The sequence below is a fragment of the Falco rusticolus genome, chromosome 10, assembly GCF_015220075.1.
Source record: "Falco rusticolus isolate bFalRus1 chromosome 10, bFalRus1.pri, whole genome shotgun sequence".
In the NCBI taxonomy this organism is placed as follows: Eukaryota; Metazoa; Chordata; class Aves; order Falconiformes; family Falconidae; genus Falco; species Falco rusticolus.
The window spans coordinates 29,309,543-29,597,900 of NC_051196.1; the positions used below are offsets into that span (position 1 = coordinate 29,309,543).

Genomic DNA, 288,358 nt, shown 5'->3' on the forward strand with positions numbered 1-288,358 from the left:
TGGATCAATTTGGAAACTTGGTTCCAGTGTCTCGTGTCTTTAACCTGCAATTCGGATGAAGTCTGTGATCTTAAGAATAGGAAGTACTTAGTCTAAATCTAGCTACTAATAACTTGACTTTCTTTTCTTTTAAGGGAGTCCACAAGACGTCCCAGGTGACGGAGATGGTGAAATGAGTTCCAAAAGGTGCCGCACGGAGGAAACGAAAATATGTGAGAAATGCTGTGCAGAATTCTTTGATCTCTCTGAATTCCTTGAGCATAAGAAAAATTGCACTAAAAATCCACCTGTTCTAATCATGAATGACAGTGAGGGAACAGTACCCCCTGAAAGCTTCTCTGAAGCTTCTCTAGGGAGCTTTCCGAGTGAGCGAATGGATAGCAGGACACGCAAGGACATTCAGGCAAAGGGCTGCGCTGGCTCTATGGAAAAGAGAGAAGGAAAAATGGATGCTGAACCGGTAGGAGGAATGTACCTTAAAATAGAACCCCCTGTCACACCTGCGGCTCCTGGGCTAAGCTATCTACCAAAATCCAAAGTACCAAACACTAACGTGACTTTGCAGACGATACGTGGCACTAAAGTGGCTGTGAACCAGCGGACCTCTGATGCCATCTCTTCTTCAGCGGCCAGTTTTAATGCTATCCCCATGATCCTGGAGCAGCTCGTGTGTTTGCAGCAGCAGCAACTCCAGCAAATTCAGTTGACGGAGCAAATTCGCATTCAGATTGCCATGATGGCTCCTCATGCCCTGCATCCTTCTATAGCAGCTGCTGCTGATCCATTAAAAGCTCTGGGCGCTCACATGTCTCAGCAGCTGTCGGCTGCTGTTGCTTTAATCGGACAAAAAGCTGGAAGCCAGAGCCTATCACTGGAATCCTTGAAGCAAGGAAAACTACCTCATTCTAACACTGGCATTGCGGCCGCCAGCTCACTGGCTGCTGGGCTTTCCTCCTCCTTCCCTCTGAAGCCGGAGGCAAGCAGAAGCCTCCCCGGCTCCATTTCTCAGTTCCCAAATCCTTTGCTACCTCAGTCCTCCAACTCCGTCATCTTCCAAAATCCACTTTCGGCTGTTTCGTCTGTAATAGATTCCTCCAAGAAGGGGAAGGGAAAACCTCCCAACATCAGCGTGTCTGAAAGCAAACCAAACGTGGAAGAGCCGTTCTTCAAACACAAGTGTAAGTTCTGCGGCAAGGTCTTTGGCAATGACAGTGCCCTGCAGATTCACCTCCGTTCCCACACCGGTGAAAGACCCTACAAATGTAACATTTGCGGTAACCGCTTTACAACCAAAGGAAACCTTAAAGTGCATTTTCAGCGTCACAAAGACAAATACCCCCACATCAAGATGAATCCTTACCCAGTTCCTGAGCACCTGGACAATGTTCCCACTAGCACTGGAATCCCGTATGGGATGTCTGTGCCACTGGATGAGTCTAACCTAATTGCGGATAGCAAACCTGTCCTACCAACTCTGCCTACCTCTGCGGCCACCGGCGCACCTCAGGCAGTCTCCAGCCTGGCAGGCGTTAAGGAGGCTCTGCCTGGTACGTTCCCAAGCGACCTGCAGTCACGGCCTTCTCCAGAAAGCGAGGGTGGCTCTTCCTCGTCGGGAGCGGTTGGTCACGAATCGGGAGCGGAGCAGAGCCTGAGCTCGCCGCAAGCTGCCTGCAGCGTGAGCATCTTCCATGCAAGTGGGCCAAACGAGCAAGGCTCAGAAACATCAAAGCTTCAGCAACTGGTTGAAAATATCGACAAATCCACTGCTGACCCCAACGAGTGCCTGATCTGTCACAGAGTGCTGAGCTGCCAGAGTTCGCTCAAAATGCATTATCGTACTCACACCGGAGAGAGGCCATTCAAGTGTAAAATCTGTGGCCGTGCCTTCTCCACTAAAGGGAACCTTAAAACTCATTATGGTGTCCACCGGGCCAATACTCCTTTGAAGATGCAACATTCGTGTCCTATTTGCCAGAAGAAGTTTACAAATGCGGTTGTGTTGCAGCAGCACATCCGCATGCATATGGGGGGACAAATACCCAATACACCAATGCCAGAAAACACCTGCGACAATACTGACGTGGATCCCACTGCGGCTGAGAAGAACGGAGACATCAGCCGCCCAGATGAGACCATGGAAAGCATAGAGATGGAAGAGGAGCTGGATGCTCAGGATGGCCCTAGGAGTTCTTCAAAACCTCCTACTCCATATGATGCACAATCAGAATCGCCAGCCACAGCAGCCACCTTTTCTGGGATTGCAGCGCTGGAGAATCAAATGAAGATCGTCAACTCCGCTTTGAACTTGCAGCGGCAAAGCAGCTTGAAGTCTAGTGACAACGGCTCAGCAGAAAGCGATGGTATGACTAATGATTCTTCTTCCGTGGCAGGAGATCCAGATTATCAGAATGGCAGGAGTCCTGCTGCCTCCGAGTCTGCATCGCTCCAGGCTCTGTCCCCAGCCAACAGCCAAGCTGAAAGCGTAAGGTCAAAGTCACCTAGCTTCAACAATCAAGAAGATACAGGTGCGGGAAATAAGTCAGAGGGTCCTGAGAACGCTTCTGCAGAAATGGAAGGGGTTGTCGGTGCTTTGGATTTAACTTACGGCAATATTGGTCGAAAGGTCATTAAAGAAGAACCTGGGTTACACTTTGCAAACGGAGAATATGGTGAGTAATATGAAATGCTGGTAATAACTGGGGGTGGGGTGGTAGGACTGGAGGAAATCCATCTCTGAAAGAACTCCCAGGAGCCAAAATCTCCTCAGCTTACCCCTCTTCTTTCTCCTCTGTTTGCATAGGGGTGTATGCCCTGTAAATTTTTCCTGACTCAAGATTCAACATAATTTGAAGACTTAAGTGCTGTTGTCTCCTGCAAGGGGTGGCATAGAGGTCGTTAAAAAAATAGGGGTTGTGCACTTAGTATCTTCCGTGGGCTCACCTGATAACCTCCCTATAGCTCTCTAAAGATACACCTTTGTGTTTCATGGAAAACTGCTTAACCCAAGAATGTGACATTAAAACTCTAGACTCTTTTGTAGGGGTTTTGAGGTCTTTAGCGTTGAGGCTAATGATGATCTGAATTTGACCTGAAAGTGAGGCTTTCAAACTCCTAAGCTCATCAACAAAAATAAGATTGAACGGATTTCTTTCAGAGCATCCTAGCAAGTGTAGAGGCAGCCCTGCCGTGTGTCTTCAGAGGGCTTTGCAGGCAGGCTCCTCAGGCACGTGCAGCTCCTCTGGTGTCGTAGCCAAACTTAAGCTTGGAAGCAGGAAGAGGTTAGGATAAACGTCTATCTTTGCTTTCTTTCCAGGTCGAAGTAGTATTCCAGCTGCTTTTGTTAGAGCCCCACCAGCCCTCATCAAAATGGAGATGCCTGGCGAGCGTCCCATTAGCACTAGCCATTTCATTGGCCCACCAGCTCTCTCCCCTGGTGTTGCCCCTCTCCTCGTGCCACGACCAAAATTCTGCCGTCCCGCCAAACAGCACATCTGCACTACGTGTGGGAAGAACTTCTCCTCTGCCAGTGCCCTTCAGATTCACGAACGGACCCATACTGGTGAAAAGCCATTTGCCTGCACCATCTGTGGGAGAGCCTTTACAACAAAAGGAAACCTGAAGGTAAGTTGTCTCTTATGTTGTGATCCCCTTTGTTGGGGAAAGTCATACCAGAGAGAGTAAAACTATTGCTAATACTTGTCCTGCTGTTGAGGATGACGTTGGTTTTCATTTAGTTCCTCAAATGGTTATCTTTGACTCTTGTCTCTCCTTCCTGCGATTCTCCACACAACTTGCTAAGCACTCTACTAAAGACCACCCACAGAAATCCTTGCTACTGTCCTTGGCTTTCCTTTTTGGATGGGAGGGAAGGCTTAGCCTTTACTAAGCAGATTGCTTTGTTTTCGTTTGGATTTGGATGTGTCAAGACGTAAACATTTCATGGACTCGGTGCTACAAAATGATGCCTACAGAATACATGCATTACACTGGCCTGCTCGAAGCACCATGCAGGACAAAGAGGGCTAAAACTGAGAGCATAATCCTGAGATGGCACAAAGTACTTGGGGACCGTGTCTGAGCACTTGCTGCAGAAGTGCTGCAAGTCTCTCCTCACTGTCACATTAATCTATTTGCCCTGGAAGGGACTGGCAGCTCCCTCACACAGAGGCTTCTCACTTGCCATGTGAACCTCTTCAGGCTCTTCAGTCCTCTTGCGTAAATGCTGGTGGGTAGGGAAAACACTGCAGTTTGTGAGCAGTCGCTGGCTGGAAGCACTAGCAGTATGTTTGTGGAGTGGAAGATTTTAGGTTAGGTGTAGCCTCTCTTCCAATTCCCTGGTGTGGTTTTTTTTTTTTATTTTTTGCATCAGCTACTATTTTCTTTCAATGTAGCCTGTTCATAGCAAATAACGTGGCTTTAATTTTTTTGTTGGGAGAGGAGAATTTTTGGCAACACCACTTACAAGAAGTGTGAAAACACAGTCCTACAAGCACTTGGGCAGTAAACTTCAGAGAGCCATGGTGGTGTCAGGCAGTAGAATCTCTCTTACACGTGCCAGGAAGAGAAAAAAGACAAGAACTAGCCAGCTTAAGTACTTAAAATGGAGCATGCGTGACTGAGCAGCTTGGCTGTAAGCGAAGCAGAACTTGGGTATACCGTAAAAGAACTGCGGTATTAATGATTGTCTTTACTTTTTCCCCTCTGCAAGGTCCATGTAGGAACTCACATGTGGAATAACTCTGCCAGACGGGGAAGAAGGCTTTCTATTGATAACCCCATGGCTCTGCTGGGGAATGATCCCAAGAAGGTATCTGAAATGTTTCCAAAGGATATAATGCCTCCTTCAGTGAGCATTGACCCCACAGTATGGAATCAGTACGCAGCGGTACTCAGCAATGGCATAGCAATGAAGACTAACGAGATCTCGGTGATCCAGAGCGGTGGCTTATCTAGCCTTCCAGTCACCATTGGGGGTGGTTCGGCAATAAATACTGCTACGGTCTCCAAAATAGATGGGACCCAGTCTGGGACTGGTTCTGATGTGGAGAAGGCCAGTGGTGCTGCTGCAGACAATGTGCCAAAACACCAGTTCCCTCACTTCATGGAGGAGAACAAAATTGCTGTTAGTTAAAAACTCTAGTGATGTTGACGTACAGAAAGAACAAATATATATATACACAAACATATATTTTTAAGAGATTCCACTTCAGCCTCCTATTTTCCTATTGACGTGCAAATGATTTTATGGTTGTCTTTGTAAGAGTTGCCCAGAGTACAATCATGATATTGCTTTGCAAATAGTAAATAATAAAGAATAGGATTTCCTTCTATTTGGAAAGATGCGGGTCTTGCAAAGTAGTTCTTACGTGTGACTTTAAAGTGTACAGCCTTACAGAAGTTTCTACAACTTGAAATTCCAAAGTTTAGTTACCTCTTTGTTTAGAGTGAAATACTTGGGGGTTTTGAATAGAGTGGAAACAACCTACTGTTGACAGAAAAGCTTCTATTTACTGATGAGAAATGAAAACTATTAATGCGGGTAAATATCCTAGAATGTCTGCCACCCTCTTAGAAATAGTTTTTCTGTTTGGATTTTTGGCTCTGTTGGTTTCTGAATGTACTTTTTACTATAATGGCTATGAAAACTACAAAAAAATTTTTTTTTTTAAATTCCTTTTTTGCCTCAGAAGTTCTATGAAGAGAAAGTTGCTGTTTTTCTTTAATCACTGCTCCTAAGGAATTAATCCTCTGTATTGTTGACTGCTGCTTATTTAATACTACTACTAGGACAGTCCTTCAGTTAATAGTGCCAAAACTCCTACTTCCAAAGATGTGCAGTTTTTCCTAGATGTTTTATTTCAATACCGAGAGCCCTAAACAAGCATGGGTGGGTATGTATATACTTTTTTTTTTTTCCTCTCTTGAAAGGGAAGACTTGCCTTGGGAAGTCAGGTCTAAAAGCTCTGCAAGGAATCTCAGGTGACTGTTGCAATTAGGCATGGGAACTGGTTTCCTTAGCAAGAGACTTTTTTATGTTTATTTTTTTCGTTTGGGTAATTTAGAAGATCAGTCTGTGTAAACCTGTATTTAAATATGAAGTATTCATGCTTAGGTTAAATGTTTCGTGGGTTTTTTGGATGGCATTCCTACTCTGGTCATTAAGTTTCTTGGTGGTCTGTGAACTTACATTCTACCAAAATGGTAATTAATGATCCATGTGTATTGTATGAAGGTTGCTGGGATAGTCATCTGGATTCTAAGTTATCTACCTCATTTTTTCCTTTTGTAGCTGTAGTGTCTATTTTTCTATTAATGACCACTGTAATGAACTGAGATTCAAGCAGATGCTTCCATGCACTATCTGAAACCAAAACCTGATGTATTAGTGGAAGCACCTGAAGACTTACTGGACTGACCTTTCACTAGTCCTCTAATGTCTGCTGGAACTGTATGTGTAATGGGATCTAAACCAGACTGGAAAGTGAGCATTTGGTATGGAAGGACTGAACGATGGAAAGAAGTCTAGTTGTTGACTGCAGGAAATCTTCAAGTCCAGTCTCTGTTGTGGAAGGCCCCAAAAATGCAGATTACCAAAAGTTTGTGTAATGTTGTTGCACCTGATTCTTGCTTATGATCTCTGTATGCCGAGTTGTGCCTTTCCTGCTGGACTTGTAAGAACATACCAGTACCTGTTTACACTGTAAAATGGATATTGTTACATAGACCATGCAAAAGGCATCCCAATTGTCAAGTTTCTGCATTGTGAATGTATGATTATTAAGAACTCTGTAGTTTTGAGTATCTACTGATGCGTTTTTGTTGACGTTTTGAGAATAAATTTTGGGATGGCTTTTTCACACTTAGTGCTTAAATTTTTCTGGTAAAGCATTTGTCTCCCGAAGAGCAAGTTCAATAGGCAGCATGCTGTCTCACTCCAGTGACTTTTAAAATCCATGATCTAGGGTTATGCTTTAGGTCGTTACTTCAAACAACAGAAACTAGGTAGCAGTGGAGGAATCTAGATCACTTCCTTGAGAACAGCTGGGGTTTGATATAGGGATTGGTACTTGCCAGGGATGTTGATTCCCATGCTAAAATAGAATGACAGTAATATGTGCAGTAATTCCTGTACTATGATCACCCTAGAAAGGGAAATGAATACTAAGTTATCAAATTGCCAGTGCCTGAAGGTGCTGGGTGCATAGAAAAATGATAACTTCCCCTAAAAAGCAAAGGACAATGGCTCTGAAAACAGCCCTGATATGGGAAATACGGTAATGGAAAAGTGTTGACGCTCTAATGCTCATAACTGAAAGTAGCAAATGGATTTTGTACGTAGGAGCTAACAGTGGAGGAAAATAGTGCAGAACTGGTGTAGCCATAAGGTGCAACACTTCCACCATCAGTGGGTGCTGCCTGATCATGGTGGCCCTTGCACAAGGCTCATACTTGGGAGTGGAGGGGAAAAAAAGCCGAAAGGAAACACTTGCTCTCTTGGCTCTACCACCAGGCTCTGGAAGAATGAAAAAAGAAGGTGGGGGGAGGGCAGGATCCAGGTGTGAGGTGGTCTGGGAAGGTGGGTAAAATAAACATAGGAGCAGGAGGGAAGGTAACACGTGGTAGATGTGCAGGAAGGTAGAAAGCATGCAACACTTGGATAGTCTACACAGAGCATGCAGTTGTTTAAAAGCAGCACTGTAGTTCCAGGATGCAAAATATTTAATGCAAGAGAAGCCACAACCCTTCTCTGCTCAGGGAAACCAAGGGATTCTGATCTGAACCACAGTGGATGAAAAGTACAGCAAGAGGCGTCTCAGTGGCGATGAGTGAAAATAAACTGTATGCTTATGGTAGCAGTGTGGATACTGTTCTCCACCACAGAGCTTATAACCTGCTTGGAGAGCAGTGTGGTGCTGGGTGCCTGGGCTGCTGCCAGAGCTGCTGCGCAGTCCCTTCATCTTTGGGCTGGGTTTCGGGCTGGCTGCTTACACTGCTGGTCCCCACACAGGACGTGCTGCCTGTGCAGGACTAACTGCAGCAGCACTTGGAGCAATGTGGTATGCAAGAGGTGTTTGATTGACGGGAGAAGTGGATCACATCTAAAAACCTGCCCTAACTGGGAAATCTGCTCTCCAGCATGGGCCAGCTGTGGGAACTGTGAAACTGGTCTGGCTTCAACAGGACTTCTGATAACAAGCCTGCTCTCCACTGATCGCTTGGTACCAAGTGGTACCGTGATGATGCCATGAAAATATGTCAGCAGCAGGAGGAAACAAGCAGTTTTGCTAGCAGAAAACCAATAAAACCTGCTGTCTTGGGCCTTTGCAACCTGGTAGTATCTGTTTGATGTCTCCTCATCCAAACAGCTCCTGAAGTTTGGGGTCACTCTTAAATGTAGATGCTGAGCCTGTCCTACAGGGGCTGAGCTCACATGGCAGCTTAACCTCACAAGGTGCCAAGCTGTGGGGCTCTGACTGCCTTTTCATGACCATCTGTAAGAATGCAATTATGTATTTAGATCTCTGCCTTCTTGAACTGTATCGGTCAACAGGTTGGAAGTTAAGGGGATACGAGGAGGAAGAAGGAGGTTATTCAAGCATGAACTGTGGTCTAGAAATGTCAGGAAACCACTGGGAAACCAGGACAACAAGAGGTTTTGGCAAATAGTTGTATGATATCCTGCAGCATAGGGTTGCTGGGGGGAATCAGGTGGATTCAGTTAGGGTCTGCCTTGGCCAGGTGGACAGCAGTGACGATGAAATGATGTGGCTTGGCACTGCAGGCGCTGCAAGGCTTTACTCTCCAGGCCACGGTGTCAAAGCACTGGCGGTGCCCAAAGCTGTATCTCACCGCTCAGTGGCAAGGCAGCCCCAGGCTGGAGCGGAGCAGGATCCCCAGCTAAGCCACTGTGGGCGAGTCTTGGGTCTTATCACAAAACCTGAGGAACGGGTAAGACCTATCCAACCACTGTCCCCACAGCAGGAAGCGGGCTGTGCCACAGGGATATTTCTGCTGGAGGTAGCTGGGGGGCAGACTGTGTTTCCAAAGCAAGCAGGACTAGGAATTACCTGCTCTCCTGTGTGCACGAGCTGAACCAACACCTTCTGAAACTCAGTGTGGTGGAACTCACCGCACCGGCGTGTGCAGTTTACAGTAACATTGCATCTTAACAATTACAAAAGACAGCTGATTCTCTTCTGCCCTGTGCTGATAAAGATTAGGAACAGGTTTACCAGAGCTAATGTAGCTACATTGGTGTGAGAGCAGGAGTGAGCACGGTATGTGCGCTGTCTCTGCTCATTAGCCTCTCTTCTTGCCTAAAGGACTCTCCTGTTAGTTGTTACTGCTTACTTTGCTCATCGCAAATGCCCAGGCTGTTGCTTTTGTGTAAGTAGCGTACCTACTTGCATGAGCTAAGGTAAAGGCTGGCTTACTTAAAATGTTAAGTTTGAACTTAAAAGTTGCTTTAAAAAAGAAAAAATCCATTAGGTTTACCTTACTGTATTAGCTCTGTTCCTCTACAGAAACATTTCTCTTGACCTACACTTTCTATTCAAGACTTGTGAGTTTGTCTGAAGATGCTGTAGGTAATCTAGCTCTCTGGTAATTAAGCTCTCTGGGCTGAGCTCAGTGAGGCTGATTGCCTTTCCAACAGCTGGCAGCGAGGAGGTGGGAGCCTTCCCAGGGCTACTGATAAATACAGCACGGAGCAAAGTGTAAATTGCTATCGAGGTTGAATCCACAGAGCGAAAAGGACCTACCTGGCTGAGGCGTTTGAGCCAATGGAATGACAGAGAGGCTGAAACAAAGGAAAAGGGATGAGTATTGCATTAATTTTTTGTTTTTCCTTTTGAAAGCCGTGGTGCTTGCTGCAGGGTTTGCAGTACCTTTGAAATCAGGAGAGATGATGCCTTCTATTTGCAAAATAACAGTTTCAGCAGAAAGCCTTTTTAGTGTCTGTGGTCCCATGAAGTTACTGCTACGCTGCTGAGGCTTTCAGGGTCTCTTTCTGTGTTGTGTGCTCAGATGAGAGGGCTCTTCCCTGCGTGCACCTCCCACAGCCTCCCTGCTCGTGCTCACCGGTGAGCGCTCTGCGATACTGGTGTGTAAGTGAGCTGGTGAACTGGACTCCCATGTGTTTGACTTCAGCTCACGTTCATCACTGACCTAGAAAAGCGTCTGTCGTTGCACAGCCACAGCTGGACAGGAAACCTAACTCCAAAGCAGAGAAAAGAGCCGGCAGTCAGACGCTCCTGCCTATTATCGTATTATCTATTTCAATATCGTATCTTCTATTTTCTGCATTTTGAGTTAATTGCTTATAAAGGGCAGTGGGTTTTTTACAACATTTTGATTGCTGTTAATACCACTGATACTCAAAGCTATCTTTGATTTATTGGAAAGCATGCTTTTTAATGCCTACTGTCTTCGATTTATTGGAAAGTGTGCTTGTTAATGCCTATTGTAACTGAATTGTGTGCTGGACATCCCAGCCCATGTAAGCAGCGTCTCTCTCCTTTCAAACTTATTAGCTTCTTTGGTTTCATATCTTGCAGTCCAAAGATTAACTTCTCTGACTTAATTACTTCATGAACAAAATGTCTCAATTAGAATTAGAACAGGTGGATCTCATTGTGTGCCTTATTTTCCAGTGCTTGGTTTAGGCAAAACCCAGACATCACTAAAGATTTGTGTAAAAGTGTTTCTCTAAAGAAAACTAAAAAAAAACCAAATCAAGTAAAACCCACAAATTAAATATTTTTTTAGTCAAACATAGAATCTAAATATATAGAGAAGAGCAAAGGTGCTGTCCTTAATATCAACACAATAGCTAGAATGACAAGGGCAAAAGGGAAGAACAGGGTGAAATAAAAAGACCACAACCTCGAGCAGCAGTGAGCATCCGTGTAGGGTAAGGGATATAAATCCACTCTTGCTGTGTTTGTGTCTTTTTTAACAGTGGAGTTCGGACACAGCTTCTGTAGGCTTGGAAGCATGAAAACTACCTCTGCTGGAAATGTGCTGTCACCCTCCCGGTCACTAAGGAATTGCTGGAGCAGGAGGGAAAGCGGAGAAGCTGAAACCTCTCTTCCCTAGCTCCTCTCTGATGCCAGAGGCTGGCTTTGGTGGGCAGATACCACGTCTGAGTTTTCATGGTGGGTCAGGATGTCTCTGTGTTCCTTCTTAATCTGGCTAAGCAGAACACATTGAACAGCACGACAAAGCCTTTCTAAAACCAGCTTGGTAATTGTTGTGTAGAGATGTTCCTATGCTTCTGCTTATGTAGGTTTAGGGACAGATATGATTCAAAGCATAAATAAGATACCATTTTTACTAATAATGATCTTCATTAATCTTCAAACAGCTCATTTAGGCCTTAAAAAAAAATCCAAATGAAAAACCCCAAAACAGACTGTGAGCAAACCAAAAGTCAAAGCACCCAGTTCATGAAAACATGAGAATGCGAGGGCTGGTGCACAAAACGTGGTGTGTTGTGAACAGAAGGGTGATGCAGGGGGAACATATGGGGTAAATAACTGATTGACAAATAATGTGTGTTCTTAGAGCCGTAATATAGAATGTCCTGAAACCTTTCATGCCTATTATCCTCCTAGATACTCAATGGCTTTGCAGTCCTATGTATGTGATGACAGAGGATGCTTTTAAATCAAGTTAACTGAATTGGCTTAACAGCCCTTTACAGTACTGTAGATCCACTTTGTAAAGTTTGTTTTAGAAAAATTTGTCTCCATGCAGTCTAGATGTTCAGAACACCAAACTTGTTTTTTTTTCCTTTTCTAACACACCAGTTTGATTACTTATGTCCTTAAAGTTCAGCACACATTCAGGTGATTCGCTGCTTTGGGGTACCTAAATCTCTGTATGTATTGAAAGTACTCCACCCCTCTCAACTCATAATGTCCAGGTTTGGAAAAAGTCAGATTTCCTTATTACTTATTCTTCTGGTCCCCCATCAATTCTTTCATTCTTAACTGACAAAATAACCACTTCATGTAGGTGGTTGTTTTGGTTTTATAAAATTTGCAAATACAAAATGTGTAACAAATACCAATTTATTCTCAGTTTATAGCTTTGCATTTTTTGTCACAGCCACAGGATGTGTAACACAAATAAAACCAGTATGGTGAGAATTCCCAAAACAGCTACAGCTAATAACAAAATCATTTCAAGAGCTAGCAAAATAAAAACATGAGTTTATTTGTCAAGAAATCTGCACCTTTTCCTTTCTTCGTTTCTTATATTTGGCAGCTGCCCTAGGTGAATGACAGTTTGACTATCATTTTATTGAAAATTGGGTACTGAAGGTTTGTTTTCTTCTTGATCCACAACATATAACTGCAAGAAAGAAAAAGATCCTGTACAAATACTGCACTTCCTCAGATCAGCATGAGAAGTATCGGCTCTGAAACTTCATTATGAGAATACCAAATGTTCTCTCTATAACAGAGCCTATGGCAGTATGAGCTTTATTGTTGTTTCCCTTAGCAAGTGTTGATGGATTTATGGAGGGCTTCATTAAATATAGGCTTAAAGGATATCCGCTATCGCCCACTTGTCAAAAGAAAAAATAATATCAAAGCCATCCGCGCAGATCAGAGATGCAGGTGTTAACAGTGCATTATAATCTGGTAGTGTTTAACTTGCCAATTAATTGCAGTAGTCTTGTCTGAGTTCAGATGTTTAAAAGATAAATTTAAAAGATGAATGTATCTTGTGTAGGCTTAGGGCAGACGTACCATGATTCCATATTGCTAATGATTCTTGCTTCGGCATCCCAGTTCATGTTTGCATTCCTCTTACTGAAATGCTCCTTCCTAGCAATGACTCCGTGTGCAAGTGGCCACCAAGCCCCAGGAACAGGCAGTTTTTGCACATTTGCTCCTATTTTGAGAGACTGAATGTCGTAGTCTGAGCCTGTTTCAGTGCTGCTGTGAGAAAAAGTGATGTTCCACCGCACCAAACCTGCCTCTTTCCTTGTCATTTGTGAGAGTGAGCCAGTAGCATGGGGACATAATGTGGCGTACCAGGCTGCCTGCTGCACAGTTACTGCATGACTGCAAGTTTGCAAGCCCTTAGCAACCAAATCCCTACTCCTGCCTGATGTCTTCCTTACAAACGGTGCAGCTGCAAACAGCTCTGAAACAAAGCTCAAAATACCATGTGCAAAGGAGTTGCACCTTGGTGTTTGTAAAATGTGCACTTGTGAAATCAGATAATAACAGGTACAAAGAATAATGTCACAACTCAAATTGTCAGAGTTATAAACATTTTGTGCAACCAGTTACACACCTATAGCCTGAGATATCTCCTTAGATGTCAGAATTATCTATAATTTGATACTCATCTTTGGGGGGGTGGTTTAAATAAATAAGGTGAGGTAAAACAAATGTAGTTTCAAAATTGAATTAATCTTCCAGCATATAAAAAGTCAAACAGAATATTATTCTGACCTTCTGCAGCATTCATGAGGCAAAACCACTGGCGTCCTATGCATAAAACCCTCATTTATTTAGTAGCACAACTGAAAGAAACTGAAGAAAATTTATAGCGTATTGTGCTAAAAAGGTAATGAGTACAATTTGCAAGTGCATTGTCAAAACCACCATCTATTGTTTGAGTGGGAAACTGGCACTAGGACTGGCTCCTTGGGGGAATATCGGCACACCCCCAAAACAGAGTTTATTTACATGTTCTTTAATCAGTGGAGCTTAGAGACCTGGATGCGGTTGAGGATCAGTGAAAGCATTGGAAGGCATCACCTGTGGGTCAGAAGCTGGTGTCACAGGCAGGGAGGAGGCGGTGCTCCACCGCAGAGGCGTGATGGATGGAGAAATGGGGGGAGAAAGACAAAAAAGGGCAGGAAGGCCGTCTTCCAGACCGCTGGGCACCACTGTGGCAAAGGCTCATGGACACAGAAATTTCTGGCTTGATGGAGGCACACCCCACCAGCCAGTTGCATCCATAGGCTGTGCTTTGCCACGCTGAACTTTCACTTGCCTTTGCAAACATGAATGGCAGACCGTAAGGCTCATGACTGTTCAGTGCATAAAACGTAATCCTGCTTGCAAAGCAAGTGTGCTTGTGCTGGGAAAAAATATTAAATCATTCCAATCAGCAACATGGTAGTTTTGTACAACATTTCACATTAAAAATGGGGGCTCAACCTTGGACTTGCCAATAAACAATTTCTGGTTTTGAAATGGGATCTATAACATGCAGTGATGAAAACACTGACAGGATGCGATAAACTTGCCCTACAGGGCAGCCTCAGGGGTGGCCAAGTGGTCCGGCATCGGTTCTAGGACAAATCATTTGGGGGGGGAGCGGGCAGGGGAATAAAACTCTGCATGCTCTGGTGATAATTTAACCACCAGTCCTGGGCCCTGGGAGAAAAAAACATAGATAATGATTTATAATTATGAAAAATAAATCAGTTCCTTTTAATTAGCTGTTGTGCAGTATGCATTCTGCAGCTTGCAGGGTTCCTTTGTGAGCCTCAGGTTCTGTGCTTGCAAAAATGGAGCATAACAGGAAAAAGTCCGTGGCATCAGAAAAAACAAATTAGGTTTTATTTCACTTGATTTAACAAACTTCTCAGTCTGAGGCTGGAGGTTTTCCTTTGGGCATTCCTTCTCAACACGCAAATGAAAATCAAAGGCTTGGAAATCAGGAGAGCATGTACCTGCTGTGAATGGGGAGATCCCATGTAAAATCTTTACAGCAAAGCTAATGCTATGGAAGAAATATGTCAGGGAGGGGGTTTAGCCCACTGGGCTACAGCCTAGTCTGGATCTTTCCCAGTGATTTTCTAACTGAAAATCAAAAACGTTACAATGCAAGGCAAAAAATTAGAGTGCCCTTAAGGGAGGCTTTGGACGTTTGAATCCTCAAATGCTGCAGGAGTAAGCCTGCAGGCTGCAGCCTCACTGTTGCTTGATTTCTGTCACCCTTTGCCAAATTTATTATCCCTGATTATGCAGATACATGTAAACCTGGCTGTGCATTGCTTTGCTCCTCTTTTAGGACTACTGGATTGAGAGTCCCCATACAACAGTCAGTTGTTTCTCCTCCCATGGTGTTGGATGGTGGAGCTGGGCAATGTGCAGAAATGATACGAAGGAAGTTCAGCTGCTCCATGTAAGGGGGGATGTCGTTCGTTTCTGTCTAAAACACAAAGATATCAAGGGCCAAAATGTAGTGCTTGAAAGAATGTTGGCTGTTTTAGAATCCAGTGCCACTTATACCTCAGAGCAAACAGTGATATTTGATAAGTTTTATTTTAATTACAGATTGAGGCTCAAGGCTGGAGGTTAGGATTGTCATTTCAGCCAAGTTATAGCACTAGGCCAGTTGTTTTGTAGCAATGGTGTTATCACTTGCAACGGTTTTGGTCAAGTACAACATCCTGTTTAGGTTCTACAGTAGCTCCTTTTAGTAAATTATCATTTGAAGTTATCTTTCTCTCATTTAAAAAAATACTTCTGCAGTTGAATACGAGAAAAAATGGAGCAAATATGTTTCATAAGCTGAAATGTTTGTGGGAGGAGAAGAGATTTCTATTTCTACTTCAATTGTCCCTATGAGTGGGTAAGAACAGTAGATTAAGCCATAAGAAATTAGAACATGGTATTACTAAATTGAAATACAGTCTAAAGGTCAGTTCTACAAACAGTTTTTGTAATAACACTGCTCTATTTAGAATGGCATTGAAAATATCTGCTTAAACATTCTGGGTACTGGTGCCTGAAACTGGTGTAACTATTAATTACGTTGCTGAAATGTCCTCGTTACAAAATGTCAGGATGACTCTACTTCAACTGCAAAGCAAAAAAATTGAATGACAGTTGCAGTTCCTGTGCTGGTGTAATCCATGGTGTAACCTGAGCTAGAACGCAGCGAGGGCAGGAGAGGAGTGCTACCCGGGGACTCACTCTTCGTTGCTCTTCTTCTGTTACATATATTCTTTGCTCTTCTTTTTTTAATAGCCTTTATTTTTCACTGGGAAAGTACTGTTATTTAAGATTACCTTGAGCTCATTTTAAGATATACTCAAACGTCCCTCATCTTGAAAAAAAAACCAGTCAGTTTGGTATATGTTACTTTTTAGTATGTTAAAGCAAATGCTGATTTGAACTTACAGCGGGGCTTACCCACCCATTCTCTGCTCTTGGTCATTGTGACTGTGGTATTTTAGTTCTGCAGAACCGCGAGCAGTTTAGATGGGCTGTGCAGGCAGATGAGACCTGGCATCCTGGGACTGCAGGCAGCTGTAGGGAATAGCTACAACAATTAAATGAGACACCCATTGTAAGTGGCCTAAATATGGCTGTGTGTGTAAGTAGGCACAGCGAGTCTGGGTTTGGTGAACATTGCCAAGCAGGGTATCTGCTAAATGAAGGGGTTTGCAGACTGTCTGCAAGGGGGTGAGAAATAAACTGGCCGTGCGCAAGAACGGCATTCAGATTTTCTGGTGACCGGGGCTGCAGTGTTAGGCGCTGAGGTGGATGTGTAGATCTGACTGTGATCTTTATCTGCACTGGGCATTTCCCCCATCTGTGTTAGGTGCACCCTGTAAACCTCGGTTTCAAACAGGAAGAAGTTACGCTGGCACGAATGGCAGCCCGCAGCAGGTCTGCTGCCCTCGGCGGGGTGGCGATGCAGGTGGTGGGCGCAAACTGAGAAGGATGGGCAATGCCCACGGCAGCTAGAGCATCCTTACCAAAACAGTAACCTTGTCAGCACGCACGGGCACCTGCCGGCAACAGGCACAGCTACTGCTTGGTGCAGGCAAGGCTTCAGTTGCAGAAAATGTCTAACCCCCATGTTATGATTCCCCTTGGACCAAATCCAGCTGGAGAAGGTCCCAGTCCAAGCCCGTGCCCCCCTGAGGCTGCGGCACTCTCACTGGTGCTGCTTGGCTGTTTGCAGGCTGCGCTAGGCATCCAGTTTCTAATGGGATGTGATTGAAATAAATAAAAGAACGCTGCCAGACAGATGGTTTTTTTCCTTTTGCAGAGCTGCTTTAGAGCACAGCCCCACAGAGAGGAAAGCGTTAGAGGGGAACAGTGAAGCGGGAGGAAGCGATTTGCAAGGGGCTGGGCTGGATCCCCATCGCCCAGCTGTGACACGGGGCAATCCCTAACTATTTACACAGTCTGAAGCAATTTTTTCTTTGTTACTGTTACTGACATTTTTTCAATCACTTGGTGGTTTTCTCCACGGACTTTAACCAAGATCTCACCCGGCTACCAGCACAGTTTCTGTTGACTGACCAGATACCACTAACCCTATTAGACTTCCCTATTTGTGTTTTTCTAGATGTAATTTAACCTTCCACATTTTAAGAAGGATGTGTTATATGAATTTTTGTCTTTACCATTTTTTTTCATGATAGTATTGTCAGGAAAGTGTACTTCATTTGAATAGAACCATTGCAGTACCAGTTTCTAACCCTCCTTATGAAATACATCTTTGCCACAGGGAATTTTGTTTTTCAGGTTTGGATGAAGAATAAGGTCAACAGCATGAAAGGTGCACGAGTGAGTGGTGAGCAGAGTGGAGGTTCTTTAAAGAATTTTTGCTTTTTCCTTTGCTTTCTTGTTCGTGGCAAGGAAGAACATAAGCATATGAAGATGGCAGGAGGAAAATGCCGTGGAGGTAGAAGAGCTGGAGTGGAGCAAGATGAGCGGATGGAGAAGACAGCAGGTGTCAAAGTCACGTTGGGCAGAGTTTAGCTGGGACAGGAACACGAAGGTGGGAAAGGCTGTGGTGGCACCCAGGAACCCTCTCTGATAAAAGTTCTATCAGGTCACACACGTATTTCAGCTTCTGTAGCCCAGTGCTTTTTTTGAATCTGATCTGCATGCTTCGTTTTGATGAAGATTTCATCACCGTGATTGTAAAGCAAAGCTTGAAGTCATAAGAACAGAAGCGCCGAAGCGATTTGCGCCTGCCTTTGCGGAGGACATGTGCATGCGGGACCCGAGGCGCGCACCGCGGGGTGGGTGCAGGTCACGGCGCGGGCAGGGTGCGGGCAGCAGCCCCGCGCGGGGCGGGATGCTGCGGGAGGGCAGCTGTGACTCGCGGAGGGGCGCGGACCCCCCGGCGGGGAAGCCCCGGGGGCGGCGATGCGGGCACGGGGCCCCGGGAGCGGCGCGGGTGGGGAGCGGGGCCGGGAGCGCGGCGAAGGCAGCGGGCGCGGGCGGGCCAGGTGCGGGCCGAGCCGAGCAGGTGCGGGCAGGCGGAGCGGAGCGGAGGGGCGCGCACCGGGCCGGCAAGCGAGGAGCGGACCGGGCCGGGAGGGCGGAGCGCACCGGGGCGGGCGGAGCGGGCGCGGCACCTGCGTGCTGGGAGCCCGGCGGCGCCGAGCCCGGCCCCCTCGGCGGCGCCGCCAGACGGCGGCGGGCCGGGCCGAGGCGCTGCTGGGAAGCGCATCCCGCCCCGCTCCGCCCCGGCAGCTGCGGCCATGACCGACAACATCCCGCTGCAGCCGGTCCGGCAGAAGAAGCGGATGGACAGCAAGCACCGCAGCGGGTGAGCCGCTCGGCGGGGCGGCAGCGCCCGCGGCCCCGGGGCCTCGCTCCTCGCCTGTACCGCGGGGGGCGGGCGGCGCGACCCCCGGCCTCGGGGCGGCGGGGGCTCTGCGGGATGCGCGGGGCGGGCGGGGCGCGGAGCCGCGGCGGAGGCAGGCGGGGGCCGCGGCGCCCTGCGCTGCGCGGCCGCGGTCCGAGCCCGAGGGGGGAGGGGGAGGAGGAGGAGGAGGAGGAGGAGGAGGGGGAGGCAGGCGGGGAGGCAGGCAGGCAGGCGCTGACAGGTTGTTCCTGACGCCATTGCCGTGGCGCGCCCGGGCGGAGGGCAGGATCCTGGCGGGCGGTGCTGCGCTGCGGCCGGGGGCGTGGGGCGAGCGGGGCCAGCCACCGGCCGGCGACGGTAGCCCTTCGGCTGGGCGGGGGACGTGCCCGGCCGGCCCTTGTCCTCACCTCCCTCTCCCCGCGCAGACAAAGCGGAGCCCGGCAGCGGCGAGCGCGGCCGCAGCGCATCCCCGCAGCGGGGGGCGGTGTGCGAGCGGCCCCCGCCCCGCCCGGCCCGGCCGCCATCCCCGCCGCCCCGATCCGATCCGGTCCGCTCCGCGGCCGCTCGCCCCGCGCCGGGGAGCAGGCCGGGAACGGTGTCGGTGGGGCTGTGACAAAGGTCTGTGCTCTGCTCAGCTGCAGCCCTGCCAGCAATACAGCATCCCGGGGGCGCGAGTTTGCAATCTCCCCGGTGTGGGATGTGGCCCTTAAGGAAATGTCCGTATATATTTATACTGGTATCCCCATGCGGGAAGTTCAATATGAAAATCGACCCTTTAACGCTGTTTCGTTAGGAAATTGCACCACTGTCCAGACGCGCTGGTGTGTACGGAGTGTGCAGGTTACCCGGCTGTCAGTTGTGGTGCTTCATCTGTCTCTGGATAATTTGTTCTTTAGATGTGGTGAGTGATATTAGCAAAATAAACCAAAACATCAAAGGAAATCCTGACTGTTAGAACAAGAAGAAATGGATACTTTTCCCTTGGTTTGTTATGGTTTTGGTTGATAGCTTTGATTCAGATCCCTCTGACTGAAATTGTTCTTCACAGTACATTCATTATTGGAATTATCCCTTACTATCACTGCTGTTTCTAATAATTGATGTAGCAATATCTGTGCTAGTTGATGCGACCGGGGAGGTGTGTGTGATGCAGCAAGTAATTCTCCAGCGCCTGTGTCACATGCATCACTGGGCAACTTCCACAAGGTGCAGCCACCGTGGCGTTAAACTTGGTGATGTGATTGAAAGGGATCAGGGAGGAGGTGGAAGCCTCAGAAATTTCTCAGAGCTTCTTGAATGATTTCCTGAAGTTCTCTAATCTCCACCAAGACCCTCTTGGGTATTACGGTGTGGTTAGTAGTGTCTAACAGAAATTGCCCTTGTCTAACCTAAGCTGTGGTTCGTTGCTTGTCAACTACCTGATGAGCAGTTGCGGGGACAATGTTTCCAGTTTTAGCAAGAAATTCTGGCACCGTGAAGTTGTGAAGGAAGGTTGCTTAGGATTTCTCTCAATAGCAGTCTGAATAACTTGGATTTGGCGTTTCCATTTGGTGTGGTAACGCTGTTTGGGGATGGAACTTATTGTATATTGGGAACTCTTGTTTTACTGAGAAGTAACCTGTGATATGTTAGTGTTTTGATTCAATGACGATGTGGAGAGCAAAGCATTGAAGTAGAGCAAATCCAAACCAGTATTATAAACCAAAGAAGAAATCAGCCCGCAAGTCAGGGAGGGTCCCTGGTGTCACATCCAGGATGGAGTCCTGGCAATCCTAAGCCGTAATCAAGACCACCTTTCTTCTGTTCCCTCTGAGAGAAACCCAGACAGCTAGCTGCCTTCCAGGTTATGTTCCCTGATACATATGAAAACCCAGGGATAAGAAAGTCTTGAAGGACTTTACCTTAGACTAGTCCTAACCGTAGTTTCTGCTGTGGGGTTTTACCCCCACCAGTGGGGACAAGTTCTCAGCCAGACATTTTTCTGTGTGTTTTTTTTCAGTTTCTTCTGGAGTGGGGAACTGGTTTCTGTTCAGGTACTTCATAGAAACCTTCATGTGTGTTAACAAAAAGTAAGAGAAGCCTAATTCTCATGTAGGGCAGGTGTCATTCAAGCAGGGCTTTCATTACAGCCTCAGCCTTTAGCATACTTTGAAGAGATGCCAGGGAGGAACTGACACAGTGGCTTTGCAGAAATGAATGATGGCACAGACAGCTGAGATCTGTGTCGAAGAGAAACCATGTGCTTAATAAACCAGTGGGTGAAGTGATTGTTTCTGAGCATAACCTTAATGTGGCTCTTCCTTGCTGCAATCAAAGGCTAAGCTCTAAATTCTGCAGCTGTATGCCTTGAATTCAGCCATGTTCTTCCAAATGCTTTGCAGCGCTGAAACCACGATGAGATCTGCCGGTGGGGAGGGAAGGATCGCATTAGCTGCAGCGGGACTGTTGGCGGCACGGCCAGCGAGTGCCAGCTTCCCAGGAGCTGAGCTCTGCCAGAAGGGAGCTGCCAGCTCCTGAAGCACCTCAGGTGCTCTGTTCAGGCCATGACACAAGTTTTTCCCGAAATAGCTTATGGTCTTAGTCCACAGTCCTGCAAGGCATTTTTCAAAACCGGCAGACTGCTGTGCTCATGCTGCCTCTGAATGTAAAAAGGCCTCGATCCAGAAATGTGGCGGGGAGAATGGAGAATGAGACGGCGGAGCTTTACAGCAACACTTCACGTGGCCATTCCATTCTACGTGCGTGTGTACTCTGGCTCTATTTAAAATGGCAAATTCCATTTCAGAGTCAACAGAGAGAGCCGGGAGCTCCTGCCCTCCATCTGCCTGCGTGTGGGTGTGCCGCGGAGCTGGGCTGTGTTCCCACCCTTGAGCTGTTCTGCACCACGGCGCTTGCTGGGTGGGGAGGGGTGGGCTCGGGACCCCTTCCTGACCCCTTCCTGAGCCCCCGTCTGTCCTGTTGCACCCTCAGAGACAGGGGGACTGAGTCATGTGAAGGTGTATGGAAAGGCTAGGTAGTTGTGCATGGCTTTGCCTTTTTTTTTAGCAATGGAAAATTCTTTATATGCTTTTAAAATAATGAAATGTGAAAGGTTATTTGTATATTAAAGGTGCCAAGGACTGAACAGCACAGCCTGTGAGAAACATAGAATTATCATCGGAGAAATGTGCTTGTTGCAGAAGTAATTAAATATGTTGAAGAACTTCAGCACCGTTTTGACAAATACTACCCCAGTATTAGAAAAATGTGACACTTTTTTTTCCTATTAGGTTTGTTTTACATGAAAAATGCTTATGAAAAGCATTTTTCATTTGTTCTCTCAAATACTTCTCCATAAAAAACACGCTGCGTTTATAAATAAAACCTGCTTCATGGTAATAGCTGTTAATCTGGCGTCTGGTGGTCAATCTGTCCTATTACTGCTTCTTACATCATCACTAAGAATGTGTCTTTGTAAACAAATAACATCCTAAATGAAGTACACAGCAGACCTGTTCTTCAACACCTCCCATTCATTTAGATCCCTGGGCAGATTAAAGGCCAGGTCACTTCCAGGACTCAAAGTTTCGGATACAGTTCACATTGAAAGAGATGCTTTTGAGTGGTTGTGACATTATTTGGGGATTTGTGAGTTGTTTGTTGTTCTTTTTGCCAAGTTATGGTTTAAAATGTGACTAACAACACTGCATAAAGTTTCCCCATATAAGCTGTCTTCATATATTTTTTTCCCGTTCTTTCTGTAAGATAATAGTTTTGAAAAGTTCATGGTGTACAGTGACCTGCTAGTTTACTGTACCTCAGGGGCTATTGCAATACCGTTCCTCAGTGCTTCAGTTGCAGAACAGAAGAAGAAGAAATGTTTAGGAATGTATATTTCTAAACTTTTACAGAAGAATGCTCACATTTCTGTAACTTTGTGATTCCCATTCCTGGAAAGTACTTGCTAATTTTATCAGGATCTCTAAGCAGCAATGTAAACTTTCAGTTGTTTATTTTTAGACAATCTTTCTTTCCCTTTCAAGGACATGATGTTCTGATTTCCTGATGGAAAGTATTTTATTATTCCTAATAATGCCAATAGTTCTGCCAGAAATGGTCACCTTCTTCCAGTGACATTGACCTTGCCCCGAGCAGAAAACTTTGTAGTAGTGTCACAGCCTGAGCAGCCCCTTCACTTAGCATCCTGTGCTCGATAAGCTTGATACCCAAAACGAGGGATGGTATCCAAAGAAACAGGAGATCACAGAACAGTGCAATGCCTGTAAAATTATTTCAGGGAGGAACAAGTGGGCCAACTGGAAAAAGCTGATAGCCCCACTCAAAAGGACTTTTTATTTAATGAGCACCAGGCTAATCTGAAACATGTTTGTGTACTTGTCTGTATGTGCTCAGAGTATTTTGTTTCTGACAAATCCATTCAGTTGGGTACCAGAATTTTTTTTCCCCCAAGGTGAAGACTATTCAGTTTCCAGAGGAGACAAGGAAAAGGCGCCTGGCTGAAATGTTCCTGGTTAGATTCACCACCCATCCTTCTGCCTCTGCTTTCCACTTTGCTCGCAGTATGAATTGTGTGGTGGCATCCCAGCATGTGAGCATCCCAAGTCAGATATTTAGCGGCACGGCTCAGGACTTTGCACCCTGAGCGTGACCATCTCTCCCTCCAGGACAAATCCTTGGTAGCTTCAGAGGCTTTTGCTTTGGCTCCGGTGAGCGTGCAGCAACCGTGTGGTGCCGGCGAGCACTGGGCTGTCACCAGTGTCGTGCCGTGTGTTGTGCCAACGCAACCTGGGGCGGTAATAAAAGCGGCTGTGGAGACCGGTGTTTGCTGGCGTTGCAACGCTGGCACATGTAAGGCAGAGAGGGTTCAGGTAGTGAAACCGTCCTGTCTGCCTGTGACCCTGGGTGGGTTAGTGAAACCTGCCATTCCTCTAGTAAAGCACGATCTGCCATTGCAGCTACTCCTGTTTGTGTAAAGCACTTTGTAAGGATCATGGATGTCATATAAGGATTTTAAAGCAGAACTAATGAGCTTAGTAATGTTTTCTTCCTTAATGAAGTGTAAGACATCATTGAAAAATTAAAAAAACCCACAAAACTACGGCAGTTGAGTATCTTGGGGAGAGGGTGATCAATATCTGCCTGTAAGAATGAGCACGTGGTTCTGTGCTTGAGAAATGCCTGCGTTTTTACCAGACGCTCTTTTTTGAACTTATTTCAACAACCCATGAGCTGGCACTTGTGTAGTCAGTGTGCAGAGGTAACAGTCCCGCTAGCCCAGGGTTGGGGCTGGGGGCTGCTGCTCTGCCCTCACCCAGCAAAGCCCAGGCAGCATAGTGGGTGGCTTGTGGTGCGAGAGGAAAAACCAAGGTCACGCAAGAGGGAAGATTTAAATGCCAGCGCTGGGGTTGACTAGGTGCCTTCATAACCAAAACTCTTTGGGGAGCTTTGAATGGATATGGGATAAAAATCAGCATTTGCTGATGTTCAGGCTTTTCAGGTACGGGTGTGTGTTCCTCGCTGAGCACTACGAGCGCTGGAGGAGGCAGTGAGGCAATGACGTGATGGGATTCCTGAGCGCTGATGAACCTCGCTGGTTAGTGTTGCAACGTGCGACTGTTATTGCTGGTTGTAGTATTCTGTTCGTTGGTTGGACTTTTTTTTTTTTTTTTTAAATTCCTTTATGTTGCGTAGAAACCTCACGCTAAAAGGCTATGTGGGAGGCTTCTTAGTAGAAATGCTGGATAATCTTTACTTGAGCATCGATACTGCTGGTGCTCACCTTCAAAAACTTGCTAGGCAGGAAGTTTTTCTTTTGTTTGTCTAATTAGGTTTTCAGTTTGCTTTCCCTGTGATTCAGGAGGTTGTGAAAACGGTGGCTCTAGCTAGGCAGGAGTTTCAAAAACCTGTTATTTTTACACAGCAGATTCTCCCATGCCCTTTCTTGCTTATACTTGGAACTGCGTTATTTTTAGATTGATTCTCAAACCTTATAGTAACACAGCATTTGTAAAGTGAAATTCTTACAGCAACAAGTGTCTTTGTGGTGAGAATGCTACGAGGGGTCATGGCTTTGGTTGCAGAACGTCTGCTAAATTTTGGGTAATTTCACTTTTGTGCAATTGCCTTCTACTTTGCTGCCTTTGTAGGTGCTGTCGGTATGAGGGGCTGCTGGCTCATTTAGAACCACGCAAGTGTAAGCAATTCTGCAGCGCTAGCTGTTAGCATTCACAGGCTAGTGAATTCATAGCAATTTGGAAAAGGAAAGACTAAAAGCAATATAATTAGATGTAAACCATTGGGCAGAGCACACTGTTCTTAAGGTAAAATGTTCCGGTTAGTTTGTGGCATTCATTTGCCATTTTCTGATATATTCATGAAGGAAAAAATGCTGGTAAGTCATTGAACTTATTAAAATATCTGGAAGTCTGCTTTGGAGATTTAGGTATCGGTTTGAAGATCTGCCCAGATATTTGGAAAGTTCTTTGGAGCATATCAGTGAATTTCACTTTGTAAAAAAAAAATTCCCAGCAAAAATAAAAACCCTATTAAATTATAGTAGTACCCTCTTTAAGCAATGTCCTATTGTAAATATTATGATACAGGTGTGTAGCTGTTTTTGCTGTTGACTACAATCCCTAGAAGAGGCCCAACCTAAAAAATAAACAAAGGTAACTGGTTTCAGATGTCTGATTACAAGGACCAACTGACCCTCTGTAACTGGGAAGCACGCTGGGATGAAATGGGGGGTGTGCACGCCAGGTTTTCTCCCTTGGGCACAGCCTTTTATTTGGAGCCTTATCAAAGAGGCCATTCTGAATTCGCAGTCATTAAAACATGGAATCAAGGCTAATCTTGTGTGGTTTTCTCCATCATGAAAGAAGGAAAACCACTTCTTTTTCCTTCCCCCCACCCCCAGAACATAGCTGTTTTCTGTTGTGAGCCAAACACTACCATTTGCACTATTTCCCATTAAAATATATTTGGGATACAAGTGATTATTTGTCTTGGGTCTTCATCTGCAAACACAAAAGAAAACTGCAATTAAAAGGTATCAAGCTAATAAAATATACTTCTGAAGTAGCATTTAGGAATTTGAGTGTTTAACACCAACTTTGCTGCTTATCTCATGTTAGTGACTGCCTTTTAGATGTGTTATACACAACTGTGAGGGGGAGGAAGATCTACTAGTTAGTTTTTCTTAAGAAAAAACGAAGTGTGTCGATTTGACAAAAATTCGTAGTTTCAGGGGCAAGTGTAACTTTTTGAAGTGGGTTACATTTAGGGTACTTTAATTATACTTTAACTATACAATTTACTGCCTAGGGACCAGTCAAAGATGGAAGTCCTTTGCCTTGGAAATGTTACAAAAGCAGAAGAACAGGCAATGTCCCTGTGTGACGATGAGCAGAGATGGTGGTAGCGCTGCTGCAAGGCTGTAGGAAGTCAGATGCCTCTTGTAGATACTTGAACAGTAAGGCCTCTCCAATTATTTTATTCCAGTAATTTGACTGAGGCGTTCATTGCTATCAGGTTTTTAAACTGTTCCTGTTACCCACAGTGTTTATTTCTGTCAGATTTTCTCGCAGTCTCCTAATTTTCTCCTCTTCAGCAAATGAACAGTGTACAAGTCAGAGCTGACAACTTGCAGAGGCTTTGATGAAGCTGCCCCCTACGCAGTCAGGGGTAACTGTGTGTAGGTGAAAGCAGTAGGACAGCTATCGGAACCGGGGGACCTTGCAAGGACTCTGCTTTTGCAATGGAGGGTTTGATACCTGGAGCTGATAAGAGACTATCTGGCACCAGACAAAACTTGTGGTTTCATGTTCCTTCGGTACCGACGTGTGGGTGCTGTGTAGTGCTCTGCTGGCTTGTCAGTATTTCTGTCTCAGAGCTGCTTTGGGTGAGAAAATCTTCTCTCCTGTTTTCGAGTAGCATCTGTACACTTACGGCTTAGGGTGTTTTTGAGTGCAGGCTGGAGAAAATCCACCTTTTCAGGCTCGTCTGTCACTCTTCATGAAATATAGTAACGTCAGAGTAATTTGATTATGCAAAAATCCTTTTATCTAGTTTTAAGAGCCTGTGAGAAATTATCTTGCAAGTCAGCCTTGTGAAGTTAATGCCTACATCTGCTTGTGGAGCACTGAATCACATGGCAACACCTTTTCTATACTTCTGGAAGCAAAGTTGATTTTTATTCCTGTTCTGTACCAAAGAAACTGACATAACTGATAACGCTGCTTTCTGTTCACTTGCACCCAGCAGGGCACAGAACATAAAAATGGTATCTTTGTAGGAAACCACCTCCCGTGTGGTGAGTTGTAAATCCCGTTTGTCGTGATGCGTGTGTCTTCGGGCAAGACTGCGAATTCAGGAGCTTTGTGTGCTTCCTTAAACAGCTCTTTCCATCGGTTAGGTGTGTATTTAACTGAACTTTTGTGGGAGAATGCCGTGATTCAAGAACAGATCTTCGCAGCAGTTGCTGGAAAGATGTTTGTAAGGGCTCCAAGGCTGTTGGTTATCAATCCGGCTGACGCTGGCTTTCCCGAATGTCAGTGACATTCAGTAGGTCTGTTTGTAAGGGAACGAGGGGGACTGGCTTTCAGTAAGAAGCAGTGACAACAGAAAAATAACCCTTCTGGGGCTTGGGAGGGGACAGCACCGCAGTTCTGAGCAGAGGGGCTTTTCCAAGGACAGGAGGGACTGCTGATAAGTCCTTGCATCTCCCACGAAGTAACCAACCCTCGGATTCATCGCCTCAAGTGAGGACTCGTTGCACCGACCAGTGCCCAGTTTTTATTTGCTAAAATTTGTGTGAGCGCAGCGGATTTGGTGGCCGCAGCAGCAGGCTGGTGGCCCTGTGAGGCGCCTCAAGCTGGGGTCCCCTGGCCGAACCGTTGCTGAACGCGCTGCACCTTCATCCTCCGTGTTTTTCCAGAGAATAAACATTCCCTGTCACCTCCCTCCACCGTCTTCTGGTTGAGCAAAGCACCGTCTACCCTGAAGTTTGTAGGCCACATGGTGGTTTCCAAAACAGGGCATACCGTTTGGTGATGTGTGACACCCAGCTGTGTGCTGGGGGAGGTTTTGCCTTGGGTAATTTCAAATATGGGCACCGCGTTGCTGTGGCTGGGATTTATTATTGACTGTGGTGAGTCCTGAGGTCCCCGACAGCAGTGGGGAGAGGTGGGGGCCCTATGGTGCGAGAGAGGTGACACACGCTGGGGGCTGGAGGGGCTAGCTCAGCAGCTTCAGCATCAGCATCACCTGTGCCCTCCCGGGGAGAAGAGGGACCGCTTTGGTAACCCTGTCAGTTCGAGTGAATGTGGTGTGGTTTTCCTGAATTCCCATGTAACTTCTAGCAGAGGCCAGGAGTGATGTTAAATAAATGGATTTAATGTAAGCCCAAGTTGAAAAAGTAAAAAAACCAGCATACCAATGCACTCATATTTTATTTATTTATGAACAGTTTTTGGAAAACTGGCATTACAAGGTGTCCAGCTCAGCAATTACTTCTTATAATGGAATCGTGACAATATTTAATAGAGTAACAACAGAGATGCTGCTGACAAAGTAGACAAAAATGCAGGGAAAAAAAGTTAGAGGGAAGTTACATCGGACTAGTCTAAAACCAGGATGAGCTTGAATTCCTGCAGCGGTTTCGCTGGCAGCCTGGGTTTGTGGCACCGAGTCCGGGCACTGGCCGGCACGCATGGCCCCACGGCAGGACTCCCACCTTGGGAGCTGAAAATATGAATTACTACAGCTGAATTAATTGAGACAAGGTAGCTGGATCTGCGGTGCGTGCCCTCAGTCAATGAGAATGTGTGTTATTCATTAGTGGATAACATACAATTTGCCATTATCATAAACAGAGCTAATGACTGTAATGCTGTGTAAAAGTAAAATCAGTAATCACTTAGTATCTATTTTCAGATTTCTCTTATGGTTTCGTTTTTAGAGGATTATAGATTATTATTCCTTGGTAAGACCCTTTTGAAGTGAAAAAAATTCAAATATGCAAATAGTGAACCCTTCTGTTAGAAGGGTATGCATTTCTATGAAGTAGGGGTTGCAGGGAAGAAGGAGAGAATCTCTGTCTCCATCTCTTTCCTTTAGGACATAGGAGATCACTCTATGTATATGCCTTCCTGGTTTAAGTTCAGTTTGTAAATGGGAAAGCCTGGAGTTCCATACACCAGCAAGGAAACAAGAACCCGTAGAAAGCACCTGTTACTACTTTTTTCTTGGGAGCTTTCTGGCATAAAACCTGCAACCCAGGCTGGGTGCGAAGGGTCCTTTGCACTGCTACCCCACGCCTCCTTGCTTCCCAAAGCCCTTCTGTTGGCAGGAGGCAGAAGTTCTCCCAGCAGCTGGCACTGACTCGGTGCAGTGATGGGCTTGGTCTGTGCTTCTCTACGCATCAGCTCCTTGAAATCCAAAGGAGGTGCCACCCCAGCCTGTGTTGCTGCAGGCACGTTTCTGGCGTCGCCGCAGTCCTGCCCAGCTCTGAACGTGTGCTTGTCCAATGTTTTACCAACAGCTCCGACACCGTAGGAGAGTTTTGCTCGCTGTAGCAGGCGGGGTGTCTGTGTTGGAAGGGCAGGCTCTGGGTGTTAATGTGCTGGTAGTACAGTGGGTAAGGGCCAGGTGAGAGGTGATGAGTGACAGGTGAAGAAGTGATGCTCAGCTCTTCTGCCTGGCAGGTGGAGAAGGTTTGGGGTACACGTGTGCGAGTCAGAGAAATGTGATTAAAAATTAACTCAATTAATTAATGTTCCTACTATAGGTGTTGTGAGTGCTTAAGATGCTGTGGGAGGAGAGACCCGAGGCCTCGTACGGTTTGGCTTGGCCATCCAGAGAAGAGAGACCAGAGATACCCTCGCAATGTGATCAACAACCAGAAATACAACTTCTTTACATTTCTCCCTGGGGTAAGTGTGAAGAAAGTTGTTTTTCATCACCCCGCCCCAACGCTTTCCCCAATTTCAGTGGGTGCAGAAGCTGGAGGAAGTAGTTAATGTTTGGGTTGTGTTTGGTGCGCCTCTGCCTTAGGGCAGCTGCAAACAGGCACGGGTCTGTCCTGAGTGCCCAGGACTACTTTAAGACTGACCTAAGTTGGCATCTAAACACTAGAGGAGCATGCAAAAATGTTTCTGGTGCTTAGGTCAATATGCATAACTTATGAATTCTGCTAATCTCCTCCCTCTGGTTTTTTTTCTCTATTTTTTTTTTAGGTGTTGTTTAACCAGTTCAAATACTTCTTCAACCTTTATTTCTTGCTTTTGGCCTGCTCTCAATTTGTCGTTGAAATGAGGCTTGGAGCACTTTACACATACTGGGTTCCTCTGGTAGGTCATTTAAGGTTTATTTATTCAAGAAAGTCTCAGTGTTTGACAAAATTTCTTGTGCTGCCTTTTCTGTAGGGTATAGGTTTGCACCTTAAATAATTCCGTTAGCTTCCTTCAGGCCCGCGCTGTACATGGTGCAGCGTAGATGTGTCTGTTCTGGCCTCAAGCTTTATTTTGTAGAGGTTTGACAGGGATGTGAGAGGACTCTGCCCCCAACTTGTTCATCTGCGGGATGCTAACAGGCGCAGAGCTCTTGCTGCTGGCCACAGGGGCTGCGAGGGCAGCAGGGCTCCGTGAATAACAGCAGAAAACAAATGGAGGCTGGTGCAAATATATTTCCCTGGCAATGTGTGTGTGGTTCACAGCTGCCTCTGAACCTAGGCTGTGCTCGTGGAGGGTCTGTGTGGGGCACTGCGCCCTCCCGCCGTGATCCGTGCTCGAGGGAGCCTGGACCAGCCTGGCATCTGCAGCAGAGGACCGAAGGGCACCTTTCAAAAGTGACCTTAATGAGCAGCCATATGCACAATGACAGCAAATTATGCTCCCCTGCCAAACAGTTTGACCTGTGGCCTTGGGATAGGTCAGCGGGCTGCTTCATACTCTTAACTACATTGTAAAAAACCAAAACCAAAACAAACAACCAAAAAAAACCCCTGAGGACCCCCCCTCCACAAACTTCCTACGCAAAAATATATATATAGAGACATATTCACATTCGCCCAAGGTGCGGGCACTCCTTCCTTCTTGTAAGCTATTTGCCTTTTTTTTTTGATAGCTGTGTGTTTCACCTGAGACCAAAGGAAATCGATAATAATCAGTTTTGCAGCAGGAACTCCAGTGCTGTCAAAGGACAGAAAGGGGAATAGTTGCATAGAATGGGCTTCTAAAATCTGTAAAATGCACTGCATGAGCCAGTTACAACTGCTTAAATGCTTAAATGTAGGTACCTATATATTTTTTCTTTTGTGCAAGTAAAACTCTTTATTTCTCTTTCTGTGTGAATAACTTCTCTGCTGCACTTCAGCTCATAGAATTGTAGAATAATTTTGGTTCAGAGGGACGTCTGGTCCAACTGTCTGCTTAAAGCAGGGCTGTCTTTAAACTTAGGTTGGTTTTACTCATCTACATGAGTTTTAAAAATCTCCCAAGGATAGACATCCTTTTTACTCCAAAGAAATGATGGAAACCCAGCTGAAAATTGATTTTAAACGCACAGGGCTCTTTCTAAGACTCTACTTGTGCACTGATTTGAGAAATGGTGGTGGTAAAAATGCGTGGCTCTATTGAGGGAGCTGAAGAGGGGCAAAGGACATTTTTCTTGCCTTTTAGCCTTTCAGTACAGTGAAATCCCTGGTAAAAGCCAGAAAGAAGTGAAGGGGGCAGCTGTGGGACATTGCTGCTAAAATTCTGTTTGTATTAAAGCCTGGACCGCACTGAATTCTCTCTCGAGTGCGTGTTGCATTGCGTGTGCTGTATGAATCTAATGCTGGTTTCATAAGGTCCTGTCCTATAGAAAAAGCACCCAGAGGATATCTCTCTCTGCATTTTGTATAGGCAGTTGTGACTTGTCTGTGCCGGGTGAGCAATTAGAATTTGGCATATGAGCTGCCAGAAAGCAGGATAAGAAAGGTCTTTGTTCATTACTGGCTGCTAATACGAGTGTTGGGGATGGAATGACATGTGAGATGACACAGTGAGTCGGCACATGTGGGAATATTTTGGGGTGATTATCTGAAGACTCTTCAAACAGCTGAAACATAAGTTGAAAATAACTGATGCTTTTTTATTTTGTTTTGGAAAGGGGACAGGAATTTCTAGCTAAACGCACAAATGCCACTTGTAAATAGAAGAGGAACGTTCATTCTTTTCTTGATTTGTTGGTTATGGGAAAGAGGTCATCCACAGTGGTGCAAAACAGATGGTTGTGGTCCTGAACGCTGTGGGATGAAATGCTTCTCTGAAAATTTTGTATTAATGGCTTTTTACTTTCAATGGTAGTAAGTACAGGATTGCATACAGGCAGGTTTTAAAAAAAGTAATTGCCCGTCCTTGGGTCTCTTCATGTGTCTGCATGTTTAAATACTGCAGAAACATACTAAATAGCATTTCAAGACTGATACTAATTAATCCAGATCATACATTTAGACGCATATGTATGTACTAGAATTAGGGACTGTTCAGTTTTATTATAGGATTGTGAGAGTTGGCAGATGAAGTGTACCTCAGCATTTAATAATTAAAGAACCTGCTGTCCTTCAGTCTTAGTAGCTCTTAGTTCAATCTTCATCATTTTTCTTTGTTTTTAAAAAATGGGGGGATGTGAATTGTTATTGTGGTATGTATATGTGGTGTTGGGTAGTGTTAGCAATGCTCCAGAGCAAGGCTTTCCTGAGGTGGTTGTGGAGTTCAGGTTCCCAAGTTCTTTGTGCCCAGCTTAACGACTCATGCACACAATTTTTGGAGGTGTGTGCATAGCTGTTCTTTCTAAAGATGAAGCTACTTAAAGTTGGAACTTGCAAACCACTGGCAAAATCTCCTGTTTGGGCATTTACAGGTATTTTAATGTGCTTTTCATGTAACCCGGTATTTTAATGTGCTTTTCATGTAACCCTTAGTTTCTAACATCACCCTGCCCCCTTTCTAAAATAAAAAAAAATTCTTATTGACAGAGATGAATCAGTACATGCTTGAAATTTTCAAGAATGCAGGGTTTAAAAAGTTCTTTTTTCTTCTGTAATGGATGAGGAGTGTTTTAACTGTTCAGTGAGTCTGAGCTGAATAGTGCCTAGTAAAAAAAATTGACTTAGTGATACTAGCCCTGTAAAGAATTGTTTTGCAATTATATTTTTTTGTATAGTGAAGAATATGATATAGGCATTTTCCTCATGACAGGAGGAAGTTAAATGAGTGCTCATACCCACGGAAAAGCAGGACTGAAACCCTAATTAGACAAATGTGTAATACTATGAGTAGTTCACATTAAATATATTTAGAATGCTCATTTGTGTAGGCTGAGTGTGTGTATAAGTGCACATCAGTACACACATATTATATATCTATATATTTAAAAAAGGATTATGTAAATTTATATATAGATTTCTATATGAAGAAATCTCACAGATTAGGTGAGCTGACTTTTATAGCTCAGTGGTGGAGGGAATACTGAGATTTGAGGGGTCCTGTCTTACACTGGACTTTGAGTAACCCCTCTCCGTCTTGGTTACTCACCTGTGAAGTGAGGTGAAATAAGTTGTTTACACTCTGTGGATAAACTGCAAAGATTTGCTTGGGGAGGTACTGGCAGAGCATCACATTAGAGCTGAGGAACAACCATATTTTTGTAAGCAACAAGTCTGTGGCCGATTTGCTGTTGGGCGTTGTGCACAGCAGTGACTACCATCACCCTAATGATTTAGCGAGAGAAGACAGAGTAAGGAAATGCAGACTGTTGGCGTTGGTACTGATAAATATTGTTCTTATTAGAGGCAGATGTGATTTTTTCCTGACCTTTTCATCCATTCTGTTCCCCGCCTTTCCATGCCCCTTTTTAGGGATTTGTGCTTGCCGTTACCGTCATCCGAGAGGCCGCGGAGGAGATCAGATGTTACATGCGCGACAAGGAAGTGAACTCGCAGATCTACAGCAAGCTCACAGCGAGAGGTCGGCGCGGCGGCTCCAGCGCGCCTGCTGCATCCTGGCGCGGCCGCCGCAGCACCGGGGGTTGCAACTCAATCAAATGCTGCTGACAGTCAGAGAAGCAGAGTTCAAGGAATGGGGAGGGGGTTATGGGCTCGCAGGCACGTGGCTTCGTGGCCACGCTGCTGCTCCTGCCACTGCAGAGGCCTCGGGGGTCGGGGTGGCTTCTCATGGATGGCTCCTCGCTGGGCTTTGCTGAGGGTTTGCTAGGGAGATGCGTAGCTAATGCAAGGGGTGTGCGTTTGAATTGCTTCAGATAACCTCAGAGCATCATCTTGGTGGCTGGAAGCATGGAAAGCAGGCGGCTGGGGCATTTACACGCACAGGAGCCTGCGTCGTGGGTTGGGAATTGCTGCAGCCAGCACCAGGCAGGGGTGAACTGCCAAGCAGCTGATGTGATGCTTCTAAACCCTGTTTGCTCTCAGCTCTGGGGTAGACCAGAACTTCTTTCCCAATTATCCTTTCTTGGTGCATTGGAGTCGCCAAAGAAAAACTGGATCTGAATTTCCCTAGGTTGTGGATATTTCCAGAAGGGAAATGTGTTTTCCTTCCTGCAGAGCTGTGACGTGGGAGAAGCGCTCCGTAATGTTGCATAGGTGCAGGAAGGGAGAGGCAAATACAGCAAACAGCATAGTAAGAAGAAAACAAGAATGGAGCTATAGTAGATGTGATATGTTGTTCAGGGTTTTTTTCGTTTATTTTTCTTCCAGTTTTGGTAATAGTGCATGTCTTCTCCTTGCACGCGTTTTTTGCTTGTTCACCCTGTCTGTAAGAGAGACAGATGTAAGAAGGATTCCTATAAGCTACCAATTCATATTCTTTAATGGAAATAACAAATGTGTGCTTAAAGGGAGGAGGATCCACATAGGCAGGTAATTTGCAAAAGGACTTTATTAGAAGAATTAAATCTAGGTCTGTGACATTGTCAGAAGGTGGTTATGCAGAGGGAGATTCAGCTAATGAGGGTGAAGGTGGGCTGTGTTCTGGTGCCTGGGACTGGGGACCCGGTCAGCACAGGTACCACGAGTCATAGGTAAGCACAAGTACTCTGTACCGAAGGAGCTTGTGAGTGCATGTGTTAAATTTAAGGGGACTTGCTTGACATACTGACATGTTCCATCACTTACTGAATATGCAGTACCCGTTGAGTTTCATAGTTTTTTCTGGGTTGTACCAGGCAGGGAGCCTACATCATACAAATCCTTTGCTAAAAGAGACTGTGATACGTTTTCACATCCTGTGTTTGTTTCTGTTAGCAGTGACTGCTGGAGTTCCTCAATAGTGCTAATATCTTCTCTTGTATTTTTTTGTATACATCATCTTTACCCCCTCTCTCCAACTGCTGAGGAGTTTGGAGACCTCGTTTGTAAGCGAGCCCAGGCTGCAGCTCAGCTGTGCCTGATCCCTGGCTCTGGCCATTGTTTACAGCTGTGCCCTACCTAACAAAGACATTTAAATTCTCATTTGAAAAATGGAATGCTGCCTCACTATGGAGTTACTCCTAATACCATGACAATGATGGTGAGGCCAGGCTTTTGTTTTTAAAAAGGGACTGAACTGAATTTACGCAAGTTCTTTTTTTTTTAAATTTCCAGTTTCTTTGCTATAAAAGTTTATACCTCTGCATTAAGGTGCAGCAAACTAGGTGTAGTAAAAATATGCTGCTTTCAACACTTGCACTTTTGAGAATAAGGCTGCTTTATAAATGTAATTGCTTAAGGCTGTATATATTTCTCATGCTGGGAATTATGAGGGAACTCCAAACTAGGGAGTTTTGAGTTTCTGAATATTAAATCCCCTTTTAATAACGTGTTCTTACTACAACACTTAAAATGCTTGGCAACCAACAAAAGCCCCATCCAAGAGGGGTGTACTACATCTATTTAAAGATATAAAAGAGTTGCCTTCTGGATTCTATTCAATGATCTATAAGGGGCCTGACCTCTCCTTTAGTTCTTTTCATATTGCTATTATGTTTCCCATGAATGATTTCCCTTCCCCCCGTCCTTTAACTTTTCTAATTTTGTGAAAGAAACCAAGGAGGATTGGCAGCTGGGCACTAGCTGAAAATCTTAAGCCACTTTATTTAACACAAATTTGGGGCGGAAACAGAAATGAGACTCTCTAGCAGAATAGTTTAGAGTAGGGAAACCACACAAAATTATTTATGCTTGTCTCTTGGTTTGGGAAGAAAAGTAATTTTCTCTGTCTCACTGAATCTCGGTACTCATGCTTTTCAGGAGAACATCTACTTTTCCACCAATTAAAACCTTAGCACCTCTGAGAGTCACCTAGGAGCAGGGAGGTACCTTGGGAGGCCACCATGGCTGGGGGATGGACGAGTGTTGGGTTTATGTTATTGTGTCTGTTAGTACAGTTAAATAAAAGTAGGCAAGCTTTCATCAGGTCAGAAGCAGCAAATACCAAAATAAGCTGATCTTAACTATTAATTTTCAGTGTAGCTGACAAAACTCCAGGTAGGGCTTGCATTGGATTGTTTATGTGCTGTTCTGGAGGTTTTTTGTTTGTTGAATAGTGTGGTTCGTGCTCCAGGATATTGGCAGAGCCCTGTACCGAAACGGGGCAGTGCAGGAGGGTGCTGATGCACAAAAGCCACCTGAAATGTTGCTATATAATTCTTTTAAAACTTCACAACAGTTGCCCCTCTAAAGCCAGTGTTTTGGGGGAGGGGGGGTTAGGTGAGGCTTGACACTGAGCACTGCTGTCTTGAAGATTGGATATGATGGATCTAATGGAGCACTTTCTCCAAACTGTTTTTATTTCTTCAGAGCATTTGCGCTAAGCTGCAGTTAAGGTGGCTGGAGAACGGTTTTCCCCACCTCCAACGCCGGCCTCCCAGCACAACCCCACAGATGTAAAAACATCCTTAAGTCTGAATGAAGTCAGGGAGACTTAAGCACATGCCTGTGTGCAGTTTTGAATAGGGATAGAAGTAAGCCCAGACTTCAGTGCTTTCCCGAATCGGGACCTTCTTGTCCCCTTTGTGTGCGGCTCCTGGCGCCCTGTGCGGACATGGCTCTGCCGGCCAGGAGCTCTCCAGCTCCATCCATCCAGCTCCATACACCTGGCAGCCTGGCCCCCACCCCGGCTGGGGGGATGGATTTGCACCTTGGCTCCTGTACATGAAACTTTTTTCATGGACTCTTCCTTGTTAAGCTTTTTAAGATTCACTAAGCTGCTTGCTTTGTGGGGAAAAAGGAAGAATCCTCTTTGGATCACACTGTATTTTGAATATAGTTGCTGAATTCCAAGGACTAATCGTTTTGAAGGGCAGCATGAGGCAGCGTAGACAGCAGTGTATTTTCTGTGTTCCTTTATTTTACGTAACACCCCCCCCCCCCCCTTAAACCTCATTTCTCTTTCTACTGATACAATCCGTCTGTGCTCTAAAATGATGAAATGAGCAAACTTCTGGAAAGCATTTTTTTTTTTTTTTTTTTAATAGAAAGCTCTCCATTTAAAGGACAGTTGTTTGGATTGTAATAAAAATAATCAAATTTCAATCCCCTATTCATAACCCTACAAGCCTCCTTGTGTTCAGAAGTCTGTGTGCTGACTTTTTGCTTGATAGAAAGCTAGAACTGTGCTTGCAAATTCTTGGTTTGTTTTTTTTCTCGCACAGCCCCCCTCCCTGGGTAACACTGCATAATAGAGGGAAACTCCACAGAAAGAAATGGGAAGAGACCTCCTACTGAGGGGTGCTACTTAAGATACAGATCATTGGCATTTACCAGCCATATAAAAACAATATTTTCCCAAACCCTCTGAGTCCTGCTCCACAGTTTATATAGCATAAGGCTGCAAAAGCCAAAAGTTTGGTGCAGCACATCCAAATGACCCCCCCCTTTTTTTTTCCCCAGATGCATTTAACTTGTTTTAATAAACCTCTGGCTTCATCTTTAATTCCAAATGAAGTGTTTTGATCTATACTTTAGTGAAGCTCTGCAGATCTATTGTGAAATCTTGACTTAAATGCTCACATGGTAGAAAAAAGGCATCTCTTCTGGCTAATATACTTAATGCTAGAAATACTTTGCTTTACGGGGCATCCATCACACTGCAGATTTGGTGATAATTTCAAAGACCAGAGCTTAAGTTGGAACAAACTGTCTGCATTTTAGTATGTTTACCTTTTTGTCTTTAAAAAATAAATCGGGATGCAGCAAAGAACGAAACAAATACCAATCAAATTTTAAGAACAGATTTTTTCTTTTAATGAGATATCAAGACTAGTCACTTTTTAAAACTGTGTTAATTACTAACTTGTGTTCTGATTAACTTCATAAAATATAAAGTGGAATCATTGTAAATGCTAAGGAAACGTGTATTTAGAGGAAGCACTTCTAGATGCATTTGTAAAAGCAGTACTTTATTTTTACAAAAATGGTTTAATAGCAGAGCAATACTGGGAAATGGAGCAGTTGCGTTATTAGCTAGTTTCTTAATCATGCATGAGAAAGCATCTAATGTTTAGGAGGTAGTTTCCCCACAGAAAGAAAAAGGAATTACAGAATTCCCTAGATCAAAATAAAACTAATTCAAGTAAGTTGCTTTATGGGAGTCCAGAGTCAAAGGAAACATCTGGTCCCGCGCCTTCTTAGCAGGACATGTGGTACATACTGCAGAGATGTCATCCGTGAGAGGCCAGGAGTATGGCTGGAAAAGCAGAATTAGCTTTGCTACCTATAAAGGGCATCTCATTTATATGGGAGTTATAAAAATGTGTATTGGTTAGAAAAGTCCTCGCTTTCTTTTACCTTAAAACAGCTGAGGTTGGGAGGTTTATTGAACAAGACAAATCTGCTCCAGCTGCTTTGATTTTTCTCAGATTGGAAAAATTTTAAAGCAGATGATGCTGTTTTCAGAATAATGATTTACAAAGCCTTTTATGTGCACAATGATAGGAAATCATCACGTTGTAGCTTTGCCCAGGTGCTAATTTTTCTTTTCCAGCCTGAATTTACATTGTTAAGAAAAGCACTACAAAAATAAGTTTCCATTCCTGAACCCTGTGTGGGTAGTGCTTCCAACCCTGACAGTCACCAAATAAATCCTTGTGATCTTTAAGAGAAATACATGAAATACGGTTAAACAAATCCACCTCTCCTTGCAAGAGCTTTTTTGCACAGTGGTTTAGGAATTGCTGTGCTGTGTGGGGAGAGCACACAGGGGTTTTTTCACCCCCCCCCTCCTTTGCACAGGAGCATATTCAAAAGCACTTTTTGTTGTTTTGTGAATAACCGTATTAAAAGGGGAGGAAGAGATGTTATCTGTCAGACCCTTTTAGTGTCATAGTACCTAACTTTGTATAGCCCATACAGAAGACTGCCAGGGATGCTTTTTTGGATCCTCTTGGAGTGCGGCTTTTCTTTTCAAGCCTCCGCGTAATGGACTCTTAATCCCCGGTATGCTTCCTGCCCTGGTAGAGATGTCTTTAGCCCAACATTCATTTTGTTTACCTTTTTTTTTTTAAAAAAAAAACTAAAACTCTTACAAGGCAAACCCCAGAATCTGCGAAAGACCTATAAGATATTTGTGAAATGGGCCATGACTGCTTATAATTTGTAGGAATAATTACAGCATGTAAGGAAGTCTGCATTTATTAGCAGCAGTGATGAAGCATGTTGTTAAGCACACAGTGTGTCACCAAAGCAGCAGGCTGCCGGGAGCCCAGAATGGCTTTCATTGTTAATTTGGAGCAGAAACAGTGAAGCATATCCTGAGAAGGATGCTAATGAAGGGACTGCCAGTAGTAAAATCCTAGTGACCTTTGTGCTTTGTGCTAATTTCTATTCCCCCTCCCTTCCCCCTTCTGCTTTCCCCCTGAGCTGCTATCTGGCCAGTTAGCCTGTGAATTTCAAGGTACAGTAGGGGTGTTGTCCGTGCCGGGGTGAGCTCCACGTGCCTCCCCCACTTCCACTCAAATCACAGCAGATTAAAGAGGCTTTTGTTGAAATATAACAGACAGACACACAGAGGCAGGGTTCAAATTAACTGATTATAAATCACTAGTTCACCTGAGAAGCCAAATCTAGAGCTGGCTAATGATTTGAAATTACTAGTCAATTGTTAAATTAATCCCCTGTTTTAAAGCAACTGGGAAATGTTTGACAGCTGCAAAGAAATAAATATTTATGCGTTTTCTGTAGAACCCGTGCTCTGCAGGGCTTGGTCGGGCTGTGTCCATGGAGAGGCAAAGGAGAGGTGGTAGAGCTGAGCTGTGGCATGGAAAGAGCCTGGTTTTTAAGATGGGCCCATTGTACTTGTGGCTTCCAGGTCTTGGCTTGAGAGTTGAGCTTTAAATTTGCAGCCACCTAAGGAAAAGGAGTCGAGAGTTGATGGTTCCCTGTTGTAACTCTCCTCTTCTTGCTCTGTTGTCTGCCTGGTGCTGGAAGTATTTTTGAATTGCTGGGTTAAGCAGTACAGGAAGGAGTTTACAGGCTTGTTCGGGAGTCGTCAGTAGAGTGAGCAGGGGGTCACGCAGCCAGGGCTGAGGTCTGGAGCTCTCAGACAAGAGGCTTTCAGCCGTTTTCACAGATTGAGCCCTACTGCTGTACCCAGTGAGAGCAGTGGGCTTGGTAAGTCTTTACAGGGCAGCGCTGCCCAATCCTTCTGGTAGAAACGTTACCCGTTTTCTGCGGAATAGTGAAGTGGGAGGGAGGGAGGTAAGGAGCATCACGGAGCACCCACGAGGCCTGCCCTGCTGTTGCTCTAATGCACTGATATCTTTCCTTTGCAGGGACTGTGAAGGTGAAGAGCTCTAATATACAAGTAGGCGACCTCATCATTGTTGAAAAGGTTAGCCTTTATGTGCACCTTTTCTGTGTAAAGTACTTTTTTTGCAAGACCATAGAAAATGAGATATTCTGAAGTCGTATTTGTTTTGCGATAGGCTTAGAATGTCAAGTGTTGAACACTAGTTACAAAGTTTAATCATTTTGCAGGGTTCCCCCTCCCCTGCCACCACCCCACCAAAATACCATCATTATCTTTACAAATGAGAGCAAATCTGTAGATACGCACCTATAACCTGATTTTTTCACTTACTTACACTACAGCAAGATAAAAAGTCTCCCTGGTCCTGTCTCTGACTGTTGGACACAGGTTAAATACCTGATACAAATGCAACATCCAGATGTTGCTTTGGGTGTAAACACCACAAGTACTGGGAGACACAGCGATCCATTTGTAGACACTGGTATGTACAGGTATATTTCCCCCTTTATGCAAGTTTATGTGTGGTGGGTTTATCTGCTGATTTTTTTTTTTTACCCACACACTCTCTGTGCAAGCAGCTATGACCTCTAAAACCATTAGTATGAAATTATTCAATAAAAAATAAAAAAAAGAGAAGAATGGTAGCTGTAGATTCCAGATACGTGCTTTCTTGTAGCATGGGACTTCTTGAAAGGAAATCAGCATTGGTTTAAAATTTCTTCATACTTCTAGAATTACTCAGTAGCCCTTTTATAAACCCGGCCGTTGGTGGGTCTGGGTAGTGGGAGCTGGCACTGATTATTATTCTGCACTTGGAATTCTACAGGGAAGTGAGTTCAGGATTCAAAGCAAAATGAATACTGAGCTTCAGTTTGACAAAGAAATCCTCTTTCTCCTCCGTATCCCCTTTGCTTGTCACGGTGGGGCGGTGGAAGGCGGCTGCACACGCGTGCAGGGGTGTGCGCACAATAATGGCCTTTCTTCTCCTAACAGAACCAGCGAGTCCCCGCTGACATGATCTTCCTGAGGACGTCGGAGAAGAATGGTAAACATCTGGAACCAATTGTCCAGAGAGCCATTAACCTTTCACTGGTTGTTTAGAGAAAATTATCTTTTGGAAATGTGCAAGAAATAGATAATAGTAAAATTTCAGTGAGACAGAGAATTCAGATGCTTTTATGGGCCGCCACTTCTCAGGACGTTACGCTCTGGTTTTGTTTGCTAATCAAAGAACGTAGGTGGTTCAGTCCAGGGTAAATGTATTTGGTTGCATAACAGTTTGCATTTTAGATGCCATTCAGGTTGGTTTTGTTAAGTGTGGGATAACGAAATGTTTGTTCAGAAGGATTGTAAAACATAACTAATGAGAACACTTCAGATATGTTAAAGGTACAGTGCAGAGTCGCGCTGTGTTCTGGACTAGTGGGAGGAAATGAATGTGTGGTGCAAGAATATCATTCTTACATTATTAATACATGTTACTTGAAATGGGATCCTGTTTCCAAAGAAAGAAGGGTGTCCTAGATGTGAGGCCATTTCATGAGTTATAGATGTACCTAGGACAGATCTGGGAAGAGCACTGACTGGTGATGAACATCCGCAGGGTCCTGCTTCCTTCGCACTGACCAGCTGGATGGTGAGACAGACTGGAAGTTGCGGCTGCCTGTTACCTGCACTCAGAGGCTGCCAACTGCTTCTGTAAGCTGCCTTCGTACAAAACACTGTGCTTGGTAAACACGCGTCTCTGCTTCTCCCCAAAAATGGTCAGGTGCTTCAGTTAATGGCCTGTTCTGAGAAACAGGTTAGTGCGGCACTGTGCTGCACAGGGCTTGGTGCATGCTACAGATTGGCTTTGGCAAGAAAGAACTTAAGGGTAAACCAGCTCTTCCCAGCTCCAGGCAAGGTTTCAGGCTGGTGAAGCTGGGTGTCTGTGTGCCACATGGCTGTCACTGCAACGCTGTGCAGGTGGGCACCGGGCTTGGCAGCTAGGGAGTGAGCTTGCAGCAGGAGGTGCCTAATGGTAGGATGCTCCTATTTTCTTGTTCCTCTCCAGAGACCATTGCAGGGTACCAAAGGTGGTGGTACTTCTCAAATGCTTCCCTTTGTTCCTTGCAGTGCAGTATGCTCAGAGGCACAGCTCATACATTTTCATGAAATGGCTTCAGAAGCCGTGAAGTTTTCATCGCTCGCCTTTATGAAAGGAGGAGTGTCACCATGGAAGCTCTGCTGTGTGATCTGAAATAAGCATATAACCTCCATCAAACATGCTGTTCCCAAAATCTCTAGCTAAAGTAGTTTGTGTATTGTTTTGTTGTTTGGTTGGTTTTTTTATTATTTTAAAGAAAACAAGAAAAAGAAGGGGAAGTCGGAGTACCTACTTTATTCATGTTCTATCTGTAAAAAGTGCAAGAAGTTTATTTTATACAAAGGCTTTGAAGCAGTTCTCTATGGAGTGAATAGTTCATGCATGTGTAGGAATCAGCAGTGAAAACACTGTGTAGAATTGGTGTATCTTCTTGCCACCACAGAGCTGTTCTAGTGACACTGGCATACTGTACCAAATATTGAGTGATGGGGTGTTCCTTGATTGGCTTGGAAGACTAGTCCTCCAAACATCGCTGTGAAGTAATAAGTGCCTTAGGCTGTCTTGATTATTGAGGCTGAAATTTTTTTTATGGGGCACCGACATCTAAATAACTCCCAGAAGTCCCTCAGGTATCAGTTCAAGAAATGCTCTTCAAGACGCTGGTACACCAGTTTTTGTCTTAGACAGTTGGGCTCCAGTAAGTAACACGATTCAGTAATTAACTTGTTAAGTAACTCTTGCTCAGAGTATTTTGGTAGAAACATTTGCACATTATTAACATGTGGTTGTCTAACTGTCTGCTAAACCACGACTTTTATAGGACCTACTGCAAATCCGATCCTATGTGTATGCAGAAGAGCCCAATATTGATATACATAACTTCGTGGGGACCTTCACAAGGGTGAGTCTTGCTGACATGCTGGAAATCGTGTGTGTAGTGTTTGCTGTGCAAATCTGCTGAATGCTACCGGGATGCCAAGTCTTAATTCTGAGTCAGCTGAGTTTTTGCCTTCAACTGCATGCAGCTATGTGAACTTGGTTATATCTGCACCCTGTTTCAGGGGGCAGTAGTTCAGAGCTTCTGTGAAATATCACCCTTAAAAATACATATATCTTTTGACTTGCTAGGAAGATGCATGGCCTTCCTGGGGGAAAAGGTTGGTTTTTTCCTCTCTGGGATTATGAAAATTTTGAGAGCTTCATCTAATACCCTTGGGGAGCTTTCAGAAGACAGATGGTTTTGTAACAAGTAGGAGACAGTCAGAGCTCTTTAGAAGTTGTTTGCTGGTATTTGAGTTCAAAATTCTAGGGTTTGCCCTTCTATGTTTAATCTGGTTTAATAGTGCTGGCATGAAAGAGGAGTTTAAGCAGCTTGGGGAGGCAGTTCTTGTCTAAAACCTGCACAGACGTTCATTAACTTTCTCATGTGAAGGTACAATTACATAGAATTAATCTTTTGGTGCCTAAGAAGAATCGTGCTCTCTTGTTCTCCGGTGCGTACTGGGCAACTTTCCAGGCATCACTGAGCAGTCCAAACGGGTTCTCACTGACATCTTACAGTAGCAGGAGAAATGCTATTTATCCACACGAGCCAAGTGAGGGAACGTTTTTCTGCAGTCCCTGGAGAGCTCCTGACAAAACCCTTTTGCATTTCTGATTCCCAGGGCCCTTCGACAGGCAGAGGTATCTTTAATAGATTTCTCCCCCATCCTCACCCCCCGACAGCTTTATTTCTATTCCACTGAAACGAGGCAGTCATGTTTTTAACCTAACCACAGATTTACCAGGGTGTATGAAATCCCCCAGCCTGTCCGCAGTCCTCCACAGCTCTGCCAGCATCCGTCTCGCAACACCGCTGTGTGGCTCTTGTCATCCACCGGTCTTCTGTATTACTGACAAATTTATTTATTTTTCTTTTTATTCCGTTGTAGGAGGACAGCGACCCTCCAGTAAATGAAAGTTTAAGCATAGAAAACACCCTATGGGCCAGCACGGTGATTGCGTCAGGTAAGATGGAGGCATGTGTAAATTTTTTTTGAAAAGGGAATATGTTAACAATTTTTAAAGGTCTTTTTGTAATGGAATAATAATCTCTGTCAGTTGGAGAAATTAGCAGTTGGAATGAGGTTTCCCACTTGTCCTAACACCTCTGGGGAGCTAAGCTGACATCTAATTGCCTGTTGGACATTCCTAGATGAGAAAGAATTGGAGTGGCCTTTGGGCACTTCTTTAGCATCTAGGACCAGAATAGCACTTAATTGCTCTCCACATTGACATCCTAATCTGTAACAGAAATGGTGTCAAATAGATTCTGGTAACAGAAGCTAAGATGAAAGATTTCCAGGTAAGTGCTCCCATTGAGTTTGCCTTATATACTTTTAAAGAGGAAAAAAAAAAAAATTCTTTGACCGATTTTGGCTTATACATATGATAAGCTCCCAAGGCCTGAGATTAATCAATGCCCTCTTGTAGAGGCTTGTCAAAGTAAAAGCCTTGTTCCTCCCCTGCCCAGCGTGCTTGCAAAGTTTGCAGGGTGGTGGCTGGAGGAGCGTGAAATTCTGTAGAACAGTTCTGGAAGAAACGTCAGATGGAGAAACTTGACGTTGTGGTACCAAGGAGTACATGGAATTAATAATAATAGGGAGGAACATGGAGGGGCTTTCCTGCCTCTTGTATGGAAGCTTTAATTTGTACCAGCTCTCCAGCCATTGCAGATCTCACCCTGCCGTGGCTGAGCCTAGCACGGGGGTCGTTACAGTGGAGTCCTGCTGAAGTCAAAAGTGAACGGTTTTTTTTCCCCAAAGGAGGGCACAGTGCACACTTTGCTCCGCCTGGTCACTACTTCAGTGCTGTCTGGAAGTCCTGGATGGTCTTGGTGTCTGTATCGGGGCATGCAGTGACCTCCTCTCTACCCAAGCGACCTTATTGTTTGAATCCATCCTCCCTTCTGAATACAAACAAAGTTACTTGCAGATAGACACCTTTGAGTGCGGTTAATGGGAAGAACGCTTGCAAATATTTTCATTATTTCAAATGGTTTGTGCAGTTGAGCCTGTTTTGAATGGCCGTAAAACAAAACACTCTTTTTATACATAGCAGTGTGCCTTCAAGCTTCCAGTCCTGGCAGGTTTTTCCTCTCATTTTCACTGACTTGATCAATATAATACTCAGTTTTGTTTCTCCTATGGTAATAATAAATAGCATGTTGTAGGTTATTTCTGTTAGGGAAGTGGATATTGTTTTGCTTCTTCCGTAAGTCAAAGCTGTCAGGTTGTGGTGGTGCCATCTCACTGGGGCAGCCTTTGCTTGTAAGAGAAAGCAGAGCAATGTGACTTTCTCCATCTGCTGTAGTAGGCATGGGTCTGACTGACTATTTGTGGTTGATTTGGAGTAGCTGGGCCATCTGCTGATTTGAATTGTGATGATCTTACCACCACCTGCCATCTGGCTTCAGTGATTTGTTGTTGTTTTTTTGGGTTTTTTTAAAGGAATGTTTCCCAGCATAATTTTAGAAACCACCTCTTTTGAATCAGTCTTAGTTAAAAATAATTCACTTGCAGCTTGTTAAAACTCTGATCATTAATGGGAGCAGGGGAATAGCAGAGTATAAAATAGCAATGTATTTGCAGTAGTGCTTTTTTTGGTGTTTTCTTACAGGCTCCTAAAACTTTCTAGTAAAAAAATCAGACTTTGGCAACAGCAGCTTTTAAACTCTTGACGGTAGATAACTTTCTTTATGGCTTTTTGTAAAGTCTTTAAGAGAAAGTTGTAGAAAACCAGTAATTTATGGTGCTAAACTGTATTATGTTTCTGCAAGAAGAAAAAGGAGAACTTTGCTCTCAGCTCTTTAGCAAGTGTGGGACATAGCATTAAAATACACTGATAAGTCTCCCAGCAGCTCCATCTGTTACAGTGAGGTAGGAGTTGGTACGATTTGCCTTTCGGTAGGAACAGCAATTAGACACATACTTAAAGTAAATTGTAGATTTTAAAATAAGGTAATTCTGTCTTTGAAAGCTGTTGAAGTTCCTTGGTTTTACTCTGATTGTGGCAACCTTCACCAATAAAGAACCGTAGCCCAGAGCACGGATTTAGTTTTGACAAAAATGAAGGACCACTATCTGGTGTAAGGCAAACTTCACCCACTCCTAAGTGGGATTCAGAGTGGTGGTAGAAAAACCAAGAAACTCTCTGTCCTTAGCAACTTTTGCTTGTCTCTCCCCCCTATAAATAAAAGGGGGTCAGGGAAAGTCAAGAGAGCAAGGCAGCTGACTTCTCTTCCCGTGCACAGTAGCTGATGTGATGCTGCATCAAGTCCCAGCTGCACAGGCAGTGTGGTCAAAGACTACTGACTTTTTGTAGAATGTCTTCTGTTCAAAGTCTGTGTTTTCATGAGTTTTATGTTTCAGCTACTGGCTTCTTTAGTTTCTGGTTGCTATTGCTTTTGAAATTACCCTGCTAAAAATCCTTCCAACTGTCAAGTCTTTGGATCCAACAAGTGCTTTTATAGAGGAAACAAATGGAGGTTGTTTTTCTTTAGCTGATGGCGTTCTGTTTTGTTTAGGTACTGTTGTGGGAGTTGTCCTCTACACAGGAAGGGAACTGCGCAGTGTGATGAATACTTCAAACCCAAGAAGTAAGGTATGGTAAGGAAACAGTCTTACGATAAAAAGAGCAGAAATGCATCATTTTCCAATACTTCCAAATGCTATGTGTACATACTATAGGGACAACCTCATAGGAATAATGATTCATATCTTCCAGCCTATGATTTAAGATTTCTTGTAGCAGAATCTGTTTATCCTTATTTTTTGATCCTATTATACACGTGTCTTCTCACTTGAAGAATGGTAAAACCACTGGGTTTTATATGGCTGTTATGAAATAGTCCCAGTTAGAATAGGAAAGCTAATTTTCTGCATTCTTCTATTACAGCAAAGCTAAGACAAGGTGTGGGGATGTTTCTGTAGTCTGCAGCTTTTGGTAGCATAAATCCTCTCACACCTCTTCATGCATTGCTTAGCTTCCAAAGGATGGAAGTCTTACTTAATAAGCTGGCAACAGTATTGCTTATACATTTAAATATGTTTGTAGTGTTTTAAAAGAGAAGTTGTCGACTAGTGGGGAATGGCTCTTTGGGTATGGCAGTTCATTCCCTTTGTGAATATTGCATTGAGTTAACTCGTGTCTCTCTTAATTCTTTAGATTGGTCTTTTTGATTTGGAAGTGAACTGTCTTACCAAGATCCTGTTTGGGGCTCTTGTGGTGGTCTCGCTTGTCATGGTGGCCCTTCAGCACTTTGCTGGCCGTTGGTATCTCCAGATCATAAGATTTCTCCTTCTGTTCTCAAACATCATTCCCATTAGGTAAAGTGGTTGCTAATTCTTCCCCGCAAAATACTGCTTGCTTTGTGTCCTCCTCCATGCTTCTGGTAGGAACAAGCACGTAAGCTCTTATCTGTTCCTCACTTGACAACTAAGCAAATCTAGAAACAGAAACCAAATTACTGTTCAAACAGAAGAATTGCTTTGTTCTTTCTGCTGAATTTGTTCAACATCCTCACCCATTCATTGACTCTAACTCAGGCTGTGGATTAGTCATTTAAAGCCCCTTCTCTCAGTGTTTGGGCTACTTGGTTCCTTTGATAAGAGCAGAGCAAAAAAATGGAAAAGGAGGGTTATTTATACAGCATGGAGTGTAATAGGACCCAACTGCCTTTTAGAGGGGACTGAAACTTTCTAATATTAAATTGCACTATCTTCATAAGTAGATTGTTACTTTTGGTGTAGGTCTGGGATTCATTTCACTTCCATTTTTAACTTGCTGTCTGCATATCAATCACTCTGTCCTTACTTGTCTGTCTGTGTCTATTTTCCCCTTAAATTATATCTGTTGTTCTCAGCACAGTTTTATCATCTGTCTCTGAATTACGGCACCACTGCAGTGCAGTGCACAGCCCTCCCCATTTGCCACCCGACCACCCACTTTGAGTATACTTCTTCTGAAACACCCTCTTTGGCAGCTCAAATTCAGCATGGAAGATGTGTCCTCTCATTGCAGCATGGCAGTTCACAATGATTTTCTTCCAAAATTTGACTAGTGATACATTTTCTTTTTCCCCTTCCTCCTGCATAGTTTGCGGGTGAATCTGGACATGGGAAAAATTGTCTACAGCTGGGTGATCCGCAGAGATTCCAAAATCCCTGGGACTGTGGTTCGGTCCAGCACTATTCCTGAGCAGCTGGGGAGGATATCGTATTTGCTTACAGACAAAACAGGTATCTATGTGGAAGATACAGTTTTGAGTCGTGGTATCTTGTTGTTTCGATTTTGTTACATTTTTGGGCAGCCAGAGAGTATAATTTAAGATTTCTTTGGGCTAGAAGAAATAGGCATTTTCTGTCACTTCAACAATATGATATAATCAGGTTTTAAAGAAAAACTTTTTTTGTTGTTGTTTGTTTGTTCTGAATTCACTATCAGTAAGGTAGAACAGGAATATTAGGCTGTTTGAAAGAAGTCTTAAAATGTGCTATTAAACCAAAAGCTGAGGGTAAAAATCAAGGCAGCTTTCAGGGTTAGTTTTCAAAGCCGGGTGAAGATAGCTCACATGCAAGCAGAAGCTTACTCTGCTGCTGTCCTTATACTTTTAAAGTTGAGCTTGAATTCAGAAGACCAAAGCTGTAATGAGAAGCTTGGTCTGACATAAAATCCTGGTCCCATTCAAGTTGTTTCCAGTTTTCTTTGGTTCCAACAGAACCAGAATTACACTTGCAGCTCTTGCTGGCATTGCCTTTGGGGTGAATCTCATTCTTATTTACTGGCATGGTGGTGTGCACCACTACTTCCCAGGAGAATCAGCCTCAGGTTTGTTAACATTGTCTTTTTTGCTGGCCTCAGCCTTTGCTGGGAGCCTGGTGCAGTGACTGATTCAGCCTCTGGCCGTTTGTCTTGACCTGGGGGTACAGCAAGGGTGAGAACGTGTGCTGGGGGATAGGCGTGTTGGTTCCTGCTCCATGCCTGGTGCTGCTTCTGTTACAGGAACTCTTACACAGAACGAGATGGTCTTCAAGCGACTTCACCTTGGAACGGTAGCTTATGGCCTGGACTCCATGGATGAAGTGCAGAGCCACATATTCAGTATATACACACAGGTAAAATAAAATTGCATCACGTAACTCTTCGTTCACAAAACAGTTTTCCCGGTCACCGGTCTAACGGTGAATTGATATGGCAGGGATCTGCTTATTCATTATGACTTTTTAGAAAAGCCTGAAGGTCATCGGATGCTTAATACATAAATATTGTTATGATTGCTTATTACATTCGTAGATTGTTTCACATCCACCGGTCTTTACCTGCCATAGCACATGTGCGCATCTGCAAGTGTGAGTGTATGTGCCTGTGTCTTGTTACTCAGGTCTGACTGTAAAATAGCATATATCACTTGGAGTGACCACGGCATCTGCTTTGGTACAAACTTGACGCTGGGTAATGGTTAGTGGGTTAAGTTGCTGTTGGAAATGCGGGGTGCTGGGGCAATAATGAAGGAAGAGACACCGTCAGTACTTGGTAAGCAGGGATAGAGAGCAGTGTGCCAGTATTGCTGCTTTAGGCCTGATGGTTAAAAAAGAAAATGGTAAAAGCGGGATACTTTCACTAATGCACCCACGATCTTATGTGGTGCATAACTGACATCTGCTTTGAGAACTATCTACACCTAAAGGCGGCAGCAAAGTCGACATTTAAGTATAGAACAGGAAAATCCTGTCTGGGGAAGTCTCTCCCTTGCATTCCTCTTCTCAGTATCATGGGATGCGTCAGCATCTAAAAAGCCTTCATCTCTGTTCTTAAGACTTATATTTCAGCTTTGTATGATAACCAGGTAATGCTGTGTGCCTTGTCTGGGTCAACAAACTGTTTAGCGTGTTACCGAGGGCAAGATGCTTATACATTGAAACCTTGTATAGATACGTGCACTTCCTTTGTAGAACAAGGGATGAGGTTTTACTTAGTAACATTACTACCTTTAGGGAAAAAAAAAAGTCAGCTGTCTGTGGCTGATATTCCAGCCACCCCTCTAAATGATACTTACAAAAGATTTAGGAATCATCGCTAATTATGTAGTCAGGGGAGCATTATTTTTCATTTTCTGTTAATAACCATTCTCTCAACTGCAGCTAGAAATAATTTCTTTGTGACCTACTGACAATTTTTTTTCTTTTGTAATATGTGATTCTGGAGATGCAGTCTGCAGGCATTAGTGATGGGTTACTACTCCTGTGTCATGTGTCAAGCGTTTTCCTTTCTCCATAGTTGTGGAATTGCTTCATTCCTACGGAAAACACAGAAGTACTTTGCAAAGTGCCCGTGCTTTTCCTTGAGCCTGCACACCCCATGCAGGAACTGGGGTTTTCATGTCACATTGTCTTTGCTTTGCTCTAGAGATTTTAGACTGAAGTACGCTTTCTATACCCCCATGAACTGAAAGTGAAGCCAGCATTCTGGCCTGGGAAAAGGCACCATCTACTGTCAATGGGATCTTTATTTTTGGATTTTGTTCGTGGTGGTCTGAAGATGCACAGCAGGTTTTCTTGGCCTCAGTGATCCATTTGGTGGTGTAGCTCTTCCCTGCATAGACTGTCGGGCTGCAATGTGCTTTTAACTAAGCATATGGTAGTTGATAAATACCTGGTATTTTGAGTAATTATCTTTTTCACTGGCATCTGTCTCAGGTAACTTGTCAGTCCTTTGGCCACCTCTCTCTTTTTCTCTCCTCTGCTTTCACAGCCTTCTTGGCATCTGGTTCTTCTCTTGGAGTTGAGACCCTTAAATGACTGAACTGTACTTGAAAAACAGACTTCAGATCCATTTTCCCTCATTTTGTACTCAAATCTCCAGAAAAAACCTGACTGTTGGTTAATTATTTGCCAAGGTATTCAATATTTGTCAAGAATGTTTGGGTGACCACCTGGTCCAGTTTGTGGCTGGTACGTCACATCAGTCTGCACCTCTGCCAAGGGTCTGTGCTGGTTGATTTGGTTAAAACCCGTTGCAACGGTGCTGATGAACAGCAATATTAAATTTGAAGATCTTACGCATCCTAACCACAGTGTGTGGAAAAAAGCATGTGGAATTACACTGGTAAAGGTTATGTCTCATAAAACATGTATAATTACCAAGTAAGGTTCCTTATAATGAGAAGCATTTGCTGGCAATGATTCATTTTGAACTGTAGTTCTTATTCTTTGCTCTTATTTTTACCATGTTGTGGCCTTTGACCTGGAAGCGAAACTTTTGTCCTCTTGACACTAAAGGTTAACAGAGCAGGAAACTGGATCACTGTGTGTCCCTTCTTCAACCAGGATAATTTAGTAATTGTGCAATTATCCCAAGACTCCCATTCTGATACTAAAAATAGTATTAAAAATTAAATGAATGTCATTAAGGTTTTTGAGGTCCATGCGAGTCATCTGTTTTCTGGTTTCAGCAATTATATTCCGTTGCACATGAAACTAATTGACTTTCAATTTTCAAAGCCACTGGTCTTTTGTGGAGCAAAAAGTGGTTTCACTGAGTCTTCTGACTTTGGTCTTTCACAAATCAGTGTTCGGTGGATCTGCGGCAAAGGGTCCTGTTCCAACAGCTTAGGTAAATGTTTTGGCACTTCACCAGTAAGAATAATAAAGAAGATGAATTATGCTGGGGTGTGTTCCCTGTGATGGTCTGAGTTAAGGTGTAGGAAGAGTGCATCTCACTCCTGGGGGCGTAAGAGGCTGCACAGCTGCTGTATGTATGGTCTTCACTGAAGTGAAAACTTGATTTAAAACTCCCTCTTCTGCAGTAAGATTTAATTTGGCTTTCCTTTTTTCTAAGCAATCTCAGGACCCGCCTGCCGTGAAGGGCCTTACCTTGGCCACCAAGGTGCGTAAAACCATGAGCAGCCGAGTGCACGAGGCGGTGAAGGCAATCGCGCTGTGCCACAACGTGACGCCGGTCTACGAGTCCAACGGGGTGACGGACCAGGCTGAAGCCGAGAGACACTATGAGGACTCCTGCAGAGTCTACCAGGCCTCCAGTCCTGATGAGGTCGGTATCTGTTTGGGTGTATAACAATATAAATACGACCTTGCTTGTGACTGAAAACAAAATCAAATCATTATTTGGTGAAAGTACTCCAGTCTAGTGAAGGGGATAATATTTTAATGCATTTATTGCACCGATAACCCATCAACAGAGTGTAAGTGCCCTCTCAGCTGATAGGCTTCAGCCAAATCTGCCTGAAGCTACAGAGCCACATGGTGGCTGAGATCTGGCTGTTTTATCAGCCCCTGCATCGCAGGGTTTTGCTTGTGTTTCTGCACCTTTTGTCCAAGGTATATTTTGCACTTCAGTGCCCTGAGTCCCTTTGACCACACTGGTCAGTCGTAGGCAATCTGGTCTTGTTTGGTGTGGGGGGGGTGAATTGTGGGTGGGGGTTAGAGCACCCCCGTAAGTCAGCTTGTCCCTGATCTGCAAGGTGTTTGAACTTCCAGACCAAGTGAAAAGTTGTAAATCACACTGGGTAGTACTGCTAACCCTGGGCATGTCCCCTCCATGCAGGACAGACCCAGAGCCCCGATTAGTTCTGCCGAGGGAGCAAATTGCACAAGAGTTTGGCTGGGAGCAAAGCTGCGCCCTGCCGGTCCTCTGGCAGCACCCAGCCCGCCAGGGCTACGCGGGGTGGTGAACTAGAGAGAAACTTTATGGCTCCCTGGAGACCTGCTCGAGACTTTTCCTGAACACTTGAGAGAGCAGGTTTAAAACAGGACTTATGATTAAAGTGCTCTTTGCCACCCTCTGCAAAATTTGTAAAATCTAGTTGCGGTGTTGGTTCCTTCTGTGAGAAAGACGGGAGGAATAAAATATGGTTTTGTGTATTGGTTACACTTCTTGGATACACCTTTTTTGGTGCAACCAAGGTAAAACAATTTGTTTTCTATTGATTTGTACAATTATACTTGCTCGGTGCCATTGAAAGAGTCTGGAGTTTGAAACTTCCCATAAGAATCCTGTTAACAGTATGAGATCATATCGCCCATTTGACTACATTTGAAGGGTTCTTTCATTTATTGCCCCAAATAAAACAGATTTGCCTCTCATAATAACCTTTTCACCTTTGACATCAGAAGAGAAGCTGGCTTTCCTCATTGTTAGAGGTGAGAAGTTGTTTGCATAGAAATCAATTTATTCGTTAGAAGCCCAGCTGTGTGAGGATTTGGAGGTTGTTGCATCTCTTACTGAACGACTGGCACACAGAATGAGTTTCCATATTTAATGTACATTCAAAATATTCCCTATAGTGCTTTTCTTCCAAAGTTAGGCAATTCATTCACTTCATGTAATGTGGTCTTGTCTGTACTATACAAAAGCTGCATCTCTGCTCCCCTCTGCCCCTCCCCCCCCCCCCCCCAGCACTGATGTGCCTACAGTGACAACAAGCACTTACACTGGTGAGCAGTGTGCTGTGTCCTCTCCCACCACATCATCTAGGTCACTGCTTTCCTTACCTGCTTTTCTCCTCTAATGTGTTGCTCTCCCCTGTAAAGACAGCTTACAGAAAGCAACTGCCTTTGAATTGAAATGAGTTCTGAATGATTTCCAGATGGTTACTTTTGTGATCTGTGTTTAAGTTGGGGTTTGGTTCATGTTGGTTTTTTTTTTTTTCTTCCTAAAGCATTTAATGGCTATTTTTGCACAGATCCTCTGTGAATTTACATATATACTGTTGGTATATAGTGAAATCAGTGAGTTTTCTTTTCCTTTTTCACTTTATACTGTTCTGTCTTTAAAATATTTATGCAGCAATTTGCCTCAAATACCCAAGGGATTATTGTTTGTTTCGCTGTAGCACGATAACTAATCCTTCCAAGATTATTGTTTAAATTCTTTTTTCCTTTCTTGTCGTGTCTTAAGTAGAGAATTACAGCGGGTTCAGAAATCAGATATGCTTTGCTGCATGGAGGAAATCTTGTCTGTAGGTCTTAGATATACAAATATTGTTTAGACGTGCTCTGTGTATGTCATACTAGATGGTACAAAATGCACGATCAGCACAAGTCGAGTCCTTGAGAGGAGCGATGCTGTTAAATAACATTCCCTGTAGGGGAATGGCTTTGGACTCCTGTTAAAGCCAGCCTTTGAAATTCTATATCAATAAAATATTGCCATGGCAGGGAAGGTCAGTTTATGAAATGAGTACAAAAACTTGTATTCTCTTTACTTTAACAGCAAGGGTAATTTCTACCAGTTGGCATAGGATTCATTTCCTGTAACAGAAAGCAGGATTTCCTAAATTTGTTTCCTGTGCGCACTGCCATTTAGAAGTCTTGAAGTATCTTTATTCAGATATCGGTTACAGCCTTGGGGCTCTGCAAGCCAGTTGTCAGTTGTAGCCTTACAGTAACTAACAGGGGAAATGAAATAGATATAATCTGATCAGAGATAAGAGTGCCTGGGATTCCTGGGCAAACAGTCTTTAACCCCGACAACCCGCTGCAGCTGCCAGGACATGAAAGGGTGCACCGATCAATTGGTTTCTGCCTGTTGTCTGTCTGCCTAGGCAACCCTAAATGGGACGTTTGTAGAGCAACTCATGGCACAGAAGGATCAATTTGTCTCTTTAGAATGAAATTTATTAGTCGATATAAACTTCAGTGGCGGCTTGGGTAATTTAATTGTCGGAAAGAGCAAAGTTTGGGGGATGGCGTGCTGAGCTGCTGTGGCTGCCGTGCTCGCGAACGCGCAGATGTGTATCTGACTTGGCCTGCACGGAGCGGCAAAATCCTGGAGTGCGCTCAGGGGCTTTATTGATTTCCCCCTCATCAGTGAGCATGGGCTCCCTTGAAGGTGTTTGAGGGATTTCAAGCCTGCTTTTAAATCTCCTCAGTTTAAGCTGCAAACATATTTTTGCACCTCTAACGTTTCTGACTGAGAGCACCTCTGGTTATCTGTTTGCACAGTCAGAGTAAACCTCTTCCATCTCGCACCAGGCTGGGAAGGTACTCCCCATCCCGGGGTGCCCAGACCCGCCACAAGAGCTAGGGGTTTTTCTTTTGTTACCCTTCCCCTTCCATTGGCAAACCTTTTTGTGGTCTGTTTCGGCTGGCGTTGCGTTAGCTTGCAGCGTGTCACGTGCGTGATGCAGCACCTCCGACGTGCTGCTCATCCAGCTGTTCCTCTGCGCAAGGCTCTTCTGTCAGGAGGTTTAAATGCTTCCTGACATAGGCTTTGAGTGAGACGCTGGCAGGGAAGGAGGGAGGAGGTGTCTGTGAAAGAAAATAGCAAAGGATATGCCATAACGGGCTGAGATGGGAGCAGGGAGCTGTATCTCCAGGCGTTTGCAGCTCTCCAACATGGGCGAATCAACAGCCAGTGCTGTGCACGCTGGATGTCACATAACATCATGCTGTGAAATATTATTGATAATTATTTTTTAACCAAACTATTAGAAACCCAAGCTCCATCTCTGCTCGAGGAGGTTGTTAGGAGGATTATCTGACTGCACACTTTAATGCGCCAAGGGTGGCTTGAAGGAACTTTTTCAAAAGATAAGCTTGAAAGAACCTTTGATTTGTTGTAATCTTTGTGAATAAGCTTGCAAAAACTTGCTAATATTAAACCAAATATTGATTCAAATTGATTTAAAGGTCTTTCAAGGCAAAGCCAATTCAACTAATTTTTTTTTTCTTATCTGGTGATTCAAGTCTACTTTATGGAAGGAAAAGTTTATTTTATGTTGTCTTTTAAGCCTAATTGTGGATGAAAGGAAGCTGAGTTCACAAAAGATTCTCCAATTAGACCCTATTGTATCAGTTAATCTAGTAAAATCTTGACTCAGTGCAAGTATTTATAGGTTCCGTTTTTATTTGTATCTCATATATGTGATTTCCCCAAATAAATTCCATTTTCTTTTCTAAGGTATTTGCGGTCATTCAAGGCAGTAAAGGCAGAACCTGAAAGGCACAAGGGATAATTAACCTTGAAGTCAGCAGCAACCATGTGCCCAGCACTCTCATGCTTTTGAAAATGTCACTGTAAAATACTTACAGTATTTCATGTCTGTTTTGAGAAAATATCCCTTGATCCTTTCTGGAGGCCAGTGATACATGGGCTCATGTCAGCTGCTGCTCCCATCCGTTACTGCTGAGACAGCTTCTGGAGTTAAAGCCCTGGATCTCAGCAGGCTCGGTCTTAGATGGATGTGTCAGCTGAGGTGGGGATTCTGGGGGGACTGTCAGGGAGGCAGACTAAAGGTTTTGGTCTTCTGTCATGACTCTGGTTGTAATCTAGTGAAAGCTTGTAAAGAATTAGGTGTTGCAGGTCCTTAAATACTGGAAACTGCCATCAAAATGATACCCACAGAAGTTCAATTAAAGGAGTTCCGGTGTGTGCCTGGAAAAATCTGGGGTTTGTTTTAGGTTTTTTGTTTGTTGTTTGGGTTTTTTTAATGTTTGGGGAAAAGGGGTTCTCTGCTAAAAAGTATCTGAGCCAGCCTTCATCTGTCTTGCTGCTGAGTACAGAGGTTGGAAGTTGTCGATGCACTGTTACTACCGAAGAGATAAGAGTAGAACACAGCTCATTTTGTTTGCTTGCTTTTTTAATATGAATTTTTAATGTGCCCTGCATTAGTGTTTTTGGCTTTGATATTGTAAGCTCAGGGTGAATGCATCGTTTTGAATTCTTGATGTCATAAACAGCAAGCTGGGAAATAGCACATCCAAAAAGTAAGCGTTTGTGAAGAAATTTACGTGGTGTAGAGGTTAGGGCACCCCAGCCTGGACAGAGGGTACCAGTGCCTGCCCTTGCTGAGGGCATCCCTTCAGGATGCGGCAGACGAAGGCAGGGAGCTGAGCACCTCCTGCTGAGAGTCTGGGACAGCCTGGCAGCTGAATCGGACAGGAGCTGGGCTGCCCAAACCCCAAAAATAAGGTTAGTAAGCTTCTAACTTGAGGAAAAGCTGGCTTGGAAGAGCCCTATTAGGAGCACCAGCATTATGAACAGATCCATACTATAGCACCAGGAATGCCTAAGGAACTTCTTCGCAGCCCCCACCTGCTATCCTTCCCCCTCCCCCGGTGCTTCTCGGGGTGGTGTGGCATGGGCTGGCTGCCCTCACCGTGGCCTTCTCCTGGCAGGTGGCCCTGGTGCAGTGGACCGAGAGCGTGGGCTTGACGCTGGTGGGCAGGGACCAGTCCTCCGTGCAGCTGAGGACACCGGGTGGCCACATCCTGAACTTCACCATCCTCCAGATCTTCCCCTTCACTTACGAGAGCAAGCGCATGGGGATCATCGTGCGGGTAAGTGGCTTCGGGTCAGCCCTCGTGGCTTTGTGAATCTCCTGCTAATGCAGCGTGGAACACATCCACCACCGGCTCTCAGCTGTGCTGTGCGCCCTGCCTGAGATGTGCCGCTTCTTCTGCCTCAGGCGGGAAGCTGGTGCTCTGGTTTGAGCTAATAGCATCTCCTTGCTGGGTTTGGGTAGCGATACATCCTTTTCCTTGGCCGTGTTGGACGGTAAGTGCTGTAGCGCCCTGGGACATCTTCAGTTTATTAATCTTGGGTCCCTTGCTCAAAATAATGAAGGAGCCCAGGCTTCGGGCACTGGGGCGTGTGTCTGTGTCTGTCCCCTGCAGCTCTAGCTTCTTCCAGCTGCTCCTTCCTGCTCACAGTTATAATTTGCGATGTACTCGGGGGTGGGTTTCTGCTGTACAGCTGCCTGCGTAGTTTTGTGCCTGCATCGTCAGGGACAGTGGCAGGTTGGGGACAGGTGTCCAGCCAGCACTGCCACCAGCCGTGGAAGTGGCTCCTTGCCACCAGTGCAGCAGGGCCTCCGGGGTGGTGCTGGGAAAGAAGAGGGAGCTGGAGCCTTTCCCTCCGACTGTGAAGCCAAGGGCCCCGGGGATGCAGCGGGATGTTGGGAGAGGATTTTTGCTGCAAGTGTGCAAGGTAGAAGGAGCTGTAGGAGGCACTGGTGGGGTGTAAGAGCAGTAAAATCTGAGTGTTTTGTCTGTGTGCACTGAACGAAGGCTCAGCAGCTTTGATAATCAGCACAGGTGCCATGTTACCTCTCAGGTAAGGCTGTTTTTTTCAGGAAATCTTGAAGGCAGCATTGACAGCAAAAGAAATAGTCACGGTTACCCTGTCCCATAGGACCCGAATTCTGTGTCCCTTCCCCCAGTGGCTGACACAGCGAGGAGGAAGAGGAGCTCGGAAGGGGCAGGACTGCTTTCTCCAGGGGAGCAGGCACAGCAGCGTCTCAGGGAATCTTGAGCTGACTTTGAAACCTTGCTCTGTGTCCCTGCGGTTTTCTTTTTGTCTGTCCAAAAGCTCCTGCCCTTCCCGTCATGCCCATGCTGTGGGGGGCTATACAACGCGCTGAGGCTGTGAGTCAACCCGGGTCACAAGTGCTTTCCCCACCTCGGGGTCAGCCAGGAGCAGGAATCCGAGCAGGTTCACGGGTCCAGCTTACACTGCATCACCAACGCAAATGTGGTGGAACAACAGGGGGTGACGGAGGTGGCAGCAAGTGGGAAGGACAGAGGGGATCCCCACAACAAATAACTGGGATATTGTTAGTGGTTTTGTGAAAGAGCTCCCAGATCTCTCCCAGGCATTGAAAGTCCTCTCAGACCCTGTAGAAGTACAGCACTACAGGGGAAACGCTTGTAGCTGCAGGGAACTGTGGAGATTTTTTTAAAAAATCTATTTAACAGAGCCTGCAGCTGTGCTGAGAACATGGTTTTGTGAGCAGGGTTTGGAAATAGCTGAGTTAAGGTAAAAGGGTGCATTTGTGCAAGTACCTTTATCATCATCAGCAGGCACTGTGCACGTTAAATACATGCCCAGCTGAAATTGCATGTGTAACTTTGTGTTTTTATATACAAATAGAGTATAAGGTTGGAGTCTTAGAAAAAAAAATCACATTAAAAAGAAGAAAGTGTGGGTGCTAAAACAGTTGAGATCAGCTGCCACCATTATCATCATTAGTTTTCGAGATAGTGCTAGACAATCAACCTTAGTAAGGTAAACAAACGTAGACATGGTGAGGCACTTCCATTTCCCTGCGAAGCAAACAAGGTGAAGCAGTCTGAATACTTCTTTTGGAGATAATTAAAACATCCTTGCTATGTTTTTTTTTTTTTAATGAGAGTACAGACAGATAATTGGTACCAGGAATCTAAAACATGAGTATGAAACCTATAATCCAGGGCAAAATACAATTTGTTGTATCATGTCGTGGGATCTGCAGCTTTGTTATTTAGGGTGGGGAGAACAAGTATGATAGGTGGGTTTTTTTCTTTTTTTTTCTTCTTTCTTCTTTTTTTTTTTTCTTCCCCTTCTATTCCCCCATTTACTTTGTGGTACTGGGTTGCTGCATGTTTGGTTTGGGTTCTCTGGAAATAGGGTGTAAAAATGCTTTCTGCGTCGTGTATTTTAAGTTAGGACAGCAGGAGGAATAGCCTTTGGTTTGAGTTAGAAGCAGTTGGGGTCAGTACTACACACGTGCGCCTGCTTCATCGGTAGCAGATTAATTTGGTCTGCTTTGTTGGCTGATGTTTGGTATCTTCACAAGTCTCAGCTTCTCTGGACCCCTGGAAGAGCACAGTCCCTGTCAGAAACAGCGCCGTGAGGGGATGATGTGAAATGGAGCAATGCAGGGTTGCGTTCATCAACAACCAATATTATGGAGAGCTTCAATATTCCTGTTACCAAGACATTTGGTGATAAAAATGGAACTGTGATACGTACATATCATTGCTTTCACAAACCCATGAAGGACAAGCTGTGTTTAATGCAGATTGAAAATCATTAAACCTCATGCAGATGGCTGTATTTGTGTTACCCTACCTGAGTATTTTGGACCTGGATCTCCTGTTGCTCAAGAAACTGCTTTTAAGTTCTGGATCACACACCACTGTACTGTGCAGGGGGGGCAAATTTGTATTTCAAGTTGTTCCAGGGTTTGGAATATTAAAACATGCCCAAGGGCAGGAATGTTAGTTGAAGTGGGCTGATAGGCTGAGCATGTACAAAGTAATCGGTGTGTTCAATCTGCAAATCTAGAGATCCAACCGAATGCCACTGAACGTCAAAACAGTCATCAGTCTTCCCACGAGCAAACATCTCGTGCCATGGGGGATAGCTGCAACACGTATAGTGCATGTCCATTTAAATACAGCAAGTGTAAATACTTCAGGTTAATTATTTTTGTAGTGAAAATGATGTGGAGACTTCAGGCAACCTTTTCAAGACCTAGAATAAAAATATTAGCAATAAGAGGGAGGGATACACAACCTCCCTCCCCACTGCGTACTGTAAGTGCAACTTCTGATGAGATGCTGTGTTATCAAAGGTGTAAGAAGTGGGCTAAGCATTGAAGCCAGGGTATGCTTCATTACATTGTGTTTATACACTCCACAGAGAAGTGGATGCCCTGAAGTTTTCTCGTGTAAGTGGAAAAGATTCCTCTTTTTGTTTTCCTCTTTGGTTTAAAGCCTATTCCTTTTAAATTACCTGTTATCTACATTCTGCACCATTAGGAAGAAAACGGTTTCTATTTTGCATTTCTGTATTTAAGAGTATTACTGCTGCCAAACCAGCAAAACTCCCACTTGTGGTCAGTGAGAGCACCATCAAGCCCAGAGCCTGACTGTCAATACTGTTGATAGAAGCACTGGCCCCTCTCTGCTGTGCTTGTTAATTGTCTGTCTTTTATTTTGCAACCACTGAGCTGCTGCTAAGGCACTGAGATCAGCTCCCGATTTATGTACCTGTGCAGAAGTAAGGTTTGAGGAGCAGATGCTGGCTGCCCGGGTGTTACTTTGCCACATTCCTGTATACTCCAAAACAATAACTTCAAGCAGGGTTTTCATTTTCATCTTAAAAAAGAAGAGTTTATAAATAGGTAATTGTCAAATACAATTTTCTTTTATTACACATACATGTATGCGTGTGTAGGCACTCCATCTGGTTTTGATCCACAACTTGCAAGGTGTTTACCTCTTCAGTCAACCTTCTAAAACTGTGCTGCTTGTTTAGAAAAGCAGAAATAAGGGGAGGGAAAGTCGTGTGAAGTATCCAGAAGGCAACAGGCACAGTGAGCAGCTGGGGAGGGGAGGGAAACGGCAGAATGAAGCTGCACTCAGGACTGAGCGAGCAGAATTCAAATGGTTTTCTGCTCATCTGTACAGGGACTGCCCATTCTTATAAACTGCAATTTTTTTTGGCTAGTGGGAGCCATTGCAATTGCCTCGCCAGGCTTGCTGTACGATCTGGGTGTAGCGTTCCAGCAAGCGATGCCTGCATCCAGCCCAGTAACGCTGTTATGAAGCCCTTGCTGGCAGAGACGCCTGCCTCCCCTGCTGATCTTGTCTGCTCTGGCTTCTATAGAAAGATCTTCAACACATAACTTTAGTAAATAAGTAGTAGTCAATGCTGAAAACAAGTAGCAGATGTTGCTGTGTTTGGGATATTTTTGCAATATGTGCTTGTTTACTTGTGATCAACTGTCGTTTCTGTAGCTGATTACTTCAATTCTAAGAAGTCTTGTTCTACCAAAGCAGCCACTCTTCACCGTACTGTTTACTGACTTCTCTTCTTAAAAGGAGGCCTCCTTGTTTGACCACAATATTTTCCATTTTCTTTTTCTTCGCATTTTTTTTTTCCCCTTACCCGTGTGGAATGGTCTTTGTTGTAAAGCAAAGATAGCGCTATTGTCATATCTGGAATTGAAAGAAGTCTTTGAACTGTGGCCAGAGTCAGACCACGGTGGAAAAAGATGCCTCTCCAAAACAATGTAAATCTGCACAGAGATTTGCCAGTTATAGTGTGATCTTACCATAATATGAGAACGCACTAACCTCCTATTGAACTTGGTGAGAGGAAATGACTAATGCAAGGAGATAGCTGATACAGTATTTATATTGGACAAAAAATCTAAACTATCTTAAGCCAATTCTGCAGCACGGGAAGTGGAGTCTTTATTCAGTTTCCTACAGAGATGTTGTTAGACACTTTTTAATCAAATAATTTAATAGATAAACCTTTACCTTTGGCGGCTGCCAAAAGCATTGTCTTTTATTTAAGCAGATTCCAGTTGTTTTGGTAGTGACAAGCGTTTTGCTTTGGGGATGTGGGATGTGTGGGTATCTGGTATCCGTAAATGACGGCTGGATGTTTCGGGACATGAAAAACCATGCTTAAGCTTAATTATAAGAATATTCCTTGCAAATATCATTATGAGCTTGGCAACAATGTTCAGTAAAGGAGCTTTGTTATCTTTCACTACTTCTTAATTTCCCTAGCAAAGACGCTTACTTCTCTTCTCTACGTTTACCTGCAGCAGGTCCTGCTTGCCTTTTTTTTTGCTGTGGATGTAAACTCTGGTTTGCCAGTGCCACAGGACGTTAGGTTTTTACCTACCGACTCGAGCTCTTCTTGTGTGAGAACCTTGGCCACTACTTTCTGTAACAGTGGAACAGACTGATACATATATAAAATAGTGTGAGAATGAAAAAGCATCCGCTGTGCTTTTCTTTAATTTCTTTTTTTCCTAAAGTGCTTTCCCCCCTTCATTCACAGCTGTCTATTTCCAGTCTTTTCTGGGCTTTTTGTTTTCGCATGTTAAGTTTATTTTCTTCCTATCCCTGGTGGCTATCTTGGTTTACAGAGCAGTTTGTTCCTTACTCATTGTTTTGTCTCCTTTGAGGAAATTGCCAGGGTTTCCATTAGCTTGTAGTACTAATAACTGTGACCTCGTTAAGTATCTGCCTGGTTAGAAGGGATTTTTTAATTTGTGGTAATGTAAATATGCTTTGCTTGCAGCCTACAAATTATTTGTATCAGACAAGGCAGGCAGCAATCTAACCTTTCTGTGGCAAGCATAAACTTTAATTATGCTTAATGCCATACAATGCAACAGAGGGGGTAAATTAGAGTGATTTTTTTTTTTTTACTGTGTTAAGTTTTCTGCATCTGTGTGATTGTTTCAGGTAAATATGAAATAAATTTTCAAGGTGAGGGCTAGCAGTTATTCCAAAGTTGCACAGTCAGGATTGAGGCTTGTCTGCATGGAGATGCCCTGTTGCTGATTAAAAAGCTGAACGTCCTTTTCTAAAGCATTAATTCTTACTGCGAGTAGTTGCGATTGAATCGGCACCTCCTTTTGGCCCCGAGACAAGATCCTGCGCCAGATGGACCCTCAGCCTGAGCCGGTGCAGACCCCTTTGTGACTGTTGTGCAGAAAGCTCAGCGCTGCGCTTGCTGAGGCCACTCCAGATACAGTAATAGTGGCCCAGCTTACACTCTTCTGTTTCTTACCTGCAGGATGAATCAACGGGAGAGATCACCTTCTACATGAAGGGGGCTGATGTGGTGATGGCTGGGATCGTGCAGTACAACGACTGGCTGGAAGAGGAGGTACGGGGCTGTCTCTCCTGCGTGCGGAGGGTTTCTTACGCGACTGCTTTTCTCCTTCCAGGGGAACGCGTGACAAAGCTTGTCAGTGTGGCAGAGTGGCCATAACTGCTAGACCATGGGCGAGCCAGAAGGTTACTGATCTTGGCAATTCATCATCCAAGTACATGCACAGTAACAAGGAAGTTCAGGTGCAAGTTCAACATACTTAGCGCAGAATAAATCCTGTAAAATAAATGGATTTTGCTCAAAACTGATTGCCACTCAAGGTGACCGAACTTCTCCAGAGTTTGGTCCTGTGTTTGGATTTAAGACTAAAAGGTCTAATTTCAAAACTACATTTGGCAGCTTTGTACTGGGATATGTGTGTTAGGTTAGTAGTAACCTTGACACAGAGTTCATAGGGTAGCTTTGGTTACTGATTTTCCCCACCCCCAAACCCTGGTGTTAAATGGAATAGTACTCCCTTGGTCTTATTTTAAAGAGTCGATGGCCAAAGATGTGAAGTCTACAAATCAAAGGCTTGTCTCCTTGGAGACAGAGAAAATGAAATCAGTGGGCTTGCTTTTGCCACACTGGTATAGCACAGAGGGCATTTCTGATCACTGGGATAGATTACAAACCGTTGCAGATCTTTTTTTTCCTCTCGGGTTTATCATGCACTTTATCAGATGTCATATACTCACTGGGGCTGCTCAAATGGGACGGTTATTTTCTTAACCTGCTATCTTATATTGCCATCTCTGCAACGCTGTGCATAAATCGTCTTAACTTGAGATTGAGTTTATGGTTTACAATGTGATGCTTCTTTCAAGTGTGGTAACATGGCTCGGGAAGGCCTGAGGGTTCTCGTCGTAGCCAAGAAGTCTCTGACGGAAGAGCAGTATCAAGACTTTGAAGTAAGTTTTTATTTGTTTTTTAGTTTGTTTTTAAACAGACCATCACTGAAGCCATTCTCACAGACCTCTTATTGATAATGCTGCCTCTCATCTCCCTGCTCCTTCTGCTAGAATTGCCATTCTTCAATGTCTTGTCTGTTCTTTTAATCAGAGTTGCTTTTTAAGTGATATGTATGAAACTGGATCCCAGCCAGGACCCTCCAAAACAGTTCCTGAATCCTGCCTTCTTATAATCTTTCATGGTTATAAATTCTGCAAATGTTCATCATTTGTTAGACAAGTTGTTTGTGTGTGGAAACGTGTTGGCTTTTCATTTTCATTGCTGCATTCCATCATCCAGGGAAACTACAAACAACCAGGATATAACCCGGCTGGGCTTCATGGAAACACAGGCTTCATGAGTGCGGTTTGTGAGATAGGTCTCTACTCACAGCACTGATTTGCTTACCCCAGGCAGACAAAATGTGAGGAACTGTTTAGTTAGATGCAGAGATGAGAGTAGAAACGGTTAGGATTCTCTATTGCTGTCATTTGTAGATGGTTTCGTTGCAGAAACCGTGGCTACCTGTGGTGCGAGGGATTCGCTTCCAGGCTTTCTGCAGGTGTCACTTTGGCAGCTGCCGTGCATTTGTGTGCACGGGGACGTGCTGTGCGTCGCCCTGCCCAGCTGGAACAGGACAGGGACAGAACAACAGCTTGAGAAATGTCCACCTTATTCTGTAACACACACGTTCTGTTCGCCAGCCATTACAGGTGGCATCCCCGAATAAAATAAGTAAAATTATCTTGCCAGAGGTATACTCGGTATTTTTAAGCTTAACACCCATCAGTAGAAATAAACCTGACCAGTTTCTCTGTAACCCTTTTGATGTCATACACTGACCTTTTGGTGTCTCCATTAAGAGTAGCTGTTGTGGTTTTCTAGCAGTGTCTGCCATTAACAGGGGCAGGTTGGCTGGTTACCCCTCGTGCTGGTCAACACTGTGTTCCATAAAAATGCAGGCTGCTGTGTGAGTCAGCGCGGCTGTGTCTGCTCTGCCCTCTGCTCTGCCCTCAGGCACGCTATGTCCAGGCCAAGCTGAGCGTGCACGACCGCTCCCTGAAGGTGGCCACGGTCATCGAGAGCCTGGAGATGGAGATGGAGCTGCTGTGTCTCACCGGCGTGGAGGATCAGCTGCAGACGGATGTCAGACCCACTCTGGAGACGCTGAGAAATGCTGGTATCAAGGTCTGCCTAACCTGATGTTATCCTTAGCAGGAGCACTTGCACCCTCTGGAGTATGTGGTGTATGGTCCTACAGCTGGTAAATTAAGATACGGCGGGGCTGGCTGAGGCATTTTAGATGTCGCTTCAGGAACAGAACACGCTGGAAGTGGTATATGCTAACAAAACACATGGAAGCGTGTCACCTTTTGTGCCTTTCTTCCCCTAACATGCTCTGGCTCCTGCAGAGAAGCAGCAGGATGGCTACAGGAGACTTGGGCGCAATTGTTTGTTTTGGATACTTGTGTGAAACAAGACCACTTTGGATGTGCCTCATGCAGGAACGCCTGTGCTGGGGTTGAAGCTGTGGATATTTATGTTTTCGGTAGCCACTAGAGGGGGGCTGAGCCAAGGGAATCGAGGCTGGACTGGTTTGGTTGGGTTTTTTTCCCCCTCTCCAGCTTGCTGGGCTCCCGCATCCAAGATTCGGACACCTCTTTGCTAAGCACAGAGGCTGTAGGAACCGGTGGGATGCGCGCTTAGTCTGTCTCTCTGAAAACTTGTCAGTCAGATCCTGGAATTGCAAAAGGAAAAAAATAATGGACTAACCATTCGGTTTTGGGCAAGAAAAGTAGGTAAAAGATTCTGGTTGTGGTGTTTCTGCTTTAAGTAGCAAAAGGAGCAAAATCCTTTAGCCATGCTGTGAATCCAAAGCAGGGCTGTGTGTTTGGGATTTAGGTGGGAAGTGGAATTCAAGGCTTGGGACAAGCTTCTGAAAGTGTTTTTCTGTTAGGAAACAGCAGGGACTTGGGCAGAGAAGCAAGACGAGCGGAATCAGAGCGAGCTCTTAGCAGCGTTGTGGCTTTCTCCCTTTGCAGCATAGTCCTGGCCACTTACTGCAAAGCGCTTTCATGTTTTCTCTTCACCTTGGCTGGAGTCGGTGTCGGGGTGTGGAGCACGTCGTGGCACAGCGAGTGTGGCACTGCTGAGCCCTCCTTGCAATGCTACAGTCGTTAGGGTATTGCATGCAAGGAGTAAATCACGAGTGAAGGCAGCCTTGTAATTCATTACAGGGACCATCTTGTTAAGATCAAATCTCTTTCCAGCCTCAGATTATTAAACAAATAAGTGAGTCTTTGTGTGTTTTTTTGGTTGTTTTCTTTTTTTAAAAAAAGTTTCATTAAATATTCTTGGGCGGTGTCTTGAAAGAATAAAAACACCAGTGGAAAAAACAAAACTCTGATATATTTACACTGTTGAGGGAATTCCCTGCCAGATTATAACAGGGTATTGCTGCTGACACTGCTTTCTAATGCCCCCCCTCACCAGCACGAAATAAAAGGAGCAGTGTATATTTAAAAAAAAAAAATAAAAAAAATAAAAACCCAACACAAAACAACACAAAAAAAAACCCAAAAAACCAACCCCGACCAACTTAGCCTGTTCCAGACGCACACATCAGCAGTGAGCTAACCCCAGTTGCATCATCCACATTTCAGGCAGGGCCATGAGGGATCTCTGTGGCAGGGCCTGCTGCTTTCAGCGTACAAGAAATGGCTGGGGTGGGACACATGAGCACACGCACACGCATTCTTTAGCTTGCATTTTGTGGGTTTATCGGCAGAATCTTGATATACTGCAGGTGGGGGAAAAAAAAAAGTTATACGTAGTTTGTAACTTCTTTGCATTTAAGCCTCTTTAAAAGCTTTGCTTGCTTTCAGGGTGAGAATTTTCTTGTATGTTTTAAAATAGGGCTTTTTTAGAAGAATATTAGGGTATGTATTCTAACAGTCCTTTTATATGCCTGAACTGGCAGGTGGCACTTCTAGATGTGCTGCAGATGTGCTTGTTAAGTTTTGTATTTAATACATTCAATATTTGGATTTTAGGTGTGGATGCTGACAGGGGATAAATTAGAGACAGCCACGTGTACGGCCAAGAATGCACATTTGGTGACACGGACACAGGACATCCATATATTCAGACTAGTGAGTAACACCCACATACCCCTCTCTCTAGACTTGCTCAGGACCCCAAACTCTGGGACAGGAGTGGTGCTGAGATCACAGCTGTTTTTTCCAGCAGTAGACCCAAAATATTTTTATTCTTTTGACCCACCTTTCTGTCCCCTGAGGTTTTGTTTATCTGCATGCCCTGAAAAGCTCAGTGTGCTGCCCTCTCTGTATTACTTTTGCTCCCTCTGAGACTTGTTTATTTGGTTTTTCATCCCAGCGGAGCAAACCCTTCCTCAGTTGCCATCTTTTCCCGCAGGTGACTAACCGGGGAGAAGCCCACCTGGAGCTGAACGCCTTCCGTCGGAAACACGACTGTGCTCTGGTCATTTCTGGGGACTCGCTGGAGGTAGGCTCTGGGCAAAACGCGGCGGCCGAATTCTGTTGGGTTTTTGGTTTTTTGGGGGTTTTTTTGTTTTGTTTTTTGGTTTTTTTTTTTAAAGAAACTTTCAGAGCACGAACATAGGTGATGTTTCTGATCTCTGTAAATCAGGTGTGTCTGAAGTACTACGAGTATGAGTTCATGGAGCTGGCTTGCCAGTGCCCTGCCGTCGTGTGCTGCCGATGCGCTCCAACGCAGAAGGCGCAGATCGTGCGGTTGCTGCAGGAACGGACTGGCAGGCTCACCTGCGCCGTTGGTAAGGGGCTACCCAGGGAGGAGGGACCATCTAGGATGGTGCCTTGACTGTTTCTTCTTTTCAAACTTGAACACAAAGTTTCTGACTGTTTCGAACATCCCCTGTCATCTCATAACACCTGGAAATGCTGAGGTAGGGGAACAGTGGATTTGTGGGATGATCGAGAAAATGAGATTTTGCATATGGGAACTTCGATGGCAAACTGCTCAGAAATATTTGGGGTGGTATCTTTGCAAAACTTGGTCAGGTGAAGTGCCGTTGTTAAGGTATGGACTTTGTTTCAGCGTTGTAGGTATAATGGTACACATACAAGTCAGATAAAGCAATCCGTGGCCGGGGGGTGTCTATTAGAAACAGAACAAAACTTCTCAGGAATTTAATTCCACGATTTCTAATCAAAATCCCGCTTTTGTTGATAGGTTTCTTTTAATATTAGCCTGGTGCAGATGCCTTTGGTGGGGTTGCAAGTCGCCCCCTTTGCTTAACTACCCGTGTCTTTTGTCTGTGCTCTGACCTGCAGGTGATGGAGGGAATGATGTGAGCATGATTCAGGAGGCTGACTGCGGCGTTGGAGTCGAAGGGAAGGTGAGATTACCTCATGTTTAATAACAATTCCTATGGCAATTCAGAAGCTAGTGCACAAGTAACGCTTAAATGAATCCTCAGAAATTTGTGTGGAAAAGTGAGAAGCTTCCACAAGAATAATCATCAGAGCAATAGCCCCTTACCATGAAAAATAATGTGGCTGTAATGGATTCTACTGTTTAATAGAGTTCTTTATTTGGTTCTTGGCAGATTCCTGGAATCTGGATCGTTGTGGTTCATTTGGTTTTTTTTTTTAATCACACGTAGATGCTCCAAATGCTGGAGTTATAATTAGTCTGATAGCATATACCCTACATGTAAAATTAAAACCTGTTTATATTTGTTTAGAAAGCAAACTCTGGGTTAGAGCTCTGGTTCCTGCACGTGGAGCTGCTTGGAGCGGCAAGGCTGGATTTGGCGGCAGTGGAAAGACTGCTTGCAGTGAGCCAAAACACTAAAACGAGTGAACTTTTGAGACTGAAAATTTGTGTTCAAAACTGACTTGATATGAGTGTCCACGTTAACATGCATGTTGTGAATCATAATCCAGAGGGTTGCTTAGACTTGGAGGCCAGGGTTCAAATGGGAATTCTCCTCATATTTTTGCTCTTTGCTTAAAAGCCACAGTGGAAGGGGAAAGTGCCGAAGTAATAATCTCCCCCACCTAATATATTGTAAATTTTCTGGAAATTCTGTCAGTGATAACTAAATAATAATACAATATTATTTAGTTTCCAATCATGAAATGATCTCATTATGCTTTTACTTGCTGTTGCACACAGGAAGGAAAACAGGCATCGCTTGCAGCTGATTTCTCTATCACTCAGTTCAAACATCTGGGTCGTTTACTAATGGTGCATGGAAGAAACAGTTACAAGCGGTCTGCGGCGCTCAGTCAGTTTGTAATCCACAGGAGCCTGTGCATCAGTACCATGCAGGTAGGTGGGCTGGCCTGAGGCTTTTTCCCACGGCCAGGTGAAAAAGCTGAATCAAAAAGTATAGGTTCAATATTTCATTTTTGGATGCAACTGTTTCTTCTGATAAAAATGTTGGTAGGTTGGAACATGAGGTTGTTACTCTGATAGGAAAACACATAAGAAAGTTGCTGGTATAGAACAAACATGAGCGACTTCTCCAAAACTGGACAAACAATGTTCTACCTTGGAAAACACTGCTCTCACGCGGCACGCCGTCGCTGCTGTTTGGTAATGGTAGGAAATACTGAAAATCTGAAGCAGGGCAGTACTCTCACGGCCACTGCTGAGTAAGTGCACTTATTTTCAGGTGTGTTTTAACTTTGGCCTCACTATTTGAAGGCCTTGCTTAAGCAGCTGAGGAGGACCTGGCTGACTCCCTGATGAGGTTACCGAAAGCTGGGTCTGGCACGTTGCAGAGTGTTCGCAGGAGCTGTGCCACGAAGGCTGCTGGAGCACATACGAACCTTCCCAAGCACTCAGCAGCTCGCTGCAGCAACGTGGACGCCGTCTGTTCCTCTCCATTGCAAAAGGAACCTTAGAAACAGCTTTGGTATTCACAAAACTTACATCGCTCCTGTGTGCGGAGCCTCAGCGTAACAAAAATGCAATTGCCAGTTGGCAAGGAGAGTTGAAAAAGATTTTGAGAGTTCATGAGCCAAATTCTGTTCTTAGCTGTGGTGACTTGAGTGAAAGTTACAGTTAAGGACAGAGTTTACTTTCTGGGAGTTGTGTTTCCATGCCACAGTGTACCGATACATTCGTTAAAAACACAAAGTATTTTTTGGGTAAAATATTTTTGAGAAGGCTGGTTCTGCCCTCTGCCCTTGTTTAGAATAATAGCACCAGAGACAAAAGGTTCAGACTCAAGGGACAGTCTAGCTTACTCTGCAGCTAAAAACAAGAACAGAAAACAAACCTGTAACTTCTGACAAAAAAAAATAATTAATCTTGAACTCTTTGGAGTTTGTGTTAGTGAGTGTTCCCTCTTTTTACATTGCAAAAGCATCATCCAGGCTTTTACATCCAGGAAGTACACACCTGACCTTCTCAACATCTGGATAGCTTTGATCAAACCAGTGGGCTTTGGAGGAAACTCTTTATGTTCTTTTCTGTGGAATTACGTTACAAAGAATTTTCCAAGCCCAGCTTTCCATTTTTGCTGTTAAACATAGCTTTTATCTAAGGTTTGTATAGGAATAAAAAGGGTTGATACTACATTCTTCTGTTTTCATTTGAGGAATTTGGAGAACCCACTGCCAGTGTGCTTCAGTTTGAACAGAGTATGTTTTTAAGATGTTACTTTTACTGCAGTATCTTAATGCCTGAAAAGCTTATTTCTTTTCTTTTCTAGGCTGTTTTCTCATCAGTATTTTACTTTGCTTCAGTTCCTCTCTACCAAGGCTTTCTCATCATTGGGTAAGAGCTCTTTTTAGTGATAGTGTTGAAAACCTGTGCATAATGAATAGTCTTGGGCTAATTAACATGCAAGGCATGCACATCTCCACTCCGCGTGTTTCACAACACTGCTTCAGAAGATGGATGTGATCCTTGTCCCCTTTCTGCTCCTCTGCACTGAACAAAGCCACCGAGGCAATGCAAACGCTTACAGAAACCTTTCCAAAAGGACAGTTGGTTGCAGTCAGAACATGAGATGCCAGCCATCCTCCAGGGACTGTTCCTTCAATCCCAGTAAAAAGCAGAGGGATGGTACTTACGCTGTGGTGCTTGTGCAGCAGAGAAAGCCAGTGCCCAGCTCCTGACAGTGTCAGAAAGGGAGCACAGCCCAACCGCTTCAACAGGGGGAATCGGTTCCTGTCTTAAATCCCATGGCTTTATAGGCTTTCGACTACGTAATTAAAAACCCAAACAGTAAATTCATCTCCATTGCCTTCTGACGCAAACAGCATCAAGCCTGAACTGTAGAGCAAACTTCGGGCTGGGGACAGGTTTGTCCTTGGCTCCGCTAATAACCCCATAACACCAGTTGCAATACTTGAACCAGTCACCTGTGTATGAGTGTTTGCAATCAAAAGCCATTCAAAAAGCAAGTTCTGCAGGTTTTTCCTATATGCAAAGCTCTGGTGGGTTCCACTTGCAAGTTGTTATTACATGTATGTCACTTGGCACTCCAAGGATACTCTTTATTTCCTTCCTGAAGACTAGCATTTCTGTTTCTACACTTTTAGATAATTTACTGGTCTTCTACCTTCTTCTCAGGTACTCCACAATTTACACAATGTTTCCAGTGTTCTCTCTGGTCCTGGACAAAGATGTGAAATCTGAAGTTGCAATGTTGTACCCAGAGCTCTACAAAGATCTTCTTAAGGTGTGGGAAACTTTTGTCTGTTTCAGTTTAAGGCAAGATCCTCATCCTGACTGGAAACTTTCTAAATGTGTAAAGTCAAATATATTATCAGTAGATACAGAACTTTTATCATGCGTTTTCAGGCAAAATTGTTTTAAAGGCAAATTTGAATTAACAGATACAACCAGATTTCCTGGCAGTTTGTTATTGAATGCTACATGAAATACAATTTATTAAAAATGGCTGGGGAAATAGAAGTTCCATTCTGTGGGAAATTCTAAGGATTTAATGTTACCAGTTTGTTCCAAAATAAAGGGGAAAGAGAAATCGTCGGGGATTTGGCACTCTTCTGAAGCCAGAAGAGGGGATGGGGGAAAGGGATGTGCTCATTTGGTGGAGAGTGAGTGATCGCATAATTTCTTGAGTAGAAATTTGCCTTGAGGGTGATTTAAAAAAAGACCTAAAGGTTTGGCTACTGTACCACTTCTGTGGCTTTAGCGTGAAAGTTGGGTCCTTCTCCTTAGACAGAGACAATTTCTGATGTTTGCCATAGAAATATCAGGAAGGTAAATGTTGTCCTAGGTTCCTTTTTTTTTCCCTTGGAAAATTTTTTGAATAACTGGGGTATGCAGACTGGGAACATCTTTCTTAATTGAAGGAAAGGGTGGACTGAGTCTTCAACAGATCCTTTCCCTCAAGGATTTCTGTTAAACAGATACTCTTAGAAGCAAAGCCTGTTGTTCCAACAGCCTGAATAAGTCTCCATCTGGTTTCACTTGTATGTTGTCTCTTATGTCATAAACCACTAATTCTCCAGCTATCCTTAGGCCTGGTCTAAACATAGAGGGGGTTTGTACTGGTATAGCTTTATTGGCTAGAGGTGCTTTGTTGGTGGTTGTTTTTTTTTTTAAACCTCTCTGCCTTCAATATGATGGTGATTTGTGTGTGTGTCTAGAAATATAATATTAATATATTCGTATGTATGTGTATACACACATGTTATATTTCACAGTACAGTGACTAAACTCATGAGACATCTTTTTGCATTGAATTAATCATGTGTGCAGTAAGGATGAGGTTGTACTGTACTGTGCGAGCACTGAGCTTCCGCAGTCCCAGGCCTCCTCCAGGCACCATGATATACGAGAATAAAGAGACACTGCCTCAGGGTTGGTTGATTTGTTTTGTTTTCCTTCCAAATCACCTTCAAATTCTCTTTTATTAATTGCCGAGTTGATCTCTAAGTGAACATTCATAGAAGAAAACCCCAATGGTCTGGTTTTTTTCTTTCCCCCTTAGGGACGACCGTTATCATACAAAACATTTTTAATATGGGTCTTAATAAGCATCTATCAAGGTAAGAAATCAGCTTCTGCTTGTGCCTTTAGATGTTATAATGAATACAGAATATCCAATTTTTTGTATTGCAGAAGGTTAAGTAAGGCATGAAGTGAATGTAGCAATTCATCCGTGGGATAATGAATGAATATGTGAGGGTGGTGAGACCCTGGCACAGGCTGCCCAGAGCAGCTGTGGCTGCCCCATCCCTGGAAGTGCTCAAGGCCAGGCTGGATGGGGCTGGGAGCAACTGGTCTAGTGGAAGGTGTCCCTGCCCATGGCTGGGGGTTGGAACCCGGTGATCTCTAGGGTCCCTTCCAACCCAAACCATTCTGTGTTTCTATTCGGTACTTTTCTTTTTTTTTTCTGTCATGGAAAATGTTGGTAGCCTTATGAAAGGAAGAAATCATCTAAAATGAAATATTGGTAACAACTGGTCAAACCTGTCGTAGGCAGTGATGTAGAAGTTCAAAGCATCATACCTTTTCCCATTGGGACCATCCTTTGTAATTATGTGCCGGTTCCTTTCAGTGCTTTAACTCCATCTGCAAAGTAGAGCTTGTGACTTTTTTCCCTTCTTTTGAAAATGGTTTTCAAACCTGTAGGTTATACAGGTTATATTAAGCCAGGATGCAAAATACAGAATCTGTAGCTTTGTGTATTTTATCTAAACAGTGTCCAAGAGAAGTGGCAATAGTTCTGGTTACTTCGTAGCCATCTATAATGAAGGACTAGAGTAGAGCTCACGTTCTTGATCATATTTTGTACACTGTAATTAGGCTACCAAAACAGTTAAGCAAATGCCTTAATTACAAAAGTGGATGTAGTGATTGGGGTATATGTCTAAGAAGGTATTTTCTTTCATTTTGTCTTTTTTTATCAAGTAACCTCAGACTCAAATACTTTCTAGAAGTGTTTATCAGGGAGTCGTGGAAAACATGTATGTATATGAAGCTATAAAGCTCAAATGGCAATATGATTCTGTGACAAAAATTCTTGTTTTCCAAAGCCCTTTTATTAGTAAAAGTCAGAATAAATGTGCCCAAAAAAGCAGACAATTCTTACTGATTTAATTGATACTATCATCCTCAGCAGAGAGCGAATCCAAGAATGTAACAGCTCAGTTAGCATTATCTTCTGAAATCTAATACAGTAGAAGCCTACAACAGGGATAACGGTCTTCTGATGCTGTATAAATATGATGCCAAAGCCAAGGCATTTATGAAAAAACTCACAAGGGGTGGAAAGCTAAAGCCAGAAGGGTGATGCATCGAGGGAAAGATTTCTTGAGCTAAGACCGCTATCTGGTTACAATATTTGGTTAAAGTGACTTCACTTCTGATGTGCTAAATAACTAGAAAACAGCAGGCCAAACAATTGGGCTCGTTGCTAGCAGAGATGAGCCTGACCGAAAACTTGAGCAGTCCTAAATTTTGGAAGGTTCACAGCTGGATTTGAACTTTGTGGCTCAAGCTATAGTCACTTGCAGGTTTTCCTTTCTGAAACTAGCCTTGCGTGATGGATGTTGGTGCAGATTACTCATGCTGCTAACATGAGTTATTTGTGCAGGTGGCTGTGTGGGACATTGTGAGCATTCCCTGGCTAGCCAGAATGGGAGCACAAAACAATGCATCATTAACAGCTCTTTAATGTGTACTCCTTTCAGGGGGAATTGTAAAGGGGAAGAGATTTTGGCTGAAGTAGTACAAAGAGAGGCTAACTTGTAGCCACTGAGGTCTTCAACACCTTGCTGCTATCTGGGCACTAAGGCAATGCAGTAGGTTTTGCAAATATTTGATCTTTTAGCTTCTAAGTAATGACTAGCTGCTTTTCTGGGAGGATAGAGTTTTGTGATGTTAGAAATCTCCGGTTGCCAAAATAGCATGTATTAGTTTCCTATATCCATGTGTCTACGAATATGATAGATTGTTATAAAAGTCTGGGCATCTCTGCTGTAACTTTTCCCTGTCTTCTCATCAGTTCTCCTAAATAGTAACTGATTTATTGTCATTGCATTCATCGGGTTTCATGAAAAACAGTCTCAAGACATAACAATGTTTCAGCCTTTCCAAGACCTAACAGTGGGTTTTAGAGCTTAGACTGGTGTTCGAATAAAATACCCTAATGTTCCGTTCCCTTGCAGGTAGCATCATCATGTACGGAGCACTCCTCCTCTTTGAATCCGAATTTGTCCACATTGTTGCCATTTCCTTCACGTCCTTGATCCTCACAGAGTTACTGATGGTGGCATTGACGATCCAGACGTGGCACTGGCTCATGATAGTGGCTGAGCTGCTTAGTCTCTCCTGCTACATAGCTTCTCTGGTCTTCTTACATGAGTTTATTGGTAAGGTTAAATGCCTTTTCTCCAATCAGTTAGTTTATGACCCGAATAGTAACAGGAGCTGAATTGAGGTCAAAGGCTGTTGGTGAAGCCAACGATGATTACAATGACAGTAGTTCCAACTAAAATAAGCTCTGTTTGATTTGGAGACACTTGAAAGGTATTTTATGGTTCCTTCTCATAGCAAAGTGCTAGAAGAGGTAAAGGTGGTCAGTAGCCTCCGGGCTGCCCAGTGAATCCCGTCCACACTGTCAGACTTCACCATGCTACCATACGTAGCAGGGCTTTTTATTTCCATATGGGAATTGAACTTGAGACTACAGATTGAAGCCTCTGTTGGTTTGAAAGATTTCATCTTTTAACTGGGTGAAGGAGCTGCCTCCTAAAACTTGTCTGCTTCGCTGGGGCCCTTCTCTTCTGGGTTTGGGTGTTGGATCTTTTTTTTTTTAGTTGCCTGAAACAGAGCTAATCCTTTTCCCTGGCTAAAGGAAAAAGGGGTGAGGAATTCCAGATTCCCCCAGTAGCTGTCTAGTTGCAAATACCAGGTCCGTAGGGTTTGTTCCAGTGTTTGCTCAGGAACCACAAGATGTCACTACTTCTTCCGTAAAGCTCTTTGCTGACTCTGAAGTCGATGAGGATAACTTCCCAGTGGGCTAGCTCTGATCTCTTGCACTTGGGTATACCAGCTCCATTTTGAACGATGCCTCAACTATGTTTTGCAAAGATTCTGAGGTATTATAACAGTTGAGAGATGCATTTGCCGGGCTACCAGCAAAGTAGCAGAAGGTAGCCCCTGGAGTCAGAGGACAAGTAGTCCCTTTAAAGAAGCTCAGTATGGCCAGGAGATGGATAGCCCTGTTTCGGATGGGGTATGTGTGGGCACTTGCCTGTGGGGAGCTGCATGTCTTGCTGCAATGTGCTGTGCAGAAAGCTGTACCTTTTGTGGAAGAGAAGGGCAGAAGAGTTTGGGGAGCCAGGTGTACCGTATGAGCTTTGAACTTGAGTATGGAGAAGATGAGGGTACTTTAAGAAGCGTTGGTAGATGGAATTGCTTTTCTGTACCTCTTCCCAGAACGTGTTTCCCATCTTTGTTGAATTTGTGCTTTTCTCTTTGTGCAGATGTTTATTTCATTGCAACTTTGTCGTTCTTGTGGAAAGTCACTGTCATCACTCTGGTGAGCTGCCTTCCCCTCTACGTCCTGAAGTACCTGAGACGAAGGTTTTCTCCCCCAAGCTATTCAAAGCTTACGTCCTAGGGCTGCTCTCATTGCACCCAGAGACAGATACTGCACATGGCTGAGAGACAAAAATCATGTAGTTGTTACTATAATGAATACGTCCGATACTTACATAAGGATCATGTGGTAATCTCTATTACATGCTGCTTTATTGAAAAAGACTTCACAGCTGCCATGAACAGAAACCTAAGGATAAAAGGGAGTTTTCTGAGGGTAGAAGCACTTGTTAGTTCATTCAACTCTTGTCACTTTTGTTCAAATTAACTGGGGTCTAATGCGTGTAAGCGTGATGATGGTGGGTTTCTCACGCATGGTTAAAAGTATCTGAAAGCTGCTAACTGACCTTGGAATTTACAGTTGGCAAATTTAAGTTGCTTTTTTAAGTAACTGTGCTGTTCCTTGGATCGTGTTATGTTGTTTTATATTATTTATCTTTGATATTTATATTTATCTATCATTCTTCTTACATCTTGGAAATCCCTTAATGTAGGTGATGCACTACACTGCTGTCAGCTGATTTCTGGTTTATGGCATGCTGTTTCCATAATGGGCCTCCAGCGTGTCAGGTCTACACACACTTGAGAATCTGAGCGTGCTTGAGATTCGGTCACCCTAGTGATTTTGGAGGTGTCCAGTCATTGATAAATACAGAGAAATGGTAGTAAAAAATGAAGAAATTCATTTTTGTTTAGCTTTTGTGCTTCCTGTTAAAAGGGGCTGGTGACAAACTGTATTTATTTGTATAGGAGAAAAATATCCAAACTAAAGCAAATCCTCTTTGGAAAAGAAGTTTGCAGTTGATCAGACTTGAAATGTGTCGACAACGTGAGAAGAGACTCGTACTGTTCTGCAGACAATGTGGCAGACGTGTCTTGAATCCTTGGAGACTGAGAGGGGAGGTCACGGAGCTGCTGCTCCTCACAGCTACACGAAATCTGGTTCCTGTTAGGATGAAGCTGCGAAGATGAGCTGCGAAGAAGCCGAGGCACTCCGAGGTGGATGTTGTTCATGACATGCTCCCTGCAGAGGCAGTTTTTCAGAACCTTGCACTGGCTTTGCTCTAAAACCTAAACTTGAATCGCAGGAGTGGGGTTTGTATGAAGGCATTAGGCTCACGTGCAGAGCAAATTTATGTATTTATTTTTAGTTTTCAAAGATTAAACTCAACGAGTTCTGGCTTTGTAATAAGCATTGGCCCATGTTACAACACGGTGAGGAGAGCAGCACATACTTGGCTGCTCAGGATAAGGTCAGAGAGTTGCAGGAATCTTTTACGGTTGGGTCCGTGCATCAAACATGGATGAGCTTCTAGTGGCAGCTGTCCTCATCTAATGGCTGTTTAGTCTGTGCTAAATTAGCTGCTTGCTGTCTCATTCCCACATCATAATAACCACTGTCGGAGCTGGCATTGCTTGGCGCCGTTGTTGCTTGGCTGCGCAGAGGGACCAGGAACGTCAGAGCCCCGAGCCTGGGCTCCCTTCTCCTCTCCCAAGGCAGCCCTTCCAACTTGGGGTGACCAGCAGAAGGTCCCTGGTCGTCTCTGTGCCATGCTGAACCTCTTTAATGGACTGCCAGCTTCTGTTGCCATTGCTACAGGCATTCCGCTGTCGCAAGCAGCACAATGCTGCGCTGGAAGGTCTGATGTGAAAATCAGTGGAAAATGGGAGTGTTGTTTTAAAAGAGCTGGAGTCTGTGTTGACCCATGGTGGTACGTCTTGAATTTTCAGGTCTCAGATAGCCGTGGCTTGCGTGGTTGATGTGTGGTCATTGCTCCAGGGAATGTTTTGCACAACCTGACCTGCCTTCCTTGCTCTCAGAACCTGTGAGTAAATATTAAAGAGCAGAGGATGCAAGTTCCAGAAGATACAGGGGAAAATTGGATGCGCTTCATAATGCGTGTGGCTCGGGGCGAGAGGAAGGTGCAAGTCTGTACGACCTTGGAGTTAATTCATGTGGGGAAAACCCTCTTAAATGAGAAAAGTGTGTTAAAATCCTTCGGGAATAAGATCAGCAAATGCTCTTTTAATCTAACCAGTTTTTCTTTTGTGCCAGCCTTCTGACTGGGCTCATCTGCAGTCCCAATACATAGCAGCCACCTTCAGAAACAGCCGTCGGGCTAAGGAAAACTAATTCTTATATTCACCTTTTCATAATACTTTGAAAATTTCCCTTTTTCCTTCCCATCTGATTTATTCTTAGGGGAAAAATAAATACAGATTTTTACTTACGTGGCATGCCCCGTTCATGATGGGAGAAGCCCTCGTAGCTCAGCATTCTCAGTGATGTGTGTCGCAGAGGCAAAGCAGTGCCTGAACGGCCCGTGGGGTGCTAGTGGGGCTACCAGCCTTTTGTGAATTATGCCACTTTGCCAAAAAGATACTTAATGTTGTCCTCATCGTGACTTGCTACAGCTCCTGGATAGCGTCAGCCGTGCAGGTGTTCTGGAGTCCCCGGTCAGCATTTGATTTAAGTACCTTTAAATATAAAAATCGAGACTTTCTTTTGGCCAGTTCTTGTGACTGAGAAGTCGAGTCCCTCTTGTCCATTGGCAAACCCATCGCAGTACACAGCTTTGTAAAGCCCTGTCCCTCTCTAGTGTGTATTAGTAGTTAAATGTCCTGCAAGAATAACAGTGCCATGCTACTGTATGTAAATATTTGAGACGTATATATGGTAGAATTCACTGTTTCCTGAAGTCAATACAGTTTACACTGAGTGGACCATATTTGCAAAATATTAGCTTCCACCAAGAAAGGGTGTGAATTGTGATTTAATTTATATTTATTGAATCATAACTTTAATAAGGAACACATATTTAATGGGATTGATAGTAATCTGTAGCTGTGTTTTGGGGTGCAAATTATGTTCCTTTGCAGCTAATTTCTTTGCACAAGGTTGTAAATCCAGGAAGTAATTTCTGTCTGGGTAGACACTGCATTTCTTCAAAGCGATCAGAAAATTAAAACTGCCATTTAACAAACAGCAGGAAGGTGGAATGATTGTTGTATTTTTCAAGTTTAGCACTTTATGTCTGCAATCTATTTCTCTTAAATTATTTTAAAAAATTTCTAAAAGCAAAGTTTAATACATATGTTCATATTTATTGTACATTTGAATAAATGGGTTCTCTGCTGGAAATTTTATTTAATCCCTTTCCTCTAGTATGCTGATAATTTGTGCTTATTGGAAGTGAAGCGTTGCTTTCTTCTATGTAGTATCTTGTTTGTAGCCTTACTTAGTGTTCTTCCTATTCCTGTTTTTTAGTTCTGGTTTATGTACTGTAGCAGTTCATACAAGTTGTGTGCTTTGGGACCATGCCCCGAGCGATGCTGTAGGGTAGCAGTGTCCATCTCCTGGTGTGCTCTTGCTTCCCAGGGCTGCTTTTGGGGAAGCCAACGCTCCGCGCTGTGCCGCTGCAGTGCTTAGTTAATGTGGAGGAGGTTTTGGGACAGGCACTGCTCTCTTCTCGCAACTCTGCAGTAATTACAGGTGTGTCGCAATCCTCCTCATTATTTTTTTTTTTTCCTTTTTATTCATTTCCTCCCTAGAGCTTGTCCTGTTTATCATTGCAAACGTTGGTGTTGCTCGACTCATAGTGCAGTTGAAACACAGCATTCAGCAGCAGCAGCAGCTTAAATCTGTGCAGGGTCTTATCACAACTGGGCTGAGGAGTGATGAATGACATCATCCTTGCCTTGAGAGCTATGTGCTGAAAGCTGCAGCTGTGGCTGGACCAAACTGAGCAGCACCTGAGGTGTTGTTTTTCTGTCATCTACTGAACTCTCACAATTAAACGCCATGACAACCTCTCTCGCCCCGTGCAGCTGCTGAGGAGAGCTTTGCTATAGTTGAGCTGAGTTTGCCAGGGAGCCCCACAGTTAATGTGTGAATCCCTAAAGCTTGTCGTGTGGCTTTATCTTCGGAAGAAAGCTGCTGCACCATCTGATGCATCGTAAATCCTTGCTTTGTACAAGCAGTGCTCCGAGCCAGGTACGTGAGCTACTGTTGCACGCAGCTCACCGTCACAGGCTCCCTGTGCACAAGTGTTTGGATGGGTTTTGACTCGTCTCCGCAGTTGCTGGGGATAGTCCAGTGCCCACTAAAATCTTCAGCATGAGCTGGATGGGCTCTTTTTGTTTGTTTGTTTGTTTATTCTTAGTTATTTCCTAATTACTAGTGTCTTTCGCATGAAATCCTGGGTTCTACAGCTTTGCCGATATGGTCCATTACTACTGCCTACTACAACTTGTGTACTTATATGCCTTTCAGAACATTTTTAATTGTTAAAATTGTTTAAAAAAATATGTTAAGTTAATTTAATTTTTAATCGGGGAAATGAATTCTGGTGTCAAAATGATATTTACTGTGATGCCAATGTTTTGTACCTGTCGTCTAGTTAAACAGTGTGTAAATACTCTTGATTCAAGAGAAATATGAATGCCAATTATTTATTGTTCTGTGGAGTTATATGTTGCAGATGTGTAAGAACTTAAAAGGGAATGTTGTAAAACAAGGTGGAAAAATAAATTTTATGCAACTTCTTTACTTCATCTATGTACACAGTGTATGATGCACCTGGGTTGGTCCTGGTGTGATCAGTCCAAGATGTGTTTGGACAGAATTGTAAGTATATAGGTCGAGTGACATTGTGGCCCTTTAACTTGTCTATGTGGGAAATGAATATCCACGGAATGATCAGTACTTTCTGCTGATGAGTGTAGACCTACTTCATTAAATTCTTTTCTATGAACAGTTTGCTAACTGTCTTAACAGGAAGGGGTTTGGGGTTTTTTTGGAGGGGAGGGGAATGTTGATTATTGGCTTTTTTTGTTTTGGTGGTTTGGGTTTTTTAAGTATTGGTGTAAGCTTTTGCTGCCCTTTATTAGTGCCTTCTTGCAAGACTGCTTTCTGCAAGTTGTCATTGCAATTTCACAGTGTGGAGCAGCTCGGTGTGGAGCACAGAAGCTGCTGCGGGTGTCCGGCTGCTGCGGCTCGACCCGGCTGTGCCGACTGCCAGGCAGAGCTCCAGCCCCAGGCTGCCGCGTTGCTGCTGCGTTTCCTGCAACCAGTTACTCCCAGAGCACCCAGCTGTCCCAAGGGTCTGAAACAAGCCCTGTTAATTTGTAAATTCAGTGTCAAGAGACTCAGCTCGTTCAGGAAGATTCTGATCAAATCGTCCTGTGATTTTTGGTGCAGCCCCAACTGGGGAGAAGAAGGTTGCTCCTGCTGGTATCCACTGCTGTGAATTAGGAGAAAGTCTTTCGTTTGAAACATATATGCTGCTTTTGGAAAAGTAATGATGCAATAGCATTAGGAACAGCTATTTTGGGAATGTTCTCATTGCTTGAACATTTGAAGCAACTGGCTCAGCACAACAGCAGTCCCATAGCTCGGGCTGGCTGCCCCACTGCTGGGTCAGGAATGGGGGGGAGAGGTAGTTTAATGCTGAATATTCTCCATGGGGGAAACTTCAGTAGCATTGATTAAGAACACAGTATGACAGTTTTCTACCAAAAATGTAATAGAGCCATAAACGCTCCAAAAGAAAACAAAAAACCCCCCACCCTTCCCCCCAAAAATAAATTGGATAAAGTAAATTTATAACTTGAGAGACTTTAACTGAGGCAGTGATAAACTATTCCTCAGATCGTTAAACGTATATTAAAGTTTTTCTTTTAGATTCTATAGGATGCAGATGCCAGCATCTTAACCTTTTTTGTGATTAACTTTTTTGTGTAAAATAGTTAATGCAAATATTAAAGAAACAATTTTTGTGATGTTTGCACACATCAAATGAGCGGTATAGACTCCAGGAATTACAGTAACAGACTCCACTCCCAAGTGTTACCAATTTCCCACTCTAAATGGGTTACATAAGCCCTAGTTAGTGGTTCTTTTAATTTATGGACGGTTTCTTTTTAATGGTGAAATGTGTAATTAAAAAAAGCTAGAAATAGTTTTTCTAAACTCACTCTGGAAAGGGAAGGAGAATTTCTGCAATTTTTTTTTTTCACCCAAACATTGCGTAATAGTAGAAATGTCAAAGATTTCCATGGGATTTAATTTCATTCTTCATGTGGCTGTGGTCATACAAGAAGTTTGAACACTGCAGGGGTTGGCAGATTTTTGGAAGATCACGCATCCTGGGATAAGTTTTCAGCCTAGGCTTTACCAAAGAATGCCAGTGGCCTTATTTTTCAAATTGTGGTTGTGTTACACACTAGTATGTCGTCTTTTTTTTTTTTTTTCTTCTAACAAAAAGAATAAAAGAATAGGTGCTGGCTGGTAACTGGGTATCTTACTATGGCCCTGAGCCTTACACGCTGTATGAAGATGTACAGAAGTTTGTCTTTACCTTAAACCATTTGGAGAGAAGAAAACCTTGTTGAGATGTCCTCTGTCTTTGCCTTCTGATGGCTCAGGTCATGGCAGCTGTGCACCTACTCTGCCTCTTCTCTGATGCATTCCCATGGCATGGAATACCGGTGTCATGATGAATCTTCCCTAGAGGAAGGTAACTGCTCCTGTTCCCGTTTCATAGGTAGGAGATGGGGGCAGAGGGAGCCTGTGGTCTCCAGGCTGTACCCGAAGTCCATGGCAGAGCGTGGAATGCAGAACAACATTCCTCTGTTGATTATTGGACTTTTCCCCCACCTTAAACAGCAGAATCAATCCCCTAGGAAGGTTGTTCCACAGAGTATTCAAATGTCTGGTTTTATATTGGAAGTGTGATTGGGATTTATCAATACCTGGAGTACTGATAAACCCCAATCCAAAAATTTTGCTGAGTTCTCACACCTTAAAGCCAGAACTGCAGATCCAAATTACACCTGTGATAAATGTTTTGCAACCGCCTATGGAAGCTGTGAGTTTCAGAGAGCGTGAGCAGCGGCTGGCTGCAGAAATAGCATCCCTGCAGCGACAAAAAGGTAATGCAAGGAAAAACTTTGCTTAGTGCAACAGCAGTTACTAGCAGCACGAAGTCCTGGTCGGTATCAGAACTGATGCTATGGTGTCTTTGGGCCACGAGCTAGCATTTCATGGCCTTAAAACTCTGAGTGCTGTGGGGCTCTCTAGGTTACATGGTGAATCTCTTGAATTTTTGCTGCTTGTAGTTAAAGTTATAGATGATCAGCATCTTGCAGAATCTGGCCTTCAGAAGAATATCCTTCCCTCCGCTGCTCTTCCTCCCTTTGTGGCCTAGGACCTAACTGTTGTGGGGTGAGTGGGTTACAAAAAAGGGTTTTAAAATCATTGCATTCCCACTTTAAAGCCTCCCTCTCTTGGCTTGCTGTAATTGTGCACGTAAGGAGGAATATTGTGTGCTGTTCAGATTCTCTCACAGAAAGAAGTAGTAACAAGAACAATCTGTGCAAAAGAATTTAGCGCATTAAAGATGGGGGTAATAGTCATTCTCATTTGTCCTTTTATGTGAAACAGATTTTACTTTAAATGTACACTCTGAGTAGCTTAACCATATCCAGAAACTTGTTTACCAGGGTAAAAGTAGAATTACCCATAATATAAATTAAGAGCATGGGTAGAGGTGAGTTGATTGTACTGGGCGCTTCTGCTTGGGCAGCTCGGAGCGCTCCTGGAGCACACCTTGGTGGGCATGTGGGGAGCGGGTATCTCCTGTGCTCCAGATCTCCTCAGGCAGCATATTTGCTCATGTGTTTCACATCTGCTCTGAAAAAGCTGTGTTGTAGCTCTGCTGTAGGCGGTATATTTCTGTGCCATTAGACACAGATCTGTCCTGTGCTGGCTCTTCTGTTTTTAAGACGTGTCCCTTCACATTCAGTTTGGCCAGTGGCACATTTCACCAACGTGTGACTTGTCAAAGTGATACAAATTGCTATTGATCAGGATTCCTATTTAAAATGAGAACAAAACCATTTGTCAGCAGTACCATTATATAAAAAGCCACGTAATGGTCTTGATGAAGTATGTTACCTGCTCCAGCAGCAATGGTGTAACTGCCGCGGAAAGCAACACCGCACGGTGCTGAGCCTATGGGAAGGGCGAGGGATGATTCCCACAGAGGCAGAATTCCTCTGTACCCTTTGTAACTTTGAGGTTAAGGTTTTGAATAAAAGGCACGTTTATAAGGATTGGCATTCCCTCTGTCAGACAGCGTCTCTGCTCCGACGCAGAGGTTTGCAGTGAGCCGCTGCATCCTGCATCTGCTGGTGCTGTGACTGCCCTCCTGGAGCAGCACAGGCAGAGCCATCCTGGCGCTCTGGATGGGAGGGTCCCGCACGTGAATTGGCTTTCCCAGGTGCGGGTTTGGGACTGGGAGCTCAAATGGGTCACACTTACCGTGTTCCTATTACCTGTGGCTTTGATCTTGTTCCAGAAGTTAAAGGCTAGGACCTTGGAGGAGAGACCTTTAGACTGCAGCAGACGGTGACGCAGCTTGTCGCCTCGCGGCGAGGGCAGCAGCGCTGCCAGCAGTCCCCTCGGCCCCGGCGAAGTAGGATCTGTGCCCCGGCGATGTTGCTGGAAATGTTTATTGCTCTCCACCTGCACCTCTGTTAGCCTCGTCTTGTTCCCCTGATGTGTGACAACCAGCGCACCAGGAGCTGTAACATTTCAGAGCCGTGGTGAAGAGCAGCCAGCATTTTAACCGCTCTCTCGCCAAGGCGTGCTGGGCGCAGGGCAGCCGGGTGAGCGGGCAGACCTCTTGCCGTCGGAGCTGCCCGGGGACCCCCAGCCCCACCAAGGCTGCCCACCCCAGCGCCCCCAGGCAGCACCGTGGGTGCCAGCCCTTGCAGTCCTCATGCCCGATTGCCGTGCGTGTGTGTACGTGTTGCCCATGCCTGCAGATGTAGTTACAAATTGCGTGGTTTGCATGTAAGATCCTTTTCTGAATTTAATTTTTAAAAGTAGCTGGAGCAGTTACAACCTGCTGTTTATTAAGTAGCTTTAATTATGGAGCATGCCATCTTGGCTACTTTCTAGCCTTGGAAGTTTACTTCAAGCCTGATGACAAACAGAAAAGTGATTTTAACATTGAAGATGAATAAAATTAAATAAGAGCAATGATTTTTTTTTTGCCCAAAGTGTGAGCTGGAAACTAACACTGGTTCTTCTCTTTACCTCTATTTGTCCGTGTCCAAGGTAAGTAAAATCCCTGCAGAAGTGGAAGACCGGTTTTAAATGGGATCTACCCCATCACTGCCTGCTGTGAGCTACTCCAAAGAAGCATTTATCAATTATTGTTCACAGTGTAGCATAGGGACTTGGACCTTCACCCTGACAGCTGGGCTGTAAAATTAAAAAGAAATTTCTAAAACACCAAGGGTAGATGTTACCAGTCCTTCACCTATCCTGCTTTCTCCAGGTATGCCCCTTCCCAGTCTTTGGTATCCATTTATTTATTTGTAAAGATGCATTGCTGCCTTTTAGCTGGATCCAGATAAACGAACCAAAGTGGCAGTTTACATTATAGGCTGAAACTAGTGCCAGAATTTCGCAGGCAGCTGTCTATAAACTGAAGTTTGATTCAAAGCTGCCCAGTTTTGCTTCTAGAAAAGGTTTCAAGTCTCCTGCTGATCAGATTTTGATATCCAATCTTTCCTATATACAAGGAGAAACAAGCCAGAAAACAAACTTTCTATACAGAATTGCTGTTTTCAACACTAACCCATAAGGAAAAATCTTTCCAAAATCAGATGGAAAAAGGTGCTTGGGGTCGGTGTCTGGGTGGAAGACCCACGGCTGGTGTAAACGAGGTGGTCGTCCGCGCCCTGACAATCCTCAGGTTTTGTTCAAGTCCCGGGTGAATTCTTGCACGTCCTGGTTACTGAAGTGTGGAACTGATTTTTACAGGTGCAGCATTCACCATAAGTAGCCGTCAGCAGAAACATCTTGTATTTCACACGTGAACGACAGCTATTTCCTCCAACAGCCTCGCTGTCTCTTGTGATCTTTCACCGTCAGGACACTGCGCGGGGCGGTGATTTACACCCATTCCCACTCTTCTTTCTTTCGGCTCCTGTTGCCGTTCCAGCGCCCGAAGGACTTAATGCCACGAAGCCTTCAGTAAAACCAGAGCCTGGAGGAAATATCAGGTGTTAACATCCCATAAAAAGCTAACACGCTTGAATGAGCTGGGATGGCGAGGTACCCCTGGTACGGCCCGAGCAAGGACTGACCTAATGCAGAGGTTTTATGGTGGTGGCAGGTAAGGACTAATTACAGACCCTGGACTGCATCATCAACTGACTTGTCAAGTTAACTTACTCACTGAAGTACCTGCAATTACATTGTGGGGGCTTTCTGCTCCTCGCCATAACTGAATGCAGTTGCTCCTGAAGAAACGTAACGAGTAAATCTGAGGTGCTGAAAGAAATACGGCACTAGAAATTACACTGTAGGGAGCATTTTATATGCTTTGGGGTGAATTAATGACCGGGTATGGGTTTTTAAGGAAAAAAAAAAACACAACAAACTTTGTGCACAAATACATACTTTAAAATATATTTTCTTTCAAACACCAACTATTTTAACAACAGTGTAAATCAGATTTTACAGACCACATATTTCAAGTGTGAAGTTCATTAAACGTGTGAAATTCTAGATTAGCTGCTGGGTGTGGCCAGAGCCCCAGTAATGAATTGTAAATTGTGTTCAGGATATAATATCAGATTCCCTTGGCCTGGCGGTGATATTAAAGGAATAAAACCACCTTTTCAAAACAGCTATAACCTTTCTTTAATTATCTTTATTTAGTTTTGCCATCACATGGTATAGCAGATGACCGCATCGGCGTTTCCATTCTGAACCTGATGTACAAGTGTCCAACTGGATTAGTTTGTGGTTTTATTATTAATAAACCATCTTATGTCCTAACATAACTGAAACTAACGCTATCTATTTATACACGTATTTTTGCCAGCACCCTGATAGTGGGTGGCAGTCTGTCTTTTTAGGTACAAGAATATCACTCTAAACCGCAGTTCACTCTGAACCTGTGTGAGAAAATCACTCGGCTGTGCTCTCCGGCTGAGGCAGGAGGCAGTAAGTGTGGGCGCTTGAGTCCAGGGACGCTGTGAGCACGGTGGGTTTCATAGTCTTGGTCTAGGTTCACCACGTCCTTCCTGGACTAGCTTTCAACATGAATGCTTTCCCTTTCCAAACAGCCCCCCAGCCCCCCTGGAGATGTGCTGGCTGCTGCATGGGACCTGGAGGAAGGTCTGTGCTGAGAACTGTGAAGCCACTGACGCGTGGACATGTACCTAGGGGATGTGGAACCCACCGCGGGGGAAAAATGCTCCTAGCCACCTGCAAGTCCAAAGGATCTTCTCAAATTCATACCTTGGTTCTCTACAGTATCTCCTTAGAAGGGGAAGGTGAGTTGGATAGCTGGGAGTAAGGATTAATTAATGATGCTATTCTCCACAAATTATTCTGTGAGCTGGGAACAATGCGCAGAAGCAACCAGCTAGTTCTTTGTACTGTTGTAACAAGTGTAATTCAGGGGACAAGATCTCTGTTGTGACCAGCTTCGCTGACCAGAGCAGGCAGGGAAGGATTCCCGGCTCTCCCGTGCCCTGGGGAAGAGCTCCAGGGCTGCTGCGGGCTGAGCTGGCAGGCGCCCACGAGCCCCCGCTGCCCACTCTCGGCCTCTGCCACGGGAAGGATGTTCACAGGCCAGTTCTAATTCTGACATGACCAATAATGGGGTTTATCCCAGGCAGAAGCTTTCGATGGGGCTAAAAGTCCAGGGTTGAGAAGCAGAAGAACTGGCCTGTCCCCTGCAGGGCTATTGGTTGGAGACCTTGTCCCCAGGCGTGACTTGGTGACTGCAGCTGCCGTGACCCAGGCTCTGCAAGAAACAGGTAAGTGGTAGCATGTGCCTTACTGGCCTTGCCCACATGGAGAAGCACCTCTCCAGCTCCCAACGTGACTAATGTTCTTCCGAAGTATTCCAGCAAGTAATTGCTCTGTTTGGCTGTCTCTTTTTCTGAACCTTAGCTTAAAATCTTGGAAAATGAAACAAAAAAACCCCAACAAACAAACAACAGAAACAACCAACCACCTATGGTTTTATAATCTTAAAGAGCTAATATCTTTTGCAAGAAACTAACATCTTTACAGCCTCATCCAAAGTCCTTATTTGTTCGATTAGTCTTGCTTTTAAAAGAAGGTTATAGTTCAATTTTATCCTACGCGCTCATTTGCAAAACGCCTCTTTATTGCTCACATCAGTGGAAGTATTTTGTAAGGTAGTGCCAATCTGAAGGGCTTAAGTGTCCCCTGAAAACGATGTTTGATGTTTGGGTAACAGCATAGGTCAGCTCGGGGTGCTGTGGGACCCTGGGGGTGCTGTGGGACCCTGGGTGCTGTGGGACTCTGGGTGCTGTGGGTCTGGGCAGCCTCTGGGCAGCTCTCCCAGCTGCAGGCTCAGCCGTTTGGCTTCTCCCTGGGTAAAAAACCAGTAAAAAATCCAGGCTCTTGAGGAGGCTGAAGCTCCAAACAGGTTTTCCTACAGCTGCAGGTGCAATCTGGTAACGCTTTCACGTGTAACCCGACGTGAGGGTGTCAGACATTTCCATATACAAGCGGCTATGAACGTGTGCGACTGCTTTGCAAATGGGCTTTGCTGTCTGCAATCCTGCAGGTCTCTGGGAGGCAGACACAGCAATAGGTAGAACGGGAAATTGCAGCCTAGGATGGTATTGTATCAGGCCAGCCGGATTAACTACATCCTCCTGGTCCCATAAGGGGACTCTAATTCAAGAGCTGCCTGACTGAAGACAGTGAGAGTGGGGCCCTATTGTTCTATGAATGAGTTGAAAGACATTTATTTTTTCCTTTACAGGAAATTTTCGAGGGGAGAGGGAAGAGAAAGAGTGCTCTCTACACTTTCTTCACTACCTTTTTTTATTTGTGGGGTTTTTTTCTGAGGTTGCCTTTGTTGAAGAAAAAGTAAAATAAAGAAAAAAATCACTCTTCACTTTTAAAAATTATTTTTTAATATTAACAAACAGCATCCATTTACCAAAAGCCAGTTCTTTGGGGAAAAAAACCACCCAACACAACAAAACCCCCAAAGCCAAGCAAAAATACTTTAACTCAAAAAATAGCCTTTCAGTTTATTGAGTTTTGTTGAAAAAACAGAAAATTTCAACCAATTTTCATTGTAGATGAAAAGCTATTTCTCATTTGGAAAAAATGTTTTGATGGGAAAAATTCAAGCAGTTCTAGTTCCAATCTCGGAGAGCTGTATGTGGGTGGATTCCCCGGGCCACGTGGAGCTCATTACGAGATCAGACACTCCATTTGCAACTTAATGAAGTGAGTGAACATGTTATTTAGACAAGTGCATTGTCAGGAATAAGCCTGAGTTGGTAACATGCAGTCCTGATGCTCTAGAGCTGTTATGGAAACAGAGGGGGGGTGCTGGTCTGCATCACCTCAGCGCGTTGGACTGGAGACGCGGGACAGTGTGGTCCTGGCTGGGGCTCAGGACCCCTGGATAGGTGTGGGGAGGGCACGGGCAGGGTGCACCGCTGGTGCCTGGGCACTGCTCTGCTGAATGTCTTGGACATGGCGAGTTTGTGCCGGGGAGCGCATTGTGTGCGATGGCAGATTTGAGGAGAACAGTATTTACTTTGGAAGAGTGAGGAGCTTTTGTCAAAAGTACTTATTGTCGCTGTGAGCCCGAAATACCTTTTGCAAGTGGAAAACAGAGATGTCTCCGTGAAGTCTATGATGATAAACTCCGGGCAGCTGCCCCAATGGCCTGAGAGCACATCCTCAGGAAGCCTTGATGCCTTATCTCCTGGAGAGCATGTGAAATTTGAAATAATAATAATAGTAGTAAAATCACTTTTATTGCCAATTAACAGCATGGAGCCATTGGGGAGCACTCATTCTCCAGCGGGAGCTGCAGTTGCCCTGCCCAGTGGTGGGGCGATGGTGCAGGCAGCTGCCAGGGGTCCCCCCCCGACGCCAGCCCCCCCCACCCCGAGAATCCAGCTGCCCGGAGCCCCCGGGCCAGCTGCCGGTGCTCCCCAGCCATATGTAGCTGAGCACTGCCTGCTCGACCTCCTGGGCTGGGAGCCCAGCACTGGGGCTGCACTGGGCTGCTCACAGCGACAAGGTCGGTTTCCAAGCCCACTGCCTGAGCCAGGGGGTTGGGGGGTGGTGGAGGGGGTGGGGGGGCAGCACCAAGGCTGGGACATGTGCCCCCTCCCCTGTCCCCAAACCCTGGGCATCCTTTTGGCAAATCCCACAGGGTGCCATGGGTACAGTGGAAAAGGTGGATCTGTTTTGGGGGGTAGGGATGTGGTCCAGAATGTGCCCCGGAAAGGAAGAGGAAGTATTCTCCTAAAGAGGGAATAAATAGCTAAAAATATTAGTTATTAATAGCTCCTTACCTCCAAAAATAAAATCCCTTAGTGATACCAAAATAAGAAAGCAAAGGAAAGTCGGAGGTATTTGGCCTTCCTTTGAAAAAGGAAGCTAAAAATAACTATATATATATAAAAATCTCTCGTTTCTAGGGAAAGTCTCTGCCCCCGCATCCAGCTTGCACAGTTATATAAGACTTGAACTACATCCCCCTGCTCCTCCGCGGCCGCTCACAACGCGCTGGGAGCCGGAGCCAGATGGAGAAAGGTTCCATCAGGAAAGTTTAACTCAGCGGGGAAGCTGCAGCCAGTGGAGGACACGATTCTCTCGCTGAACTCTCCAAAAGCCTTGGAAATCTTACAGTTGTGTCATATGCTGGTTTGGGGAATGCTAGCAGTCCGGAGGCAGCCGCCAGCCCTCTTTCACTTCTTTCTTTATTTTTTTTTTTTTTTCGCTCTGCACTGAGTTTAATTTGGGTAGCAGGATTCAGCATTTTTAAGTTGGAAAAAACTTGGTGGAAGAAGATATTTTAGGAAAACCCTGTCATGTGAACTAGCGGGAGCCGATCAAACTGAGCTATTAAAAGAAAGACATTGTATTTTTAAACGGTCCAGACTAGGGAAGCCAACCTGTGTGCCATAACCGCTGAGCTGGGACTGCTCCCCCGATTATAGCTCAGCGTGGGAGGAGGCGAAGCTTTCCGTCAGGGTCGCCCATTCTCCGCTCGCTCTGGGATACCCTTTGGCAGGGCCCGGTGCCCTGGGCCCCCCCAGGTTGTGTGTGTGTGTCCCCCACCCGGCTGCTCCTCTTGCTCGCCCCCTCTCATCTCTGCTTCAGTGCTCCCTGTCTAGAGCCCCTTCCCCAGTTCCTATTCTCTGCATTTCCCAGTGCAATACAACGGGTGATGCTGGGTGACCGGTCAGTGCCACAGCGGGGAGTTGGGCGGTGGAAACCGGGCCAAATCACTGATTTCTCCCGGGTAATAATTAATTAGCAGTTGCTTCGCTCTGAAGCAGAGCAGCGACCTCCCTTTCCCTTTAACGGTTCGAACTGGCGATCAGGCGGGTCCGACATCGCCCCACCTGATGCCGGCAGCGGCTGCGACCGCGCAGCCCAGCCCAGGCGCGACACCGCCGCCGTGGGGCCGGGGCGGCCGCGGGGGCGAGCGTCGGGGCTTCGGCGGGACCCCGAGGGGGGGCGGCCGCCGGGGGGCTGCGGAGGCCGCGCAGGGGGCGAGCCCAAGCGCCGGGCGCGGCTCCGCGGTGCCCGCAGCCGTGTGCGGCCGGGAGGACCGCGGGGGTCCCGGCGGCGGCTGCTCCGGGGGGAGCTGCGGGGTCGCGGGCCGGCGCTGCCCCGGGGGTCGGTGGCAGCTGGTTGCATAACGAGCCGGCGGAGCCGGGGAAGGTATTTCCGCCTCGGCGCGTCCAACAATGACAAAGGCTAGGAAAGTGAGGTGCGCTGAGTTTCCCTGGCCGGCCCGCAGTTGCTAGCCTGCGGGACAACAAACCGGAGCAGCAGAAAGTGTGATTGCGATGCCTCCTCCGAGCCGGTGCCGGGGCTCGGGGAGCGAGGGATGGAAAGGCGGCGCGGTGCCAGGTCCCGCCGCGGTGACTCACCGCGCTGCTGCCCCGCGCTCCGGCTGACCCCGCACCCGGGGCTGTGCACCAACACCGGGGGCTGCCACGGCCCCCGGAGCAGCCTTTACACACGTGCACCCACTGCCCCCCCCCCCCAACCTATATAAATCCACTTGCGTGGACGCACCGAGCCCAGCACTGTACCAAGCGCCAGATGCTCATTAACACACTAGTGAAAACTATACGTTGTAATGCAGCTCACAGTTCATGACATCTTGGACTTTATTTTCCTGTTTTCTTTTGCTTTATTTTCCTGTTTATACATAGTACGTGTAAACACACACGGGTTGTCTTGGTTTCGAGGCTTCCTTGGCTATTTCATTCTTGCTAAGCTCCACGTGTATCAATGGAAATCCATGGGGTTGCTCCTCTCTTCTAAATGGATCCAAAAATAGAAACAGAGAGAGGTCTGTGAAATGCCACTAAACAAATTAACCGGTTTTTTTCTTTTTCTTTTCGTCTTCTGTATGAAGAATTTACCCAGTGGTAATTAGAAGCCAAAACCTGTGCCAGTAACAAGATGGGTATTAATAGGGTGCTGGCGAGTTTAAAAGACATAAATATAAGCTGGGGGCTTCGGTTTTCTGAAGATTTATTCAAAGGTAAAAGCAGCACCAGTCCGAGCTTGTCTCTGCTGGGAAGAAGGAAAAATTTTGCACAGAAGCCCCGTTGCTTTGAAAGGCTTTGCAGTTCCTGCAAGTTTTGTTTAAAAAGCACACACTGGGATTTTTAACATCATCCATATTTCTTTCTTTCTCGCTCTCTAACTTTCTGCTCAACAATTAGGCGCTTGTGCTGCAGACTGAGAAAGCCGCAGAGCTGCCTTGGCCGGGAGCTGGGAGACGTCATGGATTCCTAAGTGAGAAGTTTGCAGGAAAGCCCTCAGTTTGGGAGATGGAGTCGATCCAGTGGTTTCCATGGCACTGGGATAAACAGGAGGAAACAGTGAGGGAATCCCGTTATTTTATAGCATTCAAAGACTATAAACACTCGGAGCAGGGAAGGAAGTGGCCTTTCCCTCTCTAGTAACCCTCATCTCAGAGCAGAGAACTGACTTCACTTCAGGAACAAGCTCAGCCCAGTTCGGATCCCTCTTTGCACCTCCAAACACTTACGGAGGAGGCGAGCAAGAGGGGTTCCCTCTGTCTGGGCGGCACTGGTCGAACATGGTTTAAAGAAGACTTTTTTCTTCTTTTTTTTTTTCTTTCCCATTTTTTCTGCTATTGATTTTTTTTTTTTAAATTCCTGATGCAGCGAGAAACTGCCTGCAGGCTGGTACATTACCACATCATGAGGTCTATGGATCAAGGTAGGGTCGTATTCCCGCGCTGTGTGTGTGTGTGTGTGTGTGTGTGCGCCCCCCGCCCCCGGGGGTCCCCGCAGGTCCCTCCTCGGGCCAGGTGGTCTACCCCGCCGGGCCAGCTCGCTCGCAGGGGGTTGGGCAGGCGGGAAGGGTTTCGTGGCGAGAAGGTGCCTCGGGGAAGGGACTGGACTGGCTTTAGGTTTGGTTTGAAGCGCTCCGCGATGGCGATACAACTCTGTCTGCAGAAACCTCCTTTCAACTTCAGCCAGGGGGACTCTCCTCTTCCAAGCGCTCACCCCGGGAGCCCGGCTGACTAACCTCCCGGCCGCTTAACCCTTCCCCGCCTGCCCGGCGCGGGGGCCGGGGGCGTCGCAGGCGGTTTCCCCGGGCGCGGCGGAGTCCGCGGCAGCGCTGGGCTGGGGACGGCGGCCCCGCGGCCCTCGGGGATGCCTGGGACTCCCGTCGGGGTCGGCACCCCCGCGGGGCGGGCGGGGGTCAGCCGTGCCGGGGGGCTTGGGGCGGCCGCCGTGCACCCTCCCCCCCCCCCGCTCCCCGGTGCCGGTGGAGGCAGAGTTAAGCGCGGCGAGAGGCGGAGTCTGCCCCGCCGTCAGTGCTCGGTGCGCGGCCGCTCCGCGCCGCCCGCGGGGCCGCTCCCACTCCCACCCCCGCTGTCATCCCCTCCGTAGCGGGGGTCTCCCCGCCGCGGCCCCCCGAGCAGGGGGCAGCCGTCCCGGAGGGGCAGCGGCATCCTGCGTCCTGCCCCGCCGCGGCGAGCGAGGCGGTGGGCTCCGGCGGAGGGCGCGGCGCCGGGAGCGGCCCTGCATGGGGAGGGGGCTGCGGGCACGGCAGTGGCCGTGCGGTGCCGGCACGGAGCCAGGGGAAGTGGCCCCTCGCCGGGCGATGTTAGCGGGCAGGGAGGGGGGCTCCGGGCGCAGCCGTGCCTGCAGCTCCCGGCGGCGGCGGAGCCAGGCGGAGGATGCTCCGCGCCGGGAACCCCCTCGCCGCCCGCCGCCCGGCTCTTGTAAAGCACCCGCGGACCAGCGCGCCCGGCTGCCCCGCCGGGCCCCACAGCCCCCTGCCCGGGCGGCCTGCCCGCTCCCCCGGGGTGCTCGGCGCTGCACCCCGCAGGCGGGGCGGGAAGCGCAGGTGAGTTGCAATTTTCACAGGGCTACTGGGCCGGGGAGCAGCGTGGACAAAGGCGCAGGAGGTGCAGATGGGAAGCGCTTCTCCATCCACTCGCTCCATGTTAGATTCCCCCCGCCCCGCCCTGGGAGCCGCCGCCGAGCCTGCCCGCCCGCTCCCCGCCCCGCCGGCGCTGGCACCGCCGCTCGCCGCTGAGTCAGAGCCGCCCCGGGCGCTCCCGGGGCCGGCCGAGGGGGTGCGGGGGGATGCGGCCAGCAGCGCAGGGCTTCGTGTGAAGGGCCCTCAGTAGCCGCTGTTTGTTTTCTCCTGCCGCAGCGAGCTCCCCAGGCACCTGCCAAAACACACTCATTAGCACGTACACCCAAAGGGGATCAGCCGAGAGCTCCCATCCTCGGGCAGGCCAATGGGACGGCTCTGTACCGCCTCAGGATCAGGCCATTGCCCTGCCTCGTGTGGCCTCGGTTCCTCCAGACAAAACTCCCTCTCTCCTGAGCGCTTCAGCTGCTCTTAGTCACTCTCTCAACATCCCGGAGAAGTTACGTGGCTGCAGAGCGAGCAGAAGGAAGGACAGGAGGCTTCTTGCTCTTAGGGCTGCCGAGGTCCCGCTCTCACCTGCTGCAGGATTGCAGCGGATCAAAGCACAAGGCAGCACTCCAGTGGCAGCTGCCACAACTCCATCCACAACTGCGCAGCTCTGCTTTCCCCAGAGTAGATGTTCCCCAGAGCCCTGCAGTCACAGACCAAAATGAAAGGCACTGATCACTTCCCCGCCCCCCCCCCCCCGATAAAATAATTGATTCCACAGCAGCCAGATGAGCGGTGCAGTCAGTTGCATGACAGAGCCCAGAGATGGTATGGTTCAGGAAGAATATGCCCCTGGGCCTCTGCATGCGTTTTTGCCTTATGCAAAATGCTCGCTCCTGTTGGTGGCACAAGGGGTGATGAGAGCAGACCTGGCACTCACTCGCCTTTGTGTCACAAGTCTGCTCCCAGCCTTTCTACAAAGAGCGAGCTGCATGAAGCTGCTAGGGTTTAATAGCACATGGCACTTTCGAGATCAGTCTCTGGCTTTGGGAGGATTTCTGCACCCACAACAAAATGCAAGAGTCTCATTAATATAGGGTGTGTAAACGATGATGTGTTAATAATTTTAGGACCTAGCCCCCTTTTATGATTAGAGCAGGCTCGGAATGGGGAACGAAGACTTTGCATAGCCTAACACCCTGCTAGCAAAAAGATGCTTTGGCAGCTTTGCTCCTGAGCTGTGCTTCTGCAAGTGTCAGGAAGACACCAGCCACAGCAGGGATTTTCATCAGGTGACCGTATGTCCCTGTGTCATCATGTTATTCCACATCTGGTAATGCTTTGCCACTCGAGGTAGCCCCTTTCTATCTGTAAGCCTGCCCCGTGGGACACAGTTATACCAGCTAACAGTCAGCAGATGATTTCAGAGTCTTTCGTACAGGGGAGGAATCGCATTCACAGATGGGACACTGACATAATTGGAGCACTCTTTTATAACATTCCAATAGATATTCTAACTGAAATGTTTCATCATTCATTTTTTTTAAATAGCCAAGGATAATAATATCCTAGAGCTTCTTTTCCACTACTGGCTTAATCTATTTTTTAGAACTATGATATGTGCATTCCTTTGGTTTGCACTGCAGACTTCAGAACTTAATGGGAACACGGAGATAGGAGCAATTTTTCCATTGTCCTTTCTTGCCAAACCACTTTAAGCCTGAAATTGGGGGGTAATATCTCTGACTCAACCTGACCCCAAAATTGAATAGCAGCGTGTGTGCCTGTGTGCCTCTCAAAGGATGTACCAGAATATTTCTCCCCTCTCTCCTTTTTTTCTCTAACAGCACTCCCCACACTCCAGACCAAGCAACTAGTCACTCTCAGTCTGAGCTCATTTTAAAGAGCTTGGATTAAGTCCATGTGCAAGTTTTAGTTGCCTGTTAAATTTCTAATGCCTGCCACATACACCATTAGAACACTTAGATTTTTAAGACAGCATTGACTCATACTTTCTTTGGGTTTTAGCTGCTAAATAGATGTGCAGCATTTTTAATCCACTTTTCTCTACCTCTTCTTCTTTTAAAAAGTTTAATATGAGGGTATTACAGTATTACAGAACCACCATATTTCTGAGAAGATCGTCTAAAACTTTCTTCAGCTCAGAGCATCATCTGATCACTTGCATTAGTGAAGTTATTGGCACAGGGAATGCAATGGGAACTGTGTAAGTAGAAAGTGAAACCAGTAAATGATAAATTATATTTGCAGTAAATTTAAACACTGAGAAATGTGTTAAATACTTTTTAGATCATAGTTTGTATTACACTAGAAACTACTCTTTCTTAGCTTTGTTTTTGGATGCGTTGTCCCCTAGTACCTAGGTAGTCCAGCACTCACATACTTTTAAAGTTTATTAAAGCAAAGCCCTGCCAAAGGCAAGCACTGATCCAACTATGTGGAAAAGGACTCCTTCCATTCTCCAGTTCCCTGAAATGGCAGCACAGTGTATTTCCAGTTCTGCTCTGTGTAGAGCCTGCTGCAAGTAGACGTGGCTGCAATTTTTGTTAGTGCTGCCAAGGACAGGCTTTGCTTAAGTTCTTGAAACACCTTTTTGGCTCATGAAAACAGCTTTACAGAAAAAAAGATAGGAGCTAATGCTGCCTCCCAGATCTCTAATGTGAGTGCTGTGAGCCGGAGTGGTGACCAGTGGCTGGGGGTTGTGGGCATGTCAGCCTTCTGATAGTGGTAATAGGAGAAACAAATGGAGGATTCTTGTAGAAAGGAAGTGTTTCTGATATGAAAAAGATTGAGATTTAGGGAAACTAGTATTTCCAGTCTTTGGACACTGTATTCCAGCCTTTTGCTCCAGCCCTACTGGAAAACAAGCATTGGGAAGTGTTTGTCACATTGTTTGGGTTTTTCCTTTCATTTGGAGTGGCTGGATGCTTTTTCTGAGTGTGTGTATTGAGCTGAAGAGTCCACAATCTATTTCAGTCTAGTAGTTGCCCTGCCTTTTCTTCATTGTTAATTATTAATGACAGACTGTGGGCAGTATTTGTCAGTTGTGTAGTTATAACATCTAAAACTTAAACCATTTGTAATCTTTTATTCTCATTGTTGGCTCGAGAGCATGTTTTGGGTCGAAGCTGAACTATGCTCAGCCCTTGGAGGGCTCCAAAAACTACATCTGTCACTTGAGCTGAATTCTGCAGCTGCTTGCACCCAGTAATAGTTTCATGCATCTCTACTATTTAGGCCAGATCTGTATTTTGTGGATTTGCCCCAGTTCAGCTTGAAATAACACACCAGTAGGTTGCAACACAGCTCGCAGCATATAGTATTGTAACTCACACCCCTGTGCACTCAAAGCGTGTGGAAACAGTTACTCCTGTACAATGTGCCGTAGTGGTCATATGGGACCAATGTCCTCATGTGCCCTGTGAGCTGCGGAAGGGAGCAGGGGGAATCCAGTCGATTGCATGCCCGGTGGCTATTGCTCCTTGATGTCTGTCAAGCTGTCTGCTGGGCAAAAGAGCTGAAGCCTATAAGCTGAGCTAATTCCTATGTTTCTCTAACACTTTTCTCATTGCTGTCTTGTCACCCTAATTCCTTGCCAGTGTCAGGATTTATGATTGCATGTGTTAGCAGTGAAACTCTTTCAGATGACATGGTCATCTTGGAAAGCAAAAGGTACATTTTCCATTTGAGGAGTATTACTAATTCTAGGAGTAGCTGAGGATAAGTTTGAAACTTCACATGCTTAATGGATTGCAGGCGAGCTAGGAAATAAAGGATAAAGGGTCGGATAAAGATTTAGCAGAAGTTGGGGTCGTTTCCCCACGCTCTCCTGCCAATCACCCATATCTTACTTTAAAAGGCCAATGTTATTGTTCATGTCTTTTCTTTCTGTGGCTAATACAAATGATACTATCCAATCGTGCTCCATGTGGTGTTAGCTGCAAGGATGACAGTTCTCTTTAGTGCTATGCCAAGATCAGCAAGTATATTTGGTTTTTCTAATGAATTTTAAATAGAAGGGCCAATGATAAAAGCTAGCGCTCCAGCAAACGGTAAGCATAATTTTAGAACAGATCTATAAATAGGCTTATTTAGTGTATGTTTTCTTCACGTTTAAACAATTCAGAGCAAATCAAGCCCTCAGACAGAGCAGCGTGTGTTCCCCAAGGGGCCAGCAGCCTCTGTTGCCCACTCGCGTTCCTGAGGGTAAGAGCTCAACCCCATCTGCAGCTTTCGGGGGTGGCCTCATTTCTGAGTGCTGGTAGCCAAGACCACTAATCACCGGCTGCTCTGGCTCCCCAGTCCGTGCCCGGTGGCAGCAGGGCCCTGTTTCTGGCTGAACCAGACACTACAAAACTACAGAGAGCAAGAGCCTTGTGTAGTATTAAGAACCGCTGCAGCAGATGAGGTAGGCTTGAACTGTGGTCTCCAGCTCAACCACAGAGCGAGCACGGGATCCTTTCCAAAATAGGCTTCAGCAGTCCCTGCCCCGAGCAAGGAGCCACGCTGGGTCAGGGAGCAGCACCGTGCTGCACGAGAGGAGACGGTCACAGCCTCTGACCTTTTCACGCCGCTCACACGCGTGTGTGCACGTGCACACAGGGCTGTGTGCTGACCACGTGGAAACCCAGCACAGTGCCATTCCTGGTTGTTTTGGCAGCATGTGCAGGAGAAAGTTCAAATCGTTTGGTCCAAGGAAGCTATTGCGTTACTATGTATATTTTGCATCAGTGAGAAAAAATAGTCCTTTTAGTCTCTGCTGAGTTAAAGTATGGCATTGATTGCAGTGAAATCACTCATTAATCTAGCGGCTCTGAATACGGAATGATGGGTTTTCCCCTCTCCATTTAAACTGCATTTCAATGGGAAACTTATAGAGTGAATAGACCAGTAGGATTCCCAGTATTTCCAGCTCACCCTCTCCTTCTGTAAATACCTCAGTAAAAACCCTGGCACATGCCGCCTGCGGGGTCACCCGCCCTTTCTGGAAGTCAGGTTTCCCTGTCCCTTGGCACTTTTCAGTAACAAATTCAATGTTATAACGACCTAATTCCAGCCTGATTGTTCCCCACCTGCCTTGCCGCAACTGCACCAGTGGCGTGTGCTATTCCCCGTGCTCCCCTTCCACACCCAAACACGCTGCGTGGTTTTTTTGCCCCAGAGCTGCTGCGGGATGCCCGGCCAGCACAGGGCTCGCTGCCAGGAGCCACTTCAGCAGCTCAGCATAGAAACTGATTTCAAAGCATAGGAAAAGTCCAGGCTCTTGCACTCTGGGACTGGCAAAGGATAGAGCAAAAGGGTGTGATGAGAGGGTGATTTGTCACTGCTTGGCCGCATGAATGATAAAGGTGATGGGGTGTAAGCATGAACGCAGAGGTTCTGGTTATATGTGCTATGGAACAGACTTTCTGTGGCCTCAGGCAAGTAACTTAGGGTCAGAGCTGTAATGTAGTTAATGCTGTCGTGCTAACAGGCTTAGCAAATAAAAACAAGTTGAAGTAAACACCAAAATATTTTTTTAATGATCTTGGTCCCTCTGCCCTTTGCCTCCCTTCCCTGTCTGCAGACTAAGAGCATTTTTCAAACTTAGACCTGGTGACAGCCATCTGTACACTAATAAAAGGGACCACACAAACAGGTAAGCAAGGGAACAGAGTCTTCTGACCACAGGTGCTCTAAACACACAAATTTAGGACCTCCAGCTACCCATGAGTGAAGTCATTGCTGGTTGCAGCTGCTGTCGGGGGCGGGGAGGCAGAAGGCTGTCAGGAGGCAGTGACCAGCACCCTGTGAAGGGCCTGGGGAAGATGCTGATGAATAGAGCCAATGTGGTGAGGGCGGTTCAGGTACTGGGGAAGCTGGCAGCACCGGCAGTGTGGTCAGCAGGGAAGGCGGCAAGGGCCCCTTCTGTGAAACGCTGTTTGTGAGCAAAGCAGGAGGAGAAGAGAGGCCTTGTGCATCATGGCCTTTATGTTTCTCAAGGTGCTCCAGTTAGGAGAGATTAGCCTGTGATTGCTGAACGAGATGCACCCAGAAACTTGCCTGTGATGGGAGGCAGGAGCAGGTGGTGTGGGACGTGTGAAGCCTGGAGGAGGCAATGGCAACACCTGGGCTGCCTGGAGGTGCTGGAGACCCTGGAAACCTCACCAGAAAGGGGCCTGACAGCTGGGGAGGAGGTGGCTGCGTGCAAGCCCGCCAGCTGTGCTCAGTCTGGGGTAACAGGGCAGAGGCAGCACACCGAAGGGGGGCTGAACGGGGCTGCCGCAGGCTCCCACCCCTGTGCAAGCCCACTACCCGGCTTGCCCACCTCCCAGACCCTCCGCTCCGCTGTCCCGGCCCGCCCCGGACGGCCTCCCCGGGGCCCCCCCCTCCCGCGGGGCCGCGGTCCCGCCGCGGGGCCGGTGCGGTGCGGCCGGGCCGGGCTCCTCCCCGCGGGGGCGGCCCCGGCGGCAGGTGGCTGCTCGGCAGCAGGAAGCCGCCACCGTCGGTTGCGCCAACCCCCCGCCTGTGCCGCCGCCGGGGCTCCCCGCCGCACCCGCCGTCGGGGGAGCTGCGCCCGCCCCAGCGACCCCCGCACCAGCCTCTGGCTTGTTTCCCCCCTTCTCCCCTCTTTTTTTTTTTTTCCCCCTTCCTTCTCCCCTCTAACTCCTCTCCACTTGCATTCGGAAGGATCCCGACGGGTTTCGCGGCGGCAGGCGCACTCCGTCTCCTCTCGGCGGCCGGCGAGCCCCCCGCGCCCCCCTGCCCTCGCCGCCCGCCCCGCCGCTGCCGCGATGAGCGCCGCCGCCCCGGCTCCGGAGCCCGACCCGCAGGAGGGGGGCCCCGGCCCCGGCCCGGCCCGGGAGGGCAGCCCGCAGGAGGAGTTTGACTTCTCCATCCTCTTCGACTACGACTACCTGAAGCCGATTGAAGGTTGGTGAGGAGCCGCCGCAGGAGCCGCTGCCGCGCCCCGACGGGGCGGAGGGGCCGCCTCTGCCGGAGCGAGCGGTTGCGGGGGTCGGGCCGAGCGCTGCCCGCACCCTCCGGCAGCCCCTGGCAGGGCAGGGGGGAGCCGGGGTGCCGCCGGACCCCTGCCCCCCGCCTCCCCTTCCCCGCCGCCAGCCCCGCGGGGGGCCCGCTCCGGCCGCCCGACGCCGGTGCGGCGATGGGAGCCGGGCTCGGCGGGGCCGCCCTGGCCAGCGGCCGGTGTCACTGCAGCGAGTGGCTCGGTCCCGTCTGGTGGTGGCGTGTCAGACAGCGGCCGTGGGACCTTCCCGTTAACGGCAGGGCTGCGCACCCTGGTGCGGGAGCGCGGCCGTGAGCGGCGGAGCTCGGCTGGCGGCGTCGGGGCGGCACGGGCACGGTGGAGCCGGTTCTGGGGGCTCCCCCAGGCACCCTGGGCACCGCGCCGGGAGCCCCGAGGGCATCCTGCCATGAGTCTCACCATCCTGCTTGGATGGTGAGGAGCTGGGGAGATCCAGTTTCCAGTCTGGGTCCAAACGCCATAAGCTTAAGTTAAAAGAAAAACAGGAAAGGTTTGCAGACCTTTCTCCTGCTGGTCAGAGTTCATGCAAGCCTGTGATGCTACAAACACTGTGACAAGTGTTCCCGGACTTTCGAAATGATATTTCTGTTGATGGCACTAAAAAGCAGTACTTCCTATCCCATAAAATACAGATTTGTGTAAACCAGGTAAAGCCAAGAGAGGACTCAGTGGGAAGGATTGCTGGGGCATTGTTTCTGAGATACATTTGTTTTGGTTCTGCGGGCTGAGAGGTGGCATTTCTTTAGGGTGTCTGATGAAAGAGGCACTGTGGTCCTAGGGGATGGTGCAGGAGACCACCCGCTGGGCATGAATTGTGGTATCATTAGTGATATGGAGAGTTACTGAGATTTATTCTTTGTGTACTTTTTTGAACATACAGATGGGCACCAGCGTCAAAGCTGAGTGAGGATGGTTCATGTCATCAAATGTACAAAGCTGAGTTTTCTTTCAAGGTTTAAGATAGATCAAACTGTGCTAAAATAAGTCCACGATGCGGAGAGGTCAGTGATTTTAATGAAAATACATTAAATCTCCGTGAAAGCTTCAGATGCTCAGTTTTTTCACATCTTTATAGTAGAGAGTACTGCTGTGAAGCCTGAGGTGGGAAGTTCCACAGAATATAATAGTAGGTAGGTGGGGGGTAGAAAGTTTAATCTTCAAACCACATAAATGCAGAGCAGTGTATGCTTGCAGTAGAAATAACTTCCTTCTTGAGCCTGCTTTCTCCACATTTGAATGACTGGAAACCATAATTAGTAGTAATTTTGTTTGTTCCAAAGATGGAAATCATTAGCATAAAAAAAAATCACAACCATATATACTAGCATTGTAATCTGGAGAACATTCTCCCTCGCTTTGAAAAGGCACCAGTTAGAGTCTGTAAGCAATCCGGTATACATCCGTGACCTTTAATGTACAAAAGATTAAAGCATGTTTACACAAGAACAGAAAATGTTCAAATTTCGAGCAAGAGCTTTATCCACATGCCGGTGGTAAATGATGCTCGTTGTTCGTGTGCGATTCTGGCCTTGTCTGAACCGCAGTTGGGAAAACAAGTCCTTATCGGTGGAGGATTCGAAATGGAACCAAAACCATAGGGGTGTCTGTGGATCCCAGCACTTCAGCCTGGTTCCTACATTCAAAGCCCATTTGAAAGAGGCTCTGGTGTCTTCAGAGTCTGGCCTGCTCCACCCACCACTGACGACATCCTATAATAACAAATCTCTGTAAACATGGTGTAAGGGATTTTTTAAAAAATATTTATTTAAATATTTATTTAAATATTTATAATATTAAAAAAAATATTATTTTAGGGAAAAAAACGCAATTTTGGGGCTCTAGGACTGGATTGGGATGAAAGTTTATTTCTGAGAAACAGTTTTATACAAGGTTGGGATTTGATGGTATCCACCTAAGCTTGTGTTTTAGAAGTAGGATCTATATCACAACTTGTTGCCATGGAAATGCCAGAAATATCCTTACTGAAAGCAGCTAGCATCCAGTAGTGCTTGTGTGTGTGCCTGTCACAACAGGAACATGAGCTGCTATAAAAGCAAAGGGGAAAAAAGGGTAAATAAAAATCCTGTGGTCAATATTGTAATATTAGATATTCCTCTCTAAGCCAACCATTTTCAAAAGCAAGAGTGCTGTATTACCATGTATCTTTTACCCCTACTAGTCAGAGTTCATTTAGCTATCTTCTCAGCATTTACAAACCAGAAACACCTGCCTTCTGCAGACTGAACTCAGAGGTGTGCCCAGGTGAACAGGCTTGAGGAAGTTTGGGCAAAGCAGGTGTCCTGGCTGGTAGGTTGAAATTTTCATTTCACTCGGGCATTGAAGATGTTTTCTGTCTCCTTTTTTTAAAAAAAAGTGTTAGGTGCATTCCCTCGGAGATACATGTGGAGGTATTGCTAGTGGTATCCCAAGTTTTAGTTTATTTTGAACTTGACAGTGCTGAATATCCTTGTCTCTCAGGGGAGAAGACTGACAGAAAGTTAATGAGCGTTTGAGCTAGCTCCTACAAATAGGTCTCCCAGATGAGTAAGTTCTGGTAACTGCTTTGTGTATTATTTCATCATACCTCTCGTTGGCCACTATGACAGGCAAAATACTGAAAAACCAGACAACTGCTCTGCTTCAGCAGCTCACTTCATGTATTTTTGTTCTGTGTTCAGTGGGTGATGATCTGCTGATGGGTAAGGCTGCCGTGTAAGTTTGGATATTTGAGGTGAACCCTTGCCCTCCAAGGGATGTTTTGAAACTTAAAATCCAGACAAAACCCATCTTTAAGTAAGATTCAAGGCAAAATCTTGCCCTAAGATAGTAGGTGAGAATGCAAATGGGAAGGAGTATTTTCTCATAGACTCAAGCCTTTGCTGCACCTCAGCAAGTTCTTGCGTTGCATCTGGTGATACAAATCTACACGGTCTGTGTATGTGTAATACAGTGAGAGGAAGCAGGGAGCATCCATAAATATTAATATTCCTCTGAATGCTTGCTTGTGTGTAGAAAGGCTCCCAGGGACATTGCCACGTCTTGTAGGTGTCAAGCCCTGTATAATTTGCCTTGTTCCTTTTTTTTTCTCCCCAGTGCAAAGCTATTAACAGGCCAAAAAAAAAAAAAAAAGATGCTTGCAGTTCAGTCCTGGTGAGTGGCTCAGTGACACAGGAGGCAGTGTTCAGCAGCAGCCCTGCAGTAGAGAAACAACCATGCACATGTCACAGAGAATGCCTGATTACACTCAGGAAACGAGCTTTCACTTTGAGCTTCCAAGCAGCCAGTGTAAATAACAGGCGACTTGGCTCTTGAAAAATGCAAAAAAACTCGGGACTGGTCCCTTCAAATGACAATAAGCAAATGAATTAAATTTTTTTTGACTGATGCAAATAAGGAACTCTTTAAATCCCAGGAGCTGTGTTGCAGCAAACGGATGTGAGGTCAAAACGAAACTTCTCCCCCTGCCCTCCCTCGTCCCACATGCAGCTATCTTTAGCTTTCCCTAGATGATGGTTTTTATAAACCCATCGCGGAATGCCGTTGCTGGGGTGATTTGTTATTCCCTAATTTCATGCTAATTGGCAAGGTCACATTTGGCTGACTGCATGGCTTTGAAGTTACTGCCTTGTTGAAAAAACAGCGGAGGGTGGGCCCGTGCAAAGCCCTGTGTGCGCACACTGGCGTGCGTCCCGTCCGGCTTGGGAACGCTCTGGAGCCCAGCAGGACCTGGTGTGGGTTTTCCTTTCTGCTGTTCAGAGGTGTGTGAAAAGGAGTTTTTTTAATTCAAGGGTGAAGTCCTTTGAAACTTAAATCCCTTGATCTTTTTCACCTGTGTTTTCACTCTCCTGGCTCCTCGGTATGAAGGGCAGTCCTGGGGGCACCCGCCCGGGGAGGCTGGCCAGCACCAGATGGCTACTGGGGCCACCTGCAGCCCCCTCAGCCTGGCAGCAGGGCTGCTTTGCTGGCTGCAGGACGGTGGCTTGCAGAGCCCTGCTGTCACATTCCCTGTGGTGGGAGGAGAGGAGATGTTCTTGTGAACTAGTGACTGGGTAAAGGCGATGGGGGAAAGGGGGGAATAAGAGCTGGCAGCTTGGGGGAGGGTGTCCTAGGGGGCTCAAGGGTAGGAGTCCCTACTCGGGGGACTTGGGTGATGCAGGGGAATAGGCTGTTTGCCAACGGTAAAGCTGATGAAGAATGTGAGAAGGTGCTAGTGTTGTCTGGGGGTGAAGCTCGCTTTCTTTTAACCCCTTGTCAAACGAGAAGGGTCTTTTGGTGCTGAATCAGGGATGATCCAGCAGTGAAACCTCAGGCTGGGAAATGCTGGAGCGAAGGGGGGTGGGGAAGCTCTGTAGCTGCCCATGCAGAGGGGTGTCGGAGGAGCTGTGCTGAAGCTGCTGAGCTGAAGCTGTGCTGCTCGCTGAGATGTCCATCAGCAAAGCGGTGGAGAGGACAGGCCTTTGCAGGAGTATTCAGACTGCGTTCTGGGATGCAATGGAATAGATGAACCCTTCAAGGTGGCACAACTGTGGCTGCAAAGCTACACCTCTGGGACTTCTACACAAAGGTTTCACAGCTGCTTCAGTTCTTGGAAAACACTTTTGCTAGGCTGATCTGTCACACAATTGTTTTCTTGTAAGGGGGTGCAATGGGCTCTCACCTCCTTGGGGAGCCCAGCTGGTGGGCAGCTGAGCTGCTCCCTGCCATCCCCCCAGTGTGGCGGAGGGCAGCAGTGTGAGGTTTGCTGTCCTCAGCTCCTGCTGCCCTAACCAAGCTCACCTTGGCAGCTCAGGGAGAAGCGTGGGTATCGCTGGGGCCATCTGCCCGGAGCCGTTCCTGTGCCCTGGGCTGCTCCACGTTCCCACTGTATCTGCAAATGCAGAGAGAAAGGAGCCAGGCTGCTGGGGAGCACCCTCTTCCCGTCCCACCCCCTCTCAAAGGCAGGAGCTTGACATTGTTTACAAAACCAAACTCCCGTGGTGCTCGCCTGGGGAAGCTGGGAAGTTGGCTCTGGTCTGCCCCTTCCTCAAGCAGATTCCAAACCCTGCCTTAGCCAAGTTGGCCAGGAGCGGGCCAGCCTGTCCCCTCTACTGAAGCGAAAAGCAGAATTTCTCCTGATTTCGATGGAAGAGCCATTTATTTCTGGAGAGCAGCACTTGCTGCTTCACCCAGCTGCCCCTTTTCCCTCCCCTTGGTCAGAGCCTGGCATTGTAGCATCACCAGCTTTTCCATGGGGACAGGCCCTGACATCACAGGCGTGAGCAATAGCACACGGGACAGTAATTTCATTGTACCTCTGGAGTTATGCAGGGCTGGGATTTGGTCAGGAGATCTCCCCAAACCCCCCAAGCCCCGGGTCCTGACGAAGCCGTGCCGATGAGTCAGGGCTGGCAGCCTCTCCCCTGCCCGAGACGCAGCCTCAGCCTCTGGGCATCCCTGCCTGGCACGATTCCCCGGGAACTCTTCAAACGAGCCGAGGTTTTCTTGTCTGCAGTCTTGCCCACACTCCTGTGCTGCTGCCTCCTTTATTGATAATTTGCCGTGGTGGGGGGAAACTAAATATTTTTGCTCTACGGCAGGCTGTGGGTGTTGTCTGCTTGGCAAAGGGTGCCCGCCTGGCTGCTGTGAGCAATCCGGGTTTGCAGGACCCACAAAGCGCCGCAGAGGAGAGTCTGCGAGAGCGCTGTACAAAGGCAGGGCACGTCGCAGCTTGTTGTTGTGCGTAAATGTTGTTATTAATATCTGGAACGTGGATCCTCCTGGGGGGTGGATGCCAAGGATGAAAGTGCTCATTCAAACACAGTATTTCAGGGAAAAGCAAAGAAAATTTAGGTTATCTAATGCCCAGGTTTTAATGGGCAGAAAGTGGTGGTGGTGGTGGTGTGTTTGTTATTCAGAAGAATTTAGAGATTACATGTGCACGTATAAATAAGTTTGCTTTTCCCATGCCCCTTAACACAAACCTGCGCACACTAGCTTTGCTGCTCAATGTGTTGGGAGGAGTTTTAATTCTTTACCTGTTGTCTGTGTATCTGGCACAGACAGCGTGGTTGAACGTGTTACGGTGGGGGCAACTTTTACTGTAGGTGTGTTGGGTGGGGAGCTGAAATGGTCACCTGTTCCTTGATGCGAAGCTGTTCAGCCTGGGGAGCTTTTCTGCGATTGCCCGTCGCTGTACAGATCCTGCCTCAAATCCTGGCGTGGCGCCTCGCTCTGCTTGCTGCTGATTTTGCTGATTTTACTCCCTTGCATCAGCTTAAATCTGAGTGATTCTTCTGAAAGCGGTGGGAGTGCTGTTTTGTGTGACTGTGGAGGGGTGTGTTGCTCTATTGAGCCCGAAGGAGTGATGAGTTTTATGCAAAGTGAATCGTAGCATCGATATCTAGGCTCGATGCGTCAGAGTTTGAGTGATGTGAATGACACACTATTCCTGTGACTGCCAAAGCTCTGGTATCTGAGATCAACAGCTAAAAATATGTTCGGCTCAAAAGTCAGTTACTCGTTGCTGTTTTCCCATCCCCAAAACAGCTGTGTGCTGGGATTAAAAGCCAGAGGGAACCTTAAGAAATCTGCAAGCTGGACTCTCCCCATCATCTCCCATCCCGTCCAATAGACAGACATTCTGTGTGTTGGTTTGTTTGGTTGGCCATCGGGGGTTTCCCGCTAAACATGAAGGCTCAGCAGTTCCTGCTGCATTTCTTCTTTTTGTGTTTTCCTCAGGTTGTGCAAAACGTTGAGCACAAGCAGTAGTAGTAAAAAAATCAGTGGATGATTTTTCTTTCACACTAAGAAGCATTCAAAACTGAAAATGAACAGAAACACCCTGAAATTAAATCACAATCTCTCTGTGTGTCAAAGTTTCACTGCAAACTTTCACTGCTCTTGCAGAAAGCACAGTCACCTCCTGCCTGGCTTTATGTACAATCTTATTTGCTCATGGGAAATGCTGCTTCATGTAGTGTAGGAGTTAGAGAAGATGCTGGAACAGTTATTGAAATAGTCTGTGACACACACTGATGTGTGCCCAGGGGTGAGCAGATAGTGTGAGTTAATCTCAGTCTGTGGAGCTTTTTCAGGTATTTCCTGCTGGATATATTAAAATCTTTAAAAACATATAAAAAAATCCTGATAGTACTTCGCATGCTTTTGTGTAATGACTAGTATTACTCAGCTCCCAGGCTGGGGAAGCTGCAGGAGCTGATGTACACAGAGGGGTCTGTCCCAGGGATACCTGGCATGACTCTGCTCTCTCAGGTGCTGCTGACATCAGACATCTGGTGGGATGAGATCAGAGCTGGGATCAGTGATGCTGGTGGGAATTCTGTGCTGCCTAGAAGCCTCCCTACACTCTTTAGTCCTGGGGATAGTTTGCAAGATTGAAAATCTCTGAAAATTTTTGCACCAAGAGAGAGGGTTGCACTGAGCACTTGGCTGTTATTGTGTATTTCATAATCCCTCTCTGGCCAAAACATTCCTTGAGCTCAAATTGGAAAGTTGATTGCCTGTAGCCGTGGGGCTGGATCCTGTCTGCCCACCCCCCAAATATCTGTGCATGTGTTTTCTGATCATCTGGTGCTTTCTCATGTGAAACCTGTCACCAAAACTTTTTGACATGATATGGAGCCAAACAAATCATCACACAGAACTGACTTTTAAATTAAAAAGCTTGAACTCAGCTTCGATTTCATGAAGCCTCTTCTGGCTGGGCTTTGCTGCGTAAGAAGGCTTCACCAGAAGCTGTGCCGCAAGCTTTTGGTGTTACACAGACTGATTTGGAAGTGGTTTTGTGATGTGATGGTCTCAGTCCAGCTCCTAGTCGACCAAAGCTGACCAAAGTCAGCACACCCCAGTTGGTGCTAAGGGGTGTATTTGGCAGAAAGGGTTGGAAGGCCAGCCGTGGAATGGATGGAGAGGCTGCTGCCAGTCCTCCCAGGTGATCCCGCTAGCTCAGGGCTCAGGTAGCGGGAGCCCGGCCGGGCAGTGTGGAGGTGTTTGCAGCGCTTCTGTCCATGCTGCATCTGCTCTGAGCACTTGAGCTTCCCTGGCTGTTAATCTAGTACTTTTCACCAGCATTAATTGCAGTTAAAAAGAATTAAACAAATATTTACCTAATATCAGATCACAACCAGTTTATAAATATGCATATTTTTTTCTTAATCCATGATTGCTCAGCTTCTGTAATAATATTTATAGTCTTAAAGAGACCCTTCTTTTTCCAGAAGAACCGACTCCACATAAAACCAACAGCCCACCCTCTGGAGTTACATACGCTCATGATGTCTTGGACTGTGGCCTCAAGCCATGCCCCCTGCCTTTTTCTAGCCTTTCTGCAGATCCCATGGGCAGATATGGACAGCCAGATAGCATAGGGACAACACCTACACACCCTGCCAACGCTGCAGGGGCCTCTGCTCCGAGCCCTAGGATTGAAATTACTCCATATCATGAACTGATTCATTCAGGGGGTCCCTTCCGCAGCAGAGACACAGATGTTCTTTTGGTAGAACATCAGTCAAACTCAGCTACCACTAGCCCAAGGGTTACCCTGCCTGTCCCTGGCTTTGAGGGCTACAGAGAACCACTGTGTTTGAGCCCAGCTAGTAGCGGCTCCTCTGCAAGTTTCATTTCAGAGACAAATGTATCTCCTTGCACATCACCATGTGTTTCACCAAATAATGGTCCTAGTGATGACCTTTGTCCACAGTTTCAAAACATCCATACTCATTATTCTCCTAGAACCTCTCCAATAATGTCACCACGAACAAGCATCACGGAGGAAACCTGCTTGGGACGACATTCACCATCACCCTGTCCCAACTCAAGGTCTTCATCACCAGGTGCAAAACGGAGGTACTCTTGCACTGAGCTCTACAGTACTCAGCTGCCTTCCACTTCTCCACGACAGTCAAGGACCCCCTCTCCACAATCCTCTCCTCGCATCCCCTTGAGAGAAGACAACTCTTCAGTTACTTACACGCAGTTGCCCAGCGCTCCTCTTTCCATGGATGCTATGAACAGCCTTCCTACAGATCCTTCCTGTGGTGTTCCCACGAAAATTTGGAAAACCAGCCCTGATCCTTCATCAATGCCTTCCCACAAAAACAGCATTCCATGTCACGTCTTTCAGACTGTTGACTTCCATGGGCCTTGTGAGCAGGAGGACAGGAGAAACTCAGCCCCAGAGTCAATTTTGTTGGTACCTCCATCCTGGACAAAGCAACTGGTGCCTGCAATACCTATCTGCAGGTATGTAATGCTTCTTGCGGTCGTGTGTTTTCTCATGGCATGATGTCCTCTGTCGTGCATGGTGATCCTTAGGGAATGTTTCCTTGGGCAGGTCCTTCTGCAGACCAGAGCTAAGTGCTCAGGGACAGCACTGGTTAATGGGAGCCCACTCTATTGTGAGTCTGAGAGATGGCATCTGGGTTTGAAAGAAACATTATCTAAGTGGTTCATTGGTAGCACAGCATGTGACAAATTCAAATTTCCGTATTAGTTGTCTAAAAAGCAGATTGCAGACAGCCTTTGACAAAGGCTGAGTACTCTTACTTCGTCCCGCTGCTTTTAAAGAAAATTGATTGCTTTTCTAAATTCAGAGGACGTCTGGCTTACAATTTTCCATCAAGCATGAAAATACTTTAAATATTTCCTGATTCAAAATAGAGCATGCTGCTCCAAGTCAGACTGAGCATTCAGTCAACTCCAATTGACTTACTGTTGGCTGTTAATTTGTTAATTGTCATTTAACCCCAGTCTCTGTCGTTGGTGTGACCCTCATCAACTCCCTCCATTGTCTGGCAGGGGCGACACGCAGGTCTGGACCCCGGGCGGTGCGTGGCTGCCAGAGTGGGGGCTGCCAAGTGTGGGACTCCACTTGCCGTCACTGCTGGCAGCCTGGCAGCCCTGCCATCCCGCTTGGCGGCAAGGTTGTCCCCATGCTGACGTTATCCCACGCTGCTCCCAACCTGCTAAATGCAAATTGCGAGTGAAAGAACGCGGGCTGTGACTTGGCTTATTAGATCGGTCCTGGCAGCGCTTTGTACTAATAAAATAAGAGTTGTTCAAAATCCAGTGCAAGCTCTAGTTGTACGTTTCAATGTATTAATTTCATGTTATAAACCCTTGTGTGCTTTGGTAACAGGAATACTAGTATCAGGTAAGGATATTTAGCATTTTGTTCGTGTGCATTTTAATATTTATGGAAATAATAAACATTGTTCATTTACACAACTGGTAAGTAATGGTGAAAGGAGTTCATATTCCACAGTGTATGTTCTGTGATCAAGCAAAAGCTAGATACAAGAGGGGGCTCTTTGAAAAAATGTAACTGCTACAGATATTTCTGTTTAAGAAAGAGAAATATTCCATTTTATTCTCTCCTACAAGGAGATGGGCCCATCTCCTGAATTTTGGGAGAGTTGTAACCAAATATGAGCAGGAGAGCATGTTCTCGTTGAAAATAGATAGCTCTCACTGAAACTAAATGTTTCAGCGAGAGCAGCCCCGGTGGGGTGCTTGGGGGAAGAACGGATCAGGGCGTTGATAGATCAAGTGCTCAAGAGGTTCAGCTGGTGTGTGTGGTCTCTCTCTGTCCAGTTTGCCGGTCCAGTCGCTCCCGCCCCTCGAGTGGCCGCTCTCCAGCCAGTCCGGCTCCTACGAGCTGCGGATCGAGGTGCAGCCGAAGCCCCACCACCGGGCACACTACGAGACGGAGGGGAGCCGAGGGGCCGTCAAGGCGCCGACCGGAGGCCACCCAGTCGTCCAGGTAAGGGACTGGAGAACGAGTCCATAGGGGAAAGGTGGGGGGTGAGTTCATTTCTGAAAGTCTTGCTGGGGGCTGACCCTGAAAGAGGAGGACCATGTGAACCTGGGTGTGCTTGTAGGTGTGTGTCAAGTGCCTGAAGTTGATCTGTGGTGAAGTCCTAGATGTTTGGAAGGTTGGTTTGGATTAGCTTGTGAAAGCTCAGAAAATTAGGCAAAACATTTGCCACCTTTCCTGGGCTCTGTGCTAAACCTCCTGCCATCCAACTCTGCCACGAGATGCCCCGCTGTCCTGAATTCCAGCTGAGCCCGTTTTATCTTGGCAATAGACTCTTCTGTGTAAACTAGGGCGTTTTGTGAGGTTCAGAATGTGCAAGCGTCAAGCCTGGCTCTCAGTGTAGTGCAGTGACCTGCCAAAGGCAGATTTCAAATAACTTGCAGACGGCATTCGGTCCGCAGCCCCGCGTCCTGCGGGCAGTGAACGAAGGGTCGGAGCTGTGCTCCCTGCGCTCCGCAGAGCAAGACCATGCGGCAGAGTTGCTGCCCGTGTTTCTGGCTGTGTCTAACCTCTGCTCCTCTCCGGTTCGTACAGCCAAACTGTATATTCTCTTGAAGAAAGGCAAAGCAGCCTTCATTCACCTTGCTTGGAGTTGGATTGGGAAGGCAGGGATGTTAAACTGGGGTTTCCCCAGAGTTCACAGCTGCCTTTTGCTAGAAATGTCTGTCATGCCTTTGCTTTTCCCTTAGCAATTTTCCTTTTTTTTTTCCTTACCCCATCCTCTGGTTACATGGTAGAACTTCTAATTTTAAGCCCATTTAAATTTAGGTCAGAGAATTTCACCCGTGTGTAATTCGAACACTCAGTACATCCATTTCAACCTGGTGTCTGGTTTATGCGTAACTTGCTGATGCCATGTCACACCTCATGCAGTTCTGCTTGTCATCTGTGGGAACGCTGCTGCCTTTTTGTCCTGGGTATACACCACCAAGACGAAACCTGTACTAGCTGTAGTAGCCATGTGATAAGGAGACAGCAGGGCAAGATAATTGCATAGCAGTGGGGATGCTTTCAAGAAAATGTTTGGTGTCTATGAAGCTGTAAATATATAGAGAAAAGGGGCGAACGAGTTTAGGCAGGAGCTCCCTCGTGATTTGGGCTGATGTCACTACAGAAAAAAAATTTTATCTCTTTTGAGATATCATTTTTATTGCCCTAAAGAGTCCAGTTCTGGTCCTAGCTATGCTTGTGAGACTGGTTTCACCCTGCTGAAACCAGTGAACAAAACCCAAGCTGACAGTGATGGAGGTAACAAAATCTGGCCCTTTGCTGACCTGAGGGGTGGATGAGTTGAACCCTTACTCTGTCGCGGAGGGTGAAGGGCTTTTCTTCTTCACCTCCCGAAGGGTAACGTGAACCAGCGGCTGAGTAGCTGCACTGTAGCCCTGTGGGGCCGCATCAGTCCTTCCGTTCCTTTCCTTCCCTGTCCCAGGCAGTGCCGTTTGGTCAGGGTTGCAAGGCGACGGGGCGATGCTGCTGGTAATGACGTATGGCGACTATATGGGTCAGCCAGCGCTAAGCAAGGCTGGGGTGCATCCTACAGATAGGCCTGTCACAGGACTTGCTCTGGCAAGTGTAAACCAGGGAAATGTTGACGTTTATGCTTAATTTTAAGCATGCGATCAATACTAATTTCACTGAGTTGATTTGTGCTTAACTTCAAACATATGTTAGATATTCCCCTGCAGGCTCGCTCTCTTTTAAAACCAAACCATAAATTGTTAAATCAATGAATCTGTTTACTTTGGTTGAGCTGGGCTTACATGTATGGACTGGATATTTGAGTAAAGGGGGCAGGATAATAATAAAGAGCAGTCACGTTTGACATACCTTAATATATGCAATCTTTTTAGTTTATGAATCCGACAAACTTATAGCCTGCTGTGGTGCGTTTGAAGGTACATGGATGTATGGACTATGCGGGCAATCAGCACTTGCTCTTGTCTTGGTTTGCTTACAAATATAATATCATTTACCTTCCCGAGATATTCCTATCAACCGGATGTTTATTGCAATGAAGGAGTTTCTTGTGACATGGGGAAATATAAGTGTTTTGTTTCCTTCCTGTAATCAATACCAATCAAAGAGGGATTTATATTCTCTGTTGGAGACAGGAACTGGTATTCCTGGTTTTATCATAATTTGCCGTCAAGCTTAAGGATCTTAAACTATAAATTCAAAGATCCACACTAGTTTCCCGAGCAGATGTGCCTCTGCACAGCTGTGCCTGCATCTGGGGAAAATATGGACAGTTTCCTTATGAAGGTTTATTGTAAACCTGGAAGTATTTGTTGGATTTGTGTTCACTTTAACATAACAAGGTTCATATGGGTGCCGAGCAATGAGGTAGTTGCACCTGTATGGTTTATGACATCTGAAATTTGGGAAGGATAGTAAAATCCAAAGCTTTCATGTCATAAGTTATTTGGCTTTTAGGTCTCTTCTTTCCACCCTCCCCCCCCGCCTGTCCCTCCCGTTAGTGAATTTTAACTTTTGTGTTCTTGTCAGATGCAAACAGTACAGAAACAGGGAAAATGAAACAGGAGAGATTTTTAAAAGGTAGGCACTGTTGAGGAAAGTTTGCATGAGTTAAAGGCAACTGGTTGCAAGGAAATTAAATTGTTTTCAACAGGTTCTATCTGTGTGCAGCCCCAGAGCAGGGACCGCAGGGTTGGCCCAGGGGTGACAGGGCTGGGGCTCTGCTGCAGGCGGCAGACCTGGTGCTGGGGACCCACAGCGCTTCTCAAACGAGAGATGAACACACCACCCTTGGGATTTTTCTGGAGCACTAGGACCTCTCCATAGCAACTTTCTTGAATCCAGTGCTGTTTCTTAGATATTTGGACTTAAATATTGAGAAGCCAATTGGGAGTGGGAGAAGCCCCCCACAGCGGTGGAATTTATACTAAAGCTGAGTGTCCCATACATTTTACAACCACTTTTGATATACTGATTTTCCACTATTTTAATTAGTTTTTCTAAAATACAATCTCTTAAAAAAATAATTTAAGAAAAATTTCCCATTAAATTAACCCTTCATGTGACTAATTATGCAGCTGAACCTTCTGTTGGAAGAGAAGTTGGCTAGTTGTTGCAGCATGGTGTTGGCCTGCAATATTTACTTTTTGAAAACTGGGCTTTGCATGCAAGTTTCTTCTTTTGAGTACTCTGAAGCTACAGACCAGCAGATCTCATATCCTCCAGGCCTTATCTTGTGGTTTATCTTTCTGATGCTGCTTCCTCTTCTTCACATGTCTAGCCCCTAGAGTTTGTGCACAAGACTCTGCACCAGTTTTGCACTCCAAAGTATGGGAGGGGAAGAGTCTGGTTAATCAGAACCTCTGGCTAGGTGGGCCACATGGAAGAGGGCATTTACTTTGTTGGCCTGGAGGAAGAGGGGAGAAGCCATGCATGCCATGTAACCTTCACACCATCTGACTTCGGAGACCTGCCGGAGTCACATGGAGAAACACAGGCTCCCAGTTTAAGTGTTTCGAGTCACCCTTGAGAGGAAACTACAGCTTGCTGTTAACCATAGAGAAGCTCGGGCTGCTATTTTAGGGATGTAAATTGAATGCCAGTGTGACTATCCCCTAGACGTTAAGTCTCTGAGAACGCCAAGGAAATCCTGCGTAGCAAGGCCAAAGCTGGAGTTTGGATGCACCTACTGTCTTGCAGGTCCAGCCGGTCCCTGAGGCTGGAGAGGAGGGGCAGGCATGATTGATTTCCAGCTCTTTGTCACCACATTGAGGGACAGCTGCTTATTTGTACCCAGCTGCTCCAGTCAGGGCTCTGGAAGAGACTGTCCATTGGGAAAGACAGTGACTGTGCCTGTGTAAAAAGCTTATGGATGTGATTGGGATAGAGGTGGCAATCCAAAGGCAAACCTAGTTATGTCCGTGTTCACCCCACGGCAGTGCGCCCTGCCCAGGGGGGTAAAAATCTCCATTTTTACATGCTTATGGGCAAGTACTGCTATGAAGGACATGGATTTATTTGAATTCTGCTTGGGATGGGAGAGATGAACTAGATGATTCCTTGAAGATGTCTGCCAGCATTATTTTCAATAATCCTTCTAGGAGCTCCTACCCATAAAGGAAAGTAAAATTTTTGGGTTGTTGGCATTGCTCACTGTCCTGTTGTCCAGGGGAAACAGGGCATGTGGTAGCACTCGAGGAACACTGGGTGCTGGCAAAGGTGTCTTTCACCTACAGCCTGCAGGAAAATGTGGTGATCAGAACGTCTCTGCCTCAGGGGGAGAGATATTTTAATTTCTTCAGCAAAGATTCTCATGTCTTTGAACTGTTTAAGGCAGTGATGAGAAGGAAAAACCTTTTCAGTAGCAAAGGCTGAGTCTGGATGAGCTTCACCCCGTGGTAAAGCAGAGTCTATGGTACTTAAAAAGCCATAAAATAATTATTTTGAAGGCACTCCGTGGTTCTGTTTTTTTGTCCTACTGCTTTGCATGAAGCCAGATTTTTTTTTTTTTTTCCAAGATGGAAATGATATTCCATCAGTGGTATTCCAGGGAGTTCTCTAAGCAGAACTCTTGTCCTTCCCGCAAGGGAAGCGGAAGGGAAAGGAAAAGCTTTTAGGGAAGATGGGGAGTTGATTTATGCAAATGATTGCCCAGCTATACTCTGGGTAGCTGATCTGTACTCGTTTCATTGGAAGCTGTTGCCTTTACATGTGTGGCAGCCCATGGATATAAATGAGACAAACCCATTTCACATCATAATCTTCCCACATTCTGAAGTCCTCTGGGGTGTTTGGAGATGATCAGTGTGAGAGAGATGTGTGATCTGCTGCTGCATTCACCTCGTATAATCGAGAGAGGTGACACAGGGCATCGATTTCAGATGTGCCTCTGCTATGGACTGTAGAGAGGCTGAGGTATGCTATTTTGTTAAAAATCTGTTTATGAGAGCTTGTCTGAGTCTTGGGGTCAAAGAGTAAATATACACTTTTTTACTACTTTTTGGTTTTCTTATTATTTCTATTTTTTTCCCCCAAGAACCTGTGTGTTTTGGACTTACCTCGCTGTAAACAGTCCTTGAGGAAGCTGGTGTTTTACATAGCTATTCAGCACAGTAATTTGTAGTCATATTCTGAGAGGGTTGTGCCTAACTGTCATTTTAAGGTGTTTTTTTAATTGCCATCTTAGGAAATCCTTCCCCCAACGTATTCATTCTCTAACTTGTCTTTACAAAAGGCTCAAATACTTCTGAATGAAAACCAGCGCATAAGCAGTCACTCATTTGCATCTCTCGCTTTGTTTCTCTCACTTCCACCACATTATTAACCCAGTTCTTCATCAACAAACCTGCTTTTTTCCACTGCTTGTGTCAGATAACTGAATCCATTCAGCACAACCCGAGGCTGCAGTGTTCGAAAGCAGCTGAGGATGCTGGTCACTCGCACCCCAGTTTTCCAAGGCGCCTTGCCCAGAGCGCATCCTGCATCGGTGGTCCCTGGCTCAGGGTGGGGAAAAACTCGCTCCTCAGCCAGGAGGTTTGCACTTTCCTGCAGCTGGAGGTTTCAGCCCCACACCGAGTGGTCTGAGCCCGTGTCTGGGGGCGAGTGTTGTTCGGGACCCTTGCAGAGAGCAGTCCCTGTGGCTGGTGGGGCTGCTGCCTCCTGCCTTTAGGAAATGGCTCAGTTTGGGCACTTTCCTGGGCTGTGGGAGCCAGCAGGACCCTCCTTGGCCAGTGGGGCTGAGCCCACGCTCGCACAGGCTCCCACCCACCGTGCAGCAATGGGCGGCAGCTGTCTCTGCCTCTGCCAGAGCCGTGGTCCCCTGCAGACAGGAGGGCAACATCCCTGTGACCTGCCTCGGCTGCTGCTGAGTTCTGGGGTCCTTGTTTCATCAGGTGTGGTGGGTTAATCTGTGTAACAGGGCTGGGAGAGAGGAGGGAGTATTTCCTTCCAGTCAGAGCATCAGGGATGACTCCTTCCTTGTATCCTCCCTGCAGCAAGAAGGCAAGATACCACAAGTGCACTCAGACTTCAGTCCCTGCCTGCTGCCGCTATCCTAAAATCACACGGGAGTTGTATTTATTTAGCAAAAGCCCTGCCAATGCAGGTGTCTTGGACATCGGTGAGGCCTTCAGTCTCTTCTGTTCTTGGCACACACGACATCAAAAGCTGTTGACATTCCCTCTAACAGAGTTCAGGAGCAGTAACCTCCAGCGTGGCAGTAATGGGCAAACTGGGCACAAGTCGGCTTTCCGCTGGCAGCAGTGAATGGGAAAAGGATATTCTCCCATGGGCTTCATTTCAGAAACAAAAGGGAGGAGGTAATTCTGCTATGAGCTAACATCCTACTGCCATAATTACATCTCCTTTACTGGCTTGATTGTAATGGTAAAAATTAAATACATTACCCCACTGTTTAACTGGGTACGACATCCAAATGTAGACCAGGTCTACCAAGCCCCAATGCTCAAGGGGAGGGCATGGGGCACATCCAACCCATCGCACAACTGTGTGTACGAGTCTCCCCCTCGCTTCGTTTAAAGCAGGAAAGATGTATGGAGAGAGGCTCCTGTGCAGCACAGCTGACCCAACTTTCCCCTAGGTTTTAACTTCTAAAACTGTGGTGACTTCTACTGCCTATTTTTTTTTTTTTTTTAATTAAAAAGAAGCTGGAATGGTAGCATTGTTAATGGAGCATACAGGAGCTGCTTTACAATAACAAACGTATGTTCCACTTTCCTTTTATATTTGAATTTTGCTGTATGTGTTTTCTTGTGGTTTCTGAGTCAAGGGAGACATTGTTTTCTAGCCTATGCTTCCCGTGGGGCCCTGACTTTTAGCTGTATGTAACTTCCAACATTCAATTAATTCCTTTGTGTATTAGTGAAACCAGAACCTTTGATGGAAACTCAAAACCAAATCACAGCTTGGTGCCGTGATTCACGCGCTGACAAGTAGGGCTGGGCTGGAGATGTGCTCCTGCTGAAACCCAAGCCTGCCTGCCCAGGAAAGTTTGCTGTTGAGGGCAATGCCAGAGGAGCAGAGTTTGTCCTTTTCTGCCCATCTTTCCAACTCCCCCTTCTTCAGCAAAGGGGAAGTCCGACATCTGGGACGAACCCCTGCATGTTTGCACTTCTGTGGGCAGGCAGTGCTGGATGTGCGCAGCAGAGCTGGCTTGCACCGTGCAACGTCTTTGTAGCATTCTCATGGACTTAACTTCCCTTTTCTAGCAAGTGGGAGCGTCGCGCAGGCTCTCGGCAGCTTTTGGCTCTTGCAGGGGTTTCTGCTGCCAGCTCAAGAACGGCATATGACAGATTGGCTGTGCGTTTCATGCCTCATTTACCTGCGGGACTACCGGGCTTGTTTGCACAACTGTGGCGATTGTAGGCGCCTCTTGAGCTTTGCGCTGTTGGGTCATGGACATATTTACTGCCATTACGTGTGCTGTTGCAGGGCTAGATGTGCAATGCTGAAAACGCAGATTTTAGGTACATCTGGGAAATTCTTTTCAAAACTAGTATCCCATCAAATGTAAGGGTAGGGCAGTACCCCTCCCACTATACTGCTAACATGCTGATAGCACAGCTGCACCTTGAGATCTATCTATCTGAAAGCTCAGTGAAGCCACTAAGGAAAGGAAATAGCCAGTTAAATCAGAAGTAGTGTAGGAAGACATGGGTGAGCCTGAAATCTGCTTTTGTTTAGATGCGAGACTGGATTGAAAAACAGGGAATATAAAATATGATATCTAATAAACCAAGATTAGAGGAAGAGCTGACCCCTGTATGTTTTCTCTAATTAATGCAAGAAGAGAACTGCTGGATAACAGTGAGGATAATTAGCTACTGGGATAATTTAACCGAAGATGAGTTGCATTCCCTGTTTCCTAAAGTCTTTAAACTGGGTCTGCATCCCTCTGTGTGAAAGGGATGCTGTCACATAGAAGTTATGGCTGAGCGAGTGCAGCTCGCCCCTAAGAGAAGGACAGGCAGGATCGCTCCATGGCACGGTTAGGGTGCAGGGCAGATGATCAGAACTGTGTACCTGAGGGAGCCGTGGGATTTTTGCATGTGCCAACCTGCTTTGAGTTAAAAGTGAAGGAAAAGCTCTCACTGAAAATTTTTGAGCCCAATTCAGAATACATTGCTTTTGATGGAAAGTAGTTTTGGCAGGGGTGAGGGGAAGGAGAGTATACCAGCTGGTTTGAGGGTGATGCCTGTGCTGTGCAGAAGGCTGGGGTTATTCCTCGGATTAGAAATACACCTGGATTAGGCAGGTGCAGGGTTTAGGTTACCCTTTCGTGCATGCTCTCACTCCAGGACTGTGTATGGGGGAGTCAGTGTGCAGTAAACAAAAGTTCAGATTCTTGGCTGGTTGCCGTGAATGTGGACACTTCCAGCGCAGCAGTAATGCCGACATAACTCATCCTGTTCATGGCACACTTGAGTATGCGCAGAATTTCATGCGGAGTGGATAGTGTCCTGTAAACTCACATCTGAGCTCTGTTCATGGGCTTTACTGTCCAGCTATAAGCCTTCAGTTCCTCCCTTCCTCTCTCAAGACCAATGTCTATTGAACTGGAAGCGCCTTGCGCCAAGCGAGGACTCGCACCTGCGTCTCCTGCATCCAAGGGGAGCATCATGCTCGCCAGGCTGATGGCTGTTTGGGGGGAAAGGGACTGGACTCCTGCCTGCTGCTGCTCGGTGAAAATTTTCTAGGGTCTCTATTTCATTCTGAAACAACTGTTGAAACCCTGATGCTTCCAGCAGACCTGAGTTATTCTCTCTCTGAGCATGCCTTGTGTTGTGGGTTTCAGCTTGAGAAAGAAATTGGGGAGGAGAGAGGTTCCTGGGGCTTGCTTCTTTTTCTTCTTTTTTTTTTTTTTTCTCTTTCTTTTTTTTTTTTTCTTTTTCCCAAAAAATGCTTTTCAGCCAAGATCCTTTCCAAAATCTTGCTGACATTCAGTCAAAGAGCCAGTGCCTGAGCAAAGGCCATGGTATGCTTCCTGGACCCTAAACCCGCCTCACAGGAGGCACAGCACTAAGCCCTGGCAGAGGGCTTAGCTCTGGGGATTTGGTTCAGTGCAGTCAAATCAATCAGCTCAGGCTGGAGTGAGTAACTCCAAGATGCTTTTGCTGCTACTGCTGTCCCAGCTTGCCCCTTGTCTGCGTGGTTGCTCTCAAGCTTTGTGCCACATCTCGGCTGCACAGCGTGATGCACCTGAAGCATTGCTGCCTCACCTGCCCGCTGGGAGGGGTGAAGTGACTGTGGCAGAGGAAGCTGCGAGGTTTGGGGATAAGAAAGCAGCTCTGCTTGCCACCCTCCGTTCTGCTCCAGCTGGGCTGAGGCTGGATTCCACAGTGCTTCCAACGGCTGGCAAGGGATTGGCTCTGGTAACTGGTGGCAAAGCCCCATGTCAAGAAACTCCCCCAGTGCAATGCTGTCAAAATCAGCAAATCTGCACCCTCTGATCTACTTGTGGCAGAGTTTTGTCATGCTGGGGGAACTTTAAGTCTCTCATCATGAGTGTGCATGGAAGCTCTCTTAATTTCACAGCTGCTTTTCTTAGTAGGAGACAATTCATTTTTTCACCCAGCTGTGAAAACCCGATCTCTAAATCCCCATATCTGTGCATGTGTGGTAGTCAGATGCATAGTGCCTCTTCTTTTAAACTTTCGGCTGAGATAGTCAAAGCATCTTGAAAACAGGATCAGCTCTTCATAGGCGCGGGGAAACTGAGGCACAGAGAGGAAGCAACTTGCTTACGTTGCAGTGTAAGGTTAGTGTCAGGACAGCCAGGAACAAAACCCCCAACTGCTTTCTCCCAAGAGCTGCTGCCTGCATCCCAGACCTGTATGTTAACCCTGTGTGAAAGCAGAAATCCCAGTTAGACACTGGGAGTCTGGTTGTCGTTTACTGTAAGGAGCAGCAGAGCAAATGAGATTCAGTCCTTGGAATTTTGACAGAATTGTCACCAAAATAAGAAACACTTTAAACTGGGTAGAATAAAACCTCATCATTTAACAGAATCAGATGTTCAAAGGATTATCTTTGGAGGCCTTTTTAGACTGCTCTGGTAAGGAGCAAAAAGAACCAGGGCAGAGATTTCCTTCTGGTTTGCGTTCTTTTGCTATGTCCCAAGTACATTAAATTGAACAAAAACATGTGACAGGATTCAACTTTGTTGCTCAGTGTCAGCTCTAACTGAAGCAGGCAGGCAAGCTGCTACATGAGCCGGTGTCTGGCTGAGGTCTTTGTCTTTATTATTGACAGCTATTGATATGCAACTCTCCCAGAGACAGCACAGTAAAATTTTCCATCTTGGTAGGAGTATTGTTGAGTAAAGACCTCCCCCAAAACCCCTTGAAATTGTTGCAGTCAAAAGGTATCAATGATGACAATTAATGATCAAAACCCAAGACACAAAGCTGCTTGCGCCAGGAAGGGAGCTGAACAGGCGTGACAGAAACACTGTGCCAAGCTGGGGCTATTCTGACAAGCACATCTTCCTCTTGTCCGCTGCCGAGTGTCTGGGAGCGCCTGCTGGCATGTGAAACAGCCTCGGGAATGATGAAGAGTCCGAGCAGGGGAATAGTTTGTGGTGTCAAAAGCTTTGAGACACGGCTTCAAGTCTGCAGCCTCTTGCAGTTTGCAGAGGAAGGTGGGCGTTGGGTGAGCTGGGGCTCCTTCCTAGGGCAGCTGGTGCCGTGACCACGTGCCGCTCCTGGTGAACCTTTCAGTGCTTTCTTATCTCCTTGTGTACAGCAGGAAAAGGGAAGCAGTAGGAGGAAGTGATTTCTCACGCGGCTTTGTATTTGCTTCTAATTAAACGTTGCTAGTCGAGCTGTGTTTTCCCACTTTTCATTACCGGCTGGGGACGGTCTATCTGAATCACCCCAGTGCTGTTTTCAAAGCTGACCACACACATGCACATCCTGGTCGGAGGGAAGCTGGAGTGACTTCCATGGGGAGATAGCAAGTAATATGCAGCAGTTAATGGACTAAGCCTCATGTTACAGTGAGCTGAAACAAGCAAAAGAGCTGATTACTTTCAAGCAAATAAAATCACCAAGACTAGTGAATTCATTCTGCAATTTTATACTTTCCTTCTGGCAGTAGCTTGCGTTGTCTAGACAGGAAGATGTGTGCAATCAGCTTTAAAGATGCAGCTTTATACATCCCATGGGAGAAAGACCTGAATTCCTGACAAGCAAAGCTCTGTTGGGATGAATGGGAAACAAATTACTCCCTTCTACTCTAAGGCAATTGGTGTCTGTATTGCGCAGGTTCTTGCTGCAGCTCTTCAAAGGTGCCCATAAGATTTGCAGATGCTCCTGCTTTTGTCTTGTAAAGCCCATCGCTGTCTGCCTGCAGACTTTCAGATGTGCAATACCCAAACCAGAAATCCCCAAGAAAATTTAGCTCTGAAACCTGTCCATTAAAAAGGCAAAGGCAGAAGCTTGCGATACTAGTGAAAACCAAGGTGCTGTGGCCAGCAAGCAGTCCTGCCGCACGTTTGTGCCATTTGCAGAAGGAGGTTGGCAACCCCTGCAGCAAGGCAGCGCGCAGGGGGAGGGGGACCTTGGGTTTCTCACTGCGCTTTGGCTGCTTGTCCCTTATGAGACCCAGCAAATCCCTGCACTGATCTGCGCCGGCTTCCCCATTTAAGAATAAAAAAGTTGTCTTTCTTACCTCCTGTGACGTCTCTTTCCTCTTGCTAATAATGCCATTCTATATAAAATATAACAATATTTAAACTCAAGTAAATATGTCTAAGATTCAGAGATTTAAATTCTGGAGGTTTCACTAAATTCCCCCTGCATATACGTATGGTGTATCTAGAGCTGACCACCTACAGAATCTTTAAGGAGCTACCTTCCTTTCTGAGTCTGTTGTCAGTTTATCACTTGTTTACCGGACAGCGTAAGTAAGCAGTGTTGCAGGCTTCGCTTGTGCAAAGAGATTTGCTGTTCATGCAGCACAGCGAAGGTGAACCTGTGGTCTTAAATCCCCACAGCCAGCGGCAATGCCAACTGTGCTGATGCAGGGTTCGGTTCATCTGAACACTGGGGTAGGCACTGCTTTAGATGTGAGTTTTAAACTCTGGCCTTAAGTGCTTGTGTGTTTGGAGCTGGACTCTCCGTTTGTAAGAATACCTGAGTTTTAAAATAGTGCAGGAAAAAACCCCGTGTTGTTTAATGTGGCTAATGCATGGTCTTGATGGCTGCAGTTGCTGGTACCATCACAGGAATTGTGTTCAGGTGGGTGACTGGGCGGCCAATGCACAGAAGCTAAAGGTACATCTGCTCATTTTTTTTGCATGCAGAATTACATATGTGCCTTCCTGAAAATGGCACTTAAATACCCCCCTCTTCCAAACTTGACTGGTATTGATCCATGGATGGAGTGCAGAATGAATGAATTTTATTTGTGCAGAGGTGAGCCAATGATTTTAATCATGCCACACATTTCCATTTTGTTTAGAAACCCAATCGTAGCAGCAAACCAAACAAGAAAAGTCTCCTTGTTTTCTGAATGATGTTATTTGTTTATCTGCCAAAGTGCTTTGCATTTCTTCAGGTCACAGACCAGCCCATGTCTGGCTATGTTAATATTATAAGAGTTATGCAAAAGCAAAGTTTTAGAAAAATCTTTCAGCTGAAAGAAATAGGATCTTAAAATCCCAAAATAGAGTATGGAAAGGTACACATCATGTCTGGCTTCTCTTTCCCCTTGTGGCAAATGTGACTCAAAGGAGTTGGTTTTTTTCCAGCTCGATCTGTATACAGTTTGGGGGAGTTTTATTGTGAGTAGGTCACCTTATAATACACAAAAATATTTCCTCCCCGAGTTCTGTATTCATAAATCTTTCTTGATTCTCACTCTCTTGAAACCGAAATCCAGATGATTTCGTTTTCTTCGTGGAAAGAGGAGTGAAAAAGAGTAAAGGAACACCTTGGCACAGGGCTGGTCCTCTGTTCTCATCGCTGCTGAAACTGCCATTGCGGGGTTTGTACCCACCCAGCCTGGGGCAGCTGCAGGGTGAGCCGCTGCCCCCCTTCCCTGAGATGAGCAGAAGAGTAGACCTGAAAAACTGAGACTTCAGAGTGGCTTGATTGTTGCTAAAGGAGGAAAAAATGCATTTCAAAGTTGTTATTATTTAAAAAATGTTTTACATCTTCACTTCTCTGTAGGGTTCTTTAAGGGTTATTTCTACTCCTTTGCTCTGCCAAAGGAAAGATCAGCATTGTGGTTAAATACTAAAGCAGCCACCTAGCATAGTGGAGGTGAGTGTTTATTGAGAGTAACAGTCACTCATAGTTCAGTTTTAAGGAGAGACACGTATCTGAAACATAGCTTTAATGTGTGCTTTCATTCTAGCTCACAATGAATTTTTCTATATAAAAATGCAGCACAAAATATTAACTTGTTTCTATCCCTGCAAAGTAGGGTTAGCATCGCTGTTCTTGTTACAGGTAAACAGAGAGGTTATATGACATGACCAAAGCTATGTAGTAAGTTTTTGGCAGAGCTGATTGTAAAATGCTGATGTTAAAGCTCCTGGAGCATTTCTTTGGGCTGTCATCTTAATTTTTTGTTCCTAAGTCATTCTGATGTGTTCTTAGCAAGCAAAAGGTTGAGGGAAATTCTTGTGGTAAATGACCACCTATATTATCCATTAAAACATAATCAGTTAACTCAAGAAAAGGACACACACCTTCAGATGGGGATACTTGACTCTTTTACATGTATTTTTCTCTTTGTATTTGTGTTTCATAACGCTATTTTGATTTTACAGTGATGTCATCCTAAAGCATTGCCATAATGCCATAAATTACCAAATAATTATGTTACTTTCTTCCCCTGATCAGACAATTAATTTAAAATCTGGTCCTGTGGAGGACCAGAAGGCTTTTTACTGTGATTTGTACCTCCTTGTCCAGCAGATGATACAAACATTGCCATACGAGCACACAATCAATTTCTCTCTTGAAGTGCGTATACATTTATACAGACACACAGCCACAGACATACATATTATTAGAAGACCATGAATAGTTTTGCCTTGGGAACTCATTCTGTACATGAGCAAACACCACTTAAAATTAGTTTTAAAGGTGGCCAGTATTAAAAACTGTGTATGTAGCTGGTTCTGTTGTAGCTGCTACTGACTGTGCTCACTGGGGGCAAATTTTCTTTTGTAATTTATTATCTGTTTTCCTCCGTTCCAGTCTCCCACCTGTAACTCTGGGATTTTGTTCTGCCAAGACACAGAGGGTAGAGCAAAAGCTGCTTTGTTGTCACTGTAGTAACTGTTCCAGTCCAAAGGATCCTCTTGTCATCTTAGCTGGATCCACGAAGAATTACTCAAATTACTCTGTCAGACATGACAATAAACATGCTCAGTATTTAAAAACTACTCTTCTTCTCTCTCTCCCCTTGTAAAGACAAGATGGCTTTTCATTGAAGGCCAGGAAATCTTGGAGTTTGAAAGTACCATACCTAGGATGGGTTTCAGTATGGCTCCCAGAGGACCTGGGCTTAATGGTCCTCCATGGATAAACGGGGGGCGATTCCTACATTCATGCCTGTTCCTGGCAGATCTGTCATTTTGACCTCTGTTGCCTTTAATCTTCTATACACTCTATACATTTCGAAAACTCCCCTTGGCTGCCATCGTATTTATCACATTCTTGGCAACACGGCTTCTCCAATACCAACCCCTGTGCTTGGAGTCCAGCTCCGCTCCTCCTCCACCTCGCTCCCAGAGCCAACTGGCATGTTTGCACAGAGCCTCGTACCCTGTTTTTCCTCCTCACAATCTCCCAGAGCGCTTGTGCGAGTGAGTTATCGTAGGTGTCTGAGCTGCAGCTGGGCTGGATTCTGTAATTCTTTCTTGCACAACCCATACTTATAGCCTGTTGACTTCAATGGAGCTATTCATGTGAGTGGAGGCTGCAAATTCGGGCCCTTGGGTTGTAAGGTCTCTGGGGCATAGACCCTGTCTTTGTGTGCCTCGCAAATATGTGCTAGATGAGTAATGATAGCTCAGAAGAGTGAGTGTCGCTTTACATTTGCCATACTGAAGGAAGGTTGCCAGGATTGCATTGATGCTGCATGTGGTCCCCTTCCAGGGGGGAATTAATCCTTCTACGCAGAGATACCTCCTGCTGACTGGTGAAAAGAAAAAAGAAAAAACCCACCAGTTTGGCCACGAATACTATTAACTTAATCTTCCTTTTCTCTGATCTTCCAGTACTATTTGCTTTGTATGGCTTCATCAAGGTTTTGAATTGGACAGAGTAATTGAAAACAAATTTAGCATGTCTCAGACCATAAAGTTCCCTTTCAGCTGGATCATTGGCAATGCGGTAGATAAATGTCTGGTTTTCATTTTTGGTTATGTGAGAAATTTAGGATGGTTTATTTGTAATTTTGCATGTTAATAAAGAAGGAGAAATTTCCTTGTCGCCTGGCCTATGGAGGCATTCTGGCTTTCTTGCTTCTCTTGCAGCAAATGCTGTTTATAAACGTTATTTAGTACAGAAGAGTGTGTTTATGTCCCTGAACCCTAAAGGCCCCAGTCTCTACGTGTAACTAAGACCTCCTTGTACCGTACAGACAGACCAAACCCCACATCTACCTGTACGGATAGTATTTTAATGCAGTGCAAGAGGAATGGCTGAAAGTGAACCAACAGCTGAGGGAAGGATGAGTTTTAAAGAGCAGCGACTCAATGCTGGTTGAAATCACATAAGTGATTTCAAGAGGCCAAGAACGTATTTCTGTTTACAACTATTCAAGAATTCTGCAGACAGGGAGATTTGTCAGGTGAAGATGTAGATACTAAAAGGGAACATTCCCCCTGGGGGAGGAGGCTGATGGGCAGAAAATGCAATGTTGTGAGTATCTAAGAAGTTGATGCTGGTGTTTGGCGCTGGATTTGGGAAGTTTGGAAATAGGTTTTGATAACTGGGTAGAAAATGAGAGATGAGAGGGCAAAGAGAAGAGCAGAGCTTTGACGATAAAGGCAGGCACCTTATGTCTGGTATGAGGGAGACGGGGAAGCTGGAGAGATGTGAAGCTCAGGGTGATGTCAGCAAAGTGAGAGGTTGGAAGGACAGTCCTTCCAGCTGGATTTGAAATGGATGTGAGCTGGGGCAAGACTGCGTGTGCCAAGGCCAGAGAGGGGGATGTGGCAGGGATCGTTAATTTCTGAAATGTTTATACATCATTTAACATTTCAGTTCTCAAAATTGCAGACACATTTGCTAGATACTTCCTGTTTAGGGGGGGAAATACTTTTTAACTGCAGTTGAAGTAGGAATCACAAGCTGAGCTGAGGCAAAGTCATTCTACTGAATGTTAGGCTGGAGAGAAACGAGGGTTTCCAAGTTGGATGTCACGTAGGGACTGATTTAAAGCCCCTCTGTCAATGGGCATCTTCCATTAGCGTTGCTAAGGTCTGCAGAAGGTGCATATGGGAGTACTACGTATATACCAAATGCAAGTAAGAGACTTTCTTCTGTCCTTGCTGTGTTTGCTGCTGCTCAAGGCTGCTGGTGTGACGAGTCAATGCAGCTTACCAGCTTTATCCACCGCACAGAGAAAAATCTTTTGAACCTCATTTAGGAAACAGTCACTGCAAATTAAACAAGTGTACTCAGAAATTTATCTTTTGAGGGGTTTTATCAATCTGTTTTGACAACCAACAATTTCTGGTAATGGAGAGCTTGTCTGGAATTTTTTCTTCTTAATATATTCTTTTTTCTTCTTGATATATTTAGTATTACCATCATTAATTAAATCCTTTCCATTGTCTTCTTTCCCTATGTATCACGGACTCCAGCAAATACTCTTAAGAGGATGTCTGTCTCTGAGAGCGAGAAAGAGTCTGTACTACATATACCTTTATGAATATCTATATCTCCATATCTGTATATCTACTTGGTTTCCTGACATGAAGGCATTTCAAGCTCTGTGTTCGATAACAGATTTTTAATGTCTTGCCAGCTTCACGGTTACATGGAGAACAAACCCTTGGGTCTTCAGATCTTCATTGGGACAGCAGACGAACGGATACTTAAACCTCATGCTTTCTATCAAGTCCATCGCATTACAGGAAAAACTGTCACCACCACCAGCTATGAAAAAATCATTGGCAACACCAAAGTTTTAGAGATTCCATTGGAACCCAAAAACAACATGAAAGCAACGTAAGCATATTTCTTTTTATTAGCAAAATTGAGCAGGATTAAATTGGCATATGAAGTTCCTTCTTTTTTGGAAAGGAGTCACTTAAATGAATAATGATGCCTGCTCTGGAGGGACTCCCCTTTCCAAAGCATCAGGAAGATATATGAGTGTAAGACCTGTTTTACAAAAGCATGAGCAGCAGTTGCAAGCACCTGGGTTAAATGCTTAAAGAGTTACCATTTATCAGGTGACCATGCAGGCATTTTTGCTCTTTACCCCAATTGCGGTGACTATATTGTAATCATCGTTCATCTTCGAAGTCAGAATGGGTTTGTAGGGCACTAAGCAAAACAAGACTCATATCTCAAGTCCTTATGCTGCAGGGACACAGTGAGAAGCAAGGAGCAGTAGACAATGGAGGAAAGGTGTACGATTCATTTTATAGCATTTACTGGAATAGAAAACATCTCTTCTGAGCTCAGCCAAGTGCTCTGGCCATGGAATTGCGCTCTCTTGTTGTAATAGGTTAACAGAAAAGCAAGCACAGGCACATCTTTTCTATATTACCTCTTCCAGTTTTATGGAGGCAGAGGGATGAAGTGGGCACCAGTCTGAAGCTTCAGGCTTGAATGTGTGCCAGGCAGCATGAGAGTGATTGCTCTGCAGAGGGAAGAGCTGTATCTCCATCCTTCAGAGGATACTGACAAAATTGGCAGAGCAGCTATGTTTTTAAGCCCCTCTATTTCATCGCAAATTCTACATTCTTTCTTTATATCTTTTTTCAGAAAATGTACCTCATTCCTTACAAGTAACGCTGGAGTAATAAACCCCTGCACACAGGCAATGGCAAGAAACAGTGTGGGTGTAGGAAGGAAACAGTTTGGGGTCTCCCAAAATGTGATTTTAATTCATATCAAAAGAAGAAAAATGAGTGTCTTTAAAACTGGTATCAAAATGGATTGGCAGTGCCTGTTTAATAACGGTGCTCACTGCACCCTCCAAGGACTATTGCTGAGCTGAAGATCTCGGATTCTATAAATATTAATTGGCACATTCTCTTAATGTAGACAGGCGTGTTTGCTAGGTCACGCTGGACTCTTAGGAAGTTAACCTGCACTTGCACCAGTATTCAGTTGCAATGCTGGTTTGAGCAATCTTAAACATTTCGTTGCTGCTCAGCCCCATTCTGCTCCCTACATGCTCCCTTTGTGCAGGAGAACCATTTTCTGCTCTTCCAGGCTATTGCCTTGGCTGGGACCAACATCCCAGGGCTTTGGAGGATGACATGGTGACCTGGGCCAGGGCTGGAGAGCCCAGTTCTAGCAGTAGCACCTAGTTTGTCCAAAAGTAGGAGAGAACGGTTTGGTTCCTGCTTCAGAGATGAATTCAATGCTTGCATTACAAACCGTGGGGAAAACATGCCTGGGTGGTGCACGCAATTAGCTGGTTCAACCGCTGTGATTCTCCATGGAGCTGAACTAATTTGCCCACGTGCAGGCAATAGCTGCTGTGCAGTCTCGGTGCTGAGCTGTTGGTAGAGCGGGCGGTGGAGGCTTTAATGGTCCCCAGCTCACCGAGGGCTGCGGCACCGGCTCAGCTGGTTGCCTGCCCTGTGTGCCCTCCTTGTGCTGAATCACTTTCCCTGCCCCACTGTGCACACTCGTGCTTAGCACTGGAGGGGAATAAGACTCGGGGTTATGAAGTTTAGAGATGATGTTTGTCTTCTGCTGTTGCCAGAGTTAAGGCCACCCCTAGCCCTTGGCTGGGACGTGCCTGGGACATGCTGAGCCACTGGGCCCAGACTCTCTGGGGAGGGATCCAACAGTGTCCCTCACTCGCCACGTCCGGGATTTCTTCCCCTGTAACTGCTGAAATGGCCATATCTAGATCCTACACAGAACAAGTGTTTGGAAGTGCTTTTAACCCGGAGGTTGAAGCAAAACAGCTTAATCCTCTTGACTGTCACCTATTTCCAAGCTGTTTGAGAGCAGGAATGTTAAGCTAAACGGTGTGTGTGTTTGGCAGCATTGACTGTGCGGGGATTTTGAAGCTGAGGAATGCAGACATCGAGCTGCGCAAGGGAGAGACAGACATCGGCCGGAAGAACACCCGCGTCCGGCTTGTTTTCCGCGTGCACATCCCCGAGTCCAATGGCAGGATCATTTCTCTGCAAGCAGCATCAAACCCCATCGAATGCTGTAAGTATCCCTTGAGATTTACTCCTTCTCCATCTCTTGCAACAACGATCATCTTGTCCCTCTGCTCCAGGTTAGCACTGAGGGGAAAAACCCCAAACCTGCTCAGCTTGGCAAACGCAAGGAGCCAGTGTCTCTGTCTGTGCCACCGTTTGAGTGACCTGTGGCTCTCACCTGTGTGCACTCCCTCTCCTGACACAAGCTTGGGTGGCAGGTGGCTCTTCGCAGTGCTTAGCGTTTGTGAAGACGGTGAGGGACTTCGGGGCTTCGGCGAATTTATTTATTAGCGTGTTGCTGCTGGAGCCCTCTGGCTAGCAGGTCATTTCTGGGAGCAGGGAGCCAGCGTGGATGTGTGTGTAGGGGTGTGTACACGTTCTCCCTGTTTGTGCCCGAGTGTGCACGCTGCCTGCCTTCCTGCGAGTGGTTTTATTTTGAGTGGAGGCACAACCAGAATTTGTCCACAAGTTGGCAGGTGTTTGGATGTTTTGAATTCAACTATGGGCCAGATCCTAGCGCTGTGGCCGGTCCTGCCTGCTGAAGGAGTGACTGCAGTCCTCTGATTTGAGCTGTGCTAGGAGAACAACTGAAATGGGGAAACATGTTTGATTTTGAGGCTCAGGCGCATCCTGGTTATTGTTTTTTCTAGATGTCAGTGCAAAGAGGTATACAACTCAGGCTGCAGCTGAAGCAGGGAAAGGCCGGGTTGCTCTGGTATTCCCCTGAGGGCCAGAAGAAAACTTGCATTTTTGATTTCTGAGGGGCAAATCCTATAAGCTTGTAAGCTGAGAAACCTGCACCTCCCACTCATTTTAATGTACTGAATCCTGAGAAAGTGAGGCCTCCGACAAGGTGCCCCCCCCCCCCCCCCCCCTTTCCCGTGTCACAGTCATTTCTGGAAGGGCTCCACCCACTTTGCTGGTTCGTGTGCATCCTGTGATGCTTTTTGTTGGTAAATGGTGCCTTTTTAGCGGTTTGGGGATTTCACAAATACATAATGAACAGTTTTCCTCTCCCTTTGCTGAATGACTCACCTCATTAGCAGAACCTGTCTTGCCATAAATCGTGTGAAGAAAGTCATTGAAAAGTTTCTCATGTGTGAGTTTTGTTTATGGGGATGCAGGCTTTACTTAAATAACAACTGGTTAGAAGAAGAGAGAGGAGTCAACTTTGGATGGGAAATCAAGAGAAACTGGCTAGTTGAATTATTGATGGCAGCTTTTTAAAAAACAGTAGGAATGAATAAACAAGGCAAGGCTAAGGAGAGGATGATGGATGTGTGTGATCTCCTGGCAACGTTTATGAGAAGATACCAACTGTCAGAGCATTTTAGCAACGGAGTGAGGTCTGGCACTGTGATGGGGAAGGGAGAACAGTGGGAGTAGCCACCACCTTTCTCCATAGGAAACAGTTACGATCCTTTGTGGGACCAGATGGCTGAAACAATAGTGGCCTCCACCCCAAACCTGTCCCTGCCAAAACAAAGGCCCATTTGCTAAAGGAAGCGTTCAGTAAATTGCAGCTTCTGTGGATAGGAAGGGAATTGTGGCAAAGGATCACCTGGCTTCTCCCTCAGTTTATTTTTTGAGTGGAAACGGCCCATTCCTGCCTACAATGGGGAACTACTCGGGTGGGGAGACTCCAGGTGTAACTCCTACGTCACTGTACAGCAAAACAGCATGAGTCCCGAGCAGAGAATGGATGGTCCCTGGGTCGTGCAGGGAACCCTGCGGATCACACCCCACTTGCTCAAATTCTCCCACAGGAAAAGCAAATATGAGTTAGCCAGGCATTTCTAAGACCCTTCTGCAATTGCACACTGTATTTGTGCCCATCACCAAAGAGAAGAGCGCTCAAGCAGAAATCCAGTCACAGTTTCCAGAGTAAGATCACATTTTTCTGAATTGTATGTGCACACCTGAGTTGCCTGTGCAATGACTGCTGTTTGCAATGGCTTGTTTGAGATGTGTAGGCATTTATTCTGAGATAGGTTTGCTTTGTTGAGTCTTAGGGGCATAAAAAAGCCAAGAGTGGAGATAGCAGTGTAAATGTTTTATTTTTATGTTTTTTTATCATTAAAATATGAAAATATTGGCTGCACAGCAGATAGCAAAGCTCCTACAAGAAAAGAATTATTTGTTCCCCAAGGAAAAAAAAACGTTTTGTTTTTGGAATACTGGATATACTGGCAGTTTGCAGAGACATGTTAAGGACTGTGCTTTTCTGAACTCGTGGAAGCAGCGTATAAAGTGATCTGGAGTAATAAGCCTCTTCCTTTTGCATAGTTAGCAACGTTTTTGCATTTCAGTAGTACTTCCTGATCTCAGCCCAGTTCTGGGAAGATGGTTAAAAACATCAGTTGATTCAGCCAGCATTAGTAATGCAGGCGAAATCATGCTGGAGATGGTAATCTCAGTGTCTCCCAATGTGCATATGTTGCAGAGCTCACAGTCCCGGGTAAGCTCAGGTGCCCTGCCAAGAAGGGGCACACTGTGGCTTTTCTCTTTGTGTCCCACCTCTCACCTTCACATGCTGCTGGGATTCTCTCTTTTTTTTTTGGATCCTTTGTTCACTTTTCGTTTTTTTTTGACATGGGCACCTGGGAGCCCTTATCCTCGGGGTCTCTCCTGTCTGGTAGCTGTTAGTAATATCCCACCGGGAAAGCCTTAGTAAGTAGCAGCTCTAAGATAACTGTCCATTTCCCTACCAGTGGGGTTCCCCTGAGAGCACTGTTGCTACCAACAGAATATCTGAGCACTCTCCTCAGCAGAGGCTGATCCTGGCTGAAAACTCCCACCGGTGTCAGCAGATCATTAGCTGCAATGAAGCAAGAACTGTGAAGTATCTGCTTTTCACGGGGCGATTTTGTTCCACCTCATCTGTGTCACATTTGGCACTTGACAGGTTTTAGGAGGGGATTTCACAGGTTCAAAGCATCATCCGGAGCAAGTTCCTCCCCAGGCAGCTGTGTGGGAGGACCAAGGAGGTGGTATGTTGTTAAATGATCAGTTATGCTTAAAATCGACCTCATATCCAGACAAGCCTGCGCCTTCAGCAGCTTGCAGATTATTTCTCCTGTTGCCTGTTGATTCGTTCTGAAGCCACTGAGGAGGCAAAGGTATTTGAAAGCCCTCTGATAATTGTAGCAACAGGCCATCACTTACTTAGGGTTAAAAAGCCACTGTCTTGGAGGTGTGGTGCTGGAAAGTTGAGAAAAATCCCTTCCTCCATGCTCAGTCCATGAAACGGCAGCAAGCACCAGAGGCACTACATGAGGTGACCCCAGGATGCACAGCCAATGGGCCCATGCAGCAGCGTGCTGCTTGGCCCCGCTCCCTGCCTGCGCACCCCTGCGCACCTCGGCGCTGTTAGTCCTACTGCAGCTGTGCATGCCCCGGTGTCCGTCCCTGCTTGTGCAGCTCCGTGCTTTAGGCACAGGCATAAGCCGGCTCGTGCAGGTGAGCTCGTGTTGGGCCAGGCAGGGCTGTCACAGGGCTGCTGTCACAGACGATGGTGAAATTGCAGGTGTGAAGAGTTACAGAGTTAACTTGTCCCTTCAAATACTGCCCTAATAATGAGAAGCCACTTGGCGCATTGCCCGTGGAGGGGTTTGCTGTTTGCTGACCTGATCATTATTTTCAAACTGTTAAGATAATTTCTGTAACATTAGTTCTATTGATTCGCTTTGATTTACTTTTCACTATGAGCTGGAACTCATTTGTCAGTGAGTGATTGGTCTCTGGAGTTTTGTTTCTAACCCTGGGCTGAAGCATCCACGGAGCAGAGAAGGAGCAGTACTGAAGGGAGGTCAGAGCTGCCACATAAGCACCTGCAAGGCAGCTTGGTTTAGTCCATGCTGTCTGCAACCAAAGACTGCTTTATGCAAGTGTCTGCGAGATGTGAGTGTAGGCTTGGCAGTACCATCCACGCTGTGTCACAGTTTTTCTTCTAACGAAACCTGGTTAAACTCTCCCGATGTGTGTCACAGTTTGTGTTTCGTATAATCCGTGTTGGCTGATACAAAGCTGTGCTCATGAATCCCTTAAAATGCAAACAGTTGCACTTGGCACGAGAGAAGTCTGAAATCTTGTTCTTATAATAAATATTCCGAGGTGGTAAAAAAACAAAACAAACAAAACTTATTGCTAAAGAACTGTGTGTCCATCTGAGGAATTTAAATAGTTTCTATTATTGACCATATTTTGTTCCACTAAATTGGGTAAAATATCTTATTTCCCTTTAATCAATTTCCCTGGAAGTTTCCTTTATTTTTCTCTCCTTCTAGTAGATTTTCCCATAATATTAGACAATCTGAGCCTATGATATGTGACACATTAATAACTACAGAGGAAAGAGCTAGTCATGTAAAAGAATGTTGTCTTGGCAAACCAGCGAGTGCTTTTTCCTCGACTGGGAGTTGTGCTGGTTGGAATACAATGGCAGGCAAGAAGAAACCCTAGTTTATTGAGATAAAAAGGCTGAAACAAATGGTCTCTTTGCACATGGGAGATACCCATGTGCAGGTTTAACCATAAACCATGATTATTATGAGAGTAGCGTGGTTTCCAGTTGAATTAAAGGCTATTTTTTGCCCCTTTCATTTCAAGACACTCACACAGTTTGCTGTAAATACAGCTGACACAAAAAATAGTGCTTTTTCTGAAGTGAATTTTTTCTCTCTCCTAAAGCACAGAAGTTAGAAGCTAATTCTGTCAACATTTGCCACGTCTAATGTGCAACCGAAATATTTCAGTCTGGAAAGTCTGAGTCAGACAGAAGGAAAATGCCTGCCCTTTTAGCAGGCTCTGCAAGCCTTGCTGCGAGGATAAACTCCTGTTTACTTTTTGTGTTTGCAATATGGCTGTTGGTAAAAGCAAGCACCCCAGCATATTACGCAGAGCATGGATTTCCGAGCATAATTTAAGCTCGGTGGATCTCCTCCACAAGGGATTAAAGGGAAGTGCTGTGCATACCCACAGAGATGATTGACAGACAAGTGAACCGAGGCCATGGTTTTCCTGTCATTAATCACACGCTGGTTTGGTGAGCTGGCTGCAGTTCATAGAAAGTATCATACTTATCTGACACTACTGCCATCAGTGCTTGTCACTCCTCCTTCGTAAGGACATCATAAATTATGTGCAGGGAAGAAGGTGGAGAAAAGCCCTCTATTTTTGGTGCTTTTTTCTTGGATGGCTCTGCACAAACTGCTGATTAAGTCTTGCTGGCAACAAACTGGAAACTGTTGTCATTCATACTGGGTTCTTCTTTTCACAGCGTTTAGATCACATTTCCAAGGTTTCCCATCTAATCACGAGGGTTGGAAATTTGCTTTATTTACTTGATCCTCACTTAAGCCATCCACTGTCCCATACTCCTACCAGGAGGTGAATCATTGCATCCCACCCATTAGAAGACTGCTGCTCTCTAGGGGACCTTGCTGATGGCCACCTGCCTGCTAAAGGTGTCTCCTGCCCTTGGTCCTTCCCTGGCTCCCATACTGCAGCTCCCCAGCCTTTGCCCCTTGTCCCACCAGAGAGCTCAGGGCACTTCAGCCTGTGATGGATGAGATCAAAGTCTCTCAGGACATTAATGCGTTGGATAAGCGTTGGGCACAGGAGCTCTTATCCTATCAGTCCTACCACAGGCAGGCAGCTTGTGGTAAATAAACAGAGTGTGACAGCAGGAATGAAATACTTACTTTGGCTCATTAAGGTTTGCACTGAGGTGGAAGAATTAATCCCACAACAAATTATGCCTCTGCTATTGCTTCTAGGGTTTGGGTTTTTTTTAGCACCAGACTCCCAGCTCTATCTGCTCTTCTCAGATCCAACAGAAATCAGTGGTTAGAGCCAAGAGCCTTTGGTGCTTTGGAAAGACATGTCAGACATGGTGAATCCCAGCTTGAAGGCTTCCAGCAAGCTGAGATGGGCTGGGGCTGCCCTGGGCAGGGTAAGGACAGGGTGGGTCCAAAGAGGGACCTGGACATCTGCCCTGGGGAGGCTACTGCACTGGGGGTGCAAGTTGTGACCCCACCTCTTTTAAGTAGCCACATTTTTGGTTTTACTTGGCTTGTGATGGCAATTTGAGGTAATGCTAGCTTTGCCGCAGGTGAGCCTCAATCCTGCTTCTTGTGATTGCCCAGGGTAAGATCTGTCCTGAACGCTAGCCAGCTGTGGCTAAGCTCTGGATCCAGTGCTGCAGGTGTCAGAAAGACAGCATAGAGCAGATTTGACTCCAGCAGCTATTCTTTTGACTCTATTTACACAGAGGTTTTCACGGAGGCTTCCAGCCACCCTGCAGAAGGTGGCACTGAGATGGTGCGTGGATACACGGAGGCTGTAGAGTATCTCTGCCCTGGAAGTGTCGGTCAGACCCGCACTGCCCTGCGCAGAGTTCACAAGCCCGTTCCTCCTGAGAGGCAAATCACGTTAGTGTTTTTGCTTGGCTTACATTACCCGATCCAGCCCTCATCCATATTGCACATGCGGGAGAGAGATTGCTGAGACTGTTCCTCTCTGGAGGCTGTTAAGAGACATTTAGCGTCAGTTAAGGCTTTTCATAAAACGAGTCAGCTTTTGGGCAAGACAGGGCTGCACTTGGAAGCCCTCCAAGCTGGTGGAAGGAAACACGATGCTCAGGCAGGGCGAGAACTGCTTGTCCCTGAAGATGCGTGCGGGAGGAGTGCTGATGGGGAGAGCTGGGTGGCACGGAGCAAAAGGGGCACTCAGGTGGATCTGGGATTACCTAAGGAGCACATTAGGGAATACAACTGAGGTTGTCACTTGGAACCTGCTAGCAGCAATGGGCAACACTCTCCTGGGGGAGATTTGGAGCCACAACAGACTTATCCAGGTAATTAGTTGTCTCAAAATAATCCCTTTTTTTTTTTTTTTTTAGAAACCCAATAGCCTCTCTGCTGAAAAAGGGATGGTTATGGGTGCTGCGGGCAGGTGGAGAAGCCAGAAACACCTTTGCCCTGCCTTGGCCCACTTCCTTACAGTCAGCCTCCAGGCTTGTGCATCCCATGTGAAGCATTCAGCCTGCTGACCCAGAGGATCAGGCCTTCTAAACCTTCCCTCCACCTGCTGGCATAGGGAAGGAGATAGTGTCTCAGCCCCCGACAAGCACCCTGTGCCCGTGCAGCGGGTGCAGGCGAGCCTGGGTGGGCTGTGGGTAGCAGTGGGCCTGCCGGGTGGCACGGGCAGGGGTGGCAGCTCAGGGGCTGCTCCCCTCCCAGACTGAGCCTCGCTGGAGGTGCTGCAACGCTCTGAGACAGCAGCTCTCTTTCTCTTATGTTGCTGCATGCATTGTATTTCTTGGCACCATGTATCCATGACATCTTGATTTGCAGACAGTCAAATAAAATAGAAAAATAATGTCCCCTGTTAATAGGTTGACACACTGCTTCAGGCCAAGTGTGAGTATTTCTATAGCATTTGCTTTGCTGCCTTATGTCAGTAACTGTTGCTATTGAAAGTAAACACCCCAACTGGTTAAATCAACAGTGTTTTGTTTATTCAAAGCTCATAAACTCCAGTAGCTGTAGGTCACTTTATGAAGTGCCAACCCCTGGGGGAAGAGAAGGAATAGTGTGAAATTACTGCATGCAGTCCACCCATCATGAGCCTTAGAGGAAGGAGATTTATTGGCAATTAATATTTCTTGCAGAGCAAAAAAAAGTAACCCTACTGAGGCAGCTCCACACTGAACCTTGAGACTCATTACTGGTGGAAATGGGGAATGGGCTGAAACCTTCTTATGGGCCTGGGTAAAAAAAAATATCTTGGAAGTGAAAAGTGTTTTTTTTTAGAAAAGGGTTTGCAAACCACCAAGTGGGAGGAGAAGAGTGCAGGCGAATGGGACAGAGGAAACTTGGTGCTTGGTAGTTACCTATATTCCTCCACCTTTTCCTTTAGCATGCTATCTGCTTTAAGAAAGTCAGCTAAAACAATTCCAAATGGTGTTATTCTGCAGCACGTATAAAGCATGCACAAGTTTTGTACACCTACAAGTTTTGTACACCCAAATCTGGGTCAGGGCAGAAGCAGTTTTAGAGATGCCTGTAGCCTGCTGGTGTGTAGCCATCCCAGAACACAGCTCCGCATCAGCCTGGCTGCTACTGGCCATGGGGCTGTGGCAGCACGGAGCTGCATCGGGGAACACCTCTGCCCATCGCAGGCTTCCAGGCAGTGCTGCTGAGGCTGTCCCAGCTCGGCTGAGGATGGCAGAAGGGGTTTTGGCATTTCCTAAGAGCTGGGATGCACGTTCCCAGTGAACCGGCTGTCCTCCCCGGCTCCCTGGTAGGTCGCAGCATACACAAACACTGCGCTCTATGGAAGTTGGACAGAGGCTTGGTCTTCAGCAGTGATTTCCAGCTTGCTGAGATCCAAATGTAATTAAGATGAGTCAGACAGTTATTTCCAGGCTAAAATTTGTCCTTCCTCGTCCTGAAAAAGCCTTGAGAACCACTGGTCTGTGGGATGTCAGGTACAAAGCTCTCTATTAATACACTGAAGTCTGGAGATGTAGGTTAAATCTGGAATTTTGATGACTTGGGATGCATTAGGAGTGAAAGTTGGGGATTGAATAGGAATAAACAACATCCAAGGCAAAGCTGAAATTAATTTTCTTTTGACTGTTGTAGGAATGTTTTTGATGATTGCTATTTACTCTTAAGCCTTTGAGGTTACAGATCTGTGTTTGTGATAAATCCAATTATGAATTCATCAAAATTTTGAGAATTTAGGGAAAGGAATTAATCATACAGCCATGTGAAAGAAATTAGCAGCTTCTGTGAAAATAATCTGAATGTATATTCTTAATTGGCAGTATCTTAGCCCAGCTGTTTTTATATATTTGAAGGGAACAATGAGTCATAAGGTTGTTTTAAATAGATTTCCAAAAATGCCTCTCAAATGGCACAGTAAAGTTACAAATACTGAATTATCTGTATTTTTAACAAGAGAAAAAACTCTGTCATGACTGGCAGAAAGGGTTCAGCTGAGCTTGTCCTTGTTAGAAAAGTTGCTCCCCATTTCTACAGACACCTGTCTGAAAGGTTTAATGCTTGTATTTTCCCACCAAATATTCTTCATGTGCTGAGGGGATTCGTACAGCTCTCACCGTGGCCAAGAGCTGGTGGGTTTTTGGCTTTCTAAAGGTTGCACAGCAGTAAAACGGTGCTGGGACCAGGTCACAGAAAGCACAGCCTTGCCTGTGTGTGAGTGGAGGGCCGGGACTGAACATATAGGATAATAATTCCTTATTTTTGGCTCGGCAGCCAATGGTGTTTGGTGAAGGGAAGACACAAGTGCTCAGGGTCTCTTGGGAGCAGGCTGTTTGTCAAAGAAAGTTAAAATCCAGCCAAGGCAGCTGTTAAGTAGATGAGCGGCATCCTCTAGAGGCCTTTCCAGTTGGGGTGGATGAGTCTGGAGGAGTTTGAGTGCAGGTCATGAACTCGCAGTTCACCAGACCCAAACTGCTGCCCACCTGGTCTGGTCACAGGGAAGCTCATGATATCTTCCAGCTGTCTGCGTTACAGAGAACAGTTCTCACATCTTCACTTTCTTCGGCTCCTGACGCTTGTTAGCAAACAGTTGGAATGGGCTTGTAGGGATGGTGACTGGGATTCTCCGAAGCTTTTCTGACCATGCAAATGGCTGTTTTAATGGGATGAGAAGAAAGTAGGTTGAGAGATGGTGCTATCTGGTTTTCTGGCTGGGGAAAGAGAGAATAACTTGCCAAAGTCATGCTCCAAGTTTGTGGCCAAGAACAGTAAAGACCTTAGAAATCCTTGATCACATACATGTCTCTCTGGATTCTGCCCTACCTTTTCTTTCCTTGCCTTTTATAATCAAACTCAGCCTGCAACACGGGGCCCTGCTCCTCAGACGTTCAGGCCTCTGCAAAACATGTTTGCAAAGAGCCCAGGCTGCAGTAGTCCATTCCTGCTCGCAAATGTGGCTTTGTGATTGCCCCTCTTGTGTGCACAAGGCTCAGTGCCTGCACATGGAGATGGTGCTTTTGTTGCCAAACGTTCTGTTCCAGGCCCAGCCTAGTCCCTGTTCTGTAGGAGGCAGTGGGCTTTTGTAGCTGATGTTGGTTTTGTCTTTTTTTTTTTATTATTTTTTTTCCCCTGAAGGAATTCAGTGTTATTCAGTGGAATCCTCTCTGCAGGTGGAATTTTTGGGCTCCAGGGTGGTAGTGTGCCTGCACTTGAAAATTTGGCCATTTATTTGGAAAAAGGCATGGGCAAGTTCCAGCTCATTCATCCAAGCTGTCCTTTCTCAAGGACAAGGAGTAAGGCCAGCACAGCTGAAACGCTGCAGCCAGCTCCTGAATGTTTCCAAATAAAATGCCTTGAGTAAGTTTATTTTTCCCTCTCAAACCTAAATTTAGCACCCTGGAGAAGCTGCTTTGGCAGTCAACGGATGGTAACGATGACAAGATCGATCTGTGGACAGTTCTGGGAAGATTTGGAAAGTCCTGGTAAAATGGAGTTGGTTTCATTCATGTCTGCAATTTGTCCACAGCCCAAAGGTCTGCTCATGAACTTCCAATGGTTGAAAGACAAGACATTGATAGCTGCCTCGTTTATGGAGGACAACAGATGATCCTGACAGGGCAGAATTTCACAGCAGAGTCCAAGGTGGTGTTCACAGAAAAAACATCAGGTAAGGCATTTTTTTTCTAACTTTCCCTGATAGGATAAGACAGATCTGTAGTGCTGTTGTGTCTCGTCTCATCCTAAGATTTGTGCTCGTGAGTAACTCTACTCGACTGAGTAATCCCATTCAAGTTCATGTAAGTAAAACCAAATCACTTGATTAACCATGTGAGTAAAATTAGACTCGGGTACAAATATTTGTGTTATTGATTCACAAAAATACAGACACTGGGAATCAGGAACAGGATGTGTTGTCAAAGAAACAGGATCACCATTACATGTTCCTCTGTGCTTGTTTGATCTCATGTTCAGTGAACGCTATTGTAGAAATCATAATGGAAATGAAGATTTTATTGAACTACGGGCAAAGACTGTGTTGTCTCCGCTTTAGAAGTCTGTGGGGGAAAATGTATACGGTGTGTATTTTTTATATCAAAGTAAAATTATTTTTATACACATACTGAAATACAGGAATACATCACTTGATCTTCCGTATTTTTTCAGGTCTTTTTATATAGGCTGAGAGTGTAGCAAACCAAATCAGATTCAATTCAAAGAGAAAAGCCCCGTTACAGCCCAGTGCTACCTTTTTTCCATTAGAACTGCTTCTTTTAAAAGTTTTTTCTGACAAAGTTTTCAGGTGATTTTGCTAGCTCTTGAGCAACGATGAAGGGGGAATGGGTGGCAGATAGTAGATTCTCTCTCTCTTCGTCTTGTCTGCTCACTTGCTCTACTTGCACAGAGCTAGTACAAGACGGTCCCAAGTCCTGACTATTATTGGATGAATATAAATAAATAACAGGAAGAAAGAAGGTTACTGAGAGTTATTTAGATGCCTAGCATCACCTTTACTGACTTTCCTGAGCTTTCTGTGTTGTGTTTTCATAATGGCATGCTATAATAAACATCACTTGATTTCTAACTCAAAGAATACCTGACTGCAGAAAATATGCTTGTGATCTAACCGTTAGGGTGGGCAGCAGAAATCCAGGTTTTCTTGTTTACAGGAGGAAATGAAAAAAAAATGCATTCTGCTGTAGTTACCTGTTTCTTCAGAGCTGAATTGTTTCTTTCCTACTATCATATGCATGCAGGCATTTCATCTCACTTCACTAAACAGTATGTGTATTTTATTGGATTTTCTAAAGCTTTTGCAAAGGGACATTTGTTTCTTTGTAAATTGTCTGGACTTGTTTAACTTACCCTTCATTAGGCTTGATTTTTGCATTCGAAATACTGTGCTCTGGAAGGATCATAATGTTGTCTGGGGATCAAAAAAAGCACTTTGCAAATATGAAGGGCCAGACTCTGCCATCCTTTACTCCTGTTGATTTCAATAAGACAAAGGACTCGCTCTGCAGTACGAAAATGCGTCAGCCTGTTTTATGTAAACTTTGTGTTCCCTTTGTGCTGTTAAGAAAACACATTGCTCCTAAGTTTTCTGTTGATAAACTAGGGTAGAGGCAGCTTAAGCCATATATCCAGTGACTTGCAAGGGATTTAAGAAATTACATTGCCCAAGTGAACAGTGTGTGCATGGTTTATGGGGCAATGTCTTTGGCAAAGAGTAAGAATAGAGCCAAAAATTAATGTATGTGGGCATCAGCTGGTGATGGAGGGGGGAGAGAGCATGCTGTGCATCCCAATTTCTTCCCACACCACCAGCAAGCCATGCTATTTTACAGCAAGAATGAAAGGCTCTGGGCCTCTGAACTGCGAATGTTCAGATGAGCCTGTGCAGTCCGAGCAATTTTCTTGGCACCCTGTATTTCCTTTTAAGCCCATGTATTAATTCCTTCCCACTGTGCTGCCACTGTTCCGTCGATGTCAGCGAATCGTGAAGGTGCATGGGAACATGCTTGGCAGCCCACAATGGTACCTGTCCCAAGAATGTTTTGCAGTAACTAAAGGAGATGATACACTAAAAGGAGGTAGCTCTTAATGCCATTTCGAGGAAACATCCAAAATGCCCTGCCCCTGTTTCCATATAAGAGCAGAGAAGGCTCTGGCTGGAATAGATGTTAGAAAGTAAAAAGAACAACAACATTTTCCACACTAAATCTAAAGCTTTTCTTCACTGCTGGGAAAACTGCATGGGTTTTTTTCTTCTTTTTTTTACCTCCTGGTAGCGGAGAGGCATTACTTATCCCAGCGGCAGTGCCCAGTCTGGAGCAGGGATTTGCATGCTGGTGTTCCATATCCTGCCTCCTCCGCCGCCCCTCAGCCTCTGCAGGCAGTCTCAGTCTGCTGGACTTTGAATAAATGTTTGGCAGAAGGGGATTTTAGAGGATGGGAGGCCCAGAATCAGATGGGAGGTCTGAATTGGAAGCCTGTGTAGTTTGCAGTGGGTTATCTGGAGGTCTCTGCTCCGTGCTGAAGGCGAGCTAGTTCTCTCTGTACCTATGCGGTGTTTTATGATACAGTGATGCCTCTTACAGATATGCCCTGAAGTGCTTTTAAGTGAAGATTGCTTTCTTTGATAGGTATATCCTAAGGTGAGGAAGGTTAAGAAGCTGAGCTAGATATGCAGATCACGCAGAGGCTGATCAGACTCTGGCCGATGAATCTGGCAGCAGATTGAGAATTAAGCTTTTGTGCTTGGGTTGTCAGATGTTAACGAGTGTCTCACCTTGTCTGAAAATTGGGATCTTATGCACCTGTGACTTTCATTTTCCCTCATTATACACTGTAGACAGTTTTAATTATTACTACCATGGCTGTGTTTAGTTGTCATTGTATTAGGCTGCATGAACACAGAACAAAAAGGCCCGGTTCTGCAGCCCGATTTATTAATTAGAAATGTCACTGGGTGGAAGGAGGAGGTGGATCCTGCACTTGCCTCGGGGAGCTCACTCGCTGCAGATCTGATCTGCACAGCACCTTGCAAAAAGCACTGATAAGCTGCTCTGAAGCAAGGTAAGCCACAATAAACATCCCAGTGGGTGGATAGCACATCGCTGGCATGACCCCGTTGCTGTTGCGCCCTCTTCCACAGCATGATGCTGCCCTGGCAAGCCTGTGAAAGAATCGCACTTTTGTGAAGGCAGGAAGATGCACTCAGCTCACAGGAGAAACATGGTTTTCTTTGAGTTTCATTTTGACAGCTCACAAGCCTTGTCTGGGATAGCAAGTGGTACTTGGATTTCCCACTTTTGTCACCAGTTTTGCCTCTAGTTGCCATCTAGTGATGACAAGGGTGAGAGCAGTAGTGTAGATAACCATCTAATAGCTTTTGGCATGCTGTACTCCATAGAGCTCCTTGACTTGGCTTGTTTTGTCCAGTGTTTAAGATGAGAGTAGCAAGACTGTTTTTTTCCCCCCAAATCTTTGTGCAGGTATCTTTGTACAGTGAGATATTCTCCTGTCAATTGTTTCATAGACTCCAAAGCCTGGGTGCACCTTGACTCTGGGGTCTGGATCAGTGTCTGCAATGAAGCAAGTGCTGAGAAGGTGGCAGTCAGCGTGCCTTACCAAACTGAAGAAACTGCTGTTGGGGCTCACAATTGTAAATTAGGTTTTATCCCTCAGGCAGACACCCAAAACCTATTTCAGTTTCCTCTGGATCTTGTAGGCGATTCTTCACTCACTACTAGCAAAGCAGAGGAATGTAGAACTGTTCATATTGGTGACCAAAATGCAACACACTTCTAAGAACAATAATGAACGGTTTTTATTTCCCTGTTGCACAGCACTACAGATATGTATATTTTCCCCTTGAAATACCCGGAAAATAAAGGATATTTCCCACATTATGCTAGGATGTCATTATGAAAATAACTGCCTTGTGTTACATGAACTACAGACTGTGGCAGTGAGCTGGCCGATGAGAGGTCTGTCAAAGTCTCTCATTTTAGGCTTGCGACAGGAAATGGCAGCAGGAAGCGAACTCAGGGGGCTGGAGCTCCGTGCTCTGGGTGTGAGCGAGGGGATAAAGTAATTTGAAATGCTGATGCATACATAGCATTCATTTTCTTAATGATAAGGTTTACCAACGTGTGAGCATTACAGTTTTGAGTACTTTTTAAGGTTATCTCTTCCGGATGAAAGATTGTAATCTGTAGCTGCTGTAAGCCAGGGGAATTCAGAAGTCGGTACAGTCAGTCCGGCACACAAAAGCAGAGTTTGGCTGAAGGAGTTTTAAGATCTGAACTTAAAGGCACATAACTGAGCCCAGCTAAATCAAAATAGGTCAGGGGAAGCAACTAGATCAGATTGCACAGTTGAAATGTTTGAAGTGCGTGTATTCTTTTAATTTTGATCTGGCAGAGAGAGCTTAAAAGGCAGTCTTATGGCTATCATGGATTTGGAATATGCTAAAGGTCAAGGGTGTCAGTGTTTGCTTGGGGCCCAGATCTTACGATGCAGTTAAAAAAAGAAAAGGTTTGGAATTCCCCCTTTTATTTGTTTTAATTGTCATGTAATAATTTGCAAGTCAGATGTTGTTGGTTGCATTGTGTTTACTCCCATTTGTGTACTGGTTACTGCTGCTCTGCTGTGAGTGATAGAGGAGTTTCATGTTTCTTTAGGAGAAAAGTGCAAACGGACCGTGCTTTCTCCTGCCAAACTCTTATGGTGGCCACATGGACACCATGAATCATCGCTAGGACAATGTGGGTGGTGGAGGAACAACCCAAACAGAAAGCGTACATTTTTGGAGTAGATCCACCATAAATCTTTCAATTTGGCCATGCAGTGTAAAGAGAAGAGGTGGTGCTCTCTGTGCCCTTTGAACCGATGCAGCTGTCAAGGCCCCTGAAGCAAGGATACTCAAAGTCCATTTGACAAAAATAAATCTTTCCAGCTCTAGATTCAAGTAGTGGAGTTCTAGTTTCTTTTTCCCTTGAGTTTCTGCATGTCTGTCATCTTGGTGATCTTTTTGTGACAGTGGTTTCTTAGGACGCCAGTAACTAGAGCAGGTGGGCTCGAACATACTTGGATGACTATTGGTTTCAGGAGAGCTCACCACAGGGCAGGATCAGATCGGGACCATTGTGTTCAGTGTGTCAGTGGCGAGTTGAGGCTTTCGTCTGCATGGTGCCCAAAATGCCATGTCTGAATGGAGGCACTTGCCTCTGTACCCTAGAAATGAACCACAGAGCTTGTGCCACTGACAGGATACCAAGACCCACAAGTCTTTCTTCTTTCCTCCCTCTTGTTCCATCTTGTACCTCCTCTGGCTCCATCCTGCACCCCCTTTGGCATACCTGGCAGCTTTACTAAAACATCTGAAATATGATTCACAGAGTTTGTTGCTTCAGGTACCGCAGTAGCATTCATGCCTTCATGCACGGCAGGAGCAGTATCACTCTGCTTGGGATGTGCACCAAGTGTCCAGCCTGTGCCCATCCTCTTTGAGGTTGGTGGCTCTCTGCTTCTCGGATGTATATGTATGTGCTGCTGTCTGTCAGGGATCACTGTGGGAGATGGGCTTTCATTGTGCATCCAGCTGTGCTAACTGCAGTGGCTTGTGTGCTCAGAAGCACCCATGGCCACGTGTACCTGTTTTATCCCAATATCTTTGTTTACATCTTATGCAATGGCAAGCCTATCACTGGAATAACAATAATGTTAATAACTAGTCTGATGATAGCTGTACTGCTTTACAGAGTCTCCCTGATTTCTAGCCCTTCTCTACATTTCTTATTTAACTCTGGGCAAATAATTTCTTTGAAACATATTACTTTCACTTTTGGAAGCAAACAAGCAGGCTCTAGAGTCAATTCTGCTTTCAAACTTGCACTTTTCAGTATCCCACTGCATCACAAACTAGCAAATAAGCACAGCAGTGTTTTCTGGTTTTGGAATTTCCACTTTCTAGAAAAAATTGTGTTTTATAAAGCACAGTAAGTTGGACCCAGTGATGTTATCAGTCTTCCTGTACCTCCCCCTGCCAAAGTTAAAAAGAAATCACAGCTCCCTAGAAAGGTTTTATATTCACAACCTATAGCTGGCAATAATGATGATTTGTTAATTATACATTTAGAGTTAAAAGGCACAATAGATTTAAAAAATATGGAAAATTAAGAATTTATAGTTTCTTACATCACTCCCTCTGGCCTGCAGCTGCATCAAGAACTCAATACTTCTGGGTGTTTGGGCATGGGACCCGCTTATGAAAAGTAGCCAAAGAGTTCAGTGAAATGGGGTAAATTCTTTGTTACTGGGGTGTGGGAGTCCTCAGCAATCAGTTCTGGAGCAATGAATATACGCTGCCAGGTGACAATGGGAAGAGTGGGGCAGCCTAGACAAGCAAGAAGTTAAAAGGAGTGATGTTTTACTTTGAGCTGAAGCTCCTGGTGGGGCTGAGTCCACAGTAAGTGTTGCCCCAGACCCATGAATCCCAAGGCATGTTCTGGCTGACATTTTATGATAAGTAAAGCCACTATTGCAAGTGCCTCTTCTATACAGTAGATGCCTTTTACAGCCCATATGTGTTGTAATTGTGTAAGTTGATATATATCTGCTCAAAATTGGCCAAATGACTTGAAACAATCTTCTGGCCAGGACAATTCACTATAGAAAACTATAATGGAACAGCATTATGGCAGGTACAATGTGACTAGAAGGTGGCTTGTGTATTGGTTTTGATGATAGTGAGGAGCCAGGACTGAGTATCATGGTCCTCTGCGAGAGATGTGACGGGAAATTGTAAGACTGTCTACAGCAATATTCCCCTTCTGTATTGTGTCAAGTCTGAAATTTCTAACTGTGCCCCAAACAGGGAACTAAATGCTTGTTTGTGGTCTGACAGTTTCATGAATGATCAAAAAACTCCTGGGGAATGCAGAAAACAGCGAAATATTTTCAACAATTATCTCTTTGAACTTAGTGATGGAAAATTAATGATGCAATTTTCTCAGGCAAATTTAAGATAAAAAAGATACCAAATTTTTTTTTTTGCAAAGCTGTCAGTTTTTTCCTGGATCCATTCGAAAGGGATGTTTGCTATTTGACCTCAGTAAACAACTTCAAATATTTAATGCAAGCTCCAAGCCCCAGTTCTCTCACTGAATTTCTAAATCAGTGAACTGAAATAGAGGGTTTAAGTTAGGGAGAATGGAGAAGAACGGGATGTGTCTTAGAACTAGGATCATAACTTAGTCACAGATGCAATCCACTGCTGAACATGCATTACAACATAGGTTTTTAAGACATCTTAACCTGAGACAAAAGCCCAGTATCTGGGGAAAAGAACCCAAACTATAATTTCGTTTTTTTTAAAGGGAAAGGCTAAGGAAAAAGCACAAATATCTGGGAATAGTTACAGGGTTAGCAAAACTGAGAATGCTACTGTAGTCTTAAGTGATTCAATTTATTTGCAGCATGTGAGGTTCTACAGAGAGTATATAAAATAAATTTGCTATCTTGCTATTTTCTTGATACTTTAGAAAAAGCATTTTCTCTGCTCCATGCGGTCTGTGGCTGAAGTTCTGCATTTGAAGCTGGATGCATATCTTCTCCACTAAAACTGCAGAGCGATGGGATGAACCAGGGGAATAAATTAATCTGTTGGAGGCCCACCTGATTTTTGCATTAGCTAAAGGTGATCACCTTCCAGGTTAATCTCCCCTGCTCATGCCTTGCAGTGCACCAAAGTAAGGTGGCAGCAAAGTGGAGCACAGGGCCTGCTTGGTAGTTCTCTCTGCAAAAAGATGTCAGAACTGGGGAGGATCAGGGAGGTTTTGTTCTCTTTGAGTTCTGTTTTGTTTGTTCTTTCTAAGCAAAAGAGGAAGACGTCTCAGCAAATCCTACAATTTGTGAACTCTGAAGAGTAACAAGTATTAATCAGGAGGATTAGAGTTTGCATTTTCTGTTGTGCAAATTAGAAAGCTCAGGGTAAATGGGACACCTTCTGCTTTTCCTTGCTATGATAGCTGCTGAAAGCTGAGCAAATCTTTCTGCACACAGGTTTTGCCCCCTGGCTGGAATGTGCTGCCTAGCCCAGGTGTTCTTGTAATCCCAAGGGGCAATTGTCAGATGTTAAACTGGGGATCCCAGAAAAACACTGCAAAACAGGAAAAAATCTAAGGATCACACACACAAAAATGCAGAAGAGTGTGGCTGCAGAAACGGAGTTGCCATAGCTGTTAGAGACTCAGCGAGACAGGGTGGAATCCAGTGTTTTGGAAGGTTTCCCCGTATGACACAAGATTTTGGAATTTTACAGCTGGTAAATCCTTATTAACACAGGCAGCCACTACTGGCCTGCATTCCCTGGCTCGCTGTTTACTATGGGGGCGCCTAGTGGAAGTATGCCTGGTCCTGATTATTCAGCTTTGAATCTTAATTGTTTAAAAAGAATATTAAAAATAATAATAATTATTGGAATAAACAAAAGGCAAAGAGACAAGCTCCCATCACCTGTTGACAGAAAATTGATCATGTAGAAAGCTGGCATGGGGAGTGGAATTCCCTATTCTCCCACTTAGTCATCGCATCCTGGTGTGACTCATTTTATTACATGGAGGTTCCCAGTGGTTTTATTTTGAGAGAAGTTTTTGTTTAATAATTTACACACACACACACACACACAGACACACAAACACACATATAATCTTAAAAAACCAACAAATCTATTTTGATGAACTGGCATAAGGAATCATTTGGCAGAGCTCTGGAATGACAGACTGCCCCTGCTGCTTCACTACTCAACTACTGTATGTTTATTATTTTAGTGTGAATTGAATTTCTCAACAATAGATGGGGAGAAATCTTTTCTAGACTTGTTCTCACTGTGCAAAATGTCAGATTTGGGGCTGGGCAGGATGGCGGATGACTAATCCATTGGCCTTTTACCTCCCAGACCTTGACTTGTATCTTTGGCCTTGGTGACTCAAACTTATGTCCTCAGTGAAATGAAGGCACTGGTCTCAACTCATCATAAACAGAGCTTCGTTAACTGCAGTGGCAAGCCTTGCTTCAGAAAGAAAAAGAAATCCATGGAGATCAAGCTTAGTGAAAAATCCAATAGCTCTACTTTTCAGAGTTTTAAATTCATTCACGCTGTGTTTGCTTTAAAGTTTGAAAACTATTCTGAAGTAAAAGCTTAGAAGGCGACTACTGCTTGAGACCAGATGCTGGGCAACGTTGCACTGACATGAAGCAGAATAACTTCCCAGCTGAAATCAGAATTCATCCCTGAAAAGAGCAGCAGAGACTTTGTGTGAGCATTTCCCTACCCGTAAGGTTTCTGCATCCCAGCAGTGGTGTCTGTTCTGCTGGAAAGCATTTGTTGTTTACTTTGTTCTTGGGATGATTCTAAACAACTTTGGCCATTTTCCAGAGATGCCTGTCATCTACTGATAAAAGCTGACAGAGGTAATTGTTGTGCTTTTTTGGAAAACCTTCCAAGAAACACAGTGAATAAGGAGAATTCGTTGCAAGCCTAAAGCGAACTCTGCAGAAATGTGAGTTGGAGCAGCTGTCCCACTAGCTAGCAGGCTCGGTTTCTTTGAGGAACTAGCATGGTTTGCTGCCTGGGAAAAAGGTAACAGGTTGTTCGTTAAGTAATTTGTGTAATGCTTGACTGAAAAAGCAATGTACATTTTCAAGCATAAAATCACATGCAGGCACAGAATCACATACAGAATCGGCACAATAGTATACTTAGTCTTCAGCTGGAGAGGACTGCAAAGAAAATTTCCTGAACCTCTCAGTCCATCAGTCATGCTTGTTCAAATAAAGTAGTAAGTTTGTTTCTCTGCTAGTTACTGACCCCAAAGTCATGAGTAAGGGATCGTGAATAATGTGTAAAGGCTGTAACTGGTTCAGAAAACCTTTAATTGGCTAATTAAAAAAAGCCCTATAAGGGGCTGCAGAGAATCACCCAAAATGTTCCTAATGCAGGCTGACGTTTTGATTTTCCCCAAAGTTTGAAGCAAGACTTTTGGTATGATCACAGTTTGAGTTAGAGAGGGTAGAATTACTTTCTTCCAACAACTCATTCATTCCTCCAAAGAGTGCTGACACAATCAGATCTCTCATCAGGGTTTAATGCTAAGTCTCATAGCCCTGAAGCAGCACAAAAATCTGTTTTCTGAACATTTCACTGACCTGTGGTGTTAAAAACTTGCCAACTAAGACAAACCATTAAATGAGCAGGGAACCACAACAGTAAAAATATTGCATGAGGCAGCCATGGCCGGTAAGACCTCAGGGTCTAAATCCAAAAATATTTTATCATCTTTAGTGGAACTACTGCTCTTTTCGGAGGCATAGATTGAATTCCCCATAGTGGAGGTAGAGTTCGAGACACACCACACACGCGGATCTGGCACCAGGTTCCTGTGTGATCTACACATGTACTGGGACATCCTTGCTGTGCTCTGGGTGGCGTGCACAGCTGTCAGGACAGCCCAGTGCTGAATGCCACTTACAGAGTGCACGTTCTCTGTGTCTGTGTGCTCACACTCTTACAGTACTTAGCAAAACCGATACTGTTGCTCTTTTGTAGTTTCTTACCTCTCCACTGTCAAAGCAGGTTTAATTATATGCGATAATCAGCTATCTGTACTTGTAGACTTTAAGTTATTAGTCAAGATGGGGCTTAATCTTCTCAGTTTGTCATCAGGGAGGGGACCAGTCATTTGTCCCGTTTGTGGCATGGCAGACTTACAGGGTAATTAAGGACAGAAGGGACCTCGGGAGGCTGTTGAACACAGCTTCCTGCTCAAAGCAGAATGCATCTGTAATGTTTAGGCACCGTCTGGGTTGCAACACTGGCACTGGAGAATACTTCAGCATACCCAGGTCGTGACACGTGTTTTGTACTGGGGGCTGTGCTCTGCCGTCATATCAGCTTTATGATTTTTAGCACATCCTTACAACAAAAATCCCATTTTTGCTGATGACTTTCTTCAAACATCCACTTTAATTTCCTCCTAAAAAAATTTCTCATTTATGCACATTCTAAAGATGATGTGTTGACAGTTTGGTCAAGTTTTCTCTGTTCAAAATTTCCTTGAATTGTCCTACAGATGGGCCTTAGACTTCTCAGTTTATTCCTCCTGCTCTCCATTAACTCTCTGAGTGTGCACAATCAAAAGATTTCTTTTCATTACCAGCAAAAAGGATAGCTTAAAGTAGAGAGAGGTTTCTGAATGCAGTTGTATTTTTCATTTTATTCATAGCCTCTGTCATCCTTCTGCCAAAAGCTCACCGTAATGTGCGTATCCAGAGGGGTTAAAGGAAAAGCAAATATTGATTGTCTCAAGCTAAAGTGAAGCAGTGAGACAGATGGAGTCACATCATGATATTTAAGCAGAAAGGTCAGGGAGTGAGCCGCAGAGTGGTTATATTCAACAGGGCATCGGTGCTTAAAGAACAGGGATTGCTGCTGCTGACAGATCTGTTAGAAACCTGTTTAGCTGCTATGAGCATGAATATATCCAAACAGGAGCATCTATTATCATTAGCATGATAACCCCAGATGAATTTATTTCTTGTTTGGTTGGGCTTCTTCTCGTCCTTACTCTTAATCCCCACAGACTTTGGATTCAGCCTAAACATCATTTGATTTTTATGGTTGGCTTCATTAGCTTTTAGTGCAGTTTCAGTGGCTTGGTTACTAAATCAAATCCGCTGTGATTGTGGTTGCATGTGCTTCACAGGCCTCTTGAATGCAGCAAATGACTCGGAGGCCCGTTTCTCCTTTATTTTATGCATTTTGGACCAACAAACCCTTTTAATTTCTACCTTCTTTGTGAAGTTAGTGCTGTTGTATCTGCACAGACTGTTTGAATTTAGCAGTACAGAAAGAAAGATGAAAACATTCTGCCTGGAGGAAAACCAATGTCAACTATTCCTGCTTGGCTGTCCTTGTTGTCAGGACATCTTCATATTGCATTGCTTAGACAGTTCCCAATGTGTGTCTCTGTTGGAGCTCTTATTTTATGACATATTTTGTTGTTTCCTTTTTCCCTCCTCTTTTCCTCAGAGAACTGTAAAAATTTACCTTTTGAGGGTTTTTTGAGGGGTGTGGAGAGGTTCCTTAATGCATGCTATGATGGTTTCTTTTCACAAAGATCACCTGGAAGAGGAATCCCCTCATGAAGTATTTGCTGCCTTGTTGTCACACAACACATTTAGTATTTCCTGGATTAAACCCCCAGTATTTGCTGGCTTCCCGCTTCCCTGCGACATTTACTATCTCAACAAGGGTGGAGAGTTAGCTGTGTTAACAGTGCTATAGATCTAACCTGCAACAGCCCAGAGCAGCGGCCGAAGTGAATGCTTATTGTTAAATAATGAAGTATTTTCCATTCCTTTGCACTGTGGCCCGTTGGGCTGTGAGGGCCGAGCAGCGAAGGGGGCGAGAGCCTTGCCGGCTCTAGTTACAGAGCTTGCTTAGGCCACCTCTGCTCCAGCAGCCCGTCACTAATCCACGTGTTCCTGTAGAAAAGACAACTGACTCACTGTGGGGAACTTGAAACACTTAAAAAAAACACCCCCAAAACCCCCCCGAAAAAACCCCAATCCAACAACAACAAAAACAAAACCAAAAAACAAACAAACAAAAAAACCACCCCAAAACAAACAAACAAACAAAAAAAAAAAAACAAAAACAAAAAAAACAAAGAGGGAAAAAGTCAGAGTTATGTGGCATTTTCTCCTTGCACCAGAACGCTGCGGCAGTAGCTGTGTGAGGTGCTGGAGGCCTGGGCGCTCTCTCCCCTCTCACCGCTGTGAGACTTTTCCTCACAGGTAACCGATGGCCGAACTTCCAGCTGCTCCTCAGTTGCCTCCGCTTTCCCAGCGGGAAGGATGGGGGATGAGGAGGCCCAGCCAGCGCTGTGCCCTGCTCCTGCCCCACCACAAGCTGCACACCCTGCCCAAACACCCTGGGGAGCCGGCCCATCCTCAGTGGCCTCAGGGAAACCCCCTCTTCTCCCTTGTCAGTGTTTAGGGCCTGAAGTGGCAGAGGTGCCTCAGGTGCTGGGGCAGGCAGGGGGGACCCCTGGGCTGAAGGGCCGCGGTGCTGGGGCAGGCAGGGCCTCCGGGGGCTGGGGTCCCTCAGCCAGGGGCTGCCCGGAGAGCCCAGCACATCTGTCAGCTCATCCTCTGCGCCCAGCAGAGAACAAAGAGGAAAACAACAGAAAAAATGCAAAATGCATTTAAAACTACTCTTTCATTTCCCTTTTCGCCAGAAGCAGAAGTACTTAAATAACAAGAGGACAAAAGCAGCTCTTGCAGAATTTCCAAGAATTGGGAAAAAGAAACAGTCCTGTGAGAAGGGCTGGTTTTAGGAGCCTTCCACCCCTGTTGGGCCAGACCCAGGCGTGCAGCCTGGGGAACCCCCGCCGGAGCGCCCCGGCGCTGCCTCCCCCCCAAAGCAAACACCAGCCTAGCGGCTGCAGGATTTTCAGTCACGTCGATTTGTTTGGATACGTGTCCCCTATTCATTTTAAAATCAAAATCAAGCTTTCGGAAAGGTATGAGGCAATTTTTTTCCCCCCATCAGTATTTTTCTTCTGCAAATTGCTTGGCTAAAAGGCTCAGCAGAATAGAAGAATCAAAGGGATAGAGATTAAAATCTAACAAAAAAAAAAACAAAACCAAAACCAACAAACCAGTAATAAGGAAGGCATTGCTAAAAGATGTTTCTGGGAAGTGTGGGTGACAGTAGATTAAAGAAACATTTGTAGCCAGATGAAGCACCCAGCCGGTGTACAAATGTCCTGTCACTACCAATGGACTCTTATAACACCGGGGTTACTTTGGTGGTATTCCATACAAGGGGATCAAATTTTATTTTCCTCTATAAATACAATTTTGTGTAACTCAGAACGGAGGCGAGCTGCATGGATGTAATTAAGAGCAGAAACGCTTCCAGTGGTTCAGAGGCAGAGGCTGTTGCACGTGCAATGAGGTGCTTTTACACCGAGTACGGTGACTATTTAGTGCTTTACAGTGACTTTGTGACTGCTGGTGGCACTCTGTCACAGCCCACAGTGGTGCTGGTGCTGAGGTGTGGATCTGCTGTCTGAGAGGTTGGGCTTGTTCCTAGATTGGAGGAGATGTATTGCTAAATATCACGTGCTGAGGTTTCATATTGCACGTATTAAGAAACAAGTATAAATAGTGAGAGGGCATGCGTAACAGAAATTGTGCATTCTATATACCTGGTTTCCCAATTATGTTAAGAATCTGTCCCTGTTGAACTACTTCTAGAAAAACCTACGCGCCTGTGAGAATTCAGAGCATCTGCCAGTTTCGCTGTGCAGCACCTCTAAGTATCCGCCCCAAAGTGGCTCAGTTTGCTTGCTTCCATCTCCGTGCACCCCATACGAGATCTGATTTTTAGCTAGTCCTTTCACCACCTCCTCGCCCATTCCACCACTTAACCACACTGGTGGGGAGCCATGTGGTCTTAGCTTAAAATAGCGGAAAGTTTGCTGAGCTGCTGACCAAATGTGACCGTTGACAAGTTCTCTGACCTTCTGATGCTCTCCGTCAGTCAAGCTGACTGAAATCAAGTCTGTTAAAAAAGCAGATGTTGCACCTGTGCTAAATATTTCATTCCTCAGTTTGGCTAATTTCTACATTAACGTTTAATTTTAATATGTATGTAAGCTTTTTCCTGGCGAGAGAAGTGTTCAGTGATGTGTTCGAATTAAATTCTGTTGTTTTGGTTAGGACTGGGAAGGTGCTTAAAATTAAGTCCGTTTTGAGAGCTTTGCTAACTTGATGCTCTTAATTTGTCTCCTTTTTTTGAGTCAAGCTTTATGATTTAAAAAAAAATACGGTGAGGTTAATGTTGTGATATTCTTCTAGATGGGCAGCAGATCTGGGAAATGGAGGCAACAGTGGACAAAGATAAAAGCCAGCCTGTAAGTATGCAAAACATTGGATGTCCTCTCCTTGAGCTTCTCAGACAGCAAGTTGTATTCAAGGGGTAGTTTTCAAAGAGCGTCTCAAAAGTAGAAAGAGCAGCTATCTTACTGCTGTGATGAACAAATGTCAAATGCTTCAGCAGTAAATGTGTTGCAAAAAGAAACTATTCATTTAGCAGTAACCCACAGCAAATTGAATAACTGCTAGATTTTCTGTTCTTGCAGAAGACTATTGTATCAGCCCAGTCCTCTGCAGGATGCTGGCTGTCCTGACTTCCTTTCGCCTGTATGGAAGTCTTGGGTGCTCTGTGCTTTGCAGGGCAGGATTTGTACTAAAGTGTTTTAAATGAGCATTGATCTTTCAAGGGAATGAGCCTCTTTGTTCACATTGCTTAATGGGACCTTACTGTAGTTGTTCAGTGCATTTAGGAGCTAGCACTTACATTGCCATGGGCCATGCCTGCCCTTGCGGAAGAGAACGGGGGAATTGCTGTTAATTTCCATGGAAGCAGGATCCAGTTGTGTATAAGTAAAAGGCCTATAGAATAATCAAGTTTATTCCAACAAAAAGAGAGAATTCTGCAATACATACTCATTTGCCAAGCACAGTGTGATTGACAGGGCTGCTGTATTTATCACAGTTTTGTGTGTTTTATTTGTAGCCGAGACTTTTCTCTCCAAGTTCAAGACAACATCAAATGCAAGAGAGGCTAGAGTACACAGAAACCAGCTTCCTAGTACCAAAAATCTTCTAGTCTTTCACCGTCTGCCCTTTTTTCCCTTTCTTCTTTTCATACTCTTTTTTATAGGATAAACAGGAAGATTTCTCTTCCTTTATGCCTGGATGCGTAACATGGGAGATGCAAGCAAAAATCTCTGGTCAGCCTCAGTTACTAATTCTAAATTGTCACCTTTTGTTGTTTCAGAGCATGCTTTTTGTAGAAATACCGGAGTACCGTAACAAGCACATTCGCACAGCTGTGAAGGTGAATTTCTACGTCATCAATGGGAAAAGAAAAAGAAGCCAACCCCAGCATTTTACCTATCACCCAGGTAATTCTCAAGGACGGAGCAAGTTGTTGCCTAGTTCTCATGAGCAAGATTTTACTTTCTGCTAAGTTGTTTTCTTGCTGTTATATGAGGATCTAAATTTTACTAATTTAATTCAGCTGAGTGCAGCTGAGCACTGAACAACTGTTTGGTTTAAAGGATGCATGTGATTTATGATGGGGAATTTCCATAAATTTAAGGGGACAGTTGTCTTGGTAACAGGCTGATGCTGCCCCATTCACTTGAGGGAAGTTTGCCAACAGCCAGCCTTAGTGGGAACAGACTCAGTCTGTGACATGATGTGACCCTGTGAAAACCATGAGCATTGCCTTCCCCAGCTGACATGTACGACAGTAAGATAACATCAGGTCTGGGAAAGTAACAAGGGCTTGGTATGGAGGAAGACATGCAATATATATTCTTCAGAATGAGACTGGTTGAGAAAAATATGAATGCTTTTCTGATGTCCTCCCTCTTGGGAACTGGTGAGCCATGCCACAATAAATGCAATAGGATTACTAATGAGATTCCCAGAATTTCTCAGCTTTGTCTGGGAGAAAAATATTGTGAGAAAATCAGTGTATTGTGTTTGCAGAAACCAGAAAGCATAAACCAACAGTACCATATTTTATGCAAACTTCAAATGGTGTCTTAATTTGACTAGTTTCTAAGGACAGGCAAACGTTAACTCTGATTCTTATTTTGGTCTCCTCCAGCCTGAAAATTTCTGGTCCTCTACTTGAATTTATGAACTGTGTAGGGTATCACCAACGTGAACAGTTGTATACTTGCTAAATTGTTCTGCCGTGGAATAGTATTAAATACAATGTTATCTCAATATGATCCCTAAAATAGACCACTTCAGTAAAGGAATCCTTACTCTTCCAGAAAACAACCCTGTTGCATGACCATTATATGGGTTTTTTTGTATGATATTTCTGTACTGAGTTTTGGGGAAGATTTGACAAAAAAAAAAAAAATCATTAGAAATATGAGAATTTGTCTGTAGAAGACCACCATTTATCCAGACCAAGATTTCCACAACTCTTACTAAATCGTGGTCTTTTAAATGATGGTATCAGAAATGTTGTCAGCTCTCAGTGGTGAGGAAGTTATGTGCAGCAAAGGAACTAAAAAGAAAATTTAGAACAGTTCATCTCTGCCTTTGGTCACTAGTTAAGTGTTTAACAGAAAAATGAGGAGTTGTATGTGTCATAGGATTTCTATTTATTCAGTCTTCCTTTGCAATGGAAGTACTACATGAAGCACCTGTCTATGGCTTCTTCTTTTGCTTATGTTCCAGAATGACCCTTAAATGAATTAACATATGAGTGAAAGTATTCAGTTTTACAGTTTTGAAAAATCTGTGGTTAAGTAGTTCGTTAAAGATTTTCAAGAGCCTCTTAGTACAGAGCGCATTCAAGAGAGACTGCCATGATTGCATATATGTGATTTATTAAATTCCGTGCCTGCGAGATATGAGCTTGCACACGCAAATCTTGTAAATGGCTTAAATCTCTTATTACTTCAAGGAAAACCTCTCTGTTTCTTATCAGCTTGTTACGAATAATGTCCTTTGCATGCTTTATTCTAGTACCATCAATCAAAACAGAGCCCATTGATGACTATGATCCAGCCTTAATCTGCAATACAGTACACAGTGGTCTGGGAACAGTAACACAGCCTTACTATTCACAGCATACAATGGTCACCGAATCCCCTTCCTGTCTTGTGGCCACTATGGCTCCTTGCCAGCAGTTGCGCTCAGGCCTTTCTTCTCCTGATTCTCGATACCATCAGCAGAATCCAGCCGCTGTAATATACCAAAGAAGCAAGAGCCTTAGCCCGAGCCAACTGGGCTACCAGCAATCCAATTTGATGGCTACTCCAGTTGCTATTTCAGATGCCCATAGGTCAGTGCTGGTGCACGCTGGTTCTCCAGGCCAAACTTCTGCAGTGCTCCACCACTCTCCAGGCAACCAGCAGTCTTCTCCAGTGATTCACTATTCTCCAACCAATCAGCAACTGAGGTGTGGAAGTCACCAAGAATTTCAGCACATCATGTGCTGTGAAAATTTTACATCCAATGTTGCAAGATCCAGCCAGCCCCAGGTCGGTCAAGCACAAAGGTTAAGTCCAAGTTCATACCCTACAGTGATTCAGCAGCAGACAGCCTCCGGCCAGCGAGCAGCAAAAAATGGACCACCAGTTAGCGACCAGAAAGAAGTGTTACCAGCTGGAGTCACTATAAAACAGGAACAAAATCTGGACCAAGCGTATCTGGATGATGGTAAGCACTGTTCTTCTCTCCTATGGGCGGGTTTGTTGGAGGGAGGGGGGAAGTTTAGGACTTATAAATCCCACCTGTTCCTCAGCGCAAAACCAGCGTGGCCTCATTTTGATGGGTGTGGATATTTGCTGTTTGCTCATGCTGCATTTTGGTCTTTCATCAACTGCATTTTTGGTAAATGGCGAAGCACTTTGGCAACTGAGCAAAAACATAGTGTTCTGCAGAAACCCTCTGTCTTGCTTTGTGCCATGGCGTGAGCTGTCAGGTTTCAAGCTGTTGCCATTTTGTTTCCATTTGCCAAAGGTTAGTTTGGAAAATGGAGAATCTGAAACAAAATGCACTTTTAAATTATTTTTTTATTATTCATATCAGGGCACAGTCCACTTTGTAAAATGCTTTTGTACATTTTGTACCAAAAAAAGCACCCATTGAACAGTCTATCAAGGCCTGTAATGAATGGGGTAGTGCTGCAGGCGAAACTATTGCAGATGTTCTAGATGAACAGTAGGACATTGATAAGTAAAACAATGATGTTTCTTTGTTGTGAGCCAGCAGATTTAGCCTTTAGAAATGAATACAAGTTAGCGTAAAGCTTTCTTTGAACATATCCTGCTTATTCTTAGGTAGGCAGCTATTGGCAATCTGGTTGATCGGTTCTTTTATTAAAGTATGTTCTTTGCAAGAGGAAATCAATGCAAAGTTAATAGTGCAGCTGGACGCTGCATTCAAACAGGCCAGTAGCAAACCCGACATTGATTTTAGTGGGAGCAGAGTGAGGTTGCTGGATATATTGCTGCAGATCTATGCATGAAGTACAGACGTGATTTTCACATATATTCACAGCTGCTGTCCTCTTAGTCTAGGCAATTGCATGCATGGTTTGATCTTGTGAATGCGCATTGTTATGTGCTTTGTAAGCACCCAGTAGTTTGGGTTTTTACTGTAGTTACTCACCTAGAGTTGTGAAATTGCGCTTGTGAAAGTTTACTTTCTTCATCTTGGGTACCGAGTGCTCTGTGGCTGTATCATGTGCAGTCTTCATTGCTGTTTTCGTGGGCAGAGTAGAGTTTGGATGGTTTTGTCTGTTAGTCTGTGTTTGAAATGTGGTTGCTACAGCTTTGGTGCCATTTGGTGACAGTACAATCTGGAGAGTTTTTACTGGTCCCCTTGTCTGAAGAGGAATTTTGAATTGGGTTTTAGAAGTGAATTTGATTTAGGAGATTTGCTGGATCTGCAAGAAAATGACTAAGTAAAATCCACTGCCCATTCAGGGAGTGGGGCACGATAACAAAGCAAGATAATATTTCTAATAGCAAAATTGAACACTGTGTTTTAAGGTACTTTAAATATGAGGAGCTGAGAGATTCTTCCACGTTTCTAAAAATACTGGGTACAAACCTTGTAAAAGAACTAAAAAAGAAAGAATCTTGAAATAAAACCTATCAAACTTCAGAGCTGAGCCAAAGTCCACTTAAATGAATTCCCCAAATGGACTGCAAAATTAATTTCACTGGGTTTTGAATCAGGCCAGTAGCATCTAACTATGGTACAGCTCACAGGGGATGCACTCGACCTCTGTGCTAAGAGGAGCCATTAGGCAGAATAACAGCAAGTTAATAATGAAATTCCAGGCTTCTGCTTGGCTGACTGGATCACCTTGAATTGATTTCAAGTAGAGATTATCAATTATGCCACCCAAGTCAGGCCAGGCAAGACTGGTCACATGCAGTCTCTTTACTGACCTCAGTGAGTTTACATTAGCTAGGAGTGTGACTTGGAGAGTTGTGATTTACTTCAGCACTTTGCAAACAATTTTCATTCTGAAATGTTCAGGACTTGAATTGAAAAGCCACTTTGTTTGCTGCTGGGGAAAAGTGACTCAGAACATAACAAAAGCCATATTTTTCCTGACTAGAAAGTTTATTTTTGTGCTTTATAGTATTAAAAGAAAGCAAACCCAAAGGATTATGGAGGCTTTACTGTCAAATCCCTTTTATCCAGAAGGCTCTTCTGAGCTGAAGTGAGCTGTTAGGTCTTGCTGTGATTTTTCACGGCTAGATACAGAGATGATGGTTCCCCAGCCAGGCTTGGCATGAGTGCACTGCACTGCTGCTGGTACACAGACTCTTAGGCAATCACTGTTTCAGTGTCTCTCACTTCCCTTCGCTCTTCTTCCCTTCCCCCATCTTCCTCCTCCTTCTTCTTTGTTCTTCTTTCTCTGCATTTCTGCTGACAGTCCAGCTTTCATCCCTTCTATGGTTGTGACCTCCTCTTGTCAATTCTTGTCCTCTGCCTTCGTGGTTAATGCACAGCTTTGGTGTTCTGGACTTTGCTTCTATTCTGAGCTTTGCCACGAACTTCTTGAGTGACCTGGGACAAGCCCCACTCTGTCGGTTCCTCATTCCTGAAGCTGTTGCCTCTCAGAGTGGGTATGCTGTCCCAGTCTTTGAGCTCTCCTGGAAGGGACCAGAGGAGAACATCTCATAGCTAACAGAATTGCTCTTTCTGTGTACCCCTTCCAGCTTCCTGCTGCCACTGGTGGCAGGACCCTTCATTATTTTCTTATCTTCCCCACTGTAAAAGAAAGGATTTGTCCTTCTTCCTGAGGCCATGGTTTGTTCTTTGCTCAGAGCTTTCACTGCTCCACAGGGCACATAATACTGGTGACTTAACACACTTAACCTGCTTACCTCCTACCTTGTAAAGACAGGAGCTGGTTCCACCTCCATAGGATTACAGTCAAATGTGTGACCGTAGCTTACAAAGCTGTAAGCTCTCGAGGTTGAATAGCACCAGCAGTGTAGCCAAAGCAGCATGGACCTTAAGGCAGGTGATGGCAAGTATTTACCTATCTTCTTGGGTTGGTTTTGCCACGTGTGAGGACCTCCTTGTGCAGTAGCTGCACAAAGGGTACCATCCATCTTGGCTACCTCAATGGTAACTTTTGCGTATCTGTGGCTCATTTCTGACTGTACTGCAGATACAGAGACATGCCATGTGCTTTCTTGGAAGGAGACGTTTGCCCTTATTCTCCTTTTGCTGATGCTACCTCAGAGCCAGAGGTGCCTAGCCTAGGCTGTGCAGCCCCCTTGCAACTTCTCAACTTTCCCCTCCCAGACAGAATTAGAGAATTTAGGGTTACTGGAAGGAAGGCTCTAGCTATCAAGTCATAGAAGTTGGATTTGGAAATGCAGCCATTAGGGAGACTGATGCAGGTTAGACAATGCCACACATATGTATACCTTTATATATATATATATATTCCTCCATATACCTCCATATTTCCCTGTAAAAAAAAAAATATCTATACCTTTTTGATATCAAATAGTGTAAAGATGAATACCCAGAGGAAGGGACCATTCTTGAAAAAATGGCAGAGAAACCTTTGTTACACATCTCTGTCTCAGCGATTCATTACTGTTGGAAGTAATTTGGGAGTGAAGATAAGCCATGTTTGGGATCCTTCAGGATGCATCAGGTGACCAGGCTAATGCTGGCAAGCAGTGATAAGCTTCAAATGCAAGTGAAAGCCATAGGATGAGAGAATGCTTAGCATGTTTCAGCTGGTGCCTCGTCCTAATATTATTCATAACCAAAACCACCCTCAGTAGTAAAAGTTACACAACCAACCAGAGAAATATGTTGACAAACAGAGCTCAGTTCTTCCAGGACCTTCAGAGCAATCAGATTAGCTCTTTAAAGCACAAACCCAGTTAAAAACTTAGTTTTTGCAGCACCGTCCAAAATCCCTTGGTAGGGCAGGATGGAGAGAGAGGGTGACCTAGGGCTGGGGGCACTGGTCATGCCCTGGGCTGCCCACGCTCGTGCTGCAGAGCCAGAGGTTCCTGTGTAGCCTGGGGAAGCCACTGAGCTACCGTGTGCCACAGTTCCCCATCTGGGACACAGAGATACAAGGCTCTTTCCATAGACAAATAATGGACATGTAACTGTTGTCTTGGATGTTATCAACTTGCCTGCCTTAGATTTAGTTCTTCTTTTCGGTTAAGCGGTCATGTTGTGTGTTTTTTACTTCACAAACAAAAATGATTGTCATTATTCAAATAGTAACTCTCTAACCACATCTGACAGTCAGAACTGTCTGCTTGATACAGCAACTCTAAATTATTTTTGGTGCACCAGTAATCTTTGATGGGGAGGAGAAAAGCAAGGCAGATGCTTGTGTAGTGGTTTATCAGACTGCCGATCAGCAGAGATGTTTTATAGTGAACTCATGTATTTCACAGAAAATTTCAGACACGGCAGATACTTCTTTAGAAGATGGATCTGCAGGGTGTGCAATGGGCTGCTTGTAAATCACCCAGCACTTTCAATCACCTTTGCTACAAACAGTGGGTTAATTTGTGCAGTTTTATTCCCCACCACAAGAACCATTGCCCTAACCATGGGTGTCAGCCGAGACCCTTAGTAGTGTGTTAGATCCCTAGATTTTCTTTCTGTGTTTTTCATTCAATAACAAGAAAATCCGCAGTCTGTCCTCACAGTGGCATGAAATGAAATTCAAATCCCTTCTTTCTTCTGTGTTCAAAAAGAAACTTTCTTTTCTGACCAGCATTTTTCTCCTTAGGCCGGTAGCTGTTAGGCACAAGCCCGAGCATGGTGTACCTCCAGGAAACCCTGGGTCTCCTGGGGACCCGAGAAGCAAAGCTACTGTGTCAGCCCTGAGTAAGCAGCAGTCAGGGACTGTGCTCTTTCCTGCCAGCTTTGGTCTCTCACCGCAGTGTGCAGCCCACTCTGCATCCATGCTGGTCCTGCGTGCTCCTCGGGGAGAGCAACGTGCGTGTGTGGATGAAAGGAGAGGGTCAGTACAGCCAGGAGGAAAGGCGGGACGCAGAGGCCCCCCTTGCAGCCAGCATGGTCCTTAAGGTTTTGGCTCGGGTGCTGACACGTTGTGAGCATCTTGCTCACCCTCCCCAGCCCCTGCACGGTGTAGGGAGGAAGGGGTGGCCCAAAGCCAGCCCTGTCAGCTTGCTGCCAGCTGGGGATTTCCCTGTGCTGGGGGAACCTCAGCTGCACGGTGAAGGCAGTTTTAAGCCCTCCATGCATTAGAGCAGTGCAGCTGCACTACCAGGGGCCAGGGGTCCAGCTAGCTGCCTGCCTGGCTGTAGAGAAGCTGCCTTTCACTCTTAACATTGTATTGATTTCATCCCCAGAGAGCACAGAAGATGGTGGCTTTAGGAGCAGGTTTTAGCTTGGTTTGTAATTATTTTCATCATGTGTCCATGCACACAGTAAAATAGCAATACAGGGCAGAGGGGAAATATTCCTGCTTCCTGGCATTTTAGACAGGAGTGAATTTGAATGTTGCAAATGGGCTGTGGTTCAGTTAGAGCAACAATTTGCATCAAAAAAACCCATGCTCTGTTTTTAATTAGAACTACTTTTCATAGAAGGTGTGGTCATTTCTGCTCAGGCAGAGTTTGACTAAGAGTGAAGCATGTATGTTCTCCAAAACATTGCACTCAAACACTAGCAAATCTATGTATTCATCAGACTAATTCTTGAAGCCCTGACTCATATTATTCCAAATTTTCTGTTCTCTGTTGAGACCTTACAGTGCTCCGTGGGTACACTACATGCTTTATTTTTGGATCACTGCTGTTGTGGGTTTGTGTTGCATTAGGATATAAGTGCCCCAGCTGTAGGGCAGAGTCTTGCTTTTCTAGAGGCAATATGAAAAGAGAACAGAAAGGTGGTTCTGCTCCCAAAACCCTGTAGTCTGTTGGCAGGAATTAGATTGGTATATCAGGAGGAAAGTCTCCTGGGTTGTGTCTGAGCTTGGTCTTTCAGCCAACTATTTAACTTCCCTGTACCTCAGTTCACCCTTGTTAGACAGTATCTTGCTATCCTTCCCTCTAGAACAGTTAAGCATTTAATTCATTCATGGTACTAAAACTCACATGGATTCTCAGAAAAAAATGCTGCAAACCTGAATAAGAACTAAGTATTTGTATTGTTATGGCAGGCTGGCATCTTTTCTTCACCTCTAGAGACAACTTGCCATTCAAAAATTCAGACAAATTCAGCCCCTTTTCAAGACTGCTCTTTCCCCAGCAGTCTTTCTGAGTGTTCTGCTGCCTAAATACATGCAAAACAAAACAAAGAAAAAGAAAAACTCATACATCCAAAATCAGCAGTGGAGGAAGGAAGAAAATGAATCAAGTGATTAAAACCATAGATCCACTGGCACCTCTTTGTTCTCGAGCTCAGGAATCTTTAATTGGTGCAGTAAGTGCCCACAGGCAAGTTGTGTTACAAAGCATTTCCTGTTCAAAAGAACATGCAGACTCCATTAGGAGACCATGGGCACGGCCGCCAAGAACTGACACTGCAGGATGGGTACGTGAACCATCTCTTGGTGGCTCAATGGGCAGGGTCCCACAGCGGACTGATGCACCACGAAATAAACTCCAATTCTAGCTATTTGCTGGTGGAAGGCATGCCACCGTTTGAAGGCTAAACCAGCGGACTGTTATCAGCAGAAGGCGCTCCGTTTTCAGAAGGCATCAAGCAATTTTCAGATAGTTTTGAAATGCTGGCAAAGAGTTACTTGAAAAAAAGAACTTGTTCATGCAGTTGGGAATTGAAAGCTTCTAAACCACAATAAAGTCCTTTCCCAGACTTGCTGTCCATTTACTCCACGCTCATGGCATTCCTTAGATGGTCTGAATCACAGACAGCAGACAGCTCTTATAAAGACGACCATAGACACCCATCTGTTGGAAGACATCTGCCAAAATAGACCATGCATTTACTTTTATTCCTTCAACCAACTTTCAGTTTAAAGGGATAACAAAAATAACATTTTTTAGTCCAGTGACACTATTCATCCAGTGCAGAAAAACTATAATGAATTAAAATAATTGCACTGCAGAAAGAAGCAGACAAGCTTTTCCCCAACTCTTACAGATGGGTGGAGAAGGGCACAGAGCTTTTAAGTGAGGTGCACCACCTGATGCAAAAAGTCACTGGTAAAACTGTAACTTGCCTAGGGAATCCCAGGCTGCCAGGTCCCCCCAGCTGCATGTTCTCTAACATGTTGCACTAGAGGGAGGGATTGTCAGAGCTACTGTTTCCTTTTTCTGGCTTTCCACTGGACTCACTCCTTTCATACTGTACGTATCAATGAATACTACTTGCTTTCTAGAAGTGAATGATCGATTGTTGGCTAGTAATACTCCACCTGTCACTGACAACAGGTGTGTCTATTAGAAACACTCTGGCTTCTTAGGGCAAAGTCTGGAGACGGAGCAAAGCTGTCACAAGAGCAAGCCCAGGATGTAAGGAAGCTGAAGGTGGTCTTCCTGCCAACTAGGGGTGATGCTGGGTGTTTTGCACAGAAATTCTTTCAGTTCAGTCAAAATAATTGTTTTGACATTTTTAAAAAGTGGGGCCTTGGAATGAGGGGCAAGAAATGTGTGGGTTGGAAATGGCTTATAACAAAACTGTGCAAAGCAGAAAAGGGGGTTAACTCCTGGAGCCAGATTCCCCATTTTGCATTGAACCAGAGAAGCCTTCTCTGGAAACCTTTAACAAGGCTTGTTTTACACTTAGGCAGCTTACCACATAATTGTGCTGGTTAAGGTGGTTGATTTTTTTGTTTTATTTTGCTAACACACCTATTATGGTAAAAGCCCTTGTATAGACACAGCTCTGTTGGTGTAAAAACACTGGAATCAGCACAGCTTATGCCAAGTCAGGGAACCACCACCAGCTGTTTAACTGAAAACCTTTTGTACTGGGATGACACTGCACTGGAAGAAGGGTTTCCACCAGCAATGCCAGTGCTGCTAAGCTGGCTAAACTTGTAGGGGTAGCTACAGTTGATGTAATGTAAGGGATTTTCACATGGGCAATAATTGCATGAGCTCAGCCTGCTTGCTTTGTTATGTTGACCACCTCAAAATGAATCCTAGCGTTAGCAGCTTCCAGCAGAGGTGATGCAATGGGCTGGATTCATTCATTAGAAAGATGCTTTGATGAGAGTAGTTGTACCCTCCCTTAAAACTATATAGGGAACCTGCAGCTACGTATGTATTTGTCCTCCTGTTATCTCTGCTTTAAAATTAGCACAGTGTAATTGAAGAAGTATAACCCCATCCCCATGGCAGCTCAAAGCTTTTGGCAATTCTTTGCAATTTCATTGTGAGTCTTGGAATATTTATAGCGATGTAAAAGTCCCTGTGCAGGTGACTGCAGCAAAATACCAGAGTTATTTTTTTCTTAGTGATATTTTTGAGTCCGATCAAAGAAAAACGAAAACATTAAAAATATGAACCTTGGTGTTTTGGTCTTTCAAAATCCAGGCAGACAAAAATGATGCAACTTTGGGGGCGGGGGTTAGTTGCATGATTTAAAAACCAATCTCATGATTATTAGAGGCCTGACTCATGAACGCTGAATGCCTGGCTTTGGCATTGGTGCTCTTCACAGTTTCATTTGTTATGAACCGTGTTAATGTTAAGAATGTGCAAAGGTGAGAAAAGGGTAGGGGTCTTTTCTCCCTTTAAAGCTCAATATAATACATGGGAGCATTCATCTGCTCCTGTGATGGCTAGCGAAAAGGCAGCTTGAGCTATTTTTGAACTGCACTTCTGAAATCTTGCAAGCAGCTGCGAAGAGCCCTGCTGCTTTGAAAAGTTTGGACAACATCTGCACATTTCTTTAACTATTGTGAAATAAAATGCCTGGCAAGAATAACCATCTTAAAGATATATAGTCTCTTTATGGTGCAAACTGAAAGCCATTTATAAAGACTTCTACTACAGAAAAATAGCTGGATTCTCAGCATTATTCACATAAGCAGAACTTTACCAGTTAAGGTCACATCCTGCCAGGCAGCATGGATAGTTAGTTGATGGGGGACTTTTGTCTGTATAGATTTTTTCTCTCACAAGAATGAAGACCTATAGGTGATGAATTTAAAATCCATTTTTCTTCCACCTGCTTTTCATATGGCATTTCTTACAAAAATATAATTATTATAATTTGTAGATCACTGGCCAATTTTAAATAAAAAAAAATAAGGCTGAATCATCTGAACTTCCCATCAAAGTTAGTTTTCTTACGAGAACTCTAAGTAGTGGGAGCTGCTTTTCTGCCCAGCAGAAGATGGTATGGCCTGATATTCCCTGATCATTTTATAGTGCTGCTTACTCACCACTTCCAAGAGACTTCTGTGCTCTAATTTGGATGCAGTATGTTTTTAGAGGAATTTTAAAAGCAGACTGGACCAATGGACAAGAAGACAATCTTGCATTAGCTACAAGAGGTACTAGATGACCTGATCAGTCATTCCTACTTCTCTGGTTTGAAAAATAAGCAGCACATCTGTAGTCGTGCCAGCAGGAGAGTCAGAGATGAGGGAAGAAGAGAAAATACTTGAAGACCATAAAACTCCTTTCCCAGCTTATTAGCTCTTAATTTGAATTTTCAACCAGCTGCTGGCCTTCACACTCCTTTTCATTCTGTAATATAACTTCTGTGTTTACCAAGAAAAAAACAGAGGAAGGTAAGAGCCAACCTAAAATGTATAAACAATGCAGTTGTGTCTGAATCATCGGTCCAAGTATCCCCCCCCCCATGCTTCAGTTTTGCAAGCACAGAAATCTGGGCATACATCCAGCTGTGGGCATACATCCAGCTGTGAATTTCACAGATGGATCCTCTCTCTAAAAGTGGTCTGCACAAAACCCCTAAATCCAAGTACTCCCAGCTTTGAAAATACTCATATCCTCCAGTTTAGGTGTGCATCTACTAGAAATGCTAGTGTCTGGCAATTAAATCTCTCATCTCTATATAGTTGCATGACTAATGGTCTGATAACAATTACTTTGAAAACTTGGTCTTGAGTTAGATTTAACCAGTGTTAGGTATAAGAGTTAAATCTTCAGCTACTGTTAACTAGAGTAAAACCACTGAGGATCAGAGGGCTTCAAGAATGATGCCTATGTGACTCAGCAGGGTAACACTAATTCACTCAGTGAGAAACTGGTCTAATACTCTCCATCTTCCTGCAGGTTCTCCTAATCCACACAGTTCCCATTTTAATCAAGACATGTCTTCTTATGGGTTTTTAATTTGGAAACTTTACACTCCAAAACATAGGCTAAACTCTGCTGTCAGCTGAACATGATTTCTTTAGAGTGAAATCGTAGTTCAGCTAGATGTACTGAGAAAAGTATTATTGACTTCTGCCTGTGGATGTTGAAGTGAGTGATAAGTTTGCATCTGAAGGAGAATTTTTCCACATGGATAATTGTCAGGTGTGGAAGCGAAGGTCAAAGTGGACTGTCCCTTGCTTCCACCCAGCTGTGTGCATTTGGGCATGCTGTGACTTGTGGTGGGGGGATGCTGGTGGTGCAGCGGGTCTGTCCCAAAACTGTTTGTGCACCAAAGAGGTGTGCACTGCATGACCAGAAAACTCTGAGGTCCTGCAGAAACAGTCAGATGACATCACAGCAAAGTGACAGCACAGTTTAGCCCTTTTTCAGTGCTTACGTGTTACTCTGCCTTTTTGCAAGGACTCTGAACCCTCACTTTTAACATGCAAAGAATAATTTGGGCCAGGGCAAAAGCAGCAGTAAATTAGAGGAGTGTGAGTTTGCAATCGTTCCCTCTGATCATCTCTGCCAGGAGAGTCTAGTCAAAGATTCCCAAATTGTGGTGTGGTTTCATTTGGTTTCTTAATGATGAATGACTTCATCATCCGTGAATGAGTAGAGTCAAATGTAGGACAAATAGTGAGACACATGAATGACTCTTATGACATTTGCAATGTCTCAATGGGTGCTGGTTTATTTAGGTGGTTTCTAAGTTTCTTTGGAAAGAGTGAGAATGACTAAATGAAGGGGGAGCCACTTTAGAAGTATGGGAGTCAATGGTGAAAGTATTGTGACAGTTAAACCTCCCTGGGTTAAGTATCTGTCATTATGAGCAACACAGCGTCAGTTATTTTGTAAGAGCCCAGCTCCAGGAGACTCCATAGCCACAAGGCCAGAGGAAGCTGGATGATGCATCAGATGTTGCATTCCCTTTATGGTCAAATACCTCCCCGGTGCTCGTGCTGGGTCTTCATCAGCCACTTTTGGGTTTCTGATTCTTATCAGGAGGCAGCAAGGCTGTTCTCTGAAAGTGTCTGTGAAGGTCCTAACATTGAAAGCCACCTGCCCTCAGACACTCTGTGTGGTGGGGTGCATCCAGCTTGCCTGCAGGCAGCGCCTCCAGCCGCTGCTTCCCAGGGAAAGGGGCACTGGTTTACCTTCACAGGTCTGCCAAAGCTCCTTAAAAATAAGGCACGACATTTCTATAGATAGATGGTCACCAGCCTAGGAGTCTGTCCTTAGGACCTGGGGAAGTGCCCCAGTTCAACTCACCTGATAGGAAGCAACTATAATTTTGTGCAAATCAATGTTTGCAAAGGTTGGAAATAGTTTGCAAACACTGCCCATTCTAGGCATTGGCCAGGTCCAGTGAGCAAACTGGCTTGGTTTAAACCAGAACGGAAGCAAAATGGAGTAGCTGTATTTTTTAATTGCATTGTGTTGTATCGGTCTTTTTTCCTTACAATTACATTTTTTTTCTTGTCTGGGTTCTCTCTCACACATGTTTATTTGCTTTGAGTGGGGTGCAGTCTTATTCCTTGGAAAGCATCCCAAGATACTGATTTTCAGCAAGCAAACTCTAGGGTGGATTTTCAGCTAGGTATGCTGGGTCACGTGAGAGTTCTTCTCCTGAACTTATCCTGCAACTTGTATGTCTTCAAATAACTTATACTGTGTTTTCAGATATGTTCCCTTTTTTAAAAAAAGCCATTGATTTTAATACAAATAATCTTCAGTATATATTTTATAGGCAATTATTTTAAAAAGCACACAAACCTATTATTAGGTCTGTTTTAGAAATTAATATTGTTGGACCTTTGTTTTCTATTTGATTACATTTCATAGCTCTTTGCATCTTCAAAAATAGTGGAAGTTCTAGATCAAGATTAAGCCTTTCCAAACATTCAGGCTGCTCTGATAATGGTCTTTGTTTAGATATAGCATTAAATGCCCCTCCAACTTCTCCTGTCATGCAGAAAAGCATCTCTGCTTTTCAGAAACCATTGCTGAGTGTGAGTGTCTCTGTGGAAAGGCTGGAAGAAACCTCCTCCTGCGTGTGACATTCCAGTGCAGCTCTTGCTCTCGGGGAGCATGTCCTGGACATGCAAATAATCTAGTCCTTAATCACAGTTAGGCTGTAACATTTACTAGCATTTCGGTAGATTGTGGTCAATATAACAAGACATTCATTTCCTCCCATGTATGCAACAAGAGATGCACACAGTCAATGGCTGGTTTATTACAGGAAGCTGGTGTTGCCACACGCAGGCACGCTGTGCTGAGGCTAGCTCAGCTTGGGAGGATCAGAGCCTGAGGAACAAGAGTGATTAGCCAAGGCAGCCTCTCCCGCAGCCTCTGCAGCAAAGGTAACCTGCGTTGTGCCGCATGGACCAAAACCTATTGAGGCTTTTTCTTTTCAAGATGTACGCTGCATTCAACTGACAGGCAGATGCACTAGTTATCTGGGGAGTCCCTGTCTGTGGCACCTAGACAAAAATGCTTTGGCAGACAAATAAGTGAGGAAATTAATTTTCTTGTCTTTAGAAAACAGTGCACACCATCACGCCTGGATAGATCGAATTTGTTATGATAGCAAAACAAGTTCTATGGAAACCATTGTGAACCCTGGAGAGAGGCTGCCCAGGAGAGTTGGGGAAAGCCGCTTTTGTTTGTTGTGCTTGGCATTGGTTTTCTCTGGATGAAGATGCTTTAATTTTGTGGGGAGACCCAAGAGAGCATTCCTCTTTTTCCATACCAAAAAGCCTTCCAAGCTGGCATAAACGTCCCCTCTTTCCAGCTGCTCCTTTCCAAACACACAGTGCCTCCTAAAGATAGTCTTTACAGTGGCTGGGGCTGGTGGAAAACATGAAGCCTGCATGGATTAGCACAGGAATTCATTTGGGCTGACGAATTGGGTTTCCCTCTATAAACAGCACTAGTGTTTTCATCTTCTGGACAGCACAGCAAACTTCACGTCCTCTTGCTCCTCGCCCCGTCTCTCCCGCACTGTGAAGTGCCTGCATCCAGGCCAGCTGCGGTAAAAGACACACTAAGGCCTGCTTATGGGGGATGGAAAACGGCGTGTGTTCAATGAAGCATTTTCAACTATCTCCCTTCTCAGACGGGTTTTTTCCAACCCTTAAAAGAGGTGGCAGAGTTATTTTGGGTTTTTTTCAGTTTATTTTTCTTTCCAGGTAAAAGGGAAATTAAAGTGATCCCTTCTCCACTGGTTTAGTGACCTTACAAGCAGCCCACACTGTATATTTTTTCTGCTTTGTTTAACTTCAGCTACAATGTGCTTATCATCTGCAGGAGTTAGGGTTTCTCTAAAGAAGATTTTATCTACCCCTTTTCCCAGGGCTTTGGGCACGTAGAGGCTATGTTGCAGGAGTATGGCCCTGCACTGCATCACTGCCTCCTGCATCCTGCCCCTGCCAAGGAAGCACCCCTCAGCATGGCACTGAACACCTCTGCTGCATTTTGTATTGCATATACTTTTGTATTGCATATACTTTCTTTTATAGCTTATTTGGTAAATATAATCATCAGGGGTTATTAATTCACCCAACATTGTTTCCATCATTGTTTGGGATGGGAAAGACATGTAAAGGCCAATTACGTGATCAGGCTACATTTAGTGGTGGTTTGTATTTACCTGACTATTCAGTAATGGATGAGTTTGTCCGTGTCACTGAGTAACTGAGCATGGAATTAGTTGTGTGGATAAAAATGGGGGACTTGGGATTCAGCTGACAAATGGAAGGATTGTTAAAATAATAAAGCCCTGTCCATTAACTTTACTTGATCATCGTGTTTTCACATGTATAACCCACACCCCATTAAAAGCTTTTCCTTGGAAACAAGTCTCAGCAAGCCCTACCTCCTCATAACATGCTGTAGTCTCCTCTGCCGTTTCAAGGCACTCTGGATCCAGCTGTTCTCCACCTCTAGCAGGAGTGTCTGCTCTGGGATAGGGGAAAGAAGAGGGGATTATTGTGACCTCGAGAGAGAGCAACCGGCTGAAATGGCAGGGGTAAAGGCATTACCCTCATTCATGTATAACCTGCCTTGTTGCTGAATCACAGTCTTTTTATAGATAACATAGATTATACTCATGGCAGTATGGGATTTTAAAAAACAAACTCTGCAAAAAAGCAAAAAAACTAAAAGTGGATAGCAATGCCAAAGTGTTTTGGAAGTTTATTGATTTACGGTGTATTTATTATGCTGCAGTTCACAGTGTAAGCATTGCCATACTTTCAGAAGTTGGGGTCAGGATGCTGTTGGCTGCAGCTGAAATATTTTCTCTGCCACATCATTTGATGTAGGTACTTATTTGTGCAGTTCCTGATCACCACATTCTCATCTGGTGTGGCTGCGATGGAGTTAAGCCCTGTTCCCATTAGAGTGACGAGGAGGCTGCCCAAGGGGAGCCCCAGGGTGCTCCCAGGAGAGGAGGTGCTGGCCGGGACACGGGCTTTCATGTATAGTTGCTTTAAGCAGGCTCACTGGCTGCCAAGGGTTTTGCAGCTGGAGCATCAGCCACACTAAACCACATGAGGAAAACAAAACCCAGCAGATTTCCAAAATACTAACAGCTGGATGCAGATGACATTTCTGAATCAGGAAAAAAAAAACCAGAAGGCCAAACCAAAGCAGCCGCTCTCATGTTGCTCTCTAGCCTCCTTCCAATGCTGCCCCTACGCAGCGGCAGGGCCAGGCTGAGCGCCTCAGACAAGTGGGTGAAGGAGAAATGCAGCCGGGGGGGATGTTTCTGGGGCACCTAGCACAGGTGATGAGAAGGGGGAGAGTGCCAGCTGGAGATGGTCACCCTCATGAACCATAAAAAATGCCTTTGTCTCTGCAGCCAAAAGGCTGCAGCAGTCCTGATCATCCTTCAGATTTCAGCCAGGGTCAGCAGTGACCAAACCTTCTCTGGAGACTCTGCTGACTGTTGCTATTAACAGTGGTGATTTCCAGCCCAAATATAAACTGAGCTGTTATTTTTGGTGTTGATTACAGTCATGTCAAGGGGACCCCCCGAGAGGAAAGCCCCGTTGTGTGACCTGTGGCTCAGCCAGGGCAGAGCTTGCTCCCACCCCACCCTTCATGCCGACAGGCTCGGCAGGGCTGTTGGCTGTGGCTTTGGCTGTGAGACGTAACTGATCTCTGCTTGACAGGGATCTCCCAAGGTCATTGGTTGCTGTCAGCTCAAAATGGGGGAGCTTGTTTTTAGGTTGCTTGATGTGGCTCTTTTGTAGTACCTAGAATACTCCCTTCCCTTTACCAGGAACTTGCCTTTTTCACTGTTGCTGGGCTCAGTGATGCCATGGCCAGCAGGTAATTCCAGCGTGGTTCGAAGTGTTGCACCTGCACTCACTGCCAGGCCGTCCTGCAGTGCTGAGTAACGCTGTGAGAGCTGGAGCTGGCTGGGACAGGCTCTGCAGCACATGCTGCAGCCCACAGCCAGGTCTCCAATCCTCACAAGCTACAGGACAGTGCAGGTTACGATGGGCAGCTGTCCTGTTGCTGTCTCCCCACCATGGCTGCTCTACCGTCCTTCCTCTCCATGTTGAGCCTGTGGCAAAGCACAGGAGCTGGTGGTAGTCAGCCATCAGAGCTGTTCCCATGTCCTAGAGAAGAGATTACAGTAGCACTGTGCAGTGTCGCTCCATGATGGTGATGATGGTGAAAAGTCACATCATGGTGCTGCAAAGACACACTGTGAGCCTTCCTCATGCTGCTGCTGCAAGGAGCATGCAAGGCATCAGAATTGCCTCCCCAGTCAGCCCTTAGTAATACAAAAACTTCCCATTCTTTTCTTGGCATCCTAAAGGACACACCTCAGTTCCTGTTGCAGGACATCCTCTGTTGGTGTTCCCCAACACCTGTTCCATCCTGTCTATCAGGGCAAAGGTCTAAGCCAGATTCTGAGAGGTGATGCGTGCTTGTCTCTTTGTGTACTTGACTTTTTAAAAAAGTGGCTAGATGCTTAATCCACAGCGATTTAGTTGAGAGTTAGCTACCAAAATACCTTTAAAAATCTGGCCTTTTGGAAGATATCTGGTGGCTTCATACAGTTTCATTATGCTGTGTGTGTTAGCTGGGGCATTTCATTCGTGTTGGCAGTCGCTCTCCTTCCAAGACTGTTCAGAAAGAGTTATGGTGATCTTGGCCTTCAACTTTGCTACTGCTGTGTCTTCCAGCTGTCTGTGGCTAGTTCCCCAACTGCAGGACAAACAGTGTTCCCATTCAATCCGCGTTCCTAGCCGAGGGGACGGCCTGCCAATTGCTTCCGAGTGTGTTCTGTAGTCAGATGAGATCATATCAAACGTAAGCAAGTTTTATCTTTATTTTAGGCAAGAGGCTGTTTTATCATGATGTGGTTCCAAAGCCTTCGTTGTTTGGTTGGAATTCACCCAGGAAGTGTAGCGATGGATGGTTAAATGCAAACTAATAGGTTCAATATGAGCTACAATTGCAGAGCTCGTGAGCTGGCTGTGCAAACCCGTGTTTAAAGAAGAATGTTGTCATACAGCTGATGAGAACTTGGGAGTGATTAGGAGGGTCTTGCTAGGTACTTGCAGCATTTTGTAGCATGCCTCTGAGACACTCCAAGGAGCATAGTATTTTGCCTCCTGCCTGGGTTGCGTGGGGATACACACAGCTCTCAGACCTCACAGTTGAAAAAATTTGGGATGGCTCATCATTAAATCCAGGGAAGGATTCCCTGGGGCAGTCTCTTTGGGTGGTTGTTCCTACATCTTGATCTGGAACTGGGATGGGAAGTCTGGAAATAATTGAGGACTAATTTCTGAACAAATGTAGGTTATTGCTGTTGTGGTGAGGTTGGGAATTGCCCAACCTCAATAGCACCGGCTGCACTTCAGCTCAAGATAGTCACCTCAGCAGCTATTGGACATTGAAGAGCTCAGTTCTATTTCTGGTAATTTATATCCCCCCCCCACCCCCCATTTCTTTTCTCTTTTCATACTGAGAACAAAAGTTTTCTCGTTTGTGCCATTGACTCAGATTGAAAGTTTGAAGTCTTTGGATGATGCATATACCTTTTTCTTATTCTCTTAAACTATTTACTGTCAGACATTCCTGACCATCTTGAAGTGAGATGCAGTCAGTTACAATATCTGCTCCCCATGGTCTTTTGCACTCCTTTTTCTAGTTATAGGTGTCTCTGGTAATTAGCTCGCTCTCTCAGTTCATTATGGTCTCCAATTTATACATATACTCTGTAGTATTATGTAGTATTTTTATTATTACATTATTTTATGTTAGAAACCCCTGCAAGGATGAGAACTCCGTTGTGGCAGATGCTGTCTTGACTCCAAAGGAAAAAAAGCAGTTTCTGCCTCAAAGGACTTAATGAGTCAAAGTACAAAATAAAAGTAAACAGATGGATGTGGGCAGACGCGCAGTATCTTGTATGTGGCACCTCCTCGACATTGTTACATGTGCATTGTAACACTCTGTCAATAACCACTTAAATATTTAATGGTCTGGAGTCTTTCCAGCTAACCTGAACTGTAGCCCCAGATTTAGGCGCTCAGCTGTCCTGGACTCCCATTGCCAAGACGGGCAGAGCACTCCAGCGCTGCCTGTCGCTTTCTGTCACCTGCAGAGGCCGTTTCTGATACAAGGGCTCCTAAAACAGCCCTCGCCATTCAGTGCCTAACTCAACGCAGGGAAGAATCTGGCCCCAAACATTCATTTGCGGAAGGATGCGGAGTCATGATAGAAAAATAATCACCGCACGAAAGTGATTTCATGTGTTCCCCTGCTCAGTGGTTTTTTGCTATGAACAGTGTGCCTACTGGCTGTAGCCCTCTGTAAAATGAAGCACATAAGAAACATATGCCTTCTTTGCGCCCACTGTTCTGAAGTTGTTTGTGAAAGCAGAGTAATTGCAAGCAGAAGGTTATTTGCATGCCTGTTGCAGAGGAGAGCTTGGTTTGTCTGGCAGAATTCTTCGTAGGCCACTTGTGCATCTTCCCTGTTACCCTGGGACAGTGATTTTCTGCTGGCTCTTTTCTCCTGAGAACCAGGCTCAAAATTCAGTTCAGACACGTTTGGAGGGAAACCTGGTTTGCCGGAGAGGCCTGGGTTCTGCAAGAATCCACAAGCCCTTCAGCGGGGACGCTTACGAAGTTAAGACACAGCAGAAGATAAGATGCCAGAGAATTAGAGCCAGTAAATAGTTTTGTGGATTAATAGACATAAGTGCTAGTGCTCAGGGGAGGAAAATAGATTACATTATTGACTGTTCATCCCCTGCAAAACTGCCTAAAGGGAAGGGTAATATGGTTTGTTTCCCCTTAATTAAGTATTTGTTAAATGGTTTGTTTCCCCTCAATTAAATATTTGTTCTGGTAGTTCCTTTGTGACAGAAACAAAAAAAAAGCAGCACCATTGCCTATTCTTGTTACTTTCAGCTAATCCTGAACATGCTGTAACTGTTCTTTGGTTCCTACCCCCCAATTATTTCCTGTAAAAAATAGCTTTCTCCCATCCATTCTCTTTTCTCTCTCTGTTTTTGAAACACTGTGCTGAATGACTCATAACGCCTCTTAGTAAATAGGTTAAGTCTAGGAGAATGATGAAACTGCAAAGTGACATGTGAATAAATAGTGCTATCGCTTGTGTGCTTTTCCTGCTGGCAGTTACTATTTCAGAGGCATTGTGGTATCTATTACCAATTTCATTAGCTTTCAAACCATGAGGTGCAAGCTACTGTAAGAAAGAGTCATCACCAGCCTCCTTTGGTTTTGCTGTTTTGAATCTAGAAGAAGTATGTCTTAATACCAAATGGCACTGCTTATCTCAGCAGTTATGCAGCAATTCGTAAGGTCCAAACCACACACACAAAAATAGATGCGAGCACAGTTCACCCTTGTGCTTTGCAGGAGCAGCAGCTGCTGCAGTGTCAGATTAAGAGTGAGAAGTGACAAAATGAAGACTCTTCTTGTGTTTCTTAAGCTTCAGTTTATCAGCCTAATAGTTCTGTATTGGTTTAGCCAACTAATGTGGTTGAAGAGAATGTACTCCATACCCTTCTGGTATAAGTTTTTGTATATTTATTTATTATGTGCATATTCTACTCGGAATATTTTTCTCGGTCTCATTGCATGTTAACTGAAACTAAATACAAACTTCATCTTTTCTCAGTAACTTGCTAACTATCAACTAGAGAGAGCCAACTTCATGACTCAAACACGTGTCCCTTCCCTTACAATTTCAGCCAAAACTATCTGGCATCAAAGTACTGCAGAATGAAAGTCATATCTAAATATATGTGAGCAGAAAGTCAGTCAGTTAAAAAAAGACTTTGTTATGGAAAGCTACTACAAACCAAATCCACGGTGGCCTGGAGTTCCTCATCACACCCAGGCTGATCTAGTTTTCCACTTTCAAGGTATCCTTCCCAAACTTGCTGCTAAGACTTGTAGAACTGCACAAAGCTCTCACATCTTGTTGCAGTCCCTTTATGTCTTATGTGTAGCAATTAAACAGACTTAAAGGGTTTATCTAATAAATAAAGTGTATTTATCATCATCTTAGCAAATTTGATAATAACAAGAGTTTTTGCTTCATATTCATATAGTTCCCGACAGTGTCAGTGTTAATATTCAGAGCCAGTCCTTTGTCAGGTAACCCATGAATGAGATTGGAAGTGCCTGGCACTGGGTGCCCCCCTGGCTGCCACCCCTGGGGTTCTGGTTCAGTATGTGCAGCGCTGTGGACCGGGCAGGAAAAAGGTTCTGAGAATGAGATTTAAAGAAACGCCCCAGTTTGATGGGGTGTCTCTTCCCGTTGTACTCATGCAGTGACTAAGATGCAACTCCTCTAAATTAAGGATTGTTTACAGCAGGGGGACTGAGCCTGCAGATGAGTTCCAGGGGCTTCCCACAGTGATATGCTGAAGCCTAACAGGGCAGGAGGGAAAGGGCACGAAATTATGCCTAAAGGTGCACTTTCCAGATTGCCAGCTGGTGCGGATTCTTCCTCCAGTGGATGCATAGGCAGGGTTTGCACCTACCTGAGAATCTTCTGATAAAACGTTAACAACCAAATGCTTAGATCCATCAACCAAACAGGAAATCACACTCTGGAGCAAAAATTGCTCTTTCTCTTGCTGTTCCAGTCAACAGGCCAGGATGAGAAAGCTCATGCATGTGCGCATGTGTGTCCTGCAAATATCACATAATCCCCTTTCCTGCCTCATGGAGAAGGTACCTAGAAAACTTAACTCATTGATTCCCACTAGTTTCAAATAGGGATCAAATGGATTAAATAACTGAAAGCACCACAGACAGCACCTGCTCAGCCTTAGAATTCTTCCATTCAGCTCACTTTAGGGCAACATTTGGTGCCTGTTTCTACAGGAGTATGTCGTTTGTAAGCAATATAGTTCTCCCATATATTGTTTGCACTTTGGATTTCAGTCGTTTTGCTACTGGTCTCAATAAACTGGTCTTCCAGGGAATTAAACAACCAGTTAACACCCATTTCTTTTCTTAACTGATTAACTATGTGAAAGTCCTCTGGCCATGGAAGTGTAAGGATTTTTTACTAATCACTTACAGGTTCAGGTGCAACTTATTACTGATTTACAAGATTGTAACCATTTGTGTAACAAGCTGAAGTGAAGCGTGGCAAAATAGGACAGGCACTCAACAGCTCTGTGCATGGCAGGTAGTACTGGGAGAGCAGCACAGGTTTCGCATTATCTCCACTGCTGCAAAATGCTTTGTTTTCTTTCTTCTGTAAGTGGTCACTTGTATCACTGAGGAGAGCTTGGCTGGAAGGAACTGCAGTAACAATTTCTGTCTGAGGATAATGCATGAATAAACAAAAGCAAAGGCTTCTTTGTCTAAAAGAAAATACTCAAGCTACCAACTGGCTGGGGACACCAGTCCCAGACTTCCCACACACTCAGTGGAAAGAGCATCTGTGCAGCTTGTCACAAGTGGTACCGCAGAGTCTCCCAGGACAAAGCATCCCCAGGGCTGATGGATGCTCCTTAGTCTCCTGACTTTAGATGTTCAGCAAAGTCAGAACAGGTCACTGTCTTCAGAGTGGTCTCTGTTACCTATGTTGGCTCAATTTTCTAATAGAAATACTTAGGACATAATTTTTAGAGGTACTGGGCACTCCAACATTGTCTGACATATATAGGTTTAAAGGTTTTAGCTTGGTAACTTAAATTGTTGCCTACTAGGATTTTGAGTTCCTAAGTGAGCTCAGCACCTCATGCCTTTGGTAGTTTGAGATCTAAACTACCTAAAGGACTTTAAAACATCCCTATAAGGACTTTTGAAAATGACTGCTCTCTACTACATCCACACTCTTAGTATAGGCTCATTCTTTGCAGGCCATCATCGTTTCAGGGTTTTTTCTTTTAGCGTGGCATGCATTGTTGAGGTTCCCTGGATGTGACCTTCGCAGTCTTTCTGCATTTTTCAGACCAAAGCAAACCTGTAATAAATCTGGTCCTGCAGGGATAATTGGACTTGGCCAGGGCCATATGGCAAGATGATGTTATAGCAGAGGCCCAGCCTCTGGAATCCCACTATCCAGTCGTCTTCTCTAACTACTAGGTCATGCTTTTTCCTGCAAAAAAACGCAGTTGTTTTGTAGTGGTAGGCTGTTGATCTTTTCTGCAAGCACACTGACAATAATGAAAGTACTTAGAAAATCCTTAACGTTTCTGGGGTAGTGTCACAGGCGATTTGTGTTTTGAGTATTCCCTTCTTGATAGTTTTGATGTATAGTGCTTTGAGGACATGGATTTTTTTTTTTTTTTAGCAGAAATGCTATCTTTATTTTCTGCTCTTTTCTTACAGGCACACCCAGCTTCCTGTTAAAGATTTTGGGTAGGATAGTACCACAGATACTGATTGTTTTATTTTTGCACCTCACTCTGGAGCTATATTGAAATATAAGGGAAGGATATTTAAATGTCTTGAATGAAATCCAGATTCTGTGAATCACAAGTTTAGATACTGATTTCAATTGGGACACACTTTAGCCAAGAATATGCATCTTATTTAAATTCTGTTTTCCATCAGATATCTATATTATGATGTTAAATTCATGGAAAGATGCCGATGGGTTTTGGGTCTATTGAAACTACTATAGCAAAAATGCATCATGGGACTTGAATTGTCACCTAGTTGGAGATCAGTGACTTCTTCCAAGAGTTTGCTTAACTAATGGAGATGACCTGGTTGCTGTTGGGCTGCATGGTGTTGAAGAGGTTTATAGTTTACCCAGGCTACGTAGATTACAAGCAGGACAAGGAAGAAAAGTTGCAGGGTGCATCTATTTGCATTATTTCAATAAGGAGGAGTAAAATCTTTTTTGGGTATGTAATTAAAGTAAGGCTTTACAGCTAAGAACCTCTTAGTAGTTATACATCCCCATTTTCCAGAAAAAAAGCCTTTCATTGCTGTTGATTTATAAAACAACCCCCTACCACACACACACAGTATTTTTCCCCAGCACAGTTTGTTGGGTTTGGGCTCCTTCTGCCTGATACACCTACGTTTGTATTTACTAGTCAATTAGTTGCTCTGCTTGCATGTGCAAAAGCTGATTTTCCAGGATGCAGAATATAAAATAGGCTGTGTACTGAGTGGTAGGTTCCAGTGTATGATACGTGGCTGCACAATCTCTGGGAGCCAAGTAAAATATTTCTTTTCTATATATAGTCACCTGAAGTCCAGCAGCAAAGACACTTCTGAATCTTGTGCTTAAAACTAACTTAGTTTTTAAGAAGCACTTTTTCCTTCTTAATATTGTAGTTACTTTTTAAAATTTCCATATGGTTTTGCAGAAGTGCCAAATGCTTTCACGGTGAATTCAAAAGAAATCTAAAAAGACAGAAAGAAAATGAAACAGCATTTTAAATATTGCCATTTTATGAGAAAAAAATGTCATCCTTTTGTGTTTGAAGCAAAGACTGTAACTTTCACACTTTCTTTGCACATACCTTTCCTGTTCTTTACAATTAAGGCGAAGCCTAATTTACATGGCCACTGTGGTTAGATCTCTTATTTAAAAGGGACTGACTTTTAGTCTGGCATAAATGTGTCATGTTTTATTTGGGCCACTAAGATGATAATATAACTGCATTTTGCAAAAGGCAGTGACTAGTCTTTGACCTGACTTACAAGGTGCATGGACCTCCTGTGACTCTGAAGTCTCAGATCAAATTATCAGCATTTCGCATGTTTTGTGATCAATTTAGGAGTGTTATTTTTTGTGTACTTATTTTTAGATAACATCAGTTGAGGAAAGAGGGGGAAAAGTAAATCTAGTGCTGGATCTGAGCAAACAGAAAGGTCAGCGGTTAAGTTCTGCCTTATGTATTGTATATGCTGAAATGTCCTTTTAATAAATTAAATCAGAAAATGAAAGAGTAGCTGAAAACTGTAACATTTGGCCTTGCAATATAGGTCAAAGGTTACCTTTTTTTCTCAAAAATGGTTTTGCAAATCTTTTTCAGAGCTGATAGATACACACCTTAGCTGGATACAAAACATTATATGAAAAAGAATGACTGTGATCTTTGATCCAAGCAATCAAAAAGAAAGGTAATTGGTATTTTTCTGCCTTTTCTCCAGCTGTGTGTTTCTCTTAACCTTTATTTATTTTTTTTTTCAATTAAAAAGTCATGCCCCTTTTTATTTGGCTTAAAGGGTTTAAAATCTTATTTGATTTAATTTTTTCATTCTTTTTCTTCCCCATTTGTGTACCACAGAGCTGTCCTGAAGTAGCTGGGGGCTGGTGGGCAGGGAAGGAGAGATGGGGTTGTGCATGCTGGGCTAAAGCATCCTGACGTTCCCAGGCAGCAGCTAGAACCACGTTAAGACCATGGTTTGCCTGGTCACGTTTTGAGGGCACGCTAAAAATTCAGGGTTCAACTTTCCTCCCCAGTCCCTGTTGTGCCATTAGTTCCTCCCTGCATGTCTCGTGTTTGCTCTGCATGTAAAAACATTTCTTGGCTGCATCAGCAGAGCAAACATGGAATATTGCAGGATCCCTGCCCGGTGCAGGGAGGAGCCCGCTGGAGCTGAGCTTTGCCTCCTCTGACAAGACCCCTCAGCCTTGCAGGATCCCCAAAGGGCACAAGACCCCAGTCACTGCCACGGGTATAGTGCTGTGACAACATTGACTTCACTGGTGTTATTCCAGATACATATGTGGAATAACACTAGTAAAGTTGTTACTCCAGTGCATGTGTGTGTATGTGTGTGCACGCATGCATATGAGTGTATGTGCACGTATATAATCAATAACAAAGAGCCTGACTCATTGCCAGCTAAAATTGGAGACTGTTTTCTGTCTCTGGACTACTAGTTGGAGCTCGGTATTTAATACAACCCACTATCATCCCACAAGTGAATATACTCCAGATTTCTATCTGAGAGGATGTGAATTAGAGTCTTAAATGTCTTTGAGGACTGGAGCCTGAGAGACTGACTCTAACCCATCAAAGCCGAGTGATTAGAGGAACACAGAGATTCTCCCATGATTTCAACCAGCCTCTTGCATTCAGCTAACTTGGGAATCCCCAAGCACTGGGGCAGTTGTAATACTATGACAGCAGTATCTAACAGAGATACGCTGAAGGGATTCAGGCCTAACTAGGCATTTCCTTGGTCCGGATAGCTGACGTCAGCTGTAATTTCAATATCCTTTTCTATGATTTAATCTTTCATTATCTTTGTGTATGGCCTTATGGCCCCATTTAATCATTTTGCTCTCATTAAATGGATCAATAGCAGTGTGCTCTAGAGCTGCTGCATGCTAGGCACCTTAAATAACAATGTTTTATTTATTAATCACATCATCTCCATTTCCTCTGGGCTAGAAATGAGCAAATAATGAGAACTGATGCTTGAGATACATTTTAACCATGCTACCAAAAAAAGACAGGTGGGAGTTCAGAACAACAAGTTCAGCGCATGATCTTGGCTTCTTCTAAAGTTTAGGTATCTCTCAGTTTGCTGATTTTGTTCAACCTACTATTGAAACCCAGATCACTGAGATTACACCCGGATCTGGATCTATGTGCTCCCAAATCTGGAGCAGATCACGAAAGGTGTGTGATTTCACTAGACTTAGTCCGGAGGTGACTCTGACCTGAGAGAGAGATGCTTGCCTTGGAATCTATTCCTGTTACATTTACATATTCATTAGATTTAGGGGCTCTGGTTGTAGATGAGGGCTTTTTGTGCTGGGACAATCATTGACTTGCACATCTTGCCCTTAGAGCTGCCAGACTAATGTTGCCCAGCTTAAACTGCACCTAACTTCCCTCACCATTTGAATTTAGGTGAAATTCAGGGTGGCTACAGGCCAACTGATGAGAGGGAGCTCTCTTGTCATCCAGAGGTTTACAACAAAAACCCCATTTGCCACCCATAAGAGCTGGCACAGAGAAAGCCCAGCTCTCTGAGCACAGTCCTGCAGCCCGTCTATAGGGTTAATGTTTCATACTGTTCCCCCCGCAACTTTTAAGGCTTGGCAGGTTGTAATGCCCCTGTAACTTCAGCCCACAAACCCTACTGCTGACCTCCCATGCAACACATAAGGAGGGAAAGTGAAGTTTGCGGCTGAGTAAGCTTTTTACCACGCCGTCCAAGCTGCCTGGGGCTGGCGAGCAGAGGGCCTGCGCTGGCTCCTGCTCTGCTGGTGCTGTGCAACAGGTTCCACTTTGCTTAAAGCTCAGGCAGGGAAACAGAACCAGAACTGGACCCCTCAAAAGACTGTCGGTTTAGTAAACTCCATTTAATTATCTTCTCATTTTTCACTTTATATTTAACCCTTCCTAAATGAAGGTGACGGTTGGCTCGGATATTTCCACGAGTGGTGGCTGTATTAAATGAAAGGAAACTCGTGCACAGTATTTTTTGGTACACTGGCTGCTAAAACAAACGTGTTGATAAATAAAGCGGCCCTCAGTCTCAGCCCACTTGTTTTTAGAAAGGAAATGACCCTGTAAGAGTGGGTGCCCACTTCTTTTACCTCACTGCTATTTTTAGCTGAGGCTGTGAAAAATTTCCATTGAAGACCTGCTCCTCTCATTTCCTGGGTAGAGCAAACAGGAAGCTCTTAGCTGAGCTGAAGGAGGTTTTTTTTTGCCTGAAAGTGGACCAACCTCACCTCCCACTGGTTGTTTGCTTACACTGCAGAGCAGCAACACATTAAAAACGCCACATGTGCTTTATTTGCAAGAACTAGCCCAAAAGGCTGGTAGAAGCCAGCTGGTGATGGTGGCAGGTAGAAAGTTGGGCAGCAGGAGAGGACAGGAGTTCTGCTGTCAGTGGTGCTTTTTTGCCTCTGTCCTTCCCAAGAGGCACCAGTCTGGTTGAAATCAGGCATTCCCTGCCTGGAATTAGAAAGAGTTAAACTCTGGGCTGTTAGTGGTGGGATTTTTGAGCACGGAGGGATGGAAACTGTCCCTTCAGGAGATTTCACTGTACGCGGACATGCAGAGGGCTGCCTCCCTGCTCCTCCCGTCAAGCACCTGTGCCACGCTCTGTGTGAATACTAAGTTCTTGAGAAGTATATCCCACCACAACAGACATCCGTACAGTAATAAGGTGGAGCTTTGCACAGAACATAGATTTTACTTTCTCAAAGATAAATTCCATTGCACATAGAGTGGAGGGAGATTTCAAACTACTAGTTGTAACTATTGAACACTAATACATGTGTTCCCCTTCCCAGAAGCAATAAGAGATTGGGCATCAGCTTTTTTAATTGTGGGAAGTGGTGAAACACCATGCTAATTATTTTTTTTTTCATATTTATCATATTTCGTGTTAGAAATGGGCCTAAATATGGAGAAGTCTTACAGCTGCATGCTTGAGGATTAATCAGTCTTGGATGAGGGTCATCTTCGGTTTCAGTTAGTCCTTGTCTTAGCCCTTAAATGTCAACAGGGAGAAATCATTTAGATCTGGGGTCTGAAACCTTAGAAAATTTGGTCTTCTGGTTTTAAGGCAAATTTGTAAAGTAGACAGACTGTTTCAAAACTGTGGACCCCCTTGGTGAATATAGTGCCAAGGACCTGCATGTGAAATGGAGCCCCAAAACAGGCAGTTTTGGAGTTCTGCACCAAAACGCTCATGTTTTAGGTCTCTCCTAATGAAAGTGCAGCCTTTACAGAATTGTTGTTCCAGGAGACAGCAAAGGGTGCTTTAGGCAAATAACTGTGAAAGGCAGACAGGAGAGAATGGCTGTTGTATGTAACATGTAATATTGTTTTGGTTTTTTGAACAGAGATCAAAATTCTTCAGTGTCGTCTCTTGAGCTTTATTAACAGGCCTGTCCCAGCCTCTCAGGGTATCATAGCGGTGCATGGAAGTTGGCTTATGCTACGATCTACAAACAAACTAGGATAAAAATTAGAGCAAATAGAGTCTACAGCAAGATTTAAAAAACAAAACAAAACAAAAAAACCCCAACACAGCAACAAACCAAACACAAAACAGTCAACACTTTTTCACCTGAATTACAATCTCTGTGTTTTCAGCACTGTCCACTGTATTTTCTCCAAACCTGACCTTTTTCTTTTCAAAATACTCTTATTTCAGCCTAATGAAAATGTTAAAATGCTTAGATATGTACAGATTTTTCTTTTTTACCTCGGGTGAAGGAAGTGTCTGTGAAAGAGGGAAGGTGTTGTGTATGTAAAGGATGTGGCATGTACTGGACACATGGTACACTCTCAGTTGTGTTTTTACGGTACTTAAAGCACGCTGAACACAGTGTAAACCACCTCTCTCCGCTTCTTCCCCCTTGCCTTCAAAAAACGTGTAATCTGGGTCAATAGGACTTAAAGTCTTAGGTTTTAATAATATTGTGTTACCAATACAGAGGGGATTTTTTTCAGCTTAACAGCAAACTGCTCAAGGATTGCTTTTACTTCTTGTGATTTTGAAAGTGCTCTAACATTTCTTCCTCTTTCTTTTATTTCACAGTTAATGAAATTATCAGGAAGGAATTTTCTGGACTCCCTGCCAGAAATCAGACATAGAAGAGATTTGTGAGACAACTTTTACTGAATCCTTCCATAACTGACCTCTTAGATCCTTCCAATGCCCCTGCAACCTCCTGCTTCCTTAACTGTTCATCTCAAGGCACCAATTCAATGCAAGGAACAATGTATTGGCATCAAGCTGACAGCCTTGACTAAGCAACTTGCCACCTCTCTCTGTAAACATCAAGAAGGACACCCTTCCTTTCGTCCAAAGATCGTATTGTTCTCATGTAACAGAGCATCTGTCTGAGGAAACTCTTCAAGCCTGCTGCAAAATATCTATCTATGTATCGATCTATCTTAGTAATAAGGGAGAAGTGATAGGTCACTCCTGAACACTGCACAAAGCAAAGGAGGTTATATATTAGTGCTTATTTGGGTGGGGTGGGAAACGGGGGAAGAAAGAGTAATATATTCCATAAAAGAAAAATGACATTTTGTGGTTCACTAACAATGACTTGCCCTCAGGTCTCTTAAGCCCTTCTGAGAAATTTTGAAGTTGTAGGAAACTGAGGCAACCCAAGCTTGCTTGGCCTTTAACCGACCTGGGATCAAAAGCCACTTTTTTCTGACTGAGCACTGTGATCAGTATTTCAAACAGTAGATGTCAGCTGAATTCAGGAGCTTTCTTCATTTTTCTTGTCCAAGTGGGTAGGAATTGAAGGAGAGGGATGCTCACAGATAACCAGTGAAAAGAGAAATTCAGCAGTTGTAACGCCTGTCCCAGGGTAAAATAAACCCAGATAAAACAGAAATTAATATATAGGAGTCACAGTAAATCCAAAGATTTTATGATTGATCCTTGTTAATATTTAGGCAGTGTATGAACACATTTTAGTTATTTTCTCTCTAAGAAATTGTTGCTGTTTCTTGTCGTATAGAACCTGCTGTTGGCTCATAACTTGACTCATTTAGCAGCTGTAATATTTAACCACACAAGCTGCAGAAGAAAATAATTGCATCTTACAGAAGCCATATGTTCCAGAAAAAGTATACGCTTATTTATATTCACCTTGTCTCTTTAGCTTTGCAAAGCTACGAGCAATTTCTGGAAAGGTTAAATTTCCATGTGAGTTAGTATGTTTGTATGTTTTGCTTCATGTGTTAGAATATACTGTACTGACACATGCTTATCATGATAAAAGATAACCGCTGCCATCTGCAGTTGTACGGCTAGCAAGTTTATAACATTTTGGTGTGTCATTGCTCCCACAGTGTGATAAAAAGGCATCGTGAATGGATAATCAATGTACAGGAAAGGATATCCATAACATGGTAGTAAATACATAGTAATATTTCCTAATTTTGTAAATGAGGAACACTGATACTTTTAAGAGTGCAGAGCCTGAGCTCTGTTCTAGAAAAAAAAAGTGAAACTATGCTGTTTTCAGTTGTTTCACAGTAAACTTTGCTGAATACCTACGTGTCCACATGCTTACAGCAGGAATTAGGTTATATGAATACAGCAGACCAGCAGAGCGGCTGCATAACTGGTTCCCCAATATTGCAAGAAAGATCTTGCACAAACCCTGCAGAGTATGTGCTCGTTTCAACAGAAAACATTTCAGGAGCATTGAGAAAAATACATTTTCTGCCGCTAAAAGTTGGTGCTTAAGTTCTGCAAGGTCATCTGTCAGTTTTAGAGTGGGAGACAGAAGCATTAGACTCCCCAGAACACCTGACCTGACCGCCTGTTACCAGCAGAGGTGAAAATGGCCAGGTTTATTGCTGACTTTTACGGAAACAAAACTGAACCTCAGACTAGCTGAAATGACTTCTGCACAGGGGAATTATTGATTGTTAAACAGCACTCATACAGTACTTTGACTGGCTCACATGCCTCAAATAAGCTATTTTGGACTGTTTTAAAACTGCCACTTCACCAGAATCTGACATATACTATGGATTTTTAATGCAGTCTGGTGTTTTGCATCACTTTGAGCAATTCCTCAGGCCAAAAGTTGCCTGTCAGAAGTTCTTTGCTGCATCTGAGTAAAAGAACAGACCGAATGTGTCTGCCGGTTTCACAGAATTCATGCTTGGAAGTATCAAAAATGAACATCTAGTTTTCTCTGAATGAAACCTGTGACATATAGGAGAAGTTTAAAAAAACCCCATTCACATAAAACCCCAAATAACTGACAAGCTTTTCTCTTACTGGATTTTAAATAGATTATCAAAGAAGAACATGAACGTCTTTTCAAATCTGTAGATGCACTGATGTAATCTAAAAATATTGCTGCTTATTTAGTGATTGTCGATAGCAACTGCTTGTCAATAGTCCTCTGTATACAGATAAGTGGCTGATCTTGAAGTCAGATAACCACACACCAAATCCACTCACAGTCCTCCTGCAATGTGCAATTGCAATATGCATGTTCGTGATGTGGACTCATGTTTATTTTTAATTTTTGCCACTATCCCCCACTGATCATTTAAGCATCTTTCTCCCCTTTTTACTATAAGGCATAATAAATGTGCATAGCAGACAAGAAAAATGTGGACTTATAGCAAAGGCTTTTCAGCATTCAAAGGGACCCAGGCAGGGAAGCTCCTGAGCCCCTGGAACACTCCAGCAAAGCTACTTTGCAGGATGCACCCATGAAACATGCGCTCTTTAACCAAAAGACAAAATTTCCACTGCTCTTTTGTGTCCCTTTGGGCACTTTGCTGTAGAGAGGGGGAGAGGGTTATTTTATTTTTTTTAAAATGTGCTACAAGTGCTTTACTTGTGCTTGCATTAGCTGTATTTCTTCCTCATTTTTAATGCATAGGTATTAATCTGTATGTGTGTTTGTGTAGGTGCATATACATGCATATTTTTATAATATAAACATATATACCTATATGGCTATATTATATAAATATGATGATATACGAACACACACAACCCCATTACAAACTTGAGTCACGATCCTATAACTGGCTCCAGTCAGCCAGCTGTCTGCAGGCACATGAAGCCAGCTACTGGATCGAGGGGGTCATAAGATGTATATAATATAGACTACATTTTAGTGGTTTTATTTACAGCTACATGAGGTCAGGCTGTGCTACTCTATTTGCTTTTACATGCAACTGTTAGTCAAATAATACAGCTTTAACCAACTTTATATTTATTTCTGGAGAAAAGGAGTATCCTCAGACATAGCGTTATGCATTGCTGTCTCTTTTTAAAAAGAAAACCAGTATGTTAAAATTATATAGCTAGGCTGAAGAACTTCAAAATATACAGTACTAAATTATTTCCTGTTCTTGCTGAGCAGTGTTTTTCCAGTATTAATATTTTGTTACTTAGTACAACTTATTTGCGCTCTTTCTGTAGAAGCATTAGCTTAACCTTGGAAGAGTTAATACCATTTTGTGAGTAATTTGTTCTCACTTTATCTGGAAGATAGCCATATTTGCACATGAGGAAATACTGTCTTTCCTCAGTTATCTGAATGTTTCACCACAGTGCCTTCCTGCCATTGTACCAAAGGCCTCCAAATATATTGTCTAGAGGGTGAACAACTCTAATGCATTTTTCCATCAAAGTTATACCATGCAAAGTACATGGGGCTCGTTGGAACTCAAAAGTTCATCTCTTTCTTTTTTTGTGTGTGTGTGTGCATTTTTTTAACTTCCATTTTTCCGTCCAAGCTTTGGCTGCAAATACAGGATGAGCTTCTATAAACTTCTGCATCAAATATATGAATACGTAGAATAAAATCATCATTCATGATATGTAAACAGTCTGAGAGTGGAATGGGAGTGGACAGATATCAGGATGACTTTTTTTTTGTCAGTTATGAGCGTTGGAAGTACAGTTTGGCAGGAGAGTAATTGCTCATGAAGATACTTGCAATGAAGTATGAAGTCCCGTTTTTGTTTTTCTCCATGAGAATGAGCAAAATGTAAGATCTGAACAACAGTGATGGAACGAAGTGTCTAATGTATGTGTTTTTATTGGTAGAAAGAATGTAGAAGAGCCATGGTTTTTGCACTTGCTTTATTTGTATCCATGTAAATATGTATCACTTCCATTCTTCTTGTAGGAATACAGCATTTTCTGAATGTAGAATATTTCCAAAACCAGCACTATGTTATTCTCTATTGTATAAAATACTGCTGCTTAATAACGTATCTAAAACAGTTCTCAGATTAGCTAGCATGTTTTTAAAAGTATATTTTGTAATCCATATCTTTACAAAAAAGTGTCTATGCTTTTTGTCTGACCAAATATGCAACACCTTTTGGATTAAGGATAGTATTTATAAAGGATCAATTTTCATTTTCTAAGTGTATTAATTTTCTATGCAATTGTTGTTGAATTGTTATTGTTCTAAAAAGAAATATTTGATAAATTTTCCAAAGACTTCAAAGACAGCTTTAAATGCTTCAGAAATATGTTTCTAAATATTTCAATCTGACTTTTCCCACTGCATTTCTTTCCAAATTGCTACTTAATAAGGAACAGTTATCTGCCAGATGGGATTCAAGAAAATTACTCTCTTAATTTCAAATTGTAAGTTGATTCAGATCTTCATAAATTTTGCACCACTTAAAATCATCAGATGTTCCAGTTTATCTGCTATTCTAAGTGTTTGTTATTTATATTATGTATTCCTGTGCAATAGGAAGAGACACCAATGTTGGATTTAGACTGGGTGAATTCCAAATTCTCCAGAAATCAACTGTTTTCCTCATCGTTTACATTGCAGTGTTTTCTTACCTGTAAATGTAAGGCATCTATTTGCCATCACACCTGGAAAGTTATAATTCTTTATTCATCTCAGTTCAGAAGGAGTAATCCACTTCTTTGAATGTTTGACATAAGATTGACATCTGTCTTTAATGTCTGCTACTTTATAACTGCAGTGGGTGACAGCTGGTAGCTATTTGCTCAACTACCAGCCAGTATCTAATCTATTACAGTCTGTTAAAGATTTGTTTAGCCATTTTCATTGTTCCTGGGGTACAAAAAAATATATATAATATTGGTACCCAACTCACATTGCAATAAATTTCAAATGAAGGTGCTGGTACTGTGTAAGATCGTATAGGCTGCAGATGAGTGGTTATCTGGGAAAAGCTAGTAATTTGAGGTTTATTTCAATAACTCTCAGAAAATAGCAAAATCGGGTAGAAAGTTCTAGAATGACTGACTCACAAAAATGAGTAATGATTTATGTGTCTGTAATAGCCCAGAAATCCATGGATGTGGTGTTGGAATAATCAGTTATTCCAGGATTAAACTGTCTTTATTTTCCTGATGCTGATCAGTACCTTACTACACAAGTAGTGTGGTGAGACCTGGCAACAGAGAATCAAGCTACAGTTCTGTCTTAATAATGGTGGCCTAATCGGGACTTACATATTTGTGTGTACATGTGTGTATGATTATGTGTAATTATGAAGTGATCCCCTCCTCACAGAAGTCCAAGCCTCCTTGCTGAAGTTCTACCCTTTATGTTCAGGTAAAACCATATGTTAATAAATATGAGCGAGCAATTGTCGCTGAAATCATCCTGGCAGATGTCTTTTTAATCAAGCTGTTCATTCAGAAACCTAACTTTAAGAATCGGAAAAGGTTTTATACCATTCACATTCCTACAACAACAATGTTAACCTCCAATGTAATGATTTTTTGCTATCTGTAAAATATTTTTATATATTGCCTGTACTATGGTAGTTTAGCAATAAATGAAAGGATATCATCTGCTGCATGAGTGTTTGGTCTATTCTTAAATACCTTTATCACCTTTGATAAACTAATATAGTCATCTTGTCCTCATTCCTCATCGCCCTCCTAAATACTCACAAGAGGGGTGTGCATAAGGATTTCGGAGCATGGAGCACCACTTTGTTAATGAGATGCCCAGTACCCCTTTGCATCGAGAGCCCATTCCATTTCTGTAGATGAGATAGACTGATACATGCAGTGACAGTTTTATGAACTTCTTCACTTTCTCTTACTATGTTCCCTCATCGAATTTTCTATTCCCGCCAGCACCACCCAAATAAAAAGCACTAAACCATCCGCATCAACAGGTACTCCAGAGTTTTGACCTGGCTTAATTAGTAGCATTAATTTCTATCTGTGCAAATGTCCTTCTGTATCAATATATGCTTTTTGGAGACTGGGTGTGGACTCCATTTAATTTTTGTTCATCTAAAGCTTAATTCTGCATTTCTCTACTGGAGACACAAACAGATACATTTTCATACTGCTGTGCTGGAAGAAAGCCCAGAGCCCATTATGTCTCAGTAAGAGTCGAGTTTATATAGCATACAATTAAAGACATTTACCTTAACAGAATCAATATTATCCTTTGCATTTAAAAACACAGAATTAAAACCATACTTGATGCATGTTGGACACAGAGCAAGGGCTTTGCTTTGCTTTGCTTATTCACAAAAGCCTCAGAGCAAGCACCATGTGGAAGTTCTTAACTCCCAGTACACTGTACAAAGGCTGGGAAGCTCATAAACCAGACAGGCTTCGCCAACAAAGAAGCTGTTACTGGCTAGGAGAGAACATTTTATGATGAGCAAATATATGGCACACAGGAATTTAGCTTTATTCAGCAACAGGAAAATTTAAGTAACTTAACCTGGAAATTCCACAGCTAAGGGCTGAGAACTTGAGCACCTGACTTGATACTCTGGCTTTAATTTATGTCTTGGGTCCAAATGAAAAGACTACAACAGCACCCCAGTTCCCCAACCCAGGAAATTTCCTGGATTTTGTAGACTTAACTGACTACTTTATATCTCTTCAACACAGCTGGCCTTTTTTCCCAGTTTTACTTTTCATGGTAGCAGCAAGGAAGAAAAAATTCGTGTTTCTAATGAACATCTGGGTTTCGTGTGAGAACTCGCTTGCTCGCGTGCTCCATTGTGTAAATACGCGATTTACAAGTTTGGTTGGTTTTTTTTTTTATTATTTATTTAAGTACAAAAGTAATTTACTTAAATTAAGAAGCTGCATTTCAGCTTCATACCAGATTCTTGTCTGAATACATCATCACTGGCTTGCTCAGGTGGCCGTGCTCCACTGGGCTGCTGCGAAGGGAGCCTCGCAGGGACGATGAGCTCCCACCCAATGCTGTCCTCGTCTTCCCGATCCCTGCTCACCTTGTGCTTTAGCCGGACCATCTTCTCCTGCAAACAGCTATCACCTGCGTGAACTCATGTTGTAGAGGGGCTTGAATTATTTTTATTTAGGGAAAAGAAGACCACAGCACAGGATTTGAGCTCCTCCTAAACCGAAGGGCAAGGCTGCTGGTGCAGCAAAATTGCCGAGGCTGTGAGGAACCAAAAGCCCAGGGAAGGGGGAGGCAGAAGAGGTGGGCAGGGGCTGCGCTGTCAACGAGTTGGCCATATCCAGGCTCTAGAGGTGGCTGCAGCACAAAGGCACCTCTTTATTCCGTGGACTGTAGGCCCAAAATTGTAGCTGAAATCAAGCGGGAGGGCACGGAGGCAGAGCTGAGCAGGGAAGGCAGGCATGTGAAACAAACGTTCTCTATCTGTTGCTCAGAAATAGAAAAATATAAATAGTAAAAGGATTTTTTTTTCTTTTTGAGCATGGCAGTCTATTAGCTAACTACTTGTGAGAGCTCAGCTCTGCTCGGGAATTTTTGATGAAACGGACTTTCAGGCCAGGGGTGGGGTACGGGGAGCAAGCCCCCAGCATTCACCACACCAGCCTTGTGTTCTTCAGCAAACAGCTAAACACGTACCAGCCCGTCCTCAGCCAGCTGCTGCATTTCGGCATGGCTGTGGGACGGTGTGCAAGTCAAGCAGCCATTTCTAGGTGATAGTAACTACTCCGAGGGCTAGGCTGTGCCCTGGGCTCCGGGTAGTAATTGCAGCTGAACTCTGCAGCCCCTGCATTTGACACTGACCCTGGCTCCCTGCCTCTGGTGAGGTGGTGAGACAGCCCGGTCAGTGCTGGCCCCACGCAGGGAGCCCCATCACCCCCCTGAGCCCTCTCCTCCGGCAGCACCACGAGGAAAGAGCAGAGAAAACATGACTCAAAGGTCCCCCGGGAGCAGCCCGGGTCATCCACCACCTTTTGCTGAGAGCAGCAACTGGGAACGCCTGGTCAGAAATACGGCTGGAGGTTTGGAGCGGGTTAGGACGTCACATTTCGGAACCTCTCTCCAGAAAGCCACAGTGACTGCCTGCACCCACGTGCCCTCCCGGCCCTTGGTGGGGGCCATCGGAGCAGCAGCAAGCGCGCAGCCGAGGGGAAAATATTACAGCCTCTGCCCCTGCAGAGCAGAGCAGAGATTCACGCTGTGATTTTGTGGCAGGCCTGTAATGATAGCTTAGGAGTAATCACAGGAGTAAAGTTTGATTCACATTTGTTTTGACAGATAATATCAATGACATTTTGCCAGCTCTGTGCTTCCCCCCCTTTAATTTACATTTTTTCTGCAATGATGTCAGAAATTGTCACAAACCCATGTGCCTTAACTTTTTACACCAGGTGAACTCAAGGCATCGAAAGCCATCAAAGACTCAGAAGTATGTGTGACCCCCACCCAGCCTTACGAGAACAGACCTCCTTATGCCTTATTGCCTGATTCCTTGCCAAGTTTGCCCTGATTTGTACTACAGCTGAAGCCTCTAACACTGCCCTTTATATACCAAAATATGTATCTGCCTCTAGCTGAAAGAAAAATTACAAACTGGCTGGAGAAGGATGAGCAGTCAGTGGTGACGACCACACCTGTGCTGCGTGGCAAGTGAAGGGGCAGGACTGCAACTCCCAGCAAACTTTCCCCATCCTAAATTAAAATTAAAGGGTTCCCCACATAAGAAAAACACCTATGGGAAATGGGGCCTTGTTAGCATCATTTACTTACCGTGAGAGCTCTGAAATGTTACCGTTAATTCCCAGAGTTTTCCGGGCTTATTTATGAAGTGGCTTCGATGTATGAAGAGGCTTCAATATATAAAGTGGCTTCAATGCGCAGGCATCCCTAACGCCTCCAGCCAGCAGCACAGCGGTCTGCTCAGGTGTTGTACGGGGACCTCAGCCGACCACAGCTCTTGGGCCCCCCAGAGCATGACCGGCCGGCCGGCGTCTGCATCCTGCTAGGTAAGAGCACGTGAACACATCACTCATGGGAATGTATGTATTTTCTATGCCACTGGCTACGAATCAAAGTGAAGCTTCATTGACTGGCAGGTTATTTTTCCTTGGAGTGATGCTAAGGTCTCAGCTTTGACCCGCTCCGTCTGGATACTCCTGATATGTCAAATACTCGGTGAGGCTAGATCACTGGTGAGATGGATAGTCCTGAAGGTTTGAGGTGGCTTGAGTAAATTTTTCATGGACTCTTTATACAACCTTATTGAAGATGAGCAGTATCATGAAAGCCTTCTCAGCTGCCTGATTATATCAGCACGAGCAAGCCACTGAAACCTAAGCCCAACAGATGTTTAACTTCAAAGCTTTTTCATGTTAGCCTTCACTAAAGGAAAAGGTGGGGAGAAACCTTTCTTTTCTGAGTTGAAGTCTCCAGTGACTAGCTCAGCCTACCGTTAGCTTAGGGGTGCCTTTCTTCCCTTACACTTTTTCCCAGTTCTAAACTCAAACAGTTCTGTAAATCAGGATTTGTGCTAGTTATCTATACAGGGCTCTTGCAAGAAACCATATTGGCTTCATTTACCTTTAAAAAGGCCATTAACATAAGCAATAAGTAGAAAGAATAAATGTAATTGAACCATGCCCACACATCTTAACATTTTCTAGGCTTTTACAGGGAATCGGGGTATGTAATACTTTGCCTCACAGCGGCACTGCTCCCTCTAAGCTGCAGGCTGGGGACAAAGCAAAGTTTATGTAAAATTTGCTCTTTAGGCTGCATGGAGGGTTGGTGGTTTGGTTTCCGCTCCCTCCCCCCCCCCCCCCCCCCCCCTTAGCCAGAAAAAAAGTATGGGGAAATTCAGCAAAGGGTTTGTTGCAGCACAGGATATCACTGCCATCTGCAGGGAGGGCTGGCTCACCGCTGCTGCACCGCTCCGGCGGCGGGAGCCACCCGCAGGGACCCTCAGAGCGCAGGCACAGCTGCAGCACCGCAGGCAGCATGAAACCCTGGCCATGGAAAACACTTCCCAGGTGGGTTCAGCAGTTAGGGGAGAGGGAGGCACCACCACATGCTGCACCCTTGCACATCACAGCCTTGCACACCAGAGCCCGGCACACTCGCCCTTGTACACCACAGCCTTGCACATCGCAGCCTTGCACACTGCACCCGTGTACACCACAGCCTTGCACATCGCAGCCTTGCACACTCACCCTTGTACACCACAGCCTTGCACACTGCACCCGTGTACACCACAGCCTTGCACATCGCAGCCTTGCACACTCACCCTTGTACACCACAGCCTTGCACATCGCAGCCTTGCACACTGCACCCGTGTACACCACAGCCTTGCACACCACAGCCTTGCACACTGCACCCGTGTACACCACAGCCTTGCACATCGCAGCCTTGCACACTCACCCTTGTACACCACAGCCTTGCACATCACACCTGTGCACGCCACATCCTTGCCCACTGCAGCCTTGGCCTGTGACCGGGCTGCGTTTGCTGGCCAAGGAGTTTGCAGCTTCCCCTGGACCTCCCTACTCCAACACCAAAAGGCAGCAAGAAGCGCCGCCAGGTGAAGCACTGACCCCCCAACAGACAGACACACACACACTCGCACTTTTCCAAGCATGGGGCCATTTGCCAGCCTTTCAGAGAGAGACATAGGCAGGCAGACACCCCCACCCTCCCCTCCAGGGATTCCCAGACATCTCTCCCCAGCTCTGGCAAGGCTACGCCAAGACTAGGAAGCATTTCATGATTGTGAAAACTGTTTTGCCTGGAAAACCCTTGTTTTCCAAGTCTTCCATGCAGCTTGGTTCACCTTGTGCTGCCCAGTTCCCTCGTAAGAAAGCAGGGAGTTCTGCTGGGCTGATCTCTGCCACCGTTTCATGCACCGGACAGTGGATGGTGACCGTAGATGACACCTTTTCTATTAATCACAGCAGCCCTGGATTAAACCAGTATTTGCACAGCTGTTGCATTAGCTACATGACTTCCCAGCCGTTTTCTTCATTCCCCAGCACTGCACACTCCTGGTTTTGACTCCAAGAGCCAATTGCCCCATTTCACAGCTGGGAAAACCACATCAAACCTACCTGGCAAACAGCAGGAGCCAGCCCGGGACCAGCCACCACCCCCAGAGCCGGTACGGAGACCACAGCAAGGATGGAGTGTTGGCCCCTATATGGTTTGATTCCTACCCTCTAGAATATGACAAAATCTCTGGTTCACATGACAGGGAGTGGGTCTGGCAACAATTAACCATTGTTTTAATTATCCCTTCATTCTTTAGAAACAGGTTAAACTAAACATGTAATTTTTACAACTGAGAAGCTGCATCTAAAGAAGGTCCATTTTGTGCTAGTTGCAGGCCAGGACTAATCCATTTTCCTAAAGTTGTGTCAGACAAACCCAGATCTTGCTGGCCAAAGTGAAGCCCTCTGAAATAAGTTTAATGACAAAGGCTTAGCTGTTTTACCCATAGTGAGATCTCCATCAGGAGAACTTAAGAAAATAAGAGTGATCTGGTGGATGAACAGCAAGTCTGAGGACAAGGGTGTTTTGGATTGCTTTTTAGGTTTTTTTTTCCCAGAAATTATGCCTGGTAAGCATCATGACTCAGTAGGAAAAAAATGTATCAACAGAAATAACAATGAGGCTTCTCCCTCCTCCAAACCTGGATGACACATTTTGGTTCAAATATGTGATTCATAGGGTTGAGCTTGAATGTGACTTTCCAGAGGCTGACTCTCCAAGGCATGGCATCCAGAAACTGGCTGCTCAAAACCTTTGAACCTACCTCTAACACAGATGCAGACCTACCTGGGGACTTGGAGCCCATCGTGTGTTTGATGAGATCTCTTCTACGCCCGTGGGGGTTTTCTTAGTTTCTGAAACAAACATTTAAAATTAGCCAGGGCTTCTTAGAAAAGATGTTAGAGACCTCTGAGACCCACACGCCTCTAGCCTGCAACGAGCAGCACCTGATGGTGGCTCACTGGCTCGTCTCTGAGGAGCAGAACCACCTGAGGGTGATGAAGAGGCCAGTTCACTTCTGCATGAGTCATCTGCTGGGTGTTTTACAAGCAAGCAAAGCTGGAGGCTGACCCGTGGAGCTGAAAGTTAGACTTATGTATTCAGCCTGGCCATCGCTTTACCCAGAGCTTTTTTCAGTGGCAACGGAATCCAAGAGCAACAGAAATAGAAGAACACTGAAACAGTATTTCTAGACATAGCAATGAGAGAATGGCTGCAGGTTAAGATGTCTCTTTTGAAGACAGTCACGTGCTTGTGACTATTTAGCAGGACAGTCCATCTGGTTATGTTTTTGAAGACATGGTGCTTTTCTAGCCAAAAAACTCCTACACATATCAGTGTATCCAGTTTTCCACATGGAAACCTAAGCCAGAAGACCCCCTGTGCTCACTGTCAATCACAGAGAAATCAAAACGCTCCAAAATTTAAACATTTTAAAATTACAAAATTCCTTGGTTTTATCCAGTGCTTTTTCACCCACACAGCACAATTTTCACAAGGAAATATTATAACCTTGTTTGTACAGATGGTGAAACTGAGGCATGGCGAAGGGGCTCATCCAAAGTCCCAGCTCCAGTAACTGTGATGATAACTTGAGACAAAATCCAGTTATCAGAAGTCTGAGCCCAGATCAATGCCCATGTGCCCGCTCCCCCAAATTAATGAAGTCTGACGTAGCTGCCAGCATCTCTTACCGAGGAATAACCCCAGCGAAGACTGGGTGCTGCAGATGAGGGCTGGCTCACTGGAAGGTAAGCAACTGCCGCACTCCATCCCATGGAATCGTCTGGCATGGAAACCGCAGATCACAGGTTGTTACTGTTGGCACGGGCTATCTGGTACTCCAGAAGGAGAAACACCACCCTGTTATTCTGCTGTCCTTTGTTTCTGATTTATGGATCCCTCTGAAGCACAAGTTAAAGGTATTCACTTCATTTATGGTATGTGGTAGAAAGCGGGTTTTCAAGAATGGCCAAAATACCTTCTACATTTGCTGCAAAGACAGCAAATTCCACGTTTATTTCCTCTTCAATGAGTACAAGATTTGCATACTAATAAAGAAGCCTCTGAGTAGCTGTTATGAGTAGAAATTCAAGGTATATTTTCTTCCCTGTAACAACATGGTTTTGTTAATCACTGTTCAAACCCAGATCTTGCTATTTTAGAAGCTGGGATTACACTCCGTGTGTACTGACATTATACCTGGTCATTGAGCTGCTTCCCTCGCTTCTCCCCACTGGCTTAGGGATTACTTATTTCTTCTAAATTCTCTTCTGCAGGATGACAGCTAGCTGAATGGAAGCCTCCACTCAGTATGGGAGACGCTTTTGCAAGTCTCTGATTTGGGTTCCATAAAATAAGCCAAATTTTGAAGGGAGCAGTGGGTACCCCATCACACTAGCTATGGAAAACATACGGCAATAGGTAATATATTTTAGGGAGTAAGTCTGTATTCATGAGCTGATATGAGTGGACTTGCTAATTCTGATCCCGTTCGTATTCTTTAGCTCACATTAGAATTTACCTGTCTTAATAATGCTCCATAACTTGGCATTTTGCACTTCTCCCTCTGCAGTACTGCAGCTGACCAAGGTGCGGAACCTCTAGATCTGGATGCTCGAGTTAAAATTCATATGAATTACAGGTGCTTGTTTATTATTTTAGTTGGATTCTGCCTCTTGACATGGTTAATGCCATCTTTCAGTTGCTACTTGCCTTTACACTTGTTCTGAGAACGCAGGGGTTGTTTCAGTTGCAAAAATTTTATCCATCCTGTTGCCATGAACTCACCCAAACGGTTTCCATCTGATTTAATATTATTTCAGGCTTAATCATAGTAAGATTTTTCTCTCAAGCTATATTGCGGGCATTAGTCCAGTCCTTAATGAAGAAACATCAATGTCACAGATGCATCAATAGTCCCAGCTGGCAGCAATTGCAGGACCCTTGGAGCAGGGAGGACGTCACCCAAAAGCGAGGAGTCTCAGCATGGTGAGGCTGCATGAGCCTCTCACTTTGCTGCAGACCCAGCCTAAAACCTATCAGCACTGTAGGCAAATTGAATTTTGTCTGTTTAGGATAAGGGGTTGGGTCCAGCTGTGTTTCCACTGCAGGAAGGAGAAGAGGAGGCTGGGTGTGAGATGACACAACAGGGAGACCACCAGCAGAGCTGGCTGTGCCACCAGGGCTCTGACACAGGTGCTGGGGCATCAGGCAACCTGCCTCACTTGGCTTTGCCCATGCCTAGTCCTGCCCCAAACCATCCACAAGAGATTCACTGGCACATGCCAGACAAGCTTCTCACTCTGGCTGTCAACCTGGGACCCATCACCTGTGCTGTGCTTACCTGGAGCGTTGTTTAAAGCCTAGTTCATTAACCTGTCCCATTTTTCCTCTTCATCTTTATGCAATTTTAAATATCCCTCTTTAGAGCACTGAGTCTCTGAGGCATACAAACCTCAGCTGAGTAGTCAATATAATTTCCTCAGTCATGGTGTTGCACACCAGCAGGCACAGAACCAGCCCGCTGATAGCATCGGGCCAGTATTTTCCCAAACTTTTTTTTTTTCCCTTAGCTGTTAGAAAAGAAAAAGGGGGAAGAGGGAAAAGAGTTCATCCCACGAATCATATTTCTTCGTTGCTGAGAGACTTCAAATCTCCCTAATGAATAAACAGAGTGCACTTAATTTTGTTTATGAAAACAGACTTATTGTGATGGCAAAAAGCATGAGTCAGTGCCCCGAGTGAAGGGGAGTGCAGCAGCTGGAGACACTCACCGAAAAGCAACGCCTCAGAAACCAGAACAACTCTCATCTCGACCAGCGCCAAGAGATGCAATTTCTCCTTTAACAAAAAACACCAGGATACAGGGAATGGGAGAAGGCTTCCTCATGGAAGCAGTTGGCTGTTGGGCAAGTATTGCCATCGCTATGAAAAAGCTGAGAATTTGTGAATGAGCAGTGGGTGCCAGCTGGCACCGCACCCCCTGCACCCAGCCCAGCAGCACCCCAAGGATGCTCCTGATGAAGTTGGCCTGAGCCTGGCTTACGGGTTTGGGCTCCTGGGCAACAACTTCAGAGCTGCTGCTGGTCCCTCACTGAAGTACAGCAGAGAGACACGAAGGCAGGCATATATTTGAGCCCCTCAAGGAGGATGAGTTGCTGGCTCCAAGAAGATGTTCTCTGTCCATCTCTGCATCTCCTCTGCTGTTTGTTGGCTTTTATTTTGCTTGGACGAAATGAGCAAAGTGGGATCTGAAATTACACTGTGGCTTCCCAGCATGGGGAAGGTCCTGAGGCCTCAAGTGCACCAGGAAGGCTGTTTCCTTAAAGAATTTTGCTGTATGTACTCACCATTAGACTTCCTTCCCATATGCATTCCCCATCCTCTGAAGGGGAGAGTCACGTACAGAATGCACACCACCAGTGCCTTGAAGGAGCCCCGAGGTACCAAACATGTTTTTTCTCCTTGCTGCAGTATTCAGTGGCATGTCACCCTGCCACCAGCACCCTCGCAGAGCAAGGCTGATTAGCTCTTCATCTAGTCCTCAGCACATTACTGGCACGTCATAAATAACGCCAGCCCTTCCCTCAGATCATGGGCCTTTTGTTTTCATTCCTCAGTTTCACTGATGTAAATCTGCCATGTCTGCACGAGGCTGTGCCATGGTGATGAATGATCCTGAATAAGGACCCACTCAGCCAATTTTCACTGTACAGAGTTTCATTGTGCGGAGGAGGGTTAACACACAGGGCTCTGTTCAAACAAAATGAGGTAAACAGAAGTTCAACGCTTTTCCTTCCTTCCTTAAAAAAAAAAAAAAACCACCCCCGGAAAAAAAAAAAACCCCAAACCATTTTCTGAAGGCCAAGCATAAAGGAAGGAAAGAGATTTTAATTAAAACCCTAAAATTACTTATCCTACATTGGTGCCTAGGTCAGATCCACAGGTGAATATAGTGGATACAAGCACAAACCGTATCAAGAGGGTTTTAGGTGTCGCAGGGAAGGCAGCAAGGGATAGCACTACAGGCACCGCAGAAGCAGCTCAAGCTAGCTATCCAAGCCCCCAAAAAGTGTCCCCCAAAGGCTGAGACAGGTAAAGGTTTAACACTCTGTGCGTGCATAAGGCAGAGAAGAGCCCGTGGCTCCGCAGGCTGGTGTCAGCTCCCCGGGGGTGGGGAGCGCCCGTGGATTTCCGTGGCTAAAGGCTACACCTTGGCTGCAAACCCCACCAGCTACAGGCAGCGGGCAGGCAGCGAGGCCAGACCCCCGGGGTGTGACCGCCACGGGCTGAGGGGCCAAGTTCGTCCTCTGGAAGCGGCACCGCTAAAGGGAGCAGGGCTGTAGGGATGCAGCGCGGAGGCTGGGGGCTGCGGGGCTGTGGGCTGCGGGGCTGGGGGCTGGGGGCTGCAGGGCTGGGGGCTGCGGGGCTGGGGGCTGCGGGGCTGGGGGCTGCAGGGCTGTGGGGCTGGGGGCTGCGGGGCTGGGCTGCAGGCTGAGGGACTGGGCTGGGGGCTGCAGAACTGGGGGCTGCAGAGCTGGGCTGCGGGCTGCAGGACTGGCCTGGGGTCTGCAGGACTGGGCGGGGGGCTGCAGGGCTTAGGGCTGCAGGCCGGGCTGGGCTGCGAGGCAGACGGGAGCAGCACCCAGCCCCGCCGTCCCCCCGCCGTGCCTCCCCCAGCACCCCCAGCCCCAGGCAGTGCCGGCCGGCAGGGCAGCACCGGGGGGCCAGCAGGGACGCACAGGCTGAGCCGGGGGGCTCAGGGGACCCTGACGTTGGTTTCGCACCAGCACGCAGGGGGGTGCAGGTACAGGGCCCTGATGGCCGCGGTGCTGGTCTTGTGTCACACCAGCTGCTTCTCCCTCTTTTCGGCCAGTGCAATGCATTTGCTCCCTTCCCCAGCCAACCGGTGCCCCCAGCCAACGCTCCCGGCATTAAGAGGAAACTCTAGTTTTAGAGGGTTATTAGTTCAGCACCTTTCAACAGTAACTGTATGTTCAACCTAAAAAATTTTGTTGGAAGCGTATTATGGATCAAGCCTTGAGTAAATTATGAAGCCTTGGGTAAATAAAGGACAGCAAGCGATGCTGGAGGTCCTGCTATAGACTGTGTGAGTTACAGATCAGTGCTTTCTGTTACTGTGATTCACAGGAAAATTGCCATAAAAGAGTGAAAACACCGTGATCCAAGACTTTTTCCTTTCTTTGGTACCAGATTTGTCCCCCAGAGCTTAAGAAGGTTGAATCCCAGATGGTTCCTTTTCCAGTTCCTTTGAATTTTCTGACTAAACAGTGACTTTTCATGTACCTTCAAGACAAACCCAATTCTTCATCTGCCACAACAGCGGCAAATGGAAGAGGATGTGACAACAGCCCAAACAAAATGCCAGTAGTTTCATACAAAGTCTGTGGAAAATCCTCCTCTAGTTCTCACGAAAGTCAAACTTCTGTGGTTCCCTGGCTCCAGGGCACAAAGCTGGAGGCACCCATCTCCCCGACAGCACCCTGGCACCACGAGGGCCTGGGCATGGTCTTTGCCAGCTTGTTGTGTGCTGTAACACCTGGCACAGAAAGGTCGTGGTCCTTCATAACAGTCATACACAAGATACAAAGAAATAATGGTGAATAATGATTTTCCCGTAAGATCCATTTGAAATAGTTTGTATCCAAAAGTACTTATAATTCAGGGGGGAAAAAAAAAATCTATTAAAAACTAGTTCTGTGGTACTAAACTTGGCTCAAACCAGCCCCTTAAAAAACAAACAAAAATCCCCTTAAGCACTGTAGATTAGTTGGCTTTTCACCAACCCGCTCTGATTGAAAATCAAATGCAGATGTGAACAGAAAAAAGCAGCAGTTTCAGCTCTTGCAGCAGCAGCTTGTTGTTGGCATGCTCCAGAAAAATATCATTGCAAACTGGTACCGTCTGGACCAAGCTGTAGCCTTCGTGGCAATTACGCGGCCAGAGTGTTCTTGCTGTCCCCGTTAAGATATAGAGTGCTTTCCGCAAAAAAGAGAAAGAGGGGATTAAGGCAAGCAATAAGAAAAAAGAACTCAGATGGGAAAGCTTAGGGGTATGTGTGCAACTCAGTCCTAGGAGTGAAAGCGTAAGTCAAGGAATTAATCCTCTGGCTTGTCCTTGAGAATGCCTGGATGGGAAGAGTCCTCCTGCATGGGGCAACCTGGGGCTCCATCACCCCAAATTGTAACCACCAGCCCAAGAACAGCAACAGGCTGGACAAGGGGAAGACAAGAACACTGAACAGTTTAAAACTCCTTTAAAAAAGAGATGAAGAAGAAAGAGTGTGATGATAAAAGATGTTTTGTGCTGTACTGGCAGAGGAGCAGAATTGATGATGTGATGAGTCAGTTCCCTTTCCAGCATTAACAATCCTCAACACGGATCTTCCAAAAGCAGCCTCTGTTCGGGGTCCCTGACTCTAACATCAGCAATGCTTTCCTTGGGACAAGCATCTGTCTTCTCTCAAACTTAACTCTTCTTTCGGGGGAGAAGTACCACAACACCATTACAAATTATCCCAGGGGTGGAAGGGCTGCTTGAGTAGCTGGCTGTCTTCAGGGCAAGAGAGAACATTCTGTATCAAAATACATTTCATGTGAATGATCTTATTTATTGTACAACGTTCAGCCTATTCTAGCTTGCCATACCTAGAAATACTAAGAGAATTAAATCTGAAAAATTGAAAATCATATCCATTTCCACATGCAAGACTGAACTTTGCAGGATTTTTTTTTTTTTTTTTTGACTTCATGCCACTGGATACACTCTTCTGCACTCCCAAACACTCACTCCCTTGTGCAGGATGCTTGCGGTGCCTATCACTCAAATGACACATTGTCTCTTGGCAAAAAGATGTGCAAAATGAGACTTGGCTCAGAGATCTGCTCACCAACAGCAGCAAAAATTCCTCTTGAAGTCTCCTGCAGAAGTAGAGCCAGAAGGTAATTCTTTCTTTCTTGATTAATTCTCTCTGGAGTGTGAGAACTTGGAATATCTCTGCAATACTATGTAGCAGTGTGTTTTTTAAAAGAAAATAATTAAGCCTGTAATAATAGATAGCTCCAGAAGCATTAGTTTTATTCATTTTGTGCCATTTATCTTAAAAAAAAAAAAATCTGAGAACAAAAATACCATTAAAGTAGAGAGACTGGAAATAAGATCCTTGTATTAGAAAACCATTCACCAACATGGCCATGGATAAAATACCAGCTCTGCTTCATGACTCATCTCTGAATTTATAACTATTTAAATACCAAAGTACTTTGAATTTTACATGGTCGTGACAAAGAGCAACAGGCAATTGGATTCACATTCTCCGTGTATAATACTGCATCAAGGAAACCTCTTCACCTAGCCACCTGTTTTCTCTTCCCCCTTTTTCTTATTTCTGCATCATCCTAGATTCCTACCTCCTTTTTCTCCCAAGAGAGTATCAAACCTTGAAAAGTGCTCACAACATTGCAGAACCATCTTGAAAGAAATGTGGAAATGTTATATGAATTTTTACAGGAGCAGCATTCGTATTCTTTACACGGTAAGATGCTGCATATTATTATAAAGAAATTCTTTGAAGCTGTCTCCATATTGTTCAGCCATTGCTGTTATCAGCCGCAGCAAAAGAAGAACAAAGATAGAGCTAATTAAATGCTGTGCCACTATAAAAATGAAGATTTTTTTTTTCTGCTTTTGATTGGTATCTCTGGGAGTATCTTCACACAGTACAACCACAGCTCCCTGTGGGCTCATGCTGGTGCCTACTGCAGCTCCCAAAGCAGCTCTGACCCCTCCACATGCTTAAATCCCACCTTGAAGCTTCCTTCCCACTCACCAGAGGTGAATAATAACTGAATGTGCTACCCAAAATACCGACTGCAGTGGCTGCACCCACAATTCGACACAGAGCTACCACGCACCTCGCAAGTAATTTGTTTAGAAACTGTCCAGCTTGAGATCGGCTCATCCCCCAAATCTCCTGCAAAGGAGAACTTTGCTCCCTGTGCCCCAAGTGTGGGGCTGCCAGAGGGTGGTTGGGTTCCAGCGTCAGGGGACCAAGGTGTCCGTGTCTTCTACTGGCTGCTGTCAATGGCACAAGGACACACCTTTCCCCACATGGTACCCGGGAATGAGAGGGGGAAAGCGGACATGGAGATAGTTGAGATGCCACTGCTGGGTATGGAAGAGCTACTGAGGTGGGGACAGGCCAGGGACAACGTGCGGAGGGCTGCCAAGGTGACCAGACATCCCTCCTCTCCCAGCTGGAATCTCTGCCTAATCAGGCTCCTTCCTTCATCCAGACTCTGGAGTATCAGAGACCTTTCCCAGCCATGTAAGTAACCATTACTGCATGAAATCTGGATCTCCTAGCCTGTTCTGTCCATCTTACTCACTTTGTGCCTGGGGTGCAGTCAGACCACCACAGCTGCCAGACCCGAACGCTCCCTTTCCACCGCACTGCCATGCAGCGGGGACCTCTCCCTGCCCCGTCCCTGAAGCCCGAGCTCAAAGGGCCAGTGTCTCACAGGTAGCCCCTCAGATACCCAAGGGTTTACACTGTCATGGAAAGGACAGCCTGGATTTCTAGTCTTCTAGATTAAGAGAAAAATCTCCTCCCTTAAAAGCTGCCCCAAGAGGACTTGGTCTCAGAGCCTGCCTGCAGACAGAGGCCGTGTGTGTGATGAGCACAGGCACAGGGGACAAGCTCCACGACACACAAGTTTCTGTCCGTTTATTTGGCTAACTATTGGCCTGCTGGTAGTTTGGGTCTGGTAGACATACAAAGTGTCTCTATCCAAGCCTGGGATTCACGCGGGAAAACCGAACCCCTGTATGCACAGCCCTGCTTTTGTCCAATCCACCCAGGCTGCCCTGATGGGAGCCTGGCTCTGTACAATGACACCCATTTTCCTCAAATTCTTCCCTCAAGACAGAGCTAGAGCCGGACTTGAGCCTGCACCACAGCTTGCACGAAAGCAAGCTGCTCACGGGCAATTCTGGACTTGGAAATGGACTTGAACATCAGGTCCGTTAACAGCATAAGCATATCCCAAAACCTAGATGATCTGGCTCGTCTGAGCTTGATGGTGGCTGCTGACCCTGGAACCTAAAGATCGACGGCGATTTCAATAGCAATAACTTTAGCAGAGACTTTGAGCTAGGCTGGAGCTGGATTTTCAGCCTTTCTCCTGCTGCCAGGAAGGACTTTGGCACATGTGCTGAGCTCAAAGCCTTTCAGCTCCCTTGCTGCAGAGCTCTGTCCTGCACTGGGACAGCCTGAGCCAGAGACCACTTGCCAGCTCCTCTAGCACGGCTGGGGCCACCACCCAGAGAGGTTTAGGTCCTTCTCTGCAACATCTGCCAGTTCTTACCTGTTTTCTTTTAGACTCTTGAGTACCCATCAAGCTCTACGGCTCCTCCATCTATCTCCCACGTGTCAAAGTGCATATCCAGATGGAAGCACCTGCAGTATTCCCGATACCAAGGTCACTGTGAGAGAACACGTGTGGGAATTTGGATCAGACAAGTGCTGTTTCAGCATCAGGCTTTATCAGTCATAACCACCCAGGTCCCATCCCCACCTCCTAGAGAGGCATGCAATGTGTACATTGCTCCCTTCATCATTCTCTAGGGGAATTCACGACATCTGCAATACATTACCGTTTTTTCAAAGAAACGTTGTCTACATTAAGTAGAAGTATTTAATTAGCACTTCATTTAGAGCATGTGGTATAGCTCACAGTTCCATTTTGGGCTAGAGATGATTTTCAAGGGTGGGTGGAAAAAAGCCGAAAATGCCAGGAGGCCGGTGTCATCTGCAACAGCCACTCACTGCTCATTTCTGTTTTCACATCATTGCAGACTTTGCAGGGAGGCTGCTGTAGTTCGTAGCCCCAGTGAACTGAAAACAGACCCTGAAAGCAAATGCACACACAAAAAAAGTCATAAGGACGACTTTCACAACTGCTGTGTGTCACCTCAGCCCCGTCCTTCACCTGTAGCTGTGCTTCAGGGTTAAGGTCCTTCAGGAAGGAGGTTGCTCCTGGGGCTGCGGGTCGGTGGAGCTGGAAGTGCCTTCTCCATCCATCCCCCTGCCTGGACATGTGGCAGGGCAGCGTGGGAGCCCTGCCTCGCCCCGGGGAAGCCCCCATGACTCAGACGCCCTGAGTCATCCTCCACCCCAGCCTCCCCAGGGAGAGGCTACTGTGTCGCTGGCCAAAGTCAGCAGCCGCTTGCAAGCCCCGGGCCACGGACAGTGCCCGTAGGGGTGGTGTCAGCCCAGCATGTAGCTCACCCCCCAGGCACACAGGCTCCATACTCCCCTCCTGGATACCCGGCCTGAGTCCTGCATGCACAACCTAGTTCTGAACAATTTTAAAATTATCCACTATCGCTCGATGGAACTTGCCCGTAATTTTATCAGTTCCTATGAGGACTGGGAAATTCAAGTGTCCGTGTTAGCCTAAACGTTGCTCCTTGGAAGCAAAGCCAAAGCCTCAGATGTGAGCTTCTTGCCAAGATCGAGAGCAAGTCGAAAGACATCTTACAGACAACAGCAAAATCATTGCACTAGAACTGCTGGAATGATCCATCTATATATTTCACACTTCTCAAGACGTCTTGATCTGGCCAGCCCCAGATTTTTGCATCTGCTTGAACCCCAACCCCCAGCTACGTACTACCTACTACCTTCCTAGTACAACAAAAAAATCCAAACAAAGAAACACAAATCTTGGCACATGTAGCAAAAATACTGTAATTTATCAGAATAAATCCCTACCAAACATGTGAAATGTTACAGGAAAAGAACAAGACCAAGCAGTTGTGGTTTTGTGTGGGTTTATATATAAATGCACACACATCTATCTATTCATATAGATATATGTATTAAAATATATCTATCTATATATATACGAGATAAAAACTCCTTGGCTGTGTGCATACAACTGCTGTTAAAGTCAACGTGACTCTATGGTGAACACACACATACAATCATTGATCATCACTTACCTAAGTTATGTGCAGTTGTTTCAACAATTTTCTATACGGTAGCAATATACTACGCCCTCTCTTTGCAAAAGTTTTCATTGGTGCAAGCGACACTGGTAAGCTATTCTTCACATTTAATTCTGTTAGCATGTTTCCTTCAAGTACCAAACTCCACGAGAATATGGCCATTATCATCCAGTTATCACTGGGGATAGTAAATGACACAATTCATGGACAAACAGGACTGCTGTCATTTTGATGATGAGAGACCCACATGCAAAAATTAAATGTTAATACTAGATGGAAGGCAACACACATCTCCGGAACGGATTTCTGGTTTCCAAAATATGGCTAACAGTACTAAGGCTGCTGCAAAAGCTACGGTTCAGGCTATAAAACGACCTTCTGAGACACATATTTCATACTCTGGCCCTCACTGCCAAACATCTTACAACTGTCTCCATCCTGCATGTGTAGAGCATGCACTTCTGAAAGCCTAGAGCTGCATTTGTAAAGGAGACGCTCTGCAGCCTGCCTTTTTGCATGCGCTGATGCTTGTCTGTGCGTAGCTAGACAGCCTTTGCAAGGAAGCTCTAAACACGCTATTATTGTGGGCACAAACTTGGATTCCCTTTGAAAACGGAGTCTGTAATGTTCCACGAGGTAGAACTCCCAGTATTGTATCTAACACCGGCAAGCTTTGTTCTCTGCAGTGGTATTTGAGCTCATGCCTCTTCGACGGCTGTTGTATTAAGGAGCCGTACGGTGTGTCATGGGGTTATAGATCTCATAGCAGCGTGTGATTTAGTGACTCTGCTCCAGGAAACGATAAAGCGCATGTCAGATGCCAGTCAGACGTGGTGCGGTGAACGATGTATGCCACCAGGACAGCTCTCCTGGGGTCTCCTGGCAAATGAAAAGGTTGGTCCCAGTTCGACAAAATGTAAATGCAAAAGGTGCTTGTCCTGATATTTGCAATTACTGTGTCTGCCACAGTAAAAGCAGTTGGAAAAGGCTGAATTTGCTTTTTAGAATTACATAATTCAAATAATATACAACACGCTCCTGGGAAAAGCAGGCTGTTAGGCTCCAGCCGACTCTTGCAGAAGTCAATAACTGAGTATGAATGTTAGCAGATGCAGGATCAGCGCTTCAGCACTGAGCATCTCTGTAGCTGCTTCCTTGCAACTGCAGGACAGGGAGGAGTTGAGTGTCGGGGAGAAGCAGCACACAGAGACGCCTTCCTGGGGAAGCAAGGATGAGGAAAGTTAATAGAAGGGCAAGGGTTCTCATGGGGGAGAAACTTTGATTTACATTCTCTGAAGAAACAGAGATAGGACATAATGAGGAGAGAGGAAAGACATCTTAAGCTGTGATTCTGCTGGCTTTCCTTCTCCTCTCCGCCTATTCTCTGGAAGGTTTCCTGGTGGCACAAACTGCTTCATGTGTAACTTGTTTATTTTTGGCCTGGATTACTTCCTTTGGAGCCAGCCCAGCCCCTGTTGGGAACATAAGATAAATCTGGATTCATTTGAAACTCCTTTTTGGAATAAGCAAGGGTGTCCTTGTCAACATGTCAGATTAGGAATGCTCCATTTGGTTTAATGGAGCTGGCCTTTGGTTTAATCCAAAAGGCTCCGTAAACTTCCATTGTCATTTATGCTTTAAAACTTGCAGTTTTCAGAATTACAGATTATATTCCGTACCTCCCCCCCCCTTTTTTTTTTAAGGTAGTGGCTTCCTTGTTGGATTGTATTCCTTTGCTGTAAATCAGTTCAGCTGTATCCACCAGAGGTGCTCAATTTATTCTGGCATAATGTTTTTATCAATCTGAAAACAATACAATTTTAACAATCTGCAAAGTTAAAAAATGTATCAAAGACTAAAGGAAAACTGAGGAACAAAATATTAATAAATGATACCTGAAAATCACTGCAGTACAAAGTGGAATCAGAATGATCTCTTCTAACACAGACTTCTCAGGCGTTATTGGCAAGTCACTTCAGACGTGCTGTAAGATCCACTTCTGAAAAGTTGCTCTAATTGTTATTCTCTTACCTTACAGAAGGCTAAGTTCATGAACGGGGTACTAAAAATAATCTTTATATCAGGAAATTGTAGAGTTGTCTGAAGTATTACTTTATGGCAGCCAAAGTTTTCTAAATACTGAATCAATCAGAAAAGCCATGTTGGATTTTGGAGAGGACAGATAACTGTGAGTTTAGTGTGCTGAGCTGGCACTCAGGGCATCCAGGCTTAAATCCCATCTCTGGCATCTACAGCATCTGGCACCCATTCATCTATTGTGTGACTTTCAATGAGTGTCTTCCATTTCCCAGTCCATGGAACAGGGATAATGACCCTTCCTCATGCTCCCATTTTGTCTGTCTGATCCAGTTAGGTGAGAGTTTGTCCTTTCATAGATGCCAACCAGCCAGTGTCAATAAGCCAAGTTGGACCTGGTCAGCTAGAACTCGTTGTCACCATGATTCCTTGAACATGACATGTTTTTCAGAGGTTGCTCAACCCTTTTGGAAGAGGCATCTTGCTCCAGTTTGAGGCCCTTTAAACCAAGCTGTGTCAGGCAAAGGGCTTGCTACCAGTTGTGTCACACTGGAAAGGCAGTTTCTAATGGGAACACTGCTGTATCTCTACCAGAGCATCAAAGTCAAGGTCCCATAGTGTGAGGAATCTGCTGTTGTGAAAGTGGTTCGTACAACGGATGAAGCCAGTAGAATATAAAATTCTCTTAAATTTATTCAGAGCCTCATCCCTGTATACAATAAACATAGAAAACAACAGGGTAAAAGGAAAATGTTGGGGTCTTTTTCTGTTTTCAAGTTGAAGATAGGTAGTTTCCACGGCTGTCAGTGTTTTAGTCCAAGGTATCTGACATTTATAAATGCTGGGTTGTCTGACCTGGTTTTCATTCATAAACAGGAGGCTCAGAGCTCCCGGGGTGCTGGTTCTGTGCTGCCCAGCTGATGAGCTGCAAGGCAGAAACGTTTGTGTTCCTTTTGTATGTACATACGTATTTTCTGGAAACCAAATCCAATCCAAAGAAACCTGCATCATGACATAGAGACTTATATCCTGGCTGACTACAGACACACTACTTGGTAATTCAGCATGATAGATGATGTGACCTCAGTGTGAGCTGTGCCCGAAACTCAATACCAATGTAAAAAAATAATAAAAAAAGAAAGAATAAACCCTACAGAACAACAGACTATAAAAGAAGTTTCTATCTCTGTTTCTCAGTTCCTTGAGCCCGATACTTATGCTGGTCAAAAAAAGCACACAAAAGAAAACCACCAAAACCCCCCTACCAATACAAACATGCATTTCAAATTAACTTCTTATATGATGGGCTCTCCAACAGACCAATTTTCAGCTGATGGTATTAATTTAGGCTTGACTGGTCATTTAGATGGTAAAATTATGTTTTGGTCTTACATAAAGATCGCTGAACACAAGCAAATAAAATACTGTACCCTTATGCCAGCAAAGCAAAATGCAGAAAGTAATTAGGAGGAGATAAAAAAAAATAAATTACATACTTTCCCTACAATGTGAAGCTCTGTAGGCCACTTGGAATTTGTAAATTAAACACCTTATTAAGGGCAGCAAGACTGCTGATCATCTGCTTTCATTATTGCAGAGGAAACCACAGCAAAAGGTAGAAAATTAAAGATGAAATGCAAAAGGAGTTATCAAATCCTTCCAGCTCAAATACAGAAATCCTGAAGTTACCAGTAAGATAAGAAATAGGAGGAGGTTGTTAGGAAAAGATTATTCTAAACTTCACTTTTAAGAAATCCAGTTCCTAAAATTCCATGTACTAGAAAATGACTTGGATATTAGGTATAGCGATGAAACAAGTTGTCACAGAGACTCTAAACCCCACAATTTTGTTGCTGCTGGTTTTGGAAGAGGGGCACTGCACATCGGTCTGCCGGGCAGGTGCTGAACACCCTTTTTTCCTAGTTCAGCACTTGAATGACACTGAGAAAGCTCAGCACATTCAGGAAAATGTTCAGCCAGAATCCTCAGAGCTGGAACAAATAAAGCTATCATACATTTTTAATATTTCTCAGCTATTTAGAATGTGAATATCCATCATTCTTGCAAACCAGAGCCTAATTAGATTCATAAATTATTATTGCTTAAATGTAGAGCAGAAAAGAAGCATGCATTTCTGAAGCTCGTTTCACCCGCAGGAGCCCTAGTTATCTTACGTACAATAACGAGACAGCAAGCACACACGGCTTGTGCTCCTTACGAAGCATTAAGAGGCGAACACAAAGCAGAACTCCACGGACTGTGGCCGTCCCCGGCCTCCCCGCGTTCCCAGGCAGCAGTTTCACTGAAGTCCCCAGCACCTCGGTGTCCCTTCGCTCAACTGCCGCGCGGCTGTTGGCTAATACGTGGCTCATGCTATGGCCTGACGTGTGCTGGGAGCCATGCCACTGGGTCACAGCCAAGGCAGCACGTAGGCAGGACACGGTGGAGAGGGATAAAGTTTAAGATGCAACTGCCATCACCTCCCACAGCCATCACCTCTGGCATGCTTGCATATTAATTTTCTGGGAGTTTCTTCAGAGTTCACTAACTTACAGAAACGGTATAGACCAAACTTCCAAGCTGGAAAATTTAAATACATCAACTTACAAAAAACCCCAAACCAACCAACAAAAAAATATCTTTTGAAGCAGATGCGGAGCAGCAGGAATGGGTGGGGAGGGATCTGCTCTGCAAGGGTGGTCTGTGTATCACACCAACATCTTAACCCCTCACATCACCAAAGGCTGCTCTTTTCCCTTTTGAGTGGTGATTAGAGAACTCTGCAAGTTGCTTCTTAAAAAAAATAATTGCAAAGGATTTGAAAAGCTCTTAATCTGGGTGGCAGGGGATTAACGTGGGAGCTTCACAGCTCTCCGTGGTGAGCTGCAAACTGTGCAGAGCCCTCAAGTGTCCTTCACTCCTCGTGGAGTGTTTGCTCAGATCAGGCTGAGGGTCCAACGGCAGCAGGCTGAAATTGCCTTCTCTGGATTGTATTTGTTTATCAGAGGGAAGAACAGATAGTTGGCTGCAGCACAGTTATAGCTGCATCTCTCCAGAAGCCCTCAGTGTGGCTAAGGACATGCATAATGCATGGGGACCAAACACATCATACAAATTTGGGGATATTTCCAGCTCCAAATGCTGCAGAAATGTTTATGTTCTGTGAATAAACAGCAATGCTCAGATGCCCAGTAGCACTGCCCCGTGAAGGTACCTCAGCTCCAGAAAGACAGCAATGAAAGTCAAAATGTATCAACGGTACAGTGCAGCACCGTGTAGAACATTGCTGAAATGGGACACGCAGCCAGAGGAACCCATATTCCCACTGGGTGTGAGAACTGATGCTCACCCAGCTGCTGGGACCTCTGGTCTTGCCCTAACTCACAGATCAATTCCATTTCCATCCCATTTTTTAATAGACCTACTCAACACAGGGAAAATCACAAGGTTTAGTTCCACAGACGAATAATTAAAAGTGAACGGTTCTACTCCATGTGCCCAAGTATTGGGCCAAATACATCTCATCTTCAAGATTGTTCATAATGCTGATAATGATGATGACGATAATACTACTAATACTACTACTACTAGTAATAATATTATAGTGATGCAGCAAATCTGAAAATCGCAAGTCTTCCTCCATAGAAAAATCTAGAAATCAAAAAGGAATTGCTTATATTTGGATTTTTGTTACAGAAAAGACTTCCCATTTTAGCTTCTTTATAGTATAAAAATAGCACCAGGGTTAAAACTAAAATCTAAATCTGTTCTATTATGTTTGTATTAACAACAGTTCTAATTTCAGGCTGCCTTTTTCCTGAGCTACATTTTTCTATATTTCCTTTTGAGAGTTGTCCAAGATCATAGCCTTGAATCCAAAACTTTTACTGTTTTCTTGTAGGTCTATTTCAAATTCCAAGATCAAATTATTTCCTGGAATTTATGTGTCTTTACAATAGATGAAATACAGTTTTAAGAAAAGTAGAAGATTATTTAATGTGCATGTTTCTTTTAAAAATAAACAAATTTTAAAAGCAAATCTGCAATGTTAACAACTTACATTGAGACATAAATTTAATATCAAGTATTTTAAATTTTATAGAAATTATTTATACACTTTTCAACTAGCATGTCATTGCTGCTGATACTGTAAACAAAGCCAAGCAAGTTGCCTGAAGGAAGTTATTCTCCAAGAAGGTGGGCAGTTAAAAAAGTAAATGAGCTTTTCTTTGGGTGGCAATTATTTCTTCTGTAGGAGCACAGAGAAAAGAAAATTCAGTGTATTTGAGTTTCAGTGTATCTGTCTTCAATGAGTAGGTCATTCAACACAAAGAAACCAGCTAGGAGTTGAAAAAACAAGAAAGTTTGTTTTCTTCTTCCAATTTATACACATGAATGAGGTGTGAGAAGCTAAGTCCTGTTAGCTCCAAAATTTTGGCAGACACATTGATGAGAAACAAGTGCTTCAGTTTACTGACTTTGAGAAAAACTTCCCTTCGTTCATAAACGCATTCATTTTAATTGTCAAACATGCCTGTGTCAACTTACTGCTTTTCTTTCCGATGCATCTAAAGTATTTAAAGACAGCTTTTCACTAACCATTTTAAGCTGCTGCATTTGTGACTTTGAAATTAAATTTCAGGTTTTATTCCAAAAGAGTTTCACACCAACTGGAAATGCAATCAGCCATCCCGTAAATAATATATGCTGTTCAGCATTTCTAATGTAATAAAAACAGAAAGTACGATAATGTGAATGAATGCCTGCTAAGTTACAGAATGGTTTAAACATTTATCTATAAGGTCTTCTCTCTGAGAGCAGACTTTGTAGAGCAAAATAAGTCCAGCACATAAACCCCAGCATTTACTAAGCAAGTATTTTAAAAGTACAAAGGCAAACCAGCTTTAAATCTGTTCTTTAAATTGAAGATTTCTGGCTGTGGATAGAGATCGTGACTTTTAGTTATCACTTAAATAACTTCAGTCGGTTCCCCCCAGATGTTTCCCTTTACCCCAAAGCAAGCACGGCAGCTCTTGGAAGGGCTGCTGCAACCCAGCGCAGGTGGTGAGGCTCCTGGCTGTGGTGTCAGCAGAAGGTGACTGGAATTTTGTAACTCGTTTACGCCTCTCTGTAAGGAGGAAAGCGGAGAATACGGGGCAGAAAATGTTATTTTCCCTTGCAGCCACGAGAGGGGAGCCTTTTCCTGCTGTAGCTTAGGAAAAGTGTGTTCATAAACTCAGCGCATGGAAACCACTGCAAGAAGGAAAGGCAGCTCCTCTGATTTAGCAGAAAAGTTTGGCATCATTTTCAAAGTCAGTAAGTGCATACATACAGTCAATTAAAAAGAAACCAGCCAACTTACAGCCGCACTAATTATTTATATATGCACATTGAAGACGCATTGTTCTAAGGCTTTTACATGAAAAATTAATTGATATAGAAGTCTGCGGCGCTTTTCCTCCCTCGTGTGAGAGTGTGTGTAAAACTTGGGCTGTTATTCAGCACGTTATGGTCACTGGGGGAATCCACGGGCTGCTGCCGAAAGGCCAAATAATCTGAAGGCAAATCTTCAGTGACAGAGGATGGGCTCGCTGCAGACCGGGAGCTCGTTAATTGCAAGCTCAAATGTCACACCTCCTATTAAACCTCATCAGTTTATTGTGCATGTTCTTCTCCTCTTACATGGCCATGTTAATTATTCGGTGTGTGAGCCTGGCACTTACCTGCAGGAGCGAGCAGGTGGTTTTCTCTCATTGAGCATTAAGGAGTTGGGGCCAGATCGGTACCCACAGGGCAAGCTAGACCTTCCCAGTGGCCACAGAGAGCCTGGGGCAGCCCTCAGCTGGCCACGGCTGCGGCTGAGCTCCCAACAACAAGCCCCAGCATCACCGGAGGAGGCACCGCTGGCAGGCTCTGTGCCACCCTGGACCCCCCCGAGGTGCTGGGTTGGCCCTTTGGAGGGAAGGTGGGTGGCAAAGGATGGAAAGAAACGTGTTTGCAGTGTGACTAGTACCCAGCACAGGCTCAAACCCAAAACGCGTGGTTCAGGTTCAATAAAATATATTTATTTAGTTCCACAGACTAATTATTCGTCTGTGGAACTAAACCTTGTGATTTTCCCTGTGTTGAGTAGGTCTATTAAAAAATGGGATGGAAATGGAATTGATCTGTGAGTTAGGGCAAGACCAGAGGTCCCAGCAGCTGGGTGAGCATCAGTTCTCACACCCAGTGGGAATATGGGTTCCTCTGGCTGCGTGTCCCATTTCAGCAATGTTCTACACGGTGCTGCACTGTACCGTTGATACATTTTGACTTCCATTGCTGTCTTTCTGGAGCTGAGGTACCTTCACGGGGCAGTGCTACTGGGCAACTGAGCATTGCTGTTTATTCACAGAACATAAACGTTTCTGCAGCATTTGGAGCTGGAAATATCCCCAAATTTGTATGATGTGTTTGGTCCCCATGCATTATGCATGTCCTTAGGCTTCAGAGGGAGCCTTGCAAGGCTTGGAACAGGAGACACGTGTGTTACTCTATCACCTAAAATTTATTTTTTTTTTTAATTTTAAAATCTGCTGCTTGTAGGAAGCCGCAGGTAATTCCTGCCTGACTTCATCTGCTAGTCAGCACAGGCTGCCTGTGTGAGCTTTCCCCGCTGCAGGACTGGCACCCTCATCTAGAGGGAGGTGAATGAGGATGAAACAGCGTCTACCAGCCACCCAGGAGAACATGAAACTAAGGCCTGAGATGAGAGATGCTCCAAGGTGTGAATAAAAAGCATTAAAGAAGGTAGGTGTGAGCTATATTGTGTTTTTAATTCAATCGACTGGGCCTGAAATACATCTTTATTTTCTGGATAGAACAGCTTGACATTCACATTCCCAGAATCACGCCTATATCTCTGAACAAGCCCAAGCTCAGTCTTTCAGGGTGAAGAACAGCGAGAGTCTGATCCTGCCCCGGGTACTAGTCACATTGCAAATGTTTCTTTCCAGTTACAAAAGACGTTTCTATTTTCGTTGCAAATGGAAACCCTCAAACCAAACCATGCCCTACTTGAGCAGGCTCCTGCTCGGCTGTGAGCTGCTGCCGGTCCTTGGGAAGCACTTGAAGCTCTGCACCGGCCCCGAGAGCTGGGTCAAGGGTGGGACAGTCTGTGTCCCACTGCCCGTGTGCCCATTCATCTGCCACGGAACCCGGCAGAGGCTAACGTGGCAGAGCAAGGGACCATTCCCCTTACAAAAGGTCGAGGGATGCTACGGGCTTCAGGCACAAATTCACTGCTCCTGGTTGTATTGGGCTGAATTTGGCCCGCAGTGTTTTCTCTCCGGCTGTGCCCCTGTGTGTCCCTGCAATGGGATTATCTACTTGGCCATTCAAAAGCTCCAGTGTTAGTACCTGGATATAATAACCCTTTATTCTACTTACAATTCAATCTCTTGATTTTAAGGACAGCTTTTCTCTCTCCTCCCACACACCCCCTCCCTCCTGAAGCTGTGGACTCAGAGAACAGTTATGTTACCATAACATTTGATAAGCTCAGTAAAAAAAAAATAATTAAAAAATCAGAACATGTGATAGCCAGAAGGGATACAATGGGATTTTCATCTATCGCTTTGCCTTTGTGCAAGGCTATTATAGAGCACCAAGCACTGACCTAGCGCTACTAGACGTCTCCCCGTAGTCTGACTCAAGCTGCAACGGGTTTCAGACGACACTGCCTCTACCATGACTACCTAATCCAAAGCCCATTACCTATTAATATACACTGCTGGTTGCTAGAAAGACCCAGTTAAGGCATGGCTGGCTGGCAGTAGTGAAATATCCGAGACCTCTGACATTTAAAGAGCAGAAATTATCTGCAGTAGTTTAAGCAGTCTTTAGAAAGCCAGCTCCTGGCAAAAGGCGGCTCAGCAGCCCTTTTGACGGCTTTCCAACCTCTCGTCAGGAACCCCGTTGTCTTCTTACCGCAACATCAGTTTTATATAGCAAACGGGCGTGGGACATCGTTCCGGCTGTGCACTGCACATGTGCAATCCTCTGTGTGGTAGAAACCGTAAGCCTGTGGATGAAGAAACAAGCCTTGATTGCTGGGTTGTCAGAGTTCGTGGATTAAAGCTTACTCAAAGGCTCAAAGGAAGGACTATGTTTTCTTACCAATGTAGTATGTTTCCAGAAAAGAAACTGCATATAACAAAAAAACCTTCACTTGAAACAGGTCCAGATAACAGAAATATATTTGAGATCGTGTGCTTTGTTTATCACCAGAAAGGGATGAGGTTTTAAAGTGGTTTTGTTCTTCTTCACGGCTGCTGTCAATTCTGACCTTCCCATAGAACTCATCAGCGGTCTCTGATTCAGACTTATTTCTCCTTCTTTAAATAGAGGGAGAAAAGTAATGAATTTAACAAAGACTTCTTATGCCTCAAAGTTTCTCAGAAGTCTGAGTTAAAGTAGCACTAAGAAAAACCAAAGAGCTTCAAATCGTTTGGAAAAAGTTGTCACCCTCACCGTGAATCAGCCTTTATTTGCACAGTATTTCTTGCTTCATCACCCTACCCGTTCTCCAGCCATCTAGATAGAAAGGATACAATATAAAAAAACACAAAACCACACCAAACCAAACACAAAAGTGAAGGAATGTAACAAGTTGAAATGTCTGAGGCTTCTTTGAAAAAGTATTATGAAGTAGTAATGAAATTAAAAAAATAAAAAAAGTTGACAGTTTTAATCCATGAGTAGCCCACTTGTCAAGAGAAATATCTCTGCTGGGAATGGCTGAGCCTCTTTTGTTCTTGGTATTATAAACAGCATTTTTTCCTTATCATGGTACCCACTATTTCCTACAACCAAGTGAAGGGACTGACTTACATATGAGATAACTGAGGAGTGATCCAGCTCCAGACAAACTTAAATGGAAATAACTGTTTTGGATACAAATGTGCTGGTCACACTGATTTGGTCCTGAGAACCAGGTCCCCTCTTTCAGAGGCATGAAACCACTTCATTTAGAAGAGTAACTTTATTTAACTTCAATTACGGAAACCTTGGCCCTAAGGCTTTGCCCACCTGGCAGAGCTGCCGTTGATGATGACCAGATTTCAGCTGCTCGCCTGCAGCAGCGCTCTCCCCCCGTGGCAATGCTTCGGAACATCTCCCTTAATGAGTTACTTGGGTGAAAACAAGTTCAAGCCGTTGCCTGGTGAGAGAAGGTTAATCTGCTGTTAGATATCAATCCTTCTGCATAATTAGTGACTGTCTCTTGATGATATAAATAGTATTATTAATTACACTGGTATTAATACTGCCACTAACGTTAGAAGGTTTCATTATGGATACAAATTAAGTTTGCTGCAGGATCACAAGTCATTAACAGAAGGAATCTGCAAATCAACCCTCTCTGCTTCCCTAAGCAGGATGCAGGCATAGCACAGAATTACACATTATGGTGTTTTCTCTGATTTTCAGCCCATCATCACCTTCCTTCCCTGGATGAAGGCTCCGGGCAAGCCAATGCTGAGACGTTATGCCCCACCACCACTGTAAGAGACTGCAGCTTGTGTCTGTTTTGCCTGTTGAAACCAAGCAAGGGAAGGACACACTCAACACAAACTATGAGACATTAGGAAAAGACAAGAGTGCCAAATACCTAGCAGCTGTTTACATGCATTGCAAACTCAAGATTCTATTTAGTTTGTCCTCAAGACACTTGTGGGTTCTATTTATTTGAGCAAACAGGCCAGCAGCTGGTGTGGCAGAATCTCCCTAATTCACCTCCTTTCCTTTGTCCATTTCCATATACCGGAATTTCCCTAAGAAGCTGGGTAGATGCTGGGAAACCATATGCCTGTCTGTCCTACCCAAGCAATGCAATCTCAGAGCTTCAGTCTGCAGAAACCCCCGAAAGCAAAACTGCCTCTCCCTCCTCTTTGGTCCCCTCAAGAGAAAAAAAATAAAATCCTGTTAAGATTAGTGGTTTGTCACATTTACTGTCAGGTCAGAAATTCCTGTTTCATTGTATTTACCAGTTTCTGCCTGGCTCTAACTGGAACCAGGCACAAAGTAAACAAACTCTTGGGCACTTGCAGAGATTGGTGGGGTGGGAGAAACTGCCCCCCCTCAGAGAGAAACAAAGGGAATCTCAGCAAAGTCTGTAGGGAGGCTGGGGTTTTGTTTCTTTGGATTTAGTCATTAACCTGTTTTTATTACTTCCATTAATATTGTCATCCATGCTTCTGCTACTTTATGCTTTACAGAATTAATTAACGCTAAAGACCAAAATGTATCTTACGAGGATTCAAGGTGAAAAGATTCTAGAAATAAAGTTTTATGAAAGAACAGTCAAGCAACATTCTTAGATGTCAGAAGTGAGCTGGTCCTTCCCAAAGTGCTGTGATCTCCAGAGTTTCTCATTTGTGAGGCAGATTAGGGAAAACAAAGGAAAACCCAGTAGATCTCATTTTCTGCTTAAAAACTGTTTAAATAACATCTGTACTTGGACAGCATTTTACCCAGGAACATAAAAACACAAAGGACCCCAGACTAGTACGCAATCCATAGAGCGATTTGCCTTCTGCCCAGGAATAACTGACCCCCAAGGCGAAACCCCTGGGGACCTGCATGGTTGAGCGGCTGGAAATTGCAGATGGAGCTCCCAGCCTCAGGTTGCCGCTGGCTCACAGCCCGGCTGGGATTAATCAGAGGCTATCAGCAACCCTCCGCTGTTCCGTGACTCAGGGGCTGGTGTAAGCACAGACATTTAAATTCATGTGGCTCATAAAATAAAATTGTGCCTCTAATTACTATTTGCAAGCATGCATTTTGTTGTAGGTTGTTAGGAAGTTGTAGATCTCAGTGCAATGAATATTAAGGCAACAAATAGTATGGGGCTTTTGAAACTTTATAAAAACAAGGGTTTATAATCATACTTCATATCAAAATCTCAGCCTTCAGAGATCAGAAATGGTGAGATGAGTGGTTCGATAAGCATAACCCCCTATACTCCACTTAAAAACCAATTGTGCTTAGGAAGAACCTAATGAGAATGTGCGAGGCCATTCTACTGGAAGAATTCACCACACATTTGAACTGTTAATGAAGCCTTACAACCGTGAGCTGCTCAAGGGGGTGGGGGAAAGAGGAAGCATAAAACCAAAAATGTTGGGGAGAATGCTGAATGCATAAATGGACATGTTTGTACCTATTTCCAATCTTTTTATATTTCTGAATTAATTCAGTCTTCATAAAAAAATTAATGCCAGCCTCAGAGAGAGCTGCAGATGTACAGAGGATTTCAGGCCGTGGCACAGAGCAGGGGGGTATTGCCCAGGTGGTCGCAGTCTGCGTGAGCATCCGAGAAAGGGAGCTGGGGGGATGTCCCAGTGAGGGCTCCCTGGGAACGCCTGTGCCCTGTCCTTCCATCCCCACGCTCCCATCGGACAGCGATGCTGCAGCATGGAAAAAACATCATCACCACCTTGTTCCCCCGCGGGACCACGCTGCACAGGCTGCCATCCGAAACACTCTAACTGGAAAACCACCAACCACAGAAATTAGCCGCTGCCTTTTCCCGTTGCCTTTGGAAGAGTTCACATGAAAGCAAACATTCCTCTGATGGAAGGGAGGTGGCTTTATTCTAGTTCACTAAGAAAGCAGGGATGCAGCGAAGATGTGCCCAGCAGGCTGCAGGTGCCCGCACCCCACACACCACAGCACAGGGCACCGACAGCATGGAAGGTATGTTCCATACTAACCACCCGGTCAGTCTGGTAGGAAAAATAGGAGAAATCTGAAAACAGAGTAGGGAAACTAAATAGGTGACTGAAAAAAAACTGTCAGAAAGACCTGAATTTGATCAGTTGCCTACTCAGGTGAAATTATTACTGTAAAAATGATCCTCTGCTTACAGCACACTAATTCCATGCTGTGGATCTCATCCAGAGGCTCAGAAGCCACGCTTGTGAAGTTAACAGGAGATGTGATGTTTATCTTTGAAGACAGAATTTAGTCCAACCATATTAATGCTTTGGTAGAAGTAATTGCATAATCTGTCTCTAACTGTATATCAAAATAAGCAACAGTTTTTACTAATGATACGTGTGAGTAGAAATGTACATTTTGGTGCATTTTGAGCTGTGAAACAGCTGAGCTGGATGACAATGTCACAAAGTCACAACCTCAGGAGTTAAAAAAAAAAAAAAAAGAAAACAGAGGTCACAGTTATAATCATTGCAGCTTTAACACCTTATACCCTGACATTACTATATTCCCACCTGGAGTCAAAGGGGAGGTCTGTGGCACAGCCAGGCATGAAGCCTGACTTGTTTTCTTTTTCCAAGTTTTTTCTTCAAAGCGCAGACAAAGGCCCCCTGAGCTCCCGTGTGTTACGTACCCACCCTCAGGCACACGAGGCACTGCCAGGTGACAATCTGGCACCCCCAGACCCACCGTCACTTCTAGCACAGCAGCTGCCCTGGACACGATCCAGAGCACATGCTGCCCTGGCCAGGCTGCACGCAGCCGTTCCTTCACAGCCATCCCATAAACCACACCAGAAAACCCCCAAGATGGTTTGTATACCAAACAGAAGACAGCTGGCAGTCTTTGACTTCAAAATATCAAACAGCTTTGCGTTTGCTAGGATTTTACCTCCAGCTAATCAGTTAATTGGAGTTAAGTGCTCTGAGTCGCTACACATCCCTCTTCTCCTAATGAAGAGGCCACTGCCGCCAGCCAGGCTCCGCACACGGTCCACCCTGCCCCTCTGACGTGCTGGGAATTAGAAGCTGAGGAAACCAAGAGGACTTCAATTGAATCCAGAGGGTTTCAAACCCGAACACTCAAGCACCATGAAGCCTTTGGATGCACGGGGCTAGGGAGCTGCAAAACTTTCTTCCTGACCCAAGCCTCGGAGGTTTTATCCCGTTCAGTGCCTCTTGTCGATGAGCTGGAGTCTGGCAAGAGCATGCAGCGAGTCACTGAGACGTGCTGCGTTACAGCAGAACCTTGCAGAGCAGGCATCCACGTGGAAAAGTGCTTTGGCTCCAAGGGGCTGTTAGTAATAACTGACAGCAAGTGATCACTCTGGCAAGTAATTATAAATAAGAAAAAAATAATGCCACCTCACTGCTCATATACAAGGTTTTTCAGCCCCAGTTTAAACAACTCCATGCACTAGTCACAATTACTGCTAGCATCTTTAAAGAGAAGGGGAACGTCACTGCTAGGTGAAATAATTTTCCCATCTATTTGTCAGCAGCAGAGCTAAAGGCAAAGCTCCAGACCGGCATTACTAAACCTCGTGTCCTCCTTTTTAGGTTGTACCTCTAAGCATGATTATCCCTCTGTGCAGACACACCTGAGCTGCCCGTCGCTGTTTCCTAGGAGTGTTTTTCCTCCTCTCCCTCCCTTTTTGTCTTTTCCCTCTTGCTGGTCCCCAGCAATCTGTGAGCTTGGGCTGGGGGCAGCCAGGTGAGCCCAGCCCGGCACGGGGGCTGCGCAAGCTCCAGCGGCTGGTGCTCCCAGGGTCCTTTTGCCCAGGGCTCGGGAGCGATGGGGACAGGGCTGGCAGCGAGAGGCAGAGGCAGGCACCAGGGACTGTCACCTCTTCCACTGGCAAGACAGGATCCAAAAGACAACGTGTCTGTCTGCCGCGGGAGCTTCTGTTCTCAGACCTTTGGTACCACATTTTATAAATATTTTAAGCGGTGAGACTGTTAGCGCACAGTGCACTTAAAGGCATTCAGGATCTGTCAAGAGATTTCCTTCCCCTCGCTGCCTTCTCTCAGACTTGACTGTGATCTACGACTTGCAGGAGGTTTGCAGCTGCTTTGATTAAATACTTACACTATCCATCTCTGCACCACAACCGCATCTTTGGCTAATATTTTGACTGTCAACTTTGCCTTTTTTTTTTTTTCTATAAAATTTACTATCTTTTCTTATTGATTTACCTCGTATCGTATTTTCAGTTTTCTTCCCCACTGTTCTTTTGACAGCATTATTGATTCAAATGGATGCAATAAATCCTTTTCAGAGGAATATGGCTCCTGTTTAAGATCAACTCAGAATGCTGCAGCAAGATAATTATCTTAAAAGCTGTGGTTAGGATCACTGGACAAAAATCTTTCTATTGGGTCAGATTCTGATCACAGTTTTCATGAGACTTGCATGGTATGAGACAGGACAAATTTGGCCTTTAACATTTACAGTTCTGCAATAAATCTTAGCAATTACTATTTAAATAGCAGTAGCAATATACACATGATTACTTACTGTGAAACCTTCAGGTAACCTCAGACCTTTAACATAGGATAGTTTTCCTATAAAAATGATTTTTTAACCGTGATGGTGTGGATAAAAACATAAACATACTAAAACCACCTTTCTGTGGAGAACACCGATGTTATTTATTCCAAGCCATCCCTGTCTGAAACCCTAAAAGCTGATTTCCATGTGTTTTAGAGTTATATAATTTCCATATATATTTGGATTCCATATACAAGCTATTAGATTGCCAATACTGAGCCTTGTGATGATAGATACAGGATGAACCTGTTATAGCAAAAAGGTCAGAACAGAGTCTTTCCTGCCTCTGTAACTAACTCGTTTAGAACAATAATATCCACTGCAATGATGCAGCAAGCATTGCTGGTAGGGAAAGAGAAAATAATCTGAGGAATATAAACAGTTTCCAAAACATCCTGCTTCGTTGGGAAGCAAGCCCATTCAGAGCTCAGAAACTGATGTTCTGGGCAACAAATGCAACCTGTAAAACAGTGGAACTGCAAATGACTCCCCTCACAAAAGTGCCGTGGTGTTTCATCAACAAATGCCAGGATAGCTCCTCATTTTCCCTTGGACAGTCCCCCCAGGGAAAGCCTTCTAGAGAAGCAAAGTCAGGGTTCAGACAAAATGTTTTTGAGAACATATTTTTTGGAGAAACTCATTAAACTCACAAAAACCTGCTAGCACAGCCTCTTGTCAAATGGTTAAAGTAGCACTGCCTTCACGGAATACTCTTCAAGCACAAAATAATTTAAATTGACACCTCTCATCCCACATCAGGTTTGAACTGCATTAATTCACAGATATTACTCCCAAACTTAGATTTAAGACCCTTGGTGCCCTGTGCAGTTTAAACACTAACCTACATACCAAGGTTTACCTGAACTCACCCCAAACTAAAAGAACAAATATTTTTTTGGTAACACATTTAACAACATGCTTTTTTCCTGTCTAATTTTCTCCATTTATCTGTCTTACTATGTTGTTTATAAAGATTATTGACAGGAAAAATACTCCAAAGATATTTTCACTTGTCTTATCAGACCCAGATACAATCAAGTTAAACATGTGCTTAAAATACTACACACAGGGATCCACTGAAGCCAACAAACCTACCTGTGAGTGTAATATATGTGTATACCTGTGGCATACAATAAATGCTCTGATGAAATAGGGCTGCTCATTGGGATTTTGGGTTGGGGGTTTTGGTTTTTTTGGAGTTTTTTTTTGTTTTGGTTTTTTTTTTTCAATGAAAAAGTTCCCGCTTGCCATTTGCCTGCTTCTAGATTGCCATAACTCATCCTGTGGCTCAATTTTTATTCTGGTTCCCCATGTCCTTGTCAGGAGCTTCTGTTCTGCAGCCTCAGAAAACAGGGCAAGCAGAGCAACATACTATACATGCTACAGGGAGCAAGCTGGTATTGATCGTTAATGCATCAGCAAGGCACAAAGGGCCAACAATTCGTGGTTCAGTGAAAGTGTTCATTCCTTTCACCTTTAATTCTTGTGAGCATCTTCCTTTCCCTTCCTCCACCACCCACTGTTAAGGCTTTCAGAGCCATAAATTCAGCGGTATGCGTTTGAACCTAGCATTTATATGGGGTGATAAATTGGAGCATCATCATTTGCAGATGCAAAAGTTCACCCGTGGAAGTGTAGGCTGGGATTCGACGTTCGAAACGGCTGTGCAGAACTGCACCTAATTTACTTTATACTGTACATTACTTGAAGTTACTTAGTGAATCAGCTCCCCTCAGCCTTTAGATGTAGAATTTCATGGGTCAATGAGTGACTGTCTTCAGAGAGCCCGAGTCACTTCGTTTCTTCACTGCAATGTGCCTCAGCATGGGGAGGGGTGTTCAGCTCTGAAAAGGAGACTGGAAATCGGAACCACACAGCTCCCTATCTACAAGAAGCTGAAATACCTCCTTTCAGATATAGGCATTTAGTTATTTTGTTCTTTCCTGCAAAGCAATCAACACATCCTTTCGGCAGCCTGAGGGTAGGTAACTGCCAAACACCAAAGATCGCGGTTTGATACAAAACTAGATTGATACTGAAGATTTCTAGGGGTCAGAAAAAACAGCACAAGCTGAAGCCTATAAAACCTGTTAGTGTCTTTTTAGTTCCCCTCTTAAGATAAAACATACAGTTTACTAACAAAGCAAAGGTTTTACTCTATTTGGAAAGGAAAGTGACACCCTAGCAGGAAAAGCAGGCATTTCTCTTCCCTTTCAGGCAGCAGCACCCCCGAGAGCAGGCACAGCCCCAGCCCAGGTTCTCTGCTGGCAGGGGTGTTACACAAAACAGAGCAAACACAGCTTGAGTGATGAGAAACAGGCTGAGCAGGAAGTCACAAGATGGGGAAAAAAAAAAAAAAAAAAAGGTTTTGACTTGTAAGCTGAATATATTTGATATAGAAGTGATAGCTGGAGAATAAGAGACAGAAGCCTAGCGCTGGGGCTTTTACACTCCGTGTTTTGACCGTAAGATGCTTTCTAAAAAATAGGTTTTAGATGTTTTATGATTGTCTGAAACTGTGAGAAAAAGATCTGGATGAAAATCACTCAGAATTACAACCAAAGCTCCCAGGCCTGGACTTGCATAAGTGGTTCAAATGCCACGACAGATCTGAGATGTTATTATAAAACCCCAGGTTTTCAAAATTGCCTGGTGGTTTTGTAGGGTCACCTGAAGATATCTGGAAAGCAGGATTGTAAGACCCCATTTTACTCCCTGCTAATGCTCCTGTGCCCAGAGACACCCCTCAGCTCTGCCACGCAGAGGAGCGCAGAGCTGTTTGTCTGCCACTCGCTTATAAAACACCTGGTATTTTTAGAAATCTCACTCACAAAAAAAGTGCTGCTCCTCCGATTGTAAGGAACCAAAAGATATCAGTGGCTGGAAGGTGCCCAGAAGAAAAAGAGGAACTGGCCTTCCTAATTCGAAGAAAAAGCTTAACAATTACATTCCAGTACAGGCAAAAGGTGCTGATAAACCAGATCACGTTAAATTACTGGCTTTAGGATTATGCTCATAGCAATACCACTTCTTTTCTTTTTTTGTCTGTAGGAGGCAGAGGGTAAAGGGTGTTTTGAGAAAATATTTTCCTATGCACTGGCAATTTAATTCCCTGATAGGGAGGGATGGGAAGGGTTAGGTGCAGGCACTTCTTTACCATTTCCCAGTCCTGGTTCCACACCCACCCCAGGGCAGCTGCATTACAAAATCTCCCATTTGTTATAAATTTCAACCTCCTGTTTTTTCTGTCACTTTCCGTAGCGCATAGGAGCATTTTAATGTGTGCAATCCTTAAATGTCAGTATAATGGAAAGCAGATGAGTCTTTTACGACAGCGATTTTTCACTCGCTTTTCTTGCTAAAACTATGCAGCGGGAAAAAAAAAAAGATTTAGATGGTGAAAATTGTGGTTTAAATCAGACACCACACTATATTTTTGCTTTAGCCGTGTGAAGCACACAAGCATATTAAGGCATCAGTCTCCTTTCAGACCGCTCTGATGCAAACAAAACTTATGAAGTTGAATGAGAATTCCTCATTAACATTGCCCACCCTTTCTGCTAGCCAAGCTTTGTTATGAACTGATTTATGGGGTGCTGTTCTGTTCCATGCTACAGCCCTCCCTGGGCACTGCACAGAGCGCTTCAGATGAGTGACAGCGCAAGACCAGACAGTAATGCATTGCAGGGAAGAACAGTGTGAAGGAAAAGCAATTTTTATCTGGTTCCTCCTCCTACCTTACTTCCAGAATTTTGTACGTGGCACTTGCACAGCCTGCAGAAGCATCCCAAGATTTAATGAGCATTTGAAAGTTAAATAATTTGTAGATGCGACTGTTCTGAAGCCTCTGTTTGCAGAAAGCCAAAAAAAAAAAAAAAAGTGTCTCTGTATGCAGCTGATGCTGAACCACTCTACGCTCATCCAAAAATCTCTGCAGAAAGTACAGGAAATGCCAATTAAGCCAGATACACCCCATGTTTAGGAAGGTCACTATCTAAGGATGTGTTCTTGTATGTGCAAATGGATGAAGATATCTGAAATTACGAGGAGAGCATAAAACAGCATTTAAAAGGCAGACTGAAGTAATTGCAAGTATGCAACAAAAATAAATGAGATGATCTGTTGTCCAAATACAATATTTAACATAAGCTACTGATCTTTTCTCAAAAATAAATCAAAGCAACTTCACTTTAGAGTACTGTACTTCTTTAGTTTGTGTTAAGTTTTGTTACCTAATACTTTTCATTGAGAAAAAAAGCTGTAATGCAGCACAGAAAAACTTAAATAGGTCTCTTCTGCAAGGACATGCAAAACTTGTTTTGTGTGAAAAAGTAAAAAAAAAGATAAAACCAAAACCAACTCACACAAAAAAATCCCCATGTACATATATGCAGCAGAAATCTCACTATGTGTATATGTCTGCTTGAAACTTTGTAATGAGTAGAAGCTTCTCTCAGTCAGTCGAATGACATCTGGACATCCAATGTGAAGGTTACCAGTATCTGAATCCCTGTATATCATCTACCTACTGCATCAGTAGATGAAGCACATATTTTCTTTCTACCCTTTCGAAAACTTCTTTTCAAATGTTTAGATACTTTATCACACCGTTAATCAACTGTGTCACATTAAAGTGTAAAAAGTGTTTCTCATGTCGGGCTGGAGGCAGCACAGAGCTCTAACTAAAGAAAAGGTAAGTAATAAATTAAAAGGGGGGAAAAAAAAAGAAAGAAAAACTCCCTGTTGCAGCTCATGATGTGTCCAAACCTCAGCGCAGCACCTGAGGGATCGTCAGCACTCAGACTCTCATGGAGAGGAAGGCAAAATGGCAGTTTATTGAAAGACACAGGCACTTATATACTAGTAACAGAGCCAGCCCCTTCGTGGGTGGTTTTCTACTTAGTTCCTACGTTTCCATCACAACACGTGATCTTCCGCATCGCCACATCCCTATGCTACTACAATTCCCCCCTTCCACGCTACTACAACTCTCAACCCAAAACAAACAAACAAACAAACGACAACCCCACAGCCCACCAGAAACCTGTAAAGCCTGATATTGTCAGCTTAGCTCTAATCACAGCAAAACACAAGGTAACCTTCTGAGTAGGCCAGATGCTGACTTGTGAGCATCATCTGAGATGCTTTCCTTCTGGCTGGAGCAAGGATCCATTCTTCTGGTGGGTGTAAGAATGACTGCCTGCAGTGGATGCCCATGGGGAGAGGTTTCAGCTCTACTTTCCTCATGTCCAAAGACCTTTCTAGCTCATCACGAGAGGGGAGATGCAGGAGGTAGGTACAGCTGTCACTAATTTAGGATCTAAGCTTTCATCGCTTCTTCAAAAGTTCATGGACTATGCCCTGCATAGTTACATTCATTATCAGCAAAAATGGGAACTGGCTCCTAAATCATCGTGAGTAACCATTGAAAATTCAACTCTGAGACTAAGACTGTTTTGCTGAATCAAAGCAAGTGACCCACAAGTATCTGCACTAATGGGCCTGAAGGGTTTCCCTAGCTGATAAAAACCAGCTCCAGGTTTTTGGACTGTTCCAGAGCAAGGCTGCTTTGGCCGAGGAACATGACCCTCAGCCTAAACCTGAACGTGTGGATGTTTAGTATCTGTTAGAACTAGACCAAATTTGGTGCATACATATGTATATATATATTTACACACACTATATATATATATAAAATAAGCTGTTTAGGTCTTGTCCTTCTGGAGTTCAGCTAGCTTTGACCAAAGGATGCCAGACTACTGTCTAGGAGATGTCTAATCTCTGTAAAAAAGTCAGAGGCAACTAATCTGGTTAAAGTCCACCTCCTAAACCTACCGCTGGGGAGAATCATCACCCCAGTGATTCAGAGGGATCCTTAAGCACCAATAACACACCGAGTTTCAGTTTTAATCTTTTCTTCTGACCAGGTCACTTACACTTCCCACGGCTGTTTGGGCAGTAAACCACCCACATGGGGCTTCAGCTACAGGTTTAATCACTGCCACCCTATAGATACCCCATCCAAACAGATGCATAAACACTGGAAAATATGATCTTCAGATTTCAAATATGTTCTGAAATAAAAGCATCAGGATCAGGATTTGATCCCAGGTTTCCACTCTGTCTTTTTACTCACACTCGGCCGAGATTTCCCCATGCAGAAGAGCAGCCGTGCTCCCAAGGCTTGCTGCCTTCTCAGCTACGTAAGGCGAAACAACTCAAAAATCATCCTTCGTTTTTCTACATGCCTAGAAAGGCATTAGTCATGAAGTTGCAATCTTTGAAAAGAACCAGAGAGGAGCTGCTTTGTCTGTGCACAAGGGAGAACCTGCTCAGGTGCCTTTGCCTCGTTCGTAACATTTGCATCCTGCCACGCAGGGGCAAGCAGCATTTAGAGGCCAATTTGCAGGGCTTGCCCTGCCTCTGGACCCATGTCCTACGAAATTACATTGGAATTACAGTAATCTTCCCCTCAAGTGGGCTGGACTGAACTTGGATGGGAGGCACAAAGGCAGCGCAGCCATGACACGCAGCCTGGGATCGGTGGGCTGCACACAGCCTTCACGGGGGGGCTACAGCCTGAAACCCACAGCAAGGTGATGCTGACGTGGGGACCACCTGGTCATCCCAGTCCCCCACCACGCAAGGAAGCACGTTCACAGTGGCCATAGCGGCCAAGGTGGAACTACCTGTTTGCACCTCACCACATTAACTGCCCAGTGTGGGACTCTGGAGGGATGCTGTGGTGTCCCTGCTCTCACATACACCTGAGCACACACCTTGTGGCTCTCCAACACATAAAAGCTTTGCTCTTATATTCCCAGGCTCAGCAAGGCGATGGGGATGTTGTGCAGTTCTCAGTCAGACTCTTGTAACAAGATCACTGGATGTGGATGGACTCTTTTCTTCACACTGGACTAACTAAACAAGGCCTAGCTGCCTGGTGTCCCTACACAAAGGTCTTCAGAAACTCTTGCCAAGGTGGCCAAAGCCACCAGCCAGTCCCAAAAGGGGTTGCTACCAACCCTGTGCTAGTTCCCTCTAAGGCCTGCCGCTTTGCTCCTTGTTAATAAGTTACTAAATAAAACGCACACTTTCGTATGTTCCGTTTACTCGAAAGAGCTAACGAAACCACTTTTAGACGGTGGTTTAACCCTTCGGGTAATCATCTGAAGGAGCTGTAATTAAAAATCTGCAATTGAACAAACCAGCATCAGTACTTCAGATTTTGAGGGAAAACAGGACTCCCCTGTTGCTTGGTAATTTGGAGACGGCTGGCAAATGTCAGAAAGTGGAATAGATGATCTGTCCAACACAGCAAATTTTTAATTTTCCCTGCCTTGTTCATGAATAAGATCTTCACAGCCAGTGCTAAGCCACCTAAAGCAGCAGCATTATTCAGCTGCACAATTGGAACAAAACAACAAACAGTTCAAATTAATTCTGTATAAAGGCAGAACAAATTGTATCATTTGCAATGCAAATGTGATTTCAAGCTTCATTAGCATCTTCTTTAAGGTCTAGTGCCTCAGTACTAGGGTAGAGCGATGCTTCCCAAGCTCCTAGACGTGTGCCAAACACCCTGCCACTCCTGAGTTCCTTCCATCGGGGAAGAAAACAGAGGAACACAACAAGCATCAAAAGCCAACAGCGGTAGCGTAACTTGCTTTCCTCCAACTTGGAACTGAAGCCAAAAGGGTAGCTTCCAGTGTAGCAGAGTGAATTCCTGAGGAACCCAAACATTGCCATTTATTCCACCTTTGCTTAAATAGTTTCCACAGCAGAAGCCATGGATGAAATTGGGTATTCATTTCCTCAGAAACAACCCAGACCCCTGTGAGCTTTCTCTTACTTGGAGGATTGCAAATGAAATCAGGTACTGCAAAAAGACTTTGTAAAAACGGAAATATAAGAGCTCCAGGATTTGACTGATCCCAACCTGTTCTGCCTTTCTCCTGTGCGTCCCTTGTGCTTACAGCATTATGGCCAAATTCTGCTCCATCGCACAGGAGTGCAGCAATGAATAGTGGGGTTATGGCCCTGGGACCTGACCAGGGATGGGAACACCAAAATTGTATGGCAAGAAGAGTGCCGTGCATGCAGCAGGGTTCGTCAGTACGGGTACAGCCCTGCTCTGGTCCACGCGGCTCAACACACATGGATAACTCCATGGGAGGACCCTCGATGGCTATATAATATGTAATCCATTTAATATTGAGTAAGTATATTTAGTGGAAGATATGGGAACAAACTACCCATAGATATTTTGGAAACAGTATTAGAAATGTTTAAAGGCTGCTTACAGAGGAAATTACGTTAGTTAAGCTGGTTTGTGAATTCAAGCTGATAGAATTACACCAGAGTAGCCTTCCAAGAGGGTACCTGATGTACAAACCTCCATGTAACAGGGATATTTTCGTGGACTCATTTATTTGCATAGCTGGAGAAGTCTCCCCTTGCGAGCAAGCCCTCCAAGGATGGTTGAAGGGTATGGAAATACCAGTGTTCTGACATAGCAGTCCACTAGAGGTCCTGCTCAACTCAAAATGAGCTAAACCTCTCTTGGTTAAATGTGATAAAATGCAAATGAAAATATGCCCAAATTGTGCACACAGACTGGATACATAGATGCATATGCCAAATTTAGGAAATGCAAATATGCATCTGATTCATATGCCCAGTGACTGCTGGTGCAGGAATAAATCAGTTAATTGGCTCAGTCCAAAGCAGCTACGAGGTAGCCAAAACACCGACTGTTGACCAGTCCATGCACATAATCACACCAGCTGTATGCACGACTGAATAAACACCTTTTATCAAATCAGGCTCTGTACTACTGAAAAAGAAAACTGAACGCCTGGTGCCATCTTCTGTCTTAAAATCTTACCTTGGGTTCATGGAATAGTTTGCCAAGGTTCTGCACAGGGCTGGTGAGCACCCATCTGGCATTCGGGAGTCTTGCATGAAACTGGGTGCAAATAGTGTGTCTATCAGGAGTCAGACCCTGGCACAAAGCGAGATGTGAAAATCCAGCTCCTTTGGCAATTCCAGTGTGGCTGGGTGTGAGTAGAAGGACAGCTGATGCCACCAGCCACCCAACTAAGGCAGAAGCACCTTCAGTAAGGCTGAAGCACACAAACAAAATGTTGGTTGCGCAGCACACCGGGAGAGAACAAAACACTCTGAACGGGGAAATAAAACACAAATTATATGCACGGATGTATATGTGCCCTTAGATGATGTGTTGGACTTGGATCAGCAGGGCTGGGGTTCAGCCACTCTGGGAGCTGACATCTCCCCTTTCAACACCCTGCTTTTTGGAGAAGTGACCCATGGTTTTTTTTTCAATGGGGAGCTGTGGAAAACTGAGCGGGCAAGTGGAGTGAGTGGCAGAGGACTGGGGAGCGAGGGTGCTGCAAATGCATGGCAGTCACTCACTGCTCTTCCACAGCCCACTTTAAATCCTGCTCTGACACAGTGGCAGAGCAAAACAGCCTTACTCAGCTCCTGTTTTGCTCTTTGAGTCAGATCTTTTCATTTTATTGACAAAAGCAAGTTTTCCACCTTCTCAGCACTGCAGAACCAACACAGGGAGCAGATTCCCTTACATGCATCGCCAAGATGCTGCATGGCTCTCGCTGCCAGTAGCTTCTTTTTGAGGAACGGCAGATGCAGACAAATAAATACCAGCTGGCAGAAAAATCAAGTCCTGATGTCTCATCTGAGGCTTGACTTTTACCTTCTCATTTGAGAGGTCTCTTTTAAATCAACACAAGAGGTCTTCCAAAGCTGCACACATGCCATTGGTCTAAAAAGTTCTATAATCATATCTTGTGAACAGACATGAGTCATGAGAAAAATTCTGAAAGCCAAAAAGGCTTTAAAATTAATCTAAGTAATCATCACATTACCATCAGTGCTGCCTAAATCCTTCCTATAACTCACTTTGGCATTTTACAGATAAAGGACATAAAGAGTCCAGCTTGCCAAGATGCCTTAGCTTATAGGTGGGGATACAGGAGGAGAAAAAGAAAACAATACTAAGGGTTAGCTGAAAGTGATTCAGTGACCTGGGGGAAGGGAGAGGTGGAGAAAGCAGGAGAAACAACTGAATACTTACCCCCTCAAAAAAATACGCTTGTCTACCTTGAAAGCTAAGCATCCAGATAATGGGGTGGCAGGGACAGGGAGAATCAAATGTTCTCGCCCTGCATTTTCATGTCATTTCTTTGGCATGTTTAAGTAAGTTATGTCCAGAGCCCTGAGGGTCTGCAAGGCTGCGGTTACAAACCCAGCTGCAGCCCAGGACATGGTTTTATGTGGGGCTTTGGCCTCGCTCTTCTGCAGGAGCCCCTGTATCAGAAACACCCACTGCCCTCCCATCTCTTGGCAATGGCATATCACATCCTCCCTACAGCTGAGACAACTTTGCATCCTGAGCAGAGGAACATGGTATGGCAGAGTCAAAACAAAAGAAACAGCAGGAACCAAGAAGGAGAGAGGCCAAAAACTTGTCCATTTTGGACCATTGTCTGCAATAATGTAGGAAGAAGGTTGCAGAGGGAAGAAGCCTGTTAAACACAGCTGACCTGAGCAAAGCCTGGTATCTGCAGGCAGAAGCTGAAGAAAGAACAGGGAAATTGTTAATATTATAACCATGGCCCTCAGAACTGGAGGTGAGGGGGTACAAGACCTGCAGCAACAATGGAAAAAAATTGAGATTTGGTAGGTGTTGCTCTACCATACAAAGTCCCTGCAGTGTTTTTCTGATAGAAAACAAGGTCTCTCATGTATCACTTCTAGATTCCATAAAGTATCAATGCAAACACACTCCATTGCTCCATCAAGTCCCACGGAAGGAGGTCACAATCTTCTTGTCTGATCATACCTAAAAGAGCTATACATATAATTATTTCCATTTATTTATACAGCCTCCATCACCATAGTAACTTATCCTTCTGTTAATACTACACAATATCTTCCTTTATTCCAGAGTGGTAAAATACAGTTTTCCATTATCAGCACTCAAGGTGACTGCACCATTTTCACAAGTGATTTCAAGACCACATCATGGCTTGCCAAATTCTGCGCTACTGGTGATGCCCGCTGATTACTTTGGCCTGGGGTAAGAGCAGGGAAAGGAAGCAATATTAATTCTTGCATTCTGTTCCATCTCATGCCAAATCAACTGCTCTAAATATTGGACTTTTTTTTTCCTAATGCTTAAACTAAAAAAAAAAAAAAAAGGTGAGAGAGAATCTGAGTCCAAAGAGAAGCTGCAGGCACCAGTTGCCGCATATAATCACTGAAAGCTGCAGCACTGTGAATATATTTTTGATTATGTTTCAGTTCTTCATTATTAAAAATGGGCTGCAGTTGATTCATAGTTTTTCTGCAATCAGCTGAAATGCAATTACCATCACAGCACAAACCACTTCTGATGTGGACTCGCAGACTGCCAGGAAGAAATACCGCTGTATTTCTAACACACTAATTTTCCCCAGTGGCAAATAGAGCTCATTTCTTTACACAGTTTGGGAATTTTCTACAAAACTTTGTACAAACTATGAACTACTCAGGCTGTTATACAGGGTCTGGACTACTCAACGGAGCTGGATTTTTCCTTTTCAGAGAATTTCAATTTGACATTGACCATGCACTACGTCGCAGCATCACCAAAACATAAATCTTTCCACCGTGGGCAGGAGCTTGCCCTTGGCCTCCTGCAGAAGAACAACCCACATAGCCCTACCCATACCATACCTGCACCCCACAGATCCACATCCTGATCTCTCCTGGCTTTCTTTCATCTTTCAAGTCAAACCTGTTCTCACAAGCCCACCAATTTTCTTTAGAAACACCATGGGGTAGCAGTAGGGTGGGGAACGACGTTTATTTTTGCCAGACGTTCAGTATAAGCAGCGTGAGCAATAATGGCTTGTCACTCTGCCCATCTCTTTTTCCTCCCCTCCTTCCAACCTGTCACTTTTCGTTGATGTTGCCCACGCAAAGAACTAGGAAAGGACTTTCATTTCCCCTGAATATTAGACAGTTCCTCTGTGCATGTACTTCTGGTCCATTCTTCCAACAGAATTACACCCCAAAGGGTGTTGGTAGGCAAAGGGAGCAGTGCAGCTGAAATCGGGAGCGTTGCAAGAATCAACAGATCATTACAGCAGCACTGCGTTCTACCTCTAATTATAGGCAATTTGCATCCACTCCATGTATATATTTATGCTAAAATATAGCCCAGGTTAAGAAAGAAGATGGATTTGCGCACCAGCTGAAGTTCAGCATGCAGCACACGGAAGCACAGGGAAGAGGGAATGGCAGAGCAGGGTTATTAGGAAATGGGCAGCAGGAGAGAAATAAAGCCACACTGTGCCTTCGTGTTTCTGCCCTTCTTCAGAGGTTGTCAGTGAAGTCATATCTCCATTGGCAACATCACAATCGTCTCCACAGCAACAAATGTGATGCTGCAGAACACTGAAATATCTATTTTTAAAAAGGTAGGAGGGAAAGACAAATGTGGAGCATGTAGGGGTTGAACAGCCACACAAGTCTAATGACTATAAAGGGAGGCGCATAAAAATACTCTCTGAAAAAGAAGCCGAGCTTCTGAAAATTTCTCAAAGTGTAACATCTCCTGGACCCCTTATTACGTCTTGTGGGCAAAGACAGTAAAGTCACAGAGACAGCAAAATCCTTCTGCAGCTGGTACCTCTGCCTCTTCCCCGCGCTGCTCCTGGCGCACCGAGCGGAGCCAGGGAAGCGCCAGGAGCAGCCGCGCAGCCAGGGATGGAACAGCAGCGCCGGTGGCTTACGCAGTGAGAAGGACCAGCTTACAGCAGGACAAGCATCCACCCGCATTTTACACTGTGTTCAAGTGCAATTACTTCTGAGAGGAAGACCAATTATGCTTAAAAGGGCTAAAAAAGGATTTGCAACCATAAAACCTAAGGGGATTAAAGTGAATGAAAGTTTATTTTCCAAGTCTGATCTAGACATAGCCAAAAGCATTGCCTTTAGGTTCATTCAGTTGCTAAAAATCCTAGGAAATTTCTGTTACAATTTGCATCATCCAAGGTTTTCATAACCTTGGATGATACACAAAGAGGTGTTAGATGTTCTTGGAAACATTTCTGACATTTTGGACTGAAATCTTAAAAGCAGAACTCTTGAAATGCAAGGCTAGGTGAATCCGAAATCTCACTGACTGGTTTCGTCCTAAACAGTCTGCTCAGGTCAGGACTCCTGAGGGGTTGTGAATCCCTTCTCCTCAGCAGAGTGGGATGCTTGAGAGGAAAGACCCCCCCCCCCCCTCTACTCATCCTCAAGAAACCCGCCTCAGTTTAAAACAAGAGCTGCCAGGAGTATGAACATAGTGGTCTTCTCTAAGGCTGCAGTACCTCTGTCTGCAATCCGCTCAATTCTTCCATTTTCCATATAAGACCATTTTCTTTAAAAGCCATTTTGCCACGAGTCCCAGCAGTGCTTCCCACAAAAGGGAGAGAAGGATGCACCCAGTTCTCCTCCATCCTTCCCCTCTGCCATCCTGGAATTCCAAATAACCCTCTTCCTCCTGCCTGAAGAAAGCGAGCGGGACCCTGGTAATCAAGCGCATTGCTGGGTGGGACAGGTCCTTCCCATCACATCTCACAATGTTTATTTACACAAAGAGCCTAAATACTTGAACAGTAAGAGCACAGGATAAGAACAGATGTGGGCAAACCAGTAGTGGTGACCTGCGATGCCTCCAAATCCCTTATATCACATTCTAGACAACATTGCTCTTCCCCATGTTTGTGAATTGCAAATTGTAATCAAATTTATGCAAAACAGAATTCTAAAAATATGAGCAAGCTATGTTTAAACTTTGTATGGATATATGGTACTGTAAATATTTTTAATTGGTGCTATGAATTATGTTTTATACTGCTTTTGCTGTGCACTGTGTATGTTTTGAAATCAGTAGTTTATCACTGAAACTGGCTGATGGTTTCTACTGAATGCACACTAACAAGAACCGGGATATGAGAGTACCATAAATACTGTAGAATAAATGGGAATAGTTTTCACTGCAGAAGTAATATATCTCTCTTCAAAATGAGTCTCCTCTGTTGCTTGACGACAGAATTTGATTGTCTTCAGCCTATGTGGAAAAAACCCCAACCCTCAGAAAATGCCAATTTCTCAGGAAACAGAGTAATGTATCAATTTTTTTAAAAGGTTTCATCTGGAAACATTTTTGACCCTGGGAGGACTGTCAGAGAACCTAGGGAGCGGGAAATGTTTGCTCTGCTGGCCAGGGAGTTGGAACACAGATTCCTTTTCTCTCTGGATCACCCAAACTGAGTGCCCACACACTTTGCTTTTTGCAAAGCAGGTAGGTCTCCATCCACGTTCTGAAAGGCTTTCAGCCTCACCCTACAGCACAGGTCAAACATTTTTTTATGCCACAGTGGAAATATTTTTTCAGGACAGGAAATCAATTTCCTCCCCAACTCCATTTTTAAACAGCAAGTCAGAACAAACCCACCTACTAAATGCTTCCTTGATGCTTTTAGAGGTTTGTCTTCCTCTGCATCTTATTATAACTGCAAATCAGATATGCATAAAAAACGTGAAATGACAAGGTACCAAGCACAAGACTGTTCTGCTTTCTACAACAGTAGAGCAGCTCCCTACAAGAAAGAGAGCACGGCAGCAGAGGAAGTGAAATCACCCCTCACTCCCTTGCATGAATGATCCCAGACGCCCATTGATCCCACCCAAACCAGCCCCACGGGCACGTACAGCGGGTGCCTGGCAATGCCCTGTGCTCACTACAGGGATGATTGTGCATTAAATTTTGAAAAAAATCTGATCCCAAATTATCAGATCTCCACAAACTGAAAAAGACCATTTCTTTAAGAAAGCAAGGCTTGTGGAACAAAGCTAATGCATACCCTTCATGCAACATAACTGGAAGCTCAGCAAATTGTTAAATGCATTTAATTTCCCTTGTATCAGGAAAGATGAATTCCCTCTGCAAAAGATTTTCCATAACGCTTAAATGTCAGAAGAGTGAAATTACTCTGCTAAAAACCAAGGGACACTGAGCATTTCTCACATTTCTGTGTTTATAGCATTAAACTTTCAGGTAGGACTGACATGCCAGCCTACGGAGAACAGCACATGGTCACGCTCTGCATTTGGTATCGCATTTGTCCACCAAGACACTGTGAGTCTGTACACATCAAAACAGGTCCAGGACTTTCAACAAGAGTGCTTAGAAAGAAACCCCTAAACACTGATCTTGCACAGTGAATTCCCCTGGGCTGGCCAGTGCACCCCAGGAGAAAACCCAGCTGTGTCCATGGTAGGTGATTAATAGCTTATGCTATTGAGACTATGTGCATCTATAGGGGTTCAAAGATCTCTTCACTTCCTACAAAAGAACTGCACAATCGGTCTTGTCAGCTGAACTTGCACCGGGTAACAGCCTCTTTTCTTCTCTTACTGGGAGCAATGAAACTACCTCAGAAAACAAAAACCTGCAATGCACAGGCAAGGGTTTAGTCTGAGAGGTGCATTTGTGACCCTCCAGGTGTCCTAGCCTTCTGCTGGGGCAGTTTCACCCTCTCTGTCCACGTTCCTGCCTCAGCCCTGAGAAGCCTGTCTGTGTGGCCACCTACAAGCAGGGAGGTGTGGTTAGTTCCCCTCATTCAGCTCTGGATGCAAAATGATTCTCCCATCCTGACAACAGAGGTTTAGACATCTACATCACTCCCAATGACATTTTTTAATCTCTTATTTTTATATTGATAACAGAACATTAGCATGCACAAGTGCAATTCATATTTTATTATTTTCCTATCTGATCGAATATAGACACTTAAATCACCAAGGAATTAGAGGAATGAAAGGAACATTATGTTTAAGTAGCTAAAAAATGTGGTTTACATCGTGTAATGGGACATATTTAATGCGGTTTTACACAGCAGCCTTTCATCATTTACATTTGCTTCTGGCTTAATAAACTCTTGTCATTCTGTTTATGTTTATTACAGTTGGATATAAATGCTTCCCAGGCAGCATCCCCATGAATCACACCTGGAACATGGAAATTGGCAATCAACATTTTCATACATCACTTATGTGCTCCTGCCTCTCAGCCTTAAGCTTTAATATTTTATTTAGGAGTGTGCCAAGCGCTTTCAATTAAACCTGATGGCCAGCCATGAGCACCGATACCAGACAGTGCAAAATGATGTAAGGCTTCAGTCTGCCATCCTCACCCTGAGCAATACCTTCTTCCAGGAGCCGTGGTGCTGGTGAGGAGACACACACCTTCTGAGTTATTGAAGAAGATGAAGGGCCTCTGACATGTATTTTGTCATTACTACAACAGCAAAGTGCCCTTCTCCACAGAGGATGATGAAGTCGAAGACAGAACCCCCACTGACTCCAAGAGATGGGAACTCACCTCCAGACTTCTGAGGGCTTTGGGTATGGGCAGCAGCAATGAGCAGAGACACGTTAGTGGAGGTGGTTCATCCGGGAGCGCGGGTTTCCCGATGAGACCTTGCCTCTGTGCAGCAGCCTTCATGTGCTAAGTCCTCCACAAACAGCCAAGTTTGAAAGCCTGGACAGAGCAGTACCTCAGGGAGGCATTGCAGGAGCTCAGCCTATGCCGTGATTGGCTGACTCAATATATAATTTTAAGCCTACAACCACAGTAAAGTTTCACAAAAGACAGAAAATTGCTGTACATATTGGGAAACTGTCCAGAAACCTTCACATTGCAGCTGCCCTTGGGGATGCTGGAGCGGTTGGAAGTAAGAGGACTGGAAACAGAGGGTATGGAAATGCTGCGTATGGCCCATCTCTAACCCTGGGCTTCTGCAGCTGCAGCGTCTCTGGCGCTTTTCAGCACAGACGTGCAGATCTGCTGCACACCAGCTAAGGCAAAGCCTTGCGGCGGGTAGCTGCAACGTGTGCAAGAGCACAGGGACTCACTGCACAGGGGGTGAGTAGCCCTCAGCAAAAGGAGGTGGCCCTGGGGGCTCACAGCCTCAAAGGTAGGAAGGGGGCGAGGGATTGGGGGACGCTGGAGCCCAGAGTGCAGCAGGGAAGTTTCAGTAGGAACAGGCAGGGCTGCACGGGCAGGCAGCGCACAGGGCCAGGGCTTTTCCCATGGGCACCATTAAGCACCACTGACGGCACAGCAAGGACTAAATATACACCACCTTTCCCAATCTACAAGCAGAAAAAAAAGTGTTTATAAACAATCATCACAACTGTACCACAGTCTGACTTCCCTGTCCTTTTCAAACCAAGAGGCATTTGCAAAAAAGACACTAGCAGCTCTGTGCCACAGACTCATCTGAAGCCTGTGGAGCTCCAAGTGCTTCACAGACCTGAGCACCCCCGGCCGCAGCGAGCTGCGATAGCCGAGTAGTATCTCAGTGCCACAGAGACACAAACTACACGGCCCAGAGAGCTAATGCCGCTCTCAGAGAGGGGGAACGTGGCAGTGGCTTGCCCACAGCAAGCCCATGATAGTCAGAAAATGAAGATAGATGCCTTGACAATCCCTGTTTTCCAGTGTAAACATGAATCCAAGAACATCCAGCACATATTTAGATCTAGCATCCAATAAAACAAGAATAAACATTATGGGGATTTCTTTTAAAATTGCCTTTCATAGGCATTTTTATGCAGGAGCAGTTTCTGATGTGTATAAAACTATTCACTTTATGAAAGAGATTTGAAGTGCATATATCTCTAATCTCTTTCATCAGTTTTCATTAAAAATCAGGAGTTGTGCAGGGTTGAAAGTTCTCCAAGATTTTATTAAATTGGGCAAAGCTGGAGGAGGAATAACAAGTATGTTCACAGGGATAAAGTTTTGCTCTCATTATAAACTTCACACTTGCCTCTCAATGCTGGATTTCTATTCTTTCCCTCCGGCACTTTCTGGCTCCTGTTCATTTTGATGTTCATAGTCTTAATTTAAATCTAGATACAGTGTATATGATACAGCATAACAAAGATTACAAATCTTGTCTGGAAGTTGCATTTTTTTTTTATAGGCATGTCAAGAAATGCCTTTCATAAAATTCTACCTAAAGCGCTCTTCACGCTTAAATAATAGAGTTACAAAGGCAATGTAACAGTGGCAAAAGAGAGGGAGAGGGAGAAGGAAAAAAAAAGAAGGAAATTAAACAGGTAATAAAAGAGATTTTCAAATGAGATTTGGAATCAAAAGCAGTGCCAGGAAGGCATCTCAATGAAAAGGAACTACCCTGCATGTTAGAGATTGCAGAGGAGAAGATTCTTGAGTAAATCCTACAGTAGAGGAGTGCAGGCAAAAAGTCACAAGCTATGCAGAAAGGCACTATTGCTGTGGTAATTCGGGGGTGAAAGGGGAGCCTAGGAAAGGATGTGGCTGCATCCCTATGGCACGCCCATAATGGAAGGGGCAACATGAAGTGTATGGAGAAAGGCATTTCAATTAGGCAATAATATTCATTGGCAACATCCTTAGACACAAATAAATCTCTATCCAGGACATAGCGGAGGTGGAAATTTAGGACAGCAAGATGTTCAGACTCTGAGCACTACTGGCAAGGGAAAGGAAAAAAGTCAAGAACAGCAGCAAGAAATGGGCAGACAGCAAAACTGGGCTTTTTCTGTCTCTGAATCTCTGAAGGAGATTAACTTCACACACAGCTTCCATTCACAGCAAGCTTCATTTAATTCCATATAATTCTAAAAGACAGATCACAGCTGCAGTATTAACACATGCACACCCTATCAAGGTGTAAGGGGAAGGAGGACAGAAAAGCAGATAGTACTTCTGCAATACTTCCACACTTGCAATCACCGAAGTTAATTCCCAAGTTCCTTAATCAAAACTCATCACGAAAACAGAGTCAATGAAATCAGAAGAAATATTGCTTGAATAACCCTTGAGATGGGATCGGAGATTTTTGCAGCACTACATTATTCAAAATGACGGCCAAATCCTCATCAGCTTCTAATAATATCAGGTATAATAATCCATGTGGGTTTAGTAGCTATCTTTATCCATTTTAACTACAAAATCACTGATAACCATGTCAATCTCAAGCACGTTCAGAAACCCCACCTGAAACAGAAATCAATTAAGCCAGAAAAATATCAACAGAAAACAGTAAGGAAATATTTTTGACCAGCCCTCATCAATGTTTTACAAAACAAAAAGAACCTCAAAGTGGAGCACTCAATTTAAAAAGCATAATTTGACCAGCAAAGCGACAAGTGTAATCAATAAGACCTTCACTAGACTTCCAGGTAAACAGAATAGCACCTAGGTTAAACAAGCTGTAGTTAAAGCTTAAAAAAGTCTTTATTGAAGATTTGATACAAAATTCGATGCAGCCTCCTGGTGTCTGAATCTATCTATGGTACATCAGGAGCCAAATCACATACCTTCCAACACAACACTGCAAGACATACTACGATAAATCCAGTCCATGTTGGCATTGATGCATTATATTAATGATTTGAAATTATAAAATATACCTATTGCAATATTTTATTCCTTTTGTAAATCATATTCAAAATGACATTTCTGGTAACCTACTATGAAAGATCTCACTCTTCTATTAAAACTACTTCTGTGCAAAATACACTGTACTCCTACCACGGATCTCAAGAAACACTTCCAGAAACTTCCACAGTGCCTGGAGTTTTCATCCTGCCTTTCTAAAGTCTGGCTCATTGTGGCTGTTCCCTGTTCAAAGCAACAATAATTTGCAGTGGTGTGGACTAGCATTTTTTTTGCATTGAACTCAACCCAGAGACAAACTCATTGTACCACGAAGATGAAGACGTCAAACCCATCAAAATCCAGACACGTCTGAAAAGCTTAGATTTCAAATACTCATCTTTTTCAGACAAGCCTTAGAATTAGCTTAGGCTCATTACAAGAAGCTATTCAGCATGGCTGTGATGTGAGCTCCTTGTTCTGAAACACGCAGAGTTATCGATGTCATCCCGCCTATGCACTGCTCGAGGTCCCTCCATCTGCATTTCCACTGTCGCACCGTGTATACTCTATTTAAATAAATACATTTGCTTTATTTGTTAAGAGTAGGGGCACTAAATGATGCAGTCCTGTTAAAAAAAATAAAAATCAACTTTTTGACACTTCTCAGCTTAAACGCTTATGAAAATGGAGTTACATATGGAAGAGGAAAATGGAGACTGGCGCCTACATAAACGGAGCAGAGATCTCCTGAGAACAGACTTTTTTATCAAGTTTTACAAATGTTCTGCTTCCAGCTGGATTGGGAGCACAGTTTTTGCTATGTTAAGAGAACCTCCACTTCCAGCCTTGGGTAGGAATCAGGTTTACAGAGAAATGTGGAAATAATTAAACCAGGGGAAAAGCTACTCATATTTTAATTTCATGCTTAGGTTCATTCAGAGTTTGAGATGAAAAGATGAGTCATCAGTTCTTTATTTCATTTCAACCCAGCCCCTGGAGAGCATTAGATTACATGAAGTTACAGCCTGTACTCTGGCAATTAACCACTTTTGTAGATTGGCTGCCATTTTTCTGAGCCTTCATACGCGAGAATTAGCCTAAAATCCACCAGCCAAAAAGCAGAGCCTGCATTCCTTACACACAGCAGCCCCTGAGCACCACCACCGAGCTGCTGTGGCTTCATCGCCATTAACACCATGCCAAAAGGCTCGGCCCTGAGAGGCTCTGAGCACTTTCTAGGAGATGAAGGGCTGTGTTCACAAGAGCTAAGGCTTTAGAGTTATTGGTTGTGACAACTTATAGGAAGCACATCCAGGAACGATTGATGTAAAAGAAAGAGCTGCTTGTCTGTCTCACCAGTCCCCATTCCCCTCCCTCGGTGATGCTGGTACCGCAGGGTATAGAGAAAACTGTTGGATGTCACTTATAACCGAGGATTAACCACAACTTCTGAAGTTCAGATGGTGACCTTTCCTAAAATACGTGATTTTCTGACAAAAGCACTTGTAAATTAGAAGGGGCTTCTCTGTCTTTAAAGGTTTTGGTAAGGGGGAGACATTGGCTTTTTTCTTTGCTATACATCATTAGTTGTATCAGACATTCCCTCATTGTAATTCTGAATGGGAATCAGCACTGTTCCTTGCAGAATTCTCATTTCTTTCCCTTTCATATGCTCCTTCAAAAGATTATTTTTAAAATGTAGTGCAATCTGGTATCAGAAAAAAAGGAAAACAAGAAATTCCATCTCAGCACAGAGCCAAAAGCCCCCCTCCCCCCCCAACAAAAGACAGACAGTATGGCTTTAGCTAGAGATGGAATGACATTTCAATAAATTCCTGAAATGCTTCGTGACACTTCACAGTATAATTGTACAGTAAGAGCACAAAAGTCACGGAGACCTCCTGGTCACACAGTTTGTGATCGCACCCCCAACTCCAGACAAATGAGATGTTAAGACTGCGACTCCGTTCTGGGTGTCCAGTGGCACCCATAAAACAGAACCTCCAAAGCAAACATGGATTTAAAGACTGAGTTCAATCCAAGAGCTGTCTGAGATGATGGAAGGAACCAGGGTGCACTTTTCCGAATACGAGCTATATTCCCTCACTGCTTGATGAATACCGATCAGCTGCACAGCCACAGGAGCATATTTCATTTGAGAGATGGAGCTGTTTGCTGTACCCGCAGAGATGAGGTTTCAACAAATGCAATATACGAGACACAGGTCTGATGCATTTTTCTTCTTCGTCTAAGGTTCTTTTTTTTTTTTTTTCACATGTATATGAGTAGTAACAAAGAGGATTCATTTGTTAATAATCAGACTTCTACTTCCATAAGCAACTACAGGGTCCTTCAATTAGTTGCTTTAACAGGAATGGGAACCCAACAAAGTTAAAGCTTCATTAATAATTCAGACTTATTTTTCATAGTTCATACTAAATCACTTATACCTTCCATATGCTATTCCCTCTAAGCTTTCATTACCTTTTATACTCCAGCTGGACTCATAACTCTATTCTTTAAGAATGCAACTGTGGTTTTAAACCATCACCCTCAAGAGAAACGCATTCCTGATGGTGAGTTGTACATGCCTCGTACCTCTCTGAGGTCATCAGAGGGTTTCCAGTCTTTGTTGCTTATGGTTTAGGATTTTTTTTAAAAAAATAATATACTGCATAGACTCCATGCTTGTTTCGTATCTGCCTTTGGTTAAAAAAAGGAAGGGTCTGAACCTTCCCATCCATTACACTTTTTTTGTAATCATCCACAAAACCTAAGACAGCTCTAGACAAGAAAACAGTAAACACAAGTCTGCCGAGGCCTCCATACATTATGAACTTGATTATTTATTTTTGTGGCTTGGTTCATTACTATAGCACTAGCGCACAGTAGGTTTGTCTTTTCCAGCCTTCCCTCAGGCTGTTTTACAGGAGGAGGACTAATTAGTAGTGACTGCTGATGGGCTTCTGCCCCTGCCTGGCCTTAGGATGTGCAGCAGGTACCTGGAAACAAGGGAGCAGGGGCACACGCTGCTGAGGACTGGGATGTTCCGGTCGCTATTTCATTCACAACCCCTTTTAGCTAAATACATTCAGTTCCAGTTGTAACCACTGCTGCACAGAAAACAGAAGGTATTAATGCCAAGACAAATTCTCAGCTATTGGAAGCCTCTCAAAAGCAGAAAGATTGAGGTGCCTTTTTCATTCAGATCTACAGGCTTCAAAAACCCCCTCTAAACTATACCCTGTATGTGCCAGCACACAGCAAATAATCAGATTTAGTAGTGAAAAACAGGTTTTCCAAAATGGGAAACATTTTAATTCATCATTAGAAACTTTTTCATCAGTTTGCCCAGACCACTTCATAGAATTTATGAGCACTTCATAGAATTTATGAGTACTTCATATCCATCAAGACTCATTTAACTGCCAGTCTCAGACAGGCTTTCCATCTTACCGACCATTAGACCTCTGCAGTGAAGCACAAGCCTGATTTGACCCATGCACATATTGTTCTTTTTTTTTTTTTTCTTCCCCCTTCTCTCTTTTCACTGTCTTTCTGCAGCAGAGTTGAAAGAGAAGTGCTTTGGGCACCTTTTACAAGAGCTTCACCTTCAGAGTCAAGGCCTGGCTACATTTTACCAATCTTCAGCCATCAACAAGTTAGACATCTCATCTAGGGTTGGCAGCGAGCCTGAGCACCCTCTGCATTCAAAAAAAAAAAAAAAAAAAGGGTAGATTGGAAGGATTGGAAGGGTAATTAATCTTTTCCTGACAGGCAGATGGATCACCTTGTGAAGACTTAACTTCTCTGTGTAGCCCACAGAGGGAAGCCAAACCCAGCTTAGCTGGGACAGCTAGTGCCTAGGTGGTGGCTGGGTGAGTTGGGGTGAGTGGTCAACTGGTTCTAAGGTACGTGCACTGGTTTGCACATACAGCGCCAGCCACTGCACACAAATCAAGACAGACGTTCACTGAATCCTCTGTTCCCAAAAATGCAATCACTTGAACATACATACACATTTCAGGAAATAAATATCTCTTCACAATATGGCAGCTGAGGCACAGTCTGAAAAATGCTTGTAAAACCAAACTCCCTCTGGCCAGAGACAAGAGAGGATTACCTAGTGTGCTGCCTGCTCGTCAAGGAACTTGTCATTTGTGTTGGCAACTGAATGGGACAAAATAGATCAGCATATACATAATTATTGGAGAAATGATTCTGCACCTAGAATCCCAAAGAAAGTTTGTTAAAAATGAGACAGCAGCAAGTGAAGGCACTCAGCACCCAGGAGGTGTATGAGAAGCCCCTCAGGTTTTGGGTGTCGTAAGAAGTTCTGTTGTTTTATTTGAAAGTCTGGAATTTTTTTAAAATCAGCTGCCCATCGCCACATTTCTGTTTTAAAATACCACATAATCTAAACCCAAGCAGCACCAATAACCAGCATTACAAGAGTAAAGTGGATTACATGCAGACAACAGTCAATATAACGAAGTTTACAGGGGACAAGACTCTAAACCACCCTTCAGGTGAGATCACTCGGTAGCTCAGATTCACGAGCAGCAATTTTCACTTGAACAAGAAGCAGATGAGAAAGCAACAGCTTATTTCAGACTTGGAAGTTGGATTTGCAATTAGAAGATTTGAAAGAAAACAAAACCAAAGGAGACTGAGTGTTGAGGGCTGCTGAATGAGTCATATGTCAAAAAGATTCCAATCTAGAGAGAGTGTAGGATGAAATTCCGCATGCTGATTTCAGCATCTTTAGCATTATAAACAATTGCTACTGCTCCTAGATATTCAGGGATGGTCTATAAACCTAAAAAAACCCCAAAGGTTGCTGATACATTTATTGTTAATTTAGAGTGGTCTGTTTAAGTTCACCTCTCCTAGAACGGTACCATTCCATCTGCCCAACAGAACTGGATAAATCAGTATAGATCTGATGATGCTTCACCTACATAATCATCCCTGTATAGACTGTTAACTCCTAGGGTAGGAAATGAATTCATCATAAATCTGTTAGAAAGCTCAGCAAGTAAAATATTAAATACTATATTCATCACAGCTATTATCTGACAGCCCTAGACCCATTACATGGTATACCATTACATGGCATACCACAGGGCCAGTGGGCAGGATATTTCAAATTAGTCAATGCTATGGCTTTTTGTTACTATGATTAATGACATTTGCATGCTGCAGAAGGATCCAGTTCAGCTCCCACTGTGTCACATTGATTTCTCCAATAAAAATCCTACATGTTGCCAAACCTTGTCCTGTGGTCCTCGCTTAGTCTTTTCTTCAGACTAAATTCCAGGAATGCCAATGGAGACCTTTCCTGACTAAGCACTCCATTCTCTGACCCTTTAATATTATACATGAGAATTGCACAAGTAATGCAACTTACTATTGATACGTTTCAACATACAACTCCACATAAAGTTCTGTTACGTGTCTTAGTACGAATTCAGCAGCACGCAGTGTGAACTAGCAGCTTTGATTCCTAGGGGGGAGCTCCGATCACTAACATTTTAGTCACACAGACTCATTCTTTGGCTTTTGACTAGCCAGCTTTTATCTCAGTTTCTCCACCTGTGCCGCACAGCATGGGAGGTGATGAAAGAATTAGCTTGTCTGTACAGCAGTTTAAGAAGCAAATAAATAAATAAACGATGTAGCACCTAGTCAGGAATTAGCAGTAAATATACATTGAGCATTGCCAATTCCCAGTGGGTTCTCATCTTCAACTAGCACAAGTGTAGTCACAGCTTGGCTCCAGTGTATCAAGAAGTGAGCCCTCGGGAAGCAAAGAAGCAGCTTAAAACCGTGTGTCTGCAGCACAGGCTGCGTTCACTCACATTCATCCCACCCAGCGCTCACACACCACGCTTACAGGGATGCGATGGGTTTTATCTTGCTCGGAGCGAGGAATGATCTCATGATCTTTCAAGTGAGAAGAGAATCTTTATCTGGAACTGAACAATGCAGCTCCAGGAAGTGCCGTTACGGCTCACTCATACCCACCGAGGGAGGTTCAGCTGGGATGCACAGGGACGAGCAGGCTGTATGGACACAGTTGCTGGGAAAGGACAAGCACTAAGAGAAAGGACTTCATCAAGAAGTGAGGAAAAGCAAAAGAGGTAAAAGGATACCTTCTGAGAGAAACAGTGAAATGCTTTCTGTGTAGCCTGCAAGTATGAAAGGAAGGCAAGTTTCCACTGCTATAAATACATATATAAAAACACAAAATATATATTTATGTATATATATTATATAACACCCAGCTGCATAGAAATACACAGTCACAAGCTGAGGAGGCCAGTTTCTTTTTTAGCAGAAAAGACGGCAAATCATGCAGAACGATGAGAGTTAACATTGGAGTAATACTGCCTGTTTTCCAACAGCCTTGTGAATATATGAAATATAAACACCCTGCTTTTAGCTGCTTCGCAAGTCCTCACAATGATTGCCCTTAAAAGCAAATTTCAGGTTTCATCTTCAAAGTGAAGGAAGGAAGAAAACCAAATGCGTCAACGACATAAACAGACGGGATCCTTTAGAATTTCAATCCAAAGCCCAGGTATGTCCCAGATAAGACTCACAAACAAAAACTGAAAAGAAACAGAGTTTTAGAAAGCAATCCTGCAATGACAGCCACCTCCACTAATGTATTAATAGGATCATCAGAGGCTACAGCGAGGTGCGGAGTATGGCCGCATCTCGTTTTGGGTGATGTTTGCTTTTTCCAAGCCAGGAGTTCACACAGTCCCTCTCACCTCATCTCTGCTGCTCTTCCTTGCTCATCTTTGTACAGCCATCCTTTAAAGCAGGGAAATTTTATTGAGTAAACCACTCAAGACAAATACCACTTCAGACAAAATATTTTCCAAAGCCTAAGGTGCCAAAGAATTAACTTGCTTTATCCAAAGCACTAGGTGTCAGTGCTTTCTAGTGTACTTGGCTCTGATTACTGCAGCTGACTGACCCAGCTGCATGCAAATACACACAGTCATGAGCTGAAGAGGCAAAAGCAGCTTCCTTTTTGGCAGAAAAGACAGCAAATCATGCAGAAGAATGAGATAGAGTTAACATCAGAGTAATAACTGTCTCTGTTTCCCAACAGCCTTATAAATTCAGAAGTATTCAAGCATGAAAAAGGACAGCTAGAAATCCCATAGTCTGAGTTTTTATCTGACCCTTTACTGAGAAGAAAAAGGTAATAATTAAAATACATCTACAGAAAGCCACAAAAAGCTGCATTTTAGAAGAGGAGACCTTTAATTATGCTGCTGAGAATAGCCAGGCAGGCAGAACACGTGAAAAGAGGGGTTAAAACTACAGGCTGAGAAAAAAAAGATTGCAGTGGTCCTTTGCCTGGCTGACTCAGTGACTTGGCTAAGTCACTTCATCTCAGTAAAATGAGGATCATGTTTAGCTGTCTTGGAGGAATACTGTCAATATTTTCAAAGCACATCCCAGAGGGTAATATAAAAGGAGCTCCACAAGAATAAAAGTAGTAGTATTCAATTCTCTGTCATGATTAATACCGTAAATCCTGTTCCTATCAGGCCAGTACGTTCATTTTTTTTCTGTACTGAAAATTCCAAATTCGATAATGCAAGGGAATTCTCAGAATAAAGTGAAGGCTTTAAAAATGACGGCCTGTTTAATCCCATCATTTAATCAAGTCATTGAAGCAGAAAAAAGGGGAACAAAAGGCTGAGGAAAAATGAAGACACATAAAAAATAAAAGGCTCACACCTTGATTGTGGCTTTTCTCAGCTTAGAAAGCAGCTGGCTTCCATGTGTCATAATCCCTGGCCTTTCTAAAAGCAAATGTCATGACTGATGCCTGGCTGCGGATGATGGCTGTGGCCCATGAAGAGGAGTGAATTCCAGCAGTAGCTCATCATTCATCCCTTCTAACTCAGGGCACAGCCTGCCCAGAGCATCAATCCGCAGAGACGTTTGCGCTCCGATGATACATCCTGGCACTAAAAGCCCAAGCAGTGATCTCACAGCACTGCTCTGTATGGAACACGTTTATGAGATCCCTAAATGCTTTCTAAAACAAAGATATGAGGCCAGCTGTAATAATTACTAGAAACGAACCACTTTGAAGGGTAATTTGTGGTGGCTTTTGGTGGGGACTAGCTGCTCTCACAGTTGTGTTTCTGGACCTTTTGAAGCTTTCCATTGAATACAAATTTGAAGCGCTACATGGTAGAGGTACAACCCTCTCCAGCCTACATGAAAGCTGGTAATTACACAGCTGCGCACAATATAAAAAGCCTTAAAAAAAAATAAAATTACACATATACTTTAATAACACCTCTGCCTTCTTTCTGCTTTGCACACCAGGTGCTGTTTGAAAGGCCCAGCTCCCGCAGGGCCAGGGCTCGGGAGCGACTGGGGCTGCTGGAGGGACGGCTCCACATGGGATTATGCTCGGGATACTGCAGGGCCAGACAAGCATGTCAGGGCTCTTCCCCTTCCCCAGCACAAGCTGCCGCCTCAAATTCCTCTTCTGCTCTAAGAAATCCAATTATCAAGACAGAGCTGCAGGGGACCTACGAGTCGTGTACATGTTCTTGCAGTACTTAACAACTGCTGTGCAGTTCCTGTTAATTACTGCTCATGATTTGCATTTACATTGGGCCTAACTTGATTATACACTTCGTTCCACCATCAGGGGACTGCGTAATTTCCCGGCGCGGTTGCAGAGAGGGGTCTATTAGACTCCATTGATCAGGATGAGATAATTCAGGTGCAGTGTGGCACTTCATGTCAGGCCAGCGACAGATGACTTGGTTACCCTGTGCCATGCCTCCCTCCAGCAGTACATACTGCACCTAAGAATTTAGGGTGTCCTATGTATGTGTATATATATATATTTTTTATTTCTTCCTTACTCTTTTTTCCCCACTTCTCCCCTCTATGTACACACATTCCCTCTTCCTTCCAAGCATGTTTACAGCAACGCACTACACATGAAATAGGAATAAAAGCCACCGAGACTGCCAGTGAAGGGTCTTTCTCTTAGACTTTCAAGAGCTCTGTGCATAAACCTCACTGAAGTAAGGAGCACTTTGTTATGCTTTCTTACAGCATAACATTATTATTACATCTTACATCATTAAATCAAAAAGTTAATAATGAGAGAAGCACCCACTGTTCTGCAGCTGGGAAGGCCCAGGAGAGCAGGCCAGCACACCCCGACATCATTGCCTTTGGTCGGTGTAAGCTGTGAACGCACATACTGGCACTCACAGAGTCTCTGGCAGGTTCAGAAGGCAACACTGATTCTTCCCATTCCCTCCCCTGGAGTCCCTCAGGACTGAAAGCCCCATATCGACACATTGCCCCAGCACGAACTTCTGCAGCTTTGCAGTCAGCTGGAGGCAACAGATTTTCTTAGGCCAGGCCTAAGCTCCCCTCCCCTCTTATGCATCATCACTCAACCAGCACGATAGCACCAGCCACACTTCAGCCAAGAAATACAATTTCATTTTTAATTCTATTTGCTGTTGCTCTTTTTTTGCTGAATTTCTAAAATTTCTTAGAAGTAACACTATCACTGTCAGGCTGTTCTTTATGTGACATAAACTTTTGTTAAAATGAAAATTTAGACAGTGGCCCACAGTCAAATCTCAGTTCTGAATTTCCTTTCAATCAAAAATTATATTAATCACATTTTGAAGAACACATATGTTTTGATTTATTATTTTTTTTATAAAGTGGAGATTGGGAATAGCTCATACCTATGCATACATACTGACCCTTAAAGGTATTTCCATGCTATCATGTATATTCATATAACTTTGTGGAGAAATGCATATTCTTCTTCCCAAGACAAGTTAACTTTGTCACCACAGTTCCATAAATTCTGGCATCAGTGCTAGAATACCTACAGCTTTACAGCTCCATTATCTCTGCATCGAGATGCATTGTCTGGTGCAGATTTATCCTTAGAGAACTAAATCTCCACGGATTGTCAGACAGGGGGTACCAAGCAGCTGTCCTCCCTGGGGCCCTTTGCCCTTTCCCCCCTTTATATGCTACCTATATAGCTAAAGCTGACCTTGTCCATAAGGTAGGTAAGCACGTCTCCAAACACCTTTCTCTACGTATTTGTCAGACTTCTCAGCACAGAAGCCAGTTATCAAATGTTGAAGTTCATGAAAAAATAACAAATACCCACTAAATAAGCTAGTTGTTTCCCACAGCCGAGTTCTGCTTCAGAGTAATTTCCGTGATGCCTTCCATCACCCCAGCTTGCCATTCACTGCATCATCTCGCAGGAACAGTCATGCCTCTGACTGCTCAGTTTGAAACAAAATGAAACAGGAATTTAATGTTTTATAGAGGTCTGCACCATTAGACAGCCACTCTTTTTGAGATCAAATATCTTCTTTCCCTTCATCCTTCGACTTGACTGAGAATCTTCAAGTTGTTTAATTCTTCAATACTGGGCCTGGCTTTACCCTTTAACAGCAGTGTGTTTTCTTCTGCTCAGCTTGAAAGAAGAGTTTTAACTGATTAACTCAGACATGCTCCACAAAGACTTTCTTTTAATTAAATTTTTAAATAAAGAACATCATGAAGCAGCAATAAGGGCAGGGGTGGGGGGGAGAATAATTTCTCAATAATTATTAAAAAGACCAGATTTTCAATTAAACTCATGACCAGTAACAGGAAGGATAAGAGGATCCAATTACAGTAACTCTTACTTCCATCAGATGCTCCATGGGAATAAAGATGATCACATGTGTAAGTAAAAATTGCAATATGAGATCCCACATTAAGATGTTGGCTCTGAATCTGCACCAAGAAGCTTTGATTTTGTGTCATTTTCACTGCCAAGCAATGCACTTCTCTAACTTATACAAAATCAGTATTTATCAACAAGGTTTCCTTTGGGTGAATAGCTATAAAGAACCATTACTAGTACCTTGTTCTATATCCTCCCAGAGTGCATTAAAGGTTTGTGAATTTGCTATCAGCTCAGTTAGACCATGATAAGTGGAAACAGACTTGTGCCAGCCACTCTATAAATGGAATTTTCACAGCAGAAAAAAATAATAATAATATATATATGCTCTTCAATAGGATGAGAGATGGAGAAAATTCATGGCTGTCAGAACAGCTGCTGTTGTGAGGAGAAAAAGGATGTGAGTGTCCAGTGTCCCTTGCTTCCAAAAAAGAACAAAATAAATCTTTCCCTTTCAGATTTGTCTCATTGCAAGGATATCATCTCAGTACCACAGAACTGCTGTCACAATTTGTGACTGATATCTAAATTGAAAGCCTCTGCCCACTGCAAAAGCGGAATGTACGCAGCACCATGTAATCATGGCTGTGCAGTGATATTTACTTTAATATCCTATCCAGACGAGTAGAAAAGGCCAGAGTAAAAGGGCTCCTACAACATGAAAGGGGTGAAGTTGAAGAGGTTACAGCTCAAGAACCAGCTGCAGCGTAAGTTTGTAAGGCCAGTTTTCTGCCATTTCCACCTTTGTATTGTCACATGCACTCTTATGAACTGATCGGGATACACTCCACACTTGCAAATCACCACATCGCTTGGCAAACACTGAAAAAAACTCTTCCAGGGTTCAAACGTACCATTCCAAGAAACAGGAAAACAGAAGGTTTTAAGCTACCTTTGCAAAAGCTCACCGCTGCACTGCTGGACACCCCAGCAGATATTCCAGTTTACACAGCGTACATATTGTAAACGAGCTAAGAAATAACTTGGAAGGCTGCAGGATCAGTGTCCAACTCTATTTTTTTCTCCCCAACTAATGTACTTTATCTAGATTTCCTGGCTTTTGAGTGGAAACATTGGACTGACAGAAAAAGCCAGATTTAACTGTAAAAATCAAACCTGGGTCACATAAGCCTCGTTCTGGGGTGGTTTCCCTGAGGGGGGACAAGCTGGGACCACATCATCACCCCACCGGTCTCCTCTACTTTCTTCGCTGGTGTTTCCTACTACCACCACCACCCTCCTGTGGAGGAGGAGAAGGGTCAACTGATCTGAACACACTGTCGCAAGCGTGTCTGAGAGCACAGTGTGTTAACAGCAGCCCACAGCACTCCCACGCAGGCTGCCTATTTGTTCATGGAGTTTAATTGATAAGCAAATGTCAGGTTTGTTTGTTTTTTAATTATTTCTCTGTTCCAGCCATCAAAAGTTCTGGAACAGAGGAGACGGCAGCTCTTCGGAAAGGAAAAGGGCAGCTTCATATCTGTGTGATAAATTTACTGCACATAATGCACGCGTTTGAAATAAGTGAGCTCTCCAGAGGGTCTTTTCTTGAAAAGAAGTAGGAAAACACATTTTATGAGTTTAGTTCCTTTCAGTTCAGAGCAGTGGAAGAGCTGAGGACATCAGTGCAAATATTTCTGCTGCTATGTCCATGTCTGAATCCAAACATGATTTGAGTGATGAATCATTTCAGCCACGAGGAAGGATAATACTCTTCAAACCTTAAAGAATTAGAAGTATCCAAATCTGTGCTGCTCGGGAAAACAAAGCATACACAGTTTACAGACAGCGCAGCAAAATGCTGGGAGACAGACGGCTCCGTCGGCTGCTCTCCTCCAACCGGTGAGTACAGTTTGCTAATCTTGAGCCCCAGAGCAGCTCTTATTTGTACAAAGTGCTTTCCATCCAGAAGAGCTCAGAATATCTGGGACACTTCAGAGTTACTGCACGTATATATATATAGTTGAAGGGTCACCACTGCGGAGCCAGGCTCTTTCTGCTCACAGACGCTTTATCTTTGTGTCTTATATAAAACAGATATTACAAAAAGGAGGCAATTCCTTGAACATATCATTGTTCCAGATAACCAGGCTTTCTGTTACAGACTCGCTGACACTGGCAGGTGTAAATACCCATCATCCCAAGTGGAAGAGAACTATAAAGACACTTAAGTCTCTCAAACCCCAGCAGATACAAGGCTTCCCTGAGTTTCAAACAACTTGTGTGTGGGAGCCTCACAGGACGGCATCCTGGGATGTGCAGAGAAATGCCAGGCAGCCTCTGTAAATCCACAAAAAGAAAACAGGTGCAATACTGCCTGGGTGGAAATACAGGGACCAGTCTGAGCCTGGGACATCATGTTACAGGGAAACCAGGTAAAGGTCAGGTACTGTCTAAAGTCCATCCCTATTTTCTCTTAATTTCTTGCAGAAAGCCAGTTTCTTCAGGGGGATAAACCAGCAAAAATCTCTAGTACAATATTAGAAGTATAAAATCCCTTATCTAACTAGTTTTGCCCCAAAAGACAATACTTCTAACAAAGGGAACCTCTCTGAACACGGTTGCTTGTTTATGCTGCTGCTCTACTGGATCCAGGAGCCTCTACACAAGAAGACAGACAAGCCTGATAAAATCTTCTGAACTATTTGAAGACATACTATTCAATTCCCAGGTACTAAAATAGCATCACTATTAAAGTATAAATGCTAGAACACTGAGAATAACCTTTTTTTCTGCAGGAAAACATAGAATAATATGAACTAGACAGAACTGGTTCACACAGGAATTTTCCCACATTAAGATCGATGCTCTTGCAAAAACAACCAACCAACCATCCCCATCCAGACACTTCATTTGCAAGGGCCACACTGGGTTTTCTACACAGATACAATGGATTTGTTTTTTAAATGGCACATTTTGAATGGTACATTTCCGATATGATGGAAACTTTTAAACCTTTATTCATCAACAAGTCCAGCAACTTTCTGAGAATCTGGCTACACTGAAATAATGGTGCAATTATACTCATATTTAATTTATGATGAAAGCCAAAAACCCCTCACTTTCACTCCTTGAATTTCAAGTACTTTTGTTCCTTGCTGTAAGCCAGTCCACAAAGTGACAAAGCTTATTTTCTCTTTGTTTTCAGAAAGTAATGTAACCAACAAACTAAACTCTAATATTAAATCTTGTCCAGTCTGTGACAGCAATGACACATGCCAGAACTGACTGAAAGAGAAAAGTCATTGACCACAACAGCAAAAGGCATTTTTTTTCCAAAAGGCGATTTTTTTCTTCATAAGGGCAAGTCATATATATAAAACAATAGGAAAAAAATATTATTGTTTGACCCAAAATGAACACATGCAGCTGCAACAAAACTTCAACAAAATTTAAAGCATCAGCCAGAACCTTTTACATCCAGCACTGTATTAGAGTATATACGGTATACTCCCTCTCTCTCTCTATATATATATATAATTTAAAAGGGATTCTAGTCAAATAATGGCAATGCACAGTTGTTGTCCTCATTTTCTCCTAGAGGTTCTCCCACTGATGCTGGGAGTCAGAAAATAAAGTAAGTAGCTGGATAAACGAGAGTCAGAAATCAGCAGTGGAAAGAAAGGGAGATAGCGAAAAACCATTACCTGACAGCAGATAGCTACAGAGCTCAGCGTTTTTATCAGTGTTTGACTAATGGAACTTCAAAATTGGGTAAAATAGCAAGGGAAACAGGTCAAGGCCAAACACCAACACTGAAAAGGATGCTTGTGAAAAAAACGTGGAGCTGTCAGCCACCACTTAGCTGTCAGCCACTTAGAAATGACGGGACTGACGCATGCTTTCCTGCTCTTAGCATCATACTTCACCCAGTACCTATTAAAAAAATAACGTAAACCCTTGTATTATGCTTTGATATACAAAATGTACATCCAGGTTTTAGTCTCATCTCCAAGAACAGACAACATTTATGGTTATCAAGTGACCGGCTGTTTTTTATGTAGCATATCAACACCGACCACCAGGGAAGCAATAGCATGGGATAACACTCATGAGGCATCTCCTCAGGAGCCTGGGTACCACTGGCAGAGGCAGAGCAAGGCAGCGCAAAGAAGGGTTCTGGGTAGGGGGGCAAGTTCTGCAAGTGCAGGACAGGATTTTGTGTTCTTTAAAGCTGTTTCTTAATTCAGCAGTTCTAAAGTCAGTCAATTTAATACTTCAGGCTTCCATGGGACTAACTTGGCCCATCCCACACTATTCCTCTTCTTTTCTTGTTTTTAAAAGCCAGACAAACACCACCACCACTCCCAATAATCTCCACACTTCCCAGGCACAGGCCCATGGCAATTCCACCCTTTAGGAATGCAGATCCCTTGCTGAATGGGAAAAGGACCAATGTCAGCAGAGGCAGTCTGCAGGTGGCCGTCACCTGCGATCAGGGCCAGCCCCAAGACCTTCTGCACCCGTGGACCACCCGGGGGGGGCCTGTGCCTGTTCCACAGCCTGCGAGATCTGGTCCTTAACCAGAAGGGCCAGCGATGACTCGTGGGCCTAACGAGAAGCCCAACGGCAAACATAAACACGGAATTTTAAATCAGATAAATATAAAGTGTTGTGGTGACATTGCTAAATCACCTCTTAAGCACTACTATTCCTTTTCTGGGCTTTCCATCCCTAAATTGGTATGACTGGGGAGCCGAGGATGCTCCTGAAATGCTCTGTCTTTAGTGTTCACTTTTCTTCCTTCACATAGCTCTTCCCTCTGAGTCAACAGAATAATGAAGACATTGTTCTTAGGTTTTGAGGCTGAGTGAGTAAATGACATTCCTATTCATTATTTATCTGCTTTGAGATTCTCATGAATATCACCAGTGATAATCACCTAATTTCTACCAATTTCTAGATCACCATCACATACAAAGCGTACTGTAGGTAGCAGCTCAATCCAATATTTATGAAGTGAATTTTTTTTTAATGAATATGTAGAGACTCATTGTAATTACAACTAGAGCTATTCTTTGAAATTCCAAACTGGGGACACATTGAAGAGAAATACATCTCAGTTTGTTGGAGCTTACACAATTGCTTGAAAACGTCAATCTCTCCAGAAAGCACACAGCAGATATAGTCACATTATGCTTTACAGAATGAGATCTACATAAAGGTTACTCCACCTAGTATGTTCTACTATTTCTGTTCAACAATGTAGTAGTGTACCAACCTTTACTGTCAGCATTTATGTGGGATGAGATGATGACAACCTCTTCAACCACCACCAGCAACAATTCTAAAGGTGATGGCAAGCAGTTTAACTCCATGCACAACTCAGCAGTTCTGTCAGGGAGGAAACTGGTAGTAGCTTAGCACAGCAGAAAGCTGGGCAACTGTTACCCTCACCAAGAGATCTTCAAGGCAAAGGCAAGCCCGAGGCAGAGCTCACTAGAGCAGCCCATGCTGGTGGTGCCAAATGCATGAATGGTGTCAGATCTTTAATTGGCTTAAACTTTCCTGGGAAGCTTTTCTGTGTTGAACCATGTGGCACTTCACCTGCTGCTCTCAGGACATTAGAATTAGATGGTGTTCTTTCACAGCAGTGTCTGGGGAGTTCATGCATTTCAGGATTTTTAAAACTTCCAGCAGAACCTAAGGAAGACTGTGATCTCCATGCAGGATTATGTTAGACAACCTGGAAACCTCCATCACATTCAGCCAGTTTTAGACTGCAGAACTTCACTGCTTTCACGTCATATTTTACAGGGTTTTGTTATAGGTCATTGAACAAATGTACAATTTGGGATGTCTTAGTAAAATAAAGGGCAGTAACTAAAACTGACACATTTTAGAATGCTGTTACTGATAAAGGATGATCATAAGCTCTGTTGTACAGTTAACATGGAAAAATGAAAAATGGTGCAAAGCCAAGTGAATAGCAACATTTAATGATTGCCATGACAACAAGCTATACATTTTGCTCAAATCAAAGACTGGAAGTTGTATAAGACTGCAGATTAAAACCCATATACTTCTTACTGCAGCCTCTACCAGTGCCACTGGTCCATACAATCCATAATTTTTTCAGATTTTAAGAACAGTCACAGATCTCCTGTAGAAGGTTAGAGGTCACAGTGCACTTTGGTTGAAATGGGGAACAAAAAGGGCTCCGCTGCTCCTGCAGCGGACACGTTAGAATTGTCTGTTCTCATTGAATGAATTTTTAATGACTCCCAAACAGGATATTCTCAGCTCTGCCCCAGCCATGTCCACTTCCCAGCTGCAGAGTTAGTCCAGAACAGCCTCTAGATCTCCCCTGGGAGCCCAGGTCACCTCCATACATTGGCTCATGTTAGAGAGAAACCTAAAATCCTGCTTTCTGTTCTGAGTAAGGGCCAAAGCCAGGACCCTCAAAACCTGTTGAGTATCTCAGGAAGTTTTGACTTGCAACTTTTGATACAAACCACCATTCAGTGATCTAACGCCACCATCAATCCAAAGCCTATGTTATTTATCTTCTGAATCTGTACAGCCAAAGGAATCTCATTAAGACAGTGACTAAAAGACTTCAGGCCAGCTAATACTGAAATTGTGCAAGATGATTTATGAGATTTTAATGCTATCGAATCTGAACTCTGGTTCAACCTCAAATGTGAAGCAAAAGCTGATGTAGATCTGAATGCTGACGGCTCTCCCCTATGACATATCAACTCCCTGCATTGTCCCAGCTGTTCCCTAAGCCAATCTAGCCAGCAGTGACCAAGGGCAGACCCAGGCAGTTGTGAGTTCTTTTCCTCTGACTCTGACAAAGTTTACTCTGACTCAGTCTGATCTTCATTCCAAAACACGGAAGAGGGAAGCAGCCAAGCTGAGGAAAGGAGGAGTAGGAAAGGGAGGAGCAAGCAATTGCTCTGCTTTTGGAAAAAGGAACAAAAGGAATCTCAGATGTCACCAAGTCCCAGACAGAACTAGTATCCCATTTTTGGTCTTTTCTTCCCGATTAATTCAACGGTCACGCGAGCTTTGGGATAACAGCAGAGCAGAAAGAACAGGCACAGAATTCATTTGGCATGAATGAATAAGTAGTGAATAATTACACTGAAGATTTATTTTGGCATGCACAGCTGCCACCCATGAAGAGGACGATCAGAAATCCTGGTGATGGGCATAGAAAAAGATCTAAAGGGGAAATTTCCAGCCTAAGAATGCCCCAGTCTGCATCAGGATCAAATGGAAGGGACATTGCAGTTCTCCTTTGATGATTTGCTCTTTCCTCTCCCCCTCTGAGCACATTACAAGAGTAGATCCTCCCTCTCTCGGAGTCATTTGTATAAGAAAATAGCTGTGCCCAGCTCTGCAGTCACTCAGCATTAAAACCTAGGACTGCTGTGAGCTGGCTCTCTGGATGTAATCTGGTGGCTATTAGCAAGAGAAATGAACTAGAAAATATCCATAATAATGAATAAAAACAAAGTACAAAAAGGAGAACCCATCCCAATGGGAAGGCAGCCATGAAACACTGCACGCGCTCCTTAAAAACCCTGCAGCAGGCACAGTGCTTTCCTCCGTTAAGGATAACATTAGGAAAACAGTGCAAGTGTTTGTAGTTGGCTCTTTTCTTTTATACCTGCCACCCACTCCCCTCTTTGTGCCTACATGGATGCCAGCCAGACCCCTTACAAATCCCTCTGAGGATCTGCAGTGCACTTTTCTTGCCTAAGTGCCAAAGCTGCTGCCTACGTTCAGCATTCGCTTCCTTTGGAGACCACTTCTTCCAGGGAGCGAGTGTCCTCCGTCTTTCCAGGACTGGTTTACTGCATAATGAGGCTGCTGGGGACTTCCTGTCACGGGCACCCAAGTGGGTGCGGGCGCATTTGGGCCAGTGCCTGCCAGAAGGATGGGTGGTAGAAAGCAACTACACAAAGAAAGAGAAAATTAGAAAAGGGTTATCAGGAAGAAAATACCTGAGCAAAACACAATGTCAGGAAGGTCAGTATCAAGTCGTGGGAGCACAGGGGAATGTTTTAACAGATCTTTGCATCAGTGGTGGAAGGAGAGGCCATGATCAGAAGCTGGAGATGGATCTCAGGAGACCACACAAAATGAAGTTTCCTATTTCTCAAGTGTGAATCTAAACAAATCCCACTCAAACATCACTCGTGCCAGACATCCCGCCAGAGCCCTGCCCAAAGCCCCAGACGGTGCTGAGCACCAGTTCCCATGCTTGACCCCAATGCTGCCCCGGCCACCAGGCACAGCGTAGGGGTGGGGGAACCAGGAGGTGCGGGATGGGGGTCAGCACCATTCCAGGCTGCCCCACAGCATGGACCACTCGCTGCAACCTTGTTGCCATAACAACCATAAGACAGGTCCATAAATAGAATATCTTCTGCCAGCAGGATATCAGATTGGCAAAGAAGATTTAGCTCCAGCTTCTTACAGTGCACCTGCTCCTTAAATATACACACATATATATATACACACTCAGAATGTGTATAAATGAATACACACGTATACATAAAAGAACTACAGGCAGAAACACTTACAACGGTGTGACTAACCGAGCCATGAGGATGACCACTCTGAGTTTTGTGCAACCATAGAAAGAGAGCTCACATCCTCTGCACTGAGGATATTTTTTTTTTTTTTAAGGTTTGCAGGCATAAGTCCTGCCAACTCTATCTAGAGAGAATACGCCAAAACTTCTTGCTTCCTCTCTTGTTTGAGTATCAAGGAGAGAAGGGTTGTGCAACTTACTAGTAAACACACAAAAAAAATAATTGACCACTCAGATAAAGCAGTTTCTCCAGCAGAAAAGACGCAGGGGACCCTTCACTGTACACACAGCTCCCAAACACAGACAGAATTGTTCTTTCTCAGGTTGCTGCACGATGCAAGAGACCTTTGCCACGTCCTCTCAGTGAATACCAGCATCTTAAACCTTCTGTGGCAATCCAGGGTTTCAGACAAAGAGGTATTCATTACAGAAATCACATTACTGTTAATATATTTTTTTTTTATTTTTCTTTTTTACTTTCCTGCTTCAGTTGTCACAGCAGCAAAGGAGTTCTAAACTCCACTCCCCCAACAATCACAATAGCTACATCCAGTCACTGCCATCAGGGTTCCCTGAAAAGAAGTGAATACTACAATTCAAACCCCTTCCAACGTAAATGTCAGTCATTGTTTTCAAATATTATATATTGCCAGCAATAAGAATACCTCTGCCTTTCACCGCCCATGATAAATCACACCGTGAGAGCTCCCTGCAGCCCCTTCACTTGTGGATCCGACACACATACTCCAGAAGCAGCAAACCAACCTGCACCACCACCAAACCACTTTGTGCGACCACCCCCATCCATCTGTCCTCTTGTGTTCACAACCCAAGAACAAAGCATCACTTCAGTAACCTCCGTGTAACATCCAGGTACCCCACAACGTGGTCAGCCTAACACCCCCCTCGGTGAGGGGGATAACAGTGTGGCACATTTTAGAGACAGAGCACAGCACACCCAAGGCACGGAGGGAGCCTGGGACAGGACAGGGCTCAGCAAGGATCAAGTCCCAGGACTACAGCCCCAGTGAGGAAGCCACATGTGCAATGTTTGCAGATCTAGGACCACGATGACTTGTTAAAGGATGGTGCTTAATGTTCAGGGCTCTCCTGTCAGGTTACTCTCCTATCCTAAATCTGAGGGTTCTCTGATGGCTTTATCAAAAACCAGTGAACACTCTCAAAGATCATTTTGTCTTCTTGTCTGTTCAAAAATTAATTCATGAGGTGAAAGAAAACAGTGTCATCAGTCCCCTCCCTCCCCAGCTTTCTCTCACAAATGTAATGCCACCTCTTGGACAGTAAGGTCCTCTGTTACTGTGGTTTCTTGTGGAGATAAGCGTCAGAACCCACATGATACAGAGGAGGAAACTGAGGCACAGTGACATGGCACATCTGGAGTAAGGTCACCCAGTGACAGTCATGAATAATACCCAGCCCTATCGGCCACAACGCTGTGTTTTACCCACGAGATCATTTTGCTCACCAGCAAACCCATGCCCTAACTGGGATTATGATTGTCTTTACTATGATTAGCAAATCTCTCTCCAGAGTCCTGAAGTCTCACCCACACCAGGTGACAATGAGATAAACGCAGATAGAGAAAACATTTCCCAAGAACCTGATTACGTCTCAGTTATTTACTCCTGGACTCCTGCAGCTGCTTTAAACCTACTGATGTTGGGCTAAACTTCAAAATAAACAACACGGTGCATTTTCCACCACCATTAAATGTAATTAATGGATACAATTAGTCAGCCAAAGTGAAAATCCCCTGGCTGAAAGTCCACAGCAATGTGATTTTTTGCTCGATTTTTCCAAAGTATTTTAGTTACTTGGCATCTTTTGCTTTGTTTTTCATTCATCACAATCTTTTCATCCTCTGAAATCTATACTGATTTCATTCCAAACTCTTCTCTTAATCTCATCTAATAAATGTAGATGTTAGAACATTTCATATTCCAGTTGCCTGGAAAGTTGACAAAACCCGCATTTTAAAATCTCATTTTTCATTTAAATATTTTTCAAATTATGTTTTCAGCACATTCAGTCATCTTGTTTACTTTATTCCGAGTCTAAATAAATATGTATCACGACAGACTCCTGTGACTATAGGGCAGAAGATATTCAAGTTCAACCTGCAAAGAGCTGATTCGCAGACTTTGTGCATCTGATTTGGAACCTGTAAGGCATCCAAATGAGGGTACAACATTGGCGCGTGATAAGGTACCTCATTTATGTGTCCAGTTCCTCTAGATACATACAAATGGATTTTTATATTTTATCCACAACAACACCATTTGTACATGTGGTCCCATTAACTCTGCTTGCCAATTAAGCATGCAATTATGCATACGTTTTACTGGCAAATGGCACGAAAGAAATCAGAGTACGGGTACGTAAGGAATGAAGACTAATGGAAATGCACATGAAAAAATCTGAACCCTCATTTTTCAAGCAGTTGCATAGACGTTTAAAGCCAACTGAAGTCAAGGCAGTTGAAAGCATGTAAAGCAACAGCAAGATCTTTTTTATATATACTCAGAGATTTTCATCCCAAACATTGCAGAAGAACTTTTCCAAGATACATAATGTGAGATAAAGCAATGCATCTCTAAAACGAGAATACCTCTGGACTGAAATTTGGTTGCTTTTTATAAAAGAAACTTGGAAAGTACGGGCAGAACATGTTGTGCATTAAAATAGCAATGAAATGTATTGCTAGGACATAGGGTTAATATCACAGGTCTTTCAAAAGGCGCTCACATTGCCATGAGGTCTTGTAAGGTCCAGATACATCTAAAACCTCAGCTTTAAATCAGAGCTAAACCAGCTTATTAACAGTGTCTCATGGTTCACCATTTACTGGTGGGCAACCTACCCTTGTCTGCACGGAAGGGCTGCAGGATCCTGCCTCAGTTCCCCTGCACTTGCAATCAACAGAACTTCTCAATTAGGGGATAAGTGAAGGGAAAAACTCAGCTGTCAACTGACTCTTGGGTGAAAAAATGGTGAAATAATGGAAAGAAGTATTATCCCACTTTGTACAATAAGATATTTTTAAACAGATAATTCTTAAATTCTTCCAAACAGACATTTGCATGTGAGGGCTGAAGCAACTCTACAGCATTTCAGGGACACAAGCAGCAAAATTACAAGCTGTTTGCTAGTGACCATTTTAGCTAAACAAATTTTCTGCCAGTCCTCTAGTAAGAAATAAGCTTCAAGAGCTGTCCTCAAACTAGTATGGTACAAACTTGCCCTCTGCAGTTAACGTGCTGCAACAAACCCTCCCTTACCAACTGACCTCCGTAGTTTCCTTCCCACCTGAGAAGGGAATTCCTGCTCTCACTGCAACGATCAACCTCTTTACCAGTGATTCCTCCCTCGTACACCTTCAGGCTCGCTTGAAAAGCTTACATTTCGCTTCATATCAATCAAGAGAGACGAAAGGCAAAGTTCAAAACAGCTGCTTAAGGAATATATATTTTATACATAACTAAGTGGGTTAAATAACATCAGCAAAAATTCTGTAGAGAAAGCAAAACAACTATGGTCAAATTTAGTTATAATGGTGGGATAAGTTTTCCCCAAGTAATAATAGATACGTGAACTGAAAGTGGTGATAGGAAACACAGTGTGGGTAACTGCTGTCAGACCACAAACAGCAGGTCACAGCTTGGAAAAAAACAAAAGCTTCCACAGATCAATATTAGTAACAAGTAAAACTAATATCAGGTTTTGATTTTGCAGAACCACTAGTAATCAAACCAAGAGTTCTCCTCTACTCAGACACCAAAGCTCAAATAAATATTCTAATATTGATTTGTCTCTAAACATCTCAATTGGAACAGAAACCCTCACAGATGAAAGCTGAGTACATGAAAAAAAAACCACAACCCATAAAAATAAAGGAATCTCTTTAAAGAAAAGGGTTTAACTTTTACCAAAATGAAGGAAAAACAAAAACCCCAAACACAAAACCAAATCAAAACCAAAACCCAGAGGAACAACCACCATGGGACAATTGTTCTTTGAGACTTAAATTAACATGTGAAAAATTAAAAGTCATGTTGCACCAACTGATTATCAAGCATGTGGCTTTAGCTGCCTCTTTCTTTGATCCTAGACTTTAAACCAGCCCTGTGGATATCTACCTGTGTTCTTCACATTAGCATTCCATGCTTTGGCGAGAAATTGCCCTGGAATCCCAGCAGGGCTGAGAAAGCACCAACTTGGACAAAAGCTACATCATCCCATATGTATTTTGTACATGTAAAAATGCACAGTGGAGGTGCCACTTGCCCAGCCTAATGTTTGAGGGACATTTTGAATAGATAGATATATACAATCAGCCTTGGCCAACAGCCAGGGCCAGTCAGGCTTGGTGGAGCTGGAGTGCAGAGCACAGCTGCAGTCTTGAAGTCTGTATATGGGGAAGAACGTACAGTGCTTTAACCCACAGCAAGTGCAAGAATAACCAGGGTCTGATCTTTACAGCCATCCCCAAAACACGTGTCACCAACTTGAACACAACGCCTGCTGTGCAGGGGGTAGCTGTCCTCTTTGTACATGACCTGCTGTAGGTGACTCAGTTGTTCTATCCCCTTCTGAATCACCTCTACAGCTTTACTTTGAAGCTGTTTTTCCCCTGAAAGAAATATTTTTTAATGTAATATGATGCCATAGCATTTTGCAGTTGAAATGTGCTTCTGCAAGAACCAATCCATACCCTGTTTTGAAGAGAAAGAACAAAACACTTACTTCTATAACACAAATCTATAACAGCAAAAGTCAGCTGTAATTTAATTAGCAGCTAGGGCAGATTAGAAGAGCTGAGATTCCACCAATAAGAAGAGATTTTTCCAGAGCAATTAACACAAAACCAGATGTGAAGCCCAGGAATTCAAAGAGAACAAAGGTGAGAGGTGGCGATGAAAATAAAGTTACAGGAATTGAAAAACAGAAAACAACTTATTTTTTATCACAGTTCTCCTCGCTTGGAGCAAGACACTCTATCAAATGCCTAAAACTGGTCCAAAGCTTCCTCATGTGCAGAATGAAATTCCTGTTACCAGCGTCCCTCCATTTAGAGCGAAGTTGTTTATTCGTTAATAAATAAATAAATTACTGATAGCAGAATTATCTTTGGGGGTTCATGAACTTTCATTATTTGCTGCATTTAATAAGCATAGAGAAAGAAAAAGGTCATGTCTTGACCGGACTAGCTTGTAAGCTAATACACCAGCAAAACACAGAAGCTGAAGATAAAGAGAATCCACTTTCAGTTGTTGTATTTGATTGTTTTCCTTATGGCTTAATAGTGTAAATTGAAAGAAAGCTCAAATGGTAGCATATCTTACAAGATAGTAAATTCAAAACAATAAGGAAGCAAATAAAATGATTCATGTGGAATTTTGAAATATCTCAAAATATGTCAGCCACCAGATGTCACAAAACCTGCAAGTGATGATGCACTGCAATGAGAGGAGGGCAAGGTTCTGGCAATAGCACCCAACTGCACAGCATGTCAGGAAATTTTCCTATTAATTTCCGTAAGTCTTAGAGTTTTGGAACAAAAGGAATAAAACACACTTAAAACAAACTGAGATTTTTTCTTTGCCATCATCTACCTCAAAGTGGAAGTAAAAAACCAGCAGCTTGAGCACAACAGAAAATACAGGTCACCTGTGCACTAAAAAAAGCATTTAAAAATATATAGGGCCAATCTGATCTTACATAAGCCCTGACAAGGTCAATATGTTTACTATCACTCACAAATTCTACAGATCCAATTAGTTAAACTGCCAACAGTACAAATAGTTATTTTTATGCACACACACGTGCGCATATGTATACACACATACAAAATGCTCCCTGTATCCTCCATGCAACAAATCCTATGTGAAAGACACCATTTAGAGTAACTAGAAATTTCTATCTCCATTGGCTCCGCTGAACCCATTATCACATCCTTATGGAAACACAGAAAATATGTATGAATTCATTTCTACTGCATCCTGATGCTGATAGAAAAATCCTTAGTCTCAGAAGCGATACGCAGTAAAGAACTCTATGAAACCTGACTCTTAATATTAGTTCCACAAAAACCATTTGATATTTCAACAGAAAAAATTAAATCTCATTCTATGCAATAATATATCTGTTTCACACACTGTAAAAGAAACCAACATGTGTTTCCCTAACCAAAATAGGAACGTAAATCAAGGACATCTATTGAGGGAGAGATTGCAATAGATACTGGTTAGAGAGAAAAAGTGATTCCTAACATTTTGCATTCAAAGAAAAACTCATTCAGAGCAATAAATAACTTTGCTTTGTTAATTTAAAGCCCTGTTTCTTTTGTGTGATGCAGTGATCTCCAAGACCTGCAACAATATGAAGGAAATAAAATGCTGCCTCTTTGGCAGATTCAGTATAACCTCTGATAGTGCTGCGCCTCACTTGGTTACTTTTATTTACTACTTTTCTTTTTAAAAAATTAAATGCTGGACAGTAGAGTTATCTACTGCCAGTACCAAAACCTTATATACTGTTTGTCAGGCGCGGAAGGTCAGTATTTACACTATTATATTGCACAGCCCATTAATCATAATTTTTCACCTTCACCGAATCCTACTACAGAATGCTACTGTTTTACAAAGCACTTAGAAATTAATACAAAATGGTCAGAGTAAGCCTGTTTAATCTGCCTGAAAACCATGCTGAGACTTGATGTTATCATTTCTGTTCTCCACTGTGACGGGACAGACAGGGACACCTATGTTCGCCACTAGTCTAAACCCCAATGCTAGAAAATAAATTGTTTTCAACAAAGCAGAATACATGGATTACTGGCACTTCCCAACTTTAGAAGGAAATAGGCCATTGCCGGAGGGAAACGGTACCTGCAACACCCTAACTAACACCTTCTGTACATCATTTTTAAGTGCATTCTCAGGTACAACCCGAGTCAGAGCCAGGGGCTGTGGCATGCTCGGGTCAGGGATATAAGCATGCAAATTCCGAGGATTTGCTTAGAGCTCAGGTTGTCCACAGAAACATTAAAGCCAATTCAGGAGACACGACTGGAGAGCAGAGACAGCTGGAACTGGAACTGCTTAACTCAGCAGCATCACATTCTTAGACGACTGACTTAAGCCAGTATTTTCCCAACTATATATAAAGATCCAAATCCAAGGCTGCTAAAACAGAGTGGTCCTGCAGAATTAGCTTGTTTTGAAATCTGGAGGCAAAAGGACCACAGTCCAGGGCTGAGACTTCAAATGCACAACAACTGGGGCTAAAGCCTTACATGCAGACCTGCACACAACGTATAAATGGCCCTTAGGTCAGTAGTACTTGGGTCGCACAAGTGACATTGTCAACATCGGGTCATGCTTTCCTTAGTCTTATTTGCTTGGAGGTCAGGAAACTGTGGGAGATGGGAGGCTTGGGAAGGTGCAAGTGACTCAACCTAATTTAGTCAGAAGTAAGGCAGCAAGGGGTGTGACTGAGCATTTAACCTATGCAGGAAAAAGCCCCAGTAAATAAACTCCATATTTACAACTTCTGAAAGCTTATAAAGGCCCTGGAAGAGCACTGTTCCATCTGACTCTGGGTTTGTGCAGAGGAGCTCTGAGGAAACTTTACAACCAAAGCAGGGCATCCAGGCAGCGATGCAGCAGGACGCCTGCTGGCAGCAGACCCCTTGTCAGGGGGGTGCAGCCGAATGACTTCAAAACACTAAGGTAAAAGTCGTCCTGTTCAAATTAATTAAGCTAATTCAAGTTCAACAGTGAGAAAGGCTAATAAAAGAAGTAAGACTGATTTTCAACTGCTTTGACCTTGAGTTGGTAATGAAGTGCAAATCCTTTCACTAGGAAACATGCTTGCTCAGTGGAAGCAGGGCAGTCTGCAACTGAACCTGCAAAACAGCCATAGACATCCTATTTATTTTCTTCTGGTTGAGAATGCAATAAGGGAATATGGGGCTTCTACTTTGAAGCAGCTTGTGACATATAGAAAGGAAACAGAAGTGGTTTTTCAGTCAGATCACCCACTACATCCAAAATAACAATCCACCCTATCCACTCTGACAAAATAGCACATAATAGAACTAAAACTGTGCTGAGAAAAATAGTCTGTTAAGCTTCCCATTCCTCTGAGACCTGAAGTCTATTTTTAAGGTTGAGAACTGACGTTGCATCTGCCCCACCGAAGCCTGCCTCGGCTCAGCCAGTTGAGAGAAGCAGCCTGCATGGCATTAATAATTCATCTGATGGAGTTCAGCTGGCATATTTCAGCAACCAAACTGCACCAAACTCTCCCACGAGGAAAGAGAGAGGGATTGTTTCAGACAGAGCTTCCCTCCTTCACACCGTGTTCTTTTTCTTTTTACTTTATTTTCCATGTATTTATTGATGATGAAAAGCCTTCACAGGCAGTCTAGGAGAAAAACAAGATCTCCATATAGCATCAGAGTAGGAAAAGGAGAGACACCAGTAAGACAGAATTTCCATGTCAACCACAATCTACCAAACTGATCTATTTGATAATTCTGTGTTCCTTGATAGTCATTTTGAGAAGTTATCCCCGACAGGAAGAGTAGCAAAGACCTTTGGCTGCCATCTCTCCTCTCTCCATGCAGTCTTAAAGATGAACAAGAACAAAACTTAGATGCAACTTGCACGCAAAACATCCCACTTTTTTTTTTTAATCAGTGTGAGCCACATACAGCTTCAAAAGGAAAGTCTCTGTTGCCTTACCACACCAGCACTCCGTTAACCAAATCCTACATTTACGTCCATTCATTTTACTTTCAAAATATTTTCTAGACTATGGGAATGAATTAAACCACTGGCTGCCTCTAGGTGTATTCACTGTATTGATTGCTCTAGAGATGAGTGGGAGTAATTATTCTGAAAAGGTTCATTCTCGAGAGTGAACATGGAAGGTGCTAAACGTATTCAAACGGGTGAATAATGTACAGCTGAAAGTGAATAAAGACACAATTATGAATGAAAGTACACAAAGAACTGAGGTCTGCAACAGCGATTTTTGATGACCATGACAGCGTCAAGGGGAAGCTGAGAATGCCCCAAACCAAAGATTTCTCTCTCTTCTGACTAAACAGATTGAAAAGTCCCAGCTTTATTCCTTGACAGACCTATTCTCTTCCATGCAATGACTTTGGCAGAGGAAGAATTGTGGCTAATTATTCTTACAAACAGTGCCCTTGATGCCAAAGACACACCCATTCAACAGCTGCAGCTCCCTGGCATCACTTTCTTGTCTTTCGTGACCAAATGGCTTCAAAGGGTATTTGCTACCAAGGATAACCTGTGCCTCAGTTACCAGTGCCCCTGGAGGACTCCAGGCGTGGAGGACACTGCTGCAAGTTTCTGACCAGGCTGTTGAAGATGGTGCAGCAAGTAGCACCCCATGCACAGCCATGTCCACTGCTTGTTCAAATGCTGAACAAAACTGGGATTAACAAACCGACTTGCGCCTAGGGGAGTTCCATGCCCACCATAGCTTCCTAGAAAGAAGGGGGAAACATCTCCAAGACTCCTGTGGCTAGGCAGGAAGCATGACTTGCTGTCTAACAGGATTTGTCCCAATTCAGTAGCAATATTAGGTTTCACAACATTTTGCAACTAACAAAAGTCCTGTGAGACCCACAATTACCTTCTATATCATTGTTAAAAGTGTGTATGTCAAAACCTGAGAAAGATAGATTACAAACCATGGACATTAATCATCCAAGCACCTGAGGACTCAAAGCTCTGCAAAAGAAAGAATATCTGACTACACCTTCAAGAGAAAAGTGGGGGCTGATACAGGCAGGGATTTCATTGAGAAGAGCTGCACCTCACAAATAAAAGGGTTAGGACTCTGTGCTTATATGAATAAGCTTATATATATGTAAATAATCTATGGCTTGCTTAACAGATAAAAAAAATAATCCCTAAGTTATGCCTCTCTGGCATTATTTTGTTGGTGAATTTTCATTTGCATGAAACAAACCTTAAGTAATTTGTGTTCATTAAGAAAACCAAGACCTTTCACCATCTTGAACTTTACCCTCTCACAGAGCAGGTCATTTATTGAATTATTATTGCATTATCTTTCAGTAATTAAGTTTCTTCTATGGAGCAGTTAGTTATTTGAGTAGGTCTTAAAATATTACATGGAAGAGAGCATTAGAGACCAGTTTTAGAAAAGCCATTTAGTCTGAAAAAATGAACTATCATTTGTCCTTCCCACTATGTTATTCCAGCCCACAATAACACACAGTCCTTAGGTACTCCTGGATCAAACATGGAACGGTTTGGAAATACTTGCTCACCCACGCAGAGGAGAAGACCTTCAGAAAATTCAGCATTCTACCCGAGCACTCATTTTTCCTAGTTTTTCAACTACTTGTGCCATGCTGATCAAAAGCGAATAGCCAGATCTGCTGAATGCATATTGGTTATCACTTTAATATCTTACGGACAAATAAACGACAGAAGGGTTTTTTTTCAAAATATAATGATCAAAATAGCTCATTGAGAGGCATTTAAGTGCCCTGGAGCAAAACCAAGAAGTTATACATGAGAAAAGCAGGACCAGTCTAACGTACTAGAGGTCAACAGATTTCCCTTTGGAAGCTTGGCATAGATCAGTGCCCCCACAGCATCCCCCAGCCTGAGCACCACACTGGGGATGGAGGCAGCCTGGTGATGAAAGTGGAATACGCTAGAGTAAAGAACCATACTTTCCACTTTGAATTTAAACAGATTTTCCTTCTCACAAATCATCCTTCTGCACATGACACAGCGGCATGTGAGCGTTGCAGAGACAGCGCAGCATGAAGCAGAGAAAACCCCAACGCAGCAGCACCTTGTTCTCAGGAAGCCTTAGTCTTTGGGAAGGACATTTGAAGGTCATCCTATGATTGCAGCTACCAGCCACGCTGCTCTCAGGGAAGCAGTGAAAAGCATTGTGGATGTGCTCAGGGCTAAGAGCACAAACTTGTAAGTTCTGGATGCAGCATCCCCACGGGACATGGGTTGAGGTGCCTGTATCAGTACTCAGAGGTTCCCCATCGCCGGCAGCCTGCAACTCTGTGTATTTCCCCTCTCACGAGGAACACTACCTTTCAAATGTTATCGTTCTGCTTGGCTGCTGTGATTACTAAATTAATGCAAAGTAATTCTACAGATAAAACTTCCAGCTCTTGCTCAGCGTTGTCTAGTGAATAATCCTTCATCTTCTAGAAAACAAGGAAAGAGAAGCAGCAAAACAGAGTAATGCAAGGGTACAACCATGTGAAAATTCAAGGTAGCTTTCCTATAGGATGGCTGAAAATGGTATTCATTTCCTACCTGGAACACTGAAGATGTATTTGGTTCAGTAGAAAACACTTTTCCTTTATCAAAAGTTTGCATTCACAGAGGCTACCATCTCCTTTAGGAAAAGCCTCAGTAAGGCAAAGTAAAGGAAGATAAGATCATATTTTTATTTTTTGCCACTTGTGAAGAAATGATTTATCCCCATCCCTATGGGCTCCTTTACCTGTGTCTGCAGGAGGAATACCTAGCTAGTCAGTTTTCAAATAATTCTTTAGTAAGAATCCCCAAGATTTTTCAAAGTACACCTAATCATTAGTTCCTGCATCCTTATTCCAGATATGCTCTTCTCTTTGAGAGAGCTGCTTAATTCAGCGCACACAATAGCAGCTCCAAAACAAGTTGGTGGTGGTTGCTTTGAAAAACCTGACAGCAAATCTCCAGCTAAAATACCAAAAGGGCCGTGTACTACTTTCTGTGACCTTTTGGTGCTAGATGATGATGACGAGACAAGAACACGCTTCAGAGCCCTATCCAAAATGGTACAATTGGGAGATGGTTGGCCGCCTTCAGCACTGCTCCCTGGAGAGAAAGTGTAACTCAGGTGAGCAGCCACCGAGGTCTGTGTGCTTAGCAGCTCTCCAGGCACCTCTAGGAGGAGTTTGTCTCTGTTTTGTCACAATAAATTTCCAACAGGACAGGAAGTCCTTCAAATGGAAGCAAGTGCCACATCAGGAGAAGGTCATTTCTACCCGACGGCTTTGACATATTTGGTCTGATACTTCCCTTTTTTGCATTTTGCATGAGCCTTTACAACAGCAAAATGCCACCACTGCTGAATGGGAACTTTCCAGCAAATAGAAGGAAATTAATTCATTAGGTGGAAAGTAGCACAGGATTCCACATACACATTCAAAAATTGATTGCTTCCCATAGGAAAATTTGCACAAAGAAAAAGATAAAATACTTCAACATGTCTGTTAAGAAACATATGCTCTGATTCAGGAATTCTGTGCTCCCATTTACTTTGGCAGTCTGCACCTCTTGGGTGCACCATTTACTCCTTGTAGGTCTTCTTCCTTCTTAAAAGAGTGGACGCTGGAACGCAGCACTTCAGAGGCCGGTGAGCATGATCCCAGCAAAATGTCCTTTTTCACAAAGAGCATCACATTATAGGTGGCAGCTGAAATATCAAGCGGGCAATGCAGCAGCATATACAGAATGAAATGGCCTAACTCTGAGCCAAAATATTTTTGATTTTCTATCAAAAATATCAATACAATCCAGAGAAAGCTTACATGTGAAAAAATTTAAAATATTATTAGACTTCCCAGTTAAAAACAGTTCATACTGCATTTTAACAGATATATTAAAATAGACCCTCACGTAGCTTTTTTAAATTGCTTGCTGAACTGAATGTGCTTACCCTAGTATGTCACACTTGCACCTTCACTTCTAAACCCAGGATCCATGAGCAGCTACGGGACAAGCTGAGAAACAGTCATTGCAGAAATAATCAGAGAAAAAGAAAAATAATGCTGCCAACTGTTCAGCTGCACGTGGAACCATGACGGAGCATTTTCATTCCCCTGTCAGCAAGCTTGGTGGCATGAGAACAAGCTTGGGTCATTCAGAAAAGTGTGGACCAAACCCTTTTTCTAAAAAAGGCATCCAATACACTTTGACTGATTTAGGCTGTTTTTCAACAGAAAAATCTGTCCATACAGAAAGAGAGGAATCTGATCGTTCATCTGAGGATTTCCAGCCCTTCGACAGCACAAATCCCAGGGCTACAAATATCAATAAGTCCTAGACAAATTGCCATGGAACGGGCTCAGTTTATCCAGTAGCATAGGACACATTTTATAAAATAAAGGTGCCCTTGCAGTAAACCCAAGAGCAAAGCCACACCACGACTCACGTTGTTCCAGCACTCTCCAAACTATCAAGCTGCAACAAGGTCTTTTACCATCTCATACCAGCACACTCTTCATGCCAGTCCTTCTGCTGTCTTCTCCTCATCTCACCTCATCCAGGGCATGTGCTTTCTCTCCTCTTGCTTCTTCCTCCCTTCCTTTCTCTCCCTCGGTTGCTCCCCTTCATTGGCTCTCAAGCTCTTAACTTAACCAGCCACAGCTGCACCTTATCTACAACAGCCAACCCACCACCCCTGAAGCCAGCCCACAGCTGTATATTATCAATGCTAATTAACCCAGCTTCATTCCTCTACATCACATCACCCAATGCTATATTCCAGTGCCCACACCCAGCCTCTTCCAGTGGCTTCCATAACCATAGGTGCTGGGGTGCACAGCCTGCACCCTGTGCTGACTTTCAGGGGGCTTAGTACTATAAGACAACTTGAATGACTTATTTTTTAAAAAAGCAGGTATTTAATCAGGTTTTATGTATATGTAGCCAAGGCCTCCAGCTCTTAAGACAAAATTACATAGCCACAGCAGAAATTAAATGCACAGAAAGTAAAATATCAGAAAAGTCCAGGAGCAGTTGCAGTTTTTTGCAGGAAAGCTCCCTGCAGGTCAGACTGTCCTCTGGTATGCTTGAACAGGAGAGTCACAACAAGACAGGCATGGTTTTCCTACAAAGATACAGCTAGTTCCCATCAGATTTCATCTGATTAGGCCAGGGAAGCCAAATAAAAAAGTATAAATTGCCAACTGACCCAAACTGAATCTTTGAGATACATCACACACCTCATTTGCTCCCTGTGCATATCTGTTTGTTCCCTACCCTCACTGTTCTTGCAACAGACAGGCACAGATTTATTTCACACTGATGCCAAAAACCAGTCTTATTCCTGTGCAGAAGTTATTTATTAGGAAAAGAAATTCACCATTAACTCTAAGGGACTTATTTTGCTTTTACGCTTGTAATTCAGGCTTCCTGATTTTGCTTGTTTCTGCAATTTCAGAGATATATATGAGGCCTGTGTTAAAAAGTTGCCTGGCACGAGGCCAGCATCATTTGCCTACTCTTTGATGCCAAATACTCTTGCTTTTTACATCTTCTTCAGGATCTCAGACACGCAGCCCAGCAGCCATCTGCAGAGCTTTCCCCTCCTCCCCCCAGTTTTCAATTATTTTGCCATCTAAGCAGCAGTTACTCTGACACGGAGCTACGATTCCCATGAGACTCCACAGCTCTCCTTCAATTTAACTGTATCTCTAGCTGAGCTTCTTTCCTGTTTTGTGATATTATTCTAATCAGCCGAACATCACCAGCATCATGTAAATTCACAATTCCTGGACAAAGCTGTTTGGAGTCCTGCAGCTTATTCCCTTCAAGTCTTATGAATAAATTATATCTCCCAGCACCAAAACATTTCATTAAACTGACAAATAAGCTCCCCACCCAAAAGCTTAGGGTTTTTTTAACAGCTTTTTCCACCACAGCAGGATTTCCCAAGAGAGGTGGGCAACCATGGTCTGATATCTGCACTAACAGCAAAGAGAGCACCAAGATAGTCAGTCATTCCAGTTCTGAAGCACTGGAGAAGTCTACTTTATTAACTTCCCATGCATTTCGCAGGTGAAATAAGGGAAATGTGTAATCCCTACACTTTTAGGGGATATTCCTTGCTAGTAGGTGGAGTTTTCAACTCATACGAGATCAGAAGGCAGCTCTCATTGACTGCTCAGAAGTCGTATGGGTTGTGCCCACTTTGTCTTGTCACTGCTGGCCCCCAGCACCGAGCTGGATGGGGTGGTGGGGTGGCTCCCTCCCCACGGCCCCCTGTCCTTTGAGTGCTCCTCTAACTTGTGCTCTAGTTCTAATGTCTTCAGTCTCCTTGCTCACACCCACCCAGCAGAGGCACATACAGAAAGGTAAAATCAGTTGTTATGATAAGGAAAAAATAGTATTTTTGAGGATAAGGAATTTTGTGGTTTTGTTTTTATTTCAGTTATCTTCATTTTCAGGTCTGGCACTTTCTAAAGTTAGAACCCTAAGTTATAATCTATCACATTGCAAAAAGCCATCGCTACAGAAACCAATTAGACGTGCCTACCCACACAGAACTGTGCAGACACTGACAGATATCTTTTTTTTTGTAACATCTTTTAATCACCTAAACAAGGTGCTAACTTTTGCTGCACCTTGATTGTTGCTAACCACAGACACTCAACTATGATCCTGCCAGCTCTGTATGCAGACATGCCAAAACGTCATCCATAAAAAGGTGATGCTCATGAAAATTAAGCCAACCAAACAGTCCCAGCCACCCCCTCCCCACAGCAGCTCCCTGTCGGCACAGGCATTTCTCCAGCTGCACCGTGACCTGCTTAGGGGATAAATGCATCCGAGAAGTAACCTGGCAAACCAACACCAATAATTAGCCACATTCATTTTCAGCCAGATCTGTTTTGCGATCCAGGTTGGCAGACGAAGGGAGGAAGGGCAGAAAGCAGCATCCTCCCCACCAGCAGCATCAAGCCCCCCATGCCACATGCCTGCAGTGTGCGGCGCCATGCGCAGTGCAGAACCACTGCTGTCAGGGCTCTGAAATCAGCACCAGTACAGAAGATACCAGGATCTGTTCAATCGTGTATATTAGCTTAGGAGAAAAAACAAACGGGTTGCTTTCACTTGAAATCTGAAAGGAATTTTAAAATACAAAGGACTCAGATTACAGCAACTGCAGATTGGCTAGGGCATGAATGTGCTGAGAAGTGAGCGTGTTGCTTTAATGCCTTCCAGTATGTGGAAACAGGATCCCACAGTTTGGCATAACCCTTCTGACTGAAGGGCAACGTCAAGACCATCCCTTCCCACAGCCCGGAATTAGCCAGTAAATGTACTTCACCCATAAGCCAACTCATCACCAGTTTCAACGTCTTCGGTTTTGCAGGAGCTAATGTGTTTGCACTGCAGTGTTGGCACAGAACATTTCTTTCTGCAATTCCTGCAAGAGTTACACTGGTCAGTACTCTCTGCCAGCACTGTCCCTTCTGCACACATCTTCCTGCAACAGGACAAAACATGAAGAAGGCCCAGGACAACAGCAAAACTGTTATTGCAGAAAAGCCTCCTGGCCCACGTGCCACTTTGCCTCTGGAATCCCCCTCTGACAGCTAAGCACGGTCACAGGAGTACACAGAGTCCATCAAGGGACACAATGACTCTCATTTATCCCTTTTTATTGAGAAATCATGCTAGTGGTAATTCAGGCCATACTTACAGTCTTCCCGTCAATTTACCTGAGCAGCTGTTGGTACTTTGGTTACCTGTGTTCTGTGTTTCATCTATTCAGGTTTGTAGCTGGTGTTTGTGGCTTATTTTTTTATTATTCACTGGGCTTGCTTTTGCTCCTGTGTTCATGTGACATTATTGCAAGATCTGCAGAGAACTGCAGCTGTGCTCGTGAACACGATCAAATGAGCAAACCCACCGCTGAGCTTTAATAACCTTCATAATCCTGCAGCCTGGAAAATACCCCCGCTGTTAGAGCAGGCCCTAAGCCTGACCCTCCTCCCACTGCACACCTCATTACAGAGATCAGAGCCAGCAGCCTCGGACTCCCTCGAAGTTCAAAGGGATGTGACCATTTGGATAACCCCTGTCTCTACTGTACCAGTAAAGATGAGCTCGTGTGCAATGAAAGCAGCAGAGGGGAAAATCAGCCCTTTCTCTGGCAGCTGGGTTGTGCTAAACTGCTGAAGTGAACTTGAAAGCGCAAGCTTAAAAAAATTTACCAATTTAGGCAAACAATAAACACAAACCAGGCTTTCGTCCATCCTACACACCACTTTGAGAGAAGTGCATCTGAGAGCACACATCCTGCTGTAATTACCTCTCTGTCGGTTTAACTCAGTTGCAGCTATTAAAGTTTGTGCTGCCCATTATTTGAGCTACGTATTTTTGCATTCATTTCTGCTTCCTTTTTCCATACAGGCTCCTCTGGCTGCAGTATGCAAGCTGCTTGCCAAAGGTGCCAATAAGCATAAAACAGCAGCAACAAGCACATGTAGCTCGTCTGTCTGCATAGGAAACATGCCACAAACATGTCATGGCAGCTAGGCAGTCTCAGACACATTTGCCCAGCCTATATCTATTTTAATTGCACAATTGTAAAACTACTGTGAATCCTATTTGAAGTGCTTACTAACTGAACAGAAAATCACATTTTCTTCATTTCCATGAAACACATACGAAACCACAAGAATTGGAGAAACCTGTAGTTCACCACGGTGACATTTGCAAGTTCCTGGCCAGCCATCCTGACAGTGCTCAAGTGTCACACAGCAAGCACAGAGGGTTTTTTTAAAGCTTCATATTATGCAAAATGTATTTGCTTGCTTTCAACTGCCTGTAAAGTCTTCATTCATTCACTTATTTATGATGCACAACGTGGGTTTTTGCTGTAAGTTTTCAAAACAGACTTTTCTATTTCTCTGCCTACACAAAGGCAAATATTTAACCAGCGTGTAATGGAAGAATCCCTTCAAGGTCCAAAGAAAAGCAAGTATTTCTATGCCAAAATGCAAAAGTTCATGAGAAATAGAAACCAACAGCAAACATTGCTTTGAACAGGAAATAGCATCTATCAAAATATGCACGAGAACAGCCAAAGGTAAGTTCCCTGCACAGGTACCACCTGGCAGCTTGCTAGCCTACAGAGAAGTGGCTTCTGCCCCTCAGCGATTTAGCAGATCGCCCGTGCACCCAAAGGTGCTGCAGTTTTAGTAACGCAGGAAATGGGTTTTTTTGTGCAATTCAAAGAAAAAGAAAAGTGTCTTTGCTCAGACTAAAAAGGCATTACAACATTTGAAGATAGGAGGTTTCTTGTAAGTTTGTTTTTAAGGATGTCTATCGTACCTTTCACAAAGAACCTGTAACTGATGCTCAGACATTAAAAGGGCAGTTCCACATGTATTGACTGGATCTTAATTAAGTTTAACTTGTGTCTCTTCTGAGTACCAGATCTATTACTTTATACAGTAGCCCTTGGAAAGCAAATTTATTGCAACATTAGCCACACATTCCCTTGCTGTGTGGATTCTCTGATCATCATTTGCATTAGAAATGCTACTGTGCAACTGCAGACAGATGAAACCACACAATGATTGTAATATTTATGTTTCCCAACAGATATATTTCTTTTGATGGACCAGTGGCCAATTAATAGGGAATGAGAAAAGAAAGTGAGAATTTAAAACAGAGAGAAGTCTCACACTTAAAATCGATTTCAGTTTAGGTTTAGCCCCTCTGCTGAACACCAGACATTCTTACAAACTAGCCCAACAATTACAGAAATACATATAACTTAGAGGCAATGTTTTTCCAATGCCAGAAAAATATGTCAAGTGCTGGAATTGAATTCTTATTTCCAATATGTCTGGAAGCTGAGTCCATTCCCACAGGTGAGTATTAGGCACAGGTCCATATTACTTTCATAAGCATGTAGCCTTCTACTGACAACAGCTACTAAAAAAAATAATCCACTGCCTGCAAACTCTGCAGCAGCTCTGTTGGCATTCTCTTGTAATCTCAAAAGCTTGCATCATTATACCCAACATAATACACAGTATAAGCAGCGTACATTTTTTTTAACCCAAAATATTATATAATATAACCAGCAGCAGCAGCATCCTCTCAGAGCTTAATTTCGTATCTTCATAGCTTTCAACAGCATCCAATCCATGAGAGTATTTGTAAGCACACACCATCAGCTATATAATATTAAAGATTTCCCTATTCCCCAACCCTTTCTCGTTACCTCTCCTTTAAAATAGTTGCTCTGGCACAGCTTACGGCAGTGAACTGTTGCCTGCCGATGATTTGGGGAGGTGGTTGTTGTTGAGGGGGTTGCACAGAACGACCCACAAGATCCTAAAAGCAGAGGCTGACTGCAGAGTTTGCAGATACCTCTGTCTGATAAATTCTTTGTCCATCTGTGAGCCTTTCAGCAAATTGTCTTATTTTCTTCCATAAACAGACCAGCTGCTATGAGGTACCATTTACCCAGGTTTCTCTCATGGCTTATTTACAATTTTTATTTGTTCCAGCGCCTTGTGTTTAGCTACTTCGAGTACCCCAAATCACTACTATCACTTCAGAAGTGAAGCTCTTCAGACAGGGGGAGGAAAGCAGACAGACCACTGATGAATCATGTGGATTCAGCCGCCTCTGGGTATCATGACTTGTATTGCAACAGAATATGGTGTTCTTACCAAAAATATCCACTACCTAATAGTATAACAAAGCAAAAGCAAAAAAATAGCTACATTCACATTAGCATTTCTGTCCAAACAGCCCTTTAGAAAGCCAAACAAGTTCACATGCCTGTTAGTTTGAAGGTGCTTTACTGTATATTTTCATATTTTAAATAACTTTTAAAAAAAGAACATTCCCTGATGTTCTTAATGTTTTGACAAAACTGTTTTTAGAACAAAATGCAAAGCCATCTCTTGCATGATGCAAATGCATTTTTCTTTGGTTTAAATTCCCCTCCAACTTGCAGACACTTTTTTTTTTTTTTTTCTG

The 288,358-nt window shown here is 44.4% G+C and overlaps 3 protein-coding genes and 1 long non-coding RNA gene across 5 annotated transcripts in view; 3 read left to right on the top strand and 1 right to left on the bottom strand.

The window, feature by feature from the left end:
• Positions 1 to 6,860, top strand: part of SALL4 (spalt like transcription factor 4) — a 14,870-nt gene extending 8,010 nt beyond the window's left edge. Inside the window, exons 2-4 of one of the 2 annotated variants that reach the window (XM_037403018.1) lie at positions 135 to 2,669; positions 3,314 to 3,621; positions 4,709 to 6,859. In XM_037403018.1, the coding sequence (XP_037258915.1) occupies positions 135 to 2,669; positions 3,314 to 3,621; positions 4,709 to 5,131 (3,266 nt within the window). In that variant the 3' untranslated portion in view covers positions 5,132 to 6,859. Of the gene's footprint in view, positions 1 to 134; positions 2,670 to 3,313; positions 3,622 to 4,708 lie in introns of both variants that reach the window. The other variant, XM_037403019.1, reaches the window with a different exon arrangement.
• An 11,545-nt stretch (positions 6,861 to 18,405) lies between these two features.
• Positions 18,406 to 82,008, top strand: ATP9A (ATPase phospholipid transporting 9A (putative)). The gene is made up of 28 exons (XM_037402298.1): positions 18,406 to 18,555; positions 29,381 to 29,525; positions 29,829 to 29,942; positions 33,494 to 33,602; positions 40,399 to 40,457; positions 41,370 to 41,421; positions 41,980 to 42,074; positions 43,283 to 43,363; positions 44,394 to 44,469; positions 47,027 to 47,103; positions 47,668 to 47,828; positions 48,598 to 48,740; positions 49,504 to 49,616; positions 52,339 to 52,551; positions 57,639 to 57,800; positions 63,829 to 63,921; positions 64,734 to 64,817; positions 65,875 to 66,045; positions 67,911 to 68,009; positions 68,293 to 68,382; positions 68,527 to 68,671; positions 69,192 to 69,256; positions 70,039 to 70,194; positions 71,585 to 71,649; positions 72,451 to 72,559; positions 73,838 to 73,895; positions 76,020 to 76,223; positions 77,340 to 82,008. Exons 1-28 carry the CDS (start codon positions 18,488 to 18,490, stop codon positions 77,474 to 77,476), a joined length of 3,144 nt encoding a protein of 1,047 aa, XP_037258195.1. The 5' UTR covers positions 18,406 to 18,487; the 3' UTR covers positions 77,477 to 82,008.
• A 20,712-nt stretch (positions 82,009 to 102,720) lies between these two features.
• On the top strand, positions 102,721 to 195,880 carry NFATC2 (nuclear factor of activated T cells 2). Its single transcript, XM_037403013.1, has 10 exons — positions 102,721 to 102,859; positions 111,188 to 112,214; positions 113,565 to 113,733; positions 130,777 to 130,979; positions 132,985 to 133,157; positions 143,687 to 143,827; positions 158,593 to 158,648; positions 159,578 to 159,704; positions 161,296 to 161,991; positions 190,121 to 195,880. Exons 1-10 carry the CDS (start codon positions 102,721 to 102,723, stop codon positions 190,174 to 190,176), a joined length of 2,787 nt encoding a protein of 928 aa, XP_037258910.1. The 3' UTR covers positions 190,177 to 195,880.
• Positions 195,881 to 196,562: 682 nt separating this feature from the next.
• On the bottom strand, positions 196,563 to 205,988 carry LOC119154228. Its single transcript, XR_005106391.1, has 3 exons — positions 205,655 to 205,988; positions 202,089 to 202,156; positions 196,563 to 199,263 (listed from the first exon to the last, which is right to left on the bottom strand). It is a non-coding gene; the product is annotated as an uncharacterized LOC119154228 (long non-coding RNA).
• Positions 205,989 to 288,358: the final 82,370 nt, after the last annotated feature.

Coding starts and splice junctions, on each gene's coding strand:
- ATP9A (XM_037402298.1), top strand. CDS start 18,488: ATGACCGACAACATCCCGCTGCAGCCGGTCCGGCAGAAGAAGCGGATG. Junction 49,617..52,338: donor TATTCAGTATATACACACAG/GTAAAATAAAAT, acceptor CTTTTTTCTAAG/CAATCTCAGGACCCGCCTGC. Junction 68,010..68,292: donor ACATCCATATATTCAGACTA/GTGAGTAACACC, acceptor CTTTTCCCGCAG/GTGACTAACCGGGGAGAAGC.
- NFATC2 (XM_037403013.1), top strand. CDS start 102,721: ATGAGCGCCGCCGCCCCGGCTCCGGAGCCCGACCCGCAGGAGGGGGGC. Junction 113,734..130,776: donor GAGGCCACCCAGTCGTCCAG/GTAAGGGACTGG, acceptor ATGTCTTGCCAG/CTTCACGGTTACATGGAGAA. Junction 143,828..158,592: donor GTTCACAGAAAAAACATCAG/GTAAGGCATTTT, acceptor ATATTCTTCTAG/ATGGGCAGCAGATCTGGGAA.